The sequence below is a fragment of the Vipera berus genome, assembly GCF_964194415.1.
Source record: "Vipera berus genome assembly, chromosome: 1".
Lineage (NCBI taxonomy): Eukaryota > Metazoa > Chordata > Lepidosauria > Squamata > Viperidae > Vipera > Vipera berus.
The window spans coordinates 190,397,618-190,669,945 of record NC_138202.1 but is presented as its reverse complement, the minus strand read 5'-3'; the positions used below and the strand labels follow the sequence as shown (position 1 = coordinate 190,669,945).

General features: G+C 39.3%; 5 protein-coding genes across 11 annotated transcripts; 2 read left to right on the top strand and 3 right to left on the bottom strand.

Annotated features, from left to right (window-relative positions):
• Positions 1–3,414: 3,414 nt before the first annotated feature.
• On the bottom strand, positions 3,415–27,941 carry SLX9 (SLX9 ribosome biogenesis factor). 2 transcript variants are annotated; one of them, XM_081312627.1, is made up of 6 exons: positions 27,773–27,941; positions 23,653–23,761; positions 16,687–16,752; positions 9,289–9,445; positions 8,432–8,497; positions 3,415–6,365 (listed from the first exon to the last, which is right to left on the bottom strand). In XM_081312627.1, exons 1-6 carry the CDS (start codon positions 27,899–27,901, stop codon positions 6,239–6,241), a joined length of 654 nt encoding a protein of 217 aa, XP_081168753.1. In that variant the 5' UTR covers positions 27,902–27,941; the 3' UTR covers positions 3,415–6,238. The 2 variants fall into 2 exon arrangements, with proteins under 2 accessions (XP_081168753.1, XP_081168754.1); XM_081312628.1 differs by lacking the exon at positions 16,687–16,752.
• A 15,016-nt stretch (positions 27,942–42,957) lies between these two features.
• On the top strand, positions 42,958–85,581 carry ITGB2 (integrin subunit beta 2). Of its 2 annotated transcripts, XM_081341002.1 has the most exons (16): positions 42,958–43,032; positions 53,208–53,268; positions 55,582–55,670; positions 57,884–58,064; positions 58,832–59,002; positions 60,417–60,658; positions 61,501–61,656; positions 62,793–62,888; positions 63,012–63,101; positions 65,696–65,836; positions 66,932–67,119; positions 70,992–71,236; positions 71,752–71,971; positions 79,242–79,447; positions 84,941–85,107; positions 85,378–85,581. In XM_081341002.1, exons 1-16 carry the CDS (start codon positions 43,009–43,011, stop codon positions 85,441–85,443), a joined length of 2,343 nt encoding a protein of 780 aa, XP_081197128.1. In that variant the 5' UTR covers positions 42,958–43,008; the 3' UTR covers positions 85,444–85,581. The 2 variants fall into 2 exon arrangements, with proteins under 2 accessions (XP_081197128.1, XP_081197129.1); XM_081341003.1 differs by lacking the exons at positions 42,958–43,032; positions 55,582–55,670 and having other exon boundaries at positions 53,209–53,268.
• A 5,967-nt stretch (positions 85,582–91,548) lies between these two features.
• On the bottom strand, positions 91,549–125,865 carry KMO (kynurenine 3-monooxygenase; the record flags this gene model as incomplete). The annotated part of the gene is made up of 15 exons (XM_081312838.1): positions 91,549–91,799; positions 92,550–92,609; positions 92,726–92,827; positions 92,907–92,989; positions 97,752–97,809; positions 104,790–104,937; positions 105,686–105,807; positions 108,073–108,144; positions 108,248–108,413; positions 109,250–109,337; positions 110,298–110,346; positions 115,356–115,445; positions 119,939–120,036; positions 124,354–124,423; positions 125,812–125,865. 15 exons carry the CDS (start codon positions 125,863–125,865, stop codon positions 91,674–91,676), a joined length of 1,386 nt encoding a protein of 461 aa, XP_081168964.1. The 3' UTR covers positions 91,549–91,673.
• A 9,387-nt stretch (positions 125,866–135,252) lies between these two features.
• Positions 135,253–147,149, bottom strand: LOC308660549 (uncharacterized protein C21orf58; the record flags this gene model as incomplete). The annotated part of the gene is made up of 8 exons (XM_081314953.1): positions 135,253–135,295; positions 135,634–135,842; positions 136,764–136,900; positions 138,638–138,755; positions 144,423–144,602; positions 145,094–145,167; positions 146,194–146,248; positions 147,093–147,149. 8 exons carry the CDS (start codon positions 147,147–147,149, stop codon positions 135,253–135,255), a joined length of 873 nt encoding a protein of 290 aa, XP_081171079.1.
• Positions 147,150–153,742: 6,593 nt separating this feature from the next.
• On the top strand, positions 153,743–265,289 carry PCNT (pericentrin). 5 transcript variants are annotated; one of them, XR_014024467.1, is made up of 43 exons: positions 153,743–153,797; positions 155,441–155,602; positions 155,902–156,157; positions 156,548–156,606; positions 157,346–157,493; positions 159,100–159,224; positions 160,779–160,869; positions 165,668–165,929; positions 166,385–166,472; positions 167,850–168,066; positions 170,042–170,280; positions 175,321–175,787; positions 182,177–182,723; positions 183,581–183,802; positions 184,866–185,011; positions 187,713–187,939; positions 193,296–193,486; positions 194,221–194,389; positions 196,530–196,742; positions 197,428–197,657; positions 197,841–197,960; positions 205,599–205,826; positions 209,212–209,379; positions 211,718–211,870; positions 213,174–213,341; positions 214,019–214,990; positions 215,463–215,984; positions 218,915–219,017; positions 220,040–220,200; positions 220,570–220,761; positions 232,214–232,412; positions 233,733–233,955; positions 236,075–236,225; positions 238,317–239,006; positions 242,354–242,610; positions 243,117–243,210; positions 246,450–246,608; positions 248,553–248,791; positions 249,093–249,181; positions 253,897–254,035; positions 259,994–260,052; positions 263,397–263,506; positions 264,942–265,289. XR_014024467.1 is itself a non-coding variant. In XM_081312624.1 (42 exons), exons 1-42 carry the CDS (start codon positions 153,744–153,746, stop codon positions 264,965–264,967), a joined length of 9,276 nt encoding a protein of 3,091 aa, XP_081168750.1. In that variant the 5' UTR covers position 153,743; the 3' UTR covers positions 264,968–265,289. The 5 variants fall into 5 exon arrangements, 3 of the variants coding, with proteins under 3 accessions (XP_081168750.1, XP_081168751.1, XP_081168752.1); XM_081312624.1 differs by lacking the exon at positions 259,994–260,052; XM_081312625.1 differs by lacking the exons at positions 242,354–242,610; positions 243,117–243,210; positions 259,994–260,052.
• Positions 265,290–272,328: the final 7,039 nt, after the last annotated feature.

Below are 272,328 nucleotides of genomic sequence, written 5' to 3'. Positions count from 1 at the left end.
CATCTTGAGCAGAACTGGACTGTCCTGCATGTCATTTTCAGGGAAATGTAACCTTAACCAATTCCTTGAAGACATTTCACTTCTCATCCAAGAAGTTTCTCTGAGAGTTGTTGAGGCCATTTAGAGATTTATTTGTGCCCTCAAGATCACCGGAATAGTGCAAATTTGTGTGGAACCTTTTTTGAACTGCTGAAAAGACTGTATTATAAACAGGAGTAGGTAGTATCATATCCCCCCCCCATTGAGAGAAGGTTGTTTAATTTTGACATAGATGGCCTCTTTGACCCTTTCAAACCAGTGGTCCTCTGTCCAGAATGCAGACTTTGCTGTCTTCAAAAAAGTGTTTTTTGTCTTTCAAATGCAAATGGACTGCTGAATCTTGTCCTGATGGGTTTGTTCTCCTACTGTATGTAATGCCATTATGTCTGTGAAATGGTTGCTTTGTTTCTCCGATGTACAGATCTACACATCTCATTGCGTTGTATTGCATATATCAAATTGTTCAGTTTGTAAAAATTGAACAGCCCTCTCTCAACGGGGGGGGGGGGGGGGAGAGATACCACATCACCTATCTCCTGTTTACAACACAGTCCTTTCAGAAGTTCCAAGAAGGCTCCACACCCATTTGTACTACTCAGGCGATTTGCTTATGTATAACTAGTGTTAGATTTTCATCTTCAACCCTTTTCCAGATATTAATGGCAACATAAATACCAGGTCCTAGGCATATCTGAAGGAACACCTGCTACCGGCATCGTTCCCTTCGTCCAGTGTGCTCTCACAGGGAGGGCCTTCTCAGGGTGCCGCCGGTTAAAGATTGCCGGTGAGTAACACCCAGGGGGAGGGCCTTCTCTGTGGGTGCACCTGCCCTCTGGAACCAGCTGCCCGTGGAACTTAGGACTTCCCCCAACCTTCGTTCATTTCGCCGGGACCTGAAGACCTGGCTCTTCAAGCTCTTCGGCCCAGGCTGAGAGTTTTTTAGTTTTTAATTGGGGTTTTATTCTCAGGGATTAAATTTAATTGTTTTTAATTGTTTTTAATTTTTGTATCACTGTTTTAAGTACCCTGTAAACCGCCCTGAGTCCTTCGGGAAAGGGCGGTATATAAATCTAATAAAATAAATAAATAAATAAATAAATAAATAAATAAATAAATAAATAAATAAATAAATAAATAAATAAATAAATATGTGAACCAAGTAAGGGGCAGATCATTCTAGAAAAAAAAGTACCTGCATTTAGTCATTGACTTACAACTAGTAGCAAAATTTCCATTGTAAGTCAGTGCATTTGTGAAGATCAAATATGACTACTCAATTTTACTATTATTTTTACCACGGTCCTTAAGTGAATCACCACATTCATTAAGCAAATCCAACTTCCCCAGTTGATTTTGCTTGTTGGAAACTGGCAGAGAAAGTGCAAATCAGCAGCATATGACCACAAGATGCTGCAACCATTGTAAATGTGAGCCAGTTGGCAAGTGCTCAAAGTTATTGTGACTATAGAAGTGGTTTGATGGTTGTAACTTTGAGGACGAGTAATAAGTCCCTCCGCCAAAGAATTGAGGCCTTTGAACTATGGTGCTGGAGAAGACTCCCGCGAGTCCCTTGGACTGCAAGGCATTCAAACCGGTCAGCCTTAGAGATCAACCCTGACTGCTCTTTAGAAGGCCAGATCCTGAAATTGAAACTCATAAGTTGAAGATGGTTGGTATGTGGTCATTAAGAGTTGACACGAACATGAAAGCACATAAACAAGCAAACATATATAGACAAAGGCCATTATAGCTACACTTTGCAGTAAGTGCCCTTTTTCAACCTAATAGTTTTTGTATAAGAGGCTACCCTCAATTTAATTCTTGTATTAAAATGTCTACAATAATCTGTAACAAAGCACTATGCACAAGAGATATTAATTTCTATTCCTTTTCTAGCTAATTAATTTTATATTTTATACTATTCTACCTGTAGGTACTATAGTCTTTGTAAAATAAACTCTAATAATATATAACACACTTTCTCTAGAGATTTATAGAATAAAATATTGTGAACCATGTTATTATTGTGTGCGTGTGTCTGTATCAATGCATGGGAAGAGTAAAGATTCACCTCATTTGTCAGACCAGTCCACGAATGACATAGAACAATCCAGCCAAATTTCAATTCTTTATTTGCTTACACTCAATAGACAGAATCATGCCTGACTAAACCAGTATTGCTCTCACCCTAATGGATATGCCTGGGAAATTCTAGGGAGTGGCTGTCATAACTTTCTTCCTGTTTCTGATCCAGCTCTGGGCTATGTTGTCTAGCCCCCCTTTGGAATGTGGTTTCTCCTTCCTGGAAACTGCCACTTCACTGTAGTTCACCACATTACGTCCTTGTTCATAGACTCATTCCATCATGTCATGCTTTATTCAGTAGAGCACCATCTCTCTTCAATGATCTTATTTCTTCAAACCAGTATTCTCCCCTCTACTTTTTAAAAGAATTGAAATGATACTCAGATTAAGTTTCTAAATAATAGTTCTATGAAGCCATGGTTAATGATGTCTTACAGTAAATTGAATATTAAATGTACATTATATTTCCTCTATATCATGTGTTATTTTCAAATGTAGCAAGATGCTTCCAGAATGGCATGTGAAATTGTTCCTTATTTTCTGTGCAAATCTATTTCCTTCGAAGTGCCTCTATCTGTCCTTCTCTTTGCCAGTGTCCTTTGGAGAATTGACAAGCATGATTGTGCATACCCTCGCTTGCCAGACAAGTGTTTCTGGATGATCAGTCATGACAATATTTTAGGTAGATAAAAGTCACAGCTTGAGCAATTTTGCATTTTCTCTCAAGTATAGAGCAGAATTGGTTTGGAAGTAACAGTATTTAAAATAATTTAATTTGATGAAAATCTAGACAATAGAAGATATATATTATGCAGAGGATACAACCACATTAACTTTTTCCTGGGATACATCTTTGGCTAGAGTAGGCCAAGGGCTGCTGACACACCCCTATATTGTCCCTATATAATCAACTTGGGGGGATTAATTTTCTTAGTGAAAAGAATTTTCATGCAGTGTTCTTGCAAATGACTAAGTAGACATCAGTTGAAATATTGCCCCCTCAAGCTTTTTGTTTTAAGCTACAGTTGGAACACTTACCTGTGTGGAAATCTGGGTATGAGTCAGCACTCCTGATAGTCAATTCTGCTAGCAACCTACCTCACTTTCTAAAAGAAAGCAGATATTTGGATTGTTGCCTCAACAATCATTCTTCTTTAACTTTTTTTTCTTGGCTACCTTGTGGTACAAATGCAACAAGCTCAGATGTGTTTATACACTTCTCAGAAATCAGACATAAATCTTAATTCTACCACATAGAGAACTAAGAACTTTTTGAAGTAGCTGGCTGGCATATTTATTAAATAAATATAATGAACATGAATTAATATGCAATAAAGGATTTAAAAAGCATTGTCCTGTGTTTCGCAATATCATATCTCAAACAAAATTTCCAAAGTGTATTTAAAGACAATTGGTACATGATCAGTCAAACATGGTGCAACTTTAAATTGAAAACAGGCTGCATCCTCCCATAGTCAGACTCACTTATCCCTACAACTGCTCCTACCTGTTCAGGTAACAGGAATTCTTGTTAAACATGTGGATTTAGATGAAAATGTTTTGTATAGAAAAAGTTATAAATTTATAACAGAAAAAAACATGTCAGCAAGTACAAAATGAAGCAAAGTTGATGAAAATCTGCCAACCGTTATGTTAGTTATTTCTGATTACTAAAAAAATCAACAGGATCCATATTCCAACAGAAAATATATGTTATTTTTAGAGACTAATTGCTATGCATTAATGTTGCTTCTTTATTAGATTTATCCTTTATCCTTAGATTTAGCCTTTCAACCAAATAATATTCAAGGAGGCTAAAACAATGACATCAATACAATCTAATGAAATAATCAGCATACCATATCATCTTGTCTTATAAAAACTCAGCTAAAACTAATTACAGGGTATGTGAGAATCAGCTTAGGGGCTGATAAAAATATCTTTACCTGCTCTCAGAAAAAGTAAGAAAAGGTAACCTTGAGCATAGTTGACCAAAATCATGAGCATAGTAAGCAGAGGCAGGGACTGCAGCAACTCTCCATAGTTGTCACCAATTCAGTCTTTCTGATTTGCCAACATTTAGGCCAGTGGCCTAATATGCATGCTAGAACTGAAAAATATTGCATCTATTCACATACTATGTTAACATGTTAATATATTCTTTTCTTACAAAATTTTCCCTCTGCATACTAAATGCAAGTTAACTTGAACGTAACAGCGAACATATTAGGATAAGGATAAAGACCTTCCTTGTTAACTCAGCAGACCAATCTTTTTAATTGTAAAATGATTGTAAAAGAGTGTTCCAGTGCTGCAGTAATTTTTGGCTGATAGAACTAGGAACATTTACTATTATATTGCTTTTTGTTGCATAGACAAAGCAAACCTTTCTGAGCACTAAAAATTAATTAGAAATTATTTTTCTTGATTAGTGTAATATTACATGTTTAAATTTATAGAATTTCTTAAATTTTATTTAAAATTTATACAAAATTACCAATCTTGACTGATCTTCAAAAGCTAAGGAGGGTTTGACTTGTTAGCATCTGGCTGACCACCACAGAATACCACGACAATAGGCTAATCTTGGAACTTGAATTGAAAAACTATCCCAGAAAATGGCAGTAAAAAATCAACTGTGTTGCTGCCAGGAAAACAATATAGATGTGCCTATGCAGTCACCAAGGAATCATGCTCGATTAAGGAAAATCTAGTTTTAATGGACACTTATAATCACTCTTACAAAAAATAGGATTTTTCCCAAACTTCTCACAATTTAACATGTTTTCAATGATGTGTTTCCTTTGGGCTCAGTTCATTTAACCCCATTCCTTCACTTTCAATAGCAAAAGACACATCAAACATTTAACATACTTGCTCCAGTGTTTCATCAGGTCTCCTGTGGAACAAAGTCTATTCTATTGACAGATGGGTGGAAGCATTCAGTCAGTTCCCAGAAACAATTTAAGGAAGAATAATTTCCATAATGCCTGTATAGGTTTGTATATATTGTATATTTCAACATTTGGCTATTAATTTTGTCCCCAGCACTAGCATCACTGCCTCAGCTCCACTTCAGATCAACAGGCTTTAGATTCTCATAGAAGGGTGAACCTTACTGTAAACTGCATAGGGATTTAGGTTGCGCTCTCCTCCTTCCCTCCCTCCCCTCAGTCCATGGAAAAATTGTCTTGCACGAAACCAGTCCCTAATGCCAAAAAGGTTGGGGACCGCTGTGTTATAGTTTAATTTCATAGATCTTATAAACTGTTTATAAGTAATGTCCACTTTCAACTAGAGCAGATAATTTCATGTATGTTATGCCAGGCATCCCCAAACCCTGAGCCGTAGCCCTGTACTGACCCACAACTCATTGAGAACTGGGCTGCGGAAGTGGTGCATGAGCACATGAAGTTCCATTTGCGCAAGTGATGGGCATGCCCAAAACCATTCTCTCCCCCCACCACTGCTACTGCTGGTTCACAGAGCCAGAAGGATTAGGGACCAATGTATTATAAAGGCAAACACTGGTGTGTGTGTGTGTGTGTGTGCGTGCACGCACACAAATACAAATACACACACACACACAAACTGAATGTTACACATCTAATATGTACGTTCTTAAGTGTGTCACCACATTTCAAATTTTTAAAAAAGTGGTTTTGCCTATTTTCAAAGAGAAGCAAAGCTCTTTTTTTTATTAATTACAACACTGCATTTACCAAAACAATTCTCTAAAGGCAGCCATTTAACTGCTCACAGAAAGAAACAAAAAAGTTTACATTACTCAGAAGTAGAAAGTTGGTGGTTTAGACATTACTTCACAGAAGCTATAGAGAGGGAATCAAAAAGACCTGAAGTATAATTAGGATAAATTTGGGAAATTAGAACAGTCTTACATCTACAGAGTTCCACAAGTTTCCAACAAAGCAATCCAGAGTTGTAACTAGTACTCAAAGTGCACAAATTGATGTTGGTCATCTTATTTCTATGCTCATCAAACAAAGTTACTGGTTCTCTTCCTCTGGTTTCTGAACGTTACGTTAATCTGCTGTACAGATAAAGTCACGGTGGAGTCAGTTGCTGGAGTTTTTAAACATCCTCAGTCATGGTATTAAAGTGGTTCTTCCTCTTTCTCCTGCTTCAATCTTTTGGAAAGATGCTCACTAATGACTGACAGAGGGTTGGCTCTGAATAAAGGGTTTGATATAGTCTTGTGAAACTGTGCCACTTCCTCCTCCCTGGGAAAAATAGGAAGAAAAGGAGAAAATGTATCAGTTAATTTGCTGGCATTACAACTTTTTTTTTCTTGGAGACTGTGAGGGATGCAGAAATCTCCTAACAAAATATACATAAAGCAAAATATTTTGCTACAATATATTAATGTATTCAGGTATGACTAACTTGACATAACCAAACTGCTAACATACATACACTGAATACTGTAATCCGTGAGAAGAGAGTAATCTAAGAATTACATTTTAAATAAATCCTATTGCCAATGCTCTCAACATATATTCTCATAATATAGAGAAATTAAAGTCACATTAGCTCACCCACTGTCCTATTGTTTGTAAAAAAAAGATATATTAATGAACTTTTACAAAGCAGTTTCCTCTTCTTTACAGGAAAATGTTTCTACTAAATTACAGAGCCTGATTTTGTGTATCATGTCATAGTTCTGATAGATGAAACCCATCAAAAGAACTTCAAGGCAAGAATTCTTCCTTAGAGAACATTTTATTCAGGAAACAAAGTATCGGCACTACATAGTTGAACCCAAAATTAAAATCCCTTCCCCTGGATACAAAGTAACAAATTGCAATTCCCACCCCCAATAAGCAATCATAAATCACATTCTCCAATTAGCCTGAAATGCAGGCTTTCTCTCCAGCTTCTCAGCCCGCCAAACCGTTATCAGTTTGTCCTCGATTTCCCACAAAGCAGCGTTAATATTATGGCTAGCTGAGCTCAAGCATCCATCCCAAACCCCCCTTCTGCACCTCATTTCTAAAAGCAAGAAAAAGCAAGTTAAAAGCAAAGCGGAAATGGCTGCATTTTCATCGGTTGTCAGAGTGGGAACATCCAATGTTTACAGAGTTGACATATTTCTTATGTAGTCATATAAACCATTTCCCCATAAACAAGATGCTCTTGAGGGCTATAAGCCCTCCAAAACAGAATGGGATGAGATAAAAGAGGGCAGTAGTAAATAGGGCATACTTTCCATTAATTGCTACTGATTTTTTAGGAGCAGAAGTACTGTTTTACTATGGCAGCTTTTGTCTTCCATATATATAGTAAATTAAGCCCAACCAGAATGTGTTCAAAGCCTATATTGGCTGGAGATTATGGGAGTTAAAATCCAAAATATTTGGAAGGCACAAGATTGGGGAAGACCATTCTAAGAGCAAAACATCACCTAGAATGTCCCAGTTTTTCCCCCAATTTGGCTACACATAGTCCTCAAATTTATAACCATCGCTGAGCCTGTAATTACAGTCATATGTCATGGAGGTCATTAAACAGATCGACACCTGACTGTGTCTGATTTTACAACTTTTTTGTGGTAGTTATTAAGTGAACACTGTAGTCATTAAATGAACCCATTTCCTTCAAGGGGGCATTTTTTTTGTTAGAAACCAGAACTAAATTGCAGGAACCAGCAAAAATAAAAAAAATCATGGTCACATGACACTGAGACTCTGTAAATGACCATAAATGTGAGTTGCCAAGTGCCCCAAGTACAATCATGTTACCACACAGGTGTGTATGTGCAGTCATTAGAACTTCAGAACCAGGTCATAAGTAGCTCTGACGATGTCTGTTGTAACCTTGAATGGTTGCTTACCTGTACAACCTTCTCAATTATTATGGGCACTTTGTTACCAGGATTTGGATTGCCTTGGGTTTTTTTCTATTTTATTTCTAAACAGCAAATCAGATCAAATATCAATAGTATATGTTGCATACTAAATGCCAAGTAAAGGAACATTATTGGTCAACATACATAAGCATCTTTAATGCACTGCTCAATGAGGGACAATGTCAGTGGCTGCATGGTAGTTTGATAGCAACAAATTGCTAGAGAATGTGAGATGGTGTAAGTACTATTGGTTTTGAATTTGTTTTTACAGCTGTTTTGCTATTGCCTTGCTACTGGTTAAGAATTGAATCTGAACAACTTCATCACATTGGTTAACATCTCAGTGCAGCTACTTTTCTCACAGCAAAACGACAGAATTGCCCTGCAATTGTGATACAGCAGATTTTGGTGTCATTTCTTCTTTTCCTGTCAAATACTTACAAGACCTTGCATTTCTGGGCTGATTTCATCTGGTTGAAATTTGTCAACACTTTCTTCTTTTTCTGCCTAAAGAAAACAAAAATAATAGTTAATGCATTCTGCCCGTAGTTTTGTTTTCTAAAAGTGTTCATCACTTCTGAACAGTTTTGTGTTACTTTGAACTCCAGATAAATAGCATTTCTGTGACAGGAAGAACTCTGTTAATTCAAACTTTGAAAATAACCCGAAAACCTCATTTTTCTCATCTACTGACTTATCAACTGAATAGCTGCTAAATTACACAATGGCAAAACAATTATTTAAAAAAATATAAATTAAGTTTGAGAATTTACTTTAAGACAAATTGATAAGTTTATTGAAAAATTGTCTGTAGACATACATTTCTGGAATAATAACCTTAAAAGATCATTGTTCAAACTTTACATTTTCAATTATTTACCAATATTTACCTTAACCTTCAATATTCAGGGTACTAAATCTTGTTCTTTAGTCATTATTTTAGTTTAAACATGCTTTCAGGAGTTTGCCCATCTCTTTTGAAGCAAGTATGTACCTTTGCATCTTTTCAGTCTACAAAGGATTGGAAAATTTTGAAAGCACACTTGGCCTCAGAGTTCTGCTTTATTCGTCTCTGTCTGTCGGAACCATGACACACTTCTTACTAGGAGCTAACAAATAAGCTATTTCATAATCTTGATTAACAGGAAAAAGTGAGGGTTTTTTTTTTACTTTATGAGTCTAGAACCTAATTTAACTAAGCAAAGCTAGGCCCTAGGACCGTGAAGCTTTCTTATATACAGCCAGTTTGTTTAAATGAAGAATCAGAGCAATCTATTAAAAGTACTCAAAACACTTACATTTTATTACGCTGTTTGGAGAACTTGCTTACTGTCACCAGATCTGAAAGTTCAGGCAGAGCATCCATCAATGAATGCATATCTCCAACAACTGGAGTAGCTTTCCGCTTTGCCTCTGCTTTTTGCTGCAGCTTTGCCAACTTAATGCTCTCAATTTCTATTTAAGGGAGAAACATCTATTAGGAAAGTACTTATGTTAAACTAATTTTTAAATTGTGTACTATTGCCTGAATAAGTCCTGTAGTATAAATGCAATAATTAAAATGATTTTATTAGTGTTTTGTCAAAATGTAAACTTTAAATTGCAATGCTCCAAAAATAAGAAAATGCAATCTAATCAGCAGTAAGATTAATGGAACAAGGTGCTGTGAATCAATAATCCAAAGAATAAATAAATGAATCTTACAGGGTTTTTGTTAAGGCAAAAATAGGAGGAGGAAGGTGATGTTGGATATGTTCACTGCCTTGTAAAAATATTAAAATAATAATAATAATATAGGTGGGATACAAACAAATAGAAAGAATGAATACACACAAAAATACATACATTAGGTTTTATGACTTGGGAAAGGAATAATTTTTGAAGATACTTGAAAATTCATATTTTATATTCTTCTTCTCCCCAAACTAGGCAAATATAAGGAACACTTTCTCTCATGTGTTATCCTTGGGTTAACGCCCTTAGATGAGCCTCTGCTCCAAGTATGCCACCTTTCTAGAGAAACCTGACAAATATAAAGAATTCACTGTTTTTAACAAGGCATCTACATCAGGGGCCGTGGAAACGGCTGGCTGGTGCATGCACGTGTGGGTGCGCATTCCCCCCCTCATGCTAGTGGCCACAGCCCCATTTGTACATGTGCACAGGTGAAAACGGGGATGTTAGTGCAGGACAGGTGTCCACAGCCCGTTTGTGCATATGCTGCTAGCCGCCATGGTGCATGGTCATTCACGCATGTGTACGGCCATTCGTGCATGTGCACAGCACTAGCCACATGTGTGAACAGGGCTGCTAGAGCTTCACCAGTGTGTGTGGGCCCCATGCGCACACACACCAATTTTGAAGCTGCTCTCCTTCCCTCCGGTGCTTGAGCCTGGAAAGGTTGAAGACCTCTGATCTACATTACAGGTTACCCTTGGGTTATGATGTCAATGGGGATCAGAATCTCCATTGCTAAGAGCAATGTGGTTGTAAAGTGCAACGTAACATGACCGCATTGCTTAGTGATGGCAATCGGAGTAGTCCTGGTTGCTTTTGTAACCCCAGCACTGTGCGGGTCATTAAGTGAGCACCTCACATGACCATGACATAGACAGAAGTCCCAGGCAAACAAACTGGTAGGGAAGTACTATGAATGGGAGGGTGCGACAGGCATTGGACAGGCAGTGCAGAGTGCAAGTGGGTGGGTGCAGCGAACAAGTGCTATAGAGCATGAGTGAGCAGTTGCTTTGAGCATGGGCAGGTATCATAGGAAAGCATGCCACAGGGGCTATACAGCCTGTGTGGGCAGGCAAAAAAGTAGTGGGGGCAACTTGTAGGAGCATCTTGCAATCTCCTGCCAGTTTCCCAATGGATTTTGCTGGTTGAGAGCTGGTTGCTAAGCAGCCAAATTGTTCGGAAACTGCAATGGCATATTGGAGGGCCAGTCACATATCTCCCTTGTTCAGCTCTGTGTAACTTTGAATGGGCACTGAACAAGGGATCATAACCCAAGGACTACCTGTAAGAATTTACTATCTTGAACATCTCACCAGATTTATTTAAGTTTTTCACGAAATATCTGTCAGGGCCTTTCTTTAAATGGGTTTTGAGATTAAGGTTTATGCCAATGGGTTTATTTCAACATTGCTGCTACTGCTTAGATTTTAAAAAAAATCAAACAAAATGTTAAAATACCTGAATTATAATAGTCTAGTCCATAATAGGTATTCTGCAATCTCTCTTGAATCACCCCTATTTTTTAGTGCAAAGCTATTGCAAGTAAATGAAACCACATCCTCCTTATATAAAGGCAAAGAGTACACAAAGTCAGAAGCACCCCTCCCTACTTCATAGGTCTTGTACTGAAAATAGACCTATGATACATTCAATAATTAATAGTTTATTGCCCTTTTAAAGTGTTAAGAAACAGGAATCTAAAGCACTGGTTTTACTCTCCCTATTTGTAGCATCAGTTTTCTTATATGCAACAGACGCATTTTCTGTTCTTTCTTTTGGAAAGATTTGTATCTGATCAATAAAATTTTCAACATTTTATGCAATTACTTCATCCAGGAAATATCTAAAGTTTATTTAGTCATGCTGCCAAGATATTTATTCTCCAACTTAAATTGTAAATTCTCTGTAAATTGGAAAAAAATATTACTACCCTTTTAGCTTTGTTCTGATCTAATGATCTTTTAAAGGTTTCTGGTAATTCGGTAAGAATGAAAGATGGAAGGAAAGAGCGAAAAAGAAATATTTATTCATTCAGGGCTACAACAATGAAATGATAGCACTTTTAGCCTGAACAGTACAAGCTCAATAGCTTCAAACAATCAGCCAATTTTACTGCAATGTATTCAAAGACCTGGTATAATTTTCAGAAATCCTATTATTGTAATGTTCAAAAAAAGAGGGGAAAGTGTATGTCTTGAGCTTGAATATTAGTTCAATCTGGTTGTCTTTTTTCTTAGCTGAAGATCTACACAATGTTATTATGGATTCCCCTCCCCTCCTTCTCAGTATGAACTATTGAGCTAGAAACATTCTGTTACATTATTGTACTTTCCTGTTCATTTAATTCCTTCATCCTTGATTTATGGTGTTTTGACATCTCAACGTACAACCTACATTTGACCTGTCATGGTTGCTTTTTACAGATGCTTATGAAAAATATGGATTGTGTATACACTTTTCCTTGGAAGCACTCTCTCAGCTAGTTGTCAGTATTTTTCAGCTCTGCAACACTTCTTTTTTTGGTCTGCAGTTACGAAGCTGTGTTATTTCAAAGCTTTCCAAAAATGTCACTTACTTAAAGCTTGCACATAACTACTTTTGAATTCTTTTCCAATGAAATCATTTTAGGGGCTAAGATGCAGGGGTACATTTTTAGTAGTTAAAATTTGAATTCTTTTTCTTCCTTTTTCTCAATTTAACGTGATTTATTTGTGGCTGGACTGGAATACATAAACTTGCTATTATTCCATTATTCCAGTTGTCAAAAAAGTAGGACAAAAACAGAATGTCTTCCCTGCCCACCCCCCCAAAAAAAATCAAGCAGAAGGCAAATCAACCCAAAGATGATGAAAATATATCTGCAAAAACTATTCTTTAATAGCTACAGAATTACATTTGCTAATCGAGTAATTAAGTCTAACAATTAGTTTATTACATTAATGTTTAAGGAAGTAAATCATCTGTTTCCTAGGCATATAATTGTAACTGATTATTGCTGAAGTAAAAAAAAATGCAACATTACATCAATTTCCTAATTAATTTCAGCTGTAGGGAATAGTAAATTTTTATTTTCACGTATTTCTTTCTTATACATCGTGAACTCAATCTTGACCCCTGGCAAGTGCCTGGCTGGACAAATCCCTGCAGTTCTCCTGGCAAGATTTTTGGCTGCTTCTTAGGGCTGAGAAAGTGATTGGCTCAAAGTCACCAAGCTGGCTTCGTGCCTAAGGCGAGACTTGAACTTATGGTCTCATGGATGCTAGTCTAGTATCTTAACCATTACACCAAAATGGTTCTCTTCTTTCCACTGTACCTTTATCTATAAAAATAAAGGGTCACCCTGTGACAGTTCAATTGAACTGAATCACTTACTTTTTGTATACTTTCCCATTCCCTTCAGTAGTTCATCTATTTCCCAAAGAATAGAGTACAAGATAAGACTTTTTTTCAGACTTTCTTTTTTAATTTCCTCCCTAGCTAACAAATTGTAGGGAAATCTCTGCCCTCTAAAAACAGCTATGCTGTTATTACGTCTCATTATTTTTCTTCTCCGATCATTCTCTCTCATTACATCAGGTATTTATAAGTTCAAATCATAGAGATGCTAATGACCTTCTAAGATTGAAGAGTGAAATTGGTTCTATAATTTGTACTATTATTCATTTTATCATTATTCATTTTATTGTCCAGAGGTCATTAAAATAACTGTTATCTTTAATGAATCCTCAGTGAGTTAACTGAGGTTTTATCTTGGTATGAAACATCTCACTGAGATATATTTGTTTGCCAAAATCTATATAGTGCAATCAGTACATGGTTTAAAAACACACTTTGTCTATCCTGAGAAACAATTTTTGGTTATTAAAATGTCCTCACAGGAAACCATTTCGGCTGTTAACAGGCCTTCCAGGATTCCACTTATGAAGAGGCTTCAGATGTCTATGTTCCTTTGTTCACTCCACTTCCTTTGTTCTGAATCATGAAATCCCATATTTCTTGTCACGAGTTGCTCATTATTTTCTTTCCTTTCTGCTTCTGCCCCATTTGTTTTATGGTAGCCAAAGACATTACACTTGCCTTTCCCTTTTCTGGAACTATCTAAAATGTATGATGAAGTGCAGTGTGTGAAGGTGAGGAAACGAGGTAACTGACAATGTGGATTCAAAGGGATCTTAGATCTGATTGAAAATCAAATGCACATTACAATCCTAACTAAGAAATACAACTTAGACCAAAATATTAAACATTAAGTCAGCATTGTCTTCTAATGTTTGCTTCTGGGAACAGGAGTATTCAACACACACAAAACCATGCTCTTATCAATTAAAATTAAGAAGGCTCCCTGGAAACAGGCAGAGGGAGCACCAATGTCTCCTCCAGTTTTCTCCATGTACTTACTATATTTCTCCTCCAATGAGAAATCATTGCAGCTTCTCTATAAGGGTCACGGCTTAATTTTGAAGATCATCTAAGTGCCGTGACCAGGGGGACTTTTGCATAGGTTCGCCTGGTACGCCAGTTGCGCCCCTTTTTGGACCGAGATGCCCTATGCACAGTCACCCATGCCCTTGTCACTTCTCGCCTGGATTACTGCAATACTCTCTACATGGGGCTGCCCTTGAAGTGTACCCGGAGGCTTCAGCTGATGCAAAATGCGGCCGCACGGGTGCTTATGGGAGTATCTCGATATTCTCATGTTACACCACTCCTGCGCGAGCTGCATTGGCTTCTGGTTGCCCTCCGGGTGCGATTCAAGGTGCTGATAATCACCTTTAAAGCCCTACATGGCTTAGGCCCAGGGTACTTGCGAAACCAACTGCTGCCAATGTCAACCTCCCATCGCCCAGTTCGCTCCCACAGAGTCGGCCTCCTCAGGGTGCCATCGGCCAGGCAATGCCAGCTGGTGACCCCCAGGGGGAGAGCCTTCTCTGTGGGCGCACTGACCCTCTGGAACCAACTGCCCCCAGAGCTGCGGATGGCCCCTGACCTTCGGTCCTTCCGCCGTGACCTAAAGACCTAGTTATTCCAACAAGCGGGCCTGGACTGATCATGGTTTTTAAATTTGGTTTTTTTATTGGTTTAAATTGTACTTATTTCTTATATTGTATAATCCTCTTTTAATTTTTGTATTTATATCTTTTAACTTTTTATTGTTGTGAGCCGCCCTGAGTCCTCAGGAAGAAGGGCGGCATATAAATTTAATAAACCATAAACCTTAAACCTTATAACCTCAGAGAATTTTAGCCATCAAAGACAATACAGAACACCAAAGTGGCCTGGGATTCTCCATTCCTAGTACATTTATCTGCCTGTCCCAGGCGGAAGCCTAACCTTCTCAACAGTCAAAATATGGCTCACATGATTACTTCTTATGTAATTTTTTTAGGCAAAATCTTAGATTTGGGGCAAAAATCCTAGAAATTATAAAATTATAATTTATAGAATTATAGAATCAGGAATTACTTCTGTATGGTATATTTTCGTAATTAAAAGACATTACATGACAATCTACTATATATTTAGCATTTGTATTTAGTATACATATATCTAAGCATTTTTGTTGTTGTTAGTTGCGAAGTCGTGTCCGACCCATCGCGACCCCATGGACAACATTCCTCCAGCCTTTCCTGTCCTCTACCATCTTCTGGAATCCATTTAGGCTCACACCTACTGCTTCAGTGACTCCATCCAGCCACCTCATTTTCTGTCATCCCCTTCTTCTCTTGCCCTCAACCTTTCCCAGCATTAGGCTCTTCTCCAGTGAGTCCTTCCTTCTCATTAGGTGGTCAAAGTATTTGAGTTTCAACTTCAGGATCTGGCCTTCTAAAGAGCAGTCAGGGTTGATCTCCTCTAGGACTGACCAGTTTAAATGCCTTGCAGTCCAAGGGACTCGCAGGAGTCTTCTCCAGCACCATAGTTCAAAGGCCTCAATTCTTTGGCACTCAGCCTTTCTTATGGCCCAACTTTCACAGCCATACGTTGCAACTGGGAAGACCATAGCCTTGACTATACGCACTTTTGTTGACAGGGTGATGTCTCTGCTTTTTAGTGTGCTGTCTAGATTTGTCATGGCTTTCCTCCCGAGGAGCAAGCGTCTTTTAATTTCTTGGCTACAGTCCCCATCTGCAGTGATCTTGGAGCCCAGGAAAATAAAATCTGTCACTACCTCCATTTCTTCCCCATCTATTTACCAAGAATTGAGGGCCGGATGCCATGATCTTGGTTTTCTTAATGTTAAGTTTCAACCCAACTTTTGCACTCTCTTTCTTCACCTGCAACGTTCTGCCATTAGAGTGGTATCATCTGCATATCTTAGGTTGTTGATATTTGTCCCTGCAATCTTAATTCCAACTTTTGATTCATCTAGCCCTGCCTTTCTCATGATGTGCTCTGCATGTAAGTTAAACAGGCAGGGCGACAGTATACAGCCTTGCCGGACTCCTTTGCCAATTTTGAACCAATCAGTGGTTCTGTGTCCAGTTCTCACTGTTGCTTCTTGACCTGCATATAGGTTTCTCAAGAGACAAATAAGATGGTCTGGTACTCCCATCTCTTTAAGAACTTGCCACAGTTTGTTGTGATCCACACAATCAAATGCTTTAGCATAGTCAATGAAGCAGAAGTAGATGTTTTTCTGGAACTCCCTAGCTTTCTCCATGATCCAGCGTAAGTTGGCAATTTGATCTCTAGTTCCTCTGCCTCTTCGAAATCCTGCCTGTACTTCTGGTTATCGAAGCATAGTACAATTTTTATGTATTTAAGAAAATTAGATAATTTTTGAAATAATTTGAGCCAGTGGAATTATACATAACATCCCACCCCATATCATATATAATGGGCCTTTGTCAAAAGTAACTGTTCAGATTGATTCTTGTTCATATTTCCAGGAGCATTTTCTTGTTTGGCATACTGTACCTAACAATCCAGCTATCTGTGAAAATCATGAAACAAATACTAACTTTGCAGCCATCTCTCCTTCCGCATCTTCATTTTTTCTTTCTTAGACATTACTTTTTCATCTTTATCTGAAAAGTTAGAGAATATCAATGAATATTCCCTACATGCACTCCAATTTTAAATCTGGATTTTGGAGAGATAGTATTAGAAATAAATGTAATTAACTGAACAGAAAATAAAACAACATATCAAACAGCTACATCTAGTGTCTCTGTCTTTTATAATTAATAAACACTTAAAATATGCTACATAAATAACATGATTGGAGTGCCAGGTCCATAAGCACTCAATTACTGGGTTATTGATATCTTTAATAAGGTTTTATGTGAAAACAAAACATTTATTTATTATTTATTTATTTATTAATGTAATTTGTATACTGCCCTTCTCCCGAAGGACTCAGGGCGGTGAACAGGGCAATACATAATAAAAACAAGATACAAAAATTAAAAATTATTAAAAGTAATTAAATAGCAATGCCCGTAATAAATTAGTACAAATTAAAATTAAAACCAATTTATAAAACCCAACCCCAGCCTATCAGGCCAGGCCAGCTTGTTCAAAAAAGTGGGTTTTAAGATCACGCTGGAATGAGCGGAGATCAGGCGCCATCTGGAGCTCGACCGGAAGATGGTTCCATAAATCCGGCGCGCCCACAGAGAACGCCCTCCCCCTGGGGGCCACCAGTCGGCATTCTTTGACCGGTGGCACCCTGAGGAGGCCCTCTCTGTGGGAGCGTACTGGGCGGAGGGAAGTTGACGCCGGCTGCAGGTGCTCCCCAAGGTATTCCGGACCCATGCCATGAAGGGCTTTATAGGTCATTACTAAAACATAAATCCTAAAAAAAACCAAATATTATTGCAATTGCTTTTTATCTTCAGAAAAGTGATAGAAACCAATATCCTTTCATGATGCCGAAAAACTACCAAGTTTTAATGAAATAGGTGAAATCGATTCAGAAGGGAAATACTGATCAAAGAACATGCACCTTATAGTCTGCACCTTACTCCTTATTCTTTCCTGATAGTATAGGGAAAAGACAAACATCCCCCTTTCAATATGTACTACATTAAAGGTAAAGGTAAAGGTTCCCCCGCACATGCGTGCTAGTCATTTCCGACTCTAGGGGCCGGTGTTCATCTCCATTTCAAAGCCGAAGAGCCAGCGCTTGTCTGAGGACGTCTCCGTGGTCGGCATGACTAGACGCCAAAGGCGCATGGAACGCTGTTACCTTTCCACCCTATTTTTCTACTTGCATTTTTACATGTTTTCAAACTGCTAGGTTGGCAGAAGCTGGGACGAGTAACAGGCGCTCACTCTGTTATGCGGCACTTGGGATTCGACCCACCAAACAAGCTCAGCGTCCTAACCCATTGAGCCACCATGCCCCTCATGTACTACATTAATGGGATATTAATGGCAACCCCTGATTGAACTTGGATATTTTAAGAAAGAGGCAGACAACTGTGTAGGATTTTGTGTGATTTATCCTCAGAAGCAAACCGCAACATTCTTAATAGACCTCTAATCTGCAGTTTTGCTTGTTCAGGTATCAAAACAGAAAACTTGTAAAATGGATTTCAAACAGAGGTAAATCATTCTTGCCCTTTCCTGATATTATTTTTAGCACTATCATCTACATGAAGAGGACACTGACAACCACCAAAGCTTGCTCTTTTTTTCACTCAATATTTGTGAAATGGCATTTTCATTAGCAACTTATTGGATTTCCAAACTGTGTACTTCTTCCAGTTGAATGCTTCAGCATATATCCTAATTTGGCATGGACAGATATGTGTGAATGGCAAGGTCATCGAGATTTAATATAAAGTCAAAGCAACAAAATGAAAGCCACAGCTTGTTTCAACCACATTATAGTCCTTCCAATTTGATTTCTAGTAGCAATGAAAGAAAAGAGTAATTGCCACAGAAGAGTTATTTGAAAAACGGACTAGTTCTTCCTCTAGTTCTATTTGAATAAGCATGATTCATACTTGTACAGCCATAAGAACATACAGTGAGGGAAGAAAGTATTTGATCCCCTGCTGATTTTATACGTTTGCCCACTGACAAAGAAATGATCAGTCTATAATTTTAATGGTAGGTTTATTTTAACAGTGAGAGACAGAATAACAAAAAAAAATAATCCAGAAAAACACATTTCAATAAAGTTGGTGCAATTATTCATTAATTGGAAAAAACACAAAATACCAACCTAAAGAATGAATAACCCACATCGGGGGGGGGGGGGTACGTGAAACGGGCCTTGGTTAAAGCAGAGGCCAGTGCACAAGCCCAGGCCAACAACAAAATGAAGTCCCCAGCAACAGTTCTGTGTGGGGGACCAAGTTTACCTATCAACCAAATACCTACAGTTAAGGGTGCCCTGCAAGAAATTAGCCCCCAAATACCTGGGCCCCTTCCGGATCACCCAGGTCATTAACCCAGTGACCGTCAGACTGCAACTGCCCTGGGCCTTGGGAAAGGTACACCCAGTGTTCCATTGTAGCTTTTTAAAACCGGCTAGGAACAACCCCTGTAGACCCGAGGAAGAGAAACCAGGCCCTGTCCAAGGGGACCAGTTTGAGGTGCAGGAAATCCTGGACTCCTGGTTTCGAACGGGACAACTGCAATATTTGGTGAAGTGGGTGGGGTATCCTGTGACGGACGCATCTTGGGTGGGGGAACCGGATGTGCATGCTGCCAGGTTGGTATGCAGGTTCCATCACCAATACCCGGGTAAGCCGGGGGGGGGGGGAAAGGCGGGCATCTGGTCCCTCAACACATCCTTACATGTGTCTTCTTATCTTCCAGGTGGACCCCTGGTAGGGGGAGCCACCTGTAAAGACCCGGGCTCGACAATCAGCTGGGTGGGGGAAACGCCCGACGTGGCCACCAATCGCCCATTTCACTGCCGCTTGCACTGCCAGTCACATGCTGCTCCGCTGATCAGCTGGGAGGTCGGTATGCTGGAGACGTCACCACCGACCATCTGGGAGTCCCACCGATCAGCTGGGACATGTGGACTTCGGGCCCGCAGCCAGTAAGCTGGGGGGAACCCCGGCGACTGATTCCGATACCTCCGGATGAGTGGAAGAGGCGGTTGCATCCTCTTGGGGGTGCCATCGGCTGGAAAGTCCAGCGCCTGCACTATAAAGCCACCGAACAGTTGATGGGCTTGGAAAATGCTCTAGCACCCCCAGGTGGCTGGGAAGACCTCCGCAGACAGGCTTGGCTTGCTAGCAATGACTAAGAAGCTGTACCCTCAAAATGGAAAGAGGGGACTTACCAGACAGCAGAGCTGACAGCGGAACAGAGAGTTGTGCAGACAGCGGAGGGCAATCAAGGGCTGTAACCTCGGAGGGGGGAGGGATTTATGCCTAACCACCAGGCTGTTGGTCTGCTGGGAAGGGAAGGGTGGAGCTGCAGGGCAGGATATTTAGATCACTGGGAGCAAACCACTCCCAGTGCTAACTTTGTTTGCGTTTCCAGCATGTTAAACGTTTGTTCCTGTTTCCCGGTTTCCTGTGTATTTCTTGCCTGTGTTGGTGTGGGGTAAAACCAGGACCGTTACGGACTTAACACTGTCAATCTCCCTCGGTCTGGGGCTTCATGCAAGATCTCACCTCGTGGAGTTTCAGTGATCATGAGAAAGGTGAGGAATCAGCCCAAAACTTCAAGGAGGATCTTGTCAATGGTCTCAAGGCAGCTGGGACCATAGTTACCAAGAAAACAACTGGTTACACACTACTCCGTGAAGGACTGAAATCCTGCAGCACCCACAAAGTCCCCCTGCTCAAGAAAGCACATGTAGAGGCCTGTCTGAAGTTTGCCAATAAACATCTGAATCTGAATGATTCAGAGAACTGGGTAAAAGTGTTGTGATCAGATGAGACCAAAATCGAGCTCTTTGGCATCAACTCAACTCGCTGTGTTAGGAGGAGGAATGCTGCCTGTGATCCCAAGAACACCATCCCCACCATCAAACATGGAGGTGCTTTGGGGCTGTTTTTCTGCTAAGGGGACAGGATAACTTCACATCATAAAAGGGACAATGGACGGGGCCATGTACCGTCAAATCTTGGGTGAGAACCTCCTCCCCTCAGCCATGGCATTGAAAATGGGTTGTGGATGGGTATTCCAGCATGGCAATGACCCAAGGCAACAAAGGAGTGGCTCAAGAAGATGCACATTAAGGTCCTGGAGTGGCCTAGCCAGTCTCCAGACCTTAATCCCATAGAAAATCTGTGGAGGGAGCTGACGGTTCGAGCTGCTGAATGTCAGCCTCAAAACCTTAATGACTTGGAGACGATCTGCAAAGAGGAGTGGGACAAATCCCTCCTGAGATGTGTGCAAACCTGGTGGCCAACTACAAGAAACGTCTGTGAATGCCAACAAAGGTTTTGCCACCAAGTACTAAGTCATGTTTTGCGAAGGGGTCAAATACTTATTTCACTCATTAAAATGCAAATCAATTTATAACTTTTTTGAAATGCTTTTTTCTGGATTTTTTTGTTGTTATTCTGTCTCTCACTGTTAAAATAAACCTACCATTGGAATTATAAACTGATCATTTCCTTGTCGGTGGGCAAATGTACAAAATCAGCAGGGGATCAAATATTTTCCCCTCACTGTAAATATAAAATAAGCAATATAAAGATAAAAAGGTACATGAGCAGCTGCCACAGAAAGGTGAGGATCGATTTATTTTCCAAAGCACCCCAGCGAAGGACAAGAAGCAATGGGTTGAAGCTCCTTAAAGAGAGATCCAACATGGAACTAATGAGAAACTTCCTGACAGTGAGAACAATTACCCAATGGAACAGCTTGCCTCCTGGAGTTGGGAGTGCAGCATTTCTGGAGGTTTTCAAGAAAAGATTGGACAACCATTTATCTAGATGATATAAGGTCTCCTGCCATGGGCAGGGTGTTGGACCAGAAATTGCCAAGATACCTTCCAGCCACGTGGTTGTATGATTCTAAAAGCAATATTTGAGAAGTAATGTTCAAACTCTTTTTGACATTTTTCCTCCTCCACTATATATTGCTTGTTCTTTTCTTTTCTATGGACTGGCCTTTTTCCATCTGTCCTTTGCTGTTGCGTGGTCAGATTTGTTCGTATCTAGTTCATACTGATATAGTATTGATGGTATGAGAACTAACTCTTACAAGCAGGAAGGAAAGGGAGAAGTTCCACTGCACAAACAAAAATCTGCTTCCATAGTATTGGCAGTAGCCTGTTAATTCATTTTACACACAACATTTTTCCTTCTAGAAAGGCCTAGAAAACATTTTTCTATCAGTTATTAAATATGCAAATGAAAATTATGCTCATCCTTTTGAAAAAAACCCCCAGAACCTTTATTAGAATCAGCAGGAAGGATGTTAAGGGATGTCTAGTCAAGTTCTCCAGAACCTTAATCAGTCAAAATGTAAGAAAAACAAAGAATGAAGCAGCAGCAAATAAACGCTTTAAAAAATAGGCTGCATCTGGATGTTACAGCCTCTATTACTGAAAACTCAGACCTAATGGTATCTGTATACAGTGTTATGTTCTAAGACCTGGCTGTTTTATTTCCAAAAATGTAAGCCTCATGAAAATAATTCATTCTGCAATCTAGTTACCACAGAAACTGCAAAATATTAGTATTGAATGTAATAAATGTTTGATTCAAACATTAGGAGTTTAAAAACATGTGATTTTACAGAGTAGATAATTTGAGATTCTTGAAATAGTAACTCCTAGCTCAGGGGTGTCAAACTCTCAACGTCATGTGACGTGTCGCGATGTATCGTGACATTTTTTTACACTGCCGGCAATGTGATGGGTCTTGTTTCAGCATGATGCATCTGGCCCGTGAGCTGGCAGTTTGACACCCCTGCTCTAGCTCATAAAAGTTCTGAAAATTTTACAAGATAAGAGCTAATTGTGTTGTAAAAATATAAAGAATTTTAATGGCTGGATAGTAATCAATTGGAGGGTGCAAGTTTGCCAACACGTTTGCCATACCACAGTGAATTTATTAAATAATATTACACTGTATTGGATTATCAATACTATAAGAGCAGTTGTCCAAGAGCTTTGTCTTGAACTAAAAGCAATCAAGAACTTATAAGAAAAAGAAATTGGGGGGGAACGTCATGCCTGGCTTATAGCTGCTCATATCTAAGCACTAAGAGGTAAAAAATCTATATTTTTTTAAATGCAGAGCATTCTCAGACTAATTCCTACATTTTATGAAAATTTATCATAAGGGACAGGAAGCATCACAAGATACTTAGTGTGTGTATATGTCTGTGTAACAGTGTAACAAATAACAGTAACTAGGACGTTTTTCAAAAGTTAAATAATTTTACAACAGTCATTTTTGTTAGTTCTTGTTTAGGAAAAGATTAGCCTAACAGCATTATTACATTAAAAATACAGGGCATTAAACAAATCAGCAATAAGTTTTTGCACTGCAGTTTTCCATTCTCTTCTGAGCAATTTTGACATAAATGCACTTCATACAGTCAGGGATGGAAGAATATTATGAGCAAAACCCCACAAAGATAAACTTTGAGAACTCCAGAGTGTTCCCAACTTGAGTAAAATCGGTGCTTTTGGGAGCAAGCACTGATTTAAGTCAGGGAGATGAACTGAATCCAATTCACATGCCCTGACAACCAGGATCACATCACAGACAGTTCTTAATGGGAAGAATTCCAGTCCCCTGAGATCATCTATTTCTCACAAAGCAGAAAAGCAGCAAAAGAATCATTGTTATCATGATGCTAAGCATGAAGAAAAGTATGTATTCTGTTCAACATGAAGGCATTTCCACTTCTATTCCTTGAAGGGGAAAATAAAGACTGATCCAATTTATCAGTTTCAAATCAAATCTATCTTTATTACAGAAGACAAATTTTATCCATTTTTACATTCTTATTCATTGACATAGGCATGTGCGAAGACACTCAATTCTTACCTTTTATGACTGAAAAAAGATTCCTTGAATCAGTGTCCAACTTCTTCACCAGAATTTTTGGAACAATATTCACCCCAGAAAAAATGTCCGATGTCAGAACTCCCTTGCCCTAACAAGAACAAAAATAAAGATGGGATAGAGCCAATGTTTAATCATTGTTTCCATTTTGATATACAGAATTGGAGCATTAACTTCATTTCTGCCTTTAAAAGAGGTATGTTTACTGAAATCCAATCTGTAGTATGCAAACACTGCTAGTGTTTTTCCAGAACATATAATACTTCAAATCACTTGGTATCTTGTTTTTATGTAATCACTACCCTGTTCTTCAAGCTGATTATTTACCATATTTAGCTTATTAACTTATACTACTTCAGGATGTGTTGCAGTCCAACACAGATTTGTCCCATAGCAAGGACAAGGTAAAGTAGAGTAACGTATGTTCTGGTCAAAATGCAAATGAAGATTTTTTAAAAATTCAAAACAGATGCAAGTTGCAGAGAATGCCAAGAAAATCAGAAACAGTAAGGAATAGTAAGGTACAAAATCTTGTGGTTTTCAACTGCTTTCGTAGTTTGCTGATAACCAGTAATCACATTTTCCACATTTTCTTGGGACGGCTCTTTCCCGCAGCAAATTCTGGGAACTCCTTGGATCAGGAGATGTTAGGATTTACCTAACAGTTACTGTGTTTGGTCTTGGCCATTAACATGAACACAGCAATCAATGCAAGGAAGAGGGGAATATTAAAAGACATGCAGTACCCAATGTACCATAACACAAAGTACTCAGGATAGAACAACCATCTTGCTCTAAAATGAAGGGACAAAATTATTCTGAGTCTATCCACCAAAAGTTATGGAACAGGCTTTAAAATCTCTACAACAGACATGTCAAACACAAGGCCCGGGGGGCGGATTTGGCCCACGAAGTGGTTTCATGTGGCCCGCGAAGCCATCCTGGAAACAGTGAGGGAATGGCCCCCACTGCCATCCTTGATGCGAACGATGTAGAGCTGGCCATGCCCACCCAGTAAGCCATACGCACTCTAGCCACGCCCACCCAGTAGGCCATGCCCACCCTGGCCATACCCACCCGGCCCCTTGAAGGCAACCGCAATGCTGATGGGGCCCTCAATGAAATTGAGTTTGACACCCCTGCTCTACAACAATCAAATAGGATGGCTCACATCCTATTTGATTGTTGCCTATATAAGAGGGTGAGAGACAGGTACCTTGGTCTATATACCAAACCAATGACCCATTAAAGGTAAAGGTTCCCCCGCACATGCGTGCTAGTCGTTTCCGACTCTAGGGGCCGGTGCTCATCTCCGTTTCAAAGCCGAAGAGCCAGCGCTTGTCCGAGGACATCTCCGTGGTCATGTGGCCAGCATGACTAGACGCCAAAGGCGCACGGAACGCTGTTACCTTCCCACTGGAGTGGTCCCTATTTTTCTACTTGCATTTTTACGTGCTTTCGAACTGCTAGGTTGGCAGAAGCTGGGACAAGTAACAGGCGCTCACTCTGCTACGCGGTACTCGGGATTCGACCCGCCAAACTGCCGATCTTCAGATCGACAAGCTCAGCGTCCTAACCCACTGAGCCACCGCGTCCCCTAATGACCCATTAGGATCCCCATATCAAAACAACTTGCCTTATGTCCGGCCAGAATCTGAAAATAACATTTAACACAGCACAGTACTTAAGCAAAATGGTTCAGTCGAGATCTGCATATGTAGGACTGATTGGGGTAGATTGCAGGGGTGACACAGAAATATAATTTTATCATATTTTATCTATATTTTAAATTATTGTATTTTATTCCAATTTCATTTTAGACTGTATTTTATTCCAATTTCATTTTATTTTATTCCCATTTCATTTTAAATTGCATTTTATCTAATTCCATTTTAAATTGCTTTTATCAAATTGTAGTAATAATTTGTTTCTGGAACTTTGCACTTTGATATGGCCCAAGGGCTAATCAATAAATAAATAAATATAAAATAAATATAAAAATCTCTACAAGAACATTGGTTTGTTTGTTGGGGGTGCTTTTTCTTTTCTTTCCTCAAAATGTCACTTTAATTATATTGATGTATATGAAGATTCTGTTTTTGCCATTTTATTCAAGAATGCAAGAATCAAAACAACATCAGTGTTGTTACTGTAAAAAATTGTGGCTTAAATGAAAATCAACTTCATTTTTCTTCTTTCTTAGACATAGGATTTTTTTAAAATCAGCAATGACCTTTCTCAGACTGTCATGAAATGACAAAGGAAAACTGAAAATTAGTTGAACGTAAAACACAGAATCATAAGGCTGGTAGGGGTCTCAGAGATGTTCTAGTCCAATCCTGCTCAAGACAGGAGGCTTATACCATGTCAGTCAAATGGTTGTCCAGTTCTATTTTTGAAAGTCTTCAGTGATGGAGCACCCACAACTGTGGGAGGCAAGCCATTCCATTAAGTGTTCTCACTTTCAGAAAATTTCTCCTTACTTTCACAATAAGATAAGCAATATCTTATGCATATTATATGCATAGATAATTCCCAAACTGCTGTTCCAGTTATGGAACAGTTTTCAATATTGCTTTAAGGATACTAGTTTGTTTTCTGGAGACATTTTCCAGCATACACTCATGAAATTTCCTGTACCAAATAAACACATTGATAAAAGGCTGCTTTGCTTTGCATTCTTCTGAAAGATCCAGACCTGTGTCATATCACCATCTGGTGGAGAATTCCTATACATTTTGTCTCCAGTATTACCAAATGGAAGGCATGAACTTGACAAATGGTTAACAAAATAAAGCTTCCATTGACAAGTTACACTTTTTCCTATCTGTCCAAACTTAAACTGTAATTTATCTGTCTCCTTTTGTAATGTAGCTACCTTTTGGGGACATATGGTGCAAGATTAACAATGGTGCTATATTGTATTTAACTGAAGCTGCCTCCATTATATCCTGATTCTACATTGGTGATTAAAGCAAAGTTTCAATAAGAATCAAGTCCTTTGCTTAAAAAAAAACAACTCCTTAAAAAGTCAGATTAGACAGAGCTTGGTTTGCACCAAGGTAGTATCTCATATTCTCATATTAAGATGCCACATGGCAATCTGTTTTAAACCAGGATTCCCCAATGTAATCAATATGAACACCAAAGGGTCAGTGGGCCAATGTCTGGGAGTCAGCAGGAGATTAATAAACGATGGAAAGTTAATTGGAGCCAATATTTGGGGGGGGTCTCTATAGACCCCTCTGTACAGCTTCATGGCAGTCCCTAGTTCTGAAAGTGAGGTGACGAGTGTAAAATAGTGTTACCCAGTGAGAATGGCTTTGAGTTGTCTCTATCAGTTCTATCAGTAATGTGTTACTTGCCTGTTTATGCTTTTGTTATTCTTAGTATCAGTTAAAGTAATATTTATAAGATTATTTTCCTATAATATTTGGGTATCAACGAATAATCTTAAAATTCCATGAACAGGTCAATAAGCTTAAGAGTTTGGGGACCTCAACCTTAAACCATGATGGAACCTTCACAAAAGAGCCAGCGAAATGCAAATAGAGAACACAAGTTATAAAATATGCCCATTAATGAGAGGATGGCACTGAGCAGCAACCCGTGTTGCTACTTGATACGTAAACGATCTATATTAACGGGGAGGAGGGAAGGGATGGTAATGAAACATTAGGTAAAAATGAGTAATTGCACATTTCCCTCGTCAGACGTCCCTTTCAACTATGAACCATCCTGACGTTCTAAAAAAATAATCGCGTGCAAAGTGTCTCAGCGGCAATTAGCTTCCTCCGATTAATGGCTCTTACTCCTCAGCATAAAGGGAGTTAGGATGCAAAGCAAAGAAACGCTTCCCTAGTGCAAAAGTATTTGGGCAAGCTTTGGTCTTACTGACGCTCTTTTCACGGAAGACGTACGCGTCTTTCTTAGAAAGGCACAACTAGGGAACGAACAAGAGTTCAAGCCTGCCAATCTCGTTGCCCAGGCGCCTTGCACGGGAAGGGACAATTAAGAAGCATCGGCCGCCAAGAAGCACGTGTCTCTTGCGTTCTCGTCTTCTCTCATTTCATGGCCGCCTCCTCGCACCGTCACCACCCACCTTTCCGGTGTTAGCGCTGAAGGTCAGCACAGCCGCCGAAAGCACCTCCTCGCCCCCACTCTGCTGCGGCTGTGTCGGCTTCGGCGCGGGCTGGTGGAGCCTCCTCCGCCTTACTATTTTCCCCACCATAGCGAGCCAAGAGGAACCAACGCGCGAGAGCGACAGCGAAAGGGGGGGGCGCGCCACAACAGACCACGCGCTCGCCAGCAGCTTCCCCCGGAAGTGCGGCGCGTGCGCTGTAAGGTCCGCCGCCACCATTTTATGGCCACGAGGGGGCGGCAGCCGTTGCTCATTCCGGGCTGCCGTCTTCTTTACGAGTTTAGCCGGGCGGGATTCGTAGTTTGAAGGAGATTCCGGCCAGCAGGGTGTTGAAATAAGAGTTTAGGTTTAGGACGCTTACTCAAGAGATGCACCTGTGCAAAGGGGGTGTTGAAAGGAAAATCTTCATCAGGGTCCAGTCCAAACCTGGAATAAGCAAAATGGAGACTACTTTAGAAAGAAAGTTGTAGTTTATGGAGCCAGGCAGAAAGACGGCTCTGGAAAAAACTGACCACGGGTAGTAGGAAGTGGGTTTTTATTAGGGCCCAGTCCAAGCTGGGAATAAACAAACATGCAGACTGCTTTAGAAAGAAGGTTGTAGTTTATTGAAGAGGAGAACCAGACAGAAAGATGGCTGTGGAAAAAACTGACCACGTGTAGTAGGGAGTGGGTTTTTATCAGGGCCCAGTCCAAGCTGGGAATAAACAAACATGCAGACTGCTTTAAAAAGAAGGTTGTAGTTTATTGAAGAGGAGAACCAGACAGAAAGATGGCTCTGGAAAAAACTGACCACGTGTAGTAGGGAGTGGGTTTTTAAAACGTTGTGGGCATTTGTTTGGAGTTGTTCCTGTGGCATGAACTTCGACCTGAGTGAGTGTGCCTTTCTGGTATTCTGATGGTGGTGTGTTAATCCTATTATGTCTCAAAGGTCATATCCTGTTTCTAGGGGCTGTGGCTAATGACCTTTGGATTTTTTTGGTGTGAGGCATTATGGATTCTAGGGATCTGTCTAATCCCAGCTTCCTGATTCCAATCTTTCTGACAAGATTATCGAATCTACATGTCTGCAGACCTTGTTTCTGTTTGGGGCAGAGAGGGGGGGGAAAGATTTCTGCCTTTAAGATCCTTTGGGGATCTGCCTTTTAATATTCCCAAAAATATTTGGGGGGGGAGGGCTAACTTCCCACAGCGGAAAATGTATTCCATCTGTGACAAAGGGACTGATGCAGAACTGAGGAACAGAACTATAAAACGAACAGGCTAAAGAAACCAGGAACTTTCCCTGAGACTTAGTGATGATTCCTTAGTGATAATCCTGTTCCTTTTTTAAAAAAATCAGAATGCAGGCGTGTGGGGGAAGGGGGGGGCTAAATCAAAAGTTAGAACTAAAAAGATTTTTAAAGTAAAACCGATGCCTGAAAATAATAGTTAAAAACTATAACTTTTTCAATGTTTTTATCTATCCCAAAACACCCCAAAGCCATCTGCAAGATAAGCTAATAGCTTTGAATACTTTCTAGCTTGCCAAAGAGACCAAAGGCCTGCAGCTTTCATAAAATTAAAGTTTCCATGTTCCACTACGGAGTCTAGTCCAAATGTCTAATTTCTAATTAGGTATGAATAATAAAAACACGTTGATATGATAAACTCCAAACTTGTCAGTGCTGCTAACATCAGATGTTCTTGCTTTGACAACAGATGGAAATGCAGCCATTTTCTCTATTGCTTTTAGAATTAGTTGATGCTGGGAGGGGAAATAGGGATGAGAGTCCAGCTAGTCATAACAATAATAACTCAGCAGTGGGAACCCAAGGACATTGGGCCCAGAGTTGATAGAGTTTTGGCGGGCTAGAGAGCTGTGGAGAGAGCCTGTGGTTTAAGCTAATTGGGGAATGTGATTTATGATTGTTTATTGGAGGAGGGAATTGTACTTTGTATCCAGGGGAGGGGAATTTAGTGTGGTTTCAACTATGTAGTGCCAATACTTTGTTTCTTGATTAAAAGATTCTTTAAGGTAAACAATGCCTCAAAGTTCTTTTGAAGAATTTCATCATCAACAACCATGACACTTAAAACAGGAACCACTTTTTGGACAAAAAACTACAGCATTTCCAAATATGGCCTGAACCCCACTTCCTAACTGTTTATGCTAACTAAATGTGTTACTCATATAACAGTAGAAAGGACAAGGACAAGAGTCTAAGATCTTTATCCTTTAGGTCTCCTTAGAGCTTTCAGGCATATATATATTTAAATGTTTAAATTAACTTATTGAGGCACCTGGGAGAAAATCTTATTATTGCAGGGAACAAATCTGTACATAATCAATAAGACTGCATTCTTTATTTCAAAGGCCATCTCACAGAGGATAGAATCCCTATATCCAGTGGTGGGAAATCCATTCTGGGCCTGGGCAACAAAAAATTAGTTACCAGTTCTTCCAAAGTGGTGTGAACTGGCTGAATCCCACCACTGCCTATATCAGATTGGAATTAACTGTAGGGATGATTTATTATGAACTACTATATTTTGTTTTCTTTGTATCTATTTGCATTTTTGTATCAGGTTTATAAAATTGATACTGTCAATTTACTTAATTTTAAGCCTTTCTCTTCCTCCTCTCCTCCTCCTCTTCCATGACTAGGTCCTCACTAAAATCATCTACTCCAGATAGAATCTGCCCACCAACGTATTAGCCAAGATGGAATGCAGTGAATTCCTACTCAGTAAGGAATTAGGGAATGGGTTCTGTTGGATGGTCACAACTTCTTGCTCTGGGAAATTACTTCCCAGGTCAGGATATTGCTCATTCTGTTAATATTTTGTATGGCAATACCTGTAAATATTTTCCTCTTCTGCAGGACCATTTGTGGAGAAAACTCTACATAGATGTACAGCATTATAGTGATTTATATGTGTTTTTATTGTTTTGCGGAAATTGTAAGCTATTTAGCATCTCTGGTATATTTAGAATATTAAAAAGGTAATAATAAATAAAGATGTGTGTAGCCGTGAATTCTTTGTATGCATGCATTTTGGGCTCCTTAAAAAAAACTGACTTTTGCCTGAAAAGGATTGAGAATGTAGTTTCTCTAGAAGATTTGTATCCTCTACTCAGTACCCTCTAAATCTGAATTACATTGGATTTGGGGCATTTCTATTACATTCTGGTTTGGTTTTGAATTAAAAGTAATAGTGTTTGTGTGCATATGATGAAATTTTCCATTTTGGCTTCTGCGTTACTTTGATTTTTTTTCTTTTTTTTTCTTTATACTTTTATTTAAATATATAGGAACTTCATCATTATTAGTACCATACCACTTGAAAACAACAACAAAGGAAAATGATCCGTACAGTATACACACTTTCATACAGAATAGAATTAGAATTTCTCTTTGGAGAAAATTAGAGATGTTTCTCAGAAAACATTAAAGAAGTGACAAACTGATTCTGCATTTCAAATTGCAGCTTTGGTTTCCTGTTCCATCTGCAAATAATATTTTTTCTTCTTTCTCATAAAAACACTTCACACTTTTCAAAAGCGTTGCAATGATAATAATTACTTGTCTTTACTGTGAGTTTGTTCTTTATTTTATTTTATTCTATCAAATCTTTTCAGACCCATAGTAACTTAAAAAATAAGACCACACAGAATGATAATTATAACCTCCAATGTAATTAATCTTAAAATAAACAAAGTAAGAAGATATCTCAAACAGATATATCTGGAGAACTGGTGCATAGCCAAAGTTTTCTTTAAAAGAGTCTCATTTATCATTTATCTGATCTTTTGTACCATCCCACCTTTTCTTAAGCTTAAAATGAAATCTGAATATGTTCATATAGTGTACTAACTTCAGTAAGTGTTTAAGATAGCAGCTGGACTATATTGTCATTTAGACTGATCTCAATAAAATATTGATAAAGGTACTATCAATTTGTTGATTTTTTAATGTTTCTCTCTCATAGACTATTTTTTAATTTATCCTAAATCAAGTCATTATAGAAATAAAAGATTGCAAAACCTATTTGAAATTCCCATTATATTTTAAAATATTTGCCTTCTAATACATTCAATTAATTGGATACAAAACCCAATTTCTTTGTATTTAGCTGTTGCTGCCTATTTCTTCATACTGCATTTTATAATGCATGCAAAGGTCAATCTCAACATCAGTATATCCAATTTACATATGATTTCCATAGATGACAAACAAATGCTATGCATCCTGACATCATACAAATACCAGACTTCCCCATGAAAAAAGACATATATTGGTGATAGGACACTCCTCAGAGAAATGGAATCAGCAATTTGTAGATTGGACAATCAATTTAGGGGTGTGGGAGCAAAGATTAAAGATGTGGTTGAGGGACTTACTAAAATAAGTCCACATATTATTTTCTTTTTCTCCTCTTTCATATGTAGATAAATGATATGACAAAGAGTCTGAAAACAATATCAAGAGACAATGAGCAGTTCAGCATGAAAGCCAAAGAATTAGAGCTACAGTACTGGTGTTTTCATCAGTACTTCCAAAGGAAGATCAACATCCAGTGAGGAAATGAAGGATTTTAGAAGTAAACCACTGGTTTACTTTAAGGGATGGTGCAATCAAGAGAACTTCAGATTTCTAGAGCATGTCTACTGTACTACATAAAAGGCTTCTGGCAGGCTGCACTTCATAAGAACCAGGAAGACCATATTTGGAAAATTAGCTTGGCTTAACTCAAGGGCTTTAAATTATGGAGGGCATCATCGGATCATCCCAGGGTCTCAGTTCAGCATACCATCCTAGCACCAACAGGGCAGCAGAACGAGCGAACGCTATGGGGGAGCGTTACCTGAGGTACTATGTGTCATATCAACAGTCCAACTGGGTGGACCTGTTAGCGTTCACAGAGGTGGCACACCACAACGCAGTGCACAGCAGTACTGGGTTTTCTCCTTTCAGGGTGATGTTTGGTCAAGAGTTCGTTCCCATTCCCAAGTATGCTCAAGGGGATCTCTTACCTTGCCAACCTAGGGAGTGCAGTTACAAAGGCCCTAGTAAAGGCTGGAGAAATGAACAAAGAGCAGGCAGATAAAAAGAAGAGACCTCATAAGCCCTTCCAGGTGGGAGACCTAGTGTACCTCTGCACGATGTACTTGCGGCTGCACGTACCATATGAGAAACTAGGGCTGAAGTTCCTAGGACCATTCCGAGTAGTACAGGTCATTAACCCCATAATCGTCCGGCTTCAGCTACCCAAATATTTGGGCAAAATACATCCTGTATTTATTTATTTATTTATTTTATCACATTTGTATACCGCCCTTTCCCTGAGGACTCAGGGCGGTTTACAGGGAATTAAAAATCAAAACATACAAAAGTTAAAAACCAGTTAAAAATATTAAATTCACCCTGTACACTTAAAAACCCCAGTTAAAATTTTCTCCTCATAGTAGCTTGCTGAAGCTGGTTGTGGAATAATCCCATGGACCAGCCAAAGGGGGACCAGAGCCTGTAGTGGGCGACCACTTCAAGGTCCAAGAAATCCTAGACTCTCAGGTTCGGAGGGGAAGGTTGCAGTACATTGTTCTGTGTAAGGGGTTTCCCATTACGGAGGCATACTGGGTGGGGGAGGTGGACGTTCATGCACCCCGTCTGGTTTGAGCATTCCATAGTCAGCATCCAGGGAAGCCAGGTGGAGGGCTGGCCGAACCGTCCAGTCGGATGGACGACTGTTCATCCAAACCCTCTTATCTTCCAGGTGGAGCCCTGGTAGGGGGAGCTGCCTGTCAAGCCCTGTGGGCCCGACATACAGTGAGGGGGGGAGGAAGAATCCCGCGTCGGCTCCCCTCCCTGCCTCCTGACTAAACGCTGTTGCACCAGGCCGCCGCGAGCTCTCCACCGGCCCTACCACTTCTCAGCTGGCTGCTGCAGGCCTTACCGGGGCCCTGGAACGTCAGAGGGTGTTGCTACTCACGTTGCCGCCTCCCTGCCTACCGCCGCTGATGCCAGCCCCATCACCTCCCAGCTGGCAGTCCAACACCTCAAAGGGCCGCCGCCACTGTAGCGAGCCTTCCGGAGCTCGTATTGCACTGGCAAGGCCTGGGGGCAGTTGCAACCACACCTCCCCTTGTGGAGCCAACAGCAGTGAGGCCGGCCATCTGGGCTTGAGGGTGGGCTTGCCTGAACTACCTACCTGTTTTGCGGTGGACTGTTGGACATGGGGGGGGGGCTGAAGGACGCATGGAGGGTGGTGGGCAGCATAGAGTAGTGTGAGCTGTTTTGCAAAGAAAGTTGCAAGGGGGGGAGGAGGGATTATAAAGGATTGTGGGTGGATGCTGGTTTGTGGCCTACGGGTGGGGTCCTGTCCCCGGATGGCTATGTAAGCGCTGGGAGCAATTCACTCTCAGCGCTGACTGCTTTTGAGCTGAATAAAGCCTTTTGTTTGTTGCACGTTCCTGCTTGGAAATTCTTGCTTTCATCCTACAAAGGACGTGTTTGACAATTAGCTTGGCTTAACTAAAGGGCTTTAAATTACAACTGGAAAGAAACAGTGACCAGTTTTTAGGAACTTTAGGACCTAATCCCAAGCATAAACCTAAGACAACCAATTAAACAATGAGGTAGGGAGTGGTGAGAAGGAAGGGGAACTCAGATATAAAACAGGAGACATAAGAAGAAAATAACACCGATGCCTATATACTAAATGTTGAAAGTATGAAGAACAAACAGGACCAACTTGAAGTCCTAATACACAAGCCCAGGTATGACATGGTTGCCATTATTAAAAGTTGGTGGGATGAAACCCCTTATTGGCATGTACTGCTAAAAGTTGTTCAAAAGAAACATACCTAACATGGGAGATAGAATTGCATTATATGTAAGAAGCTACACCTCTACAGAAATGCATAAAACCAAGGATAAAAGCCTTGAATACATATGGGTAAATATTACAGGCCACCCAACCAAGCAGAGAATTAGATGAACCTTTTGCTATCAGTTAGTTAAGGCAGGAGTCCTCAATCCCCGGGTTGTGGCCCACTACCAGGCCGTAGCCTGTTTGAAACCAACCCGTGCAGGTGACGGGCAAGTGCATCCATGCATGTGCAAAGCTCCCCTCATGCGAGTGGTGGCCGCTTGCCCTCTCACACGAAACTCCCCTCAAACAAGCAGCAGCCATCTTGCGTTTGCATGCGAAACTCCCTTTCTGCAAGCAATGGCCATTTTACACTCACTGCAAAGCTCCCCTTGCACAAGCAGCAGTCACTTGCCCTCACATGCAAAGCTCCCCTTTCATAAGTGGCAGCCATCTTACACTTGCTGTGAAGCTCCCTTTGTTTGAGCAGCAGGTGTGTGTGGTCACCGCTCATGTAAATGGAGCTGTGCATGCTTGCGCCCACCTGCCCACTATTTATATATCCCCTCTCCCCTCCCCCGCCTTGTCACCAAGCCAGAAAATTTGGGGACTGCCGAGTTAAGGTGTGCAGGAAACAGACCAGGGTAGTAATGGGGGACGGGCCTTAGGAGAAACCTAATAGCTATCTTCCAATTCTTGTGGGACTATCACAGGGAAGAGAGGGTCTATTTATCCTCCAACACATTTGAGGACAGGACCAGAAGCAACGGGTGGAAACTTGTTACAGAGAGATCCATCCTGGAACTAAGGAGAAATTTCCTGACAGTGAGAGCAATTAGTAAATGAAACAGCTTGCCTCCTGAAGTTTGGGTGTTCCAACAGTGAGGTTTTCAAGAGAAGACTGGACAACCAATTGTCCAGGATGGAATAAAGACTCCTGCCTTGGGCAGAGGGTTGAACTAGAACAGGGCTTTTCAACCTTTTCACAGACTGTACCACCTTTAGGACATGATAATATTTGAATACCACCAGTGGCTTAGCAAGGTGTAAAAAACCTAACAACAACAAAAAAAGGAAAAAAGTGATAAAGTACACCCAGATGCTCCACATTTGAGAAGCTTTTCAGATAGATTTACTGTACCTGGTCACTCATTCTGAAAATATCTGCACTTTGGGTTTTGACAATATAGATATCCTCAATTACCATCCACATTTAGAACTGGTTACTTGGTCACTAAGTAAGGCAGTAGCTAAGAGATGCCCCTGCTGTGCTTATGAACTCTGTTCAGCTTTACAGACCTGCAAAGTTTCTAAATGCAAGGATAGGTTGCCCAGTTATTTTTTCCATCAGTTGTTAACTCTGAACAGCTGCTAAATGAGGCAGTCACTAAACAATGACTACTTTTATCAGTAATTTATACTTAATCCCTTTTCTAGTAATGATTACCTTATCACAGAAATATTCATATGTCTAATAATTTAGCTGCTGTGCAACCAACTTCCACACGCAAGGTGTTCAGTGAGCTGCCTACCAGTCAGAGCTGATTTTTCCATTAAAGCACTGCTGCTTCAGACCTTTTACTGATGTGGCTGCCTAGCTACATAGGAGCATCTGCTCCCACCCACAAAACTGCACTGAAGAATTTTACATTTTTATTCAAGTTGAGAGCACCTTTCTAAGTACTTTTCAGAAAGCAATGGATATCCTTCTTCAAAATCACCTGATTTACATAAGATCATTCAGGGTTCCATATCCCTCCCTGCTTTTGTCAGAGTTCCTAGAGAGGATCAGTCCTCACAGACAGGCCTGCTGCAACCCTCTCAGATTAATATGGTTTCTTGTTGCTGAGCTCCAATACCACAGCCCCCGATAGGACCATTCTGGGTAGATTGAGGGGAAATATACCCCAGCAAATATGATTGGGCAGAGATTCCCAATTCATCTTAAGGCAACAATAAAAAAGAACAAAACATACTGTTTTATTGAAATAAAAAATTCTGGACCAATGCGCAAACTCTGAGCCTTAGCAATAACTCAGCAATAGTTAATAAAACAGGAAAGGCAACAGAAGAATCCAGATACCTTTCCAGGGTTTCTACAAGTACATTTTTCAAGACAAAAATGACCAGTCCATAATTACAGATGACTCCCAGCACCTTTGTTTGCATTCCCAGGAGATTAGCAGCCTATTTTCCCCATTTTAATTCTTAGAACCTCCACCTTTCCCCCCACAAAAAGGCCACCAAAAGCCACATCCAATGGAGCACCTCTGTCCCCTAAACAACAAAAAAAAGATTTTCCTATCCCTCCTCAGCCTGACATCTGGGAACAAGGAAGCCCTCCATTTGAAGCTTTCTAAACTTCCTTCATCCAGATTTGGAAAATAAACTGTGGCTGCCCTAATATTTACTCCAAACTAACCCGAATTCCAGAAATGTGGTTTTACAGCTGATCAGCTGTAGCTGCGCTCGTGGAACCTAGGCTCCTGCCCAGCTCGCTTTCTCGTGCTTCTCTGGAAAACATGCTGCTTGCTAACTTAGCAGAAGCCCCAGGATCAGTGCCAGGCTACAGCTGATCCACGCTTCTGGGCAGCTCAGCAGAAGCGCGGATCAGCTGTTGCTCCGCTCTTGGGCTCCTGCCCAGCTCGCTTGCTCACTAACTCAACCTTCGCCTGAAAACATGTGCTTGCTAAACATGCCATTTGCTTGCTCTTCCCCAAAAACATGCCGCTTGTTCACTCACTCTTCCTCCGAAAACAGGTCGCTCGCTCACTGTTCCTCTGAAAACAGGCCACTTGCTCTGTCTCTCCTCACTGCTTCAGTAAGAAAAGCCTCTTCTCTTCTCGGTCTGCCCATTTTATACCTTCTCTTCTCTCCACCCTCCTCCTCCTTTTCTGTTCTGGGTGCACCAGAAGCTCCAATTACCATGTTGCCACATGGCAGATCCTGGGGATTCTGCGAAGCTCTGCAGCTCCAGCTGATCTAATTCAGGTCTGTGTGGCTCTGCTTTAACTGGTTCCCTCCCCCACTACAATTAGCTAGGGCTCACGTACCACCAGCCAGTTGCTAAAGTACCACTGGTGGTACACGTACCACCGGTGGTACACGTACCACCAGTTGAAAAGCCCTGAACTAGAAGACCTCCAAGATCCCTTTCAACCCTATTGTTCTATGACTTCCTTTCCAATTTCTAAGCCCAGGAATTAAAAGAGCATGACCGTGCTGGATCAGCAGGCAGAGTAGTGTTATAACTAGGTGTGGCTTGTGTCTTCAATGGGATGCCATGTGGTAGGATTTTCTATAGAAATAAAATTTCAATTTTAGCCATTCTTTCCACAGGTAAAGGTAAAGGTTCCCCTGCACATGCGTGCTAGTCGTTTTCCGACTCTAGGGGCTGGTGCTCATCTCCATTTCAAAGCCGAAGAGCCAGTGCTTGTCCGAGGACGTCTCTGTGGTCATGTGGCCGGCATGACTAGACGCCAAAGGCGCACGGAACGCTGTTACCTTCCCACCGTAGTGGTCCCTATTTTTCTACTTGCATTTTTTTTACATGCTTTCGAACTGCTAGGTTGGCAGAAGCTGGGATGAGTAACAGGCGCTCACTCTGTTACGTGGCACTCGGGATTCGACCCACCAAACTGCCGACCTTCTGATCAACAAGCTCAGCGTCCTAACCCACTGAGCCACCGCGTCCCTATCTTCCACAGGTAGGAGAAAGTAAATTCCAACTTTATTTTCAAATTTACAGAGAATAAATCTAGGGTGTGGGATTTAAATCTAAATAGTTTGTTACATACATGTTTACCAAAACAAAGCAAGTAAGACTAATTTGCTTCTAAACAGATTTGCATTGAGAACAAAAAAATTGTATTATTTTATAAATGTAAACATATTATTTCTTTACCTGATCAATTATTTGACTTCAGTTGAGGAAATCATGGTGGATTTTATCCAGTCACAAAATAGAAATTGTATATGTCAGTTATAAGTTTATATCTCACCTCTATTAGTAGGATCTAAATGTACAACAAATATAACTATTCTCATTTCATGAACTACTACTCATTCTTACTTAACACTGCAAATGTTGCATCAGAGTCAGGATATGAGCCATCCTCACTGGACTATTCATACTTTACCACAACCTTTATTTAGTGTTTTGTTTATTTCTTCAGCAATAAATGCTTCGGCATTTGTGCTGAATCTTAGCTGTTGTTTTTAGAAAGGTGTTATGGAACATATTAACTAAAATAGGAAGGGAAAGGGGAGTGGAACTAAAACTTTCCTATTTTTCTCATTATCATTTAAGCAGTGAGAATGCTTAAGAGTCTTGAGCAAGAATTAAGGGGAAGGTTGCAAAATACTGCTAGAATAGCTGCTAGAATTCATTCCAGCCTCTTTATCAACAGTGTGTGGTACACTGTATACATAAATATACTTGTCTCAGAAGTAAAAAAGAACAGTTCCCCAAATAAATAAGTCACTGCAATTTTATTATTAATAACTATGTATCTCTGGCATGCAGTTATTAATTTTCAAAATTAAAAAAATAATTAAAAACGTTTTACTGCCAATTTTTGACCTGAGATATCCTGTATACTGTATACATGTGTGTAAGGGAAAGCATGTGCACACATTCATACACATGCAATTTATTAAATTTGTGTCCTAGTGATACAATAGATCAGGGCTTTTCAACCAGTGGTACGGGTACCACCTGTGGTACATTGGCACCTAGCAGGTGGTACGTGACCATCCTAGAAAATTAGCGGGGGAGGGGAATGAGCTGAACCGGGGGCAGCACCACACAAGCCTGAGTGAGAGATGGCTGGAACTGCAGGGCTGTCAGGGCTCAGTGGAAGTGCCAGGGTCAGCGCTTCTTCGGGCCTGTCATGGTTCAGTGGAAGCATCAGGATCAGCACCAAGCTCCAGCTGGAGCTCGGCGCTGATCCTGGCACTTCTGAGCCCAGAAGAAGCGCCGATCAGCTGGAATTTTGCAGCATCTCCAGGGTCTTGTGATTTACATTCAGATGCTTGGCAACTGATTCATATTTATGATGGTCACAGTGTCCAAAACCTGCTGCAACCACCCAGCAGATGGGGGGAATAAAAGCCAAACACCCCCCATGCCACCCCTGCTGCCAATCCTCAACAGAAATGCTCACAACAATGAAAACCTCGGACAGGAGGAAGAGCGCCACCAGGCAGGCAGGTGTCTTGCTCGGCTGTGGCTTGAGGGGCACTTTTTCCAGTGCCATTGTAACTTCAGTCACTAAGTGAACTGTTGTAAGTCAAGGACTACCTATACTTCATCACTTTTTCCCCTTTTTTGTCATCAAGTTTTTGACACCTTGCTAGGCGCCTGGTGTACTTCAATATTGCCATATTCTAAAAGTGGTACAATGGGTGAAAAGGTTGAAAAGCCCTGCAATAGATCTACTATGCTTCTGACATGTTGGATGGGGAACTTGAATTACTCTTTGATGATAGTTCCTATCTCTATAGGGAGCTCCAGTCAATAGTTGTAGGAACGTGCAGTTGGATTGTTAAGAGCAGTAGTACTTGGCTCCACCCCTTCCTGATTTCTTTTTAACGTCTGCTGTTTTGGAGTGAGGGTACCAGTATGCAGTGATAGTCAATTTTACATCCCCACACAGGTTCAGACTTAATCCCAGTAAAATGGGGATATTGGCTCCAACATGATCCAATACTAACTCCACACATAGAGCAATAGAACCTAGACCTACATTGTCAGAGCCCCTCAAATGTATTTGCCTTTAATCCTTCCCTTTCTCCCTTCCTTGCTTTTGCCTATGTATTTTCAGGGCTTGCCATACTGTTGGGGGAGGATGCTTGCATGGGGATTATTATTTGCTTTGTTCTGCTTTTTATGAGATGCCCTCCCTCTGGGCAAGAGGAATGTGACCTGAAAACAACTGCCTTACCTCCAGACAACGGAGCTTGGGACTGTTGGGAAATGAAACCGAAAGACACCTTGAGAAGTGTGCTAAATCTCCAGCTTCTCATATCACTGTGGCACCTGTGTATTGGCTGGATTTCAACCAGATGGTTGGACACTGATGGAAGGAGCCGTGTATTGCCTTTTTGATGTAATCCTTTATGTGCCAAATCTTTAGACCTTGCTTCATTCTCTTGCCATCACTAACTTTCAATAAAAGTTCCTTTTGAAACTGCCTGTTTCAAGAGTTCTGCTTTCTTGGGAGAACTAGTTGAGGCATGTCCTTACATATATACTGCTTCACAGTGCTTTCCAGCAGTGGTCTTCAACCCTCAGGCCACAGCCCACTACCAGAATTGGGTCATGCAAGTGGCTGGCCGGAGTACATGTGTATGCACGTACAGCTTGACTTGAATGAATGATAGGCTGGCAGGCACTCTACATGTGCGCATGAGCCTGCCACTCATGCAAGTCGAGATGTGTGTGTGCGCCAGCCTGCCACTTGTGCAAGGGCTGCATGTGCACATGCAGACCCACTGCTCACAAAGTCTAGTTTCCCCTTCCCCCCAAAGCCAGGCTGCCAAGCGCAAAAGTTGGGGATCTCTGCTTTATAGCACTCTCTAAATGGTTTACAGAATCAGTATATTTCCCCCAATAATCTGGGTCCTCATTTTAGTGACCTCGGAAGGATGAAAGGCTGAGTCAACCTTGAGCCAGTCAGGATTGAAGGAATCAAACTCCTGGCAATGTGAGCAGAGTTAGCCTGCAATACGGCAATCTAACCACTGCATTCCCAGAGCTCTTCTATCTATTTATTTATCAACTATCTATCTATCTATCTATCTATCTATCTATCTATCTATCTATCTATCTATCTATCTATCTATCTATTATTAGAACTTTTATTATAAGATTATAATAAAGATAAATATGTAATAATAATAATAAGTGTAAACAAATTTAGTAACTCTTCACCCTCTCTAAAGTAATAAATATTTATTTCTTCTTCCTATATTCCATCTCTTATTTATAAAGAAATCTATAAACATCATCTTTTCAGTCCTGGTGTTAGCAAGACGTTACTGGCAGAAGTAACAACATAGCTTGTTTTAACCTTGATCAAATAAATCAGCTTTATATGCTTTCCTTTTTCTTCCAACAGTTTTAGTTCATTCAAATATTGTAGGATTTGATTTCTCTTCATTTCTTCTTATCCCATTGCACAGAGTTCTATAAGACATTAATAAGCCCTTTTGTAAATCCAGTAGGGGAAAAAATATTAGCCAGGTCATGCTTTTGGATTTTCACTTGTATTTGCCATTTAAATTTTAAAGCCTTGGCTAAGTGCTTTTGTGGGTCAAGTAAAACATTCTTTTCTAAGTCATTTTCTTGGCCTCTCAGTTGTAAATCCACTTTCAACACCATCTCTACCTTGTCTAGTAAAATTTGTTCTACATCTTTTGGATATAGTGTATTGATAATGTTTACTTGAGTGGCCTGCTGAGTCCATGTCTAAGACTTCATAGTAACCTTATTCAACAACTGAACAATAGCAAAGTTATTTGGAAAGGACCCGATACTAGCTGAATTCTTAAAAATAGATTATGTTTGGTGGGTACCAATACTGACTTCTCTGTTATGTAGACTATCCTTTTTAGATGCCCAAGCAGTGCAATCAATTTATTACAGTCCTTATAAGAAATAATGTGTTGGCAGAGGAGCAGGTAAGGTTTAAGATGGCACAGTCAATATTTTACCATTGAATTGCACTCTATTACCTCGTTAAAAAAAATATTCCCACTACCCTAGATCCATTCTCTCCGCCTCCTTTATTAATATAAATGTAATTTTTGATTCAATCTCCAAAGAGTGGCTATGGGAAAAATTAGCAATGTCTACTGTTGATTGCCAACAATTTTGTCTAATTATGATGCTATGAAAAATACAGAAACCTTTTTGTACCACTACCACCTCAAGAAAAGCTAAGCTAACACAGCTCCCATTCTTTTCCGCTTTCAACTACTGGCCAAAAAAAAGAGTTTACCTTATGAAACTAGCAAACAAACCACCTTTAGAAGTTATTTATTGATCTTTACAAAAGGACTGCGATCTCATTAATTCTTGTACACCTACAGTCAAACAAATGTACATTCTGCACAGGTTTGAATTTAATATTCCTCATATTCTTCACTGAAGTGAACAACTCTTCCTCTGTTTTCACTTCCTCTCTACAGAAACGTAAGATCAGTACACTAAAGGAAGGGGGTGTGACTTTAGCCATTTTCTAAAGAGAGGGTTGTGGGTTTGTTTTATTTTTATTATTAATACAGAAGTGACTCTTCGGAAGAATAGGAATTCCACATTTTCACAGTTAACAAAGAAACTTGAGATGAAGCCACAGAGACTGCTTTATGTATGTTTTATATTTCTTTTAGTGGGTATTTCTCTTCTTTGAAGTGAGATTATTACTCTACATTGTGTAGTTATAATTCGTTTACCTTTTCTTTAGAAAAATCTATGAATTGACATTACTTTTTACTTATTCATGTCATGAATTGTCAGCTATTCCACTATTTTTGTTTCCCTGTGGTTTTAATGTGACCAAGCTTTAATTCTTCTGTTATCAGCAGCCGCAGATACTTTTCGCCATCAAGGTAACATATCTGTTATGCCACAAAGACTTGATGCTCTATTTTTGTTTGCTTGTCTTGTTTTATGTTTAATTAAGAAAAAGCAACATGTTTCTTGACTGTGTTCTTAACTACCATTTTTCAATTCTAAATCAACTTCTCAATTTTAAATCCTGGCATATGGAGAGTAGAGTCCCTGTTCAGTCATGGCATTGTATGCAGTTAGGTACCTATCACAAGGGTACTTAAAATATCCTAAAATTGTAATTTTAAAAAATAAGCATGGTTTCAGCTGTGTAACTGGGCGCAGATAGGTCCAGTCTATCTAAAGCTCTTAGTGGTAGCTGCATCAAGATGGCCAGGCAGGGCTTTCTGGAATTATTAAGCAGAGACCTACTTGTTTTAAAATAAGAAAGGAAACCTGGTTCCACCCAACATTCTGCACATGAGGAAATGGGGGTCAGAGTAGAGTTTCTGAACACAGTTCTTTGCTGAAATACTATTCAAAAATGTTTAACTTTTTTCTATCTATTACTGTGGAGGAGTTAGCTACTTATAAGCATGTGGTATTAGATGTAAAGAACTGTGTGAGTTTTGTTTTTTCATGCTTAGCAGTAAGCTACAGTATATCCATTTGTTTCTAATTAAATTAGGTGTGCAAATAGTATTCATGCAACCTTATAATTTACAACTATAAGGATTGCAGTACTTTAGATGTGTTGTTTAGGAACTGCAGCAGAATGGATCAATAAGCATAGCAATTTTAATTGAAAATGTGTACCTCCAGGTAGATGTGAGGTAGACTTGTTTTGAACTTAGTGTCCTACCTTCTGGTAATGTTGCAAAAAATGATGTTGTTAATACAAATTAGAGTAGTTGGGGGCCAATGGTATACAAATTTATTAAATAAAAAAATCTCTCTTTGTTCATTTGTCTAAAGTATCTAACATTTTTCTGGTGGCAACAACAGTCCATAACAATAATATAACAGAAAGTGCTGTTGGCAACTCTGTTGGGAAGCACACTTTCTCAAATTTGAAAGCAGAATGTTTCCCTTTATGTGATTGTTTAAAATAGAAAACCTCTGACAGAAGTAAGATTATCTATACTATCTGAATTTCTGATTTCACAGTTCTTCCTAATCACAGTCTCTTTAATCTCCCTTAGTTTATTATGCATTTGGATTGTCACTTATAATTGTATCCAAATGTAATTTCCATGGTGATTAAAATTAAAGCATTTTAATTTAATAATGATAAATATGTATCTTCCAGGACTTAAGTGAATTACACAACAGGCAGTCTACAGATCAGAATATCAACTATACTAGTCTTTGTAAAAAGTTTAATTTAATCATCCTAAATGGTACAACGGTGAATCTTGGAATATTAATTTTTATTTGTGGGTGGGGAACAACTTTGCTAGATTATTGTCTAGTAGCTACCAAAATATTTTCTTTAGTTAGGTTATATAATATTGGCTTAAAATCACATAGTGACCACCAAGTTATAATTATAACTAAGTTTCTTAACCAATGATAAAGATGTTTGTAGTACCCAACATTACTATTAAAAGAAACTATATACTACTGGTGCCAATTTAATTAAAGTCATTGTTAAAATACATCTCACCCATTTAATATAAAATGCCAGTCAAAATCCTTAAATAAAACTGATCTACTGATAATGTTGTCTTTTCTTCATGTATATCATTATTTGAACACTGAAAATGCTCTTCGGCTATGAATGACCAAATATTTGTCCGTCTGTCAAACTTCCTTAAAACAACAGTAAAATATTGCAACATCAGAACATTTCTGGATTAACACATAACATATAGTCTTTGGGATTTTTAACCAATGTAAAGGTCTTTTATCCTTTTATACATAACTTTTTATCCTCTACTTTTTATTCAAAGCATATGTAATCACTGACTAAAAAGTGTAACCGCTGATTAAAAAATGTAACCGTTGACTATAAGTTCTGCTTCCCTTCCTCCTTTTATGCTGTGGTAATGTTCTCTACTTTTTAGTTTTGGGGTTGCCATGCTCTGGTAACTTGGTTCATCACTTCAGAAGGGGAGGGGAGAGGAGAGTGGTTCCTTGTTTAATATATTGCTGTTTTGTTCCCTACAGTATTTCACCATAGTCATAATCAATTTTGTCAACTTGTTCCCCTTTTCTCTAAAAGATAAATGAGTCAGAATATGAAACATTGATTTAAAGAAGTTAATGAGAATTTAAAAACAAGAAAAATCTTTGAGTTCAGTGCATCCTTTCCTTTCCTTTCCTTTCCTTTCCTTTCCTTTCCTTTCCTTTCCTTTCCTTTCCTTTCCTTTCCTTTCCTTTCCTTTCCTTTCCTTTCCTTTCCTCTCCTCTCCTCTCCTCTCCTCTCCTCTCCTCTCCTCTCCTCTCCCTTTAACTTTTCCTTTAATGTTTCCTTTAACTTTTCCTTTTTCTGTCCTTTGGTGCCTTTGAGTCAGTGATAATACCTGGAAATTGCCTGCACAAGTCCCTGAAATTTTTTTGACAAGATTTCAGAAATAATTTGCCATTGTCTCTCTCCTAGGACTCAGAGAGAATTATTGGGCCAAAGTCACCCAGCTGTCTTTGAGCTTGAGATGGTACTAGACTTTAACGTCTCCTGATTTTCCAGCCTGGTGCCTTAACTGCACCAAAGTATAAATAAAGATACTTCTTTGATACTTTTTCATCAGAAAAAACTTATGAATAAAAGTTCCTAGCAGGGGCTGACATTATGAGACAATAATCACTAGATCCGGTTTAGCTATAATTCTGGGCAGAAGTCAAATGGTGTGAAGCAAGAACCAGCTTGAGAAATTTTCAAACATTTCCTTCTTCCTTTTTTTAATGACCTCTTTCTCTGTAATAATTGTCCTAAGAATTGCAGTTTTTATGGTAACATTGTAAGCTAGGTCAGTATCCACCTGCCTGCCTTATCCTTCAACAGAGGAAGCTGGCAGTATCTGAGAATGAAAGACCAAAAGCAAACTTAAAATGCCAACATTAAGAGTTCATGGCAAAAATAATATTTGACCCTAAGGTTTCTTCAACTGTAACTTGACCTCGCCATTGCACAGAGCTAAGTCATCACCTACTTCTACAGAATTATGTGGGTGTGCTCCAAATCTATTCAGATTATGCTAACAGTGTAGACACACTTTGATTTTATCATTTGCTTGTTGCAAGAGAGTTACCTAAGTTGTTCATAAATATAGTCATCTGCTTTCATGGAAATGTTCCTACCATCATAGATTGACTCATGATCAGATCAGAATCTAACATATTGCCCAGACGTTCATTCAGCTGAGTTCAGTGGAGCTTTCCTTCATTTAAGAAAGTATCCAACCATATTTATGTCTGTAGTATGGAACTAGATACCTCCCTTTCCTCTCATTAGAAGACTGTCCCATTCTTCCACTGAATGAGGATGGTTCTGTTAAAATTCTGCATCCATTCACAATGTTCCTCACTTAGCAACCACTTATTCAGCAACAACAGCACTGAATGAGTGGTACTTAGGACCAGTTCTCATACTTGTGGCTGTTTCAGTGTCCACAATGTGATCACCATTTATGACCTTCTATGTCAGCTTTTGACAAGCAGTCAGTGGGAAAAATGGCAGAAGTTGCAAGTGTGATGTGATAAACCTCACCAACAACTTAGTTGATTGATTAATTATCTGAATTTTGTGTAATTTTTTTTAAATCAGTCAAATCTTTAAGTATTCCATCTGGGTTTGGGCAGAAGGGGTTGTAATAGTACAGTTTCTAGAGAAGTACATGCTATATTGTTTCTGTGTGTCCAGGGTCACAGGGGCATTGTCGCTCTAGTTAAGAAATCTTCCTGCATCAGCCTTCAAAGACAGTTGAGGAGTAAGCGTAACATCAATAAAGGCCCAATAAAGGCCCTTCAGGAACATTGATTTGTTAAATATGCCATATAGGGGAAGCAAAATCCCTGTTGGCTTCACTGGCAATAAAAGTTGAGGACCAGGCTAGGTCCAAATGATATTTTGTGTCCACTACACTCCCTTTAATTAGCGTTTGATCTGATCATATCCCATGCTAAGTAGAAAATCTGGAGACAATCCCAAGGATTTTAGTTGTTCTCAAAAAGATTCTTCATGTCTGTCATTGTCACTGGTGCCTATGTTCTGCAGATTTTCTATATTTTGGCTAGGGCTTCTACTATCCATATAGAGTTCCTGAAAATATGCCTCCCAGCTCCCTGGGGTAACAATCCACAGGGCCCAGGCCATTTCTTGGGGCGTTACGTGAAGTGATGTGCCAGAAAGAGGCTGAGTCGTTAGATCGGACTGCCTAAATGTGTCGTGTCCTGTTGCTTTTCATGGCTTTTTTCTTTCTTTCTTGCATCTAGCAGTTGTTTGTAATATCCTTTTCTGCTGGAGGAGATTACGTGCAGCTGTCATTGTAGCATTGGATACATAAGTCTGGTAAATGGGAAGAGCTTTTTTTGCATAAAGTTGAACCATGGCTTGGAGTGATGCTGTTCTTGCTTTAGGGCTGCACAGTTGCAGCCAGTTAAGTGCTGGTGGAACACTTCGGTTAGGGTGTTATAATTATCTAAAAGTACACCAGGAGTTTCCGAGATGTCAGGGCAGACTCCGGGTTCTGTAGTTGAACCGCAGCAAAAAACCTCAGTTATTATTTGGTGGGATCCTTTTAGCTCAGCAGTTTGTTTTTCCTGCTGGCATTGGCAAGACTAAGCAGCAATCCTTAATGTGTGTTTCTTAAGTGAAGGCATTTAACTTAATCAGGATTGGGAGATGATCGCTATCAAATTTAGGCATAACTTCTAGGACCTTGTCATGAGGGAAAAGGTCCCTAAATTCAATTATATAATCAGTTGCACTCATTTTCTGGAGCCTGATAGGCAGGTGGATTTGGCTAGGTAGTCATTCTCAAGGGCGCCATTTAGAATGAGGAGTTTTAACCTGCAAAGTTTGATTTTAGATCCTTTGAGCAATGAGTGGTGAGGAATTCATTATCTTCAGGGATGGGAGGGGGGCATTTGTGCTTTATTTATTATTTTATTTATTAGACTTATATACCGCCCTTCTCCCGTAGGACTCAGGGCGGTTCACAAGGTTTTTTAAAAACAATACAACAAGTTACAAAAATTAAAAACAATTAAAATGATTACACTAACCTTGAACTAAAAACCCCAATCACAATTAAAATACAATTAAAACCCCAGTTAATAGTCTCAGTCCAGGCCAGAAAGCTCGAAGAGCCACGTCTTCAGGTCCCGGCGGAATGAGCGAAGGTCAGGGGCAGTCCTAAGCTCTACAGGCAGCTGGTTCCAAAGGGCCAGTGCACTCATAGAGAAGGCCCTCCCCCTGGGTATTGTCCGCCGGCAATCTTTTACCGGAGGTACCCTGAGAAGTCCCTCCCTGTGGGAGCGCACAGGACGAAGGGAGCTTGATGCCGGCAGCAAGTGTTCCCTCAGATATCCCGGACCCAAGCCATTTAGGGCTTTATAGGTCATCACCAGCACCTTGTTGATTCATTTTCTCTTTATCCCTTACATTTAGCACATTTATTTTTAAATAGTCCTGTATAGATTCTACTTGTCTTTTTATATCAGACCAAAGAGCAATCAACATACAACAGTGGAATATTAAGGACAGAAAAATTCACAATATTATGCTTAGAGAAAAATGATATAAAATGTTCTATTGATTGTATATTGCTCCAGTAATGAATACCAAATTAGACAATTCATTCTTTAAACATTATTGGAAGCCCGGTTGGATCTTAGATAGATAGATAGATAGATAGATAGATAGATAGATAGATAGATAGATAGATAGATAGATAGATAGATAGATAGATAGATAGATAGATAGATAGATAGATAGATAGATAGATAGATAGGCAGGCAGGCAGGCAGGCAGGCAGGCAGGCAGGCAGGCAGGCAGGCAGACAGACAGACAGACAGACAGACAGACAAACAGATTTGATAGACAGATTTGATAGACAGATTTAATAGCAATGCTGTATAAGCCAGTTGAGTAAAATGACCCATAACAGAATGAAATGAATCTTAAAGGTGAATTTTTATTTTTAGTCCACTATTTTTTTCACTAAATAATATTAAGCCTGAGCTGGTTTGGGTGAGCTGAACAACATGGTCACAGACAGACTGCATTTTTAGTTAACTTTTAAAGCTTTTGTTTTAAATACTCTTTTATTTGGTTTTCAAATGTTTTACATAGTGATTTTATTTCATATCAGTTAATAATTTTAGTACCCTGTATTAGGATTAATAATTTTAGAAATTTACTAAGTCTTATATTCCCTCAAAATATATTGAATTGGTTTTATACATGATAACAACTGCTAGGATTTTCTGCATTTCCAAATGAAAGTTACAAGAATGATTACGTAGAATAATTATGCAATTATAAAAAAACCCTAACTTGTCATTTGAAAAATAATTCTCATATAGAATATAATTCAACATTGAAATTATTTTTGGATTGTAGTTTTATAAATGGGTTTTTATCAAACCCAAAATCTGGCTTTCTCTTAACATAAGATTATAATAGCCAATATTTTTGTGATCTGAGAAATTTGCCATATTTCTTAAATTAGACAGAAATGCTTGCAATTTGAGTTATACTTTATGAGTAATGGTTGTTGTGGTTACTATGCTACTTAATACCCCAATTTTAATATTGATTTATTTTATAATGATTTAAAATTTTAAATTGATGTAATATAATATCAGCTATTAAACAGAATGTAATACATTCACACTTAACATTTAATAAATACTCTAATATGCAAATTTATATTTATGTATAAATTTATATTACATTACTTTTGACATGTTTTAACTAATTTTATAATCCTTGTAATTTTCTTTTTTGTATTTTCACTTTTTCCTCTTATTCTCCCCTTGCTGTAAAATTGCTTGTACTTGTAAAATTAATACATTAAAAAAACAACAGGGAAAAAACAGAAAGGATCTTTATGTATGAGTAAAACCACTTTTGAGATCAAACTGGAAGTAAGACAAGTGAGAAACATTCTTCCTTTTTTGGTTATCATCTGACAACAGAGGAAAATCTGAAATGTTCTGTTGTAACACTAGTAGAATATGAATGTGCAGCTTGCAATGTTTCCTCAAACTGGAGTGTTTTACAAATGTCATTGCTTCCTTCATGTGAGCTAGAGCATGTTGCCACCTTTTGAAAATTTGTACTGTCTAGACTCTAGAATAACAACAGGATGTGGATAGGAACATTTCTTCGAATAAATTTACTTCTTAAGAAAGATATCCAGAAGAATTTGGTTCAGTTCTTTCCTCTCTTGATGAAATTACTGGCCCTCTTGGTTTCTTTCCAGGTGCTGGAGAATAGTTACTTTAAAACAAAGTAAAATACAAACAATGACACTTCACTACTGTCTGGCATGGAAGAACAGAAGTACATGTTATAATGATTAATATTTTTAAAATGCTTATCCAACTTTTATACAGGTTTTTTCAAAGGATTTGAAGTTTTATAACTTTCTTAGTCTCATTTTCAAGCAAGGCAGGCAAGAGGTGGGGACTGGAGGTTATAGCTTTTTAAAATTGTTTTTTGGCCTTCAAAGGCTGCAAGGCATGTGGTGATAATGGCGCCAGAAGAATGAGGAAAAACCTCTAGCTCTGTGGGAGAGGTTGTTTTTATTCAAAATAACTTTAATACACCTATTTGTGACATATGTTATTAAAACAATTTTTAATTGGCCACTGAATTTCATATGTGTGATCTTATGAGAGAGCAGAAATATTGGTTGCATACAGCCCAGAAATTGTGGGTTTCCTCTCCTTTGTAGTAAAGCTTGTATTGAACTTATTCAGTGGCTTTTAATCCAGCAAGAAGGCAACCATTTGCCTAATTACAAATTACTAATATAAATATAAATTTAATTGGCTTTTTTTGGCACAGCAGCACACTGCTACTTTATGCTTAATTTGTGGTCTACTAGGGTGCCCAAGTCCTTTTCATAGGTACAGGTAGTCCTCGACTGACAACAGTTTGCTTTGTGATTGTTGAAAGTTACAATGGCACTGAAAAAATTGACTTATGGCTATTTTTCATACTTACGACCATTGCCATATCTCCATGATCGCATGATCAAAATTTGGACACTTGGCAACTGGCTTATAACTATGATGATTGCAGTGTTCCCAGGATCATGTGATAACCTTTTGTGACTTTATGATAAGCAAAGTCAATGGGGAAGCCAGATTCACTTAACAACCCTATTACTAACTTAACAACTACAGTGATTCACTTAACAGTTGTGGCAAGAAAGGTCATAAAATGGGGCAAAACTAAACTAACAAATGTCTCATTTAGCAACAGAAATGTTGCACTCAGTTGTGGTTGTACATCGAGCACTATCTGTACTGATGCAAATCAACTGTCTTGTATCTGTGCATCTGGTTTTTCATGCTTAAATGCAGAACCTTACATTTTTTCCCCACCAAACTGTTTTTGTTGGATAGGCCTCAATATCCAAGTCTAGCAAGATCCTTTTGAATCTTGTGCCCATCTTCTCGAGTATCAGCAATTCCCTCCTCCCTCAGCTTTGTCTTGTACAAATTTGTTGAGCTTCCCTATGTACCTTCATCTAAGTCAGACATGTCAAACTCGCAATGTCACGTGACGTCGTGCGACATATCGGAACTTTTTCCCATTGCCGGCAATGGGATGGGTGCGGTTTCTCTGTGACACTCCAGCCCGCAGGCCGGCAGTTTGACACCCCTGATCTAAGTCATTTATAAATATGTTGATACAACCACTAGGTACTCCTGTTCTGTACCAGCCTGCTACCGGCCTTGCAGAAAGGCAACCCCTGTACAAACGGCAGAGGCTGGAATACGTCTGCCAAATTTATTACACAAACAAACAACAAAACATGAAACAAGATACCGGAGCTTTGATCCTCTATCGGAGCGGTTGCTTTCAGCAAACCAGCCCTCCCCCAAACACTCCCTTTATAAGAGTTCAGGGCGTGGCCTCTCTTTGCCTCCTTCCGAGAAGTCCCACAGCCTTTCTCTGCTTGCTCCTACTTGACTGCCTCCTGCGTCGGGCGTCCTTGAACAGGGCCAGCTGTGGGTCATCTTCATCCACACTGTCGGGCTCACACAGCTGGGTCTCCACCAAGTAAGAGGGGCCTGGCTGGGGGCTCTGCGGAGCCTCCAAGCCATCATCAGCAAGTTCTTCTTCAACACCCCCCTCCTCCCCCTCATCTGAGTCATCCGACCCAACTGCCGAACCCACAGGCTGACCCTGAATCACAACAACTCCTAAGGAGAGGGTAGTCCTTCTCTTTGTTAGTCATACCCAGTTTCTGCAACTGTTCTTCATATATTTTAGCCTCCAGACCCCTAATCATCATTGTTGCTCTTCTTTGCACTCTTTCTAGAACCTCAACCTCTTTTTTACATTGTGGTCACCAGAACTGGGTGTAGTATTCCCAGGGCTTTTTTTCTCATAGAACGCTCAGAACGGAGTTCCGGCACCTTTTTGGGATGGAACCTTGTAGGGTAGGCAAGGCGGGTTGTATGACATGTGTGAGTTCCGGCACCTTTTTCTTTTACAAAAAAAGCACTGAGTATTCCAAGTTTGATCTTACTAGTTCCAATTCCTTATTGTTGTGTATTTTACATTCTTTAAATTAAGATAATTATTTCTATTATGTAATCCACAATAATTTTAATATGATCATAACCTTAAGTCTAATTTAAAATAGTCAATACAAGTGTAAACAAATATTATACACCCTTCCATTTCTCCTCAGGAGTTCTTCCTCCGCGGAGTATCTTCTTCCATTTATTATTTAAATTTTAGCCATGCATTGGAAAGATAATTGTCTTGTTTCTTATATTTCATTGCATACTATTTATTTTCCACAGGAAATGTTTCCTAAGTACTTCCTTTTGCTATTTGGAGCTGTGCTGCTGTTGTTGACAACAGGTAAGCTGCATTTGCCATTACTATGCAATTCTGCCATATGGCCTCAGTCCGTAGAATAGGGGAGATGCTTAAGACCATTGAAATAAAAAAGACCAATTCTTTAGGTTCTGCTGAAGGGCCAATATGTCCCATCACATTCTGAATAATCCAAGACACTATTATTCGGTCACTTGGATCTCAATTAATACTAACAGATGCAGGAGAGAACTATGAACAGAAGAGCTGGCTTATCCTAGAGAAAATCCGTATGTTCATCTGAAGTGTTTTCCAGACTTCTTTCAAAGGCAGTTAGCATGCTGCATCTCTTAACTGATGAGCTCAGAGAGCAATGGGCATCAACAAAAGTCAATGGGGAAATCAGCTGGAAGTTGCAAGTCCCAGGTGGCTTGTAAGGAGGCCTGAGAGTGGGTGAATGTGAAGGGAAGTAGAGGGTGCTGTAGTGAGTGCAGGTAAGCTGGGGAGGGGGTGCTGCAGTGCTGTGCAGATGGGTGGCAGCACTGCACAAGCCTGAGCGAGAGATGGCTGGAGCTGCAGGGCTGTCAGGGCTCAGCGGAAGCAACAGGATCAGCGCTTCTTCGGGGCTCTCAGGGCTCAGTGGAAGTGCCAGGATCAGCGCCGGTCTCCAGCTGGAGCTCAGCACTGATCCTGGTGCTTCTGAGCCCAGAAAAAGCGCTGATCAGCTGGAATGTTGCAGCATCTCCAGGGTCTTGTGATTTACATTCAGATGCTTGGCAACTGATTCATATTTATGACGGTCAGTGTCCCAGTGTCATGTGAAGTGATCAAAACCTGCTGCAACCACCCAGCAGAGGGGGGGGGAAATAAAAACCAAACACCCTCCCCCACCCCACCCCTGCTGCCAATCCTCAGCAGAAATGTTCACAACAATGAAAACCTCGGACAGGAGGAAGAGTGCCACTGGGTAGGCACGCAGGTGTCTTGCTCGGCTGTGGCTTGGAGGACACTTTTTTCAGTGCCATTGTAACTTCAAACAGTCACTAAGCAAACTGTTGTAAGTCGAGGGCTACCTGTACTTCTTCACTTTTTTCCTTTTTTGGGGGGTTATCAAGTTTTTGACACCTTGCTAGGTGACCGGTGGTGCTTGGATGTTGCCATATCCTAAAAGTGGTACAATGGGTGAAAAGGTTGAAAAGCCCTGCTTGTAAATCACTTAAGAGTGGGCTGTAAAGCACTGGGAAGCAGTATATAAGTCTAAGTGCTATTGCTATCCACTCAGTGGCTGGTTTGAGTATTCAGGGAATGAAGATAGCTAGGTCACCATCTGGTGAACAAACCCTTCCAGGTTATGTCATGGAACAATTAACACATTGTTCACTTGATGCACCTTATGCAACACTGTTGTTGACTATGTTTGCATCAGGATGTAGTTTAGGGAGAAGAAGGGCAAACCATTTGTTTAATTTCCCTTTTGTATGGATATGCAGCACTTCAGGGTGAGACTGTATTCCATGACTTGGTTTTACATTTTTTTTCTTATGAACTAGCAAAGATTATTTTGTCTTATTTGACACAGTGTTCAGCTCCACTATAACCCACTAGATTTGCAAGCTGTTGCAAATGGTGGAGTTGAGGGTCAACTTCCTTTACCTCAGTATCTCCAAGGGTACTGTAGAAACAGTTTTTTGGTTTTTTCAGGAGGTTGCTAGGGGGCAGGTAGCCTTGTTCCAGTGTCAAAGCAAAGGTCGCACCTATAGATTTACAGGCCCATAAAAGAAAAAGAACATCATTTTAGTACAGGTAGTCCTCGACTTACAACCATTCTTTAGTGATTGTTCAAATTTATCATAGTACTGAAAAAAAGTGACTTATGACCTGTTTTATCACTTACGACCATTGCAGCATCCCCATGGTCATGTGATCAAAATTCGGGCGCTTGGCAACTGGCATGTGTTTATGATAATTGCACTGTCCCAGGGTCATGGGATCAGGGTTTGTAACCTTTCCAGCTGGCTTCTCTCAGGCTAAGTCAGTGGGGGAAGCCAGATTCATAAAGGAGTCATGGCCACATGATTCATTTGACATCTGTAGTGGTTCACTTAACAACTGTGGCAAAAGAAGTTGTAAAATGGGGCAAAACTCACTTAACAATCACAGCAACGTTTGGCTTAATTGTGATCCTAAGTTGAGGACTTAGAACAGCTGATGCTTGGGGTGGTTGGCAAAATGCACTTCCAGATGGTAGATTGCTGCCAAAGTGGGCTATTTTCATATCTGGGGAGGTTCAGGTACTTGTGTTTTGTCTGTTGTTCATTATAGCTCTTTTATAACATTTTCTTCCTCTTCCTTCTTAAGCATTTTCTCTCGAATGTACCAAATACAATGTAAAAACATGTCAGGACTGCATTGAGTCTGGCCCTGGTTGTGCCTGGTGCAAGAAACGGGTAGGTTTTTTTTTAAAGAAAGAGAAACAAAAAAAACAAACTCTTACATTTTAAAGTGTCTTTCAGTTGTCTCTTTTTAATTTGTCCCTTTCAACTGTCATTGACTGTTTGGGGTTTGCTTTTTGGTTTTTTGCTTTGGGTGGAAACTTTGGCTCACATTAAGTTCTGCTTTATGAAAAGGCTTGCTGTCAGTGCTCCCAGAAAAGAAAATACTTGCAGTCCGAAAATACTAAAAAAAAGAATTCTATCTTTATTTTGTCATCAGATGAACTTGACCTTCTCTGTCTCATCTCTCGCAATGCTATTTTACTGGGGTTATAGGAAACAAAGCAGACTGTAATGTTCTTTCTTATAGCTGCTAGTAATGGAACTCAAATCCAGGAAAGCCCCCACTGGCACTAGCACAGCATCTGCCCAACAACTTTAACAATGATTCCTAGTGGAAAATCAAAGGGGTCGCTGAATGCCCAGACATAGAAAGACATATAAAAGATCCCACACAAAAAAGGTGCCAGGCTTTTAACTACCACATCAGAAATGGACAATCCTGAATAGGATTCGCACCTCGCACCCGGCATTTGCCGGGATTCTCTGTATAAATGGGGTAAAATATCCTTCCTTCCATGTGACTCAGTTGGGGTCCCATGTCAAACTGTAGATTTCCATCATGACTGGCTGAAAGCTGAGGGCATATACCGGTCCAGCATTTGATTTTTTTTAATATAAATAATGCTGCTCTTCAATGGTTAGATGGCCCGGAGACATTGATATTTCAACATAGATCTCTTTGTCATTTATATTTTATTGGATTCTACTAATCTAGTTGAAATGTTAATTTATATTACTAGTCCATATATGATTATGCCATACACTAAATAAATAAATAATACTAATGGAACCAATACATTGGTAGAATTTTTTTCTTTACATTCACACCTAATGTTAAACCCAAGGAAAGAATGTGTGTACAAACCACTACAAGCATACAGAAATAAATGTTGCTAAGATGAGGAACCAAATAATTTCCGCTCTTATTGTGCAGCATAATTAAATTTTGGTTGAGTATTGTCCTTGTACTCCAAATGCATAACAATATAAATATGTTTGTGTTTACAGTGCTTTGGGTATTCTGATTTGGTGTTGTAAATGCTAGGGAAACAGAACAGGTGGTTTGGAAAATCTGTAAGATTCTTCTCATTCTCATCCATTTTTAGTTTTTCAACTAAAAAGGAGTGGAATGGTAAGGAAGATATTAAAAAATTGGTTTCATTGATTCCAGAAAGAATATTCATATTCAAAGGTCTTGTAAAAGGCATTAATAGACCAAAGAAATAATAATTATTTTGTGCACACTTGATAAATCCTGTAAATTTATATTTTCAGTTACTTTTGATTGTGCCCATCAAGGCTTTGGTCAATCAATAATTTTAAACCATTTTTTACAAGAGAAAAATAAAAATAGCTCAGTCATGCTGGAACCATTGCAGAATTTCTTACTAATGATACTATCAGCCAGTTTTGGCAAATTTTGGCCAGACTGCCCTAAGGGCAACTAATGCCCAGTTTGACATGCTTATGCTATTCTATGCAATTTAGGATATTTGAGATATAGGTTTGCAAGCCAACATACTGTTGACCACATCTCGCTGACTAGGAGGAGGATGCAGTGGACTGTAAGTTAGGCTAGATGATAAAGCACCCTCGAAAAATGCAATCTCATACCACTTGTGTATTGTTGTCAAGGAAACTATATAACCATGTCATGAAGTTCTAAAAAATGACTTCAGCTTGAAGGAGGTACTATCTTCATATTGCTGTGAAATACCAAATGAAGTAATTATTATTTTAAGAAATAAATAGCTCTGACTCTACTGGTATTTCGAAGGGCCTTGAAGGCATGGTTCTTTGCTAAGACCTTGGTGAGAATAATTGATCTCCATTTAATTTGTTTCTCTTGTTCCTATCTGGGTTTATTTCTCTGCCATCATGTTTTTTTGTACTGTTACTTGTTTTAAAATGTCTTAAATAATTGGTGAACTGCCCAGAGTTGCTAGAATGATGATGATGATCATAATGATGATGATGATGATTGCAAGAAACATGCCCTTTAACAATAAAATAATATTTTCCTCTATGTAAAATATTTTATGTATACCCAATAAATATCTCAAGCTTATTAATTGTTTTTGTGTTTTGATTGTTATGAAACACAGGATTTCACAAAAATAGGAGAACCAGATTCAGTTCGATGTGACACAAAGCAAAAGCTCCTTGAGAAGGGATGTGATGGGAACATTATTTTCCCAGAAAGCTTTGCTCACCCAGTTTCTTCTGATCAATCAAATATGAAGAAACAAATCTACCCAGAGGAGGTGCGACTACATTTAAGACCAGGTATTTCAGAATCTGAACCTTAAATCAGAAACTTAGGAAATGGCTAAAAGAATGGCTGCAGGAAGCATATGACACATGTGACTTTTTCCATTTCTTATCAAGCATTTTTTTTTAAAATAGAGAATTAGTATAGATCCAGCTTCAAATATATCGATATATATATTCTTATTCAAAAGCTCTGTTTAGACAACATGACTAATTGTATTTTCCAAGGCAATTAATTCACTATGACTTTGGCACAATAATTCAGGCTAACTACAATTCTATTAATGTCATTTTTTAACTTTAAAATTTCCTAGTTTTCACTATAATGAAACACCATATGCGTATCTCAGAGTATGTGAGATCTGAGTATCATATATAAAATTATGCAAATTAAAGAGAATGGGGGAATAGGCATGTGACCCGTGTGTTTGTGTGTTTTTGTGTATATGTATATGCACAAAGATTGCTGGCTTGATTTCTGTTTCCATATTCCATACCCCACTTTCATTCTGTGCATTTCTCACTCTGCTCCTCTGCTCCTATCCTCACACTGCACCTTCCCCTGGGACCTAATTAACTTCAGTGATGCCTTCTTTATCATTCTGTCACAATTTGACCACCATGCTGATTTCTTCTGCCCTTTCATGTGCTTTCATGGGTTTCTCACACGTCACACAATCAGCTACTCAGCCTACAGTCACCTGGTTCAGAGAAGCATCATTAGGTTTGTGAGATGAGATAAAATTGGAGCAGATGTTCAACATCTTCCCTTTTACCAATAGAACAACCTGCTGTTTTTAATGTGACATTCCAGCGTGGGGAAGATTATCCTATAGATCTCTATTATTTGATGGACCTCTCATTTTCTATGGATGATGATCTGCAAACAGTGAAGAAATTAGGAGGAGATCTCCTTAAAGCTCTCCAGAGCATTACCAAACGTGCACGGATAGGTATGTGCATTCTACTAAAATATTCAACTGTCTTCTGTCACAACAGATGAAAGCACTTAACCAAGTTTAGCTGATCTTGAGAAACAGCTAATAAGGGTCATACCCAATTAGTGCTCAGTAAGAAACCACCCTGAAACCCTAAGGGTGCTGAAATGTCAAAAATGTATTCCAAGTGGTGATAGTGCAAATGGTTTCATATTATTGATAAGAAAATGGCATGGCAGTGTCCATGAGTGGCCAAGAATTAAGCTTGACATGATTCTTATTTTTTCAAGTGTTTCCAGCTACTAAGATTCCCCTGAGAAATTCTATAATATGGAGTCCGGTATTTCTCATGTCTTAATTAACATTTCTTAATTTTGCATTTTGAAGAAATAGCCATTTTCAGAATTTTAACATTGGATACAACTATATTTTATGGTTAGTTTTCTTTTCTTTTTTATTTGACATAATAAAATGTCATACCATGGAAATAAAGGAGACTAAGGTTCTGGTACAACAATTCTGTAAAGAAGGATTGCATTATTTGGTGTTTTCTGGATTAGGGAGCTTCTATGCTAGTATAGTTTCCACTCTTGAAGCCCTCAGATTTGGTCTCACAATGGTCTGCGCTTCTCCCCACTTCAATCATTGTGAATAACCACCAAGAGCAACCCATGCTTCTTCTGCTGGCAGGAGTGCCAAATCAACTACTTAATGGCATTGCATGTACTTGCCCCATCCTTACCACAGCAAATAATGTATATCTCTGGTGGTTGAAAAGCCCAGGGTGACAGTACCAAGATTTGTAGCTTGTCCGCAATGGGGAAGTAGAAATATCAATGGGAAGCCAGCCTGCCCCAAGCACCAAAGAGCTCCAGCATTGCAATTTGTAAATGGAAGTTTTGCTAAGTGACATTTTGGACATTTGGGCTGGAAAAATACAGAGACATGATAATATTGAGAGATCAGCACTAAAGCCTTTTGAGATGACCTTAAAAATCTCCTCCTTACATTGTACTGCAAACCAAGGTCCTACAAATAAGCTATAGGTTGGGGGAATTTAAGAAAGTGTTCCTCATACTACTAAATGAAATAGTGGAATTCACTTTTTCATGCTATGCTGAGAGCCTTCACCTTAAATGGCTTTAAAACAATATTAGATAATTTATGGAGGATAAAGCTACTAACGGTTGGTAAACATAATATGCCTTCTCCAGGAAAGTTAACATGGATTTGAATATCAGTTATCCTCATGTCCTTCTCATAGATGTCAGACAAGATTTGACTGACTGTTGCAAAAAAACAGAATGCTTGGTTAGGTAATCCCTCAGTGCAGTCCAACCAAGCTCTTCTTAAGACAGTTGGCATCTCCAAAACATTTTCCACTAGCTTCTGTCTTTCAAGGACTACTGTTCCTTAACATTTTCTTTAGGTTTTGGTGCCTTTGTGGATAAGACTGTCCTGCCATTTGTAAACACACATCCAGAGAAGCTCCAGAATCCATGCCCAACCAAGGAGACCAAGTGCCAACCACCATTTGCTTTCAGGCATGTGCTTAGCCTCACTGATGATGTACAGAGTTTTAAAGAAGAAGTAGGGAAGCAGAACATATCGGGGAATCTCGATGCGCCAGAAGGAGGACTTGATGCCATGATGCAGGCCGCCGTCTGTGGGGTAAGTCTCATGGCCACTACTGTGTGGAAATAGAACTGATTAATGACCTCTGGAAGATGGTTTCACTAATTTATTATTTCCAGTATATGCTACTTTTCCACAAATTCTATACAAATAATTTTTCCGTTCAGGGCCATGAATGTAAGCCCATATAAATGCCACTTATGATTATTTACATTTATATTGTGCTTGTTGTCAGTATGGGCAACTGAAACAGCTTGCAGGGGGAAAAAGTGACAAACTAAACAGAATTAACAATCCAGGATTTCCCACAGAGACTGTTCATTTATTAAAACTAATATTTGTGTTCTGCTCATGCTGTTTTTCCCCCTGGAATAAACTAAAAGAAGCCAAAACCTTTGACTTCAAATATCATACCTTACTGTTTTTAAGGCTTCTTAAGATTATGACATTAATAGCATAAAAATTATTAGAAAGTAAATTCTTTTTATGGTTCCTGAGGTGGGTTTGGTCTTTTCTTGGCGTCAACAAACACACTAGCTGAGTCAACCAAGGAGGGTTGGGAAGAAGGTGAAGTAGAATGCCTCACATTTATTTTCTTCGTATCTCTGCCACTGAATCCAGCCTTGGGGTAAGCTAGGAGAAATAGGTTTTCAGGAAGAACTCTTTTGGAGGAAGGCATCTGGAAGGAAAATGCTGAATTTCTTTCTTTAGCAGCAGGACAGGCACCTGAAAGCACCTGTTAAAGATGTGACATTAGAAAGGCTTGCCTGTCTTAGATTGAAAAATTGTCAGATTCATCATGTCCCTTTCTGCATCGGCGATTTTGTAATTTGTTATAATTATTACTGCTTTAGAATTTGTTTTGTTTTAAAATCTAGAATAAAATTGGCTGGAAGGATGTGACTCGCTTATTGGTCTACACAACCGATGATGGTTTTCATTTTGCTGGGGATGGTAAGCTTGGAGCCATTTTAACACCTTTTGATGGAGAATGCCACTTGGAAGACAATATGTACAAAAAAAGCAATGAATATGTAAGTATACAAGTAGCTCTCAGCTAGCACTGCTATAGGATAAGTAGTTTGCCTTTTCAGTCTAGAGGTAGACTAGAGTTCATGTAAAACAGCTGGTCTGCAGTATTCGCCCTCTGGAAATGAGAATCAAGATGCCAATCATTTTGACAATACGAACATGATTTACCAGATTATGTGCAATCCAATAAGAATAATTATATTAAGAGCAAGATTTTATACTGTTTTTAATAACATCTAATTACACAATTGTATATATGTGTATGTGTTTCTATTATATATTTAGAGTAACATGTACTTGTGTCTCCGTGTGTACACACACACCCCAACACACAGTGTGCTGCCTAAAATAAATCCATAGAATAAAAAAAGAACAAACAAAATATTAAAATGTAGTAAGGCTACAAACACGTCAACAATTATTAAAGAGAAGACCTGCCAAACTTCTGTGAATGCAGAAGCTATTTGTGTTCATTAAAGCTGTACAAGATTTTTCATGCTTCCTCTCTGGAAGCCTGGGGAAAAAATGAGGGGCTGCCCTGTCCACAACATGTCTTGTAATCCCTGTCTAAGCATGGCTATTTCAAACCCATTGCTCCATTGCCCATCCCATAACCCCTTTGGAAGAAAGGATGGCTTAGGACAGAAGACTTTGATTGTTTAGGCAAAACCAGTGAGGGTCACCTTCTGAGAGTAATCATCTCTGCTCCTGTAAAGCAAGAGGTCTGATAATCTTATGCTCTGTCACTCAAAGCCAGCGTTGCTCTCAGAGTGATGCTGCTTGAACTACCAGTCACATGACATGTCGCAAAAGAGAGACAGAGTAAAATAGTAGAATGCAATAGAGCATCCATACAACTATGAATACTGTAAATAAGCATTCAGCAATTATTCCATTTGTTCTATCTCAGTGGACTTTTGTAGCAAAAAAAAGCGGGAGGAGGATAAAGTGGGAAAATATGAGAGTCGTACAATGACAGCCAAACAATACTTGTACTGCCCAGATGAAAAATTTGAGCTGAGACTGAAGCAGGGTGGTTTCTTGTCCAAAAGCTAGGTCAGAATTAGTGAATGGGTTAGGACCATCATCTGTGTTTATTTGAAAACAGAGCTCTCACCCCATTTCCTTGGTTCCATAGGACTATCCTTCTGTTGGTCAGTTGATACTAAAACTTAAAGAAAATAATATCCAGCCCATTTTTGCTGTTACCAAAAAAGTGTACGATACATACGAAGTAAGTAAATCTCCAGTAACATAGACACTTTTGTAAATTATGTCACATGAACAAAGCAAATGTTGTTATGTTATGCTGCATGAAAGCTTATGAGATAATGTTTTTGGCATGTTTTATTGGTAGAAACTGAGCAAGATGATCCCCAAGTCTGCTGTAGGAGAACTGCAGGAGAATTCAAATAATATAGTTGAACTCATCCAGCGTGCTTATAATGTAAGTGTTATTAATCAAATCAAATGAAATCTTATTACACCATGTGAATTTATTGCACAACGCGCCCGCCCCACAAGTCTATCATACTATGTTGACATGAAGTTATTTTCCATTCAGGAGATAATCTTCTAAGATAACCTTCTTATCTTACTTAAGTTCACTTCCAGCTCATAGGCCATATACGACCCCTGGAAGCTTCCTGCAGTTCAACACATCTGTCTCTTTTTTTTTATTGAAAAGTTTTACAATACATTTTTGAATACAAAAAAACCCCCTCCTCCCCCTCCCCTCTCCCCTCTCCCCAACCCCTCCCTACCCTACCCTCCCCCCTCCCCGACCTCCCAGAGCTAAATACAGGGTATAAAATTACAAATAAACATAATAATATGCTAACAACAATAAAACATTAAATTCTATTGCACTTTAACTCACCATCGTCAAAATATTAATAAAATAACTACTAACTAGTTGTACATCATATAGATCCACTACTTATTCAAATGCTAAATGAAACTTTTTAGTCCCATATTTATTCTGAATATAATCAATCCATCTCCTCCATTCCACAATGTATCTCTGTTGCGATTGATCTTTCAAATACGCTGAAATCTTTGCCATCTCTGCCAAGTTAGAAACTTTTAAAGTCCACTCTTCTATAATCGGCAGTTCTTCCTTCTTCCAATATTGCGCTACTAAAAGTCTCGCTGCCGTAATTAAATTCAACATCAACTTAATATCTATAACAGTAGAATCTAATCTGATGTTATTTTGACTAAGTTCTTCCACTCTTTCGTCCAAACGCTCAATGCAAACGGCCATGCCTTGAAATGCAAGTAAGATGTCTGCCCTCATTTCTGTTAGCTTCTCATCCATAAGATCTGTAAGCTTCTCATCCATAAGTTCAACTAATTGTTGAGATTGCTTTTTCATAGCCTCTTGCAAAACATCCTGCAAATCTTTTACTGTCAAAGCTGGTGCAGGTGCAGGTGCAGGGGGAGGGGGCATTAAAGCCTGTAACGAAGATTGCTGCACAGGGGAAGCCCCCGCACTTCTAGGAACTTTAGATGATTTGGCAGCCATTTTCACCCACTCAATTCTGTTGCGCACTTTCACTTTTTAAAAATCTCCACAAAATCCACTGAGTTAAAGATCATATACTTGCTCTGACATGATTCTCCTGTACAGCTCTGCCTGCATCCAAGTAATCCAAAGTTCACTCTCGCTGGCAGGGATGGTTGCTGCATCCTGCTCTGCTCCAAAGCCCTGGAGCAGAGGTGTCCCGAGGTCCGGAGCAAACTCAGGCTTCGGGGGGGCTCAACCCTTCAACCACCAGAGTTTCAACTCTGGCGGTCTGGGAGAGCTCTACCCCTGCCTGGGCACTCACTCCCTCCTCTTCTCCCGAGGAGCGGGCTTCCGAGCCACCAAAACAGCTGATCGTCGCTGTTTTCGGCGGTTCTACGGAGCGACGGGGCTGACAGCCTAAATGGCTGCCGGCAATGGAGCCTTGCCACCCGGAAGCCCTCAACACATCTGTCTCCATCCATCCCTCACTTCCAGGTAGCCTGACAATCTGCTTACTTACTGGCAAGCTGCAGAAGGTCACTCTTGCAGTGAGGAAACAGAAAATCTCGTGGCTTCTCATTTTCTCCCAGTCTAGTACTTAAGGATGATAATGCCCTTTGTCAGTATTGGGATTTTAAAAAAAACATAATAGCTTCCTCCTTCCCTCCCCATCTAAGAGCTTAAAGCTAGTTCTTTTTTGAAATACATTTTGTATTGCTTTTGAAATAATAATAATAATAATAATAATAATAATAATAATAATAATAATAATAATAAGGAAAAAAGGAAGAAGCCCAAAAGGATATGCATTACCGTATCAAAAGGCTGTGTAAAAAACAACATGATAAATGCTTAAAATAAATGAAAATATATAACAAAAAAGATACTGTAAAGACCTACAATTCTCTATGTAATTGTTTAATACAAACATTATTTGTATTAGATAATGATATAATTATTATTTGTATTAGATAATTTGTATTAGATAATGATAGAATACATGTGGGGTGAGTGTGTAAGGAAGATCTATGTGTGTATTTGCATGCATGCAAAGCTGTAGCCCCAAAGATTTTGGTGTGGCCCTCGCAGTGAAAGAGAGTGCTAAGTCAGCTATTTATTTTACTCTTTGGAACTATGTGTAATTTACTAAAAAAAAGTGTCAGGCAGAAGAAGTAAAAGCAAAACAGCTGTTGGCTAGGATAACTATAGCTGAGCTTACCATTTGCTTGCCAGGTCAGGGAACAATGCATTCATTAGAGGGAGAGAAAATCCAACCATTTTCCAGAAACAAATGGAAGACAATGTAATTATAAGAAGATAGCGGTCAGTTGATCAGTGGATCATCACTTACAATAAGATATGTCATCAAAAAGAGAGACACCAAAATTCTTTGGGGTTGATTTTTTTCCCTATTCTATATGTAAGATGTGTAACATTGTGAACTTACAGGCAATAGTATCTTGTTTTATTTCCTCTGAATAATAAGACACAGGTTCTAGTCTTTCATCAAGTTTATTTTTATTTCATTTTAGGATTTATCTTCCAAAATTATTTTAGAACATAGCTCTGTGCCAAGCTCCATCAAAATCTCATATGATTCCTTCTGCCTTAATAACATACATACAAAGAATCAACCAAAAGGGGAATGCGACAATGTAAAAATAAAGGATAAGGTAGGGAGTAACTCATACATGGTTTCTGTTGAAAAGTATTTTGATTGTAATGTACATGAAAAGAAAAGGCTAGTTTCTCCATTTCAGAAAACATTTACAAAAAGTTTTTTATTTACGTACTAATTTATTTGATAAGCCTGTTTAACAAAGCTGTTAAAGATTCTGTTGAAAAGGTTTTTTTCCTTTGAACTTAAAAGATACTATGCTCTGATTAAAATTCCTACCCATTCCTTCTTTTTACGACAATGCAAATGACATAAAATTGTGGCACTTCCTTTCTTAAAATATATGGCTGAGTCCCTTAGAGACAGGTTCTTGACAAAATGTTACATCTGGAGACAATCTTTATTGAAGTTGTTTTTGTATAGGTGTGGTGGCAGTTGTTTTCCAAAGTACAGTTCCTGCTCAAGACAAATATACAGTAGAACAAAATGTAGCTTTTAAATACTGGAGCGCCTCTCTCTCTCTCTCTCTCTCTCTCTCTCTCTCTCTCTCTCTCTCTCTCTCTCTCTCTCTCTCTCTCTCTCTCTCTCTCTCTCTCTCTCTCTCTCTCTCTCTCTCTCTCTCTCTCTCTCCTAGTGCTTAATTAATGGACATATTAGAGTTCAGGACTGTTAAACAGGACTGTCTTTTTGACAATCCTTCCTACTCCAAAAACAAATAGGGACTGAGGTTAGTATGATTTATTGCTAGTTAGTGTTTATTACAATTCACATATAAAAACAAGTATGGTATCTGCTAAAGTGAAACTAAATTGCTGCTTTTACACATCTATAACTTATCCTGATTTATGTTTACATATTAACTCTATATATTAATTATGTGTTTGACCATTTTTTAAAAAATAAATCAGTCCCCATGCATGCTAATATGGTTATTTATTTATTTGTCAAATTTATACAGTTGCTTATCTCATAAAACAAGTGACTCTGGGCAATGTGTAACAAGCTAAAAACAGTTAAACTAAATACAGAAGTATTATTATTATCATTCAAAACATTAAAAGCTATAAAAATCAAAGTTTAAAAGAAGGAAATATTGGGCAAAGGGATGTTAATAATGTAGCATTTCTCTCAAAGTCTTTTTTTTTTACAGATTACCTTCCAAGTGCAAATTACAGCAACATCATGCATTGAAAATCAGACTCTTACTCTGCAGCCTTTTGGTTTCTCAGACTTCACCACTGTACATTTATACAGTCGGTGCAACTGTGAATGTGATGAGGAATTACCAAATGAATCCGATTGCAATGGACAAGGGACTATCACTTGTGGGATTTGCAGGTAATCTAACTATTTTAGCAACACAAGTCATATATTTGCAATTGAGAACCAGTTTGGTCTAGTGTTTAAGGCACCGAGCTAGAAAGCAGGAAACCATAAGTTCAAGTTCTGCTTTATCCATGAAAACCAGCTGAATGACTTTGGGCTCTCAGCCCATCTCACAGGGTTGTTGTTGTGTGGAGGAAGGTGTTTTGGATATTTGTAAAAATAATAAAGACGGGGTATAAATAAATAATGGGATTAGAATTTCTGCGTTACCCAAAGCGGTCATATATTGCAACATCATGTTCCTGTATCACTTAGTGACAGCAATATCAGCAGGTCCAGTTGCCATTGTAACTCCAGGACTGTTTAGGTCATTAAGCAGGAAGAGGCGGGAATTTTGAGCAAGGAGTGCAGGGTGATGCACAGATGTCATGAGACAGTACACAGATACTGCAGGTAGGTACTATAGAGGGTATGTGCAGATGCCGCAGAGGATGAGGGATGCTGAAAGGAGGTGCTGCAGAGTGCTGGCAGGTGGTTGTGCTATGGATTATGGGGTCCCTGGAGCTTTGTGAGCTTGATTATTCTTTTGCAGACACTTCATTACCAAACTAGGTAACATCATCAGCTCTAGAAGGCAGTGGAGGTTGCTCTCATTTTATATATATTTATTAGTGGCTTACTCAGTCAGTGTTGATAGGAGTGATCTTGGTGGTTCCTTGTTTAGGCTGTTGTTTACTTGTTTGACTTGTTTGACTGAGTCTGCGGTGCTTTGATTGAGATATTATGTACTTCTTGATTGTTGGTCTAATATTAATCTTGGTATTAATCTCTGCACATCTGGGTGTTGATTGCTGGTGAGGAGGTGTTTGGGTCTTTTGGGTTCCTTCTTGGCTTTTTGACTGTCCCCTTTGAATGGTATGTGGATGCTGTTTATCTCTATGTATTATTGATATCTGTTTTGTCTCTGTCAGGGTTCCAGGAATTCTCTAGCATTTTTGGAATTGGCTTGGTGTAGGATGTTCACAGTTTCCCAATTGAAACCATGATTAAATCTGTCCTTCTGTTGTAAAAATAAGAAGTTTTCCTCATGTCTTCTGAACGCTAGTTGGTGTGCATAGATGTATTCTGCTAATCTTCTGCCTTTTATAGTTTGAGTAGTTTGGTTTTCCCTTTTCCAGCATGTCTCCAAGGATGTAATCTTCATGAGGATTGTTGGCCTTTCTATGTGCTCTTGTGTGCTGGTCTGTTCTAATTGTTCCTTGAGGTTTTCCACAGTGTACTGATATTTGTTTAGTCTGAGGTGTGCAACCATGATCATGAGCCATATAATTTTCTGCTTACTTTCTTGGGCTATTTTCCATCCAGCTGTGCAGTTCATTGGAGGTTTGTCTTTGACACTGGTGGGCAGGGCATGCACCTGTAACCGCCAAGACCCCTTCTACCATCACTGACAAGCAAGCCACTAGTGACTAGTGCGTAAAAAAGAGCAAACCCCACTCCATCAGAAACCCAAGCTCAGAGAGCACCACAGCTGTACCCTAAGGTACAAATATTCTCAGTGGTAGGATTCAAATGTGTGAACAACCAGTTCTCTGTGTGGATGCTGCTTCCGGAAGTCCATTCTGGGCCTGGGCAACAAAAGATTAGCTACCGGTTCTGCCAAAGTGGTGTGAACTGGCTGAATCCCATCACTGTCCTTACTTCCTTGTGAGGACAATTAACCAGTGGAACAGCTTGCCACCAGAAATTGTGAGCACTCCAACACTGGAGGTTTTTAACAAGAGACTAGACAATCACTTGTTTGAAATGGTAAAGGTTCTCCTGCTCAAGCAGGGGGCTGGACTAGAAGACCTCCAAGGTCCCTTCTATTCTATTCTATTCTATTCTATTCTATTCTATTCTATTCTATTCTATTCTCTTCTCTTCTCTTCTCTTCTCTTCTCTTCTCTTCTCTTCTCTTCTCTTCTCTTCTCTTCTCTTCTATTCTATTCTATTCTATTCTATTCTATTCTATTCTATTCTATTCTATTCTATTCTATTCTTCCTATGAAGTATCTCAAACTTCATAGGAGTTTCAAGCTCCTCAGGAAGCAGGAGCAACTTGTGGGAGTGAGTTGCAACCTTCCCTGCTCATTACCCTGTTGACTTTGTTGTGGGAAGCCAGCAAGAAAGGTTGCAAATGATGATTATATGACTATGGGGGGGTGCTATAATGGTCGGAACTTCAAGAAACAGTTGTAAATACTGTCAACGTTGTGACAAACTGAACTGAAACCATTTTTCATTTTGTCTTCATTGCCACAGTTTAGTTTAGAGATTTTAGATGAAGGAGGGGGAAGGGGGATGTTAAGTTTCTCAGCCATAATAATACTTCTGTATCATTCTGTATCATTCTGTGTGAGAATCAAGGTCAGCCCTGATAAGGGTTTTGGCGGGCTGAAAAGCTGGGAGGAGATCCTGCGTTTTGAAATAATTGGTGAATGTGATTTATAACAGCAATAACCACAATTTGTTATTTTGTAGCCTGAGGCAGGTGATTTCAGTCTTGGGTTCACCTATGTAAGTGCCCATACTTTGTTTCCTAAATAAAATGTTCTTTAAGGAAGAAATCTTTGCCTTGAAGTTCTTTTAAATGGTTTCATCTATCAGAACCATGACAAGTACTTCTTGTTCAGTGCCACTGTAACTTTGAATGGTCACTGAAAAAGTGGTTATAACTTGAGGACTATCTGTACATCCATATTTTCATGCAGTCTGTCTTTCAAAAACTGCTCTTATAGAAAAAAAAAGCTTGCTTGAATTTTTCAAGGTAAGGAATTTAACTTGAGAACAATAAATAGCAATAAAAAACATTTTGGGGAGGGCTCATGGTCTCCCAGTTTCTAGACTTGTACCTTAATCACTACATCAAACTGGCTCTCTGAGTACCTAGCTAGCAAATATTTCATACTAAATCATTTTCTTATCAAATTCACAAATCTTCTGGGTAATTTTTATTTAATACATGCATACTATACAGAAACCTTTTTAAAAATGTAAAACATAAACTTATGAAAGAAAGTGGAAATGAAAAATATCTGATTGTATATATTTAGAAATGTAATATTTGCCTGAAGCCTTTGGGACTGTTGCAAGTGAATTCAAATAGAAGTTTACTAACCTGAGAACAATTATGTAATCTGTACAGTCTGAGCAGCAGAGGTATCAGTGGGCTGGATCCTGACTAAAAAGAAATTAGTAGAATAATTCTATGCCTCTCCATCCAGAAGTAGGAATCCTTCTGTCAGAATCCATTGATATCACATTGATAAATGTATGGTTAAAATATTGTGCCTACCGGGATTCTGCCATACTGGTAGAAGGAGGAGGGATTGTTTATTCAGTCTATCTGTAGCTGCTTTCAAAGAACCTTTGATCTGGGGGAACAAAGGGGGGGGAAGTGATCTGTCTGTTGGGGCTGTAAGAAGAAGGCAATCAACAAAGGAATGCACAAAGTTCCTTTCTTCCCACGGAAGGACCTGACAACCAAATTGATGGGATCCTAACCAAATGGAGTTTTGAAGGGAGTGGGTTGAACCGGGAATACTTATATAGATTTGAAATGTGACTCAAGACCAGATCCTGTCTGATATCTCCACAACCAACCTTATTCTTAATAAATTTTTTCCTTTCGGACAACTTGGCTCCAAGAGTCCTTATTTTCCTAAGATGTGAATTGGGGTGGGTCCTGACACCTTCTTTGATGAGTATATGTGGATGCAGACTGTATAGTAGCAGATTATAAATACAGATAAAGGAAACTGTAGTTGAAAATAAGGTTAATCATAATAACGATGCTTGCTAACTCTATTCTTCGATGTTGAATATGTCTTTTCTCATGCCAGATGCAAAGCTGGCTATGTCGGAAAGAACTGTGATTGTAAGACTGGAGGCAAAACCAGGAAGGAACTGGAAAAAACTTGTAGAAAGGACAATTCTTCAGTCATTTGTTCTGGCCTGGGAGATTGTGTATGTGGACAATGCATTTGCCATACTATGGTAGATTCCAAAAAGCATATTTATGGTCCCTTCTGTGAATGTGACAACATGAACTGTGAACTTCACAATGATCTAGTGTGTGGAGGGGAAGGTAAGTGATTGATGAAAGCTGAGTATGAAAATACCAAATTTATCTCCTCTGGCCTTTAATATTATTACTCCAGACATTCTTACTATAAGCTGTAAAACATATGATTCCCATTACACAGAGTTATTTTTCTGCATTTTACAAAGAGCTGTATAAATAGCCATTTGATCCACACTGTATAATTTGAAAGTAAATCAGCTGATATCCATATACCTAGGATGAATTTTTGTGTTCCTATAAATAAATATTGACTATTTCCTTTAGAATATTGTTTATTTCACAGTTTTTGAACATCCAATTTGCCAGAGACAAGTTCTTGCATTGAGGATCACTGCAGCATTTTTCATATGATGCCCAGAATTCCAGGGCTTCTGTACCTGCAGTGGATCACTTGTGAATGGCTGGCCATGTGCAGCAGAATGCTGGCCTGTATTTAGTAACCCTTTCTAGATGTTATGTGTCAAGGACAGATGCAAAGAAATGCTTTTGGCCCTAACCTCTCCAATTTCTCTTTTCAGAAAGAGGTGTTTGTGACTGTGGGAAATGTAAATGTAACTCAAAATATGATGGCACTGCCTGTCAGTGCCTAGCTTCAACAGATAAATGCCGGAATAAATATGGGAATGTGTGCAGTCTCCGGGGGGAATGTCAGTGCAATACATGCAAATGTAATGGACACTATCAGCCCCCTCATTGTGAGGAGTGCCCAAGCTGCCCATCTCCCTGTGCCAGATATATGTAAGTGATATGCGGGAACTGTCTACTTTGATCCAACTCCTTATCCTCATTTAATTTCACTTTGCTATTTGTAACGTACAGATCAATCAGCCTGACATCATTACCTGGAAGATCCTGGAAAAGATAATCAAATACTTTAAAACCAGCAAAGCTATTACTGGAAGCCAGCATGGGTTTTTCAAAAAGAGATGATGCAAGACAAATCATATTGAATTATTTGACAAAATGACTAAAATTAGTGGACCAGCCCAATGCTACAGACATAGTATACTTGGACTTCAGTAAGACACTGACATAGTAGACCACAACCTTTTTCTTGGTAACTACCTTGAGATAAATCGCATCCACCTGATGGATTCATAACTGACTGAGCAAACACATTAACATGCAGTCCTCAATGGAACTACATCCACATGGACGAAGCATGCAAGGTTCTGTCTTAGGCCCAGTTACTCTCCAACATTTTCATAATTGATTTAGATGAGGGGTGAGAAGGGGAACTCATCAAAAATGCAGATGACACCAAGCTGGCAGGAATAGGCAGCACTTTAGAAGACAGGGCCAAAATCCAGAAGGATCTTGACAGACTTGAATGTGGGCCCTATCCAACAACATGGAATTCAGTGGTGAGAAAGGTAAGATTTTATACTTAGGGAAGAAAAACCAAGTGTACAAGTAAAGAATAGGTGGTACTTGGCTCAACAGCAGTAACTGTTAGCAGACATGTCAAACTTGTGATGTCACATGACATCGCGCAACGTATCGGGACAATTTTGCCATTGCCGGCAATGGGGTGGGGGCGGCTTCTGCAAGACGCATCCGGCCCACGGGGCAGCAGTTTGACACCCCTGTGTTAGAGGGATCTAGTAGTCCTAATGGACAACCACTTAAATGTAAGCCAAAAGTGTGCTGCAGCTGCCCAAAAAGGCAATGCAGTTCTAGGTTGCATCAACAGAGGGATCGTATTACATGAAGTGTTAGTGCCATTTTATACTGCTTTGGTAAAATCACACTTGAAATACTGCATCCACTTTTTGTCACTATAATACAAAAAAGATGTTGAGACTCTAGAAATGGTACAGAGAATGGCAACAAAGTAGATTAGGGAGCTGGAGGCTACAACATGAAGAATGGTTGCAGGAACTGGGTATGTCTAGGCCAGGGGTCTTCAAACCAGACCCTTTTATGACTCATGGACTTCAATTCCCAGAATTCCTCAGCCAGCATGCCAATTCTGGGAGTTGAAGTCCATGAGTCATAAAAGGGCTGAGTTTGAAGACCCCTGGTCTAGTCTAATGAAGGGAAGGATGAGGGATGATATATGACAGCAATCTTCCAATATTTGAGGGGCTGTTGCAGAGAAGAGGGTGTTAACTTATTTTCTAAAGCACCTGAAGACAAGACAAGATGGAAATTTATCAAGGAGAGATCCAACTTAGAACTAAGGAAAAATTTTCTGACAGTGAGAACAATTAATTAATTGATTAATCAATTAATCAATTAATTACCTCCAGAAGTTGTGGATGCCCCATCACGGAAGGTTTTTAAGAAAAAATTGAACAGCCTTTTGTCCAGAATGGTATAGGGCAAACATGTCAAACTTGCAACGTCACCTGACGCTGTGCAACTTATCGGGACAGTTTTGCCAGCAATGGGGTGGGTGTGGCTTCCAGATGACGCGTCCGGCCCATGGGCCGGGAGTTTGACACCCCTGGTATAGGGTCTCCTGCTTGAACAGGGCATTGGACTAGAAGATTTCTTTTTTTTTTTTTTTATTGAAAAAGTTTTAAAATACAATTTTCCTTTGGACTAGAAGATTTCAAAGTCCCTTCCAACTGTTATTCTGTAGCAATGGAATCCTAAAGGAATTTGCTACCTTATTCCATGACTTCTAGATTTACTTAGGAGCCTTTGTTGAAGGTCACTGTCAGAAATCCTTTGCGAGTAAAAGTATCAAAGGAATTTGAGACAGACTGAGCTGCAGTAAACATTTTGCTTGCGCACTTCTTTCCTTTAGTGTTGCTGAAAAGAGAAATTGAGCTACGTTCATTTCTTTTTTTAGATTGTACAGTATCTGACATTTAAGTACAAAGGAAAAATTCTGCAGCTAGTCTTCATAAGATCATTGTTTGTTAAACTAGATTACATCCACTAGCCATATTAAAATTAGCTAGAGTTTAAGGTTGGAAAATGATTTAAAGTATAATTAATTATCCTTCTTCAGACACATTTTGCAAACATGAAGCTTGCTGGAAAAGATTCTAATGATGGAAAGAAAGAGAAGAACAGGATGACCAGTAACAAGATGAATCAGGTTAGGGACAGATTATCATAGAGAAAATCTGTGTGGTTGCCAAGATTTGACATTGACTTGATAGCATATAATCAGTTTATCAATAGTTAATCTAATAGGAAATATTTTCTTCAAAATAACAGAAAAACAGAGTTGGAAGGGATCTTAGAGGTCTTCTAGACCAACTCTCTACTAAAGAAGAAGACTTTATACCATTCTGGACAAATGGCTGCCCAAACTCTTAAAAACCATCCAGTGATGGAGCACCCACAACTTCTGGAGTCAAGCCATTCTACTGATTAATTATTCTCATTGTTAGGAAATCTCTCTTACTTCTAGGTTGGATCTTTCTTTCATATGTTTCCACCCATTGCTTCTTGTCCTGCCTTCAGCTCCTTTGGAGAATAAATCAGTCCCCTTTTCTCTGTGGCAAACCCTTAGATATTGGAACACTGCCATCGTGTCACCCTTTGTCCTTCTCTTCATTAGCTATCAGTTTCTCTTCATTAGCTATCAGTTAAATGCTTTGAATAAATTTTACAGTAGCAATAATGCAGCAAAATTATTTTTCTATCATTACATCTAATTGTTTTTTTAAAAAGTATGTTGCTGATAGTTCATAGGCCTTTGGGTATATAAGTATCTTGATCTATAAATGCAAATGAAGGTGATTGAACAGTGCTTAGTGAAAACTAATAGCACCTATAGGAATGTTGACACCACCAGAAACTTTCCTACCTTAATCTGGCTAAGTAAACTTTTAACCTTTGAGGTAGTGACTGGGGTAGTGATTGTAACCTATCAAACATAATGTAAATGGAAGTAAATTTCCTTTTTGGGGGGGTGGAGGGAAATAGGATAAACAGCTCTGGGTTCATTCTGTCAAATATTTCCTGCTATAATACTTTAAAATTTAATTGTAACTCTCTTCTTGATAGACTGAGCAAGTTATTGCCAAGCTTTGTGTATCATTATACTTTTTTATGTTTAAGCGATGCCTTTTGCAGGTATTCCTTGACTAACAACCATTTGTTTAGTGATCATTTGAACTTACAATGCACTGAAAAAAGTTACTTATGATAGTTTTTCACACTTCTGACCATTGCAGCACCCCCGTGGTCACATAATCAAAATTCAGATGCTTGGCCATTGGCATGTATTTATGACGGTTGCAGTGTCCTGGGGTGTGTGTGTGTGTGTGTGTGTGTGTGTGTGTGTCACAGGATCACCTTTTACGACCTTCCAATAAGCAAAGTCAATGGGAAGGCCAGATTCACTTAACTGTGTTACTAACTTAGCAACTGTAGTGATTCACTTAACAACTGTGGCAAGAAAAATTGTAAATCAGGGCAAAACTTGCTTAACAACTGCCTTGCTTAGCAACAGTTGTGGTCATAGGTCGAGGATTACCTGTAATGTCTTTTTCCACAATAACAGACTGCTGCTTCTTCTTCAAACTTACTCTTGCTGTATACTAGCTCATATTTTCTTAGCAGCTATACATTCATGTTTAAACCAGGGCTTTGATTTAGAAGAACAAATTCAAATTCGCGTTGTTCTCTTAAAAATCAAAGACCTTCAAAGGCATGATAAGATCTGAAGCAATTCTAAAAATGCATTTGATCACCTGATGTGGATACAGAAATGAAGACATTCATCAATACTTTAGAACAGGGGTATCAAACTCGCAACGTCACGTGACGTGTTGCTAGGTAACAGAACTTTTTTTCCATTGCCAGCAGTGGGGTGGGCGTGGTTTTGACATGACGCAACCGGCCCACAGGCTGGCAGTTTGACACCTCTGCTTTAGACAGATCACTAGTCCACCATACTGTATATGCATGGGGCATTCCCTTTCAACTGATCAGAAAGAGATGTAGGTAGGAAGGCAGGCAGGCAGACAGACAGACAGATAGACAGACACCGGTAAATAGATAGAGATAGATGATAAGTAGAGTATAGGTATAGATATATATGTCATGTCATGTCATGTCATGTCATGTCATGTCATGTCATGTCATGTCATGTCATGTTATGTTATGTTATGTTATGTTATGTTATGTTATGTTATGTTATGTTATGTTATGATGTTATAATACATTCCCAAGCTATCATGCTGAGAATCAATATGATCAATAGCTTATCATTTCTGATTTATTGTCAAGAGTGAAAATTTGGCAGCTATGTGCCTCTCTGTTTTCATCTTGCCATTAGAGTAAGGGCGGAGGAGTTTTGCTTTTGAATGGGTTAGTTAGAGAAATGAAACCTCTCCAGTTCTACGGAAGAGAACTTGTTTACATGAGCTACATAGACATCTGGGGGGGGGGGGTTGGCTGGGAAAGTCATTGTTATATGCATCTGATGCCTTGGGATAGAATAGAATAGAGTAGAGTTGGAAGGGAGCTTGAAGGTCTTCTAGTCCAGCCCTCTGCTTAAGAAGGAGAACCTATACCATCTCAGACAAGTGATTGTCGAGTCTCTTCTTAAAAATCTCCAGTGATGGAGCGCCCACGATTTCTGGAGGCAAGCTGTTCTACTGGTTAATTGTCCTCACTGTCAGGAAGTTTCTCCTTAATTCAGGGTTGCTTCTCTCTTTGTTCAGTTTCCAACCATTGTTTCTCATCCTTCCATCTGGTGCTTTGGAGAATAATGTGACCCCCTCGTCTTTGTGGCAGCCCCTTAAATACTGGAATACTGCTATCATGTCGCCCTGTTTCTTCTTTTCTTTAAGCTAGCCAAACCCAAGTCCTGCAGCCGTTCTTCATATGTTTTAGTCTCCAGGCCTTTGATCATCTTAGTTCCTCTTCTCTGAATTTTTTCCAAACTCTCAACAACTTTTTTGTGATAAGGTAATCAAAATTGGCTGCAGTATTCCAGGTATCGTCTTACTAGGGTTTTATAAAGTGGTAATAATACTTTGTGTGATCTTGATTCTATGCCTCTGTTTATACAACCCAGGATTGTATTAGCTTTTTTGGCTGCTGCTACACATTGACCGTTGACTAGGACTCCAAGGTCCCTCTCACAGGTACTGTTTTTAAGACAGGTCTCACCCAGTCTGTACTTGTACCTTTGATTTTTCCTGCCTAAATGTAAAACTTTGTTTTTCTTCACATTGAAACTCATTTTGTTGGACAGGGTCCATTGTTCAAGTTTGTCAAGATCTTTTTGGATCCTGAGTTTGTCTTCTGGGGTGTTGGCTACTCCTACCAAACTGCAAATTTGATGATTTCCCCTTCAATTCCCTCATCTAAGACATTTATGAAGATATTGAAGAGTACTGGGCCTAAGATGGAACCTTGTGGTACCCCACTGGTTACTTCTCTCCATGTGGATGTAGTGCCGTTGAGGACTACTCTTTGAGTACGGTTTGCCAGCCAGATCCATCTGCTGGTGATGCTGTCTATTCCACCTTTTGCTAGCTTACCAAGGAGTAGGTTGTGGTCTACCTTATCAAATGCCTTACTGAAGTCTAAGTATACTATGTCCACTGTGTTTCACTGGTCTACTAGTTTAGTCACTTTATTGAAGAATGAGATAAGATTGGTTTGGCATGATCTGTTTTTAACAAACCCGTGCTGGCTACTAGTTATGACTTTGTTTGCTTCTAGTTGTTCGCAGACCTGTTTTTTGATTATCTTTTCTAGGATCTTCCCAGGTATTGATGTTAGACTGATTGGTCTATAGTTTCCTGGGTCTCTTTTTTTTTCCTTTTCTTGAAGATGGGAACCACATCAACTCTTTTCTAATCCTCAGGTACTTCCCCGGTGCTCCAGGATTTTTGAAAGATATAGTGCAATGGTTCTGAGATAACATCTGCCAGCTTCTTCAGAACTCTGGGATTTTAGAGTTAGTTTTTCCAGGCCATGTATTCAATAAAGAGCAAACTTTTCAGAGATGAAAATAATCCTGGACTTATTTGGATACTTGAGCTGGAGGTTGACATTTAGATTACAGACCATAACAAACTCTAAAAGACAACTATATAGGTGGCATTGCCCATGAGAAGAGTACATTCATTTTCAGAGCTTCCCATAGCTGCTCCATTGGGTACAAAATGATGTAAACTCTTTAGTGAACATGCAAGGCATAGTTGTACATAACTGCAGCTTTTCCCTCTTGATGTTTTTGTTGATTAGCCTTTATTTCCTTCTGTAATATCTATATATGCACAAACGTAGCAAATAGAAATTTATCAGTAGGGCCAATGCACACATTGCAGTATCTTCCCATCATTATTCAAGATCCAGGGAAATGTCCAATCATCCTAATTCTCCCTCTCAAAAAAAAATACCTTGATCTTATTTTTAAAATATGGCAGCAATACATACTCTAATAAATAAAAAGTAGAGCTCATTATAATAACACATCCAAACACACAATAACGAATTTAATTTAAAAGTCCCAAAGTGCATCATTTTTACTATTCATGTTTTGATCTTCATGTTAACAGTGGGACAGTGAGCCAACTGCTATATTGTCAATCAGTCCTCAGTATAAAGGGTTAAGCAAAACTGAGCTTGGCATCAATAAAATCCGTTCCTGTCTGTAGATTTTGGTATTAAAAATACAAAGAGGGAGCTTCCAACAAATCCTAGGCTCCTGGAGAAATATCTGCTGTACAAGTAGATTTTATTGCTCCACTTCAGGTTCAGCTTATTTATATCATAAAATGATTTGGAGGGAGTCTCATTACGATATTACCTCAGTCACCATTCTCCTCAGTAAACAATACCAGTTGATCAGGGACAGTTAATGTAAACCCCAGGGGGATCTCATCTATTTGAGATTAGCTCAGATTTGTCATCCTCCTGATACAGAACTTACCTAGTATATCTTTTAATAAGTCTGAGTTCTCTCAGCTTTACATCCTCCTCACTTATAATATGCTATAATATACTATATAAAATATAGATCTGTTGTATCATGGTTCTGTTATGAAACTTTTTAAAAAAGCTTTCCTTCTTTTTCTTTTAGTTCCTGTGTTGAATGTCTTGCTTTTGGGAGTGGTCCATTTCAGAAGAATTGCTCTGATAATTGTTCAAATATTATTGTTGAAAGTAAAGTGCAACCAAAAAGTAAAGAATGCAGAGAAAAGGATTCAGAGAATTGCTGGATCTCTTACACAATGTTTCGGACTGATGGAGAAGAGCGCTATTCTATTACAGTCAATCCTGAGAAAGGTACGCTTTTAGTGCCACATCACCCAGACTAACATCTGCTCTCCATTGTAATATCTCTTTAGAAATGGCACCAGTGCCGTGTAATTGCTGGACACAGCCAATAACGTAAGAAGATCTTCTGTGTAAGTGATGGGAAGAGAGGCAACTTGTATTGTTCAGCATTTTGAGAGGACCTCATGAGGATTTTTCTTCCTTGTGATGGAAGACCCTATAGTAACTAGTGAGTCAGAATTAGTTAGGAGGTCTCCCAGATGGGAAAGCAAACCACTGACAGAACATGTGGCATTTAAAGAGTTTCTACCAATCTCATATGGAGATTCAGGATCTGTTATTTATGTAGGGGAAAATGTATCATGTATATTTTTGAATTCTGCCTCATCTTTATTCATTTAAGAAATGTTTACCACTAGCATGTAATATATGCAAACGGATATAGTCTTATATGTTGTGTATGTAAATAGTTATTAACAAGGTACTTAACAGATTGCAAATAGATTGCAGCATAGCAGGGTTTAAAGCGGGAAATTATGGTGCATTCATTGGTTGCAATAACCTAGGAGCGGGAAAATAGACTCCATTGATTGGTTACAGTTCACACACTTCTCATATAAAAGGTTGCAACATTTGACAGTTAGGCAGTTGACTTTGTGTATTCAATAAACTCGTTCATTGTTAAACCACTCTGAGTCCTCGTCTATCAGAACCAAACAATTGGCGACGAGGATGGGATAGACAGAAGACCAGAGAATCGGCGGAATTGTCGCGCAAAGGCGGCAAATTCAGAACGAGTCACAGTCAACCGAGCGGCCGCGGCAGAATAAAAAAAAAAAAAAATTCTCCGAATGGCGCAAATCGGGTCATTGAAGGAATTCGACCCAAACTTTCCCGAGGATTGGGAAGAATACATCGGACAAGTCGAAGGGTTCCTGTTAGTGAACGGAATCACAGACGACCGTAAAAAAGCGGCAGCTTTACTAACGATTTGCGGCACACCGGTTTACCGGATCGCTGTCGGACTGTGTCAACCGCAACCGGTCTCAAGCGTGCCTTATGCCGACCTCCTAGCCAAACTAAAGGTCCACTTTACACCCAGGAGATCCGAGCTCTTCTGGCGGCGCATCTTTGAGAAGAGGAACCAGAGACCGGGAGAATCCATACAAAAGTTTGTCGCTGCCGTCAGGGAAGCCGCAGTACGATGTAAATACGATAATTTAGAAATTAGAATTCGGGACCGAGTAGTACTGGGCTTGCGTGATGAGCAGCTACAAAACAGAATAATCGCCAAACCCACCGGCGATTTACAGGAAGTGATCGACGAACTTTTAACTTACGAGTCAACCGGGTATCGCGACCCCCCCGCAGCAGCATGGCAGCAACGTCCGAGATCAATCAAGAGGGCTATGTGGACTGCGGGGAGGTGGACCAGCAGTGGGAGGAAGATATCGCTGAAGTCTCCAGGCGATTCGGAAAAATGGCGCCAAGACAACCCAGAAGTGAAGGGCCTGAACCGGCCCACCGTCAACAAACCGCAACTCCGCAAAGACAAGCGACGGGGGCACAACGACCATGGAGGGACACCGCAACCAAACCGCGAGACAGCGACAACCAGAACCGGTGCGGCAGCTGTGGCGGCAACCATCCCCGTGCCTCTTGCCGATTCCGAACCGCAAAGTGCAGGGCATGCGGCAAGACCGGCCACATCCAGGCCATCTGTAGGAGCCGTGCCCGCGACAACCGCCTGCACGAAGTCGATGTGTGGCCCGAGGGTAAGGTAACCCCTAATTTCAGTGGCAAGGAGACCCCTAAACCCCGGGTTAAAGTCCCAAATCCAGGGGAGGTGGCGCGAGTCAACCGGAGGAGACAGGGGAAAAGTCACAATTTTCCAATAGGAAAATTAAAAATTACAGTCCAGCTGCAAGGGGTCCCTTGCAGAATGGAAATTGACTCAGGGGCTTCAGTGTCAATAATTTCCACTGAAACCCTTGAGAGGATTGAACAAATAAGTGGAAGAAGAATTCCACTTAGTTCAACAAATATTCAATTAACTGACTTCCAAAAAAGCCCCATAAAAATAAAAGGGAAGACCAGCCTTAACGTTAAATTTAAGGGATTTAAGGGGGTCTTAGAATTAATTGTTACGGAGGGACATAGGACTAGTTTAATTGGACTTAACTGGTTCCCTGCCCTGGGCATTTGGATTGGGGGGATAAATTCAGTGATTAAGAAGAAGACCCTCGAATCAGTCTGCAATGAATTTGCAGACGTATTCGATGGATCTTTGGGGAAGTACAAAGGGCCCCCAATTAAATTTAACCTAGACCCCTCAGTAAAACCAATCAGGCTTAAGGCCCAAAGGGTACCTTTCGCCTTAAAGGGAAAAATCGAGGCCGAGCTCGACCGGCTTGTAGGCCAAGGGGTATTAGAGCCTGTTGAGGGTGGTTTGTGGGAAACGCCGATTGTCACACCCCTAAAACCCAATGGGGATGTGAGAATCTGCGCTGACTACAAAGCCACCCTGAACATTGGAATGAAAAAACATGCTTACCCGGTCCCGACGGTGAAGCAGGTCCTCGCGACGATCCAGGACGGCGCCATGTTTGCCAAGTTAGACTTGGCGCATGCGTACTTACAGTTGACTGTTTCTGAAGAGGCTGCAGAAGCACAGACGATAGTTACCCACAAGGGGGCGTTCCGGGTCCACAGACTGCAATTTGGTATTGCAGCTGCTCCAGGCATCTTCCAAGAAGTGATGGAGAGGACCTTAAAGGGCATACCTGGTGTATGCCCTTACTTTGATGATGTCCTGATAGCTGGAAAAGATGAAGAAATGTTAGTAGAGCGGCTGGAACAGGTACTGGGCAGATTTAGGAGGGCTGGATTGAAATTAAAAAAGGAAAAATGTAGTATAGGGGTTAAATCCACTGATTTTTTGGGGTTCAGGATTGACAAAAGTGGAATCCACCCTACCCCTGACAAAATTAAAGCAATAAAATGGGCCCCTGAACCAAGGAACAAGGCGGAACTTCAGGCCTTCCTTGGCTTGGTAAATTTTTACCACACGTTTGTGCCACACAAGGCTGCCATTGCAGAACCCCTCCACAGACTCTTAGATAAGAAGACTCCTTGGCAATGGCTGAACAAACACAAAGTGAGTTTCCAAACGTTAAAAGACATTCTTTCCAGTAAATCAACTGTAACCCACTTTATAGAAAACAAACCAATTTATCTGGCGTGCGATGCTTCGCCTTATGGTGTAGGGGCTGTGATCAGCCACTTAGACAACCAAGGAATACAAAGAACCATTGCATATTATTCCCGGACACTAACCAAGGCAGAGCGGAATTATGCTCAGATAGACAGGGAGGCATTAGCAATAGTGGCAGGAGTAAAAAAGTTCCATGACTACCTTTATGGTAGGAACTTTACCATACTGACTGACCACAAACCCCTGTTGGGACTGTTTACCACGGATAAACAGACTCCCCAAATTATGTCGCCCAGAATGCTGAGGTGGTCCATTTTCCTCTCAGCATACTCATTTTCCCTCCAATACAGACCGGGCAAGGACATGGGACACGCTGACGCCCTCAGCAGATTGCCCCTAAGCATAACAGAGGAGGACCCTGCACCTGTGGGACAAATAATGTCCCTACAGGATATTCCTGATTTACCCCTAACTGCTAAAGACATAGCTGAGGCAACAAATAAGGACCACACCTTAAAGAGAGTATTGGCCTGGGTCATGAGCGGGTGGCCAAATGCCAACCCGGACGAAAAATACAGGCCCTATTTTAGAAGGAAGGATGAATTATCAGTTCATTTGGGATGCTTACTCTGGGGAAATCGTGTGGTTATTCCAGGAATTCACAAATCAGCCATTTTACTAGAATTACATGAAGGACACCCTGGAATAGTACGGATGAAGGCGTTGGCTAGGAGTCACTTGTGGTGGCCAGGACTGGACAACGACATTGAGGAATGTGTTGCCAATTGCCATCTGTGCCAACGTTCTAGGCCTGAACAACAGCACATCCGTACGCATAAGTGGGAGCTAGCTAGGAATCCTTGGTCCAGGATTCATATTGATTTTGCTGGACCTTTCCAAGGGTTAACATTTCTAGTAGTGGTTGACAGCTTCTCTAGATGGCTAGAGGTTGTACCAGTCAGTTCACTAACTTCAGGTAGAACAATACAGGCATTAAGGGGCCTCTTTGCCACTCATGGGTTGCCGGATTTAATTGTGTCTGATAATGGGCCACAATTCACATCTATTGAATTTCAGGATTTCCTCAAGGCCAACTCGATTAAGCATAAGACATCAGCACCCTTCCACCCATCCACCAACGGCTTGGCTGAACGGAACGTGCGGACCACGAAGGACGCTTTGAAAAGAATCATTCGGGGCAACTGGCATCAGAGACTGGCCGAGTTCTTGTTGGCCCAACACACGACCCCATGTTCTGCTACAGGGAAAAGTCCAGCTGAAATGAGGTGGGGCAGGAAACTGACTACCAAGTTGGACAGATTACACCCTGACAGACTTCAATCAAACACTGAATTGGACATTCCTAACAGAACATTTAAAGTGGGGGATTTGATCTGGGCCAGGAACTACGGCCAAGGGGATAAATGGATTCCTGGGGTGGTGACTGAAATCTTAGGTCCCCTATCGTACACTATTGAGGGGGAAGGGAATAGGATCTGTAAAAGACATATAGATCAGCTGAGGAAGAGATCCAGTGGATGCTTGCCAGTAGAGGGGAACCAAAGTATATTGGGGGGGAATAGTATATCCAGATTCAGGGATAACAACATGCTAGAAAGTGCGGTAGAGGAATGGCAAAACATCTCATCCCCTGGTTCCCAACAACAACAACATCAATTTAGTCAAATTGACTGGGAGGTACCCCTGCGAAGTAGGCCAGTGACTACTGATTTCCAAACACAAACTAATACACAAACCAGCAGCAGAGAAACATCTGAGCCTAGCAACCCAGAGCCCAGGTCCAATAGTGACATGCAGCCAAGCAATCAATCAGGAAGAGAGGTCCCTAGCAGCCAGAATAACAGGTACCCTTCTAGAATACATAGGCCACCAAAATATTTAAAGGATTTTGTAAAGAAATAACATCAACTGGGGGGTAAGGGGTGTTGTGTATGTAAATAGTTATTAACAAGGTACTTAACAGATTGCAAATAGATTGCAGCATAGCAGGGTTTAAAGCGGGAAATTATGGTGCATTCATTGGTTGCAATAACCTAGGAGCGGGAAAATAGACTCCATTGATTGGTTACAGTTCACACACTTCTCATATAAAAGGTTGCAACATTTGACAGTTAGGCAGTTGACTTTGTGTATTCAATAAACTCGTTCATTGTTAAACCACTCTGAGTCCTCGTCTATCAGAACCAAACATTATAAATACATGCATAGCTGTATTTCTGTTGCTCAGTCAAGCACACATTTTTAATCATTTTTCTTTCTTTTCTTAGAATGCCCCCAACCTCCTAACATTGCAGCCATAGTGGGGGGCACTATAGCTGGAGTGGCTCTTATTGGGCTCCTTCTCCTCGTGGCTTGGCGGCTGGTAGCAGAGTTGATTGATCGCAGAGAATATCACAGATTTGAGAAGGAGAAATCCAAGGCCAAATGGAATGAGGTAAAGTGTTTAACTGGTGGGGAGATATAAAGAAAGGAGAAGACATATTTGTGTCTCTTTCTTCCTGTGTTTGAGTTATTAATCAAAGTAATTGATTCAGCTTGGTGTACTTGGGCAGGCCTTTGGTGTAGATTCTATTGTCTTCCTGCTGTTTACTTTGGTTTTTATCAAGCTATTAAATGAGAGTATGATTATCCATCTGAATCCAGATCTGATCTTGAAATGTTAGGTTTTATTAGCAGCTAAAAGTTTCTGGTGTTTTATTGACAGGCTGACAATCCTCTTTTCAAGAGTGCTACTACCACTGTTGTGAACCCCAGATTTAATGGCCAATGAAATGAAACTTCAGCAACAGCACAAAGCACAAAGAAACTCTTCAACAGAAAAACAGAAGATGAATCCATTTGCTTTCTTAAATCAACCGTTATTGCCGTATAATATCAGTTATTTTTGAGAAAATCATTCTGCAGGTTTTGCAACATGCTTATATATATATATATATATATATATATATATATATATATATATATATATATATATATATATATGATTTATATTGATTTTTTTCATACATTCAATAGTACTTGTTCAACAAACGTTCTGTCTGAGTTTACATTTACTAATACATATTTAATTCCTAATCCTTTATTCTTTCCTCTAGCCATTGATAAAAATAAGTCCCAAGTTTGATAATATTCCATTTCTTCTTTTTCTTTCAACCTCAAAGTCAGTCTATCCATCTCCGCACATTCTACTGTTTTTTTAATTATTTCTTCATCTGATGGTATTTCTTCCTTTTTCTAATACTGTGTGAATATAATTATTGCCACTGTTGTTACATGCAACATGCTTCTATTCCAACATTTTTTTAAAAAATACGTAAGCATTAGAGAACCTTACTGCATATCTCAGATGAAGCACTCAGAGCAGCTAGACCTCTCCCATTCATCACCCATACAAACTGTAGGGAATTGGGGTTTTGGTTTATAAAATTACCTAAACCTCTACTATATACAATATGTAAATAAAATTGCCAACTGCCACTCAGGGAGTTCTTTTAATTAACAATTTTGCTGTTTATAAGGCCTATTTTAAGGTGAATGAGAAGGTGATGAGCTATTACCACAAACTGGTAATTTTCCCAAGAAGGTATTATGTTGCATTCAAAACAATGTGTGTTGCTGATTTCTTCATCTCATGAGCAATTGTAATTCCACCCATCTCTCAAAGAGCGTCGATGTTTTGCACTGTGAACCTTTTTTTCTGGGACTCCAAAAGAGTGTATCAGAGCAGAACAGCCAATCAGCATTCAGTCCCTTTGCTTTAAATAGCTGAGTTCACTACCTCAGAGAGCTTCCAGCACTTCACATTTCTAGCATTGCTCTTTCCATACATATCACCTATATGTACCTATGTGTATATTTGTCTCATAGTTTATAAAACCAGGTGAGTAGTCAGAGAACTTTGGGGTTTTTTTAGGGAGGGGGGGAATATTTGACTATTATGGAATAGTCTCAGATGGCTTTGGCTCATCATGACTGTGGGTCAGCAAGCTTTGTGAAGTCTTGTCCAGTAAACACAAAATTTTGTTTCTGCTTGCAAGGGACAGTTCTGAAGCTATTACTAAATGAATAAAAAAATCTATAAAAACTTTTATTCACCTGGTGCTATATCAGGGATCTGATGATCTGATAACTTTGAGGAGCAGATTATGAACTGAGGATGAGCTTCTTTGTGCCAGATGTCCTATCTGGATATCAATCAACCATTCAATCCCCAGTAATAGGATTATTTTAAACAATAACATGTCAGTAAAAATGTATTTGCATTTCTCTTCTACTGTTTGGGATGCCTAGTTAATCCAGAAAAAAATGGGTTTTTCCAAAAGTATTACCCAGTGAGTGATAAGACTAAATGGTAACTTCCATTTTCTGATTTAAGCTGAACAGCTATATCAGCTGCTGAATATAGGAAATCCTTTTACTGAAAAAATACGGACAGGTCCACAAATAATTAGATAGCTTTTCTTTGGGCTGTTGATCAGCTCTATATTCAAAGAACATTTATGACTTATGATAAATCAGGCAAACCATATTACAACTGATGAGATACATGAACAGAGTTCTGTCCTGGTTTACTCATTGCATTAAATCATTTTTATTAGTTTGGTTGAATTGGTTAAGTCCACAGGATATAAGCAAATGCAAAACCAAGCATTATATGTGACATGGAAGCAGATGAGCTATTAAAAGCTGTGTATTTCATTTTTGTTCTATTCACATATGTAAATCCCAAATTTTTGGCACTGTAGACATCAATTGTTGCCATGATAGTACATGATAGGCAAGATAGGACATTACATGAGGAATAGTATTGTCACAACTGATTTTAACAAATTTTAATTAATAGAATGGTATATGAATTAAACTAATTGGTGGGTAAAAAAAATCCCTGTAGTTCTACAGGAAAAGATTGGTTTGAAATCCTGCATATGGCCTTCACTACAGTGAAGAACAAGTCAATGCAAAGAATCAGGCAAGCTGTATGCAACCAAAAGGAAACAAGGTACTGTTTCCCCCCCCCCCCGAAAATAAGACCCAGTCTTATTTTTATTTTTTTGCCTCCAAAAGAGGCACCAGATCTTATTATCAGGGGATGTCTTTTCCAAGGTCTCACCTCGTGGCAGTGGCACCAACAGCCCTGCCCAGCCGGCCCACATCTGTGGCCACTCGCTGCCACTCATGTGTGTTGCTCCCGGCCTCCATTTCACTGTCAGGGGTCTTCAGGAAAGGCCTCAGGAGGTTCTGTGCGCATCAATCTGCAGCCCGGTTCTCAGCTACAGAGGCCTTTCCTGAAGGCTTCTGAAGGTGAAATGGAGGCCGGGAGGCGCCACATGTGACAATCTAGAGCTCCATTCTTAGCTGCAGAGGCATTTCCTAAAGACCTCTGATGGCAAAATAGAGGTTGGGGATGACACATGTGTGTGAGCAGTGGCAAGCAGCCACGGAAGAAGTGGGCCAGTGAGGCAGGTGTCGAGGCATGGGAGGCTTGGTTGCAATGGTAAGTGGGTGTAGAGCACATGGGGTAGCTTTACCCCCACCCCCTCCACCCTAGCTTGATTTTTAGGTGTGCACCTCACCCCAAAACTAGGGCTTATTTTTGAAGTAGGGCTTATATTAGGCCCACTCCCCCAAATCAAGCTAGGGCTTATTTTCAGGGTAGGTCTTAATTTTGAGGAAAACATGGTAATTGCAGTCACTTTAACATTGTATATTAAATTTTGTCAGTTCTGAAGATGCTAGGCATGACCATCCACAGGGAGGGAAAATGGTGAAACAACAATTGCAACCTAAACTCTCCCCTTTTGTATTAGCATTGCAATGTATCATATGTATATGTATGTAAGGAGCAGAACTTGTATTGTGAAGTCACAATGTGCATAGCATTGTTTTCACAAAATTTTGGCTCAGTGCAGATTCCAGGTACTTAATAAGGTACTTGATAAATGTTGTTAATGCATCACTGAAATCAATAAAACTTTTACTGATTTAAAGCCATTTCAATTTGTAACTATGTAGCCATGCTTGCAATTCTCAGCTATACATTGATACCAATAAAGCTCATGTACATTTCAATTTGTGCTCAAGCATGCCTTATGTGTTGAAGTAGTCTGAGATGTGAAAGGGGTTGTTTGGTATCAATTTTATTTCCCCTTAAATATGAATAGATAGAATTTTCATAAGTTTAAAGACAAGCAAGAGAACTGGAATTATATAGTATATGAGATTCAGGTATGTAATCTGAATTACAACAGATTCAAATGTACTTCAAATTTCCCTAGTACATGGTCTCTGCTCCACTATTCTTTGCATCTTTGGCTCCCATCTCATCTGGTGGCGCAGTGGTTAGAATGCAGTACTGCAGGCTCCTTATGCTAGCTCCCAGCTGCCAGCAATTTGGCAGTTCAAGTCTCACCGGCTGAAGGTTGACTCAGCCTTCCATCCTTCTGAGGACACAGATTGTTGGGGGCAATAGGCTGACTCTGTAAACCACTTAGAGAGGGCTGTAAAGCGCTGTGAAGTGGTATATAAGTCTAAGTGCTATTGCTATTGCTATCTTCTCAGCCTCTTCCTGCTGGCCCTTTCACCTACCAATCATCAAAGCACAGTGATTGATTGATTGATTGATTGATTATATTTATATGCCGCCATTCTCCCTAAGGACTCAGGGCGGCTCACAACAATAAAAACTAAAAAAGAACATGAAAATACAAAATTTAAAAAAGAATTAAACAGTAGATATGTTCAATACATAGTAATTTAACCCTATAAAACCAAATTTAAAACCAGTCAGTCCAGGCCCAATTGTTGAAACATCCATGTCTTCAGGTCACAGCAGAAGGACCAAAGGTCAGGGGCCATCCGCAGCTCCGGAGGCAACTCATTCCAGAGGGTCGGCACGCCCACAGAGAAGGCTCTCCCCCTAGGGGTCGCCAGCCAGCATTGCTTAACCGACGGAACTCTGAGGAGGCCAACTCTGTGGGAGCGAACCAGGCGATGGGAGGTTGACAATGGCAGCAGGTGGTCTCGCAAATATCCCGGGCCTAAGCCATGTAGGGCTTTAAAGGTAATTACTAGTACCTTGAATCACACCCGGAGGACAACCAGAAGCCAATGAAGCTCGTGCAGGAGTGGAGTAACATGGGAGTATTGAGGAACTCCCATAAGTACTCACCACAGTGGTACTCAAAACCCTCTCTGTGGGCACATGCGCCATTGCCCCAGCCCCGCCTTCCCCCACGGCCCCCTCCTCACTAGCAGCCACCCTGGAGGAGAGTCGCCCCCAAGCGCGGCCCATGTGGAACAGCATAGCCAATGACATGGCAGCTGGGCAGCGGGGACAAGACTCCAACCTCATGCCCATCATGCCCATTTGATGCTGTGGGGCGCAGGCAGAGGGTGTGGCCACCATGGTGCTGCTGGGCCACCTGGGTGATCTGCAGCAGGCCGTGGAGGTGGTGAGGCCCTATGGGTGAATGGGGTGGGGACAGAGCGGGGGCGGGCTGGGGGCTGGCTGGGGGGTGGCAGCAGTTTTTGGGCACTTGGTCTCTAAAAGGTTCGCCATCACTGTCATAGCATCTTCTCACCAGCTTGGCTGCCTCCCATCTTTCTAGGATTGCCTCACTGACCTGCTCACTTCCAAATCTTCCCAGTGGCCCACTGCCTTCTCATCTTCTCAGCATTTGCCTGCCCATCTGTCAGGACCCACCCCAAACCACGTCTTAGGAAGACAAAAACTCTTGGAGTCAAGTTTTTAGTCCAAAAGGAATCTTTACTATGGCATGCTTGGTTGTAGGAAATGAGACAGGGCTTAATGGTTCCACGATGTAAACCCTTATAAAGAGTTCCCGGTTTAACCCCCCTTAATCCCCATTTGGTCAGTCCCCCCATCCTTCCTCTCGTATCATCCATCTCGTGGGAAAAAGGAAGTTAGGACCCTTTTGTTTATTGCTGTCTACCATGACAAAAGCCAGATGCTAGCCCCCCCTTTTGTTTCCCCAGTTCAAAAGGCTTCTCCTTTCCTTTGAAATGCCTATTGCCGGTTCAATACACATCTATCCTCTTCTCTTCGGGAGATGGCAGAATCCATGGGATATGTTTGAAACATTCCATTTATGAATATGATATAAATGGATTCTGACACCATCCTTTAATCTTCTTGGAGTACTTCTGTGAACTTGAAAACTGTCCTGATTTTGATGTTTTTCCACCATCTTTTCCAGGCATTTGCCTGATAACCTGCTGACCTTACAATCCTCCCATCTACCTTAAAATCCATTGAGCATGACATTGAGATTTAGAACTTTGGATGGAACTAATATCATGCAAACTGAATTTCACTGTTGCCACAAAACCTGAAAGAGCGTCCAGATCATATTTTGAGGATGCACAGGGTGATAATTACAGAGGAGATAATCATTACCTTCCTATTGCAATTATTGAAACTGTTCTAGCAGAAATAGACAATTGGATTCCAACCAACAACTTTATTTTTTTCACCATACTAGAAATTGAGAAAATGGAATACCGGCATTATATGATTTCTTTTAAAGATGCAGAAACAATTGAGTTAGATAACTCCAAACATTGACATAATGATCATCTTATGGGAGGGAACCAAAGATGAGGTGGTAGAACAATCTTAGAAAAGCCCTAGCATCTTCTGTCAAAATGTGTTGATGTAGCTGGGATAGTGCAGATTTCTTGCAAATGAAACACAGGACAGCAATGAGTTATGTGGGCTGTACACTGCAGTTGCAACACAAACAGAAAAGCGATGATAAAATACAAGGCATATCCATATCTAAAAGTGGCTTATGACATGTTCACTGATAACAAAATAGCACAGAATTTCTCAATATGAACAGGAATTTAGGTCTTGAATCCAGCATTCATCTACATCATATGTGTTTTTATATTTGAAGGACCAATTTCTAAAACAGAGATTAATTATTCAGAAAGCATTCATTCCTATCTCAAATGATTTCTTAAAACTTTCCACCATTTTTAAGTATGCCTCCACAAATTGTCTATATGAAAGTCAATTTTGGGTAACTTTCCATTTCTGAACAGATAGATGCCACTCACTGCTGCTGCTGCTGCCATGGTGAGGAAGAGGCCTCTATTGATCACCTTTAACAACAAAAAAATCTGCATTTTAGTAAAATATCTGAAAAATATTCTAGGGGGAAACAATTGCAATTATTTTGCCAACATTTTTAGGAAGACTTAAATCTGGCTATTTAAGGCTATTGGTCTGAACACACATCAATGTCAGTCCCAAAGAAATTTAGATTTGAGTTCAACAAGCATTTCTTGCATCCTTAATTACCATTTTTATTTCTCTGTTATATCGCTCCCTATTTTCATCTGTCTCTTTATTTCACCATCAAACTAGGCAAGATATGGCACAAGGGAATCTGCTCATGATGAGCATATAACCATCCTAGTTCATTAATCCTCCCAGAACTGTTTGGTGAAATTGGGCTCACATTCCAGGAAAGAAGAGGGTCCTGGAAGGAAGAGATTTCAGGGTAGCCCCAGTAATATTCTGCTGATCCTGAACAACCTCAGGACTCATAAATTCTAACTAGGGGATTATACGTAGTGGTTGTCCTGGAGTGTCTCTGGTCATGCTCTCTGTCAACCCCAAGCCCTGACGAGCAAAGAGGGGATGAGTCAGGCAGGGCCTTCAGGTCTACTGGGAAACTATTTGCACCCTTACAGTATGTATAATTTTATGGTACTAGACATTCTAAATGTTCAGCTTTATTGAATCTAAAGTGAAGATAGATATACTTCTCACCTTCCTCCTATGCATTTGCCACAAAAATAAATGCTTGATGTAGCTACTTTAGGCAAATGCATCTGAATGTAGTTTACCTTATTCTGCCATTTCCATCTTTGCACAGCTTCATGGTATCGGATTCTGGAGAATGTCACCTGAAGGAGGTTACAAAATCAATACAGGAACCTGGGTGTATCCCAGAAGGAAAAAGTGGACAACTGGGAGAAAAAATACGTGAAAAATCCTGCAGTATTAAGCGTTAGAGTCTCACCATAGTATACAGAGGAATGATGATAGAAGGCAGGAGTACATGAAGCCAATTGTCTATATGCTTTCGGAAAATGAACCACCTTGAATTCACATGTTCCCGCATCTGAAATCAGAGAGAGATAGATTTGCATTTGGAGGCATTGCCCATAATTCAATGGCCAATCAAATATTATTTAACTTACCTCTATATAATTATACATGGCTAAATCTGAAATTGCATGATCGTCAGGTACCCTTAGCTTTGAGAACATTGGAAGGCAAACACCTAAGGAAAAAGCAGGGACAACACAGGCTTTCTGTAGAGAGAAACTTTGATATGCCATAGAAGATGCAAATAGAAGTTGCAACTAGTTGCCATTCCCTGATAAGCATTTGTTATGTGCTTTTTCACGTTCAGTTTACAGCTTTATGAGCATACAATGTCTAAGGATACAGTCTATGAAGTGTTTATATTTATATACGTGTTTAATATTCTACTTCAGTCCTTGTCAACTCAGGTTCTGCAAGAGATTGCAACCAAAAAAATTAACATTTTTTTTTTTAAAAAAGCTTTGCATTTCACAGTTCCTGCAGTGTTGAGAATTTTTATAGACCATTACTCAGCTGCTGGCCTACCACTAAGGCGCATTTTTCCAAAGTCATGTATAAAGCTGTCTATATTTTTATACATATTTCTTAGGGTTAAGACTTTTAATAGCTTCACTATTCAATATTGTCTGTATTTTTTCACAGCCAGCCTTTTCTTTAAATGGAATGAGATTACCTTTAAAAAAAATTAAACCCCCATTTTAGCTTAAAAGTTTAGTATGTCTGCCTTGTGTAAGTTTTTAAAATTTATGAAAGGAAAGATTTTAAGAATGATAACTTTTTGTTTTTCCAGGAAAGGTAGGGGAGGGGCTAAATCATTGCTCATTAGCATATTATACAGAAGAAATTTGTGATAAGACTTTTAGGTTTACTTGTATATGGGAAAAGAGCTGCCAGCTTGGATTGCTAAATTCCAAACTACTACTACTTCTGCCAACAAGGGGTTTTGCCTGACCGTATTTTCTCTGTTTCAGTTATTCTGGAGATGTCGGTGCTATTCAGCCTAATTCTTATCCTACTGTATGTCCCCCTGGCTGTTCCATTTTTTGCCATCTGAAGCTACAGCACTGCCATTTCTTTGCAGTGTTTATCAGCTGCAGCTTCCTCCCAATTCACCCTGTACCCGGCTTTTACAACTTTTCCAACTGACACATCCCAGGCATGGAGGAAGCGCACAGGCTGAAACAGGAGTCGGTCAGAATTGCTCCTTTTCATTTTTCCTCTATGCCTGCAATTTGCCAGCCAGGTTCCCACGCTTTCAAACCCCACCAAGCAGTGCAATTATATTTTCCACCAACAGGTGTCACTCAGTGAAAGAGAAATAAAGGCAGGGAAATCCAACAAAGGCTTTTTTAATTTGATTACATTACACTCACTCACTCACACTAGCTGGTCTCTGTTACTGTACTGAAGCAGAAGAAGGGGGCTGAACTAAGAATAAGCAAGGGGTTGGACTAGAAGACCTCCAAGGTCCCTTTCTGATAGAAGTAAATGAAAGGTCTTCAAATATTTTAATATTGAAAGAGAAATTTAAAACTGAATATGCTGCAGTGGAAATTTACCAGGTGAATGGAGATGAGAACCAGGAAAGGAGAGCACAAAGAAAGGATGCTAAGTGAAACAAGTAGGCAAAAATTAGCTGGGTCTTAAGAGTGAGAAAGGAAGACGACAAGCTATCAATACATCTGTAAGAGAAGATAAGTAGCAAAACAGGAAAGAACCTATTTTTTTCTAAGAAAAAAAGGGAGGCTAGAACTCAAGCAACTGCGCATGTGCAATTAGTTGATTAATATTAACTGACACACCTTGCATAAATTATCTCTTAATTTTAATGTACATGGGATGTATGATTTAGCATGTAGCAGGAAATATGTAGGAGGCGGTTGGAAACAGTGTAACCTCATAGTACCTCAGCCGATGGGGAAGAGGAGGGATGTGCGGCCGGGGCCAGGGATCTATAAAAATGGGAATATTTTGGGTTGAAACTTTGGAGAGAACCAAGTTTTGATAGCTTCTCTCCCCACTTATTGCAATAAACGAAACAAAAGGCCTTCACTGTGTCTTGGTTGGTTATTGGTCAGGCGAGCTTGTCTCTGGTCATGAAGGAAAGTGGCCAGGAGCGCATAACACTTTCCAACTCTCTTATTCTATGTTCTAAGTCTCAGCTACTACAGCAGTGCAATTGATGCCGGCCTCCATTTCTGCTGACTGAAAAACTAGAGGATAATAAGTTAACACAGCTTGAAGAAGAACTCATGAGCTTTATTCAGCATCTCCTTTTATAGAAAACAGTAACAGTAGGGTAAGATAGGATCATTAATTTATTTGAACTAACTACAAAAACAAGCAAAATGCAAATATCTAATGTTTGATTTTGTCTGTAAAACAATCTTGAAGAGGTTCTAGATTATAAATACAAACAAAATAATGAGATAAAATGAAATGCAATATGTAAAATTATCAAAACACTCTTACAATATTAATGAAAAACAGTTTGGTCTAGTTTAAAAATAGTTTGCTAAAACAGGAATTTCTGCAAGCAGAGAGAACATATTTGTCATTGTCTTAAAAAAGTACATTAGGAGGGGGACTTTGAGGTCCAAAACTGAGAAGTCATGGGGTTAGCATAAAAAGATGGAGACAATTTATACACATTATTTGCTTTAGACAATTTAATACCTATTTGCACATATATCTTACAGAGTAGTTCACAATGTTACTCACAGTGCACATAGTGAAGAGGGGACCTTGGATGTCTTTTAAAAATTCTCATGATAAGTAGCCATTTTATGGTGTGCTTCATGTTACAATTCCTTCTTATCATTGCTGATGGGGGAAACAAATGTGGTTTTTTCCCCCCACAGACAGAATAATCATTCAAACCTGTAGACTGTGATATCTGGGCCATATCAGTTAAGTTTTCTCATAAAGATTCTTTCCATTACAGGAGCAATCACAGTCCTTATCTCCTATTCTGCTACACACATACAGTAGAGGCCAAAATTGTGGAAACCTTTTGGGAAAAGTGTACACTTGAGGTTTGATGGCTAATAACACCATGTTTTTGGGAGTGGTACCATAAATTATATATCAATGGAAAGATAATTTAATGCAGAATGTAATACAACAAAGTTTGTTCAATTATCTGTATTCTATGAAAAGGTATAGCCAAATAACCAGAAAAATGAAGCGCAACTTGCTTAGGTTGATATCAGGTAGCTTTCCTTCATATGATTGTAGCCAATGAGCATGAGTGTTTAGAGAGTGTTTAGAGAGATGTCATCTTGTTTTGGCAATGAGCCAATCAGATCACAGTAGGATTCAGTTATTGATGTCCTGTATTGAAGCTGAGAGGAGGACATTTGTCAGTATGTTATGTGATCGCTATCAAGTTGGTTTGGATTTTTTGTGTTCTTTCATTTAGTGAGCTTGTAAAACATAATAAAATTAAAGTAATGGTGCAAAGACTTGACTGGTTGCCCAGAAAGTGATGTAAAATAGTACTATTAAGTGAACAAGGCTACAGTTATAAAGGAATTAGAAGAAAAATTGGTGGAAACTTAACCAAAGGTGGCATTTCTAAGTTTTTGAAGAGGTATAAGGAGCCTCAGTCACTATAAAACCACACTGGTACAAGGCAGGAAAAGGTGTACAAGAACAAGTGATGATAGAAGAATTAAGAGACTGTACCTACGTGACAGAAGAAAATCATCTGGGTGTATACAAGATGAAATGGTGCAATGCAATGTGAAGTTGAGTGCAAGGACTGTTTGGCGCAGACTGCAAGAATTTGCCCTAAAATCTAGAATTTCATGAAAAAAGCCACTTTTATCTCTCAAACAAAGGTTGAAAAGGCTAAACTGGGCTACAACCCATATTACCTGGACAGAGGAACAATGGGACAATATTATTTGGAGTGATGAGACCAAGACCAATTTGGTAATGATGGCATAAAATATGTAAGGAGAAGAATTGGAAAAGATTTGCATCCTGATTGCATTACATGTACTGTGAAACACCCAGTCAGTGTTATGATCTGGGGTTGTATGACATCAAAAGGTGTGGGCAGAATTTGTGTGATTAATGGGAATATAAATGGCCAAAAATACATTAATGAAATACTTGAGCCCAAACTGAACCCTTCCGCACATGATCTTTTCTAAGACAATGAAGGATTCAGCTCCATGTCATGTTGCTGCCATGTGCAAAAAGTGGTTTCAAGATAATCATATTCCACTGCTGGAATGGCCTGGGAATAGCCCAGACCTTAACCCAATTGAAAATCTATGGAGCCAACTAAACAAACTTGTTAGTCAGAAGCAACCCAGCAATAAAACTCAGTTAATAGAAGCAATCATTCAATCTTGGTTTCACATTATAACAGCTGCAGAACTAAAGGACTTGGTTCACTCCATGGAAAGACGGTGTAAGGCCATAATTCATGCAAAAGGTTACCCAACTAAGTATTAACTGACATGGTAATAATTTTTGTATATCTCATTTTTTCTATGGTGATAATTTTTGTATATCTCATTTTTTCCTACGTGTTTCATTTTTTATAACTGCTATTCTAATAGCAAATCCTTCACAAAAGTTATTGCATTACATTCTTGATTAAATTATCTTTCCGTTGATATACAATATTATGGTACTACTCCAAAAAGTGGTGTTTTTAGCCATCAAACCTCAAATGTACACTTTTCCCAAAAGGTTTCCACAATTTTGGCCACTACTGTACATGCAGGATCTATAGACTTTACAATCTGTCCAGCCCACAGAGGTTGGGGGAGTTGATTCTTATGCAGTTTTGCAGAAGGAGAAGACAAATCCTAAATATGTGGATGGAGTAGATGATAGAGATACTGAACTTATTTCATATCAAGCCATTTTTAATTTGCATTTGGTAGAATATTGTTTTTTTCTATCTGATAGACACTTACAGAGGTCATTTTGAAACTGGTCCATCAGCTCATCAAAGACTAAACAGTCTTCAAATCCCTGGGGGGAAAATGCAAAGAAAGTAAGTGTTAAATAGCGGGTTCTTAGGTGCAGGAATGAAGACGCGAAGCTGAATACAAGGTAACTCATAGTTTTTTTCGTGCAGAAACTGTACTGAGGAAAGGCTGCAACTAGCCGCAATACTGTATATAGTCTAGCCCCTAGGCAGCAGCCAATAGGTTTGAATCAACCATTGCCGCCTGGAGATAGCCATTTGCAGCACAGGAGACTTGTAGTTTGGGTTGCTGGAGAGCCGTTAGCTGTTACATCATAGCACTAGTTCTGTAGTGTAGTGGCAACAGGAATTACAACAATATATAGCTCTTTATTTTACAATGTAATCTGCAAGATATGAAGGAGGCTTGTGTGCCCTAGAGGAACGTCTTGGAGTTCCCATCACTTTGTGGTCTACCAGCTTACTCAGTGGGCTGGGTAGACTTGTGTCCCTTTGTGCTCCTGAGTCAAGGGGATTTGATGCACTCTGACTAGTCTCTCCAGGTTGGCCCACCCCAGAGTCAGACTGTTTGGCAGAGTAGGCACAGCGGTTGCTGAAGTTTGGTTGGTTTGCTCCTTCAGGGGACCCATGTTGTACTCCAGGGCTCCCCAGTTCTCCCTCCGGTTCTGCCTCAGTTAAGAAGGAAAAGTCCTGATAGTCCATGTGAGGACTGGCTTGGCTGCAAGTTTGAGGAACTTGGGAGGGACTTATGATGCAGTCCTCACTTAGTGGCCGTTCTGGAAACCGTTTCCTGAGCTGATCAATGTGTCGTCTGACAACTCGCTCTCCCTCCAACCCCACTTCATAAGATAGGGGTCCGGATGCCTTGGTAATTTGACCAGGAACCCACAGATTCCCATGACCATAGTTCCTGGCCCAAACCCAATCGCCCATGTGCAGCCCACTCAGGGGTTTTGGTTGAGAGGCTTCTGCTGGCACTCTATCTGGATGCAACCTGTCCAATAGTTCTGAAGGACATTTGCCTATAGCAGTGCAGGGCGTAGAATGCTGGCAGAGTAAAAAAATCTGCCAATCTGTGATGCCAGTCACCTGTGACAAAGCGCTTGAGTGCCTCCTTCATTGTCCTCACCATGCGTTCAGCTTGACCATTAGAAGATGGATGAAAAGGTGCAGACATTGCATGTCCGATGAGATTAGCTCTAAGGAAGGCCTGAAATTCAGCAGCAGTGAATTGGGCCCCATTGTCTGAAACTAAGACATCTGGCAACCCATGTGTGGCAAAGAGTTTTCTCAGCACCTGGATGGTCCTAGCAGTAGTCATGTTAGGAACTGGAATTACTTCCAGCCATTTGGAGTGGCTATCCACTACTATAAGGAAGAGCTGTCCCTGAAAGGGCCCAGCATAGTCTATGTGAACCCTAGACCAGGGAGTGTGCATTTCCTCCCACCTGTGAACTGGAGCCTGTGGCATTTCAGGCCTATATTGCTGGCATGTATAACAACCATGGACCGGAGCCTCAATGGCCTTATCAAGGCCAGGCCACCAGAGGTAGCTTCTAGCTAAAGCTTTCATTCTGACAATGCCTGGATGGCCTTCATGTAATGATTGTAAAACCCTGTCTCTTAGGGAAGTGGGAATTATGACTCTGTTTCCCCATAAAATGCACCCTTTATGGGCAGATAACTCATGCCTCCTGACAAAATAGCTCTGAAATACTGAGCCTGGACTTTTATCCAACCAGCCCATGTATACCCATGACAACACTCTACTCAGTATTTTATCTGTGGCAGTTTCAGCAGCAATGTCCCCTGCATGGAGGGGAAATTCAGGTATGTCCTGTATGGACAATATTCTAGCAGCTGGAGCTGGAGCTGGATCCATTAGTGGCAGTGGTAGTCTGCTGAGGCCATCAGCATGGCCCATTTCCTTGCCTGGTTTGTGAATTAATTTAAAATTGTATGCAGATAGGAAAATAGACCATCTCACCATTCTTGGAGATAGTATGTGGGGGGTTTGTTTGTCTGTTGTGAAAAGTCCAAACAGAGGTTTATGATCAGTGTATACCATGAAATCCCTACCATATAAATAGTCATGGAATTTTTTTATTCCAGCAATGATGGCCAGGGCCTCTTTGTCAATCTGAGCATAGTTGCACTCAGCAGAGGACAATGTCCTTGAGTAAAATGCTATAGGAACCTGTTTCCCATTTTTTTCTATGTGACTTAAAACTGCCCCCACCCCATAGGGAGATGCATCACATGCAAGACATACAGGTTTAGACTCTTTCTAGTGAGTTACAGTGGACTTTTCTGACAATAGTGCTTTTAAGTCCTGTTAACTTTTTTCATGTAAGTTAGTCCATTTCCATGGAGCTTTCTTATCAAGAAGCTTGTGGAGGGGCTCTGCTATTGCTGCCTTATGAGGTAGAAATGTGTGATAGAAGTTTAGGAGGCCCAAGAATGCTTGTAGCTCTCCTTTTGATTTGGGCCTAGGAGCCATTTTAATGGCCTTCACTTTAGAATCAGTAGGGTGAATGCCGTTAGCATCAATTCGGAAACCCAGGAATTCTGTTGAAGAAACCCCAATGCTACACTTGTTCTTTTTTAATTTGAGGCCTGCTTCGCGAAGCCTCTGCAAGACAGCCCTGAGCCTACTGGCCAACACTTCTAGGGATTCCCCTGCAATAAGAACATCATCAAAATAAGGCCAGACGCCCTGAATACCCTTGAGTGTACGCTCCATGATTCCCTGAAAAAAACACGGTGCAACACTGACTCCAAACTGTAAGCATTTAACTTTGAAAGCCCCCCTGTGAGTCACGATCATTTGAGCCGCGGCTGTGTCCTCATCAACCGGCAATTGCTAATAGGCCTGTGCTAAATCAAGTTTAGGAAAAATAGTACCCCCTTGCAAGGAGGCTAAAATATGATTGACCACAGGGACCGGGTAAGCATGTTGCTTGAGGGCTTTATTTAGAGTGCATTTATAGTCAGCACAAATGCGAACTTCCCCATTGGCTTTAAGTGGGGTGACTATAGGAATTTCCCACTCCCCACCATCAACAGGCTGTAACATGCCCTGTTCTACAAGCTTAGCGATTTCGGAATCAATTTTATGTTTTAAGGTAAAGGGGACCCTACGAGGCTTAATCCTGATTGGAACTACATTGGGATCTAACTTAAATGAGATAGGCGGGCTTGTGTATATGCCTAGGGTTGAATCAAAAACATCCGCATATTCTTCGCATACTGAAGCGAGGTCTGCAGTTTGTAATCTGAATACTTAAGGCATCAAACCAATCGAGTCCAATGAGACTCGTTCTCTGGTCCCCTACTACTATTACATCCAGGTGCCCCAAAAACCCTTTAAACTTTACCAACAAAGTGGCTTCTCCCATAACTTTAACGTGAGCATTTTGAAAATCCGTTAGGATTATATCTGAGGGTCTTAGTTTGGCCCAATTGTTACTGCGCCTACACACGAAGTTAAAAGTGTCTTGAGAAATAATTGAAACTGCAGAGCCAGAGTCCAATTCCATCTTACATGGAACTCCTTGTAGTTCTATGATGAGCTTAAGTTTGGGTTTGAGGGGGTGTCAAGCCTCGGTGCGGCATACGTTTCTACGGCTTCTGAAAAAACCCACACTAACTGGACCCTGGGCCCCAGTACCTCTCCTAGTCGGTTCTTCCAACTCGTGTTTGGGTGGCCAGTCTCTCTGGCGGGCTCTGCAAACCACTGCAATGTGGCCTGTCCTTCCGCAAGCTCTGCACGTGGCTGATCGAAATCTGCAGTTGGTGCGAAAATGTTTGCTGCCGCACCCCTTACATCTTGGTAAGAGAACTGCCTTGTAATTGTCCTCTCACTGCTGGCTGTTTCAGTGTTGCGTGTTGGGCTGCTTTTGGAGTCAGTTGATTTCAGGTTCTTCCTCCTCGGAGAATTCTTTGGTGCATTTGGTGTCCTCACAGTGGACCATTTCTTCAAACTTTGTTGATTTGGCGGGCTGCACTGTTTGAATGGCGCCCCCGGCAGCTTCGTCAGCCATCACCTCATCTTGTGCTTCAGAAAATGTTAAATTTGGCCTAGCAAAGAGTCTCTGCTGAAGCGTTCTGTCCCTTAGGCTGCAGACAAGCCGGTCTCGTAGTCACTCTTCTAAATTTAAAAATTTGCAAAGGCGTGCGGCCTGCCTCAGGCCCACTATGAACTCGGAAGCTGATTCACCTGGTTGCTGCATTCTTTGGTCGAACTTCAACTGCCAAGCCATTTCAGACATCTTGGGCTGGAAGTGCCCAGTTAGCTTCTTTTTGAGGTCTGCGTAGGAGACTGCTTTGATCGGTGTCGGTGCGAAAAGGTTCTCGGCCAAATCAAAGGTTGCTGGGCCGCACATGCAGAGTAGCGTTGTGGCCTTCAGTCTTTCTTCCGCGATCTGATTGGCTCTGAGGTAGTTTTCTACTTGTGATAAATATGATGGCCATTCCTCCAGGTGTTTCATGTTGAATTATCTCAGTTTCCCGACCTTCAGCATTCTTTTGCTGGTTCCTGCATTCTTCCGGATCCTGCTTCCAGGCTCAGGGAATGAGTCCACTGAGCACAAGGTCACTAGCATAGCTTGCTAGCCGACCCTGAGAGGGGGGCGAAATGCCTTTTCCCTCCGGCATGCACTGCCTTTCCCTTGTAGACTTCAACTCTTAATCAGTGAATCAGGATCCCACTGTTAAATAGCGGGTTCTTAGGCACAGGAATGAAGACGCGAAGCTGAGTACAAGGTAACTCATAGTTTATTTCATGCAGAAACTGTACTGGGGGAAAGGCTGCAACTAGCCGCAATATATAGTCTAGCCCCTAGGTGGCAGCCAATAGGTTTGAATCAACCATTGCTGCCTGGAGATAGCCAATTGCAGCACAGGAGACTTGTAGTCTGGGTTGCTGGAGAGCCGTTAGCTGCTCCAGCAACCCACGTGGTATTCTTTAAGAGCCCAGTACATAACAGTAAGAATCTAATTTTAAGTAGTAAATTCTAACTCCATGGTTATTGTATTGGGCAAAACATAGAAAGTGCCAAATTATTTTTTACAGTTTTCATATGATGATGTTGTCACACAGGCCAGGTAACACCTCCTCAAACCTTGATGCTTTGTTCTTTCTAGTCAGTTGGAACAATTAAATGTTCAGTTATAAATATTTAACTCAGAATTAAGAAAGCAGAAGTGATTACTTCAACTTTAATAAATCAGAAGTGGAAGGCATTTGAGGAAAGGCTTCGAAGGCTACCAGACCTCAGAGGGGCGAGGGGGCAAGAAGTTTGGCCTGTTAAGTATCACTGTTGTTCACAATGATATCTCACAAAGTTTCTCTATTGTTAGATTGATTTAAAAACAGAAAAGTAAATAAGAATATCTCTAAATCTTGTTTTTACTGTTTAATGAATTTACTGTTATATTGTTCTTAATCATTCAAGGCACAGCTCATATCCATTTAATTTTTTGTAATCTTTTTGTCCCACCCACCTCTATGATTGCTCTTGAAGCAGACATCCTTTGTCTTCCAGGCTTGCTAGCTTTCTTACTCCAAGACCTAGGATTGCCACAAGATTAATTCCCAGAATCACATTTATGATACCTGTCTAACCCTGACTCCTTTCTACTGTGATAACTATCTCCACAACTTGGCAGAGCACTAGAAGTTTTACTTGAATCATCTTCCTGCTTCATTTACCTAGAAAGACCCATTGGCTGCATCAAACCAGACTTTGAGCTTATTTTGTGCTTTGATAAAACAAGTTTAAAATCTTGTTCTATATCTGGTGAGGTTTTGACAGCTAGTTTCCTTACTACTGGTTCTGAAGATAAATGTGAACTACGTCCTCTGTATTTCTCAGTGTGGGAACTACAGTCAAGCAAGGTAGAAAATTTTCTAGGAAACTATTATTACTACAATTCCTAAATATAGTTGTAGTTTTATGCCCTCGTAATAAGTACTAAGCTTCTGATCAGTTTCCCTGTGATTGTTATCGCTGCTTGTTAAATAAATACTTGAGGTATTTTTATTTAATTTAAATTTGGAACTAAAAACAGACTCTACTTGGTATCCTGTATAAAACATACCACTTTAAGTCTCTGCATTTCTCTTTTCTCTGGAACTGGTAATTATATCATTCTTCCTCTGTTTCTTTTCTGCTTCATACTTGTAATCTTCCCTTGAAGTCTAGGTTTTGCATCAGCATCTCAAACTAGCCAGTCCAGAAAGGGAAAAACCTGGAGTCTTGGCAGCAGAAGCGATACCAATATTCTACACTCACATCCTGAACTTCCTGCTATATCACTACTCTAATTCTATCTTCCATTACTTTTTAGTCGCTCCTTCTTCTCCACTCTTCCCATGCTAGGAGTAATATATAATCATCTCCAGTGTATGCAGTAACTCTTGCTTTCCTAAGACAAAGCTCATGATACCTTGGTTCAAATTCCCCAAAATAGCCCCAAAGTAGACTAAACAACACAACAAGGAATTGAATCCTACTGATGATTCAGGAACAATAGTGACTATATAAACATCAGACAGCCACTGAGCAGCTAGAGGCTAATACAGAACTTATAGTCCCCCCTACTCCAAATACATTGTGTTCTTTTCCCACATCTCCCTCTTTATAATGAAGATTTTGCCTTTCTTTTCTCATGCTCACTTGTTAATGGATGTGGCATGTTTACATTCTCTGCATTCCTGCTCGAGTCTCTCCTGCCCTAAGAAAAACCTGACACCTCACGATCCCTTTGCCCTATTGCTTGGCAGCTGTCCTCTTACTCTCACCCCTTTTTTCCTTGTTCTGTGAGCAAATGCAGAGGAAATAGGGTACCGCTTTTTTTAAAAAAATGGCTAGCTCCTCCACTCCTTCAGATCAGCAGTGAGGACACTTCTGCAATTATCTGAAACTGCTGCAGGGGGTGGAAGTTGATACCTGCAAAGAAGCACTCTTTATTGAGAAAAACAAACAACAAAAATTTCAGTTGCAAGGATTCTTTGACTTACAGCATTCATGCCTTGGCCATAAAAGGGTACAACGGCATGTGCAGAATCTCCCATTAGCATGCATTGAGAGCCAATATGATACGATGAGCATTTCACTGACACCATCGCCTGAGCTGGTAGCACAAAGTAATCTTGCATCAGTTGGCGCCTGAAATTTCAAAGTGCTGTATCACTGATTAAATGCTAAGTAAACATTACCATTTGATAACTGATTGGAATATGGATATTTATGCACATATATGCATAAATATATATATGCATTGTCTTAAACTATTTTTAGTATTGATCTGCATTATGATATAACATTGAAAAAAATCAATAAATGTATAATTAAGTCCTAATATAAATCAAAGATTCAATAAAATACTGTAGAACATACAAATTGGGGTTGGAGGACAGCTGAACTGTGGTAGGTGGTTGTTTTGATCTTTACTTGCTTTTTTAACATTCAAAGAGTGTTTATTTTTCTGAGTTAAATTTTTATAAACCACCTTGCATTGCAGGACAATTTATAGAAAACCCATCTCAGAATTATTATTTTTTTAGAGTGAAGACTAAAGTAATAAGTGGAAATTAAGGCACAATGGTAAGCGCTGCACAAAGAACAGAATCAATGACTTTCATGTCTATCATAATCTCTGCTAGAGCTTACTCTGTCATGTGCAATAGCTCACTGATGCTTAGATGCTTTTATTCTAGATTAAGGCTTGTTTTGTTTTGTTTTGTTTTGATTCATAGTAGCAGTATGAATTCACTGAAGCAGTAGGCATGAGCTTAAATGGACTCCAGAAGATGGTAGAGGACAGGAAGGCCTGGAGAAACGTTGTCCAAGGGGTCGCGATGGGTCAGACATGACTTCGCAACTAACAACAACAACAAGATAGATTAAAACTTACTCTCCTATTAGAGGAACTGAGTCTGGAAAATAGGTTTTGAAGAAATTCAGCACTTGCTCTCCTGTGGCAAGCTTTTCAAAATCATCAAAGGACATGAAGAGCGTACAGGTGAATGATTTATCCTATGGATTAAAATGGGTAAAATACATGAAAACGTGAAAAGAATTTTGATTCAGTCCAATCCTAAATCTAGTTCCCTGCAAGATAAAGAAAATAAATATATATTGATTCAGTTTTGTTAAGTTCACTTATTTAAATACCCATACAGAATACATATACACATATATTTTTATATATCTAAATTCTATAATTTTCTATGCTATTCCTTGAGGCTTCCAGTAAAAAAAAGAGGGTCCCACCCTTTTCAGAGGTACTGCACTTACTTTAGGGGCTTCCCCCATTGCTTGATTGAAAAGCTATCCACCTTCTTGAAAAGATAGAAAACTACAGCACTATATCCCCATTGCCAAACGCTAATATTTTATTGGCTCTGTTCATTGCTAGTCAGCCAACCTTCCTGGCTGACAAAGTCCACAGTTTTCTTTATCTTGAGGGTGTTCCTGGGTGATGTCAAAAAAATGCTGCTTTGGGTCTACTGCAACAAGAGTACAGCTAAGGATGATTTAAGCCTGCTTTACTGAAGGATTGGCAAATTGCTGAAGGCAACCTCTTGGGGACATAAGAACATGCTGTTGCCCAGGCATGTTATTAGATGCTTGTGGGGAGATCTAAGATGCAAGTGGGGAGATACCCACAAATTTTTATCTGTCATCTTGGTGAACTTGGAGATCATTAAGATGAATGAGATGTTAATCACATTCCAAGGACTTAGTAGTTTGAAAATGAAACAGGCATTCAAAAATGAAATATTTATTTATTGCTTGCCCATGTTTGGACAGCAACCATCAGCAATGTCAATCTACTCATTATCTTTCATTCCACATTTTTAAAAACCCACTCCAAAACTTTCTGTTAGAAACTAAGTGTGTACAGAATATATTGACGTCATCTGCCCACAGGTAGAGAGAAAGGATGGACTATGTCTATCTAAGTAGTCTATCGAGTCTGTGAAGAAAAGCAAGTTGAGCAATGAAATAATCCTTAATCCTATCATTTGAAACTAAAGCCAGAAAAGATAAGTGGGTGAACAAAGAGAAACCTGGTCTTTTCTAACCTCTGAACCACACACTTCTACTCTATGATTCTGAATTACTGAAGGGTGACTTATGTTTGTTTGACTGATTTTGCAGGCAGCCCTCTAGTGATATACTGTAGAATTCAGCAGGAAAACACCTAAAGTTGGGAAAGAAAATAAATCCTTAGAATAGTTTCATTACTGAATCACGTCTGTCCAACCTGGGTGGAACAGCAAAAGCTCTTTTTTAATCTATTTTAAGAAACGAAATAGAAAAGTTAGTTTTGGCTGTCATGAGATAAGTTTTGCAATTACTTCATTTTTTATTTGATAAGATGCTACCTTTTGGAAGGAAGAAGAGGACACAATAGGTAGTAATAGCTGATACTTAACTCCATCTGTTACACTCTTCCTTCACTGCAAAAAATGACCATTTGAACTCTGTTCTTTTCTAGACTATGCTATACTGCATCACAGAGAAAATAGAAACTTCTGAACTCTTATACACTAACCAAGCTTTTAAAATAGCAATTCTGATGATTGAAATTAATTTAACATCTTAGTGCAGTGTGCAGGTGGTGCTTCCTTCCCTCCATTTTGTGACTCCTCCTAAAATCACCCTTCAGGCTGTAATGAACTGGGCTGGGAATGTTGTCATATATAAGAGAACAATTATGAATGAGTGAATCCACTCAGGCAGTTCAGTAGTTGGAGGAGTCAGAAATTACCTGCCAGTAGCAATAAGAGAGGATATACGAATGGGAATGTACTAATGAACCATGAATGGAGTGTAGGAATGGAAATTGTATCAGGAAAAATTTAGACATGCAGTTCCAGGCATGCAATGCCTAATACTGTGTGCTTACAGGAAGCCAACATTGGCTGGAACTGATTGTCCAAACCCAGATTCCAGAATATTAGAGATTTTTTATTTTTTTTATTTTAATTCCATTTATGTCCCGCCCTTCTCCGAAGACTCAGGGCGGCTTACAAGCTTAGCAGTAGCCTTCATTCTATGTATATGCCTGCTTATTAGGGCTTTCACACACACCCCCAAGTGGCATTATTACAAAGTCAGCTTAATTGCCCCCAACAATCTGGGTCCTCATTTTACGTACCTCGGAAGGATGGAAGGCTGAGTCAACCTTGAGCCTGGTGGGATGCGAACCTGCACTAATTGCAGGCAGCTGGTGTTACTTAAGGAGGCATTAGCCCACTGCTCCACCAATGAAAGATGCATTAGGTCTCTTACCAGGTTTGGCAGTGCAATCATCATGAATGTGTTCCTAGGCCAAATGTGAAGATAGTTTGCCTCCATTGCAAACTGAAAGACCAAAAAAAGTAATGGAAAGATATCTGTCAATGCCAGTGTACCTTTTGAACTGAAAACAGGAGAAACAAGTTCACCATGAATTTTCACTACCTACATCTCCATTTTTTGGAGGAATTTTCAGTTCCAGGTATCCATGTGGAATATACACTTGGCTGTAATCAAACCGTGTTTGTCTCATAAACTGCTTCCTAACTGTGGAAAAAGCTCCATCACAGCCCACAATTAAGTCACAGGTGACCTCTTTAGTCATTTGGTCTGATCTTTAAGAAAACACAAAAAGTACCATTAGTATGTGTACTCAGGTATTTATAAGGTATAAATAAATATTGCAGTATATTGAGTAGTGATTGAATGTGACTTCTGTTTGCTTAGATCTTTCTTGAAACACTAAGTTTAAAGAACATACTTTTTTTCCTACTTAACTCTTTCAGATTTGGGGAAAAGGAAGTAAGGGAAACTATTTCTGAAATAGGAATTTTGACATCCAGTAGTTATCCTAAAATGATTTTTTTAAATTTATATTTTAATGTAACAACTACATGTCATTAGATGTTATTAACAATAAAATAAGGTTTTAAAAATCAGCTATAGATTTGTCAGTCCTATACTCCAATATTGTTCATAATGGGTTTTGTGTGAGATGATCTTTTCAAATGGTCGTTCCAATATGTTTCCATACATTTCATCTTATATCTTTATTAGGAGAAGAAGAAGAGGATGAAGAGGAGACTGAGTGAATGTATAAAATTGGCACTTTACATTAGATTTTATTCATTTTTAAAAAAACATGTTATTTTGTGAAAGTATAAATCATTGCTCATTAACAAATATATCCTAAAGTCAGCAGAAGTCCCTCCATCCAAGAGGTTATATTGTCAGGAATTTATGAAGTGCAGTACTCTGGTTGTTGATTAAACATTTTGTCATGTTTGGTTAAATTGTTAATCTTTTCTAACTTGGGGGTGGGAAACTTAACGATTTTTCAATTCACACAAATACAGGGCCCCACAACAGTTGGAAAGAGTCAGTGTGGCCTATTGTTTGGGTACTTATTAATGATTAAAGTGTGCTAGGAAAATTGGAGCCATTTGATTACCTTGAAAAGGTCAGTAGCCCTGAATCTACATTGCAGTGAAGCAGTTTGTGCTCAAAGTTTAATTTAACATTGGGATACTTCTCAGCAGCTGCAAATAGAGGAAAAAGAAACAACATGAAATCTAAACATTTAGACATTTATTTTCTTAGAGGTAGACATCTGAATAACTGTTTGCAAAAATATTTCTGTAATAAACACATTTATAGAATGTAATACATATTTTAATCATGTCATTTTTTCTCACCCAGTCCATTCACTAAGATCTCTGTAGTTACATGTGGGCAATTTAGCCTGATACATACGTGCCAACATAAGATTTGACTTTTTGCTCTTGAGGTGATATACAGTATATGCATCCACTTCCTAACTTCACCTTCTCAATAATTCTAAGTGTTTATTTTGCACCACAGAGACCTATCATATGGTGAAAAACAGGTCACTCTGGCCTACTCCAACATACTCATTACTTGCCCACTGTAAGCAGCCAGGACTCTACCAATTCTGAGCAACTTTCTATTACGCCTGGTGAAAGTGCTGTTCTCCTATTCTTGGATGGGGGGGTGAGTTAGTAACCTCTACTCCCATTATTATTTTCTGCAATCTTTTTTCTTTTGCTTACCACCAAATGTTTGTGTTCTAAATTCCAGCATGCTAGACATTTAAAGCAAAATGACTAAATAAACTCTCTGTCTTGTAGCTGTTGAGATGTTCAGCTTGCCTGAGCTTGTGGAGGTGTGTTACTTTGAAAGAATATTTAAACCTAACAATCTGGCGTTTGACAAGCAGCAGAGGGCTAATGGGTTTTGAGAGTTGGTGTCTTCAGAGGACTTTGCTGAGGTGCTGATTTTCCCTTCTCTTTCTACAGCATCCATAGACTGCTTGTGGTCTTTGTTCAAGCAAAAGGAGAAGAAGACACTCATTCTAAACAGTAAATAGCACATCCTTCTTATATCTTGACTCTATCTGAGTAATGTTTCTACCTCAAACACAACATAATTTTAAATGTGATAAATTGAGAAAGGATCAAAACAGATTAAGCCACACTTACCAGTTAATAACTCCTTATTCAAATTTGCTCTATCTATAGAGAGAATATACTGTTAAAAAAACAAACAAAACAAAATAAGGCAGAGAACGTTTTATATGTTTAAGTATATTTGAATATATCCTTGTACAATACACTTTTTCCAATATTTTAGCAATAGAAATCTTAGATTCTTTTCATGACCAGAGACCATGGTTAATAAAGTCTATCCCAAATAATTATCATCTTGATCTGCTGGAGGACCCCATATTTTCTAGAACTCTGAGAACAGTGCTGATGGGAATATGATTTCCAGAGTCAATCTTGTTTGTAAGATAGGGTAAGGGAAGTCACAACACAGACCATAGCAAGTGAGGCTATGAAGAGATGAAGGAAGCCAACAATTAGAAGAAGCATCTCCAAATACGTAGAAGAAGGCAATAGAAGAGCTCTTCTGTATTTTTACCAAGAGAACCACATGCACATGGCTGAAACTTCAGACTCCAGATAGTGAGACATCATCACCCCTAGGTCAGAAGGCACTGTTTTAGATACTGGGGAGTAATATTGAATATTCACAGGTAAATCTGGAAGTGAAAGAACTCGCCAGACCAGAATTGCAAGGACATCTAGTCTGTGGTGGTACCACTGCTGAAACTGTTGTAAAAGAGAATGTGAGAAGCATGAACCAAAGAAAACCTGAAATCATCAAAGCAGAAATCAAGCATACTACATTTGATGCCTTAGGATTTTAGATGGAGAGGATCTGGCCACTTTAAATCTGATGATTACATTATATACTGTTCAGGATATAAGATCATATGAAGGATCAGAATGGCAATGATGCTCCAAAAGGACAGTGCTATATATCAGGGGTTCCCAACCTCCAGGTCATGGCCCACTACCGGGTCTTGAGCCTTTCGGAACCAGGCTTTGGAAGTGGCATCCTCACTTGCATGAGCAGCAGATAAGCAAGTGCATACACGCTCCATATGCTCAAGCAGTGAGTGTGTGTGTGTGCCCGCCACTCATTCAAATGGAGTTGTGTGTGCGCATGCTTGTATCCCCTTTCCCCTCCCCCCCCAGTCCACAAAGCCGGAAAGGTGGGCAACTCTGCTATATATGCTTAGTTAACTCAAGGACAGGACATCTATTAGAATTAGTGGATACCCAGCAACCATTAGTATAATAAATTATAATAAATTATTATAAATGCAAAGGTGAAAGGCATTTAGGAATTCTAAGGCAAATTGCATGAAATGCTTAATAGATCATCAAGCAAGCACATAGGACTATTAATGTGTAAATAGAATATAAATATTTGAAAAATGGAAGAAGCTAGAATTATAGGAGAATCTGGAATGCAGGAGATAAGTTGGGGAAAAAATGTTTTGCTTATTCCCAACCATAGTTTTATGCATTATAAACACAGACGCTATACAGAGGAATTACCAGATGCAAACCTATGTCATGGGACACAGAAAATAGAGAAGTGTATGTCACCCAGCCAGGTATTTCCAGGTACAGACTGTTAAACAGATAATGAATTTTCACTGTCAAATATAAGGATTAAATTGAAGAGAGTAAATGTGCCAGCAAGAAAGGAATAGAATTGACATGCTTAATTCATGTGAAACAGAACCTGATGAAGTAAGGGGGTGAGATAAAAGATATTCTGAAAACAAAAATGGAAAAAAACATTTCCAAAATTTCAAAAAAGAAAATATCCAAGTGGCTTTCAAAACAAACTTTTATTTACAGACAACAAAGGATGATAGATTTGGGTATCAAGAAGAACCAACAAACAACAAGCAAGAAACAGCCACTAAGATAGGAATGCTTTAATTTTATAGAAGCAGATGAAGATTAAACTGAACCCCTTTACAAAGGAGAAGGAATATATTCAGGAACTGATTTCTCTAGAAAGTGAGGTACAAAGGAAAATACATCAGTCATCAAATAGAAAATTATATACAGTTACAGAAGAAGAGGAAGTTAAAGTAGCTAACATCTTTGTTTGAAGAGGATGGCAGAGAGACTGAAAAAGGGTAGAATCAAAATAGCCATCCAAAACACAATTTAAGTGGTAAGACAGCCTATATCACTCTGTTTGTTAAAAATAGAGAAGAACTGGAAGAGCCCATTTTGAAGGCTACCAAATCAAGATTGCATTATTTTTTTTTATTATTTATTTATTTATTTATTTATTTATTTATTTATTTATTTATTTATTTATTTATTAAATTTATATACCGCCCTTCTCCCGAGGGACTCAGGGTGGTGAACAGGGCACATATAAATAGCAAATACAAAAATTAAAAAGAGAATTAAATAATCGCCCAGTAAAACAATACAGTATAAAAACCCATTAAAAACCCTAAAATCCCCCCATCAGGCCAGGCCAGCTTGTTCGAATAAGTGGGTCTTCAGACCGCGTCGGAAAGAGCGAAGGTCCGGTGCCGTCCGGAGCTCGACTGGCAGCTGGTTCCATAAAGCCAGAGTGCCCACAGAGAAGGCCCTCCCCCTGGGGGCCGCCAGCCGACATTCTCTGACCGGAGGCACCCTGAGGAGGCCCTCTCTGTGGGAATGCACAGGGCGGAGGGAAGTTGACGCCGGCAGCAGGTGGTCCCCAAGGTACTCCGGACCCATGCCATGTAGGGACTTAAAGACCATAACTAGAACCTTGAACCTCACCCGGAAGACAACTGGTAACCAATGTAGCTCACGGAGCAAAGGTGTAACATGGGAGTACCGGGAAACTCCCAAGACAACTCTCGCGGCCGCATTCTGTACCAGTTGGAGCCTCCGAGTGGCCTTCAAGGGAAGCCCCATGTAAAGAGCATTGCAGTAGTCCAGACGAGAGGTCACGAGCGCATGAGTGACCGTACACAGGGCATCCCGGTCTAGATAGGGCCGCAACTGGCGCACCAGGCGAACCTGGGCGAAAGCCCCCCTAGTCACAGCCACTATATGGTCTTCCAGAGTAAGCCGTGAATCTAGGAGGACTCCCAAGTTGCGAGCCCTATCTACGGGGGTAAAAGCTCACCCCCCATAGAAAGAGATGGAATATTTTGAATGTCCCTGGATGCCGGAATGCACAGCCACTCAGTCTTGTCAGGGTTGAGCTGAAGTCTGTTCCTCCCCATCCAGACCCGAACCGCCTCCAGGCAACGGGACATCACGTCGAGGGCATCACTGGGGTGGTTTGTGGTCAAAATAAAAAGCTGGGTATCATCGGCGTACTGATGATACCCAACTCCAAAACCACGAATGATCTCACCCAGCGGTTTCATATAGATGTTGAACAGGAGAGGCGAGAGGACCGACCCCTGAGGAACTCCACAAACGAGAGTCCTTGGGGTCGACCTCTGCCCCCCTGCCAACACCGACTGCGAGCGTCCCAGGAGATAGGAGGAGAACCACCGAAGAACTGTGCCTCCCACTCCCAATCCCCTGAGACGCCGCAGCAGGATACCATGGTCGATGGTATCAAAAGCCGCCGAGAGGTCTAATAGGACTAGGACAGAGGAATATCCCCTGTCCTGGGCCCTCCAGAGATCATTCACCAGAGTGACCAATGCCGTCTCCGTGCTGTACCCGGGCCTGAAATCCGATTGGGATGAGTCTAGATAATCCGCTTCATCCAGGACCAGGGGGAGCTGATGTGCCACCACACTCTCAACAACCTTCGCAAGAAAGCGAAGGTTGGAGACCGGACGAAAGTTATTCAATACAGCTGGGTCCAGGGCGGGCTTCTTGAGGAGAGGTCTCACCACCGCCTCCTTTTAGAATTGCTATTGAATTTCTAGCAGTTCACCTGAAATTACTGTACAGTATAGACTATTTGTAAGAACTACATTGAATTTGAGCCTCATCTATGGAGACAACATTTTGATTTTCATTTCTAATCCAGTAACATTTATTCATCAATGTCTGCATTATTTGAATATATATGTCAGTCCGCCAAATTTCATTCCATTCTTCCAATATGCTATCACATTTTAGAAAAAGGGAGAGAGAGAGAGAACAAGAATACATATATAAGAGCAAGGATGATTGTTATAGGCTAGATTAGGATATCTTTCTAACCTCTTCTAGACAAAGCAATATAACAAAAGGGAAATCTACTGTGTGCCATGCACTCCTGCTGATCCCACCTTTCACTGAGAGCAATGCTAAAGATCGGTACAGTGTTGGAAGAGGCCATTTGTGTCCTCGTACTTCCAGGAAATAGACAGTAGTGATAATGATAATAATGATAACTTTATTGTCACTTTGAATGTACACCAATCGGCATACATCAAAATGAAATTTCGTTGCATACAGCTCTCAAAGGGTCACCACCTCCGATATATACTCCTTGTTCGGGGCCTGCTCAAATTTCACATTGTCCATTTTAGTCTCTAGGGAGTGAACGATGGCAAACTGGACAGATTGAAATGGGGCTCCATGTGGATTAGCCCTCAAGTTAGCTTGTATTCTTTCCTTTTTCTGATCCTGACTCTTCCACCTTTTCCTTAAAGAGGCCTTGCTTTTTTTCGCCCCTGGAGCACGCTGCCGCCGCCACCAACTCCTCCAAAAGCCTCTCTCTCTTCCTCTGGGCCTGCCGACAGCCTCATCCAGTTCCTTCGCTCCATAAGCTCCAGGTCCTCTCCTCCTCTGCCTCCTCTGGAAACAGCCCTGATTTGCAATACAATCCATCACTAGGCCAGCAGTCAGATCTTGCTGCTGGTAGAACAAATTCAAACAGTGCCAATGACTTTTAACGGTCTCACCAGCAGTTCCAAAACAACTAGAAACTCGCCAGGCCAGCAAAGATTGTCGGTCATATGTTACCTTAGTTCCACCATGTTGCTCAAACACATTAAAATCTTCCTGATCATGTGGCCTATAGCCCTTACTATCCCTCCCAAAACTATTCACCTTCAAGAGCCAATGCAGCCGCAGCCATTCCAGGTGCCGCCATCTTAGAACCTTAGTGCCTCTGTTCATAATAGTAGCTGGCTTTTCATTAGTCACAACATACACAAGTATACAAAAATAAAACACAAATGTTAATATGTTTTGACTGATTTAACATACCTGGCTTTTTGTTCCATAAAAAATTGTATACCTTTTCCCTGAGCGAGTGTGAATTCTCCTTCCCTTCATGGGGATGCCTTTAGACACAATCTGAAATTTAAAAAAGATATTTTTTTAAAATACCGTAGTTTCCGGCATATAAGATGACTTTTTAACCCATGAAAATCTTCTCAAAAGTCAGGGGTCGTCTTATACCCCGGGTGCTGAAACTTTAGGGACAGGGCTGGCTGGAAAACCTGGAGCGGATCTTCCATTTAGTCTGCGCAGGGAAAGCAGGACCAATTGGAGTAGAAGCTTCAGTCTGTGATTTTTTACAGGCTGGGGTCTGGGCTTCTTTCCTTCTAAAGTTGAAGAGCAGCTGTAGGCAGGTGGGGAATGCAAGAACAACTTGAAAGGCAGGTGGGGAATGCGTAGCCAGAGCAGCAGCTTAGCTCTAAGGACACATTTGACTCAGGAACTGGGCGGGCTGGCTGGAAAACCTGGAGCGGATCTCCCATTTGGTCTTTTTTTTAAAAATCCCATTTATATCCCGCCCTTCTCCGAAGACTCAGGGCGGCTTACAATTTAAAGCACAAATCAATGTGCTTAGCAATAGCCTTCATTCTATGTATATGCCTGCTTATTAGAGCTTTCACCCCCCCCCCCACAAGCAGCATTATTACAAAGTCAGCTTATTGCTCCCAACAATCTGAGTCCTCATTTTACCTACCTCGGAAGGATGGAAGGCTGACTCAACCTTGAGCCTGGTGGGATGAGAACCTGCACTAATTGCAGGCAGCAGGGAAAGCTTTAGAGTGAATTAGGAAAAGTGAAAAAGTGAATTAGGAAAATAGGAAATGGTTGCTGGAATTGGGTATGTGTAGTTTAACGAAGAGAAGGGTGAGGGGTGACATGATAGCAGTCTTCCAATATCTCAGGGGCTGCCACAAAGAAGAGGGAGCCAAGCTATTCTCCAAAGCACCTGAAAGCAGGACAAGAAGCAATGGATGGAAACTAGTCAAGGAGAGAAGCAACCTAGAACTAAGGAGAAACTTCCTGACAGTTAGAACAATTAACCAGTGGAACAACCTGCCTCCAGAGGTGGTGAATGCTCCAACACTGGAAGTTTTTAAGAAGAGACTGGACAGCCATTTGTCTGAAATGGTATAGGGTTTCCTGCCTTAGCAGGGGGTTGGACTAGATGACCTCCAAGGTCCCTTCCAACTTATTATTATTATTATTATTATTATTATTATTATTATTATTATTATTATTATTATTATTATTATTAAGTTTAATCCACTTGCACTGTTTTATGTTTACATTTTGATGACAAACAGCTTTATGTTTATAAGTGACAGTTTTCCTACTAAGTACCTGCATGTCATAAGCATTTGAATTAAAACTACCATATTAAAATCAAATCTGATGTTTTTTAATTTTTATTTGGTGTGCGTTGGAAGAGGGGTAGTCTTATACGGCGAGTATAGCCCAAACCCTATAATTTAACAGGAAATGTAGGGGGTCGTCTTATACGCCCAGTTGTCTTATACGCCGGAAAATACGGTATTGAAATTGTTTTAATGCTGTATGCAAGCTTTGAATTTTTGAAATTTTATATTGGGGGGAGGGGCAACATGACCAGCCAAATAAAGTTTAAAACAGTGGTCTCTGAATATTGTTTGGTTTGGAAGCAAATTAGTTTTAGCTGCAGTGGATTACTTTTTAGAATCTTGAAATGTTATGGCAGCCCTTTTATGAAGAGCAAACATTGCTCCTTATCAGAGACTGTATCATACTCTCAAGCTCAAGTGTGCCCACTTGCCTAAGTAGGTTTGTAACTCAGCTGTCACAGAGAAGAAGGAATCTGCCTATTCTCCAAAGCATCTGAGGGCAGAACATGAAGTGTTGGGTGGAGATCCAGCCCAGAACTAAGGAGAAATTTCCTGAAAGTGAGAACTATTAACCAGTGGAATGGCTTGCCTTCAGAAGTTATGGATGCTCCATCACTGGAGGCTTTCAAGAAGAGACTGGACAGCCATTTGTATGGAAAGGTATAGGTTCTGCTCCTTGAGCACAGGGGCTGGACTAGAAGACCTCCAAGACCTCTTTTAACCCTATTATTCTATGTTCTCTATGTTCTATCTGTACTGATTTTCAACATATCTTCCTATCCTTGTTATTATTGATAACTCAGAGTCATTGCACATGCGATGGGTAGCAAATAAATTTAATAATCAATTAATTAATAAATAATCTTTCTATCTAAATTTAACAATTCAAGACTGCCCTAAAAATGATCACCGGCCATATTCTACCCCTGTTAATTCTCTGTTGCGTATTGTATATACATTTGCAGTTTTCTCCTGCCTGATAATTAAAGCATCCAAAAGGGAGATGGAATAATTCCCTCTTAAATTCATCTGTTCTCATAGTCAAAAGTTGATACTTTCTTCCAGCAATTCAGTTCTTCCTTCCATTTATTCCATGTTTTGCAACTGCCACAGCTCATGGAGCATTGGGCTGTAAAGGATGCTGAGAATTTTCTGCTTCCCTGGGTGTGGATGTTGCCAAGCACCTTTTCTACCAGCACAGATGCCTCTTAAAGCACCACAGGAGCTTTCCACATATGTCAAGTCATCCTGGAGCATCTCACAAAGGTTCAAGTAATCCAAGACTAGAAGTCCCCAAGGAAAGAAAAAGAAATGTGTAGTGGTTTTGGGACTTCACAAACATCTACCACCTATCTCGCCTTCTCACATCTTGCTGCTTCCACCTCTGAACTACTCTAAGAGCCTTTCCTAGGAGGTCCTGAACTGCAGTGGAATTTCCATTGTCTAAAGGTGATGTTTGTGTCATTCCTCCTTCTACACCAGCCTATCTCTTCATGGTTGAGGCCAGTGTCTCCAGTATGACTATTATAGCAGTCTTCCTGAATCCCACAACATCAATCTACCAGCCTTGCCCTATAGCATTCATTCGAAGAAGCTGATCCTGGCTGACATCAACTATATCATCTGAGAGAAAGAACTGCTTGCTATCAGAGATACCTTATATTGTCCAGTCTGTCATCAGGCTAACTATATCTTGTTCAAAACTATTGGCCTCTTTCAGTGTCCTCAGGCCCCTGGAAGATCCCTTCCATGGACTTTATCATCACTCCCAAGGATTTGCCACCATAATGATGGTGGTGGATCATTTCATTAAAATGGGGCACTTCATCCCTTTCAAAGATCCCAACTACCAAGGGGATTGCCAATCTGTTTCTCCATCATCTTTTCCAGATGTATAGCTTGCCTACTTGTATTATCGGTATCTTTACTATATGGTCTATTTTACTGGAAGATTCTGGAACATGGATCTCTACCTGTCCATTACATATCATTATCTAAACTGTACACCAGTCATAACATATTCCACTAAGAATTACTGGCAGCCAAGGAATAATGTGAACCCCCAATGGGTTGTGGACTTTCATCAAGCAAGACCATCCCTGAAAAGTCAATGATTTAATTCCTGCAAAATCAAACACAATAGCTATCAATGTGATGTATAGTTCTGTAGAGTATGGAAGATGACTTTGATGGAGATATGTTGCCACAGCAACAAGGGATAAAAGATTTTTTAAGTCCTGATAATGCTTGGCAGTATCTTATGAAAAAACCTCCCCAAGTTACTGAAATATGAGGAGGTACAGTGTAGTAAAAGGTGACTTGCAAGATTCTATTATCATAGCTAATCTCAAAATTGTAAAAGTAGTTATAGGCTATCTGTGGAGTTGATTTTTTTTGTCTGTTCTATCTTGTGTGGCTGAGAGTCCCTTTCTCATCTGGCACAGATCAATCCCATCACCTAAAGCACTTACTTCCACCATTCCTTTTCATAATTCGTCTTCTGTTTCCTTGAATCTGCCTGCACACACTTCTTATCCTGCCCTGCCCTTTTGGTGTGTGCTCAGCTCCAGCTCCTCTTGTATGCTGTACCCACACTATGCCTATACTCTGCCTGGTGATTACTCCAGCTTCTGGAAAATGACATCAACCTGCTTTTCAGCATGAGATACAGAGATAGGGACATTACAATAAATGACCGGGTTTATTAAAATATATAAGTATATATTATTTGTAAATGTTTACGTTATGGTGGACAAAATCCTTCATATTTTGCCCTAGAAATGTTATTATAAATAAACAGTCGTCCTATAATGCGGTGGCTCAGTGGGTTAAGACACTGAGCTTGTCGATCAGAAGGTTGGCAGTTTGGCGGGTCGAATCCCAAGTGCCACGTAACAGAGTGAGCGCCTGTTACTCGTCCCAGCTTCTGCCAACCTAGCAGTTCGAAAGCATGTAAAATGCAAGTAGAAAAATAGGGTCTACTACGGTGGGAAGGTAACAACGTTTCGTGCGCCTTTGGCATCTAGTCATGCCGGCCATATGACCACGGAGACGTCCTCGGACAAGCGCTGGCTCTTTGGCTTTGAAACGGAGATGAGCACCGACCCCTAGAGTTGGAAACAACTAGCACGCATGTGCGGGGGAACCTTTACCTTTACCTTTATAACCCACCAGCCACAAAGAATGTTAGATCTTTATCTTTAACGTCACCTGATCTTCCACTCCAACTGCCTTGAGAGCTTCCCGTCCCCTGTGAGACAAGGCCAAATTAATGCTCCTGCCACGAGTTACACTTGAACTACGGATATCTGAAAAGAAATGAACCATTTATTATGTACCTTCAGATATTATAACTGCTAGTATGAAAAATGTTCATAATTCCTTATTACTCACTTTCCAAATTTTTTTTTTATTTTTTTTTAATTCCATTTATATCCCGCCCTTCTCCGAAGACTCAGGGCGGCTTACAAGCTTAGCAGTAGCCTTCATTCTATGTATATGCCTGCTTATTAGGGCTTTCACACACACCCCAAGCGGCATTATTACAAAGTCAGCTTATTGCCCCCAACAATCTGGGTCCTCATTTTACCTACCTCGGAAGGATGGAAGGCTGAGTCAACCTTGAGCCTGGTGGGATGCGAACCTGCACTAATTGCAGGCAGCTGGTGTTACTTAAGGAGGCATTAGCCCACTGCTCCACCAAGGATCTCTTGGTGCCAGGGTAGAAGGATCTATTGACGTGCCAGGGTAGAATTATGCAATTTTCCCATTAAGGATAGCAGAAGCTGTCCATCTTACCTTAGGGTAACTCTCTATTGTACCTCATGATGGGCATCCTTTTTGGGGTGGGAGTATCAGTCTGTATGACTGAAAACATGTATAATGAAAACAACCTCAGGGCAATTTTTCTGCCCTTGGGGGAATGGCTTTACACAATGGGGAGTTGAGGGGGTTCATTGCAATGTTGTTTACATCATTCTGACTGTCTTGCCCTCCCTTTTTGAATGTTGATGGACAATGGATTGCTTTTCAAACACAGAGATTCAATCTCTCCCCCCCCACACACACACATACACACACACTATTGATTCCATAGGATTTGCTGACCTCCTTCTTGTGCCTGACACCAGCCAGAGGAAAACATCTGGTCACAGAACTGCAGAAGGGTCTGCCTGTATGTCTTTTCCTCTGCCCCCCCCACCTCAGCACTTTTTTTTGTTATTTGAGTAGAATTGTTTTTTTTTAAAACAGTATTGAATCACCAGCAATGTAAGGAACGAAGCTAGCATTTTTATCCTGCTTGAGCAAAACAGTCAGCAAGCATAAATGCAGCCACACACACACTCCAGGTAGTGGACCCACTTTAACTAATCACCCAAGAAAGCAGAACTCTTGAAGCAGGCATTGTCTCAAAAGGAACTTTTATTAGGGACTAGTGATAGCAGGGCATGTGAGGCAAGATCTGAAGAAAAGCCCGGGTGAATGATATAATTAAAGCAAGCAATATGCCCCCTCCCACCAAAGTCATAATGTCCGTTTGAACTCCAGCCAATCCACAGGTGGCTCGATGGCTGGCTGACTGGAATGGTAGGCGTGCATTCAAGGTCTTCTCCAGCTTTTGTTTCCTTGCAACTGTCTCCTAGATAAGGAGACTCAAAAGGAGGATACCAGACAAAGAAAGAGGAAAGTGAAAGTTACCAACATATTCCCCCATGCGCCCCCTCCACCAACAGAATGGCAGGCCCCAAAAGAATAGAAGGCAAAAGAGAATAGGTGAGGGGTTTTGGGCTCTGACACTAGGTTTCAGCCAGTAATTGGTTTTAATGAGCTCCAGGGAGACAAATCCACTTAAGCAGAACTCTTGAAGCAGGCATTGTCTCAAAAGGAACTTTTATTAGGGACTAGTGATAGCAGGGCATGTGAGGCAAGATCTGAAGAAAAGCCCGGGTGAATGATATAATTAAAGCAAGCAATATGCCCCCTCCCACCAAAGTCATAATGTCCGTTTGAACTCCAGCCAATCCACAGGTGGCTCGATGGCTGGCTGACTGGAATGGTAGGCGTGCATTCAAGGTCTTCTCCAGCTTTTGTTTCCTTGCAACTGTCTCCTAGATAAGGAGACTCAAAAGGAGGATACCAGACAAAGAAAGAGGAAAGTGAAAGTTACCAACATATTCCCCCATGCGCCCCCTCCACCAACAGAATGGCAGGCCCCAAAAGAATAGAAGGCAAAAGAGAATAGGTGAGGGGTTTTGGGCTCTGACACTAGGTTTCAGCCAGTAATTGGTTTTAATGAGCTCCAGGGAGACAAATCCACTTAACAGTCTTCTAAGTTGAGGGCTGAACTGGGCACCTAGGATAACACCCTGAAAACTGATCTCAGAAATATTATATTGTTTGAATTGCTTGGAGGGCTTGGATAACTGAAAGGATAGAATTCCTTCTTTTTGAAAAGAAAAACCAGACAATGGCTGGTGACTTCCCATTTAGGGAAGCAGAGCACACTGACCCAGATGTTGCCTCCATCCATTTGAGCCATGGAATTGAGTTTTGAATCCAGCCATCCACTAAAAAGCCACCATGAGTGGCACAGATCTTCCCAAACCGTACCATTCCCCCAGATGCCTGTGAAATTGCAGAAGAAGGAAGGAGTCCTGGAAGCCATTGATCCGCACGTGAAGCCTCAGAAGAAAATTAGGAAGACTATGGGGGAGGGTGGAATCTCACTGTAAGGTTTTCTTTCTTGCCCCATTTGTATTGTAATAGGCCACTTGAATGTATTTATGGAGTGATGGCATTTGGGAATAGTTGGCATAGCAAGTCCTGAATATCTTGGACTTCTGTCCGGTGGGAGGGAAAATTTTCCAAAATGTTTGTATTTCCTGTTTGTAGTAGTAGCTGCACACACATGCGCATGCACATACACACACACACACACCATTCATAATCACACTGAGTCTCCTCCACCTACCTTCAGTAAAGCTCCAGCCTGATTCTTGCCGTGTGTCATTAAAACTTTGAAGGAACAACTTCCAGCAAATTCCAAGGGGGAGGGAACCAGCCCCCTCAGCTGATTTGCAATTCATATGCCCTGACTAAGAAAGTAGCAGGAAAGAGATCTCCAAACCTAAGCCCTGAATATCTTGCACTAGTGGACTCAGATTGGGAGTTCTAGGGCTCACTATGTGCAGTTTAAGAAAATTAATAGCTTGGCTTGCATACTGGCTAACCTCAATTGGACATTACAAACCTGGATGCACTGAACTAAGAGCTAAGGCAGGAAACAACCCTTGAAAATGGGCAGCCAGTGGTTATGTACCGAGGCAAACCATGGCTGTGAAGAATTTTGGGAGGAATGTGCAAACCTGATTGGAAGCTCAAAGTGCCATCCAACATTTGAAAATAATTGGCACAGAGTATTTCTTTTCCACCTAACAAAATTTTTGCCCTGACTTTTAGAACTTATGGGTTGGAAGCTCCCCTTTTGGGAGCCACTGTGCGGATCTTTTTCTGCTGCCTCCATTAGTGTCTTTCCCCTTTCCCTTTTTTTTTTGGCTTAACATTTAAAGCTTGTTTACCAAGTATCCCTGATCAGATCAGTTTTAATCTTGTGCCCTTAAAAGTGTGTCAACCTCACTATTATGGCACAAAGGGGGGATTGTGGGAAGTCAGCTCCCCAGAGAAGGAAATATTAAAAGGGCAGAAAAAATATATTTCCTCAAAGGATCCTGAAGAGGCAAGAAAGCATGCCCAGTTTTCTTAATAGCCCCAGGTCTCCCTTCCCCAGCTCCCTTCCCCAGCTCTATAGAGATGCAGATGTAAATCCAGGGAGCTAGGAGGTTAAGAAGACAAAGACCTAAAACCTACATACCCCTTCCAAAGAGTCATCAGCCCAGCCCCAGGGAAGCAGGATATGATCTTTGGACATAATAGGATTAACACATCACCATCAGAATACCAGAAAGACACACTCAGACTCAGATCAAAAGTTCATGACACAGGAAATAGCCTCAAACAGGAACAGGAAATCACTCCAAACAAAAGGCTCAAGAGAGTATAAAAACCCACTCCCTATATGTGCTCAGTCCTTTTTTCTGCCAGACCATCTTCCTGTCTGGCTCACCTCTTCAATAAACTACAACCTTCTTCCTAAAGCAATCGCCATGTTTATTCCCAGCTTGGATGGAACCAGGATGAAGACTTTTCTTCCAACACTGTATTCATAGGCAACATGATTAAACATACAGATTTTTCTTCTGTTTTTAAAATCACATTTGGGATAAAAGAAAGATTCTACAAATTTTTACTGATTGTGCAATTTTGATCAATGCATTTGGGTATAAAATTTGCTGATGTGAAGTTTAGAAGCAGGTCCTATTGCTCCAACTTGCAAATATAAGGATAACTGAGATGCTGTGTTTGATCTGAAAAATCTAAACCATCATTTAAAGTATTATTGTAAATAATGTTAATTATCAAAGTCTCTTGGTGATTTAATACTATAAAATCTCACTTCCGAAAGAATGAGAAATTTCAAAAACAACATTCCAGTGAGATTTGCAAGCATCCATATAAGTAGGGTTATCATCTAAAATGTTAATGTATTATCAAGTAACAGATCATACCTGATCTTGCTTCATAGATTTCTACCTGGAATCCCCTTCTTGCAAAGAAAGAAGCACTTAGAGAACCCACCTGCAACAGAAGCATTGCAGTGTTTTTTGAGTCAAAAACAAAAATATGCTGAAAAGGATTTGAGGGAATGCTACATGATTTTAAAATGTATGCTGCATCTAAAGCCTTTTCTGTAGAGGAGAATCAGGTCAACCCAATTCCCCCCAATTGACATGTTTGTGTAAACCAGACTTGAAAAGATGTTGATAAAAGGCAAATGTTGAGGGACTTTCCTTTGCTAGAAATAATGTGAGGATTTTGAATATGCCACTTCATTGTTTCTATCCATAAAAAGATGTTCCTTTTATAAAAACAGTCATGAAATGCAGCGGATAAGGAAACTATTTAATCATTGCTTCTCATAACAGTCAAAGCAAGTTGGAAAATATGTTTTTGTTTTGTTATAATATTTTCATTTTTGTGTCATGTTTTATGTTTATTTATTTATCTATCACACAAGCACTCTCAAGTCTGTATTTAAGGCATGTCTCTAGAATTGCTTTCTTTTTAACTTGTCCAAAAGCACAAATTTTACCAACTTTTAACAGGTATTTTTTTATGCACAGAACCTTCCCAATTAGGACAACCTGGCTCTACCGAGTTGCTGCCATTCACATCACAATATCACAGAAACCTTTAAGGAACAGACAAATGTCCTTGTGGTTTATGGGCCATATTCTAATTTTCATATTATTTTATTATTTCTTTAGACACAGGGGAGGCTTTATATCTTTTAACAATAAAACAGTAGTCACTTGTCCTTAATAACAATTTTTTAGAAAGTTTCAAGAAGCTAAGTCCTATACAGAATCAAATTAAATTTCTTCCCAATTCATTTTTATTAAAATAAATAACATTACTCTCTCTCTCTCTCTCCTACACACAAATTCATGCCATCCCATACTCAGGAGACATGGAAGATCTTATGAAAGCTTCCTGATTTTTGCAGACTGGTGTATGTTAAAAATTCAAATGGTGCTCCAAAATACCCAACGGAACTTCAGTAGCTACAATTTACAGGGGAGAACTGCTGAAAACAAGCAGGTCCAGCATTCCTACAAATACATTTCAAAAGCCATTGAGAAGTCCATATGATAAAGTGAAAATGAATGATGACATCCTTGTGAGTATACATAGCTAAGAAGATATGAAAGCAATCCTTTATCATCACAGAATGTGCAGCTATTTTCAGCTTAAACAGATTTTTACATTTCACACTAAAGCCCACTTAAAGGCTTAAACACTTTCTGTCAAATAAAAGACCTTGTTAGAAGATTTCCTGTTTCATTCAAATACAAAAAATAGCCACTATTCAACACCTAGCAACGATGATTAAGAAATAGTTTGCAATTCTGCTCAGTGATCATAATAAACATTTTGTATTTTTGCAATATTTTAAAAGATCTTACCAATCCTCCCCCAACAATAGCTACTTTTTTTCTCTGTGTATTAGGAGAATCCATGGTTTGAATGTCTCTCCTTTGACTAGGCAAAGAGAGTCTGTACCTTCTTCTTGCATTCAGCAGAAAATCTTTTGCAAGGGAGGGGAAAGAGGAGGCTCCATTCAGTTCTATAACCAATCAGATTTTGCTGAAGCAGATGACATTTTGACATCAGTTCACTCTGTAATACAACTTCCAGCAGTAGAATGATAGGTTTCCCCTTCCCCACTGCCTCCAAGACAAAATATTTGAATCTGAACTAAGGTATCTGCAATGTCGCGTGGTTGCACGGAGAGACGGACACTTGAGCTGGGTAGTATTTATTTATTGAGTCAGAAATGGAGCTGGGGCAAAGGGGTTACCTGGCATCTCTTTATACCTGCCCAGGTGAATGGCGAGCAATAGATTTAAACCTGGGCTTCCCGCCAGTGCAGGTGGCCAATGGATTTAAACCCTGGCTTCCCTCCAGAGCTGACCATGCCCTGGGGCTGTCAACGACTCGCTCTATTCAGGCTTTCCCACCAAAAGCGGTTATAGCCTGGAGCTGTCCAGCCCCCTGCTGTGCTGACATTTCCGTGTATGCTTTAAGAGCATACACTATACCCCTTCCCCCATAGTGAGGAACTACCCTCTGTCATTCTGTCTCCATAACTATATACACTTATTTACACTATACACAATATTTACATACACAAGAATTTACATTTGTTAATCCTTGGTTGCTTCTCCACCCCCCTAAGAACGCACATAGTCCACGAGGTAGCTTGGAGCCTTGTGCGGCCTGCTTGATCTTCTTGGGACTGGTTCACCTGGTGGTGTGGTGCTGTGTCTAGGCTCTCTTCCTTGTTGTGAATGTTGTGGTGGATTGTGGTCTGTGTGTGTGTGTGTTGCGGTGCCCGGTTTTTGTGTTCTGCTGGGTTCTGGTGACTGCCTGGTTTCTCTGTCAGTCTCCTGCCTGGGGTGGGGTTGCCACTGTGCCCCTCTGGTAACCCTCCTGGGTGTTTGTGTTTGTGTTGGCTCTTCCTCCTCAGCCCGCAGTGTGTCCTCTATAACCCTTTCAGGAGCCCTTTTCCTCAGCTGATCCAGGTGCCTTTTCCAAAGGAGTCCCCCCTCCACCCTTACTCTGTAGGAAAGGGGTCCTGTTTGCTCTAATATCTCCCCTGGCACCCATGGGTGACCTGTGCTATAGTTCCTAGCCCAGATGAATATACCCAAACACACCTACCTCCTCCTATTTCCCCCAATAACAGCAGCCCTACGAGGGAAATTGGGCCAGCTTTCATGGATAACGCAAGGCCTGAACTCATGGTCTACTGCTTTCTAGCCTTGTGCCTTAACCAGTAGATCAAACTTTTGCCAATCTACTTAGTGGTCCATTACCCCAGCCCCTTACCTTTCCAGTGTCTTCAATTTCAGAATTTATAATAAGTGCAATATTGTATGTTTCATTGAATTTTGCACAGAATGTCAAGGTAGGGGGGAAAAATGATACCTGCAAATTACACTGAATTTATTCTCCCATCCCATACACATCACTGCAGATAATTAAGGAGACCATCACCAAATGATAAGGCATACAGCTGGGTACTAGATCTCTCAATTCCCATTTCATATATACTTACAGTACAAAATGGAGAACAACAGAATTTAACAAAAATAGATTTAACAGATTTAACTATAGATTTAAAAATAGATTTAACTTCCAGAATAAATATGGGACTAAAAAGTTTCATTTAGCATTTGAATAAGTATTGATATTTATATTGCTTGTAGTTATTTTATAAAAGTTAAAGTGCGATAGATTTAATAGTTTATTGTTGTTTGCATAAGGTAGACTATGATTGTTTGTATTTTTATACCCTGTATTGAGCTCTGGGAAGTCGGGGAGGGGGGAGGGGGAAGGGAGGGAGGTGTTGGGGAGGGTTGGGGAGAGGGGAGGGGGTTGGGAGGGATTTTGGTTTGTTAAAAAAATGTATTGTAAAATTTTTCAATAAAAAAAAATAGATTTAACTGCAAATATCCAGCCAGAAAGTCAGACTTGGACTTTTATGCAGGTCTCTGCTGCCACCTACCGGTCATCTAAGTTTTTGCAGATACCCTAAAGGAAAAAGACATTTGGCCTGAGAGAATTGACTTCCCATCCCAGAAGTGAGCTATCACTAACATCTGATTTTCTAAAACTTTCAATATGGATTCTGTCAAATCACTCAAGAGACAAATGTTGAAGAACTGCAAGCCTCACGTACATAGTTGGGCATTCCTAAGGAACAAATTCAAGCTCCAAAGCAGAACTCATAAGTGACAACTTGAGGGCCAAACATGTAGTCCTTGACTTACAACCATTTAGTGACCAAACAAAGTTACAGTGGCACTGAAAAAAGTGACTTATAATAAGTTTTCACACTAAGCTTGTAAGCCGCCCTGAGTCTTCGGAGAAGGGCGGGATATAAATGGAATTAAATAAAAAATAAAAAAATAACATCCCCATAGTGATATGATCATAATTTGGATGCTTGGCAATTGGCATGTATTTATGACAGTTGCACTGTCCTGTGGTCATGTGATCACCATTTGTAACCTTCCCAGCTGGCTTCCAACAAGCAAAATCAATTGGGGGAGCCAGATTCACTTAATGACCATGATTCACTTAATAACTGCAGTAATTTGTTTAGCAACTGTGGCAAAAAAGGACATAAGATGGAGCAAATCTCACTTAACTGTCTGATTCATTGCTGGTTTTGGTAGCAAAAGGTCATGAACAAAAAAAACACAATTCCAAGCCATTTGGGGGGAAAGATTCAGAAAGGATTATTGATGTTTAAACATTAAACAGTTTAAACATGACGAAACCAGAACCTCCCAAACCCTAATCCCAACCCTGCACAAACTACCTTTAGGATTGGATTCTGTACCTGAGAGCAAAGGGTGTGTAGCTTAAAGGCCAGTGGCCTCTTTATTCTAGCTAAGTCTTATTGACATGGATACTGTTGCCATGGTATATGAAACAGATAACCTAAAACAGTTGGGCAAGACTTGCTGAGATGCTTGCCTCAGATAATAAAACAGTAAGGGAGGGGAAAGGTTCACTCATGTGTCCAGGAGCCTGGCCATTGTGCAGAGTTTTATAAATCTCTGTATGTTCCAGAAGTTTTGAACTGTAACTCTCTCAATTTCTTCTGATCATGCTTATGGAACTGATGAGAATTATACTCAAAAACATCAGAACAGAGGACCATCAAATTTATACCTACCATTTGGCTCATGCAGCACTTGCTTAATTGTCTACCAAGTGTGATGGAATGTGCACACCTGGTGAAGGAGAAGGGGCGAGTCTTGGCAAGTGCAGTCCATTTTCCCAAGGAGGAGGCAATACATAACAGAGAGAAGACCAAAATAAGAGGTTGTGCAGCCCTGAACTGGATGGGTTCAAGATGATCATACCCTTGAATCTCTCAGGGTATATCTATTAGATAAGATGATAGCTTTAGTCTGGCAAGATTTTTTCTATCACATGTAAGCAAATAAAAAATTGGACCCAACTGGATTTCACTCTGTTGTTTTGGGGCTTGTGCTTGACACTAAGGAACAATATTGTTTTCAGATAGTAAAGAAGTCTCCCAGACACTCCTGGTGAGAAGCCTTAGCAGTTTTAAACTCTGAACATTTTGCACATATAACTCAGAATTGTTTAACGTACACAAAACAAAAGATATGATGAGTGCCTCATAGCTTCTCTATTATTTTGCAACAGAAGAATTTCTTTGTGAACAGCCAGCAGAATAGTTCTGATTTCTGGGGCCCCTTCTCTTTTGCATATGATGACAGTCTTGCTAGCTAAACCACAACTATTTTCTTCCTATTCTGTCTCATAGAGCTTATTTTGCTGCTCCTGATTTCAAACCTTATGCCCTAGTCAATGCACTGTTACAACAGTTCTGGCTTCCTTATTTTTATCACTCTCTTTGTATGACCAAAAGCTATTTCCATTGTTTGAGAAGATTTGTGCCACTGTGCTCCATGCTACCTCTTCTTCCCTTTTGTTGGGTAATTAGAGCAGTAATTTCCCATCAACTCCTAGTTGGACCACTCCTGTAGACAGCCTTGTAGTGAAAGGCTCTGTTGTTGACATCCTATGTTAAATGTTGGTAGGTGGATTGAACAACGCACAAAAGAAGGTGTCTCCATCACTTCCTAAATATTATCATAAGACTGCTGCTATGAAGCCCATAACTGGTATGAGCTTCCAGTATAGCCATGGATGCTGGCACTTTTCCCTTCTTTCTCATGGCATTCTTCCTCCTCTTTTATGTCTGTGACATGAATGAACAGGATATGGTGCACATTATTTATCACATGGCATAGGTCAAATAGAATTGATGCATAAGACTGCTGCAATCCCTATGTTCTCAGCAAATGTGCATAATTTCTGTCTTTCTGCAGTGAAGTGAAGTATCAGAGGAGAGAGCTCCAATGCTTTTAATCAGGTATTCATTGCCCCTTTGCAAGCCACCTATAAGAGAAAATCAGTTAGTGTGCATACAATATTTAAGCAAGGTAACAGTGTACTTCTACAATGATGGAGGGGTCTAAAGGAACTAAAAACTAAATTGAAAAGAGAGTTTATATATACTACTGAAGCTTTCTTTCCTTCTCTCTAGCTCCAAAATCTTGCATCTCATATGGTTCCATGAATAAAATCTTTATAGTGTCAAATTCATTAATAATTGAAATCAGTTGCATAATGTATCTTTTTATTATGTTTTACTATTTACTATGTTTGCATCAGAAGCTTTCTATTAACCACACATTTTTCTATTTCTGTATAAAAATATAAAATAAATCATTCTACAAAGGCAGCATACTAATCTGATTTTAAAATTAAGAATCAAAGGTATAACCAGAGGTAGGATGGTAATGCCCCCGTTTATGGATTACTGCCTTGTCGTGGTGAAGGGGCTTGCGTAATTCAATGAAGCTATGAGCTATGCCGTGCAGGGCCACCCAAGACAGACAGGTCATAGCAGAGAGTTCTGACAAAATGTGATCCACTGGAGAAGGAAATGGCAACCCACTCCAGTATCTTTGCCATGAAAATCCCATGGACAGTACCAAAAGGCAAAAAGATATGATGCTGGAAGATGAGTCCCTCAGGTCGGAAGGCGTCCAATATGCTACTGGGGAAGAGCAGAGGGCTAGTACTAGTAGCGCCAGAAAGAATGAAGCAACTGGGCCAAAGCCGAAAGGACGCTCAGCTGTGGATGTATCTGGTGGTGAAAGGAAAGTCTGATTCTGTAAAGATTTTTTCTCCATAGGAACCTGGAATGTAAGATCCATGAATCAAGGCAAGCTGGACGTGGTCAAACAAGAGATGACAAGACTGAACATTGACATCTTAGGAATCAGTGAACTAAAATGGACAGGAATGGGTGAATTTAATTCAGATGACCATCAGGTATACTACTGCGGGCAAGAATCCCTCAGAAGAAATGGAGTAGCCTTCATAGTCAATAAAAGAGTAGGAAAAGCAATACTGGGATACAACCCCCCAAAATGACAGAATTATCACAGTGCGAATCCAAGGCACACCATTCAATATCACAGAAGTCCAAGTCTATGTCCACCACCGGTGCTAAAGAGGATGAAATTGACCGGTTCTATGAAGCCTTACAGCACCTTATAGAATTAAAACCAAAAAATGATGTCCTTATCATCATGGGGGATTGGAATGCTAAAGTAGGAAGCCAAAAGATAACTGGAATAACAGGCAAGTTTGGCCTTGGAGTACAAAATGAAGCAGGGCACAGGCTGATAGAATTTTGTCATAGCAAACACTCTGTTCCAACAACCCAAGAGACGGCTCTACACATGGACATCATCAGACGGCCAACATAGAAATCAGATTGACTATGTGCTCTGCAGCCAAAGATGGAGAAGCTCTATACAGTCAGTAAAAACAAGACCAGGAGCTGACTGTGGCTCAGATCATGAGCTTCTCGCTGCAAAATTTAGGCTTAAATTGAAGAAAGTAGGGAAAAGGATTAAGCCACTCAGATATGAACTAAATCATATCCCTGATAAATACACAGTAGAGGTGACAAATAGATTTAAGGAATTAGATCTGATAGACAGAGTGCCTGAAGAATTATGGGTGGAGTTCGCAATATTGTACAAGAGCAACTAAAACCATCCCAAAGAAAAAGAAATGCAAGAAAGCAAAATGGCTGTCTGAGGAAGCTTTGTAAATAGCTTAGGAAAGAAGGGAAGCAAAAGGCAATGGAGAAAGAGAAAGATACACCCAATTGAATGCAGAATTCCAGAGAATAGCTAGAAGAGATAAGAATGCCTTCTTAAATGAACAATGCAAAGAAATAGAAGAAAGCAATAGAATAAGGAGGACCAGAGAACTAGACAAGAATGAGCTTAACATCCCAGATAACCATGATTGGGTGGTCACTGACCCTGAGCCAGACATCCTAGAATGTGAAGTGAAGTGGGCCTTAGGAAATCTGAGCAACAATAAAGCTAGTAGAGGTGACAGTATTCCAGCTGAGCTATTCAAAATCTTAAAAGACGATGCAGTAAAAGTACTATACTCAATTTGCCAGCAAATTTGGAAAACTCAACAGTGGCCACAGGATTGGAAAGGATCAGTTTACATTCCAATTCCAAAGAAAGCCAATGCCAAAGAATGTTCAAACTATCACACCATTGCTCTCATTTCACATGCTAGTAAAGTTATGTTTAAAATTCTACAAGCTAGACTCCAGCAGTATGTGGATCGAGAACTACCAGAAGTACAGGCAGGATTTCAAAGAGGCAGAGGAACTAGACATCAAATTGCCAACATATGCTGGATCATGGAGAAAGCTAGGGAGTTCCAGAAAAACATCTACTTCTGCTTCATTGACTATGCTAAAGCCTTTGATTGTGTGGATCACAACAAATTGTGGCAAGTTCTTTAAGAGATGGGAGTACCAGACCATCTTATTTGTCTCTTGAGAAACCTATATGCAGGTCAAGAAGCAACAGTGAGAACTGGACACAGAACCACTGATTGGTTCAAAATTGGGAAAGGAGTCTGGCAAGGCTGTATACTGTCGCCCTGCCTATTTAACTTGTATGCAGAGCACATCATGAAAAAGGTAGGGCTAGATGAATCAAAAGTTGGAATTAAGATTGCCGGGACAAATATCAACAACCTAAGATATGCAGATGATACCACTCTAATGGCAGAAAGTGAAGAGGAACAAAAGAGCCTCTTGATGCAGGTGAAGAAGGAGAGTGAAAAAGTGGGCTTGAAACTCAACATTAAGAAAACCAAGATCATGGCATCTGGCCCTCTCAATTCCTGGCAAATAGATGGGGAAGAAATGGAGGTAGTGATAGATTTTATTTTCCTGGGCTCCAAGATCACCACAGATGAGGACTGCAGCCAAGAAATTAAAAGACACTTGCTCCTGGGGAGGAAAGCCATGGTAAATCTAGACAGCACACTAAAAAGCAGAGACATCACCCTGCCAACAAAATTGCAAATAGTCAAGGCCATGGTTTTCCCAGTTGCAATGTATGGCTGTGAAAGTTGGACCATAAGAAAGGCTGAGCGCCAAAGAATTGAGGCCTTTGAACTATGGTGCTGGAGAAGACTCCTGCGAGTCCCTTGGATTGCAAGGCGTCAGTCCTAAAGAAGATCAACCCTGACTGCTCTTTAGAAGGTCAGATCCTGAAGCTGAAACTCAAATACTTTGGCCACCTAATAAGAAGGAAGGACTCACTGGAGAAGAGCCTAATGCTGAGAAAGATTGAGGGCAATCAGTGGCGTAGCGTGGGGGGTGCAGGGGGGGCCGGCCGCACCGGGCGCAACATCTGGGGGGGCGCGACCGGCGGGCTAGGGCAAGGCTGCTCGCGAGCGAGGGGTATCTGTGCCTGCGCCGACACAGAAACGCTTCTCTCTCCGGGTGGGGGAAGGCTCGGCGGCTCCCTGGGTCTATATACGCCTCTGTATGCGCACGCCGCCGCGCGCTCCCGCGAACGAGAAAGAAAGAACGGCAGCGGCGGCGTCTGCGAGCCTCGCCAGTGGCGGCATTCCTCGGTGTGGGCGTGCCTGCGTCTTTGGGTGTGAGGCTTTCGGAGAGGCTGCCTTTGGCTCCTGGTACTTGCAGCCGGTGTAAAAGAACAAGTCTGTGAAAGCGGGCGAGAATTTCAGGGGGGTGGGGGGGGACGGGAGATCGCGGGAGGCTCGATTCTTCTTACGCCAGGGGGGTGCCAGGCGTGCGGTGCGAGAGCAAGGGGGCGCAAATTACTTGCCTTGCCCGGGGTGCTGACAACCCACGCTACGCCACTGAGGGCAATAAGAAAGGGACGACAGAGAATGAGGTGGCTGGATGGAGTCATTGAAGCAGTAGGCGTGAGCTTAAATGGACTCCAGAAGATGGTAGAGGACAGGAAGCCTGGAGGAACGTTGTCCATGGGGTCGCGATGGGTCGGACATGACTTCGCAACTAACAACAACAACACAGAATGGTAAACTGTATAAGCTATTCATCATCATCCTAATTCTGACAGGAAAGAAAATATGTATCCAGAGAAAAGGAAATTATTAAAAATATAACTCCATTCCAGTAAAATAAAATTTTCTCAGCTTCTATTGAGACCAATATTTTATCTAGAATCATTGAGAAGGTACATAATACGCTCTCCAATCCATCCAGATGCTATTTTCATTCACATTCTGAACTCAGCAAATACTGCTATGCAATCATGGTGTCTAAAACATCAAATGGGGTGTAGTATAAATTCTGTAGTAAAATCTATGGGAACTTACAGCTTTGTCTTTATAAGATTACATTATCTAATACGCAGATTAGCTCTCCTAAACAGGAGTTCTCTGTCCCAGACGCTCCGGGAGAATCTTAGGTATTACAAAGTGATCAGCTGAACAGATAGAAGTTTCGCGCAAGAAAACGTAACCAGAACTCCTATGCTACAGAGTAATAGGGAAAAGATGCTTGGTGACTTTCTTCCTCAATAGGCGATACAGATTTGAAAATGTCCAAACTCAAGCTTTCAGGGGTGTTGGGCTATAATTCCCACCAAGTCTAGCCAAAGTGTTTGTACTATAAATCTAGAGGGGACTTTCCCAGATCCAAGACTGGTCAACTTTATCCTGCCCTCACTTTATTAAAGCAGAAAAGCTCAACAAGATTATGAGAAAAGCCCAATAGGGTAAGCTGACTAACATCACTGTTACGTGGCAATTTGCTGTTAGTTGTGCCTGGTGGAACAATTTAAAAATCTCAAATCTATTGAGTTAGCAGGGAGAAAAAGACTAATCGGGCATGCTGACATAGCCCTGATATAAATATAGGAAGCTACACTCATATTACCTTTTCTAGACTGTTGTTATGGAATCTACAAACCCGAAGGTAATCCAAGCAGTCTGTGTGGTGGGACACTTGGGGAAGAAAAATGTGTAATTAGAAATATATATTTACACAATGAACTAACTTTATGTGATTTATCTAATTTTTCCTTTTTAGTGCACCTTTGAGCAATTGAAAATAATTCATGTATGACTTGCTAGAGGGAAACTTTTCAAAGGCTACAAAGGCTTAACAGAACCTGCTCATCCTGAAAACATGACTTTTGATATTTCACAACAATTCATTGTTGTTTTTCTGTGATTCTTTATATATACATAATACTTGAAGAAATATACCTGAACTGGAATACTGTAAAAAGGGAACAAATAGAACAAATGTCTTAGAAAGTTTTTAAACCAATTTTCCTTACGTGTGTGATGCATTGACTGGAATGGGCAGATTATGTACTTCAGATGGGAAACCCTCCTGTTGTGGGCTAGGGCAAGGTTGCAGAACTAATGGCCACATGGGGAAGCCACTTTGAGAAGGAATAACTGGTGCTCCTAAAGATGTGTAGTGATGATGATGTACAGTTGGTGGTTGTGATTTCTCCACTCTTATTGGAACAGGAGCAGTAAGCTGCAGATAAATTTAAAAAGATCAGGATAATATATTAAATACATGAAGTCAAATGATTTTGTGATTCCGATACTGATTTGAAGCTTATGGTTTAAAATCCATTTTTTCTCCTTTGTTTCAGACTCACAAAATGCATTAATGAATCAGTGACAAACTTACTTTCCATCATAACAAATTCCACTGAGGGAGAGGCAATCTTTCATGTTGCAAAAAGCACAAAACATTTCACTCTATAATATTTTCAGTTGTTTTGACTGGAAATGCTAACATATATTTGATGTTTGCCAAAACTATTATACTTCTGCATGCAGTTCAAAGAAGTAACTTCAGTATTGAAATTTTTAAGCATTGTAAAGCATAGGTTTCAAATTAGAAAAAAAAGGAGAAAAAAGGGTCAGATACAGGGGAGATTGCCTACAAAAACTGCTAATCTCTCCCCTCCACACACAGCAGAGATACTGGAGTGGAAGGTATTATAAGAAGTAAGCAGCACACAATGGGGTATACAGCAGGCTGTTTATATAGTACGCTCGTGACTCCTGATGCCAGTGCATTCCTTTTGATGTAATTCCCCATAATGTGCCTTCTTATTTACTCACTTATAATCCTTTCTTCTTCAATGAATGTAACTAGAAACATGAATTCCCTTCTTGCTAATTATCCCAGTGTCGGGCTGAGCATTTAAGAAGTGGGAGAGTGGGGAAAAGAAAAGCGTAGTCCCAGTTGTGTGATTTGCCAGTTAGCCACTATTCTGCTTAATGACAGAGCTGCCAGTCCTAATTGTGGTCCTTAAATGAGAATTACCTGTACACTATAATTAAGAATCTTAGAATGACACTGACCATTAAAATGATTAGCACACATAAATTTACAGATTTGACTCAACTATTATTACTGAAAGTCCTTTAAAAACATAGCTACCTGTTGTCCATGTTGAAGCATCGGGACCCCATACCCATTAGTTGGTGAATACGACAGTGGTAAAGATTTCAGCATCATGTTCTGCATAATGATTTGGTGCATCTGTGCATTTTGCATTAGCATCATTTCTACCATATCTATAAAGGATAAAGGACAATTTAAGCCCACCCTATGGTTATAATGAAGAACATAATGTAATCCAAATGGTGAAGTGCATAATTTCTTAGATCAATATCTTTTTTTAAAGCAACCACTCTAGTGTTAGCTGAGCTGCAAAATTTATATTTTAAAAGTACAACAAATAATACGTTAAGAACTTTAATGACGTACTACATATGTACACAGTGTGCTTCAACAAAGATGGAAATAATTAATTTAATAATTCCTTTAAGTTTAAAGTCTATAAATGATTCAAAGACTCTGAAGTTGCTAAGGAAAGGATATTATAAATATTTCAATTGAATGAAAAAAATCAAGGAGGTTCCTAACTACTTGCCTACATTATATCAAAGTAATATTAGTTTGGTAACGCTCTGCATTTAGAGTGTGTAGAGTGTTCAGGTATCATCTTTTGTAGCTCCTTAAAGCAGCCACATCTTTGCCCAAGTTTTTTCAGCTATTCTCTACACCTGTACTGGGATCCCAGGAAAATATGGCATTGGAGAAGCTGAAGACAACTGCCCCGTGCATGCTATTGTAGTAGCCAATTTGGTCTAATGGTTAAGGCATCAGGCTAAAAAGCAAGAGCAAGCGAGTTCAAATCCTGCCTTAGCCATGAAAGCCAGCTGGGTGGCCTGTAATTCTCTCTCAAACCAGCCCACCTCACAGGATTGTCATTGTGGGGAAAACAGAAGGAGGAAGGTTTGTTGGATATGTTCATGCCTTGAGGTATGTAAAAATAATAAAGGCGGGAAATAAATACATTCTCAAAGGCATCATTCTGCCTTCTGTTGCTTATGCCTGACATTTTGATGCTGTTGATCCTCCCTGCAGACACCCTTGCCAGTAAGGTAAAGTTGTCAGGGAAAGTGCCGTGAATGGTTTTATTTCTTTTTAATGCAACACTAGTCAGTTGTGTGACTAAATCATTTCTGTCCCTTTATTTATTTGGATTGTCTGATTGTAATTTAAGATTAGCACTTGTATTGTATGCAGATCTAGATTTCCTGTCATTTGGTGCCATTATCTTATCCACAAGTCCTTGCTTTGTTGCACGTATTAAATTTATCCAGTACATAACACACACAGAGAGAGAGAAGTTATTACAGTAAAGTGTAAAGTAAGTTCCTCTTATTCTACCAGACTAATTCTAAAAAGACTCTTTCCATAGCTACTCTTTACTTTTTAAATTGCATCCCCAAACCTCATCAGTGGGAAAATTAAAAGAGAATATTTGACACTCTCTATGGTATTTTATTTAAAAGTTAAGACTCAATTCAGTCTAGTGGTTAAGGCACCAGGTTAGAAACTGGCAGGCTGTGCATTCCAGTCCCCAAAGCCAGCTCATTCTCTCTCAGGCCCTGGAAAGAAGGCAAGGACAAAGCATTTCTGAAAAACTTTGCCAAGAAAATTGCAGGGGCTTGTTCAGACAGTGTCCAAGAATCGAACACAATTCAAGGGAAAAAATCTTGTTAGTCTCCCTGAATCCAACTGATCCTACTCTTGAATTTGGGTACATAGATGGGAGCCATATCAACAATCCTATCCATTTTAGGCCCAATGGACTTAATTCTGAGTCAATTTGTATAGAGTTGTAGCTCTGCAGCATACTGTAATCTTAGTTATATTTCCTAGGACTTGAAGTTAGTTCTATTATATTAAATGAGAGTTATTCCTACAGTGTACACATAGTTATAGTTTTTGAGCATAAATACCTTCTTTAATACTCCCAGATCTAGGTAGTGAAAAGGACTGTGTAGATGGAATCTGTGTAATGAGTGGTGGCTGATATGAAGGTATTTGTTGAATTATGGTTGCTGGTTGCTGTGGTAACTTGCAAAAGAAAAAAGATGGAAAAAGAATGGTTAAAGAATAAACCATAGCTCCATTCTATCTGTAGCTGAATTAAGTTGATAGACAACATATTAAACAATTAAAATGTTATACTTACATAGAATTCACTGAGCAAACCAACAGTGAAAGCTAAGAAGAGTTTAATGGAGAGAACAGAGGCCAGCAAAGCTGTATGTTCTGAAGAATTGTATGCTGATTCATGAACATTGAAAAGATCATCACAGAATAAAATCATTACAAAGAAGTGGGAAGTTAACTTAGATTTAATTTAACAATAGAGGAAGAAATACAACACAAGCGTTTTAAATATAACTTATTTGTATTTCATCCTCTATGTTTATTAGCTGTCCAGAGCAGCATTTGTAGCAACTGTAATGTATTAGCCTTACATGAGGCAATTGCTTGCTTATGTTAAACTCTTTGCTAATGGCTGAATTCACTTGTATGCTTTTTTAACGGTTGCTGGGCCGGCCTAGACTGGCTGTCTCCAGCCGGTTAAGTAAGTTTTTGGGTGGGAAACTGCTGCTTTAAATCTATTGGTCGCTGCCTATCGACCAACCTTATAAATAGCTGTGCAGCAGCTCCTAGCTTTTTTTCTGTTATGTTCTGACTTTCAGTAAAGTCTGTTGCTGTCTGAACCCTCCATCTCGCTCAATGCCTGCAAGAACCGAATACACAACACTGGCGACGACGGTGGGATGTGCTGCTTCATCATAAGAGCCTGAAGTCACTAGGGGGTGAGACCAGCACAGAGCCTAGTAGGGAATGGCTCCCCTCCTCGGTCTGCCTAGCAAGCCACGCTGGAGGCCACCCCGCCCTGAGGATCCATCCCAGGGCCTACGCAGAAGCCAGCAGCACAAGGCAACGCAAGACACGAGCCGCGAAGACTATGCACCATGGAGAAGGTCAGAAAGGTCGAAGAGTTCAACGTGACGCACCCAGAGAAATGGTTGTCCTACATTTCCCATGTAGAGAACTACCTGTGGGCCAATCAAGTCAGCGAAAATGGGCTGAAGGCCGCGACCCTTCCCTGTGTGTGCGGCCCAGCCATCTTCGATATCGCTGAGAACTTGGTCACCCCAGTGTTACTGGAAACCATCACCTATGCTGACTTAAAGAAAAAACTATGCGACCACTTCGAGCCAAAGCTATCCGTGATAGCATGGAGGCACGCCTTCAAGCAATGCGAACAACCCGGTGAGTCGGCGACAGAATTCATCGCAGCGCTTTGTCAAGCATCGCGACTCTGCAATTTCTCCAACTTAGAAGAGTGACTAAGACCGCTTAGTCTGTGGACTCAGGAACAGAGAGCTGCAACAAAAACTCTTCACCTTGGAGACTCTCTCACCCCAAGAGGCCTTAAAGGAGGTCATGGCGGACGAAGCCACCAGAGGGGCCATGAAGGCACTGCGGCCCTCCAAAAGCGCGCCAAACACAGAAACCGTCCACCACGAGGATGCCGAATGGTTGGAAGACACTGACTACAACCACGAAGTCGACAAGATTCAGAGGCACCAAGAAAGGGGACTGAGGCCATCTGACAAGGCAGTTCTGTTCCCGAGGTGCTTGGGCTGCAAAGGCCGCCATCAACGCGTGGACTGCTGTTTCAGAACAGCCACGTGCCAGGCGTGTGGGAAACCAAGCCAAATTGCCGCCATCTGTCAAGGTCGCCAGAGGGACCGCCAGCCAGACGAGCCATTCAGGAGAGGTACCAGGGCCCCGGGGCAACACCGAGTAGGGTTCTGCTCCAGTTGCCGTAGCATGTTCCACACTGGTGCCCACTGACCTCTTAAACAGAAGTTGCAACTGCAGGTCGAACTTCAAGGAGTTCCATGTAAAATGGAACTGGACACAGGCTCAGCTGTGTCCATCATCTCCATCAGAACCTTTTGGCAAGTTTGCAGCCGTAGCAACAGATGGGTCAAGCTTCGACCATCTAATATTTTACTCACCGACTTCCATAATTCCAGAGTGGTGGTCAAGGGTGAAGCCACACTTCCTGTGAAATTCAAGGGCTTTTCAGGCCCACTAGATGTTATTGTCGTAGATGGCCAATGTACGAGCCTCACAGGGCTCGATTGGTTCGATCCATTGGGCATCCAAGTAACCGGCATTCACTGAACACAAACGACAGACCTGTCTTCTGTCTGCAAGGAATTCACAGATGTTTTTGGCCCAAGTTTGGGAGAGTACAAGGGCCCTCCAATAGCTTTTAAACTTGATCCACAGGTCGCGCCAATCCGGGTTAAGCCCCACGGTGTGCCATTTGTGTTAAAGCATAAAACTGATGCAGAGCTGGACAAACTTGTCAGTCAGGGGGTTTTGCCGCCCGTAGACAGTGGGGAGTGGGAGGCCCCCATTGTAATGCTACTCAAGGCCAACGGAGAGGTACGAATATGTGCTGATTACAAGTGTACCATTAACCAGGCACTTCAGCAGCATGTGTACCCTGTCCCAGTCGTCAGCCATATTCTGGCATCGTTGCAAGGAGGCCGTGTGTTTGCTAAATTAGATTTAGTGCAGGCCTATCAACAGCTGCCAGTGTACGAGGCCACGGGAGCCGCCCAAATGATTGTTACTCATAGGGGGGCCTTCAAGGTCAAGCATCTACAATTCGGGGTGAGTGTAGCCCCAGGGATTTTCCAAGGAGTAATGGAGCGTATGCTCAAGGGCATTCCGGGGGTCTGCCCCTACTTTGATGATGTACTCATTGCTGGGGAATCTACAGAAGTTCTGGCTGAGCAGCTTAGTGCTGTCCTTCAGCGGTTCCACGCTGCAGGACTTAGATTAAGGAAAGACAAATGCAAGATTGGGGTTCAGTCTTCAGAATTCCTTGGGTTTCGGATCGATGCCAAGGGCATCCATCCTGCAGAGTCAAAGATGAAAACAATTCAGCTGGCACCAAGACCAAGGTCCAAGGGAGAGCTTCAAACCTTCTTGGGCCTCCTAAACTTTTATCATGGATTCCTCTCTAACAGGGCCGCAGTGGCAGAGCTGTTAGACTGGCTCTTAAAAACACTCAGTGGAAGTGGACCAAGATCCATGAATGGAGTTTCCAGCCTGTCAAACTGCTGTTATCCTCGAACTCAGTGCTCACACACTTTAACAAAAAGCTCCCAGTTTGCATCGCATGTGATGTATCCCCATAAGGGGTTGGGGCTGTGCTGAGCCACTTGTCGGCTGATGGGAAACAGTCTCCCATCACGTATTATTCGAGGACCTAGTCCTCAGTGGAGCGCAATTACACGCAAATTGACAAAGAGGCCTTGGCCATCGTGGCCAGAGTTAAAAAGTTCCATGACTATTTGTATGGGAGGCAGTTCACGGTCACTACTGACCACAAGCCCTTGCTAAGATTGTTCACAACAAACAAACAGATGCCTCAAATTCTGTCACCATGAATGTTGAGGTGGTCTATATTCCTTTCGACCTACAACTACAGGCTGATTCACAAACCCGGCAAAGAAATGGGCCACACAGATGGCCTTAGCAGATTGCCCTTGCCCCACATGGAGCCAGATCCAGATCCAGCTCCACACGTTTTAGCCATACAGGATTTGCCTGAGTTTCCCCTACACGCGGGAGATGTCGCTGCAGAAATGGCAGCCAACAAAATCCTAAGTCGCGTGTTGGCGTGGATTCACACATGATGGCTGGAAAATAGCGGGGGACCCGAGTTCCACAGTTTTTTCATACGGAAAAATGAGCTTTCAGCTCATAAGGGGTGCATCCTTTGGGGCAGTAGGGTCATAGTCCCCAGCTCACTCAGGCTCAGGTTTCTCCAGTCTCTGCATGAAGGCCATCCAGGCATCGTCCATATGAAGGCACTGGTAAGGAGGTACCTCTGGTGGCTAGGGCTAGATAAAGCTATTGAGGCCCAAGCACACAGGTGTTACACGTGTCAACAGTCCAGACCGGAGATGCCGCAGGCCCCTGTCCACTGATGGGAGGAAATGCACACACCGTGGTCAAGAATCCACGTAGATTTCTCTGGGCCCTTTCAGGGACAGTTGTTTTTAATAGTGGTCAATAGCCACTCTAAATGGTTGGAGGTGGTTCCAATTCCCAATATGACTACTGCAAGGACCATCCAGATGTTGCGGTCACTGTTTGTAACACATGGGCTTCCGGACGTCGTAGTCTCTGACAATGGAGCCCAGTTCACCGCGTCAGAATTCCAGGCCTTTCTCAGGGCCAACCTCATAAGGCATGCCATGTTGGCTCCCTTCCACCCATCACTGAACACACAGGCAGAATGCATGGTTCATACAACCAAAGAATCGCTCAAATGCATTGGTACAGGGGATTGGCACCACAGGCTGGCCAATTTTCTATTATGCCAGCACACAACACCTTGCACAGCCACAGGCAAGAGCCCCGCAGAGCTTCACTGGAGCAAGAGGCTAATAACTAAGCTGGACAGGCTGCACTCCGACAGAGTAGCCTCTGACACAGCCTGTCCGAAAGCACCAAGGAACTTACAAGTGGGGAACCAGGTTTGGATCCAGAATTATGGGCAGGGGGCTTTGTGGGTGACAGTGAAGGTTGTTAAGATGTCAGGACCACTCTCCTACGAGGTGGTCCTGGAAGATGGGCAAGTCATTCACCCACATATTGATCAGTTGCGCCAGAGGCTAGCAGAGCAGTCACTGGCTCAGGACTTCCAAGAGGGACAGACATTGAGTCCACAAGCCAGTATTCCAGCAGAGCAGTTTGCATGCTCTTGCACAAGAGAACAGGGACAGGGCTGTAGAAGCACTTCCCCTGGAGACACAGACTGTACCACAGGAGCCGGACAGTCATCCAACAACCAGTAACAGCCCTGCTGATTTCACAGCACAATTGGACTTTGGTTTGGGCCGACCGGGACAGGCCAGCCAAAGGCACTCAAGTCGTTTTGATTCCACTGAACTGCAGAGCCCGGGCCTACCCAGCACAGCAGGCGAGCAGGTAGACCGGGAGTTCCCAGTAGCCCCCTGATGCTCCGAACAAGCACAAAGACCCCCCCAAGTATCTACAAGATTTTGTAACCAAATGAATGTGTGTGCTATCCAGGGGGAAGGGGTGTAATGTATTAGCCTTATATGCTGTAATTGCTTGCTTATGTTGAACTCTTTGCTAATGGCTGAATTCACTTTATGTTTTTTTAACGGTTGCTGGGCCGGCCTAGACTGGCTGTCTCCAGCCAGTTAAGTAAGTTTTTGGGCGGGAAACTGCTGCATTAAATCTATTGGTCACCGCTTATCGGCCAACCATATAGATAGCTGTGCAGCAGCTCCTAGTTTTTTTCTGTTATGTTCTGACCTTCAATAAAGCCTGTTGCTGTTTGAACCCTCCGTCTCGCTCAATGCCTGCAAAAACCAAATATACAACACTGGCGACGGTGGGATGTGCTGCTTCACCGTAAGAGCCTGAAGTCACTAGGGGGTGAGACCAGCACAGAGCGTGGTAGGGAACGGCGTCCCCCCCTCAGTCTGCCTAGCAAGCCAATAATATCGCAAGAGATCTTATGAAATCATGATGTTACTGATGAAATAATGTTCCAGACCTGTCACATAATGAATTCATGCTGCCCACAGTTGATTTTGCTTGGATTAGTTTGATGATTTTTTTATTCCTCCTTGAAATAAAGCAGAAAACACTTACTGTTTGCTGGATAATTCTTGGTTGTTGAGGTATAGGGGGAGGGGGAAGGGGAGGGGGAGGGAGAGGAGGTGAAGGAGGAGCAGGAGGAGGAATTTGGTAGATATGATGTGGCTTCAAGGGCTTTTTATGAATTCTGGGTAAACCTTGTGGTACTGAAAGTTCTTCCAAAAGATTTTGTTCCTATAATACAAAGTATATTTTTTCTAAACTCATATATTTGCTTAAAGAAAACCAACCTGCAACTAGACAGAAACTGAAGACATTTCCAGTATATAATCTTTTCTTGCTAAAGACATTAGCAAAAAAATGAACATTAAACTTTTCATTAATTGTATTCAACATATTGGACAGAAATAGATGAGATACTGCATAACTCCACTTCACAATTTTATTAAACTTTAAAAGTTGTATAAGAGATTTTCCTTTTCAAAAAAAGAACCGTGATGCAAAAAAAGGGTTTTCTTACCTCCCCTCCCAAATTTATCTATTCAAAATTACTTTGCTTTTCCTTAGAATTTTTACTTTTCACTACACCTTATCTAAACTGATAGTATTAGCTGGCAAAGAGCTAAACTATGTTAACATTGTATTAACATTGTAAAAATGAGCAAAAGGAAGTATATTTTATTCTGTTTTTTTAAAGAAAATGATAAGAATTAGGGATATCATACTCTGAGCTGCTGTAGAAGATCTTTCCTTCTTCTCAATGCACTTTGTAAGGCGTAGCCATAATTGTCATAAATTCCTGCAAAAAAATGTGGGTGACATTAATATCGCGTTTAAAAAAGAGTGAAGAGAAAAGAGAGAGTAAAACTAGCATATTACTCTTCATGCAGAACAGTTTGAACAACCATTCACTCATTAGGAGGCAATGGATATCCTGAGTAGCCAGTGGAGGCTTTTTCCATTGGGCGAGCACAGGTTGGGACAAGGCACAAGCGAATGTGTTGCTTCTGCTTGGGAGCAGAGGGACCGCAAAAGCTCTAATTCTCCCCAGTCTGTCATATATGGTGATGCTCTACAGACTGTAGCAGGAAGGGATAATAACATCTCCAGTCACTTGCATCCATCCTTTCATGGTAGGAAGTTATAGCCCCTGTAAAAATTGCTGGAAACAGGATGTTCTTTTCTTCTGTCATCCCCAACAACCTCCTTAAAAGAAGTCAAAGCAGCTACTGCAAATCCGCACAATTCAAAAATGTATCGCTCCGCTTAAAGAAGATCTTGAAGCTGACATTTGAAGCCCATAGAGAAAGAACTGGGAAAGGAGTGTCATATTTTTTGGCAAGGGCTTCTGCAACTCAAGCCAATCCATGTTTGTTATTTATTTATATGCAATATTTGTAATCTATCCCAGATCTGATAGTCTCCGAGCAGTTAATAATAAATTATAAACACATTAAACAGATAATAAAAAGTAATAAAAACAATATATAGTATATCAACATACTAATAAAGAGGTAAGTACTGCTACATGGAGATTTCAGTTTAATGGTACAGGACAGCTCTACAAGTAGATATGCACAGACCTGCAATCCTAGATTAATGCTCTTGTTAACTTTCTGATAGTTTTAACTTTCATCCTCTACATGTGTAGCAATTAATCTAATTAATACAAATAAACACAAATAACATAAATAAAGCTTTGCGTGATAAAAGATTTTTAGGCAAATATTAAATTCAGATGGGATTAATTCTGCAAATTTTTTTATTGCAATCCATGACTTGACATCATACTTAATTCCAGTACAAATATGCTTTAATTGCTTACTTGAAGAGACAGGTGATTCCGAGTCATCCACGTTTTCATGTTCATTTTCTAATTTCTATAGAACAATATAACAGGATTCTTTTAAAAAAACACCTGTAACTTCTGACATTAATTTTAATGTTTTTTAAATAATAATAAAAAGGAATCAGCAGGAAATAATCAAACTTTAGATAAACCTTGAATTACGTAGAAATCAATTTGCTAATGTGCAGCATAAGGGTAGAAATCTCTCTTGAACTCTGACCAATGTCCTCTGACATCCATTTTCTTTCTTGTGAACTTGCTTTACATCTTAACCCTAGCCAGCAATCAACATAATATTGTCCTTAGCTGCACCAGTGTAAAAGTATGGTTTCCTCCACTATATTAACACATTTCTTGAGCAGCTTTCAAGTATATAGAATATGTGTAATTTTGTCACTTGGTGCCTTCAAAGCTTTCAAGTATATAGAATATGTGTAATTTTGTCACTTGGTGCCTTCAAAGCTTTCAAGTATATAGAATATGTGTAATTTTGTCACTTGGTGCCTTCAAAGCTTTCAAGTATATAGAATATGTGTAATTTTGTCACTTGGTGCCTTCAAAGCAGTTTAGGGAACACAGGCATTAAAAGCAGGATATGGCTTGGCAATAAGGACAGTAGCGTTTATGACAGTAGGGCTTTCTGATAGGCAGGTGGGACTTCAAGACAAGTTGGGGAAAGGCCCAAAGGATCAGGAACATTTGATTAAAGGTACACCTTTATGCATACATAGCATTCTTGACATGTTCAATACGAAACAGCTAACAGCTATCTGTATTGCAAAATCTCCATTTTAATTGATAGGGTTTTTCCATCCTTTTTTGCCCTATTAGTGGATAGTTAATGCTTGGATATCATTGTAGAAAAGTCAGCTTACCTTTTCAAGGAGTTTGAGCTTCAGACGGGTCATGTGATCAGCCACATCAGATTCCATCACTGGGGAAAAATTCCAAGGTAAGTTGTGGGTGGTAAGCTACATTATTTTGAATATGGGTTACCTTTCTCTCTCTCCAGCTTCGTTATGAGTTTCCATGTACTTTTCTTCAGCAAGAGGTTCAGGTTGTGGTTACAGAGAAAACAGAAACTTCTTATACTGTATCATGTCTTTTGTAATGTACACTCAACACGGGTTGCTAAGATATTGTTTCACTAGAACAATAGCAATATTTTCTTTAAGGTTGCTGACTCTTCCAGTGCAAGTTCAATGTGCCAAACCCTGTGCGTTGCTAATACCCTTCTCTGAATAACTCTGTTAAGCCTAGAGAACAAGTTAGCTTCACATCTGTTGGTCATAATTTAAACAATATGTATTTCCAAGGATCAGTATTCAGCTGGCTCATACAATAATCAGAGAAAGACAAAAAACAAAAACAAAACAAATGAGTGAGGCTATGCATTGATTCTATAAATTCAAATTTCAACCCAGTGTTTCCCAAACTATAGTTAAAAATAATCCCTGAAATCTCATACTATGACCAATATCTGAAAAAATAAAGCATCAGCTTATGTTCATTAAAAGCATGATTTAAGAAGTCAAAGATAAATAGAATGAAGGTTCTACATAGATATGCTCAGTGCTTTTTTTGTAAAAGAAAAAGGTGCCGGAACTCACACATGTCATACAACCCGCCTTGCCTACTCTACAACGTTCCATCCAAAAAAGGTGCCGGAACTCCGTTCTGAGCGTTTTATGAGAAAAAAAGCCCTGGATATGCTGAACATTAACCTAAAGCAGATTTGATCAATAACAACTAATAATATATCAATATAACTAGGTCTCCAAATTTGTTTCAGTGTCTGGGCAATCACAGATAAAATATAAACTAGTCCCAAGCAACAAAATGTACTAATTAATAATTAAAATATTATTGCTTCAAAAACCATTCTATCTCATATGGCCTAAAGTAATTGTTTTTAGCCCAGGATAGCTAATTAAAAAAATATTGCAAAGACAGAGTATGTTGTTGAAAGTAAAGTCTTCATCGTGATTCATCCAAGCCGGGGATAAACAACATGGCAACTGCTTTAGAAAGAAGGTTACAGTTTATTGAAGAGTAGAGCCAGAGAGAAAGATGGCTCTGGCAGGGGAAAAAAAGGACTGAGCACATGTAGGGAGTGGGTTTTTATACCCTCTTGAGCCTTTTTTTTTAATGATTTCCTGTTCCTGTTTGAGGCTATTTCCTGTGTCACGTATTCTGAACTGAGTCTGGGTTTGCCCTTTGGCATCTGTGGGCTAGCCCTATTATGCCCTGTCTTAGAGTTTGGGTGGGGTATGTAGATTTTAGGTCTTTGTCTTCCTAAGCTTCTAGCCTGGGCCTCCTACATCTGCATTTGTACAGAGCTTGGGAAAGGGAGAGCTGGGGCTATTAAGCAAACTGGGCATGCTTTTCTGGTTCTTCAATATCTTTTGAGGAAATATATTTTTCTGCCTTTTAATATTTCCTTCTCTGGGAAGCTGACTTCCCACAATGTGAAAAATACTGAAGGGATTTTATTATGCTTAAGGTTGATGTTAGTAATATTGATATTAGTAGTGATACTTTGTAATCATCTTTGTTTACGTGCAAGCAGTTTTGTAGGTGCTTTATATTGGAAAATTAATTATATAAAAGCAAATGTTTCATGCTTTAGGTACAGGTGATTGCTTACATGAAAAGAGCATGGTAAGGAGAGGGGGAAAGGAGCTGTGGTGGAGCCTGGGTTGTTGTGTATGTAGGAATTATTTTTCTGTACCTTTTGGTTCCTAGTACCAAGACCAGATCTCTTTGTTCTGAAGGGGTATAAAAGGTGGAAGACATCTTTCCTGGTTGTTGCCTTCATCTCTCTACCAGCCACGAAGAGAGATGTGGCCACCCAACTCTATTTTGATCAAAATAAAAGTTGTTTGCTTGCTGAAACCTCGGCTCAGGAGTTTATTTTGGCTCTCTTAAATTCCTGAGTAATGCTGGGGCAATTGTGAGGCTAAGTGTAAAACCTTACATTCCTGGCATCCAAACGTTGGGGCAAGCTTCAAAGGCTCTCTCCCCCCACATCTGGAGATCCCTGTTAGGATGCCAAGCTTTCATTTCTCAGCAGGAGGAAACTGACAGCAACTGAAGCGTGAGTCTTAGAGCACTCCTGGGCATTTGACCTAGAAGACTCCTATGCTTCATCTTTGCCGGTGGATCCGTGTCTGAGGAACCTGAACACCCGAATTTAATGAGGTTTCATGCTTCTCCACTGACAGGAGAAATTGCAACAGGCACCTTAGTGAGTAAAAGAGATAAAAAAGCTTTGGAAATCCTGGAATAAGGCAGGAGTTTGATCGCTCCGACTTGTCTCTAGAGATAAGCATAAAAATAAATGAATACATAAGTAAGAAAGAGCAAGCCGAGAAACTGCTTTTTAATACAGGATAGTGATTTAAGTAAAGTAATTGAATTGGCATGTAATTTTTTTGCAGAGGTTTTGGTAATTTTGAAATAAGATAGGGGGTTGATCTCCTCGACTATCCCTCCAATGGTAAAATTTATTACTAAATTACAAATTAACTAAGTGAAAAGGGAGGTAGCCGAGAAACTATCTTGAAAAAAAGGAAAAAAAATATGGGGAATCAGAGTAATTTAAAAGAAATAAATCAAAATGTACTCTGCAATTTTGAACAATTCAAGGTTTTGAATTAGTAGTGATACTTTGTAATCATCTTTGTTTACGTGCAAGCAGTTTTGTAGGTGCTTTATATTGGGAAATTAGTTATATAAAAGCAAATGTTTCATGCTTTAGGTACAGGTGATTGCTTACATGAAAAGAGCATGGTAAGGGGAGGGGGAAAGGAGCTGTGGTGGAGCCTGGGTTGTTGTGTATGAGTCATCATGTAGGAATTATTTTTCTGTACCTTTTGGTTCCTAGTACCAAGACCAGATCTCTTTGTTCTGAAGGGGTATAAAAGGTGGAAGACATCTTTCCTGGTTGTTGCCTACATCTCTCTACCAGCCACAAAGAGAGATGTGGCCACCCAACTCTATTTTGATCAAAATAAAAGTTGTTTGCTTGCTGAAACCTCGGCTCAGGAGTTTCTTTTGGCTCTCTTAAATTCCTGAGTAAGGCTGGGGCAATTGTGAGGCTAAGTGTAAAACCTTACAATACTTTCCTACATTATTAATTAGAAATCTAGTCAGCACATTCACATCTGAGATTGTATGTATCCATTACATTTTTTGTGTATGTGTGTGTGTGCCTTTGAATCAGTATTGACTCCTAGTGACTGCTTGGATAACCCTGCAGTTTTCTTGCTAAGGTATTTTCAGCAGTGATTTGCCATTGCTTTCTTCCTAGGGCACGGGTCGGCAACCCGCGGCTCCGGAGTCGCATGCGGCTCTTTGAGCTGTCTCCTGCGGCTCCCAGCCGCCCGGTGCATGCGCACCTCTTCGAACGGGCAGTGGTGCGCGCGCACCTCTCCAAATGGAGAGTGGCACCGCCCATTTGGAGAGGTGCGCGCGCACCTCCCCGAACGGGCGGAGGTGCGCGCGCACCTCCCCAAACCTTTGGAGAGGTGCGTGCGTACCTCCGCGCGAATGGGCAGTGGCGCCGCTCTTTGAGAAAGCTGCCGCGGCCCGTCTACAAAGCTGCCGAAAGCGGCAGCTTTGCAGACGGGCCATCGCCGTCGGGCAACCGGGAACCGGTTCCATCTCACTTAAAAAAATGGCAACCGCACGCGTCCGCGCATGTGCAAGGAAAAACCTTTTGCACATGCGCAAAACATTTTTTTGCGCATGCGCGTGCATGGACGCACACACGCAGCACCCACTTTTTTTAATGTGTGATGGAACCGGTTCCCAGTGGCTCTTTTCCTTTTTCAGGTTGCCGACCCCTGTCCTAGGGCTATGAGGGAGTGACTAAACCAAGGTCATTCATTTGGCTTTGTGCCTAGGGTGATACCAGAGCTCACCAGTCTACCAGTTTCTAGCCTAATTCCTTGGGTGGGCAGAAGTAAAAAAAGACTTGAAGGTACATTTCTCCCCCACTAACTTAAGTACAATACTATATATACACAGCCAGGGAAAATATATAGTAGTACTGTATATTCATAATCTTTCACCAGCAACATTTAAAAACGTATCTGAAATGAGTTCACAAATGTTTAATAACATTTCTCAGTCAGAAATGGTGCTATTCCATTTTTTTCACATTTATACAGTGTTCTTAGGTGATGGATCTTCATATACAAGTTATAACATAGTTTTCAGACAGTGGAGTTTCCACAACAGGGCTTGAATTTTATTCAACAGAACCTGGAAAATGCTTGGGATTAGTTATTAATTATTACAGTCCTCTGGCTTCAGAGACTTTTTATTCAAACACATTGCAATAATTCTTAAGAGTTTTGTTACGTTCCAAAGCTAGTTAATTAACCCCTCCTGTTAGATATGTGAAGATATGAAATAATGAGAAGATATATGGATGAACTGAAGGTTATGTTCAATTCAATGAAATAGTGTTTAAAACATATTGGTAGTCTGACTTGTAGAAATCATGATTGCCAGTGAGACTGAAAATTCTAGACTTGTTCTAAGCACAAAACTCAGCCAAGAAGGAAACAGCAAACCAGTTCTGAACATCTTGCCCAGGAAAACCACAAGGAATTGTCTGAAGGGTGGCCAGGAGTCAAAAGCAACTTGAAGGTACTTTGCCCCCACTAAGTAAGTACAATAGTACTGGTATACTCTGCCAGGGAAGATATATAGTGTTATGTACTGGAATGTAATGATGCAAGCCATTGACCCTCGTCTGTTGTGGAGAAGCTAAGTAGGCATTTCCTGCCAAGCCGAGGCGAGAGTCAGTCCCAACAGTTTCAGCGGGAACATTTGTATTTGGGGCGGGAGAATTCAGGCAGGTAATTGGAGGAACACCTGAGGGCTTATGTGTACTGGCCATTACTTGTAGCTGAGCAGCTGTTTTCTTGAGACAATAAAGAGATGCTTTGATGCTGTGTCGCTCCTTGCCTATGACTTAACCCACTACATAAAATATAGTACTGTAATTTCTCCTTGGTTTCATGGCAAAACCCTACTTAAAATTCTGTTTTGACAGACAAAATCATAGTTTGATCACCGATTTTTGCAATTAAAAAGTGCTATCAAAAATTTACTATTAGGGCCATTGAAATAGTACTAATAGTATCAACTATTTCAATTAGTACAGAAGCAGAATGCAGCTTCAGCGCTGTAAACAAAAAAAGCTCACTCTTGATATGTAGCATATCCAATCTCACATTTGTAAGAAAAATCTATCAAACACTTCAATGCCAAATGTGATTGCAAATGTGCAATCAACAGAGTCGATTCCAGGTCTTTTCAGGGAAGAAATAAGCCATAAAGGAAGCAGCAGCTGCTCCACTCTATAGTTATCATTTTTTGCTGATTAGTGCTGGAGAAAGGAGAAACGTCCGTTTTTCTTAAGATGAATTTTCTTAAACAGAGAAAAAGAGCTTGATTCGTAAACATCAGTTACAATCTACGCCGCTGCCTTTTCCTCTTCCTGTTACCAGCGGCTCTTCTACATGGAAGGAATCCGTTTTCGCTTCGCTGTACTGTATTAATGGAGCTCTGACAGAGAAGGTGGGGAGTGAAATTTAAAACTAAACCAGAGACTGCGCAATATGTTCTCCTGGATCAGGGGTAGGCAACCTTGGCTCTTTTATGACTCGCGGACTTCAACTCCCAGAATTCCTGAGCCAGCATAACTCAGCTTGAAAACCCCTTTTCCCTCAGCACGGCTGGCTCAGGAACTCTGGGAATTGAAGTCCACGAGTCATAAAAGAGCCAAGTTTGCCTACCCGTCCTGGATCAAGTTACGGTCGTTGAGTTTTCTTTGGGGAGCCGTCCGCTTGTGTGATACAGAAAAATAAAGTTAGAACTCAATTTTTGGAGAGAACAATTATTAACATTTAATGTATTGGAGGAGTGTGAAATACGCCCATTGTAAACTAGGAATCCTTACAGCTGTGATAGCGAAAAAAATGTAGCACAATGCTATTCTTTCCAACTCCTAGGATGACTTACAAGGGTAAAAAATAATATAAACAGAAAACCACTATAGAAACGTAGAAGGCAAAGACTTCCGAGTGCACCGTCGGCAGAAAAAGACTCATATGAATTTAGTATATAACTTTCTTTCAGAGGCCTCTAGGCACGTTGCAGTTTCGAAATTTTGAAAATGGAAATCAAGAAAGCTCGCCGCCGCCGCCGCCGTAAAAGAGCTTCGGAGTTCCCAAGTTCTCTGTGTGTCACATACACAACCGCCTTCTCCCCATTCGGCGGTTACGCGTTCCGGAAGCTCGGCCGCGAGCTCAGTTTGGAGCGTCTCGCCTTGCTGCTGCCTCCTTATTGGTTCCCGGCGCTCCAATACTTGGCGCCGAGGCAGCTTGGCTTAGGCTTCGCAGGGCACCTGGGTGGGAGGGGCGCTGGATGACGTCAAAGGAGCCCATTGGCTGAAAGTTGAAGGCTTCAGCGGGTTGCGCGACCGTTGCTGGCCCAAAGTATCGTTGGCCATGGAAGGGGGAGATCCTGCAAGAGTTCGAGAGGCTGCTGGCGGTCCTCCCGAGGTGCGTTGCTTTCCGCTGCTCTGTGGCGGGGTGGTCGCAGACGCTTATTTTTCCGAGCTGCCTGGGGAAGGCTCCATCCGCAGGGTCCGAGGTCTGTGGTGTGCTGGATGGAGAAGGGTCCTTCTCGCCGCCTCGGGTGTGAGATACGCCTGTCTGCACGGCGCATGGTTCTTCCCCCTTTAGGGGGTTGCTCGGCTCAATGCAGTAGCAATTCCCGCATTCTTAGGAGGTTCTGCTTCTTCAACTGGTCTTTCATTCACAAAGGACGCCTTCTGTGATTCCCCCACCTCCCTTTACGCCATTAGGGGCGGCTGACAGTCCTTCACCACTTAAAGCAGTCTGTCCTGCACCGAAAGAAGAATCAGTTGATTTTGTGTGTTCTGCTGTTTTTATGTTTTTACGTTGTTTGTTTTCAAATGTTTTTTTATTGAAAAGTTTTACAAAGTTGTAATGAAAAAAAAACCCTCCCCACCAACCCTCCCCCCCCCCCGGACTTCCCAAAGCAGAATACAGGGTATTACATATAGCAATCTTAAGCAAACATATGCTAAATGTCTAATACAACGTTAACAAACCTTCCACCCTTTAACTCCCTTATAACAAAACTAATTATAATAATCTATAATTATTAAAATTATTCATATACTATTTGAAACTTTCTAGTCCCATATTTGTTTTGAATATAATCAATCCATCTTTTCCTGTTTTCAAATGTTTTTAACAACTGTAAACTGCCCAGACTCACGGGCGGCATATAAATATAACAAGCAAGTATTAAACATTGTAAACAATTATTTTTATTAGAGATATTTTAGAGGGAAAAGGCCCTGAAATTGGATTAATATACTTTTAAAAGTTACAAACAGACTACACTACATTGGCCATAGTGTGTCGCTCCAGTTGCTTATATTACACACAAACTATTATATTCACTGAGTACTTTAAAGCAGTAAATATCAAAAAGCAAGATTTCCTTTAAACTGATTTAGCAAGGATAATCCAGAAAACCAGGGAAATTAGTTCACATGGTGTAACAAGATGGTGGGCTTGTTGTCACTGTAAATTGGGGGGGGCACAAAGGGAGGCTCAGCCAATCTCAGTGTATACAGGTTGTACTTTGACAATAAAGGTTCATTCATTCATTCAAATGAAGATAAACATCTTAAAATTAATCTCTAACTAAAGAAAAAGGGAATAGTTGAAGTTAGATTTCTGTAAGATTTCAGAATACTTTGAAACTATAGCAGAAAGTTTTACTAACAGATGGGACATAACTTGATGCTAAACATCTAGTTATAGCAAAGAAATGCTAAATCTTAGTGTAGTTATGCAAATCATACAAATCAAACTGTTGTAATCTTGGAGAAAAAAGTAATGTACACTTTAATAATCCTTTATGCTGTTATCAGAAGAGTGAAACTGTATCTGGATAACTTAGTGATTTCAAATAGCAGTACAACAGTGTGCATTGCTGATCCAACTTATTTAAAATCAGCAGGAAAAATGACCAACTCCAAACAGTCAAAGCATACTAAGCTGATGAAGAAAACTCATTTTTTTAAGAAAAGGATTGAAATCTGGTTATCATATTAATGTTCTTGTGTATATGTATAAATAATGTAATGCATTTTACTTCTCTTTAGATTCAGGAACAAGAACAGAATTATGACATAGGTGAATTTTTTAAGTGTCAAGATGAGGACAAAAACTTACATGCTAAACTGATGGAGGAACAACAGCAATTATTAGAAGACTTGCAACAAAAAGTGGAAGTTACGCTTCAAGAGGAGCTGCAGCAAGCTGAGGTACAGTATTCAATAGAATAATAAAGTCCTTGGCTTTTGCAGATCTTAAGTCCCCACTGATTGCAACTAATAGTGTTTTTAATTTGTGCCAATATGATGTTATACTCGCATTAGTTAAGAAACCAAGCTGTGAGGAAATGGCATGCTGCTCTCAAAACCTCATATAAACCTAATATATCTTCTGCTTTTAGTAGCAGCTTGATTTCAAGGAGCATAGCATTGGAACTCTAATATTGTGAGAAACTGATAATAATTATAATAAAGCATATTTGTTCATATACTATCTTTTTAATTTGTAGGTTCCAGATAATCTTAAACTGGAAGCCTTAAGACTAACTTCAAATAACATATACACATCTCAGATGGAGCTAATGCAAATGAATCTGACAAAGGAGAAGGAAACTGCCCTAATGGAGCTACGTGAAATGCTTAATGATAAGCATGCTCAAGAAATTGCAGTTCTGCAAAGTCGATACCATCTTGAATTGGAACATATAAACAAACAGAATCAGAAAGAAAAGGAAGAAATGGTTTTGAAACATCAACTTCACATGGGTATACAATTTATAGATTCCAACTCTATGATTAATAAGACAGCAATTTTTTTTGATGAGCTGATTTATTACTGAAGCAATAAATTGGAAGCAAAATTATTCCCAAGTACAGTAATAATGGATCATAGTCATACAGTATATTCAGAGTGAAATTAAAATGAAATAAAAAATGAGTTGCCAGTAAAATTTTAAAAAATTAAAAATTAAATTAAATGTAATAAAACTTTGTAATATTCTGACTATTTTGTACAAGCTGAAGGAGGGAATTTCAACAATGATGTGCAAAAAATACTTTCAAAATTAATGAAGAATGTGCTTTCACTACCAAATTTTAAAACATATTCATTTGAACCTATATGTCAGTCCCATTCTGTTCCATTTCATTTTGCAGATGAAATGAAGGAGAAAATAAGTCTGGAAATGGAGAAGAGACATTTTCACATTTTGGAGGTATTGCATGTAATTTGTTACTTTTATTAAATCACATTTCTATCTTTTAAAACATCTGTTTTAATATTGTTCAGAATCTGATATGAATATGCTAATTAAAAACAGGTTTTATATATATAATTTTGAGATGTCAATAAGGTCTGTGTGTTCTCATTTCTAATGCCTGTCTGCATCCTAGCTACTACTTGGGTTATTACATTTTTCAATAGCTTATAGGTTGGTGATCAGTAACGGAACCATTACCGTCTGTATAACTCTGGGTTCTTCTGCCTTAGAGTACAGAAAACAAATAACTATTAAAGGCATGGAAGAAACGGTATGTGTATGTAAACAGGACAGGGCAACAGTGCTGAGAAGAGTGACAAATGTTGCTGTTTCAGTTCTCTCAAAATACTCTTAGAGGCAAGTATAGGAGTGAAATTGCCAATACCAGTCTTCCTAAGGTCACCTAGTTAAGGATGTATTCAGAGTTCTGTGTTTCCCTTTAGGAAACAGATTTCAGAGGTGCTTGAAGAATCCTGAGATGATTAGTAAGATGTTAGTGTTTTTGGGGGAAAAAAGGTAGGTTTCGTGTCTTGATACAGGCCTTGCGATAGAATCCTATTCAATTTTTGTGAAGTCTTACAGTGCAGTAGATGAGACAGAGTAGAAGAGTTACTAAAGTTAGAAAGAGTCCAATTTGGAAAAAAGTTTTATTAAGGTAATGGCATTTTAATTATGAAATTTAATTTTCTTTTAGAATCTTAAAAAGGAATGGGCCTCGAATGCAGATGTCAGTTTAAAACATCAGACTGAATTGAACAAGCTGAAACAAAACTTAACAGCAGAAACTGAGGAATTAAAGAAAAAAATGGAAATGCTCTCTTTTGAAAAAAGACAAGCTGAAAGTAAGCACTTCATTTTGGGAATAATTTTCTTTCCAATATCTCTGTGCTCCCCAGAGAGGTTAAGAAATCAGCAAGATAAAGGATTTTATTGTAGCATTAAAACAAGAAGATGCTTGTTACTGTTTTCGATACAAAGTAGACTTCATTTATTTTGAAGTATATGTTTTTCAAAACTGAAGAATTGGCTTACAGAGTGATGTGAAATTTGTTAAGTCTTAAATAACTAGGAACTAAAAAAGTAATTATCAGAATCAATACTAGATGTTCTATATTAGATAATGTTGCTTTTTTCTTTGTCTCAAGTAATCAAGATTTGCTTAGCCTTCTGCACTGGTAGGAAAAGTGATAATGTGAGGTTTGCTATAATCCTTACACTATCACTATCATCTTCTGCAAGTAGTTCTAAAGAATCTCCAATTTCAGTTTTCTCTTGAACACCATGTCCATGTCCTGGACAGTATTTAGTAATGTACCTAGATTTAATATTAAGTATCTTTCCTCCTTTCAAGAAACAGCAGCACTGATTGCAGTGGAGTTTCTGGGAGATGATAATCTCTACAGAAGCAGGGGCTTGGCTTATAGCAGGGGTGTCAAACTGGCAGCCCACCCCAGCTCTGCAAAGGCAAAAAATGTTGCGATAATTCATGTAACGCAATCGAGTTTGACCCCCGTGGCTTATAGCAAAGAATATGTAAGATCTCATAAGCTCATATGCTCAACTGAAAACAAGATATTTAATATTTCTGATTGTATTGTTTTGAGTGCCCCATGCAGATCTGAATAAGGATGATTAAATATTTAGTGAAGAAAATTGATGAGAGGATTAGCTCTTTATCCTTGGTATTGGGTCAAATCCTCACTTTTTCTCTGTCAATTTTGTTCCAAAGTAATGTAGTATTGTAATGTTCTTTTAAATTTTCTACATTGCAACATAGTCAATTTGAAACAAGTGGGGGAAAAACATGTTTTTATTTCATGCAAATTTCTTGCTAGGGTCATTTTATTATTGTATTTTATGTGGCTTGTTTCACTGTTTTTACATTATATTTAAATGTGTTCTGTCTACCAGCTGTTACCTGATCTCTTTCATCTCCATATATTTCCATTCTAGAAAAGCTATCCAAGTTTAGATCATTTTGTACCTAAACTGCTAATCATTATCTTTAACTGCTATCCCTTTTGCCTTTTGTTATTTTTTCCTGGTGTGGTTCATCTATATGTTATGTAGTACTCTGGAAAAGATGCTTGACATAGCAATTTCCCATTTCTTTCTATTATATCTAGCTATTACACACACATTGTCTATTACACAGACAAACATGTAAATCTTTCTGTTATAGCCTTTTCTGGTTTTGGATTGCTCCAAATATTTCAATGATTTGTTTTTTAAAAGTTAAATAAAATCGTGCAAACTAAGCAGACCATCAAATTCACTCCTTTTTTCCTACATCTCTTCAGAATTCTCTACTTCTCTATTTCTGATACCAGAAAAGGTAGTTTCAGCAAGTCATTTCAAAAGAGGCACTTTATCTCATGGGCAAAAGGTGTTCATTTTGATTTTTATAATTCAAGAATGTTCATAACAGAACTCAACATTATTTTGTAGTGGAACATCAAAATCTAGAAAATAAATACCATCTAGCCATGAAAAAACTGCAGAGCGAGCATGAAAAAGAAATGCAAGATATAAAAGAACAAAACAAGAAACAAGTAGAAGAGTTGCAGCAGGAGGTAAATATGCATTAGGCACATAGTATTTGATAAAGACAAATCCTTTTGGGAGTCAGAATTCTAAAAAGTTGTATAGAATTATGCCTTACTGCAACACAAAACCATAAAGTGAAGAAGCATTCTGTCCTTTCTGTGTATAAAAATCTGCTCGGACAAAACTTATAAATTCACTTCTCGGTTGCAACTTATTACTGTCTATAACAGTGGTCCCCAATCCCTGGTTTGTGGATTGGCACCAGTCTTCAGCATGCTAGAAATTGATCTGCAAAAACAAGTGAAGCTCCACCCACAGGATGCAGGCAGCACATGAAACCACGCCCACTCCGGTCCACGGAAAAACCTCTCTCCACAGAACAGGTCCCTGGTGCCCAAAACGTTGGGGGCCACTAGTCTATAATGTCAAGGAGTTTAAGCTATTTCAGATTCTTTAGAGCTGTGGAAGAAGATATTTTAGCGTTAGTGTTCTTAATAGGTATCTCTATGTACATTTAAAGCTCCTAGCTCAACTGTAAGGACCCACTTCAAAACCTCTTCCCAAGAAAGCAGAACTCTTGGAACAGATTCATCCCAAAAGGAACTTTTATTAGGAGAAGTTGACAGCAGGCATAGAAGGCAGGATCTGAGGGTTTCCCTGCTCAAATCAATAGGTTAAAGGAGCAAAAAGCAAACCCCACCCCAATAGTTCATCAGGTGAGTTCAAACGGGCCAATCACCCAGTCCGCTGTGGGAACAAGGCTGATAAGACTCCTTTCCCAAGGCTGTAAAAATTTTGTTGGTTCTTTGCATCTTTTCCACAGCGAGAGATAAGCCAGATGGCCAGAGGCACATTCCTTTCTCACCCCAGTTTGACATCAAGGGGAGAACAGTTCAAAGAGCAAGCAGATAGAGGAAGCGGAGAGGACAAGATACATAGCAATTCCCCAAAGGCTTCCCCCTCCCCCAGGAGCATGGCAGAACCTGCAGAGGGGGGGGAAACCCCATCTAGTAAAATACCACCACCACCACCACCAAAAGGGTTCTGATATCACTAGTGTCTCAGCAACATTGTGAAATAGTTTTCCATTGTCTTTTGAATTTTATTTAAATTTCCTAATCTGTCATACTCTGGTATATCCTTGTCGGGTGGTCTCTGCAAGTAATCACTAGAGTGGGCCTTATTTCATTTTTTGAGATAGGTGCCTTGCAAAAATATATTTATTTTTATTGCTTTGATAATTCACAACATAGTTACGATATACAACAAAAACTTGATAGAATAATTGCAAAAGGAGTATGATTTTAAGCATCTGTGTTGGTGATAAATCAGATTCTGATATTTCTTCATATAATAATGGATAAGAAAAAGTATATTTCCACTAACTTTCTATATCTAAAGTGTTATCAAATATTAATATTCTTCATTTATGTACTGTACATATGGTGATCCAAATGAAAGTGGCATTTCTTTCCAATTGATTCTTCAGCTTCCTCCTTAATAATAGTTCCACAATTCATATAGTAACATGTTAATGTAAAAACTGACCATGATGTGGTAACTTACTATGACTTCTATAGATACAGAAACTAAAGGCAGAATCAGAAGAAGAAATATCACAACTTTGTTCACAATTGGATGGTGCACGGGCAAGTCGGCAAGAATTAAGTGGTAGGTTTAAAATTGGGAAATTGTAAATTGTAATTAAATTTGCTATAATTTAGTAAATGTATTTTGCTTTATGTTTACCAATATCATATTAAAGGAATGATTTTTTTAGTGTCATATATATATATATACTTAGAAAAGGAATCATTAATAGATTCCTTTAAATTATATTTTGTTTTTATTTTGAATATGCCATGTATTGCATTTTTTAAAAAATCTCATTACAGAAAATGAATGCTAGCTTTAAAATTCATAATTTTGTTTCAAATATTTCATTTTACTGTGCATTTAATATCAGTAAATCGCCTTTGCTGATAAATTGCTTTTTTAAAGGTTTTATTGATTTTCTAATTTTACATTTAAGTATTTAAAAAGCAATATGGCGGCTGGGTTAACTCATAATTCAATGATATACAGATATCTTTAATACAAATCTCAAAATACCATATTAAATATTGCCTCTCTTTTCCTCTTAGTATTTACTGTCTCATTTTTAAACTAATACAGTTCTTATTATGTCAATTAAAAAAACATTCTTACATTTATCAATAATTTTTAGCTTATACATATCCTAGTTATTTTAACATTCAGTCTTCATAGACAATCAATGTCCTAATTAGTTTTCCCAATTTTAAGTTTCCCATTAATATTTGAATTTAACATTTGTTGTTTATAATTTCCAAATTTTGAGTAACCAAAATTCCCTTTATCAAATTCATCACAAAGTCTAATATTCAGGATACACATCTATTCAAACGTATTCTATTTCTCACCATCTTACATCATCTAATTAATTTGCAATATGGCATTCTTATTTCCTATTAATTTCCAAATATCTAAACCTTAGTAATAAAAATTTCTCTTGTTTCAACATCAAATACTTCCTCTCTTTTTTTCTTAATGTCTACTATCTCATATTTAGGCTAATACAATTCTTATTATATCAGCTAAATAAAGACACGTTTATTACATTTATCCATAGATTTTTAGCTTATATATGTCTTAATTACTTTTACATTCAATCTTTGTAGACAAATCAATATTCAATTTTAACTTTTAATATTTATACTTCCAAGTTCTAAATAATCAAAATTTTCTTCATCTCAGTTCATAACAAAATATAGTATTCAAAGTATACATCTTATCTATTTGAGTATATTCTCTTTTAATCTTCACTGAGTCAAAACCCCAATTTTCTCCAGCCGTATTCTAGCTTTCTTTCTTTGCCAACTTGCCTTCCATCTCCATGCTTTTAAATCATCAAATGGATCTCCCTCTGTTATATGTATTATTTGAAATAAAAGATGGCATCCAATCACCATTTTTTGGAAGTACTAACAAATCGTCTCTCTTTTTCCATCTCGATGTAGTTGTCCTGAAATATTTATCTTCCCTTCAGTCTGTTCTTCTTCTTGGTCCTCAGGCTTCTTCTGGTTTGTGTAGAAAATCTTTTCCGTTTTCAATATTATCAGTCTCTTCCTGCTTTTCCCTTAGCTATTTGTTGTTCAATTAAATCTTCTGTAATAGTATTTAATTGTTCCACTTCTATTATATCCTGTGTAGTTGATTCTTTAGTTGTAGTCAAAGTTTGCATTTCTATATCTAGGCTGACATCTTGTTCTTTGTAGCCTTTTATTTCATCAATAGCTGTAATAATAGTTTTAAGAATTGCTTTCATCATAAAAAGAATCTGTTCCTGATCTTCAGCCATATTTTCTTAATAGTGTGTTAAATTAAAAGCTTTACAATCAAAGAATAAGAGTAATCTTGTCACTGAGTATGGAACACAGCTGGGCTTCTCACAGCTGATATCTGCCAAGGTTACAGAATTTATCTATAGTCTGGGCTGCAAGCCAAGTCTCTGTTAGGCAATAACAGGTTGTAATATCAGGTTTAGCCACAAGGTGTCACCCTTACCATTTAGGAATTTTTTTATTGTCCAAATTTTGTAATCCTTTTCCTGATTTTGCTTCTTTTTTGTAGATAAAAACCCAAATCTTCAATAAAAATAAAGAATCTTTTACTCCTCAAGCTTTAGAAAAGTAAAAGTCCAGTTAGAATCAGATTATTCTTTTAATGTTTTAAACTCCCCTGGATAGTCAGTCGCGGCTATTACAGGGTAGGATAGAGTTTCCCTTCCCTCTCTCCACAGGGGGGGAAATACTTTGGGCAGCTTATACAGGTAGAAAAATAATTAGGATTAAAGAGAGGTTCAGACCTCACCCAGTCTCTTCCGCACTGCTTTGTAGGTGCTTGGTGGTAAGTGTGACTTCGGCTGTCTGCAGCCTATTGATGAGCCATATTGCTATGGCCAGTCTTTCGTCCACTGGTTGGGAGGGCTGCACTGGATAGAGTGGAAAAGCTTCCGCGATCCCTCCTTGCTGGTTGCCCCTACAGGGCGACTTTCAACCCTTTCCAGGGTCCCCCAGCGATGCAAAATCGGACGTGGAAGACAAGCTTGCCTTCCAAGTGGCCGTGCTGGCAAATCGGAAGTCGTCCTTTAAATTATATTATTAACAGCATTTTAAATTTCATTTTTGGAAATAGACATAATTTTTCATGTTCAAAAGTATGGGACATATGTATCACAAACTCACTTGTAAATTTTTTAATTTCAGTTCACAGTAATGATTGTGGTTCAGTTCCTAAGTCCTGACTGACTCTTCACAATTCGACCGTATCACACCAGGCTCCCCTGTCCTCCAATCTCCTGGGGTTTGCCTAAATTCATGTTCATTGGTCAGTGTTACTATCTAACCATCTCATCCTCTGCTCTCCCCTTCTCCTCTTGCTTTCAATCTCTCCCCTTCTTCTTTTGCTTTCAATATTTCCCAACATCAGGGTCTTTTCCAATGAGTCCTCTCTTCTCATTAGGCAGCCAAAGTATTTGAGCTTCAGCTTCAGCATCTGTCGTTCCTATAGTAACGGTATTTGATCTCTATAGGCCTGAGTGATCTGAAGTCAGGGAGGATCATTGTTTCTCATACACATTTTTCCCATTTACTCAAAATCAATCTTTGGTAGCCTCGCTTAGTTATGTTTCACCTCTTAAAGAGCACTTGTTGCTGTAATTACACAAAGCAAACCTATTCAGGAATATTTCCATAGATAGGGAATTCTCCTAAGAAAGTTAATTGGACAGTCTTCACAGATGGATTAATTGTGGCATTATTTTGATTTACATCAAAAACTTAATTTGATAGAATAGAATCGATGCAAGAAGTGTGTGGTATTAAGCATTTGTGTCTGAGATCCCAAAATCTAGTATTTGTCCAAATAATATGAAGGACCTAAAGTGCAATTCCAGTAACTTTCTATACAGCATCTGAAGTACAGGTAGTCCTTGACTCACAACCACAATTGAGCCCAGGATTTCTGTTGCTAAATGAGGCAGTTGTTAAACACGTTTTGCCCCATTTTACAACCTTTTTTGCCACAGTTGTTAAGTGAATCACTGCCGTTATTAAGTTAGTAACAGACTTGTTAAGTGAATCGATTTCCCCATTGACTTAGCTTGTCAGATGATCACAAAAGGTGATTGCATGACCTTGGGACAGTGCAACTGTCATTTATTTATTTATTTATTTATTTATTTATTTATTTATTTATTTATTTATTTATTTTAATTCCATTTATATCCCGCCCTTCTCCGAAGACTCAGGGCGGCTTACAAGCTTAGCAGTAGCCTTCATTCTATGTATATGCCTGCTTATTAGGGCTTTCACACATACCCCAAGCGGCATTATTACAAAGTCAGCTTAATTGCCCCCAACAATCTGGGTCCTCATTTTACTTACCTCGGAAGGATGGAAGGCTGAGTCAACCTTGAGCCTGGTGGGATGTAAACCTCATAAATATGAGTCAACCGTTTGAATTTTGATCATGTGACCATGGAGATGCTGGATGGTTGTAAGTGTGAGAAATGGTCATAAGTCACTTTTTTGTCCCAAAGGTGCTTTTTCACGAGGCAACTGGACTTTTTTTTTCTCTTAGAAGATGTTTTGCTTCTCACCTAAGAAATTTCTTCAGCTCTGAAGCCTCTTGGATGAGCTGAAGAAGCTTCTTGGATGAGAAACAAAATGTCTTCAAAGAGAAAAAAGAAAGTCCAGTTGCCTCGTGGAAAAGCACCTTTGGGACAACCATGACTTTAGTTCTTGTTTTGGTCCCATCATTTTGTGCAGTGCAATCTAGCTGTATTGTGGAAAGAAAAAGTGTGATTCTTTGCCCAGAAAGCATTGCAGGCCTCTGCCCTGATAAATGAAGAAATGAAAAAAGGACAATTAAAAATGAATGTTGTGTTATCCTTTGGGATCTAAGGTGTGTCTAAAAAGCTGACTTGAATCTTTGTAAACTGACAGCCATATATGTCTAATGAATAAGATAAAACTACTGCCATATCCATTTCCTATGTAGACCACTGACGTGAGTTGATTAAGCAATCACAACATCCTGTAAAATTTAGATTGGCAAGGTAGAATGAGGATGACTTTATTTAATTTGTTTGTCATATATTTTTTTTCAATCAGAGGGCCAGCTGAGTAAATTGTATAAATTTATAATATGATGCAATCCTATAGATAGATATAAGAGTGTACAATATCCTACTGAATTCCATGAGATCTTTTGCATAGATGTGCATAGAGTGGAAATGCATGTTTTTGTAATGAGATCTCCATGTTCAGAATTAAGTCCCATTTTTTTCAGTATTGAACCCTTAATAATATGGGAGTTGCATTTTTTAAAAAAACATTCAGCTGAATTAATATATTTAAAGTAAACAGTATTATTTTTTACCCCTCAGAACTGAAAATACAGCTGCTTGCTCGTACCTCACATGTGGAAGAACTGGAGTATCTGAAAAAAGATTTTCAACTTAAATGGGATAAAAAAAAGACTGCACATGAAACTGAGTTGGAACAACTAAGGCTTTATTTTGAACAGAAATTAAAGTCTGTGGAAGAAAATTACAGAGAAGAATTAACAATGTTGCATCAGAGATTGCAAGAAGTAAAAGATTATTCCATAGAAGAGGAGATGGAAAAATCTCAAGATACAGAATTTGGGTTAAGCTAATAATTTAATATTGCTATCCTGCTATTGGTTCCACCTCAGTAAGCCTTAAATCCTAGTTTAGGATGAATATAATAATTATCTTAATTTCTTGTTAAAGAAAACTTTTTAGCTAGCCATAGGGAAAGGTACTATGACTTCCAGTTTATACAAGAGTAACTGTTCACGTGACTCTTGAGCAGTTATTCCCGTATATTACAGATATTGGAATATTAGAATTTTACTGAACACTTAGTGTAAAATGAGTTGTATATTACTAACTTCTAAACTATGATAAATGAACATGAATTAGGAAATCCATACAGCTTTACTTCATGCTCATATTTTATTCATCATAGGTTACAATATTGATACATATGTGAGGATTGTAATTCAGAAAATTTAAATTATTCTGTTCTTAATACTAGCTAAAGTTATTTTTCTGAATTATTCCATATATTTTATACAGCCCTTCTATTACGCTATTGGAAGAAATGACAGAAAAAGAGAGATTGGAGTTGTTTGAACAGCTAACTCAGCAATTGGAGCACTATAAGGTCAGTTACCAAGCAATAAATAGTATTTGGAAGTTATTTAGCTCCTCCATACCACCTGTTACAGTGTAAAAATGCCAAGGGTATGATTTACTGAGAACATATCCTTATAGTGGAGCTTCCCACTTGCAGACAGCCTACTACTGAAGTTGGAAAAAGAGTGTTCTTGTTTTTGTTTTAAATGGTTAGGTTGAATAATCGACAGTTGAATTACAGATAGTATTCGACTAATAACTTTGATGGAACTTGCCCATTGAGAGTGAGATGTTGCGACAGCCATTAAGTAAAGCGCCCATGTGATCATCTCACTTATGGTCCCCATCCCTACTCTTCCCAATGCAATCATTAAACATGTGCAGGGGAAGGTCTGGGAGAACTAGCACAGCCCATGTGCCAGGCTTCCAGAGGCCTCCCCTACCTGCTAAGGCATCCTGTGCTCTGCTTCCCACCCTTTAGAGTGGGCCTGCTTCCCACCCTATCGGACCCCAGACCCTCCTCACCCTGCATCATCCATCACCACTTAGCTTTCAAAGATCTACAAAGCTTGGGTTAGGAAAGGAGGACAAGCCACTCTGTTCCTAAGCCACCATTTTGGGGGAGGCTGCACTGAATTGTATGGGTCATGTCACATGGCCCAGGAACAGAATGGCCTTCTCTGCTTCCTCAAGCAAGCTGTGGATTGCAGTAGATCTTTCCAGAGCAATTAGGAAAGTAGAGCAAGCCACTTTCTTCCTGAGCTGTGTTGAATGGCTGAATTGAATTCTCTTTGAATTCTCTTTCTATTTGTTATTGGACAGCCCTTAGCAATCCATTTTTAACTTAAATGTGATGTGAAAAGTCATTTCCTTCTGCTTGATTAAAATTCTGTGGTTTTAAACTACCCAGCTCGAGGGGAGGGAAGGAGATATTTTATTCACAGGGAAAAAAGAAAAAAATTGAAAAAAATAAATACATCATTTTACCACTTTAAGCTGCTCCAAAGACATTTTTTCCTTTTTACCTGCTTTTAAAAAAGATAATTTACTATATGAATTTATCAGTTTAACTACTTTAACTTACGTTCTAAAATCAACAATTAACCTTTTTTCCTTGAATTATTTTATTCATTTCTGCACCTTGACTTTGTTGGCATTGATATTCCAGTTGTTAAAACCAATGCTATATTTAACACTTGTTCAGTTCTCATTTTCTTTATGAAGATTTAGATTTCTCAGCCTGATTGTGATGTTGCTAAAATGTCATCTGCATATTGTAGTATAATATTGCACTTTAACCAAGAGTATAAATTGTTGTGATGTATAAAATTGTGCAAAACAGTTAAATTAGATAAAAATTCAAATTTCCTAGACTTAATGCATTTCTCTTACATGTTCACTTTAGGAAGAACTTTGTTCTTTACAATGGCGTTTGAATAAAAAACATTTACACGAGATTGAGCTATTAAGATCTACTCTCACACTCCAATACCAAGAGAATATTATAAAGCTGAAATTGGAGCTCTCAGATAGATATACTTCTGAAATAGAACAACTGAAAAGGAAACATTGTTTACATCTTGAACAGCTCCGTGCCAAAATTTCAGATGAACACCTCAAAGGTAAAAAGACACTGTCTCATAAGCAAACTGGGTATTTTAAATGTCCTGACTTGTAACAGATTTAGAAGAAAAACCTCTAAATGGGCACATTTTACATCAAATGTCAAAGTTAAATAAATGATTATCCACTTAGCCAGTAGTCATATATTGTACAGGAAGAGCTCACTTATTGTCTGGCTTGTTCAGCAACCAGTTGAAGTTATGACGATGCTGAAGAAATAATTTTACAACCAGTTCTCACATTTATGACCTTTGCAGTGGCCTTTGCTCACATGATTGCCATTATAATAATTTTTTGTTGTCCTGTGTCTGACCTGTTTTTCTTTCTCCCCCCCCCTTGCAGAGTGCAGAGTCCCTGCCCACCCTTTGTAATGCCTTCCTCTTTAATCTCTCCACTGTGCAATGGGAGAAAGGAAAGATAGCTTACAGAAATTGCTTGGTGTCTTCTCCCACCCTCCGCCCTCATAGAGCAGATACATTGCTTAAAAAAGGATGGGAGTGATCTTTTGTGGAGAGAAAAGTGGCTTTCTGGGGAAACCTGCAGGAAAGATTGCAAACAGTGATCACATGACTGTAGCAAGCTTGGTAATGCATCGTAAGTGTGAGTGGGTTGCCAAATGTCCTAATTACAATCATGTGATCTCAGGTCTGCTGCAACAGTTGTAACTTTGGGCATAGGTTGTAAATCCCTTCATGGTTGTTTGGCCAGGACTACCTGTAGCTGTTAATTATTAAGATTAAATATGTATTTTACAATGAATATTTTATTTGGGAGCAAACAAAGGTTCCTCGTAGCAGTTTTGGGATATAGTACTTTTTATATTGAGATTTTGCTTGCTTAAAAGAAAATAAAACCTCTGAAGAATTAAAGAGATAAAACACTAATGATTTAAAAACACAACTAATGGCTTAAGTACAGAACTGGCAGAGAATAGTTCTTCCTCATCCTCTGCTATTCTAATGTATTGAGAAATATATACCATAATATATTCACCAGCCTCTAAACTTCACAAGATTTTTTGTTGCTGTTATAAATCTTTAAAACTGCTGCATAAAACCGTAATTTTGAAAAAAAATCTTAAAATCTACCTTTTTTTGGAGGGGGTTAGTATCATTCAATCTTGTATTTACGATTGGTAAACCTTATATCTGTAATGTAGTTACATACATAATTGAAAAAATGTATTAAAATATTTTAGCATGTGTAATTTGATAACCCAGCAACTAAATGGTTGAATTACCTGGTTATATTGTTTAGAGCAAAAAAATTTATGAAACCTTTTATAAACTTTACTGTAATTCTTAGTAGCCAGCTGGGTGACCTTGGGCCAGTTACACTCTCTCAGCCCAATTCACCTCACAGGGTAGTTGTTGTGGGGGAAATGGTAGAAGGAAGGAGTATTACGTATGTTCACTGCCTTGAGTTATTTATAAAAATAATGAAGGGAGGATATAAAAAATAGAATATTGTGTTCCTGATTTATTGCTTAGGCAATAAGACCTCTATTAAACCCATCTCTAGAATTTCAGCATACGTTTAGATACATATGTCTTCTGTACTGTCTCTCTCTTAAGCTTGCAGAAATATTACTTTTCTAGATTGGCTTTCATTGGGACAGAACCAATATTTTCCAGCTATTCCATGTGGGTTGACATTTGTCTCTTATCAGAGAATTAGGTTTATGAATGATTTATAACTGCATCATAGTAGAAGTGATAAAACAGTTTCTCAGAATTCACAAGAGAAGGTATCAATGACAGTCAACCCCCAGGCCTTTGGGAACCACTTTACGTAAGTGATGGGTAAGCATGTGAAGCTTTATTTGCCCATGCACAGAATTAAGTTGCACATGTGAAATCATTGCCTCCCCTTCTATCACTGCCACCTCTACCGGTCCATAGAGCCAAAAGGATTGGGGACTGCTGGTCTGTCAAACCCTCTTTTCTGTGCTTTAAAACATTTTATCATTTTCAGAAATTACTAAAATTCGTCTACAAAGTGCTCAAGATGCTGCATGTCAGGTAGAAACAGAGGTGGCAGAGCGACTCTTGTTATTAGAGAATGAATACAAGAATGACCTGGGTTGTCTTCAGCTTGAGATGCAATCCATTTCTAGTCAACAAGAAGAAATAGAAGAACTGAAGAGAAAAAATACTGAATTAAAACAAATCGGCATAGAACAAGAAAAGAATGTGAAAGAAGAATTGGAACAGGTATATAATGAGCAACGCAAAAATACTGCTTTTAGGAAATAATTTGTTTAAACATATCTGTTATCTTTATTATTGAAAAAATAATCTATCCCATTTTTTTAAATTACCAACAAGGTGAATGTTTACTGTGCAGTCAAGGGTCAATGAAAATAAGTAATTGTTTAAAAAAATAACAATTTAATTTCAGAGTTTAAAGATTGCTTTATTAAAGATGAAACTAGCTCAAAGATATTATCATTAACATAGCTTCTAAATATATTCTATTCAGATTGCTATTGCTGGTATAGAAATAAGCAAACTGACTTGTAGCAGACATTTTTCTAAAACAAATGACAAAGAAGGTCAGGGCAAGAAAGAGGAGGCAAGAAAGAGGAGTCTGGATATATGCAGTCCTTGACTTATGACTGGTTGCTTAGCGATTGTTTAAACTTACAATGGACATCCACCCCCCCCCCCACCCCCGAAACTGCTTATGATTCAGTTTCAAAGTTATGATATCTGGTCCCACCTGGGTCACGTGACCACATTTTGGGTGCTCGGCAACCGGCCACCATTTACAGCAATCTGTAGCGTTACATGACCACAATTTATGACATTTTTTCAGAAACTGGCATTTACTTCCAATTTCTGGGGGGGGGAAACCCACCCCATAGTGTACAATGGGTTTGTTTTATGACCATAGCAATTGCTTGACTCACTGCAAACAATATAAAATCTGGTTTGATCACATGATGACCTTCTATGGCCATAATGATTTACCACCATAATTAGCAGACTCAATTATAGTTGTAAGTTGAGTTGTATGCAAAGGAAGGTGAAACAAAAAGTAGAGAAAGCCATTTCTGCCCTATGAAGATTTAATAAATAAGTTTCTGGATACAATTGAGTTGTACAACCAACGTAGCAACAAGTCTCCAGAAAGACCCCACATGGGAATATTTTGGTAAAGTTTGACTTCCTGTATATGTGGGTAAGGCACAGGCAAAATGCAAATAGCAGAGCAAAGAAATGCAATAAAATAACAATAAATAATAAAATAAATAATAAATAACATGACCATGGGGACATTGTGATCAATGTAAGTATTACTCATTCAGTGCCTTTAAGTTTGAACAGTCACTTGAATGAGAGATTGTTAAGGGATAATCTCCTGCCCCAGCATTTGTAAATTTTAAAATCTCTTCATCATTTCCCCATATTTAGAAATTTGTCACAAATTCATTCACTTGTTCTTTCACTCCATTTCCTTTGGTTTGATTAGTTTTCAGACACATATTTTTAGTTTCATCATACAATTGTGAATTGGCTGCAAATTGTTCAGGTCCTCACTCAACAGTGCAATTCTATTGATAAAAGAACATGTACATTCATCTCCCCAACAAATCTTTAATGCTAATATTACATTTGCCTGCTGGACTTCCTGTGGGATTGTCTATGGGACTCTTTGTTGCAGTTCTAAGATCTTGTCCTGGCTCTGTGTACTAGGAGATTAAACAAGCAGCTCAAGCCCTTAGCAAATGGTATGAGGAATGTGTGGCGTGGCCTTTGCAGCCACTTGATGTTTCCTGCAACTGCTAAATGTGCTGCAGCAGAAGGAAAGATTGGAGAGATGCTAAGCACTAATAGTTGGCTGTAATTGTTTATTGTGGAGATGATTATATAATCACATATATAATTATATAATAGATGGTTCCCAAGACTTGAGGAAGCAATTGATGGAGGAGATAGGATGGGTTGTAGTATCAGAATGGTGATGGGAAGAGGGGGGAAGAGAGGTGGTGACAATCTAGAAGTGGGCAACACACCAGTAAGGAGTCAGTATTTGATAACAATTCCACCTTCAGGCTGCTAGTCCTAATGCCGGATCACTGGATCCTCAGTGGTCCTACTCTTTGAATAGTGTTTTTAAATGTCATATTAATTTGTAACAGACTCCCCTCATCTTATAGGTGAGAAGCCTGATTTGGCATGAGACTTGGATTTGCTCAAGTAGGGCCTTTCCACTTCCTGATATGCCCACCTGGCTTTCAAATTTGACATCAAGTATGACCCCAGAGTGGGCCCTGGAGGGGAAGGGGGCAGCATTTGCAATCCAGGAAATCTTAATGGGAGGGCAGAGATCCGCCCCGAGGCCTCTCATTTGTGGAGTTCCTCAGGGGTCGGTTCTCTCGCCCCTCCTGTTCAACATCTATATGAAGCCGCTGGGTGAGATCATTCGTGGTTTCGGGGTGGGGTATCATCAGTACACTGATGATACCCAACTTTTTCTTTCCACCCCGAACCAACCCAGTGATGCCCTCAACGTGATGTCCCGGTGCCTGGAGGCGGTCCAGGTCTGGATGGGGAGAAACAGGCTTCGTCTCAATCCCGCCAAGACTGAGTGGCTGTGCATATCGGCATCTCGGGTCAACCAGACTATTCCATCTCTAACGATGGGGGGTGAGGTGTTACCCCCCGTTGATAGGGCTTGCAACTTGGGCGTCCTCCTGGATTCACGACTCAATTTTGAAGACCACATAGGAGCCGTGACCAGGGGGGCTTTTGCCCAGGTTCACCTGGTGCGCCAGTTGCGTCCCTATCTGGACCGAGATGCCCTACGCACAGTTACTCATGCGCTCGTGACCTCCCGTTTGGACTACTGCAACGCTCTCTACATGGGGCTGCCCTTGAGGACCACTCGGAGGCTTCAACTGGTGCAGAATGTGGCCGCGCGAGTTGTAATGGGGGTCTCCCGATACTCCCATGTAACACCTCTACTCCGCGAGCTGCATTGGCTTCCGGTTGCCCTCCGGGTGAAATTCAAGGTGCTGGTCATTACCTATAAAGCCCTACATGGCTTGGGTCCGGGGTATTTGAGGGAACACCTGCCAGCATCAAGTTCCCTTCGTCCAGTGCGCTCCCACAGGGAGGGTCTTCTCAGGGTGCCACCTGTAAGAGATTGCCGGCGGGTAACACCCAGGGATAGGGCCTTCTCAGTGGGGGCGCCTGCCCTCTGGAACCAGCTGCCAGTGGAGCTGAGGACTGCCCCTGACCTCCGTTCATTCCGCCGGGGCCTGAAGACCTGGCTCTTCGAGCTCTCTGGCCCAGGGTGAGGATTAATTTATTTTAATTGGGGTTTTATTTGTACAGGGATAAATTTAATCTTTTTTAAACTGGTTTTAACTTTTGTATTTTTGGTTTTTAATTCCCTGTAAACCGCCCTGAGTCCTCCGGGAAAGGGCGGTATATAAATGTAATAATAATAATAATAATAATAATAATAATAATAATAATAATAATAATAATAATAATAATAATAATAATAATAATAATAATAATGGCTTTCAAAGACTATGTTCTTCAGATTTGGTGGTTCAAGGTGGTGTAGGCAGTAGTTAGCTGTTGCTGTGGTTCCCGCCTCCCTGCTCTACAGCAACTTCCCGGCCTGATCTGTTTGATTCCATCACTCAGCTGACCGTTTAAAGTTACAACAGCACTGAAAAAAATGACTTATGATCATTTTTCACATTTATGGCTGTTGCAGCATCCCTATGGTCACATGATCAAAATTTGAATGCTTGGCAACTGGCATGTATTTGCAGTGCTGTGGGATCATGTGGTCAACTTTTGCAACCTTCTGACAAGGTTCTGGGGAAGCCAGATTCGCTTAACAATATGTTACTAACTTAACAGTTGGAGGGATTCACTTAACAACTGTGGCAAGAAAAGTTGTAAAATGGGCAACACAACTGTTTTGCTCAGCAATGGAAATTTTGGGGTCGTAAGTCGAGGGCTACCTATTTTGGTCACCCTAATTTGCTCAAAAACCTTCAAAGGATAATCCCTTCTTGTAAAATGAGCATGATTCCAGAAAAGGGATTTTTTTAGTGGTTAAAAGAATGCAAATCTGTATCTCTTTGCAGTAAAATTGGAGAGTTTTTCATCTGTTGGAGTTGCAGCAATAGATGACAGTGGAGCAAAAATGACAGAAGAAATATGATACTGTACACATGTGAAAAAAAAAGTTTGTGATGGGATATTGCTTTCATTATTTTAATGAGAATACCAGAACCTGCAAATACCTAAGGTGGACTGGTAGAAGAAAATAACATATAGTGTATGCATTTCAACATACACTGATCTAGATTACTAATGCAGAAAGAAAGTAGTATTAGATGTTCATGTATGAAAATAGAAGTCTGTACTTCTGTGTACTTTTCAAGTACCTGGACACGAACAGGACAATGAACATGGATTGTTATGACAGCATATTGGGAACTATGTAGCCTGATGGAAAATAAACTTTACTAGATCATATGTTCAAAAACTCACAGATTTGATGAAAAATGTGAAAGTTCAATTCTACTGTCATTTGTTGAAAAATAGAATTTGTGTTAAAGTTCTGTTGATTTTTTTTTTCTTCCATTCCATTCTCTCTGGTTCTCAGACTATCTGGACAGCTCCCTGCAGTTTTCTTGGCAGAACTGGTTTTCCATTGCCTCCTTTCTAGAGTTATTATTTCAGAGCCACTGTGTGCAATCTATGAAAATTCTTGGAGAATAAGTGACAAACTGATGAAGTTTGTCCCTACCTATGTTTAAAAATGGGAGAAAACTGGGATTAAGCAATTATAGACTAGTTAAGCTATTATCAGTATAAGCAAAATGCATTGTTTAGTAGAAGTCAACTTGCAGCTCATTGAAATGTCATGCTAGCTACATAATTTTAGGTGACTGAGATTGAATGAATATTAAGTGCTGTTAGGAAATGTACTCAGGGAATTCTCATTAATGGTTTTTGCAATGTCTTGAGTAGAAATATATATGCTGGCAATTAGTTACAAGAATCACAACATCTGTTGATTTATAGGTAAAGTTAAATATTGTGTTACAGTATGCATTGGGGGGGCATAAGCATTTTCATACAAATCAATATATTTTACATTTTAGAAAGCTTTTAAATATAACAATGCAGAATGATAGCTTGAAGTATAAATTTTAAGAAATTTGTGTTGAGTTAGAGTATCTTAGGCCTTAAAGGATTTTGTGTAATATTTAATAGATTAAGTATAAAGTAATTGAAGATCATACAGCTGAATTAAGAAGAACTAGAAAATTGCTCCAGGAAGTGGAACAGACTCATAAAGCAGAAGCTGAAGGATGGAGACTTGAAAAGGAGATATTGGTAGCAGAAACTGAAGAAAAATTATTATTGCTTCGTAAAGAGCTCCAGAACAAGGCAGAATATGAGAAGCAAACATGGCAAAGACAGTTTGACCTTCGAGAAGCAGAAAAGATTTGCCTTCAAGAACAGCAGGCTGCTCTAATTGTACAATTAGAGAAAACTCTAAAAGAGCAACAGAATACTATCCAGCACTTAGAAGATAGTTTAATGAATGCACAGAAGACTTTGGCTCAATATAACAGTGAATTATCTTCTACAAAGACTCTCATGGCTGAAGAATTAGAAAAAGCCAAACAATTTTTAGAAGAAGAATATAAAACTAAATATAAAGAAGCACAAAACAGGTTAGTAATTTTTCTTATTAGTTCTATCTTGGTCATTTAGTATACCGTATTTTCCAGCGTATAAGACCACTGGGCGTATAAGACGACCCCCTACATTTCCTGTTAAATTATAGGGTTTGGGCTATACTCGCCGTATAAGACTACCCCTCTTCCAATGCACACCAAATAAAAATGAAAAAATCAGATTTGATTTTAATATGGTAATTTTAATTCAAATGCTTATGACATGCAGGTACTTAGTAGGAAAACTGTCACTTATAAACATAAGGCTGTTTGTCATCAAACATGTAAACATAAAACAGTGCAAGTGGATTAAACTTTTCCTAATTTACTCTAAAGCTTTCCCTGCGCAGAGCCTTAAGTAACACCAGCTGCCTGCAATTAGCGCAGGCTCGCATCCCACCAGGCTCAAGGTTGACTCAGCCTTCCATCCTTCCGAGGTAGGTAAAATGAGGACCCAGATTGTTGGGGGCAATAAGCTGACTTTGTAATAATGCTGCTGGGGGGGGGGCGAAAGCCCTAATAAGCAGGCATATACATAGAATGAAGGCTATTGCTAAGCACATTGTTTTGTGCTTTAAATTGTAAGCTGCCCTGAGTCTTCAGAGAAGGGCGGGATATAATTGGGATTTAAAAAAAAAAAGACCAAATGGGAGATCCGCTCCAGGTTTTCCAGCCAGCCCGCCCAGTTCCTGAGTCAAATGTGTCCTTAGAGCTAAGCAGCTGCTCTGACTGCTGCATTCCCCACCTGCCTTTCAAGTTGGGATAGACTACAGCTGCTCTTCAACTTTAGAAGGAAAGATGCCCAGACCCCAGCCTATAAAAAATCACAGACTGCAGCTTCTCCAATTGGTCCCGCTTTCCCTGCGCAGACAAAATGGGAGATCCGCTCCAGGTTTTCCAGCCAGCCCTGTCCCTAAAGTTTCAGCACCCGGCATATAAGACGACCCCTGACTTTTGAGAAGATTTTCATGGGTTAAAAAGTCGTCTTATACGCCGGAAAATACGGTAAATGCTTTCATAACCATCTCCAAAGGATTGCGTGTATATGCAGTATTTATTAATTAGCTATTTAATTAACGTTAACCATTAGGTAGTTTATAGAATTCCAAAAATGAGACATCAAAGAATGAAACGCTTAATATTTCACACATTTCCCAGGCATTCAATGTAATGCCAAAAGGCAAACAGGCAAAGTATAAAATACTCTTACTAAATTGACCTTCTAGCCTTTCTTGTTCCAACAAGTAGGTCAGTTCTGGTCCTTTTCTCCTTTTTTTCAGTAAGATAGTCCTATATTTTGCATTTTTTCTTTCATTTTCACACCTTTTTCTTTTTTTAATTAATTTTCCACTATTACAATAATATCTTTTAAAAGTAACGTGGTGTCTGGGTTACAATAGTTCCATTTCAGACAAATACATATTATTACAGATCTCCAAGTTGTTGTAACTAATATTCCCTCTCTTATTTCCTTTAATACATATTATCTCTTATCTAAATTAACATTGTTCTCATTGCTATCCATCAGATTTAATAGTTTTCTTATATTTATCAATACCTTAGTATATTTTATATTTTAACATTCCATTTTTAAGATATCAAAACACCTTATATATTTTTCCAGTTTTAATTTTACATTAATATTAAGATTAAACGTTTAAAGTTTCTCATTTTCATATTTGTAAATAACCTCCTTTCCCTTTACAGTTTTCTCCTATACCTAGTAATGTAAATACACTTCTTATTTATCTCATTTTCATATTGACAAGTTAGTAGTACAATATGAGAATGGTAGTCATTAGAATACCAATTGCAGGGAGGAGGAAGAGGAGGAGGACAATATAATATAACATTCTTATTTCTCATTTATAAGTTCCACATATTGAAAGTTAACCAAAATTTCTCCATTTCAACATTTAACACATCCTTTCATGTTACTACATCCAAGTATATTAATTACATTGTATCATTCTTAACATATATACATCTTAATCCATTTCATTTAAAGAGTTCAGTATTTCAGTGTTAGTATTCATACATCTGTATTTTGTTTTTGTTTTTTTAATTACCGTATATACTTGAGTATAAGCCGAATTTTTCAGCCCACTTTTTGGGCTGAAAAAATCCACTTCGGCTTATACTCCAGTGAACAAAAAAAAAAGAACTGTCCCTTCGTTCGGGCCAGGCTGCTGAGAGAAGGGAGCGGCAGAGCCTTGCAGAGCTGGTAGAAGTGGCGGCAGTCCAGCGTTGTTTCTCCCCCTCGTGTGTGCGTGTGTGTGTCAGACCCACGGGAATGGCTGGTAGGGAAGCGGCATTCCGGCATTCCCCCCCTTCCTGTGTGTCGAGCCCACGGGGCTTGACACACAGAGAAACGCAAATGCCGGACTGCCGCCACCTTTACTAGCCATTCCTGCGGGTCTCACACACACACACACACACACACACACACACACACATGCAAGCACGAGGGGGAGAAACAACGCTGGACTGCCGCCACCTGTACCAGCTCTGCAAGCCTCTGCCGCCCCTTCTCTCCGCTGCCTGTTCCGAACGAAGGGGCGTCCTTTCGTTCGGGCCAGGCTGCTGAGAGAAGGGAGCGGCAGAGCTTTGCAGAGCTGCTCCCTTCGGCTCCTCTTTGTTCAGGCCAGGCAGCGGAGAGAAGGGGCAGCAAAGGCTTGCAGAGCTGGTAGAGGTGGCTGCAGTCCAGCGTTGTTTCTCCCCCTCGTGCGTGCGTGTGTGTGTCAGACCCACGGGAATGGCTGGTAGGGAAGCGGCATTCCGGCATTCCCCCCCTTCCTGTGTGTCGGGCCCACGAGGCTTGACACACAGAGAAACGCAAATGCCGGACTGCCGCCACCTTTACTAGCCATTCCTGCGGGTCTGACACACACACACACACACACACACACACACACATGCACGAGGAGGGAAACAACGCTTGACTGCCGCCTCTCTAGCAGACCTTCCCTGCGGGATGTGCTGCCAGGAAGCCTGGCAGCCTGATGAGCGGACCCTGCGAACCGCGGCCCGAGCCAGCTCCGGGATGCTGCCAGAGTCAACGAGCGGCTCGTCGTGGCACAGAATATAGATATGTTGCTAAGAAGGGGCCAAGCTTATACTTATACTCGGCTTATACTCGAGTCAATAACTTTTCCCAGTTTTTTGGGGTAAAATTAGGGGTCTCGGCTTATGCTCGAGTCGGCTTATACTCAAGTATATACGGTAGTCAATATTTTTATCTACTCATCAAAGCAATCTCTCATAATCCAAGTACAATCCTATCTATTTTGGTATCTATTTCAGGCCTCTTAAGTATGTCCATATTTCTTCAATCTTATTCTTGCTTTCTTCCTTTGCCATGTCATTTTTCGCTTCTTTGCCTCAGGGTCATCAAAGCATTCTTGTATTGTTGTATCATATTTAAGTAGCCCTCCAGTCTCCATTTTTGAAGGATTGAGGGGTCTGTTAACAACACCAAATCTTCTCATTATTTTCGCCTCTTGATATAGTTGCGCTGGGCTGAATAAATCTTGTTCCATCTGTTTCTAATTCTTTTGTCTTCAAAAAACTGTGTTTGATGAGTAGTTAATTCTTCTGCCAATGTATTTGATTTTTCTGTTAAGTTCTGTCCCAATAAAATATTGGTTTTAGTCACAATTTGAATTTGTTTCTTCGAGATACTTTCTATTTCTTTTCCAAAAGCTCTTATTTCATCGCCAGCTGGAGAAAGGAACTGATAAGTTTGGTAGGATATTTCCCGCATAGCATAGATTTGTTTTTGAAATTCTTCCATGGTGGAGTTTTACATCTGGTGTTCAAGGTTAAATTTATCTTATTTTTCTTAAATGTTTTCTTAATTTTTTTTAAGAAGAAAATCAGATTGCAATTTCAGGTTTAGCCACTTGGTGTCCCCCAAGCGCTTTGAAAGTTCTTTTCTTTTAGTCCGTTTCTTTTTTCAATGTTTAAAGAAGAAAAAAAAACACACCCCTGAGCTTGCCCGCCACTTGTTTGAAGGGAGGGTTGAATTCCCCCCTTCCTCCCCACGGTGGGGGGGAAGGTACTTAGCAGCTTATTTAGGTGAAAAGAAGAAGATTAAGATATAAGAGAGGAATCTTACCCCCATCTCTTCCACGCTGCTTTAATGTTGCCTGATGGTAAATTTGACTTCTGCTGTCTGCAGCCTAGTAACTGGCCATATTACTATGGCCAGTCTTTCTTCCGCCGGTACGAAGGGAATGCAGGCACTTACGGGGGGGTTGCGGCTCCCCCGCGTTTCTGCAAAAGCCCCTTCTTTCTGGTCGCCCCTCCAGGGTGACTCTTTGGCCCTTTCAAACCCCCCCCCCCAGCGATGCGAAACTGGACGTGGAAGACGAGAGCCATCCTCCGGTCTGTCATTGGGGAGTCCCAGGAGGTAGTCATGTGCTTTAAGGTCACATTCCTTAGCAGTGGAAATTCCAGACCCAATTATTGTCTAGCTGTAAATCAGTGGTCTTCAAACTTGGCCTTTTTATGACTTGTGGACTGCAACTCCCAGAATTCCTCAGCCAGCATGCCTGGCTGAAGAATTCTGGGAGTTGAAGTCCACAAGTCATAAAAGGGCCAGGTTTGAAGACCCCTGCTGTAAATAGTCAAAAATATTACAATAAGGCATTATTATACATCAAATATGCCTTCAATGATAACAGGTGGAGGAAAGCCTTTTCCCAAAAAAAAGATTGCTAGAATACCCCTTGTTGTGTACCTGTGATTTGAAAACAACTGGCATTAAATACAATCTGCTGGTTAACCTGGGGACCCAATAGGGCAGTACATAATTGGAGATAACATTTGATTTGTGCTTAGATTGTAAGCCGCCCTGAGTTTTAGGAGAAGGGCGGGATATTTTATATAAATGGGATTAAAATAAAAATAAAATAAAAACTACTGGACTAATTAGCTGACCCCACCTCCCCCTGCATTTCTTGCTCCACCCATCTTTTAAAATTTCATGTAATTGTACTTTCATTGTTTTATTCCTTTGCTATTATGTTTATATTTTTGATCATTTTTTTCCTGTTTTATTGTAAGCTGCCCAAAGTAGCTCTACAGTGAGATGGGCGACAAATAAATGTAATCAATAAATTAATACATTTAAGGGTGAATTTTGTTTTGCAGATTACTACTGCCATTAAATCTGTAATCTGTACTTAAAATCTTATGTATAAGTGTGCATGTATATGTGCCACAGCATCAAAAAGACAAAAAGTACAGGTAGTCCTCGACCTATGACTATTCGGTCAGTGACCATTTCAAGTTATGATTGGACTGAACAAATTATGGTTGCAAATGGTCCTCGGCCATCTCAGCAACCCTGTGCTTGGCAACATATTCATAAAATAGGTTGCCAAGCACCCATCATGTGTTCGTCCTCCCTACCCTCATGGTGCCTTTCACACACTCCCCAATCCTGCCTGACATACCAGCTCACCACCTGGCTCCCTCCCCCACTCCAACATCAGCTTTGTACCTGTCTGCAGACCTGGGATTTGCATCTTTCCTGGCAGCTTCCCCACTGACTTTCACTATGGAAAACTGGCATGAAATACCTTTCCTAGTGTCACTAAATGATACAGTTGCACATTATGACAGTATTGCTTAGCAAAGGGAATTTCAGTTCCAATTACCATTGTAAGTCAAGGACTACCTGCAAATAACCTTTTGTCTTTGGATTTCAGCAGAAGACTACAATACTACTATTTTATCCTTTACCGAACAAGCTTTCATAGAATCATAAGGTTGGAGGGGACCTTGGGCGTCTTCTAGTCCAATCCCACGCCGAAGGCAGGAGTTCTAAAACCATCGTGGACAAACTGTTGTCCAATCTTTTTTGAAAACCTCCATCACCAGAGCCCCCACAACTCCAGGAGGCAAGCTGTTCCATTGTTTAATAGTTCTCACTTTCAGAAAAGTCCTCCTTATTTCCAGGTTGGATCCCCATCTGGCATGTTTCTAGGCATTGTTTCTTGTCCTACCTCAGGTTCTGTGGAGAATAAATTGTTGCCCTCTTACCTGTGGCAGCCCTTCAAGCATTGTAAAACTGCTGTCATGTCTCTTCTCAGTCTTCTCTTCATGGACATGTTGCATAAATAGCTTTAATGGACTTGTTTTTTACAATTAAAATTAGTGATGGCTATACTTTCTGGAATATTAATTTGGAAAAGAAAATAGCAGATGGATGATGGACAGAGAGGTATACAAGATTTCCTTTGTCTTACATATAGTAACAAACAAATATAAGTCGCATTTTAAGATAATGTTCAAAACATCCCAGAAGTAAAATATGTTATTTGTTATCTGCATTGTTATATTTTTGGTAATATATGTTGTATGCTTCCTTATAAATCTAGATTTTTGGAAGAAAATAAAAAAAACAGAACAGAATATGAAATTCTTCTCCAGAAATTGAGGGAAAAACATATTGATGAGCTAGAACTTCAAAATAAAGAATTGCATCAGAAAAATAAGGAGCACATTTTGTCCCTTACATCCAGCCAGCAAGCTGAAATTGAAGTTCTCAAATCTACATTAGAAAGAAAACAACAAAATTGGTTAGAGACTCATGCGGCTGATATCCAGAGAAATAATCAAGCACACATTAAGCAGCTGGAGACAAAGCATTTATCTGATTTGAATAGTTTGGAGGCTACATACATTTTAAAAATCAAGTTCCTGCAAGAAGAGCACAAGAAAGCTCTTGCGTGTTTACAGATAAAATTGAAAGAACAATTACCTCAGAAGGATGAAGAAAATGAAATGCTTTTAGCTCAAGAATTAAATACGATGAAATCTGCTGAAGAATTGCAGATTTGTGAAGACAATCCAAAAATAGAGCTCGCTGATGTTCAAAAAGAAAAACATAGATTAATGGCTGCTGAACATGAAGGTGTTCATAAGGTAGGGTTGAATAGTAAAGATTGTGGTTGGTTTTGAGTTCTGATTTTAGCAATACAGGCCAACCTTGTCATAGTTGCGCTGTGACTGTTACAATACCCCTTTTTTCTCATGTGCACACAGTTTTGCATCTTTGGTTCTTAGTTCCATGTTCATGATATATTATCATCTATAAGAAATTGAATTAATGGCTATATTCATCTGTAGTAAACTTAACTAGGCTGTTCATTTTGGCTACTATGTTAATGGTTTCAGTAATCTTTGCATTTAAGGAACCATTCTTTCAAATAGCTTATTTAAGAATTCAAAGATGTAAATTATCTATCTCTGAGGAATCCAGGGCAGGCTTTTAAAGAGATGTACTGTAATAAAGCAATAACAAGGATTTTTTGTTTGATCCAAGCTGTTTGATAAAACAACAATTTCTGTGTAAATTTACACATTAAGGAGATTGCCTAAGGAGGACCACCTATCTGGTGGTGACTCAAAGTCAAGCTTTGTCTGCTGCTGCTACCCCTGTTCTTTGGAATGCCATCCCCAAAAGTCAAAAGGCATAATAACTCATAAAATGCCTCAGAAGAGATAACTGAGAAATTTAACTGTTAATTTTAATTATGAATGTTACTGGTTTACCTGATTATTTTAATTGCAATTTTAACATTTCATTTTATATTTTCTTTTTTGATAGTCAGCAGTACATCCAAATAAATACGTAGTACTTAGTTTGTAACAAGCTCTAAATTGTGTTTTAATCTGTAAGCATAGGAAAAAATTAACTTTGTTTTTTTCTGGTAACTTTTTGTTTTGTTTTTTAAAAGATGAACTATAATTTGTGAATTATTATCTCTGATTTTATGTAGAAAGAATTTACTGTAGAGCTAGAAACACAGAGGCATTTGTTTGGAGATGAGCATCATAAAGCCCTAGATGTTTTGCAGAAAACAATCCTCCAAATGGAAGAAGAACATAAAAGAACAGTACAGGACTTTCAAGATCTACATTTGGTGGAAATTGAAAAAGAAAAAGAAAAATTTCAGCAACTTCAGAACGAATTGGAACAAATGAAGTCAGACAAGCAACAGGTGAGATGCTTTTTGAAAAAGTAAAATTGTATTTTCATTTGGACCTCATTTTTTTTATTTTGCTATAACTTGCAATTGCCTATTTAAGAAACTATAATAGAAGCGGTCAATTTTGCTGCTTTTACCAACTTTTCTTGAAAAAAAGCATAAGTAAAGGTAAAATATGACTTACAACTGGAATTATAGTAGTAAGTCATGCTGGTGGTTAAGCGGGTCACTACATGACTACCTCCAATTTTAAGACCTTTTTTGTGGTGGTTAAGTGAATTTAACAACTGCAGTTGTTAAATGAGCATGGCAGTCAATAATCAGATCTATTGTTCACAATGGGTAGCTTTTGCTGGAAACCAGCAATACATATGGTTTCCTGCAAAAAAAAGCCATAAAGCTCAGTGTGACTGTGGGACGCTGCAAACAGCCATAAAAACGGGCCAGTGGCCGAGCACCCAAAATGCAATCACATGGGGAGGCTATAGAACTTCAAATTTGGATCGTAAATAACCCTGGTAGGTCTGTTGTAACTTTTACTGGTTGCAAGTCACATATAACAAAAAACAAGAAATACAAATAAAATAATACCAACAATCAGTATACGTAATGCAAAGTACAATAATAAACTATTCAATCAAACTTTGAAAAAACGTTTATTTTTAGGTCTTTAACCTCTTTCAAATTCCAGAGGGATATTTTTCTTGTGTATGTGTGTATTTTGCTGTTGTGGAATCTTAAAAACACAAACATTATCAGAAATTCTGGCTCTATCCCAGTAACATTGAACATGCTTGCTATTGTTCTTGGTAACTGATTTTAAAATATATTGAATTTTGACCACAAAAAAGTCATTTACTCAAGCCTAAAGCATAAATTTAGATATATTTCAATATTTTTCCTATCTTCCAAATTTCTATAACATTATTCACTCAATTTTATGTGGCATGTTCATCAGTGCAGTGAAAATACATTTTAATGTTTTGATATATGAAAACATAGTGCATTGAGTAGGATACCTGCATGCTTGTCTTAGCAAAACTTATATATCTTTACTGTTGTTTTTTTTCCATAGTTGGAGAAAGAAATCATTTTTTTAAAGAAAGAAATGGAGGTGGCCAATACTGAATTTAAAAACTTACATCCACAAGAGAGAGAGAATCAGGAAGAAAATGTTATAGTCTTGTTGAGATCTGATATTGGCAGTTGCAGGATTGAAAGGTTTGAACACTTGAAACATTCTGGAGTACATTTTGGATTTTACATAAAGTAAAGAAATATGAACATGTATGCTTATTTTGTATATAGATGATGCAGTCTTGTTGGCCAAGAACCCAAATGATTTGCAGTTAATATTAACTTGTTAGATTGTATGGGTCTGAGAATATTATCAAATATCAAGTTACCGGTATTTATATTGATGGGGGATGAATAATTTCAAGTCATAAATAAAAGGGGAAAAATAGAGCAAGTAAACTGTATTTTGGTAAAATGTGTACTAAACCTGGGGAAATATATTTTGCATACAATTACTGATACAATTGTATTGGGGTAATATATGACCAGTGCAAGAAATGAATGTTTGTTAAAATGGATGTGGACATGGAATATATTAGGACAAACAAAAGTAAGTTGAAATGAGTTACTTAAAAATGTCTGGCAAAAGAAGAGAGAAGGTCAAGAATGAATAGTAGAACGAATTAATGATTAATATAGTAGAAATACATCAAAGTAATTTGATCATATATAAAAATGAATCAAATTGCAGAACATTGAGCATATATAAAGGAAGAATGAGGGAGATGTCAAGAAAATCAAGAAACTTGTAGCTGGATAGCATTAATGACATTCAAGGAGAGGAAATTTAAAGAAAAAAAGGAATTGATTTGTGCATGTGCTGGAAGAGAATTGTTCAAGAACAGAAAGGTATAGAGAGGTACGAATGGTGTTGGTGTCAACTAGATCTAGAAAAAATATTTTTGTTGCTATATCCATTTAATTTATTATGCTTATTAATTCTTTGCCTAATACTCCTTAACCTAAAGGAGAATAGTGTACAGGCAGGTATGCATGATAGAGAATATTAAAGCTAATATATTTGCCAACAATAAAACCATTTAATGTTAAATATTAGTAATGCAATACAATGTAATAATTTTGAAATCATTTCAGAATTTGAAGATAATTTGTAGGGAAATCACAATATATGTTAATATTTAATATAACTTTTGTCTAAACACTATGACATAATGCAGAACATACTAGGAGAGGTGGCATGATTATTAATATTCTATTCCAGAATTATATGAAACTTAGAAATCAAAATACTTCTTTAAATCTTTAACTATATGATATAGTTGACTAATAAGCCATTTTTGGGGAAAGATGAGCTTAGAGATTATATTGTATGAATGTTTCTTCTAATATAAATATATTGGTAGGAAGCAGAGACTACAGTAGTAAAAGATGCAGAATCTGATTTAGCCCAAGTAAAATCATCATAACATTTTTCTGATCTCTCAGATCTTCAACAGAGTAAACTGATTTAGTGATATAATGCAGGGGTCCCCAACCCCCAGTCTGTGGACCAGTACCAGGCCACGGCATGCCAGCAACAGTCCACACAAACAAGCAAAGCCCCATCCATGGGATGCAGGCAGCACACAAACCCATGCACCCTCCGGTCCTCAGAAAAACCTCTCCACGGAACCGGTCCCTGGTGCCCAAAAGGTTGGGGACCTCTGATATAATGAATGGATAGCATTAAAAGAATAGTCTAACAAAACTGAGTTGGGTGTCGAGCAAGGATAAAAATACAACTGAGTGATATAGTAGTAGAATGAATAATCCACAACTATGTGAACACCTTAGCATTTAAGAGGTGATAGTGAAATTAGGATTTATCTTTATCAGCTCTTTGTCACTGCTAACTATGTAGTTTGCAGGTCTTTACTCATACCATATATCCAGCTGCTTTAAGTACAAATACAATGGAAAAGATCCATGCTCAAAAGTTTTCATGTATATGTCTCCTCAGTCTGCTTCCAAAAGTTTTTAAGATTAAGGGATGAAGCTAATATAATTCTATTCTAATTCTAATTTCCATTGTTTGAGATCTTTGTGGTTTCTGGAGGCAATCAACCTAGGGACCCTGGTGTCATTCCTACATGAGAGTTTTTCCCCTTGGTCCAATTTGAAAACCTTGCTCAATGCTTTTCCAACTGATAGCCTAAACATTAAAGAGCAATAACTAATCTATGGGATATTAAGCTGTTATAAATCAACTGGTAAGGTGCATAAGCCTACTTTGGAAATCTTTGGAATTACAAGGAAAGGTGCACATTTTTACCAAACGGAGAAAAGGAATTTTTATGCTAAAGGATTAAGTAGTAACATAACTAAAATATACAGTATGCTTAATGGAAGTTATTAATAGGAAAGCCTGGAATAACTTTGCTTTTCTGCCCTTATTTATTAACTGTTCCTTACATTCTGTTCCTTGTTGCTAATCAGTAGCAACACCTTGAATTGTTTGGTCTACTAATTCAGTTTCCTAAGAAAGTGAAAAATATCTTTATCCACCCTTACATCTTAGTGTAATTTGTAAAACTTAAATATCTGTATTTTTCTATGTCAACTCAATTTAGAATGAGTCATCTGGATGATATGCATACCTATAAATAACAATAAAGTTATTTTCAATTTTATTTTAGAATAACTCTCAACTAGAGATAATTTCAGGGAGAAATGGTATAAGAATTACATCTATTTTAGACTTTACAGTATGACTACTTATAAATACATAATATTTGAACATTTATTTTTGCTTTTGTTTTAATCTGCTTCCCATTTTTTTATAAGGAAGAAATCTTTGTGGTGAGAAATCACACAGAACAATTCAATCTATAATGTTTTGTTGTAGGGATAAACTACAAGAATCTTGTCAGCAGGCTTTAAAATTACTTCTGAAAATGGTGCAGTCCGCAAAAGATGTGGAAGATCTTATCTGCAAGAAAATTGGCCTTTGTCTTGATGACAGCTTGGCATCTGGAGCGTCACAAGGGATTATATCCGAAGAAACTGTACTTGCACACCCATTGAAAACAATAGAGCAATGGAAATTAAAGAAAAACAATAGAATTTGTCAAGGTAATCACTTGAAGGGAAAATAAAGTCTTTGATAGAATTCTGCAACTATGTTCTTGCTGTCTTCCAGAGCTTTGCTGTACAGGTAGTTTTTGTTTATCAACCATTTGTTCAGTGACTGTTCTAAGAGGTGATTGTGAGTTTTTTGTGCTGAAAAAACTTTGCCCAATTTCAACCTTTGTGGTATCCCTAATTTATGATTGCCATTACATTCAGTATGCATTGTCCTATTCCTTCTATGTGGTTCCCCCCCCCTTGCAGAGAGATTGGAAGGAAAGGGATTGCAAGAAAATAAGGTTGTTTGCTCTTCTACACATTGAAAGCAATGCAATCGGGCTAGCAGCCCCAGGCACATTTAAAAATAAAGATGAGCGCCCCTAACTTATCTAAAGTTGGAAAAAAAGGATCTTCTGCTCCCTCTTCGGCTTCTGCAAGTCCAGTCTATCAGAGATCAATTGCTACAATGCTTCAAGAAGAAAAGGACACCCAACGACCCTACAAGCAATTCAAGAGGCGATCATTACATGGCGGTCACATTGAAAAACCATGAAGAGTTGAAAAGTGCTTTTGATAAAATGAATAAAATAATATGAATCCTCAGTTTGAAAATGTTAAACAGATGATCACAGATAATCAACAAACAATTCAAAAAATAGAAGATAAATCAACTGAGGTTGACCAGAAACTAGAAGTCCTAAAAGATGAAAATCAGAAGTTAATCCAAATAAATGAAGAACTAGAAAACTCGATCGCGGGGATAGAGACGGAAAAAGCCTTATACTTTTTAAGATTTCAAAATATTATAGAAGATAAGGAAGAGGATCTCCTAGGCTTGATAACCGAACTATTGGCAGACACATTAGGAACTGGGAAACAGCAAATGGAAGGAGAATTAAACCAGATCTATCGAGTCAATTCAAACTATGCTAGAAAAAACAAATTCCCCAGGGAAGTGCATGTTAGATTTCTTAAAAGATCTACAAGAGACAAGATTTTCAGAAGAGTAAGAGTCAAACCTTTGAAATACAAAGAAAAAGAAATTGTAGTCCTTAAACAAATTCCTAGGAGAATAAGAGAATCCTGAAGAGAATTATTAATTTCTAACCAGGAAATTAATTGAAAAAGGAGTGAATTTCAGACGGCTGATTCCAGAAGGGATTTTAGTTTACTAGGATACAAAAAGATATACACTGGACACGGCACTTAAAGCAATAGAATTCTTCGACAACCACAGAACATTTTTGGAAAGAGGTGACCCTGAAACAAAGAAACAAGAAAAAATGGCAGTAGAAAGAGCAGTTAAACAAAGAGAGGAGGAAGAAATTAAAAACACATATACAGAAAAAGGAGCAAGACCAAGAGACCATAGACAGATAAGATCGACTAGAAGATTAAGACCTAGATATAACTGAAAGAGATAGAGGAGAATGGGATTTTGTCAATGAATATAAATGGATTAAACTCTTCAAAAAAGAGAAAAGTCTTTACACAATTACAAAAATTAAAAATGGATATAATTTGTCTTCAACAAACACACATTAAGAGACAACATTATAAATTGTTAGAAGAACTGAAAATCGGTAAATTTTACTTTGCATTAGCACTTCAAAAGAAAAGAGGAATAGGGCTATACATTAAAGAAATGATAAATCCCAAACAAATTTATGCGGATGAAGAGGGGGGAATATTAATGGTGGAAATAATGATGGATCAAAAACAGATACTGATGGTAGCAATATCCGCACTAAATGATAAACAAGAACAAATTTATCAAAAACTATACAAAAAATACTAGTTAAACTATCAAAAGCTTTGTATAGTGGGAGACTTTAATGCAATAACAGATGGAACTTTGGACTACAAAAGTGCCAAACAAGGGAGAAAAGGAGGAAATATATTACCTAAAGCATTTTTTAAAATGAAAGAACTCTGTATTCAAGATATATGGAGAGAAAAAAATCCAAAGAAATTACAATATACATTTTATTCAAATAGACATAAACCATGGTCTAGAATTGATATGATATGGACATCTTTGGAACTTCATACGATGATACAACAAGTTGAAATAGAAATTGTTTGGGCAGACCATACCCCAATAAAGATGACTTAGAGAGGAACTAACAAAAAATTAAGATGGTCCTTGAATAAATCTATATTAAAAGAAAAAGAATTCTTACAACTAGCAACAAAGGAAATGATTTTTTTCTTCAAAATAAACAAGAAAGAAGAAACTGCTTCTAAATGTGTCAGATATGGCTAAAGCATATTTCAGAAGGTTCGCTATAACTTATATTGCCAAAAAGAATAAAGAAAAACTACAGTTAAAGTTGAAGGAAGAACTCAAAAAGCTAGAATCAGAATTACAAATAGATCTAAAAAGAAAATATTTAAGAAACAAATGGAGATAATAAAACATAAATTAAGCTGAGATGGAAATAATGGCTCAACCGATTAAAAGGGATAAACAGAATTTCTTTGAAAATGCCAACAAGCTGGGGAGATGGTTAGCATATAGGCTGAAAAAGGAAAAAGAAAAAAATTGATAAACAAGATGCAAGATCCAAGAGGAGAATTACAGTTTCAGAATGATACAATAAAAAAATATTAAAAATTACTATGAGATATTCTATAAGGTAGAGGAAATTCCAAAAGAAAAAATACAGCAGTACTTAAAAAAAGCAGACTTACCAAAAATTCTGGAGAACATTCTAAACATACTAAATGGAAAAATATCAATGATGGAGATTATAGAGGCAAAAAAGGATATGACTCCTGGCCTAGATGGATTACCTGCAGAGTTTTATAAATCATTACAAGATGTATTAAGTCCGATTTTGAAAGAACTGTGTAACGAAATTCTCCTGGAGGCTAAAAACCAAGTACATGGACAGAAGCCAATATTACTTTAATACCTAAAGAAGACGCTGATTTAACACAAATAAAAAATTATAGACCAATATCATTATTACATGTAGATTACAAAATTTTTGCTTCAATAATTGAAGAAAGACTAAAGAAATTTTTGATTGAATTTATACAGACAGATCAAAATGGTTTCTTACCTAAAAGATAAAAAATAATCTAAGAATGATTCTTGATGTGTTAGAGTATTATGAAATTCATTCAGGGAAACATGGCTTTAATATTCCTTGATGCACAGAAAGCGTTTGACAACGTAAACTGGCAATTTATGTTTCAGCAGTTTGCAGAAATGGACTTTGGAAAAATTAACTAAGTAATCAAAACAATTTATTGCAAACAAACTGCCAAAATAATGGTAAATGAAGATCATACAGAAAACATCAATATTAAAAAGGGCACAAGACAGGGATCCCCATTATCCCCATTACTATGTATACTAACAAGACACAGAAATTAAAGGACTGAAGATAAAAGATGAAAAATATAAATTACAAGCATTTACAGATGACTTGGTTTTTATACTGGAAGATCCACTGGAAACAAGCACTAAACTTACAGAGAAAATAGAAAAATTTGGAGAAGGGTTGACAATAAACAGAAAAGACTAAAGTGCTAATAAAGAATCTAACAGAAAAACAAAAAAATCATCTAACAAAAAACAAATCTTCAAATAGTTAAAAAAGTTAAGTACTTGGGAATTTACAGTATCTAACAGCAAGATGTGCAACAGTAAAAGAAGATAACTGTAAGACTGCTAAAACAAAATTGGATTTGGAAAAGTGGAAAAACTTTCAACTTTCAATGTTGGGGAGAATAGCAACAGTGTAAATGAATATCTTACCAAAAATACTCTTTTTATTTCAAACAATCCCTGTAAGGCTGGGAAAATAAACTTTAATAAACTGAATACAATAATATTGAAATTCATTTGGCAAGGGGAAAAAAACTAGAATTAAAGTGAAAATGCTACAAGAAGCAAAAGACAGTGGAGGATTTGGATTGCCGGACTAGAGGTTATACTACCAAGCAACCATTCTAGGATGGCTTAAAGAATGGATAATGCTTAGAGATAAAAGACTATTGGACCTAGAGGGGCATGACCTTCAAATCGTTTGGCATGCCTTTCTGTAGCATGGAAAGAATAAAATAGATACTTTCAAAACCATCTTATAAGGAATGCACTTCTTTCAGAATGGGAAAAAATAAAAGAAAAAAATTATGTTAAGATACTTGAAAGGCTTTCAACAATGGAAGCTTTTGCTTACCCAAATTTAATTAACTACGATAAAGTTGTGACTTATAAAGATATTTTGGATAATGAAGGAAAATTGAAAGTCAGAGAAGATTTACAAGAACAAGGTACTGATCTACCATGATGGTCATATCTGCAAATTCAAATGACATATGAAAAAGATGTGAAAACAACGGGATTTTATAAAGAACAGACAGAATTTGATCAGATACTGTTAAAAACAGATGAAAAGTTGATTAAGAAACTAGATTTCTGTTAAACGTAAAGATGGAGGAAGAACAAGTAAAAGAAACAATAATATGGGCAAAGAATTTTGGATATAATATAGAATTAGAAGACTGGCAAAAGTTATGGGAAATAAATATTAAGTTAACTACAAGCAGTGGCATATAAAGAAAACTTATATAAAATGTTTTACAGATGGCATATGACACCAGTGAGATTAGCAAAAATGTTTAAAAATACTTCAAACAACTGTTGGAAATGCAAACAAAGACCAGATACTTATTATATCTGGTGGACATGCCCCAAAGCAAGAAGATTTTGGGTTAAAATACATTTATGGTTGGAGAAAATGACTAAAAAAACAAGTAAACTTTTAAACCAGAATTATTTTTGTTAGGAATAATACGAGCCAATTATGAGAAAGATTGCATATACCTAATACTACACATATTAACAGCAGCAAGAATTGTATTTGCCCAACATTGGAAAAATGAAAACTTACCAATTGAAGAAGTACTAATTAAGAAAATTATAGAGTGTGCAGAAATGGATAGATTGACTTTAAAGATTAAAGAGAAAGAAGACTATACTTTAAAACATGGGATAATTTTTATCAATGGCTATAAAAATAGAAAGGAACGTGATATGTAATTTTGAGTATATACTAGTAAGAAGAAGGCTATTGAGTGATTAATTAACATATTGTTTCTGATAATTAACTGTATCTATTATTGTTAGTTAAATACATGTACCCAGACACTATGCTGTTTGCTAAATACTGAAAATGTTATTTGGAAAAACCCCAACCCTAACCCTAATCCTGACCCCACCTTATCCCTAACCCTATAAAAACTAATAAAATCTATATAAAAATGATTAGTGAAGTGTAACAAAATGTTTTATGTTTTTTAAACCTGCATTTTAAAATTAATCAGTTTATTATTATCAATTTAATAGGTGAAGTTCCTGATCAAACTCTATTGGAACATAGTTTTCATTCTTTGGAACTGAGTGAGCATTTATGTGAAAGTATTTTTGAAAATCCTGAACTTATATTTGAAAATGAAGAGAGGATTAAAAACATCTGCCATTGTTTATATATCACTGTGGAGAAACTTCTTGATATGCTTGCTGAATCAACCAAACAAGTAAAATATTTTTATTTAGTTAAGCAGTAATCAAATCATTTTATATAATAAAAATATTATGGAAGTGTAAACATTCATTTCAAATAACATTTTGTAATATAACATAGAATTTAATCTCTATGATGGTTCATAAAATCCTAGAAACTTTTTTTTCTGCTTTGAAAAGGAAGAACGTGGATACTTCTATTCTTACCTTACTAATACCAAAGTCCAAATGTGACACCATGTCTATGGCATTATTTTAATTGTGACATACACACCTGATGCTCAGTCTCCCAGGAGTCACAACCTGCAGTTTGAAACCCCTGATATATATAAATTTTCCTACCTAGAAATTGTTATTGTATAAGAAAATTATGTTTTCTTACAATGAGTATAGATGAAACTTCATTAAAATTTAATATCTTTCCTTTGAATATTCTTAAATTTAAAACAGTTACAAAAAGCTGATGTATTTATGTTACTGACAGGGCTAGGATTTCTTATCCTTTCTTTCATTGGGTTCTTGGGAGGGGGCAGGGGAAATCTGCATTATAGATATATCAAGCTTTGTTTCCTACCAAAGATCACTAGGAATTGTGCTACTATTTAGTCATTTGCCACCAGATTTTGGTAATGATCTCAGGTGACAGCTGTACAAGAGGGATTTGGAGACTAGGTGCAATCTAAGACTTCAGGTTGCCTCTCAGAGTACGTACTTTCATTGTCTTTTAAATCTCTTCTTTTTTTGGAAGCTGGAGGAAATGCATAATATCCATAGTAATGCAAGAGGAAGTAAAGAGGAATGCAAGAATAAGAATTGGGAAGCATGCCAAATGCTTCATGAAGAGCATGAATCAATAAACTGTTTTGAAGAGAGTAAAGTGCAGAATCAACTTGTATTAGAGCTTCATAAAGCAAAAGGTAAGCAAGCTAAACTACCTAGTAATGGACTATGGACAATTATATGAAGAAAAAAACATGTCCAAATATAGAGGAGGAAAATTCTTAGCAAGTAGGGAGCCATAAATATTGAATAAATACTGGAATTTTGCTTCTACAACAACACTTTTTTCCAGTTGCTAAAGTTTTCACTTGACTATATTATACATAATTTTATTCATTCTATACTTTATTGCTTATCCACATAATTTGATAGACATTCAGTTAAAAATTTAGCTAGAGTAGTAAAAGAATCAATTGAGTACTGGCTTATTCCTGAGAAATATGACCTATTAATTTGTCAGTTAATACAACCAGATCCAGTCCATTTTTTAATTTGATATTTGCTAGCTTCTCACATCAAATCAAATTTGGTCTTTTTTCTTTATTGGCTTAACTGACTTCAAGGGGGTGTATTGTCAAGGCCATGTTTTTTATTGTTGTAATACATGGAATTGAATGAACCATCAAAAAGGCAGAAAGAAAAAAAATGGGAAAATTGAGAACACTTGGACCACATCATTCAGTGTTGGATGATGTAAAGTCAGTATCCTCAATTGAAATACTAATAGTGAAGCAAATGGAAACTTAATGGAAAGGTAATAGTTATTGGAAAAGACATCAATATTTGAAAAAATTTAAAGCAACAGAACAAGAAGCCAAAATGGTTAGAGAACTGACTGAAACCTTCAAAACATTCTGAATTCAGCCATATTTCTTCGTTTTTTCAGTTGCTACAGCAATGGGACAAGAGGGGGAGATGCATTCTTATATTTTAGTCAAAACAATAACTTTCTTTTGGGAACCAAGGTCAAGCAGCCTAAGTGTTTAGCAGGCTGGAGCTACTATTAGGAAGCCCGTCAAAGGTGTTAATTGGGAATTGTGATTTAGGACACACTAAATTTTAATGTGTTTGAGCAACATGGTGGAACTAAGGTAACATACGACATACGACCAACAATCTTTGCTGGCATGGCGAGTTTCTAGTTGTTTTGGAACTGTTGGTGAGACCGTTAAAAGTCGTTGGCGCTGTTTGAATTTGTTCTACCAGCAGCAAGATCTGACTGCTGGCCTAGTGATGGATTGTATTGCAAATCAGGGCTGTTTCCAGAGGAGGCAGAGGAGGAGAGGACCTGGAGCTTATGGAGTGAAGGAACTGGATGAGGCTGTCGGCAGGCCCAGAGGAAGAGAGAGAGGCTTTTGGAGGAGTTGGTGGTGGCAGCAGCATGCTCCTGGGGCAAAAAGAAGCAAGGCCTCTTTAAGGAAAAGGTGGAAGAGTCAGGATTAGAAAAAGGAAAGAAGGCAAGGTTGTCAGAATACAAGCGAATTTGAGGGCTAATCCACATGGAGCCCCATTTCCATCTGTCCTGTTTGCCATCGTTCACTCCCTAGAGACTAAAATGGACAATGTGAAATTTGAGCGGGCCATGAACAAGGAGTATATATCGGAGGTGGTGACCCTTTGAGAGCTGTATGCAACAAAATTTCATTTTGATGTATGCCAATTGGTGTACATTCAAAGTGACAATAAAGTTATCATTATCATTACTAAGGGGTGGGAAGTTCAGTTTTTACTTTGTAACCTTTTGGGGGGGAACTTTCAGTCTTGGTTTCACCTTTGTTCGTGCTGATATTATGTAGCCATTAAAAGTGTTCTTTGAGGAAAGCAATTGCCTCAAGAGTTCTTATTTCTACTGGTCTCATCTGTCAGAACCATGACAGTGTCATTGATAATGCAGGTGGAAGCAGCCAATGACAGGCATTTTTGGTTAAAAAAAAGGCAGTAACAAGTAACAACAAAGATGTTTTAAGGGAGGATCATTTTGATTGTGGTGTTATTATATGGAAACTAAAACCCTCTTATGCTATGCTAATTATTCTGCCATCTGGTGGAAAGCACCCAACTGATGCTTTAATTGTATGATGCTTTATGTTAATATAATTAGAATAAATGGTAAAAAAAATACATAGAGTGAAATTGACATTTTAAAGACAGTCTCCTGCATATAGAATTCTACACATAGAGAATGTTAACACTAATAGTTATTATATTACTGTTTTGTATAAATTCTTACAGTGTTGCTCAGTAACAATTCAAACATTATTCTGTTTTGAGTTACAGGTCTCATTGAAGGTTATTTAACAGAGAGACATACTTTGGAAGAAGCTTTAAATCTTAAAGAAGAATCTGAGCATTGTCTTGTTGCAGAATTGGAAAAACTTAAAGCACAGATTCAGAAGTTAATCCAGGATAATGCAAGATTTGCAGAGGAACAAAAATTACTAATAAGTCAAAATAGAGCTTTGGCTGCCAACGTGGGGGAGAGAGAAGTTGGTAAGAAATGAAATATACATTACTATATTATATACATATAAATCTTGGGTGGAGAAAAAGACTGCTGCCAGTGTTAATGTAATTTTCATTGTATTTAAAAATCTACTTAAAATAAAAGGCAGTCATTTTTATGTTGGTTAAGCTGCAGGACAAGCATTATTTCTAACAGCATTTCAGAAATAATATATTTATTAATTTTAAAAAAATAAGAGTTCGTGTTTCTTGAAAGATTCTTTTGCATTGTGACCCATACCTTATAGACATGATTATACATGGATCTGGGGAGGAAGGAAGATAATCTTTTCACAAAATCTGACTGAAATTTGGAAGCATTGTGGTGAAGTGTACTTCTGATTAATCTCCTTCTTTTGCCCCTGATCCTGGTGGGCTAACCTGACAATGATGATAGGCAGCAAAATGACCTCCCACTTTAACTTCCTAAAATGCTTCTTATACAGCTATATTACAGAATATTTTACAAAGAAAAAAGTAGCTAGACTCCTGTATTACATGGAGTCAAATATGGCCCCTGGCAAGAGAATGTTAGATGCCAGTCTAAGTCATAATTATAATTCTAGTGTATTGTAAAAATATTAATTTATAGTGCATAACTGGTTTAAAATATTCATATGAATTTTGAAAAATGTTATAGTCTTGGTACTGCTGTTTTTCCTTTATGTATTAGAATTAATCAAAGAGATAGAGCGTCTAGCAAAAACAAATTTGGAATTGCAGTGTCAAGCAGAGAAAGATTGTTCAAACTTGAATACACAGATGAAAATCTTGGAGATTGAACTTGAAGAGCAGCTGAACAAAAATCAAAATCAAGCTGCGATGGCATCTGAAGTTATTGATCTCAGACAACAAATGGAAGCTCTTGAAAGACAGCTGAAAAATCAGAGAGATTTCATGGATGTAAGAAAAACATGTATAAAACTTATTTTTTCCCTAGCACCCTGGATTAAAGATTTCTTTCAGAGTATAAAATTATGCTAATCTATAAAAATAAATCTTAAAAATTAGTAATTAAATGGCTTTGATTTGGTTTGAAATCCAAAATAGACTCTAATATGTAGAAAACTTTCATTTTCTTAACAGAAGCAAGCTATTGAAAGGGAACATGAACGTGATGAGTTTCAAGAAGAAATTCAGAAACTAGAAATGGAATTAAAACTTACAACAAAATCCCAAACTTTTGGAAAGTCCAGAATCGATCTGGTGAGTAAAATCATTCCATATGAAACACTTCTTTTAGTGTTAGCTTATAATATATGTATGTCAGAATCCATTTATATCACATTCATAAATGTATGCTTAAAACATTATCCCCCCCCCCCCCCCGTGGAATTCTGCCATCTCCCGAGGAAGGAGGAGCGCATGTCGATTCAGCCTGCCTTAGGTTATTTCAAAGACCAAGGGAAATCTTTTGAACTGGGGGAACAAAAGGGAGGGTTAGAGAAGAAGGCATCTGGCCTGTGTCTTCATTTAATTCTGTAGAGGAAGAAGGCAATAACCATAAAGATTCGAAGTTCCTTTTTTCCCACGAAAGGGATGACATGAAGTAAAATGATGGGGGCTGACCAAATGGGGTTGAGGGAAGGGGGGTTGAACCGGGAACCCTTTATAAAGTTTCAATTTGTAAAACAATACTAAGTCCTGTCTTGTATTTCCACAACCAAGTATGTCCTAGTAAAAATTCCTTTTGGACTAGAACTGACTCCAAGAGGTTTCGTTTTCCTAAGACGTGGATTGGGGTGTGTCCTGACAATATATTTTGTTTGCTGGGCAGCCTTGCACTTGAAGCAAGCATTAAGAGAATATATCAAAATGAAGGATGAATGAATGTTAGAAATTGAATACGATCCGCTGTGATTGTGTGCAGGCTAAATAGGAAAACTATGCTCCGTTACAATATGATATGGTATTGCAATGAGTTCAGAATGAATGTTTTGCTTTACACCATTTTGTTAATGTACCATGGGTACCAAAAGATTTTAAAAGATTTAACAGAGAAAAAGTAAATTCAGCTACAAGATGGCAAAACTAAAGCCTCTCAAGCCACAATTTTAGTAGATTTTCCCAAATCAAAGGAAATGAATTAGAGGCACTCGTGGAGAAAGTGAAAATTTATAGGGTCTCATTTCCTCCAATTTTCTTTGCTTCTAATCAGTAATGAATAAATGAAGTCTGATGACTGCTTACTGACAGACCCAGGAATAGAAATCAAAGTAGTGTTTTAATGCCAGAGTTTCCCAAGCTTTTTCTGAAATCATTTTATGAAATTTGGCAATCTATATAAGCTTTATCAAGATCAGATCCAGCTATAAATTAACCAGTCAAACTGGATTCACTTTCCTCATCATGGAGCATTTAAAGGTTCCTATGATGAAATCCTTACAGATAATCCTCACCTCCTGACCCTAGCTGGGACCAGAATTTCCATCACTAAGCTATGTGGTTGTCAAGTGAATAATAATAATAATAAATTGGAAGGGACCGTGGAGGTCATCTAGTCCAACCCCCTGCTCAGGCAGGAAACCCTATACCATTTCAGACTAGCTAGCCAGTCTCTTCTTAAAAACTTCCAGTGTTGGAGCATTCACCGCTTCTGGAGGCAGGTTGTTCCACTGGTTAATTGTTTTAACTGTCAGGAAGTTTCTCCTTAGTTCTAGGTTGCTTCTCTCCTTGACTAGTTTCCATCCATTGCTTCTTGTCCTGCCTTCGGGCGCTTTGGAGAATAGCTTGACTCCCTCTTCTTTGGTGCAGCCCCTGAGATATTGGAACACTGCTATCATGTCACCCCTCACCCTTCTCTTCATTAAACTACACATACCCAATTCCAGCAACCGTTCCCTATATGTTTTAGCCTCCAGTCCCCCAATCATCTTTGTTGCCCTTCTCTGTACTCTTCCTAGAGTCTGGACATCTTTTTTACATCGTGGTGACCAAAACTGGATGCAGTATTCCAGGTGTGGCCTTACCAAAGCATTGTAAAGTGGTATTAGTACTTCACGCGAAATTTCATATGACTGTACCATTTGGAAGTTTCAGTACGGAATGGGACAACTCATTGCAGGATAATTCAACAAATACAAAAGTTAAATTAATTTCAACGGAACAGTGGCCAATAATAATAAAATATAGTCAATCCAGTAGTACAATAATTTTGATGAAAACATGGTCACCAATAAGAAAAATAACTGAGTGAAACAAAACAGTGTTGAATTGTCCCATGGCAAGGTGGCCATAGTGAATTGGCCATGGCAAATTATCCTAGATCAGTTTCAGTAGTCCCAGTTACTATTGTTAGGCCAGAACCATGCTGTCATTAGACCAGAACCTCACACTTCTTCTGTCCTGCCCTGTCGCTGTTGCCTCTACTTCAGTTCTTCCCACCTGCCTGTTTTCCCCCTTTTCTCTACTCTTGGCCACCTTACATTCTGCCATGTTTGCTGCCCCTGGAGCCCTACACTTTGCCACCCTGCACTCCACTGACACTAGTGCTGCCCTGCCCTTTGCCATGCCTGGTCTCTTAGCTTACCTTTGTCTTTTTCTTCCCACTGCTAATGTGGTGCACATGGCCTGGCCCCTTACAAGGCACCTGTTGGCTATATGCAGATCATTGGAGATCTTGGAAAGGCCAGCAGAGGTCATGAGTATATAAGCGGAGACTCTATTGTGGAGGCAACGGATGTTTGGGATAATGTTATTCAATGCAGGCAGGGTGCTATAGTGTATGAAATCCAAAATAAATTAAATTTTTTAAAAAGATTATGATCCACAGCTGACAGGGAGGATCATAATTTGTTTCTGCTACCTTTTTTGATCTCCGTGATCTCATACTCCATAGCAAGTTCCTCGGGGGGAAAAGGTAGCAGGAGCAACTTGTGATCTTCCCTTCAGCTTCTCCATTGACTTTGTTTTCGGAAAACAATATCACAAATGGCTATCACATGTGTCATAATCCATTTATGTTTCATTTCTAACTCTCTTTCTGTGCAAACCCAAATCTCACACACACACACCCCAGATTCTGCCATTCCCAAGGAGGAAAGGGAATAAACGGGATATTATTGCCTCCATTTCCTCCCTTAAGATGTAACTTTTTGTTTATCTAGCCTGCCTGTTGGCCATCGCAAAAAGATAGATGAAAGGCATTCTCTCTCTCTGATGTTATGAGCAACTAAGAAAGGGGGTGGGGGAATTCTGGTTTGTGTCTCCGGATGGAATGTGAAGGGGAGGGAGTAATTGTGCTGCAAATGGACTGATGGTTCTCCCTTTCCCACAAGGGGCTTGCCACCTGAAAGTTGACTGATCCGGAACTGACCAAATGAACTGAGGGGTGGGGTTTTGCTCAGGGACACTTTAAAAATATCGATTGTGAAAAGATTTTTTAGATCCTGTCTATTATACCTTCTATCATCCATGTCTTAGTAAAAGTTCCTGCTTGGACAATCTTGCCTCCAAGAGTCTTTCTTAAGGTGTGGATTGGAGTGGGTTCCTACAACATGACTGCAGCTTGCAATGTTGTAATCATGACACCTGGCACTCACATATTTGGATCATAATCTTTTTTAAATTTATTTTATTAAAGTTTCTTTCTTAATATGAAATAGAAATAGAAATAAAGACAATGGAGAAAGGGGACAGAGGAGATAAATTCCCAATGAAAGGCCAACACCCATTGAGGGGAAAAATTTTTTAGAAATAAACCAATGGCTAAGGGGTTGGTGTTGCCAAGAAAACTCTGGTTTCCTGGATCATGGACTGCATTTCCTACACGAAGGACTATTGGCAAGGGATGGGCTACATCTTACGAAAACAGGCAAAAATATACTTGGAAAAAGACTGGCCTAACTCATCAGGAGGGCTTTAAACTAAAATTGAGGGGGGAGAGTGACCAATCTCTAGAATCTCCAGAATCCAAAAACAATCACAAATCCCAAGAAAACAAATCAAACAATGAGATAGGCAGTGATGGAAAAAAAGGAAAAACTCAAACAACAGCCAGGAGATACAGGAAACACACCTATGCACAGGCATAACAGTCTTAACTGCTTATATACCAACGCTCAAAGCTTGGGGAACAAACAGGGTGAACTAGAAGCAATAGTAGACGAGGGAGGGTATGACATAGTTGGGATAATAGAAACCTGGTGGGACGAAGCCCATGAATGGAATGGACTGATGGATACAAATTGTTCAAAAGAAACAGGTCTACAAAAAGAGGAGGAGGAGTTGCACTATATGTAAGAGAACATTACCTATCTGCAGAAATGCACATGGTCAAATATAAAATTTCTCCAGAATGTATATGGATCAATATAAAAGAGAAAAAAAGTGATATTACCATAGGTGTACATTACAGGCCACCCAACCAATCAGAAATAGATGAACTCTTTGCCAACCAGTTAAAGAAGGTAGGAAGCATACCACAGTAGTAATGGGAGACTTCAACTATCCAGATATCAACTGGGAGGCAAACTGCAGTGAGTGGGAGATCAAACAGATTCCTAACCAACCTAGCCAACTTTGTCACCCAAAAGGGGAGGAGGGAACTAGATATAAATCTATACTGGATTTAATCCTTACAAATAGAGAAGAAATGATAGAGGGAATCGAAATTTCCAGAACCTTGGATGAAAGTGACCACGTCATACTGGAATTTAATATAATGCAAACACTAACAACAGAAAACAATCCAACCAATGTCTTAAATTGCAAAAGAGCTGACTTTAACAAACTCAGAGAGAACCTAGGAAAGATCTTATGGATGGAAATCCTAAAGGAGAAAACAACCCAAGAAGCATGGGAAGCCCTGAAAAATGCAATCACAAAAGCCCACATCAGCACAATACCATTGAGAAAGAAAAACAAGAAATCCAAGAAGAAACCAGCACGGCTGCACAAAGATCTCTCTAACAAACTAAAAGAGAAAAAGGACAAATACAAAAACTGGAAAGAGGGGCACATAACTAAGGATGATTATCAGCAGACAGCCAGAACATCAAAGATGAAGTCAGGAAAGCAAAGTTTCAGAATGAACAAAGACTTGCAACAGAAATCAAGGACAATAAAAAAAAAGTTTCTTCCAACATACTAACAAGAAAAAAGTCAAGGAAACTGTAGGCCCCCTAAAGACAAAAGATGGCAAGGAAATAACAGGAAACAGGGAGAAAACAGAGCTGCTTTACTCATTTTTTGCGTCAGTGTTCATACAAAAAGAAACTATAACCCAACATACCAAAAAAAACCACTGCAAAAGACATACTAGAAACAAAAATTAAAACAAGCCAGGAAATGGTAAGAGAACACCTATCCAACCTTGAGAAATATAAATCACCAGGACCCAACAGATTACATCCCAGAGTTCTGAAAGAGCTGGCAGATGTTATCTCAGAACCGTTGCAGTACATCTTTCATAAATCCTGGAGCACCGGGGAAGTACCTGAGGATTGGAAAAGGGCTGATGTGGTCCCCATCTTCAAGAAAGGAAAAAATACAGATCCAAGAAACTACAGACCAATCAGTTTAACATCAATACTTGGGAAGATCCTAGAAAAGATAATCAAAGAACACATCTGCAAACAACTAGAAGCAAAGAAAGTCATAACTAGTAGCCAGCACTGGTTTGTTAAAAACAGATCATGCCAAACCAATCTTATCTCATTCTTCGATAAAGTGACTAAACTAGCAGACCAGCAAAACGCAGTGGACATAGTATACTTAGATTTCAGTAAGGCATTTGACAAAGTAGACCACAACCTACTCCTTGGTAAGCTAGGAAAAGGTGGAATAGACAACATCACCACCAGATGGATCTGTAGCTGGATGACAAACTGTTCTCAACAAGTAGTCCTCAATGGAACTACGTCCACATGGAGAGAAGTAAGCAGTGAGGTACCACAGTGTTCTATCTTAGGCCCAGTACTCTTCAATATCTTCATAAATGACTTAGATGAGAGAATTGAAGGAGAACTCATCAAATCTGCAGATGACACCAAACTGACAGGAGTAGCCAACACCCCAAAAGACAAACTCAGGATCCAAAAGGATCTTGACAAAGTTAAACAATGGGTCCTATCCAACAAAATGTTTCAATGTGGTGAAAAGCAAAGTTTTATATTTAGGCAGGAAAAATCAAAGGTACAAGTACAGATTGGGCTAGACCTGGCTTAAAAACAATTAACTGTGAGAGGGACCTTGGAGTCCTAGTGGACAATCACTTGACTATGAGCCAGCAGTGTGCAGCAGTAACCAAAAAAGCTAATACAATCCTGGGTTGTATAAATAGAGGCATAGGATCAAGACCTTGCAAAGTATTATTACTGCTTTATAAAACCCTAGTAAGACCACACCTGGAATACTATATCACAAAAAAGATATTGAGACTTTGGAAAAAAAATCAGAGAAGAGCAACTAAGATGATCAAAGGCCTGGAGCACAGGTCTGCAACCCGCGGCTCCGGAGCTGCATGCGGCTCTTTCAGCCGTCTCCTGCGGCTCCCAGTCCTCTGCCATGTACAGTCCAAAAAAAAAAAAGTGGGACTAAAAAGTTCAACCAATCAATTCAAATATGCTGGGTAGGTGCATATCTCGCCTTGGCTCCACTCTTCAAACCCTGTTCTGCGCATGCGTGCATGTATGCGCATGTGCACACATTTTTTACGGCTCCCAGTTTTTCCTTTTGTGAGGGAACCGGTTCCGAGTGGCTCTTTCACTGTTTCAGGTTGCTGACCCCTGGTATAGGGTTTCCTGCCTGAGCAGGGGGTTGGACTAGATGACCTTCAAGGTCCCTTCCAAATTATTATTATTATTATTATTATTATTATTATTATTATTATTATTATTATTATTATTATTATTATTATTATTATTATTTCTTAGCATTTTATGGCAGTATCATTAAAACTAGAATATGCTGAATATATACATTGTCTACGTTACTGAATGAAGTATAGTGTAGTGAGATTTGTCTATCACACATGCAGTTAGTTACCTTTTTTCTTCCTTGTAATCTCTTTGGATCTTCAGACAACCTCCAGTTTATTTATTTATTTATTGATGGGATTTATATCCCGCCCTATCTCCCGAAGGACTCAGGGCGGCTAACAACAAAACATATAATAAGTACAGAAATCAAGATAAAAATAAAATTGAAATCATCTGTGCAATAAATTAAAATTAAAGAATTAAAAATAAATTAAAAATTCTAAATATAAATTAATTAAAATGCCTGTCAGTCCAGGTCAGCCTGGTGGAACAGGAGTGTTTTGAGGCCGCGGCGAAAGGATTGGAGGTTTTGGGCCATCCGAAGCTCAGGGGGGAGCTGATTCCATAGGGCTGGCGCTCCCACAGAGAAGGCCCTCCTCCTGGGGGTCGCCAGCCGACATTGTCTAGCCGACGGTACCCTGAGGAGGCCTTCTCTGTGTGAGCGTACTGGGCGATGGGAATTCGCTCCCGGCAGCAGATGGTCCTGCAAGTATCCCGGGCCTAAGCCATGTAGGGCTTTAAAGGTAAGTACCAGCACCTTAAATCTCACCCGGAGGGCAACTGGTAGCCAATGCAGCTCACGCAGGAGGGGTGTAATATGGGAGTATCGGGGTGCTCCCATCACAACCCGTGCAGCTGCATTCTGCACCAGCTGAAGCCTCCGGGTGGTCTTCAAGGGCAGCCCCATGTAGTTGCCTTGAAGCAAAATATCTTTAGCAGGTGCTAACTGAATATAAGCCTTCAGGTCTTTAGTACTGCCAAGGAGTAACTTTTGATTTGAAACATTAGATTAATCAAAGTAAAAATATTACAATATGGTGATTATTTTCTTATCTTTTGTGTTTCTTTTTTGTCTGTTTTATAGGTAGAATCTCTCCACAATGAAATAAGAGAGAGAGTGGATGATTATAACAGGCTTTTTGCAGAAAAAGAGCAAATAGAGAAAGTGCTTACTGCTCGTAATGAAGAAATAGAAAAGCTGGAAGGACAGGTCAGGGAGCTGCAATGTCTGAATAAGGATGCGACAAAGAATGTTGATAGACTCATGCAGGAACTGGAAAAAATTAAAAAGAAGGAAATTGAACTAAAAGAAGTAAGCTTAATTTTCTAATTTTACATTTTTTTAAGAAGGGATTTAGAATTTATACAGGACAGCTAATAATTGAAATTGTGTGTGTTTTTCAAATATACAGACTTCTCAATGGAGATGGGAAAATGCAAATGAGTAGTAAAAAAATGGAGCTACTCACCTATTTTGGCTCAGTCTTCTAACATGGGTATGCATTTGGCAGGCATTGTGAGGAGCAGGAAGAGGTCTGAAAGCTCAAGACTGATTGAAATATAATCAGGGAATATCTGTTTATTTTGAATAAAAGGTGAAGGAGTACTTTCAGATTTTATTCTACTAAGCATTGCCGGCTAAGGGGGCAGTGCTTATCTCCGTTTCAAGGCCATTGACCCAGCATTGTCCAAAGACACTTCCGCAGTCAGGTAGCCAGCACGACGTCATGGAGCGCTGTTACTTTCCCACTGAAGTGGTTCCTATGTATCTCGCATTTGCATGTTTTTGAAGTGCTAGGTTGGCAAGAACTGGGGCAAGGACAGTAGCTCACCCTGTCATATGGTGTTTTGATCTCGAAACTGGGCTGCTGGCTTTCCAGCCTACGAGCCCAACATCTTAACACTAAGCCACCATTCTGCCCTTATTTTGAATAGGTTTTTGTTTATTAATCTTACCTCAGTATTATTGGTAACTTTCTTGATAGAGTGTAAGCATATATTCTCATCAAGGTTACCCAAAGTATGACAGTCATCCCAGCTCCTCAGGTAAAGCAAACTAGGTACCTATTGTATATTGGACAGATGCTTGAAGTGGACAATCACTTTAGTAACAATGGCCAAAGCATCATTTCATTTTATGTAGGAGAAAGCAATGGCAAAACCATTTCTTTATTTGACCAAAAAAACCACTTGGCTAGACAGTATAAAGTGATTGCTAATATAATGCCAGACATTAGTTCTCTCAGGTCAGATGCACTCAGCCTGGAATTGAGAAAATGCTGTGGATCTAACAGCAACAATGAAGTGGTTAGATTAAAGCATTCAGGATATCCAGTTGCTGAAGTTTGTATTCAGAAAAAGAAAACTGGATAATGAAGATTTTGGTTCCTGGACACTTTTGAATTTATTTTATAGATTTTTGGCTGCTAATCACAAAAATAACATGTAATTTTACCTGTTGCTTAATGTTCTATAGAAATCTTATGTTTTTACAGAATGGCAATGTACACCTTCAGTACTTGTTGGCTATGCTGCAAACATGAAAGAAGCATAGAGAACATGGAACTGTTGTTGAAGCACATCCAGTACAACCCGTACAGCTGGAATAACTATGGAGATCCAAAAGTAGTGGCTCTGCTGCTTGAAATGCATCTTGTATATGCCAAATACTGTTGTTACATGTGCAAATGAAAAGCATTGCAAGAGAGTCGCATTACATTAAAAAGAAATGGCCACTCTGAAAGAATTTGGTTCCAGGACAGAAAAATATGACAGATGAACCACTTGTTGACCCAACACAGATATTTTTGCTTCCGTTTTACATAAAACTTGTTTCCAAGAAAACTGATGCCAAGATTAAGGAGGCATTTTTAGTGGTCCACAGGTTAGATAAGTTATCGGTGTCAAGCAGTTCAATGATCTTTTAGTGAGGCTAGAGAAAATTGCCTGGAAATCATTCGGGGTATTGTTGAGAACAGAGCACCAAAGTACATTCAGCTGGTTGACAAACTTCTTATAGCACATATGACCATGAAGTTCAACATGTCACTAAGATTCAATTTCTGTATTCACACTTGGACTTCTCTCCCCAATAACTAGGTGCAGTCAGTGACAACCATGGTGAAGATTTTCATTAGGATATTGCCATAATGGTAAAATAATATCAGGGCAACTGGAATCTATTAATGCTGGCTGGCTGACTATTGTTAGACACTGCAGTGAGGAGCATTGGGCACTTGAGTACAATTAAAATCAGCAGTTAACAGTTCTGGCCCTGTTGAACTCTTGCAAGCAACATGACTGATGTAGAAGAAAAGGAGGTCGATGAGTTTTAAGGTCAAATTCAAACTGAAAATGAACACAACATGTAAGCAAGATGAGCTGCATATAGTTGGAGACTGGAATGCCAAAGATGGAGATATTGACAAAGATGTAGTTGGACTACGCAGCCTACAAAACAAAAATGAAACAAAAGAATTATTTACCAACTTCTGCTGATCACATTGCAAGATGACCAAGGCATGAGGGACTGAGTACAGGGACCCATGATCCAGGAAAGGGCATAACTAGCATGCCACACAAAATTGTACAAAGGCTCTCCTTAGCCACAACTGCCAACTTCTCTTCAAGCAGGAGTTGTGAGTTTAGGAAACCTCCCAAGTTGTGCACAGGGTCTGTCTGGTGCAATGCAACCTCATCCAGAACTAAAGATGATCCATGGAACTATGGCCACTCCCAAGTCTTATCAGAGTTCAACCAAAGTCTGTTGTCCCCCATCCAGATCCTATAGCCTCCAAGTACTGCAACAGCAGCATGTGGATTACCTGCGATGAAGATATAAAAGAGTACGGTCAAGAAAATTGATGATGCCTCATCCCATGGTGGCAGATGATGTGTTCCAGCAGCTACTGTAGATGTTAAAGAGGAGCGGAGAAAGTACCAAGCCCTGCATATGCCGCAAAGGAGTAGCCATGGACCGGACCTCTCACTCTCTTATCAACACTGATTAGGACCAGTCTTGGGAGAAAACAGCCAAACCAATGCAAGACTGCACCACTCAGATTCTGCAGCCATAGCAAAAGGATACTATGGCCAGCAGTACTGAAGACTGCTGAGAGTTCAAGGAGAGCAAGAATGTATGCACTATTCCAATCCTGTTTTTATGAGATCATCAAATCATAACAAGTGCGATCAGTACTGTTCCTGTCCCGGAACCAGGTCTGGAATCCGTGTGGATTTTAAGAACATTAAATATGTTCAAAGGATAGCAATGATAATCAAGGGAACAAGAAGCTAAGTCCAATGAGGAGAAAGTTTATTATGGATTTTTGTTATAGGATGTGAGATAGCAGTTTAATATTTCAAAAAAGGACTTCACAGTGGGGGAAATTCTCTTTATTGGATGTACTCAAAAACAAGATTTAAAGAGTAGTTTGATTAGAATTTCTTTACTGAGAAGTGGGGAGTGGACTGGATTGCCTAAATAGCTTCTTCAATCATAGGGTTTTGTGATCTTGAATTATCTTCAGATTAGATAGTTAATACATATAAAGTCTTTTCAAGTGATGGTCACATAATTACTGACTTTCATGTCTAGAGCAGCGCTTGCGTCTTGCTTTGGGTGTTCCTAGAAAGCTAAAACAACAGGCTGTATGAAAAAGTATTTACTTACACAAGCATTTTTTGATGTTTTACAGGATAAAGAAACATTGCAGCAGCAACATAACAAAAATTTAATTCTGATTTCCACTTTGCAATCTAAACTAGATGAAGTTAGACATAGAGTACTTACTGACACTAATGTGGCTCATATGCTAAAGGAACAACTAAACATACAGGAAGAACTTATAACAAAAAAAAGAGAGGTAAATCAAACATAACTCAGTGGGAACAAATCTCGTGTTGATTCTTTGTGTAAAAAATATAATTAGCAGTGAAAACTCCTATTCCAAAAATATAATTTATAAATGTATAATGTCTTTTGTAAAAGTCCACAGTTCCTTTTTCCTTTTGTTTCCAGATGTTTGTACAGGTAGTGCTCATTTAAGGACCATTTTTTCAGCAAGTGTTTGAAGTTATGATATTGCTGAATGAGATTTATGACCATTTTGTAAAATTGCAGCCATTGCAGTAGTCCTGTGGTCATATGATTACAAATTGGGCACCTGGCAGCCAGCTGTTAATTATGATGGTCATAGTGTGTCCCACATTAACATGATCACCATTTGTAGCTTCACTGTTAGCTTCTGACGAGCAAAGTCAGTTGAGGTTGCAGATGGCAGTCATGTGACATCACATTTAAGACTCATGTTGGATTTGCTTAGCAACCACAACTGGAACAATGAGAACTGCTGTCAAAAGTCAATGTAGTATGTGATGTCATGCTTTACTGACTGCACTGCTTAGTGACCTTGCTCCCTTTCCCAATTACAGATAATTCTTTAGTTATGACCATAATGGAGCCAATAATTTATTTTATATGTTATAATAGTCATAAATCAAGACAACCATATGGCCAACTTGATTTGGTGACATTGTTTGCAGCAGTTGAAAAGTTTCCTGGCAAAAAACATGATAAATTGTGTTCATATAATTGTGGGATGCTCTAAATGGCCATAAATGTGGGCCAATTGCCAAGCACTTAAGTACAATCACATGACTGCAGAGGGGGCAGCCATTGGAACTTTGAATCCAGATCATTACATTTGGGGGGGTTGGAGGTTGTCATAATTTTGAATGGTTGCTAAGTCATGGGTTGTAAGTTGACTTGTTAACCAAGAACTACATTTATCAAGGAAAATTTCTTGACTTGCCTTTAAGTGACAGCTACAGGATTTATTTTATTTCCCGCTACAAAGGACCTGCCTCCGTTTCTCTACCAAGAAAGCAGAACTCTTGAAACTGGCATCATTTCAAAAGGAACTTTTATTGGCAGGTACAGAAGGCAGGAAAGCTAGGCAGGATCTGAGGACTTCCTGCCGAATCAATAGGTTAAACCTGCAAAACAGTAACCCCACCCCAACTGTCCATCCGGTCAGTTCAAACAGGCTAATCCACAGGTGACATAGAGCTGTGGGAAAGCAACCAATAAGGCACGCCTCTCAAGGTTATTAGGTCTTCTCCAGTTCCTCCCTGCGCTCATATAAGACAGATGACCCCGAGGCATTCTTTTCACACCCCATAAAGGATACATCAAAGCAGATGAGGTCTACGTGTACTACAAGCCCCTGGCTATCCCCCTCCCCCCATAGGAGAATGGCAGAACCTGAATAACCTAAACCCAGAGAATATGCATGATTAATAATTGAGGGTTCTGACATTTCAGGAAATATATTCCATTCTTACGATGGGACTCCTAGGAGCAAATATTTCCTTTTACTTTGAATTCTTTATCAGGGACTCTATGATCCATATACATTGAGTGTCAGGTGTGCAGAGAATGTTCAGAATCTTCTAAAGCTTACAGATTTCTTGGAAATATCTGATTCAATATAGGGGCAGAGGTTAGAATAATTCTTCACCTACAGCTATTTCTTCCTATTCTTTTAGAATAGACTTCATCTATACCTTTTCCCATTGATAAGCCTGATGGTCAGAGTGAAAATCTATGGAATTTCCGATGCTTTAATCCTTTTTCCTTGTAGTGGCCTTTGCAACTTACAAGGATCATCTCTGCCTCCTGAAAGGTCCCAATTTAGTTTCTCTCCACCATGGGCAGATGGAACATTTGATTCTATCTTCCCTCAGATACAAGGAGCATTTAGTCTTATTTCGTTCTCAGAAAAATCTCCATGGTTAAATGGAGTATGCAGAGAACATTTCCATACTTGCACAAAATGGCATTTATTTAATTTCTACAGCCCATAAAAAGAATTAAGTCTCTTTTTAGCATTTTCCAAACTCCCTCTCCCTTTTCTAATCTGAAAAAAAGGAAGAGAAGCCAGGAGATTCCTTGGTGATTGCTTGTAAACAATGAAGCTAGCACATTCACCAATGTTTGTAAGAGAGTTTATAGCTCAGGTTTGCAAATTGGGTATCATTTTTTTCTTTTGATAGATGTTTAAGGGTTAAGAGTCTTTCTAACTGAAATATATAAAATTATATAAATAAATAATTTGAACTTTTACAAAGATATGTCGATAGGATGATTGAAGACAGTAATACTGTTTAATTGTTTAATTCCATAATTTCATTTTGCTTCAGGTTGCTGATTTATTAGAACAACTTGAACAATTTAAAGAGAATTTAATGAAGAAAAATGAAGAAATCTTACAGCTGAAATCAAAATTAGAAGTGGGAAAAAATGCTAACATCAACAAACTAATCCAATTGAAAGAAGAAAATGCACATCTGAAAGTATGCCTGCAATTTAATTTTAGGGAAAAATCATTTCTTTAGAGATTGTGTTCCCTATAAACTACATATTATTACCTTAATTAAGGAAAAAGCATATAATGTGTTTGTGGAAGAATTTGCTACAGCAATGCCACAAAACATTAATTAAAACTATGCCTACAGATTATGTGCACACCCTTTATTTTAAATAAGTAACAATACGCATGAGTAAAATTGGAGAAACATTGCACTAGGAGAGGATGGTATGCAAGTCCTAACTCTAATTCTAGTGTCTCTGTTCACAATTGAACTTCTTTAGGAAAACATTGAAGTCAGTCTTACAAATATGTTTATATTCATATGGTTTTCAGAAAGGAATGAAGAGCTATTTTTTCCATTTACATTTGCTGAAATACTAACATTGGTGTTTTGATAGATTTCCCATCTAATTTCTAGAAAAAAATGAACGAACATTATTCATTTTTGAAAAATAAGTTTTTGTTATAGACTGAAATTAGTGTAGTAATTTACCAGCTGCCTCCCTTTGAGTTAGAAATTGGTTTTGTTGGAAATAGACATAAAAATACAAATAGAGCAGATTAAGAAAGATTGGTCCAGTTGCCATGAGTCAACTTTCGGACACCTTTGGCCTGGACAATTGAGTCCTCATTGGCATAAAAATAGAGCAAGGAACCTAAAATCATAAATATAAATTAAATTATGAGGCGCTGAAGACTGTAAATTTTAACTGGATTATCTTTATATGCTAGCTGATGTTTACATTGTATACAGCACACATCAAAATATATTTTGCTTTTAAAGTGCAAGGCTTATAGGTGTCTTCTGATTGGAAGTATAAGTTTCCCCCATTTAGAAGCTGTTTTCAGCTTGATGTCAATCCTGTTTGCAGCTTGATGTCTGAGCTTAGATACTACTAATGCTAAGAGAAAGAATCTTGCAAACACAATCTGTCTCCTAGAAAATAGGAAAATGCAACAGCTTTGCACTTCTGAGCAGAATCATGTAATAATGCAAACATATTTTGTCAAACTTTACCCATCTGCAAGCCAAAAGCTGTTTTAATCAAGGCTATGCTATCTCATAATATTCCTAATAGCAGAGGCAGTAGCAGTAATTTGTTCTAAATCTATCATAAGAGAGAAGTAGCTGATTTGTTATATGTAAACTAAAAATATATTAATGTACTATATTTTCCACAAAGCGGGACATATTTGAAGTGTCAGCATGCTGCTTTATTTTTGTCAAAAGTAAAGAAATAGGTTGTGATAGATTGATCTGTCTAATGCAGAACTCCTTCTGTTAGGAAAACATTGAAAAATTGGCCATACAGTGTCAAAATCCAGGTGAAAATGAGCTGGTTATTCTGCACTTTCTCAAATCCTTGCTTGAAGAAAAAAATCAAGAAACTGATCACCTGAATGAACAAATTGAGAGACTGGAACAACAAATAGAGAATAGCAAGGAAAATGAGGTAAGAAAATATCACTTTTTAAATTTGCCTGCTAATGAATCAATTGATATATATTAAATTAGATTTTATTTATTGACCTAAATGTGACAAATACAGGTATTCGACTTACGATCATAATTGAGCCCCAAATTTATGTTGGTAAGTGAGACATTTGTTAAGTGAATTTTGCTCTATGACCTTTCTTGCCACAATTTTTAAGTGAATCACTGTAGTTGTTAATAACGTGGTTGTTAAGTGAATCTGGCTTTCCTATTGACTTTGCTGGTCAGAAGGCGATCACATGACCCCAAGACACTGCAATCAACATCAGTAAGGGTTAGTTGCCAAGTGTCTGAATTTTGATCATGTGACCATGGTGATCCTGCACTGGTCATAAGTGTGAAAATTAGTCATAAGTCAGTATTTTTCAATGCCGTTGTAACTTTGAACAATCACTAAATGAACCATTGTAAGTCGAGACTACCTATAATGGTTTGCTTCAGTCATCATTTCTTGTCAACCCATAATCACATTTTGATTTGAATTCTTACTTAGTTTCTACTTCCCAATATTAAAGTCATTAAAAAGAGCTCTCCACATAGATCACATAAAATATAAATATGTTTATAATATATGTTATATGTTTAAAAATGCAAAAGAGAAATGTCAGAACTAATGCGTAGTACGTAATATTTCAGGTTCTGGAAAAGCAAATGCTTGAAACTGAAATCATGAAATCAACTATAGAAGAACTTCGTAGTGAGAAGGAGGATTTGTTAAGAGATAAAGCAGAAGAAATTGAAGAGCTTCATGAAGTAATTAAGAAGCTTCAGAAGGAATCAGGAGCTCTTATACCTGTCTGTCATGAAGCTGAAAATGCGCAAGGCAATCCAAATCATTTTTCTTTGGAAGAACAAAAAGAGAATCTTGATAATCAGAATGAACTTCAGAGACAACTAGAAATGTCTTTGATGGATAAAGAAACTTTGCAGCAGCTGCTTAATGAAAAAGAATCTCAGTTTAAAATGGAATTTAAAATCTTAGAACAAAATCTTGAAAACGTTCAAGAATTTTGTAAGCAGCAATGTTCTGAACTAACATCTTTACAGTTGTTATACAAAGAACTGCAAGAAGAACACATGCTTCTGAAGGAGTATGTAATGCAAAAGGAAGATGAAATGAAAGAGATGAATTCTTGTAGTCAGGATCTTAAAATTAACCTAAGAGAGAGAGAAATGAAACTGTTAGAGACAGAACTACAACTCCAAATATTGTCAGAGCAGAAAGTAGAGAAAGCAGCTAAAGTTCAGCATATGACTGAAAATATTGTGAAACTAGAAAATGAACTTAATATTATGACACAAACACTGCACAATAACGAGACCACTTATCAAAGAAAGATAAGTGAACTTCAGGTTACTGTGGCAGAACTGAAGTCTGAAATTGAGAAAAATGTGGAAGAACTGGAATTAATAAGGTCTGAAAAAGATCTGTTTCACTCACAGCTGAAGAACCCCATGGAAAAAGACCAAGACAATTACCAGAAAAAAGTTACATGTCCTAAGACCCTTGATGTTGCCTTTTTTCCTTCTGAAGAAAAAGAGAAAGGGGGAAAAGAAAGAGATTTAAGTAACATGCTTTCAGCATCTGCTGAATTTTCTTTTCCACTGGTATGTATTAATGCCGAATTACTGCTAAATCTTAAAATAGGAGAATCAGAGGTTAAGAAAAACATAGTTAAGAGAAACTCAAATTATCAATCGTTTTTCAGTAAGCAGAATGTGCCCATTACCAGTAGCTTGTCAAGACTTATATTGCTATGATGCTTCTCTACAGAATTACTCTCTAAATTATCAAAAGAATGGGTCAGTATATCTGCATAAAATTATATATGTCATTATTGGGGAAAATACCACAACTTTAGAAAATTTCAAACAAGTTCACTTTGAAGTATCACCAAATGCTTGATGACCAGGAAAAATAAACTTGTCTGAATTCATACTGAGAAATGTAGTTGTGCTTCATTTCTTTTATAGAAACAAGATGTTTGCACAAAGTGCCCTATTTTTCTGTTTTATCTCAACTAATGTTTGGAAGTATTCAATTTACAGCCATTTTCTAAAGATTTGCATTATTTTGCAGGAAGAAGATAGTGTAACTCATCTGCAGATCTCAAGCAGAAATCCAAATATTCACAATAAACAACCCCAAGACATCCCTTTCGTTCAGAGAAAGCAAACAGATCCTAATGAAGTACAGCAAAATCTGAACCTTCTTTTTAAAAAAATGTGGCAATCGAATCAGGATTCTCAAAACTCACAAATCTCTCAAACAATACCTGATTGTTTTCAAAATATAATCATGAATAAAACTTTGTGGGATTCTCCTGAGAATATGAGAAAAGAGAACCAAAGTTTAGAGTTTCAAGCAAGTCTTTCCCTAACACCCTTCTCAGAAGTTGATATGCATAGCATAGCCTTTGAGAGCCTATGCTCAGAGAACTCAGTCATCCAGGGAGACACCCCTAGAGTTTTAGAAGGTCCAGTTCCTTACTCTAATGGCAATGAGGAAGCAGCAGTTGCCAATCTCCACTTCTTGTCTTCTGTGTTCTTAGAGCCCACCTCTTCTATTAACAAGTGCAATGGCATACAAGAAGATGTATCAGTAAGTGACTAATTATTTCCACATTCACATTGTTTTGTTGTTGAGTCATGTATCTTCAGTTCCCATGGAGACTAAATGAGTTATGAATAGTAAGTACTCTGTCATAGTCCTTTTTGTATCATTTCACCATGAACTCTTGTCAGGAAAGCAAAGGTAATTCTGAGATAATACTGCCGTGGCCTTTCAGTAATTAATTATATGTAAGCGACTCCTTGAAAGTAAAAATAATTACTTTAGGAAGTAATAAACACAATTGCAGGATCTAAACTAGTAAAAAAGCTGTTATAACAGTTGAATGATGGATTATTCTACCCATCCATTAATTGTTCCAAACAAAATGTTACTGATTATCTTGTGCATGCTTTGAAAGTGATTGGGAAGAAATGCTTCACTTTTTTCATAAGTGCAGCATCTCTACACATTAAACTAGACTTTCCTTTTTTTAGGCTTCTGTACAAGCCTAAAAGAATGCCAGTCTGCTTTTAAAAAATTAATTCAATGGATTCTTAAAGTAACTGCACTTATTTCTGGTTGACATGAAAACCTAAAACAAGAGGGCTTAATTTTATGATTTGAGAGATTCTATAAAATCAGGCAAGATCCAAAATATTTCTGAATAATGTTTGATTATATTGCTTATGTTGAACCATGTAAGCTATAAAAGCAAATTCGTATAGATTAAGCCAAAAGTTTAACTACTCCAGTACCTTGTTTCCACGTGGGAAACTTTTAAAGGATTTCTCATGGAAGCCACATCATTAGTGCATTGGTTATTGGATGTAAAAGGTGATCAAAATGAAAAATTAACGATGGGAACAATTTAAGAGAGAGAGCCTTAAATCTACTTATGTCCTGGGGTTCACAAGAACAGGCAAAGGCATCTAATGAGTCATACTTTAGCAAGTGAATTCTCAAGGCAAGGTGAAGTGATATATAGTAGATGGAATCCAATGAAAGATGCTTAGTCGAGGCCTAGCAGGCATGGTTTGAATGAAGCAGATAAAATCTACTAGATCAGTCAGTATAATTTATTTGGGATGCTTAAGTCTTTTCTAATATAATAGAAGTTTCTTGCTTTAACAGAGAATTAAAACCATGTGAAGCTTTATGTAAGGTATGAAGAACTGTGGTATAATCTGACCCATACCAAAGAATCTGATTTCCCTGAAAAGAGTGCTGAGTTTTACAATTCAGATTTCTGTATGCTTGAAGAGATGTTGCATCTACCCGAGAGTCATCCTCTTAAGAAGAAAATTCTTCTCTTATTGGGAGTCTCTAAAAGAAAAATATTGAATTTCTCAGCCTATCTCTGCAAATTTGGATAGCCAGCACTTGAGACAACTATAAGAATAAAAAGTTAATAATTCAAGGAAATTAAGAATAAACAAAATATCTTGAGAAAATAGAAACTAGTTTTCCTGTCCTCTTGCTCTTGTATAATTTCCTCTCAAGCTGCTCAATTCTAATGAGGAAGTGGAATTGAAAAAGGACCAGGCACTCTGTTCCCGTCATATCACATGATGATCTGCACTCAGATAGCCATGTGTTTTGTCTTACAACATTTTGTGGAAAGTCTTTTTATTTATATGGCATGCTCCCTTTACACTGAAGGAAAATTATTATTATTATTAATTATTTTTGCAAGAAGCATGTGTGTTTTGTGAAGCCCGTTAATGTATTACTGATAGGAATTGTGGCGGGAGTAGCAGTTCTGTGCACAGTGAAGCTAGAGCTCTTACCTGAGGAGGGTTCTGAAGAGACCACTCACTTTTCTCATGTTCCAGGGCTTACTATTCAGTTGAATATTTTCCCCGTCTAAATGGATTTTTTCCTGACAGGAGTAAAAGTGGATTCTTGCAGTATTGAGTCTGCTGCTTCCAATGCTCAGCATGGAATTGAAGTATTTATCGGTGTATTTAAAAAAGACCTCCCTTCAGCAGAACTTCTCATGAGAACAAGAGTTTCTGTAGAAACCTAAGTTTTCCTCAAGTTGGGGTGCAAATATATCATTTAGTCACTGATAAGAGGATCAGTATTTCAGGGTTCCTTTGGGTACAATATAATATGACTTGTATGTAAAATATGTAGAATATTGCTTCAGAATATTCAGCAGTGGGGACTCATTTAATTCTTGAGTGCTTTTGTGCTTTGAAAAGATTCAACCTTTGCTGAAGGGTTGTACATATCTTGAATGTAGACGTTCACACATGTTTTCCTAGATTCAGTCCTGAACTTATATGGCCAATTTTTAGCAAGGACTAGCCATGTGTTTGCACAGCTAATACAATGTTAAATGTCTGTTTGGTCACATTAACACATAGCCTATAAAATGCTTAAAACATTATAGTGTACTATGAAAAAATGTTCAGAAATTAATGTTTCATATTGTTTCAGTCATATGGTTATGTGCAACTTGTGACTATAGTTACAGCAGTTTCCCTAGTCACTGGTCTATTTCAATGTTCACAATGTAGATTATGATTGATTTAGAGCTGTACAATTTGGGACCAGGCTTTCTGAAAGATAGGAAGATAATTTGGGGAGAATGTGGGAAAGGAACTTCTGGGGAGTTATTTTCAGAAATAGAAGTTCTCTGTTAAAAGAGTCCAGATGAATTTCATCTTTCCTAGTTTTTGCCCAGATATCCTAAGTCAAATATTTTAGGGCTTTTAAATGAATGTAGTTGCTGAAGCAACTTGTAACTGCTGGACTCTTTTTTTTAGCTATATTGGTAGTTGTGTTAATTTGGTTTTGATGTTAATTTATAATTTTTTGTTTAAAACAGCCCATTTAGATCTATTTTTAGAACAAAAGGAAGGAAACAGCATAAACGTGACTTATTAATTAAATAAATAAAAGCAAGAATGGTTGTAGATCAATCTTTAACATACCTAGGAATTCATTTCATTTTTCTGTATGAAATCTGATAGGTAAACAACCCTGAAGACTTCTCTCTGATGCCACCTGAGTTACAAGATGGTCTGAAAGTAACAATGTCCAGACTTCAAAGTGCAAGCACTGAATATGGAAGCAGTGAGTCATGGATACTAAAATTAACTTTGGAGCATTTGATGACAATATTTTGGGCTAAAGCATGAGGAATAATTTATAGGAACAAAACCTTTAAATAAGATAGTTAAGATAGAAGTTTTTTTTTCCACAATGAAAATATCCACAATGTCTAGTTAGCATGGCCAGTGACTTGGCTATATGGGAGATGAAATAAAGTGTATCTAGAGAGCAGCAGTTTAGAAAGTCATTTGAATAGAATTTAAATACAAAAAGCTAACAGCTAAAAGCAGTAGAAAATCTCGTTACCATTTGTTGCACTTGGCCCTCACAGACATTTTGCTTTTGGTTGCACTGTATGCCTTATTATGTTAATTATTATCTTAACAAGTTACATCAAAAATACAAAATGCAAAAAAAACCATAAAAGTAATTTAAAAAACAGAGAGAGGAAGGAAGGAAGGAATCCACTGATAGATATCCCATATCCATAAAATGTTAAATAATATTTAAATGTTTCTAAATAAAAGAATAACTGCTAATATATTATTGTAAAATATTATGAAATCTTTGCCAAACTTATTGCATTATTTTTTGATTAGTAGATAAAATTGTTTTTTTCAAAAACAGATAATTTGCTTATCACTTGATAGAGAATTAATGCTATTTTTCCAGTTTTTTCAAAATATTTCTGTTAGCAACACTCCAGGCCTGGCATAGCTATAATTCCTCATGATCAGATTCCTAGGTTTAAGGGCCTAATTTAACACAATATTATTATCTTTAACATTAAAGGATTTCTCCATAAATCTACTGCTATAAGTGAAAGTGAACAAAGTGCCAGCAAATAGCCTGACGTTTTTCTGAAAGTCCAAGTCATTCCAAGTGCAATTAGCTTTCCCCTTTATAAAGGAGGGTGAGTTAAACCTTTATAAAGGAGATAAACATGGCTAGTTACACAATTTAAATGAAATTCAGATGGTTAGACAACTGCGGATTCATTTGCAGCTCTGTTTCAATATCGTATTTAATACTCTATTTTTCAGATACTAGTTTAGATTTGATACTTCAGCTTAATCAGGTAGAGCCAGAAAATAAGGTATGCCAAAACAGCAATGTCATGGCTCCTCTGCAGAGTTTTGGAATGACTCCAGATGTCACTGCACCAACAGTAAAAGAAACAGAAATGTTGTCACAACAATTGAAGGTAATATCTCGCAAATAAATGGGTGATCTACTATCTATATGGAATAGCAATATTTTAAATAAGGTATTTATTGATTTCAATAGAAGATAGGATTTTAATAAAAGTTTTCCATTTACTCTGTCTTCTTTTTAGTAATTTTCTTACATATAAATTGTTGCTGGAGTTTAAATTCGTACTTTCTCCATCACAAAAGCCTGGACATGAAAATTAATAATAATAATAATTAAAAATCTCCTTCAAGGGCAGAGCATGTAGAAATCTTAATTTACAAATTTCAACATAGCAGAAAGTCAAACTTTCAGATGGTAAATGCCTTGTTAAGTGTTGACTTTCTGTTCTCATTAAGTAACATACTTCATTCCTTTTCAGAATGTGCTGAAGATGGTATATGACGAGAGTTACAAAATACTTGTTCTATCAGAAAAATCTCTACCTCTTGATGATGGTGATAAGATTCAACAAGCTCCATTGGTGGAAGGTTGGCAAAGAGAGAGACTAATCTTGGTTGATATAATACAATCACTGAAGAATTATCTGAAACAATCTAATAAAGAAAACAAGGTACATGGATAATATAATATTTTTGTTTACAGTTAGTCACTAATTATTAATGTGTATAATTAATATGTAATTAATTATTACATACAAAAAAGCATGAAAATTACAGTTGCCAGGTTTTTTTTGTAAAAGTTTTATGGTTTTTTCCCCCCATACATTCAATAATAATTTTTCAACAAAGGTGCTGAGTTTACATTCGCTAATACATATTTAATTCCTAATCCTTTATTCTTTCCTCTAGCCATTGATAAAATAAGTCCCAAGTTTGATAATATTAGATTTCTTCTTTTTCTTTCAGTCTCATAGTCAGTCTATCCATCTCTGCATTCTAGTATTTTTTTAATTATTTGTTCATTTGATGGTATTCCTTCATTTTTCCAGTATTGTGCAAATATAGTTCTTGCCGCTTTTGTAACATGCAAAATCAAATATATGCCTTGTTTGTTAGTCTTTTCTGGCATTATACCTAATAAAAAAAAGTTCAGGTTTAAAATCTACATGTTCTCCCAACATCTTTTCTAGCCAGGCATGTATCTTTTTCCAATAACTCTTACTTTGTCACATGTCCACCAAACATGATAATAAGTGCCTGACTTATGTTTACATTTCCAACATCTATATGACATATTTTTGAACATTTTTGCTAGTCTTGCTGGTGGCAAGTGCCATCTATAAAACATTTTGTATACTTTTTCTTTGTAGGAAGTTTACATTGTCAGTTTGTAGTTTCTTTCCCATAAATTTTGCCATTTTTCTAATTCCACAATGTATTCAAATCTTAACGTTTCTTTTTTCAATTTCAATTTTTTCAATTTTTATTATATTTGTATACCGCCCTTCTCCCGAAGGACTCAGGGCGGTGAACAGGGCACATATAAAAATACAGAGTACAAAAATTAAAAAAGAATTAAATAGGAGCCCGAGCTAAAACAATAGATAGTAATATAAAAATCCACAATAAAAACCCCAGCACATCCCCCATCAGGCCAGGCCGGCTTGTTCAAATAGGTCTTCAGACCGCGTCGGAAGGAGCGAAGGTCAGGTGCCATCCGGAGCTCAACCGGCAGCTGATTCCATAAAGCCGGGGCGCCCACAGAGAAGGCCCTCCCCCCTTTCACTTGTTCACTTTCCATTTTCAAAGTTAATAGAAAATTATACATTTTTTTAATTAGTTTCTCATCAGAAGTTAACAATGTCTTATCAAACACAGTTTGTTCCTCATAAAATCCATAGTTTAACATCTTTATCATATCTAGCTTGCATTTGTAAATGTGCCCATCATGATAAATTGATACCCTGATTTTCCATTTCTTGTTTAGATTTTAAATTCCCTTCAGAGTTTAGAATATCTCTGTATGTCCAGATTTTTTCAAAGTTCACTAAATTTGGGTGTACAAATGCTTCCATTGTTGATAACCACCCTGGAATTTTCAAATATATTTTACATTTTATTTTTCCCATGTTGTTAATGTATTTCATATATAGTGATTTTGGAAATATTTATGAACTTTATTTTTCCCGTACCATAAAAAAAGCATGCTACCCCAATTGTAAATCATGCCCCTCCAGATATAACAGCCTTTTATTTCTGAGAGCTATCCATTCTTTTACCCATGTTAATGCAGATGCTTGATAATATAGAACTCGCTCTGGTAAACCAAGATCTCCATTTTCCTTGGCATCTTGTAACATTTTCGTCTTAATTCTAGCTTTCTTTCCTTGCCAAATAAATTTCAAGATTAATAAATTTAAGTCTTCAAAGAATTTTTTCTCAAGTTTTATAAGTATTGTTTGGAATAAGAATAAGATTTTCTATAGTATGTTCATTTTCACTGTAGCAATTATTCCTAATAGTAACAATTGCTTCTATCCATGTATTTGAGAGTTTAGCCTCCAACAAAAGTTCATTGCAAACATCTTTCAGCAGTTTACTTAGTATATCTTGTAAAACTTTATATAACTCCGCCGGTAGTCCATCTGGCCCCGGTGTTTTCTCGTTTTTTTGTCGTCTTATGGCCTATGTTATTTCCATCATTGTTATTTTTTCCTCTAACATAATCTTACGGGTTTCTGAAATTTTTGGGAGATTATTTTCTTCCAGATATTGAATGATTCTCTTGGAATTTCTTCTATGTCATACAGTTTCTTGTAATATTCTTTAATTATCTTTTTTATTTCTTCATTTTTAAATTGTAGGGAACCTTTTTCATCTACTAAGTTATTTATTATTTTCTTCTTCTGTTTTTTAAGTTTATAAGCTAACCATCTTCCTGATTTATTTGCATTTTCAAAAAAGTTTGTTTTGTTCTTTTTATTTGCTGTGCCAATTTTTCTGAATCCAACAGATTTAATTTGTGTTTTATTGTTTCCATTTCTCTTTTCAGAATCTTCTTTTGCAGGTTCATTTGCAGTTCTGATTCTAATTTTTCAAATTTTTCCTTTAAAAGTATATATTGCTTACCTTTTCTCTTTGTTTTTTGTCATGTATTATATAGGTATACCTCTAAAGCAGACATGTCAAACACAAGGCCCGGGGGCCGGATCCGGCCCACGAAGTGGTTTCATGCGGCCCGCGAAGCCATCCTGGAAACAGTGAGGGAACGGCCCCCACTGCCTTGGCCCTGGCCCAGAGACCCTCCTTCTGCCAGAGACCCTCAGATCTGTCCCACTCCTGCCCAGGTCCCCATAGGCACCCTTGATGCGAACGATGTAGAGCTGGCCACGCCCACCCAGTAGGCCATACACACTCTGGCCACGCCCACCCAGTAGGCCACGCCCACCCTGGCCATACCCACTCGGCCCCCTGAGGGCAACCGCAATGCTGATGCGGCCCTCAATGAAATTGAGTTTGACACCCCTGCTCTAAAGTATGCTTTGGCTGTATCCCATACATTTTGTAATGTTGTATCTTCTTTTTTGTTTTCTTTGGGGGAAAAAAACTCCATTTCTTTTTTTGCTAGTTCTATAAATTCTCTTTCTGTTAATATAGATTGGTTCAAAGTCCATCTTGATTTTTTTTGTATTCCTCTCCATGTCACTTTTAAAGGGATGTGATCTGCCCATGTACCTGGTTTTATCTCTGTTTCCTGCATATTTGTCCTCAGTTCAGATGTCATCCAGATCCTGTCGATTCTGGACCAGGATTTTTGACTGTTTGAATAAAATGTGTATTGTAATTTTCCTGGATTGATTTCCCTCAAAACATCTTGTACTCCAATTTCTTCTATCATATTAAAAAAGGTCTTAAGTAATCTTTTTCTTCCAGTTTTTCCTGTTTTACTACTTTTATAATCTAATGTCCCATCCACTATCGCATTAAAGTCTCCTACTAAACAAATGTTTTGATACTCCATTTCTTTTATTTTTCTATGGAGATTTTGATAGAATTCTTACTGGTTATTATTTGGTGCGTAGATTACTACCAGCAATGTTTGTTTTTATATAAGTATATTTCTACCATCACAATTCTTCCTTCTTCATCTGAATAAATCATTTTAGAATCTATTGTCTCTTTAATATATACAGCAACACCTCTTTTTTTCTGTTGTGCTGATGCATAGTAAAGTTTCCCAATTTTGGGGTATTCCAACAGCTTATAATATTGTCTTTTTATATGTGTCTCTTACAGACAAATTATATCTATATTTAATTTCTGTAGTTTTCTAAACATTTTGTTTCTTTTTGATGGGGAGTTTAGTCCATTTTTATTCACTGAAAAAATTCCATTTTCTTTCTCCATTTCAATTATTTATATTTAAGTCTAGTCAATCTTGTAATCCTCTATTCTCCTGCGGTTCCTTCACTAACTTGATCAAATTTCTCTTTCAGTTCTCCTGTTTGTATAATTACTTCTTCAGTTGCTTCTTCAATTTGTTTCTGATCTTTTTTCTCCTCTTGTTGATGTTGCACTCCTTCATCTAAGAATGCTAATTTCTTTCATCAAAATCTTCTGCTTTCCAAACTGAATCCAATCAGTATCTTGTATTATTCCAGTTAATTAAAATCCCTTCTGGCATTAACCATCTGAAATTTATGCCTTTTGCAATCAGCTTTGTAGTTAGGAAATGATGTTGTCTTCGAGTATCTCTTACTCTCTGGGTATCTGCTTTAACACCACAATTTTTTTATTCTCGTAACGGCTAATCTCTAACTTTTCTCAGTATTTTATCTCTTGTTGTTTTCTTTATAAATCTTACGTGCACTTCTCTTGGTAGTTTATATTTCCTTGCATAGCTTGAATTCATTCAAAATATTTCATCTATCTCCATTTGCATCTCTGCTCTGTCTCCTTTCAAGGCCTCTGCCAGGAGATCAATAATCACAAGTGCTATATTTTCTTCTCTGTCTTCAGGAATATTTTGAAATCTTAAGTAGTGTTCTGCTTTCTCCATTTCTAAGATCGCCACCGCTCCTTCTAGATTTTGATTTGTTTGTTCTAAATTTTAATTTTCTTGTATTACTACTTCCATTTTTTGTCAATATCATCTGATTTATTTTCCGTTTTCTGAATTCTTTGTTCATTTTTAACAATCATTTGGTGGTGGACTTCAAATTGTGTCTTTATGTCCGATATTTGTCTCGTTGTGGTTTTTTTTATATTGATTCTTGAATTAATTTTAATGTAGTTTGCATCTCATTTTGAGCAGTGCTTATTTTCTCACACCGCAACATTGTTTCGATAGATCCCTGGCTTGTTGGACTAGATCAGGGGTAGGCAACCTTGGCTCTTTTATGACTCGTGGACTTCAACTCCCAGAATTCCTGTGCCAGCCATGCTGGTTCAGGAATTCTGGGAGTTGAAGTCCATGAGTCATAAAAGTGCCAAGGTTGTTTACCCCTGGGCTAGATGTTCCAACAGAGGGTGCAGAGGAAGTCTTTTTCATAAGTCTGGTGAGGTTTGATGTACTCATTTTTCAAGCCAACCATCTTAGGCTAAAATCCAAACTGTAAAAGGAGCCAACTACTTTAGGCTAAATCCCAATATCTCAAGGAGAGAAAACAAAGTAAAAAAAGAAAAAAAAGCCAACTATCTTAGGCTAAAATCCAACCAAAAAGAACAAGCCAACTACTTTAGGCTAAATCCAAATCCTCCAGTCGAGTCACAGATGTAAAACGCCCGTTGTCTCCAAGTAATTCCTGTTTTGGTTATATCCAGAGTCAACAGATATAATTGTAGAAAGTCTTTTCACTTATAAACTCACACAAAGGGACTTTGTTTACACCAGGTGTTGTTTCAAGGTCAAACACTTTCAGGTTCTTTTAGTATTACTGTAATATCTCTTTTCACCACTAGATGTCCTCGTACACTGTTTTCTCAATATCTGGTTTTAAAAGATTATAACAACTTTTTCTTTTAAAGTTCTTTATAGGTTATTTACCCTAGAAATTATATCTACCGTATATACTTGAGTATAAGCCGAATTTTTCAGCCCACTTTTCGGGCTGAAAAAATCCACTTCGGCTTATACTCCAGTGAACAAAAAAAAAAGAACTGTCCCTTCGTTCGGAACAGGCTGCTGAGAGAAGGGAGCGGCAGAGCCTTGCAGAGCTGGCGGCAGTCCAGCGTTGTTTCTCCCCCTCGTGCGTGCGTGTGTGTGTCAGACCCACGGGAATGGCTGGTAGGGAAGCGGCATTCCGGCATTCCCCCCCTTCCTGTGTGTCGAGCCCACGGGGCTTGACACACAGAGAAACGCAAATGCCGGACTGCCGCCACCTTTACTAGCCATTCCTGCGGGTCTGACACACACACACACACACACACGCACGAGGGGGAGAAACAACGCTGGACTGCCGCCACCTCTGCCAGCCCTGCCAGCCTCTGCCGCCCCGGCGTTGGTGGTCGAGCTCTTCGGAGCCGGCAGAGAATCTCCCGCAGGAGGAGGTCGCGGCTTTCTCTCTTGCTTCGGACTGCAAGGATTTAAACTCCAGGAACAAATCCCGATGGAAGTTTTTTTTAAAAAAATACTCCTCCGGGTCGGACAGGGGACCGAGGCTGAGGTCTAGGGGTAGTGGGGGGGGGCTCGCGGACATATATGGGCTCAAGTGGAAGCCAAGCAGCCCTCCTGAATCTGGGCTTCTGGACGGAGCAGCCGGTGGTGCGTTTCAAAAAGCAGAAAAGTTGGATTTTGAACATTTCAGCAGCGCATCTGCACCCGCTGCTTTTAGAAAGTACGAGGACCGGCAACTCCACTTCTCAGCTGATGCAGCGGGAGGCCCAGCCTCTCTTCAAACTCAGCGCCCGTGGCGGGGCTGGATCCGCCACCGGAAAGACTCTCGGGTGGCGCTTCCATGACGCAGTCGAAGCGCTTCGCTCCGCACACGGAAGGAAAAAGATCGGCCCTCCAGCCGCGACCCGTCCGGCGGGCACTCCTGCTTTGCGGCTCTCGACGTCGCTGCCGGGAAGCCTCCGCAGTCGTGGAGGAGCGAAAGACAGTGGCGGCACCTCCCCACGGCGGAGGCTCCCCGGCGTGTCCCTGCACCGGTCTCCCCCGCCGGCCGTGGGTCAAGCAGGCTACGCTTCCCCGGGCGCTGCAACGGCACCCGTTTTCCCTGGCGAGTTTTCCCTACCTGGCCCCTGCAGAATCGCAGCGGCGCCCCTGGAGAAGCCTACCCCGAGGCTGCGGCCGATTTTTCCTTCTCCAGGCCTCTGCCGCCCAGAGCGTTGTTTCTCCCCCTTGTGCGTGCGTGTGTGTGTGTGTGTCAGACAGAAACGGGCGGCAGAGGCTCGGAGAGGAGTTAGGGTACACCGGGACTCCCAGGCGCGGACCTGGGTGTCCTTTTTCGCAGCTTGCCAAGCGGTCGGGAGCCGCGACTTTTTGCTTCTGCGCGACTCTTGGGAAGACGCAGAGGGTCCTCTGGCAAAAGCAGATGCGCCCTGGCCGGCCGGGCGCTTCTTTGCTTTCTTTTCCAATCCCCTCCCCCAAAATGTATTGTGGTCGGTATTTGGCGACCGAGTCCAGTGGCTTTTGCTGCTCTTGAGGAGGAGGAGGAGGAGGAAGAGGAGGAGGACAGGTGAAAAGGCCGAGGCTTTGTTATGCGCTGGATGCTCTGGCTTCCCCCCCTCCCTGCCTGTACAACAGGTAGCGATGTCAGAAGCCGGGAAAAGCAGCGCGCCGAGTCCCGGCCGAGGCGACGCTTTTGTTCTCCTCGCCTGGATGCGCTTCCAAAAGTGAAAGGAAAGAGGCTTCACCCAAAACTTGCTTCCCGTTTTCCTCCCCTTCCCCCCTTTTCCCTTTCTCCCTCCTCCCAGCGCAGCGCTTTGAGTAGTAGCCCTTCCACTCCCTGGCTCCCATCCCGGGTTCTTGAAAGCCCCGGTTTTCGTCCTTGGGTTCGGGAAGAGGACTCCCGGCACCCACCCGGCCGAATTGCGAGGGGAGATCGTTCTCCGCGCCTGTCAAAGGGGACCCAAACAAAGAGGTGCATTTGCCGGAAACAACGATCGGAGGGATTCCCCTTGCCTCCTCTGCCTCCATGAAGATTTGTTTTTCTGGGAGGCTCACTTAGAGGGAAGTTTTGAACTGGAAGCCAGGGATGAGGCGAGAAACCAACAGCCTGCGTCCGTCTCTCTCTTTATGTATATTTCTGTATATATCTTATCTCGGGATCTAGACCTTTCGAAGGAGAAGGGGCGGCTGGAGTTCGTGAGTTGCTGTGGGACCCAAGGGTTGGGGGAAGAGAGATGGGAGGGAAAAGGGGAGAAACCTGCCGCTGGCTAGTTCTTTGTCTGATCGGGGAGCCTGAACAAAAGAGGAAACTCGGTTGAACTCTTCATCTCCCTGTCTGCCTTATCTGGTCTTTCAAGAGGAGGGTATTCCTTTCACTTCTTGAACTTTCCCAAAGACTTGCAAACTTTTCCAACCATTACTTCCAAGGATCTTTGATTTTTATTTTTCCCCTTGCAACCTAGAGGAAAAGGAAGGTGAGCTGTTGATCTAAGTTTCTCTCTTCTTCCTTTGTAATTAAACTGGAAGTTTTACGTGTGGAAGGGGTAATCTGATTTTTCCTTCTCCAGGCCTCTGCTGCCCAGAGCGTTGTTTCTCCCCCTCGTGCGTGCGTGTGTGTGTGTGTGTGTGTCAGACAGAAACGGGCGGCAGAGGCCTGGAGAAGGAAAAATCGGCCGCAGCCTCGGGGTAGGCTTCTCCAGGGGCGCCGCCACGATTCTGCAGGGGCCAGGTAGGGAAAACTCGCCGGGGAAAACGGGTGCCGTTGCAGCGCCCGGGGAAGCATAGCCTGCTTGACCCACGGCTTCCCGCTGCATCAGCCGAGAAGTGGAGTTGCCGGTCCTCGTACTTTCTAAAAGCAGCGGGTGCAGATGCGCTGCTGAAATGTTCAAAATCCAACTTTTCTGCTTTTTGAAACGCACCACCGGCTGCTCCGTCCAGAAGCCCAGATTCGGGAGGGCTGCTTGGCTTCCACTTGAGCCCATCTATGTCCGCGAGCCCCCCCCACTACCCCTATACCTCAGCCTCGGTCCCCTGTCCGACCCGGAGGAGTATTTTTTTAAAAAAAACTTCCATCGGGATTTGTTCCTGGAGTTTAAATCCTTGCAGTCCGAAGCAAGAGAGAAAGCCGCGACCTCCTCCTGCGGGAGATTCTCTGCCGGCTCCGAAGAGCTCAACCACCAACGCCGGGGCGGCAGAGGCTTGCAGGGCTGGCAGAGGTGGCGGCAGTCCAGCGTTGTTTCTCCCCCTCGTGCGTGTGTGTGTGTGTGTGTGTGTGTGTGTGTCAGACCCGCAGGAATGGCTAGTAAAGGTGGCGGCAGTCCGGCATTTGTGTTTCTCTGTGTGTCAAGCCCCGTGGGCCCGACACACAGGAGGGGGGGGGGAACGCCGCTTCCTTACCAGCCATTCCCGCGGGTCTGACACACGCACGCATGCATGAGGGGGGGAAACGCTGGACTGCCGCCACCTCTACCAGCCGTTCCCGCAGGTCTCACACACACACACACACACGCACGAGGAGGGAAACAACGCTTGACTGCCGCCTCCCTAGCAGACCTTTCCTGCGGGATGTGCTGCCAGGAAGCCTGGCAGCCTGATGAGCGGGCCCTGCGAACCGCAGCCGAGCCAGCTCCGGGATGCTGCCAGAGTCAACAAGCGGCTCGTCATGGCACAGAATATAGATATGTTGCTAAGAAGGGGCCAAGCTTATACTTATACTCGGCTTATACTCGAGTCAATAACTTTTCCAGTTTTTGGGGGTAAAATTAGGGGTCTCGGCTTATACTCGAGTCGGCTTATACTCAAGTATATACGGTATTTTTTTTTTCCACATCCTGTAGGTTAAGCAGTCTTTTGAGTCAATCAAGTTCAATTTTTAAGAGTTGTTTTATCATCCTTAAAATCCTTCCGTCTCCTGTAGTTGTTCGCCACTTTTAACTCTCTTCTCCCCTAGTTCTTCTGGGGTCTTTACTTCATAGCTCTTCCCAATCAGGGGGTCAACATTTCTAGGTCCAAAAGGAAAAGGAATGAAAGAGCAGGCTCACCCAGTTTCAGCATGCTGTTGACAATCAGCTGTTTAGCGGCTCCTCACTTTTCTTTCGGCTGGCGATGACTTGGGCTGTCTGGGCTTACCAGGCAGCCTTTCCTCCGTCCTTTTGGAGGGTTTATTCAGTCCATCTGGACCAACCGCCATCTGGTCCGGACTCCTGAGGCATCCCTCCTCCTTCGTTGCCCCTCCAGGAGCCCCAGCTTCTTCCACCTGTCTCATCAAACACCAGACTGGAAAAGTTGCCTAGTGTTTGCCTTCATATGTATCTAGTTCTTCCCAAGAATCTAGGATGTCATAATGTATTAGTATAGTTACCGTATATGTAGATCTAAACAGTGTGGCCTTGAATGAAAATAATTTACACTTATAAAGCAGGGATAAAGTCCTTCAGGAGATAGGGCGGCATATAAGTCCCAATAATAAATAAATAATAATAAAGACTTCCAGCTAATAATTTTACCTATGAAACCCATTCTTACAGAAATTCAGGTTACAAAGGACTATTGCTTTACCTTCAATAGTCCTTTGTGACCTGAATTTCTTTAAGAACTAAAGAAAAAATGTTGTAATTGCCTGAAAACTAGTCAGATTGATAAGATATAACAAATCACTAATGACCTCATGGAAATTTAGCTCTCACTAGAATAGTTAATCCCGTGTCTACTTGGGATTAAACAATTATGATCTATATGGGCAAGTTGTCAGAAATAAAAAATTTTCCAACCTTCTTTCATGTACAAAAGCCTTGAAAAGCTTGAACATTTTTGGCACAAGTTGCTTTGGACTGAGAAAAACTGAACTGTTCATCCAGTAAACTTTGCCAATCATTGAAAATGCAGCTGCTGTAGGAGTGGTATAGCAGTCAATCGCACAGGAAACACTACAATGGAAGGAAGAATGAATTCAGTTATATAAATATAACTGATATAAATATGATTTAAAAAAAATACCAAGGATTAGGGCAGGGGTCTTCAAACTTGGCCCTTTTATGACTTGTGGACTTCAACTGCCAGAATTCCTCAGCCAGGCAAGCTGGCTGAGGAATTCTGGGAGTTGAAGTCCACAAGTCATAGAGAAATGTCAGTATTAATTATCAGGTCTGCCTCCATTCAAATCCTAAGAAAGAAAAAACCCAACTCCAAGGAGGTACCTTTACTAAGAATGAATTGATAGCAGCAAAAGCAAGGCAAGATCTGAGTAAAAACCACGTGAAAGTTACACATTGAAAGTTTCCCCATAGCCCTCCCTCCATGGTCCGATCCCTGCAGACCAATCAGCATCCAGCATGATGTTATGAGAAATCCTTTCAGCAGATGGCCTTGATGGAGTCTAAACATGTCCACTCTGATGATGAGTCATCCTCCCTTCCAATTCTTACATCAGCTCACTTCCGCAAGTGGGCAAACTGCAAGCAGGAAATCCGGGTGACATTAACTTTGTATCATGTATGGGTTGTACCAACCTCCATTTTTTAAGAATGCACTGAAACATACAATTAGACTAAATGTCTAAACTTTTGCCTGCAACGGTAAAGTGAAATGATTTTCAACTGCCATTCTGCTCACTAATATTACACTTGAAGCAGACTGCTATTTTTTTTCAGTATTTTATTTCTAAAAAAAATTAGTCTGGAAATCACATACCCTTTTAGGAACAAAACAATTATATATTATTTGTGTCAAATTATACACATATGTGGTTTACTGAAATATGCATGCATGTACATGTGCAAATCCAAACCAGTGCCAGTATAAACAACTCACATTAATCTTTTGTTTTTCCGTAAGGAACCAGAAAAAAATCTTACAAATCTATGTAAATTCAAGTAGCCTAAAAATGTAAATGACATGTTATTCATAGTTTGAATCAGTTTTAAATTCTTGCTGAAAAAATAGGCATGTGAATTTACATCTTTTTAAAAATCTACCATATGTTCTTTCACTGTATGAAATGAACTTTCTTTCAGGAGGAGGAGCAACCAAAGAATGCTGTTGAACATCTTTCATCCTCAGATAAGAACAGCTTGCTTTCTGATATGCAGGATCTTGAAATTCAGTTGAGACGTACACAACTTCAAAGCCAAGAAAAGTTACAGGAACTCCAAGAAACACTTATAAATACAGAGAATCAGGGGAAAAAGCAAGAGCACCAGCTTCAAAGACAGGGTAATGTATTGTTCATTTGAATAAATACATATTAAAAATAAAAATCAATAATTATTCATTATTGGTTTTGTTTACATTTTTTGTGAATACTAGATACCAGGCCACTGAAATATATATCTGCTTCCCAAATTTGCTGTACTACATTACTAGTGCATCCTTTCTTGTTTGTATCTTTTACCCCTAATATACTTCTATGCCAAATATTGGAGAACCGGATAAGCTGGATAAGGAGTTCTCAATTCTGAATACTCAACATCTCATCCACTACCTATTTGTAATTTCTCGTATCCCCCACTAGCTTGTATCTTTCCTAGCTGATAAAAAAAATTGTCTACCAAAATGATTTGATAACCTTCAATTAATGAAATATTAATTAAAATATCTCTTAAATATATCTATTGGTTGTATTATCCAAGTACTACTATCCCTAGTTTCATTGTATGCAACTACATATATCTCCAATTGGAAATTGCTCACCAGATTTCAATATCTATTCAGGATTTCACTTATGTATGTTTTTTGTGTATTTTTGTCACAAAATGAAACAAATGAACACTCGCACATTGCAAAGAACACTTTTCATGGGTATTCTGTTTATTCATGGTTGTTGATTTCGAACGGTTTGTGTGAATAACAAGAACAACCTTTGTATCATCAGAATTAAATTTATCAAAAGGGAACAAACTCAGCAAACTTATTTCCTCTTTCTTACCTTGCCTGGCAAGTTGTCCCTCAAATATTCTTGTTAAAACAATTTCAAGCAGATTCAATTTGGTTTGAACAATGAAGGGAAAGGGAGACAGATGGTGAGAGCATGTGATGCAATAGGTAGTCCTCCACTTATGAGTACAAATGGATCTAAAATTTCTGTTGCTAAGCGAGACCGTTGATAAGTGAGTTTTGCCCCGTTTTATGACCTTTCTTGCCACAGTAGTTAAATGAACCATTGCAGTTGTTAAGTTAGTTAGTAACACAGTTGTTAAGTGACTCTGGCTTCTCCATTGACTTAGCTTATCAATAGGTTGCAAAAGGACATTGCAACCGTCATAAAATGAGCCAGTTGCCAAGTGTCTGAATTTTGATCACGTGCAATGGTCATAAGTGTGGAAAACAGTCACACTTTTTTCAGTATCATTGTAACTTCAAACGATCACGAAAAGAAGTGTGGTAAGTTGAGGGCTACCTTATTATCCTAGTCTTCCATCTAAATTAAATCTTTATTTTTAAAAAGGAAAGATATTGGGAAAATATATTTGGGGAAAATATAGAAAGCTTAGGAATAGATTTATGTATTTTTGCAATGTTTAAATTTATTCTCAGTTGAACTTCTAGAATATAAACTTCAGCAAGAACAATCCATTGCAAATGACTTGCAGGCTTCCCTAAAACATGAACAAGAGAAAGCTTCTGAAATGCACGAATTGCTGAAACAGGAACACACTGCAATATTGAATTTGAAATCAGATCTTTGTGAAAGCAAACAAACAAATGAGAAGTTAGAAAAATCTTTACAAAAAAACCAAAATGAAGTAATGAAATACAGGTAAAGATTTCCAAATGGATTCTGCCTTACATTTTTGTTAATGCATTGCTACTGGTATATTATGAAATTTCTCTTTTCTTCCACACAGGTTTGTGAACAAGAGGTTTGCAATCCTCTGGAGAGTGGGATCATAGGCTTTTTTTTTTGGGGGGGGGGAGTTGTAGCCAGCTTGTCTATACAAGGGACCTCTACCAAAGAGCTCTGCAACCAGGGCCATTAGGATTCTCTTAAATCTGTCTTATCTTTCTTTTTTTATTCCCATATACCTATCTATAATTCCCTCCCAATTCTACTATCCTCAGCAACATTTGCAAGCCCTAAAGTAGTGGGCTAAATGAGGGTTGATGTCCTCTTCCCTTTCTGTGGTAGTTTGGCAGCTACTTTGCAAGGAGAGATGGTGGTGAGCCAATGTCAGCTTGGATTCATATGGTAGCTGCAACCTCAATTGACTGAGGATGGCTGTCTCTGGATCCTCTGTATCTTCAGACATGTGCTGTGTGGTGTGGGAATCTGCCTTGTAAGAATAATAGAACAGAATAACAAAATAGAACAGAATAACAGAGTTGGAAGGGATCTTGGAGGTCTTCTAGTCCAATCCACTGCTCAAGCAGGAGACTCTATGTCATTTCAGACAAATGACTGTCCAGTTTCTTCTTAAAAGCCTCCAGTGTTGGAGCACCCACAACTTCTGAATGCAAGCTATTCCACTGTTGATTATTCTCACTGTCAGGAAATTTCTCCTTAGTTTTATTAGTTCTATTGTATTAGAAATGCAGCAGACGCATTAATAGTGCCACTGCTCTGCTATTTGGATGCTATCTCCGAGTGATGTGTGGGGGAGGGATGAATTGTGGTACATCCTCTGACTTATCAGTACCCATATTCATTTGTTTAAGTGGGATCAGTGTGATACATCAGGATGTGTTAACAGGAAAGTCAAGAAAGGATAAGAGAAAGGCAGCCAAAAGGAGCAAAGAGAAAGGAGATTCACTCCTATCTTTACTCCTGCCCTTTCAAGTGATTTGCACACCCATACAAAATATCCCAATTCCATACAGGAACAGTCTGGAATCAGCCACCATTCCCAACAGGCTCAGCTGGAAAACAAAATGCCAAGTAGAAGGAGGAACATTTGGGTGGTGCTGGGATCCAGATGTTCGTTTCCTCCTTTTTCAGATGGGCTTTGGGGGAGACCTCAGTAAGCACCTTCTATGGAAGGAGGAGGAGAACTAGGATATCTCCCTTGTTCCTGGAAGAGGTTAGAAAAGGAAAAAAGTCACCTACATCCTGGAATGGAAGAGGAAGAAAGATGGGCACTTATATGTGGAGAATGTCAGCCTACATATCAGCAAAATATAAGTGCATCAGGGGAAGATGTACACTAGTGTGTTTGTATGTGGATTCATACAAATATTTGTGTGTGTGTGTACAGCCTGTACTTATTTACTATATGTATAAGTTACTCCAAAGTAAATTGCATCTGGCATAGGGTTAATACACTTGTTCTTAAAATTTCCATAGGAAAAAAAGGAATTTTCCTGGCCCCTTCAGTAGGATTATCCCATTCATGAACTCATTAGTTCTATTCATGGGAATTTGAATAGAAGGGGGTCGTTCACACCGATTCACTGATCATTTTGGGGTATATAGCTTCAATCCCTATTGTATAGCATAAAGGCTCACTTCTGAGATTCCTTTAAACCAATTCTAATAATTCTCTTTGGGTGTTTATAACTTTGTTTAAAAAATGCCTGCTTCCTAAATAAAGAATTATTTTTGTTATTTTTATTGTGGTAATTAACTTCATTATTGTTATGATTTCTTATTTGAGTTGCCCTTTTCGCATAGGCCTAATTTTGTAATGATACATACCATTCCTAGTTTATATTTTCAGCTGTGTGTATATAGAGAAATCATTTTTATATTGTGTATTGATACCAGTATGAAGAGATTCACAAAAAGAAATTTGACTTTTTTTACCACTATGATTAAACTCTATAGTGAAAAATATATTAATTTTATTTTTGTTCAGTCATTAAAGGCCTAATTTCCTGAAAAGAATGATTTGCAGTTAGATTAACAGTTTTTATAAATAATATTTTAAAATGTTATGTCATAGTTCTGCATTGGAAAATAAAGAGAGAAGTATTACAGCAGCACTTGAGAATTTACAGAGGGAACATCTTAAAAACAAAGAATTACAGATTAAGTTGGATGAACAGCAGAAACAGCATAAAATAAAAGAGGATGAAAAATCAAAAGCTACAGAGGTAAAATATGTCATGAAAATAATAATCCCTATTGCTACACAGTTTTTTATATTCTTGTCTTCAACCAAAATAGGTTAAATTCAATGTAGTAAATCTCCAAAGCAAACAATTTTTTTTCTTGTTCCCCATTACTAGATATATATCCTTTTCCTGATGAAAATAAATAATATCTATAAACTGACTAACTGGGCCCATTAACAAATTTCAGTTAGGCTAGGCTAGGAAGGAATAACTACCTCTAGATCCCTTGTCATGGAGCACTTTCCAAAAACTGTATAATGATCAAAGTTCAAACTAGATTCATTTTTTGTTAGCTCAGTATGCCTAAAAGTGATAACACATCTTGTTTTATTTTATTTATTATAGTAGTAACCATGATTTTGTTTCAAGCCCCAGCCAGATGATATATTTTAGATAACTTATATAGTTGTCACACCCTATAGTTTGATCTTACATTTGTCTTTAATTTGATACTGACTGATCCTTAAAAAAAATCTGTATGTTACTTTGCTAATACATTGTCTCCTTCTCAGAAAATGTTCCATGTAGCGTTATTAATAATTCTTAAATATAAAAGAGGACAAAATCAACCAATTGTTTTGTTTATTTGCTTCCAAATATACTAAGATGCAAGCTTGCCAGGTCAGTTTCTTAGGAAAAATAAAACTCACATATTTAAAAGACTCCTTTCAATAGTTGTCTTGCAAAGATCATCTAATATTTAATTTTTACAATAAAGAAAGATATCTGTCAGTGAAAAGACAGCTATAACCAATTCAGCGTAGCAGTTTCATTTTTCTACAAACAATAAAAAGAATTTGCCCTGGTTTTTTATCATAAATTTATATAAAATGTCAGTATTTAACACCTCAATGTGTAGAGAAGGCCTTTATTTTTGTATCTCTATTTTACTGTGTTTGTTGATAAGTGTAATGAATCTGGGGTAGATAGTCATTGGAACAAGCTGGATCTGAGCATTTCACACCAAAAGATACCGTCAACTTTCCCTTGTTCCCAGCCAATCGCTGGTTATTGTCCAGTCCCAAAATTGTTTGGGAAACAGTCCCTGTTTTCGGCACTTGCCGGCTCCGCATTATTTTGGTGTGGCCTTGAGACGGCTGGAGCTTCTCACAGGACAGTATGGCTTGGTTTTGATTGCTCCTGGTTCCCTCCCTTTGTCCCTACCCCCACTGCTCCCTCCTCCTCTTGTTACTGTCAGGCTGTCAGCTTGCTATGCATAGTTTAGCAGAATGGCAGCCGTGACATGGTCAGAGATGCTGAAAAATAACACAGAAATGTGAAAATACAAAATACTTTTAAGTTTGACAACATAACACACTGCTCACAAGTAAAAATCTTCTCCGAGGACTTTATCAAATTCATTATCCCTGAAATGAATGTCAGATTTACTGGATATGGCATGATGTTTATGTCCTGCCAGTCCAAATTTCCAATAGTTTTAAAGAAAAGCCTAGTAGCAATAAATCCACCTTCAAAATATTTTAAAATTTAGATCATCAAATTACCTTCAGCTAGCCAGCAAGAGCTCACTTTAGATTTGTATAGCTATAAATGGCTAGTTTGGCAAACTTCAATCAACTTTCTTTGTTGTTGTTGTTGTTAGTTGCGAAGTCGTGTCCGACCCATCGCAACCCCATGGACAACGTTCCTCCAGGCCTTAATCAACTTACTAAAGCACTTCAAATAGGCTTACCCTTGCAACACCAATTTAAATGATGAAAATGTGTTTACTATTCATGTCTCATTAATTTACTTAGTTGTGTTTTTTTTAACATATTGTCTTGGGTAAGTGCTTCTTCCCTAATTTTATGCTGCTGTTTTATAAATCAATTTATCTTTGGGAGAGTGTAGCCTATAGCTGAAAACACAGGTAGAAGGAATGGACCTATTTTCACTGGTGAAATTGTTTCTTTGCATTTCTGAAAGACTACTACTGTCTGTTTTTCTTAAAGTTGTCTGGACTCAAATCCTAATTTCCATGAAATCTCATTGACTACAGTATTAGACTTCATAGATATTCAGGTTTGAATTTTCATATAATTAATGTAAATATATCTTTGTGTTGTACAGGAGTTGCAAGCTGCCTTGGAGTTACAGTGTATTCAGAACAATCAATTAACTGTCGCTTTAGAGCATGAACAGTCAGCAAATAATAATCTCCGTAAAGAACTCCAAATTGAACAATCTCGCTGTGAGGCTTTATTATCCAAGGATCAGAATAAACTGTTGGAACTGCAGAAAAATTTAGATATTGAGAAAAAACAAAATGCAGACCTGTTAAATGCCTTGAACCATGAACGTGTTCTGACAGAACATCTGACTATGAAATTAAATGAATGTGGATCTTGTAAACATAAAGATTCATTGCTGGAATTGCAAGCACAGTTGGATTTAGAAAGGTCCAATTCTAGGAAACTTTTTGCTATAATTGAGAAATCACAGCAGCAGATATTTGATTCAAAGAAACAGATGGAAGAAATGCATATACATTGTAAAGAGTTTCAACAAGAACAAGATCTCCAAAACACTGTTCAAGTTACAGGGTCGATGCAAAATAAAAAACAAGATGTTGCTCATACTTTGGAGGTACAAAGAGAGAAAGAAGCACAAACGAAAAGGGGGTGGAAACAATTGCAGTCTGTTGTGAAATCAACGAGCGATCAACAGATCAGGACAGTACAAGGAGAAAGAAAAAGGGCACAGGAGCAACAAACTGAATGTCACTGTCTAAGCTCACTTCTAGAAGCTCAAGAAAATCAAGTAAGAATATCCTATTTTTTTGTTGCCTTAGTAGTATAATGCACATAGAGGAATCCATGTAGAATTGTAGATTTTGTGATCCAGCCTATAGATCAGACATGTCAAACAAGGCCCGGGGGCCAGATTCGGCCCGCAAAGTGGTTTCATGCGGCCCGCGAAACCATCCTGGAAACAGTGAAGGAACGGCCTCCACTGCCTTGGCCCTGGCCCAGAGACCCTCCTTCTGCCAGAGACCCTCAGATCTGTCTCACTTCTGCCCAGGCCCCATAGGCACCCTTGATGCGAACGATGTAGAGCTGGCCAGGCCCACCCAGTAGGCCACACCCACTCTAGCCACGCCCACCCAGTAGGCCACGCCCATCCTGGCCATACCCACCCGGCCCCCTGAGGGTAACCGCAATGCTGATGTGGCCCTCAATGAAATTGAGTTTGACACCCCTGCTATAGATCATCTGTGCAAGGGCTATTAAAGAGTTTGGAACAGACAGCTATGTAGTCTATATTTGAAGCCTATGAGTAAAGAACATTAATGGATTGATTGATTAATTTTGATTTGTGTCCTCCTTTTATTATTTTTATAAACAACTCAAGGCAGCAAACACACCTAATACGTATTCCTCATATTTTCCCCACAACAACCCTGTGAGGTGAGTTGGGCTAAGAGGGAGTGACTGGCCCCAGGTCATCCAGCTGGCTGACTCTCTTATATAATAAAATAAATGTATTTTATACATACATACACACACATACACAAAATTAAAAATGATTGTCTCCAAAATAGAACCCTCTCCCTTTGATCCTTCTATTTTCTGCCAAAGAGGTTTTCAGCAAGAGAGGACTATAATTGTTAGATATCATATTAATTAAAATCTCCCATTGTCAAGTTTTTAATGTGGCACAGAAGGATTTCTTCCATATATTATGCCTGTCTAAGATAACCTAATAAATTCACAATTCATGTTTAAAATAATGGCTCCTAGTGGCTTCACTTTTATAATTTCTTTCAATCTCTACATACCCTTCAACTTCTTTGATTTCCTATGTCTCCTGCATTGTTGGTGGCAGAACCTGGGGACACAGTTAAAAGAGTCTAACCTTCCTTGAATTCTGTTTACCCTTATCTAACTCCAAGTATGTGTTAAATATCAATTTCACTATTCCTGTGCATAAGCACGAGTAGCAATAAATGAGTAATTGGCTTTTCAGGTGTGGACCTGTTCTCAGTCCTTGGTGATACATTCAACACCATCCTTCCCCTTTTTCTTCCAATTAATGCTTCTTGTTGAGAATGGTGAGATATTTCCCGGTTCCATGAGATGTAGCCTACCGTAGTTTCCGGCGTATAAGATGACTTTTTAACCCATGAAAATCTTCTCAAAAGTCAGGGGTCGTCTTATACGCCGGGTGCTGAAACTTTAGGGACAGAGCTGGCTGGAAAACCTGGAGCGGATCTTCCATTTAGTCTGCGCAGGGAAAGCGGGACCAATTGGAGTGGAAGCTGCAGTCTGTGATTTTTTACAGGCTGGGGTCTGGGCGTCTTTCCTTCTAAAGTTGAAGAGCAGCTGTAGGCAGGTGGGGAATGCAAGAGCAACTTGAAAGGCAGGTGGGGAAAGCCGTAGCCAGAGCAGCTGCTTAGCTCTAAGGACACATTTGACTCAGGAACTGGGCAGGCTGGCTGGAAAACCTGGAGCGGATCTCCCATTTGGTCTTTTTTTTTTTAATCCCATTTATATCCCGCCCTTCTCCGAAGACTCAGGGCGGCTTACAATTTAAAGCACAAATCAATGTGCTTAGCAATAGCCTTCATTCTATGTATATGCCTGCTTATTAGAGCTTTCACCCCCGCCCCCCCAAGCAGCATTATTACAAAGTCAGCTTATTGCTCCCAACAATCTGAGTCCTCATTTTACCTACCTTGGAAGGATGGAAGGCTGACTCAACCTTGAGCCTGGTGGGATGAGAACCTGCACTAATTGCAGGCAGCTGGTGTTACTTAAGGCTCTGCGCAGGGAAAGCTTTAGAGTGAATTAGGAAAAGTGAAAAAGTGAATTAGGAAAATAGGAAACGGTTGCTGGAATTGGGTATGTGTAGTTTAACGAAGAGAAGGGTGAGGGGTGACATGATAGCAGTGATCCAATATCTCAGGGGCTGCCACAAAGAAGAGGGAGCCAAGCTATTCTCCAAAGCACCTGAAAGCAGGACAAGAAGCAATGGATGGAAACTAGTCAAGGAGAGAAGCAACCTAGAACTAAGGAGAAACTTCCTGACAGTTAGAACAATTAACCAGTGGAACAACCTGCCTCCAGAGGTGGTGAATGCTCCAACACTGGAAGTTTTTAAGAAGAGACTGGACAGCCATTTGTCTGAAATGGTATAGGGTTTCCTGCCTTAGCAGGGGGTTGGACTAGATGACCTCCAAGGTCCCTTCCAAATTATTATTATTATTATTGTTGTTGTTGTTGTTATTGTTGTTGTTGTTATTGTTATTATTGTTATTATTGTTATTATTATTAAGTTTAATCCACTTGCACTGTTTTATGTTTACATGTTTGATGACAAACAGCCTTATGTTTATAAGTGACAGTTTTCCTACTAAGTACCTGCATGTCATAAGCATTTGAATTAAAACTACCATATTAAAATGAAATCTGATGTTTTTTAATTTTTATTTGGTGTGCGTTGGAAGAGGGGTAGTCTTATACGGCGAGTACAGCCCAAACCCTATAATTTATCAGGAAATGTAGGGGGTCGTCTTATACGCCCAGTTGTCTTATACACCGGAAAGTACGGTACCTTTTTCATGAGTTCTTTGTGTAAATGGATCCATGACTGAGGAATTCAAAGATAGCAGCACAGTCTATATAGCTAACTGTTGACTTCTAGAATCCTGTTCCTCTTATCACATGTGAAAGGCTTTTATCCTTATAGATGTAAAGATTAACAAAAACAATATTTATATTCCCATTTTTCTGCCCAGGACTTTGTAGTCTCTGAAAGTCTTTTTTGGCATTGTCATTCATGTTGAATACTCAGAGGGATGGTTACCATACTTTGCAGTTTCAGCAACCTGTTCATCATATTTTGGTTGTCCCTGTGATATAATACCAGCTTGGCATACTCAGTCCTTATTTCTCTTACCAAAGAATCACCAACTACCACAAAGTGCCTCTTGTACCCCAAAAAATGCTTTGGCTTCTCTGTATATACTCAGATGTTGAGAAGTATATTTCTAATGATATTTTGTCAATTAAAAATCAATAACACTGACAAGTTCCCTCTGTTTATGGATGTTCTACATATACATTATTGGATATAATACAAATTACTGTATTTTTTTATTCCAATAGAATGCGTCCACACTACAATATTTGCAAAACTGTATGAAATTCATGGAATTACAAAAAATGCTAGAAGATCTGAAGAAACAAGAAATATTATTAAAAAAATATAATGAATTTCCTTCAAAAAATAATTACACTGACTTAACTTTTACATCTGATACTGTAAAATTGCATGTTGAACAACAGATATTGGAAAACATCAGAGAACAGCTGGTTCTTGTTGCTGCATATCTTTCTGAGTTCATATATAAAACTATAGACAAGTGAGTATTCTTTTAAGAATTCTCTTTGATTTAGAAACATCTTCTAGAAATTGGAGAAACAAGGCGAACTCATTAATTCTAACAACTGGACACACTGTCTATACTTTCCAAAAAATATCAGTCTTCCTGGAAAAAAATGTTAACGGCAATACCTGATATTACTGTTTAGATGAGTGATAGTTAATCAGAAAGCTTGAATTCAATGATATATGGAACTCTGCTTTCTGTACTGAATATTAACTGCTTTCCAGATTTCAGGCAAGTGCTGCATAAGATTCCTAGTAGCAGAAATTGTCCCCTGCCCAAAATCATTTGTGAGGTTGGCTGGTGAATATTAATTTTATATGACTGCGAAGATCTATATAAGATTAATTGTTTTTACACAAACTTATTATCTTTAGCTATTTTGCTTGAGACTAAATATACAGAGTTATATATCTGTTTTTTGGGATAGCTACTTGTTGCATAGCTACCTGGATTACATTTTTTTGTTTTGTACTTAACAGAACAGTAAATTGGTCTGCATCAAATGATAAGATAGTTGCAGCCTTACTTCATACACTTGAAATCAAAGAATTACTGGCTTTTTCCAAACCTGTGGTAAGAGGATGTCTTTTTCTTTTCATAAATAACTATTTAGACTTTAGTTAAAATTTATAGAAAACCAGCTAATCTCTCATGTCTTCCAATAGGATAAAAATATTTTTATTTTATTTTACTTTAATTTATTTATATCTTGCTTTTATTATTTTTACAAAACTCATTGCAGCAAATTTATCCAACACACTTTCCTCTTCCTATTTTCCCCACGACAAAGCTGTGAAGTATCACATCAGTTTTGAATTAGCACTAGTACAGGCACATCAAAACACAATTTTAAGTTCTCTGCTCAGATTTTTAATATATCGCAGTCTAGATCACGGGTCGGCAACCCGCAGCTCCAAACGGGGCAGTGGAGGTTTGGAGAGCTGCTGCCTTCGTCCGCGTTTCTTTCAGGGCCGAAAGAAACGCAGACGAAGGCAGCAGCTCTCCGAACCTCCACCGCCCCATTCCTATTGAGAGAATGGGGCGGCAGAGGTTTGGAGGCCCCGGGGGGAGGGGCAGGGTGCTTGCGTGACTCCGGCGGCGCCCGGGCTGAAGGCAGCGCTGCGACCGAGCGCCTGTCGCCAGGAAGACCCGCCGCCGCGCAGGTGCCTCCCGGCTCAGGAGAGCCGCGCTGCGAGAGACGCAAGGCTTCCTTCAGCCGGGTAAGGTCCCATTGCCTCTGAGGGGGGCCCGGGCGGGATCCTCTGAAAGGCCATTTCCTTCCTCGTCTTCGCGCGGCTCAGCCTGCGAGTCCCCCCCCCCGGTAAGCTGGAGGCACCGGGCGGAGACAGGTGCACATGGCTCAGAATGTGGCACAGGCGTCGGGGCTGCCAAGGATCAGTGCAGTGCAAGCGATCCAGGGCAGTAGCTGATCCCGAAACTTCACAAAAGGCGGAAAGAAAAAAGTCCCAGAGAGAGCGAGCGCAGGGCGGGGGGAGAGCAGTTTTTTCTGAGGGAGAAAAAGCCAGGATGGCAGAGCCGTCCATACTAGAGGTGGACGGGGGCAGGGCTGGTGCACATTTTGCCTTGTTATGCGCATGCATGTGTGTGCACGCATGCGCGCACACATTTTGCGGCTCCCAATTTTTTGTGTGTGTGACGGAACCGGTTCCGAGTGGCTCTTTTGCTGTTTCAGGTTGCTGACCCCTGGTCTAGATCCATGTTAAAAATGGCAAGAAAACTCACAGTAGCAATCTATTTTCCCAAGCTTTGTGGTTTGAAAAGCCTCTGTGGCAGAACTTTGACATAAACCTATGATCTTGTCCTTTAAAACAGATTGTCTAAAATAAATTAACAATTCTTATTATAATATAACATTTTATATTATTGTATAATATACACATTATATAGTATTTTGTATTATTATTTATAATAATCCCAGAGAGAGAGCCTTCTCTGTGGGGGCGCCTGCCCTCTGGAACCAACTTCCGATGGAACTTAGAACTGCCTCCGACCTCCGCTTATTCCGCCGGGACCTGAAAACTTGGCTCTTTGAGCTGTCGGGCCTAGACTGAGGGGTTTTCATTGGGTTTTAATGTTTTAACTTTTTAAATTTTGGGCTCCAAATTTAATTAACTGTTTTAATTAACTGTTTTAAATTTTTTAACTTTTGTATGGTATGATTTTAATTGCCCTGTAAACCGCCCTGAGTCCTACGGGAATAGGGCGGTATATAAGTTAAATAAAAATAAAAATAAATAAATAAAATAATATTTAAATAATTGTATTATTTTTATATTTTATTATAAAAAAATTAAAAAACGTAATAAACTACTCTTTTCCCCAAAATCTTTTCCTGGGAAATTAAAAGACTTGACTATGTATACTTAGCAACCGCAATCCCTGCAGTCCTTGTTGTCATTGTTAACTGAAACCTACAACTTCCTGCCAATGTCCCATAACCTAGTTACTGGGAAGCTAGCAGGATGTTGCAAGTCCCAAGTGGCTTGCAAGCAGATTGGTAGGTAAGTATGCAGTGGCTGCCAGGTGGGAGAGTTCATAAGGGATGGTGTGAGGGAGGCAGAGTGAGAATCAGAGGGTGTGCGAGGATGCAAAGAAGGAAGGCTTGGGAAGGATGCGCAAGGATGTGTGAGTGGCTGTCACAGGTGTAGAGCTGGAGGAGGGTGCACAGGTACGGGAGACTTACCCCAGTAAATTATTACATTCCCTACTGGCTTTCTCATTGATTTTCTGGGGAAGCCAGAAGAGAAGGTCACAATTGGCAATCAAGCGGTCATGGGGCATTGCAACTGATCACTGGGACACTGGGACAGCCAAAACTCAGGTCTAGTTGTAACCACGATTTGTTCAGCACCATCATAACTTCAACGGTCACTGAACAAATGGTTATAAGTTAGGGCTACCTGTTTATTTTCTACTGTATATATATTTTTGAATGTAGTTTGGAATCCAAACCAGTTAATTATGTTCTTATCACAAGAACATTTTTTTCAGTGTTAAATAATCTTAACATTTAAAAATTATTTAGACTTTGATGGGAAATATGAAGACTTTCATATATGCAATAAAATATTTTCAGTGGTTAACAAATGTCCTGTAGATCAGATATGGCCTTCCCGTGGCTTATTGTATAATTAAAATTCAACAGTAATGCCCAATAAGTGTAGGAACAGCTTCTGGGAGGCTAAGTGCTCCCATTCTTATATTTATCCCCGCTCCCTTCCCCTCGCACAATATTGCTTGAAAAATGAGTCAGTGTTGTTCCATCTAAATTTGGCTGATCCTTGCGCTTCTGCTGAGCCCCACAGAAGTGCCGATCATTTGGAGCCCGACACTGATCCTGGCACTTCTGCTGAGCCCCGAAGAAGTGCCAATCAACTGGAGCCTGGCGCTGATCCTGGGGCTTACAACAGTCACTAAGTGAACTGTTGTAAGTTGTAGTACTTATAGGATATAACAATATCCTGAAATATCTGAGTACCACCAATCGCCTAGCAAGGTGTCAAAAACTTGATGACTTCATAAGTTATCACTTTTTTCCTTTTTCCTTTTTTTTTGGTTAAGAAAACTGCAAGAACTAGTCCAGACTATTGCCAGAAGTCAGTACTGACTTAAAGGTGTAAACTAGGTGTACTCAGGAAGTTATCCAGTCCTCTTTTAAATTAATCTTGTAGCAAATTGATTTGCCACAGTGGATTTAATTTTTTTAACATATATATTTATATTGTTGAATTAAAGTCATGTTTTGTTGTATGAAGTTTTTAATCACTTTATTATTAAAATGTTACATTTAGGTTATCCCTACAAGTATAATTCACTCTACGCAAGCCTCAGAAGGGTATACTTGCCAGGATAAGCATGGTTTACAGAATGGTTTGAAAGCAACAAACTATGCAGCAACCAAAACAAATGTGACAGAAAACAAAGAAACTGTGATGTCTTCCACCCCAAAGGTAAACAGTACTATAGTTCTATTATTTTTGTCCATTGTCTGTCTGGGAATGGCAAAGGAAAGCAGACTGGGATTTAGTGTGCTTGGCAAGAGAAAGCAGAGTTTTAATTTTAGCTGAAATTTCAAATAAGTAGTCTCTGATTCATGTAGTTTTTAGAGTTAGGAACATACAAAACAGCCAAGGTAAATTTTCTTTATCGCATGAATATTGTGAGTATTCTGGCTATAGGAAAAAATAGAAATTTGGGATGAGCTACTGCTCCATTTTTTCCACTCCCAGATTGGATGTCATCTACCAACTATATTGGATTGTTGTCCACCATCCAAAATACAAATAATTTGGCAGAATGGAAGATTTTAAAATATTTTTGAAAACATAATCCCCAGAACATTTGAAACAGATCAGCTTTGTTTTAATCGTCTTACATTCTTCAGAAGTAATGGTTAACTCTTTCAACTCCCAGTTACTGAAAAAAATTTAATAAATCCAAACTTTTTTCCTATAAAAATGATACAAAAGCACAGTTCTTAGCATTTATTCAGAATTTGTACAACTATGAACGTGAATATACGTTTACTGCCCTTAACAACAGAACATTCAGCTAACAGATATTGTTGGATCCAGTCCTTATTTTATATGCCTAGTGCAACTTCTGAGATGCAAAGAAGTTTTCACTCATTAAGCTATAGGTAGTTCTCAGCTAACAACCGTTGGCTCAGCAACTGCTTGAAGTTATGACAGCGTTGAGTGAAACTAGTTCTTCAAGTTCTGGCATCCCAACATTCCAGTGGTCATGTGATCCTGATCTCGTGCTTGGCAATCGACTTACATTTACCACAGTTGCAGTATCCTATGTCACATCATCACTACTTGCAACCTTTGCTGTTGGCTTCCCACAAGCAAAATCAATCAAAGAGCTGGAACTAAAGGTTGTGAGTTGCTCTAGTATAGGGATCCCTAACCCCTGGTCCATGGACCAGCACCAGTCCATGACATGCCAGAAACCAGCCACACACATAAGTGAAGCCCCATCCACCAGTTGCAGGCAGCACACCCCCTCTGGTCCATGGAAAAATCTATCTCCATGGAATTGGTCCCTGGTACCAAAAGGTTGGGGACTATTGCTCTAGTAAATCGCTGAGATTCAGAGGTTTTTCCTCTGAAGGTTCTGGGGATGTCATACTCCATACTCACGTGGAACTGCTGCCCACAGCAGCCACCTGTGCAGCCAACCCTAGGACCACTGTGCTCATCCCACATCTGCACAATTTTGTGTCTCCAGCCACAGTTACCATAGTGCAGCAGCCACTCCCTGGTCCTACTCTTACCAGTCATCCACACCCCTCCTGCATTCTTGCAAACCCTGAAGCAGCCAGCCCTGGCCACACCACACTCACACCATTCCCCAAAGGCTGCCAGTCCACCGCTACGTCCACCTGGCAGCGGCCACCTTTGGCCCTGTTTTGCTTGCATTGTGCCAGCCACCTGCCCTTGTGCACCCTTCCCACTCGGCAACAGCTGGCCCCACCATGCTCAGGCTACATCTCAGGGGCCATTAATGCACTCTCCGCCTCTCCCCTTGGCAACAGCATTTACTCTTTGTGTACTACCTGATACTTGTGACTTCCCAACTGTATGTATGTAATGTATGTATTTATTTAGATTTATTAGATTTTTATCCCATCTTTATTACTTTCTATGTAACTCAAGGTGGCAAACACAGCTAATATTTCTTCTTTCTCCATTTCCCCCCACAACAATAATCCTTTGCTTGTTGAAGAGCAGCAGGAAGTCCAAGGATTGTCAGCGCTAAGAGATGCAGTTGGTGTAATCAGTGGCTGTTGTTAAGCACTGTAATTACCAGAACTCCAAAAGATTTTCTTAGCTCCCCATAAGAATTATTTTGCTACTGCTATTATTGTTGTTGTTGTTGTTGTTATTTAGATACAGAAGCTTTATTGTAAGTATTTGAGAGCTGAGAGTTTTAGGAAGGCCCTGGTGTATCAGAAGAAATACCTTCTTCTGCTTTTGGGTGGATTTCAAGAATGTGAACAAGCAACATTGTCCCTGATAGCACGCATGGGCATTTATCCTTCTCCTCCTGATCTGAATGTTTCTGAAACACGAAGTCGTTTTTTTACCAAGTTCAGATCTGCAGTCCGTGTGGTCATTGCAATATTAAGGTAACTAATCTTTAGTATTTTTTTTCAAAGGGTTTACATTAATTTATTATTTCCTGATGTTGGTTTCTATAAATGGTGAATAAAAATCCTTATACTTCCAATGGAACTAATGGGATTTAAATGGTTGGTTAACTATTAAAGCTTTAATCCATGTTTCCTTTTTTAAAAACAAGTATGAGAAAGCAAAATACAGTGGTTGACAGCACTTGTAAACTTCGATAATTAATAGTTAATATAGAAATATTATCTTATGTGTTGTTTCAATTTACTCATTAATGTTTCTCTTTTTCTATCTCCAAAGATTACAGTTTCTAGTAAGGAAATGGCATAAAGTAAATAAGAAAGAAATGCCACTGGAAGTCATTTCTTCTAGCCTTGGACGCAATTCATGTGAGTGTTTTCTGATAAATCCTATAGCTTCACTGTAATTCTTAGTAAATCATTTCTATTAAGTAAACTGTAAAGTAATGATATATACATATATTTCTATTAGATTTATTCTGAGTAAACAAAATATTTTATTATGCTGAAGAAATTGTAAAAGCGCAACAACATATTCTTACTTTTTGTAATTGTTTAAATTTAAAATAAACACTTCTGGAAATTATATGAGACTGAGATTGTTAGAGAGCAATAGAGATATTCAATGGATAGCTTGGCTGCCTTAAGTTGGGGGTATTTATTTGGCAAAATTAAATTGATATGAATATCTTGTTTGGGGAAATACGTCACTTGCCGATAACAAATAGGTACCTTGTATTGTATTTCTGTATGACATTTTGATAAAATAATTGGATATTTACTCCAATTGCAATTTTAATTCAGTTTTATTAACTTAATTTAAATAATGTGAAAAGAACAAATGACTGCTATAGGCAAATTAGCGTTTGTATGCCAATATATGCTATATTCTCAACATTTATTGTCACTAGCAATATTAAAATCTTAAGCCAATTTATTTTTACATAAAAATAAATAATAATAATAAACCTTTATTGTCAAAGTACAACATGTGTACATTGAGATTAGCTGAACCTCTCCCCGTGCTCCCTCCCCACAACACACAATGACAACAAACCCTCCATCCTACCACACCATGTGAACCAACTACACCACACACCGGCCTCCCAAGTCAATTCTGCATAAAATTATATCCCATTCAAAAGCCTAACAGCCCACGGATAAAAGCTGTTTTTCAGCCTGTTGGTATGGCTGGCTATACTCCTATATCTCCTACCCGATGGTAGGAGAGTAAAGAAATACCGTCCAGTGTGTGAGTTATCCCTGAGAATTTTCCTCACTCTTCCAAGGCAACAAGCCCTGGCGATATCATCCAGTGATGTCAGAGGACAGCCCACAATGTCTTGTGCTGTGCTCACTACCCTCTGTAACACTTACCTGTCCGCGGCTGTCAGACCAGCATACCAAACCACAATACCATACGAGAGGACGCTCTCTATAGTAGACCGGTAAAAGAGGGTCATTAGCCATTGTTCTACCCTGTTCTTCCACAAGACCCTAAGAAAGTGAAGCCTCTGTTGGGCCTTTCTAGCCACCTGGGTTGTGTTAACTTTCCAGGTCAGATCTTCACAGAGGTAGACTCCCAGAAATTTAAAGGAGGAAACTCTCCACACAGTCCTCCCCGATGTAAAGTGGGGCAGGTTCCTCCTTTTTTCTCCGGAAGTCTAACACCATCTCTTTCATCTTGCCGATGTTTAGGTGCAAGTTGTTGTTATTACACCATATGGATAGTTTTTGTACCTCCGCCCTGTATGCTGTCTCATCCCCACCTGTAATAAGACCCACCACAGTTGTATCATCTGCGAACCTGATTATCGCAGTGGATGGGTCAGATGATACACAATCATATGTGTATAAAGAGTACAGGTAGGGGCTAAGCACACATTTTAAATTAATATATATCTTAATTCAGAAGTTTTGAGACACCTACCTCATAATAAAATCAGTATCATTGAAGTTAGGTTTAGGCAGGAAATAAATACACCACTTTTAATACTTTATTTATATTTACATTTCTAAACCACTCATCGCCTTCAAAGAGGGACTTTGGAGATTATACAATAAGACATTAAAAGATAAGTCAGTATATTAAACAATTAAAATGTTAGTTAAGTTATTGAGTTAAAATTGTAGGGCTTTATAGGTAATAACCCAACACCTTGAATTGGACCCAGAAGCGAACTGGTACCCAATGCAGTTCGCTGAGCTATACTAGGTGCCCTTCTTTGGGTACCTAGTATAGCTCGTAGCTGAAGCTTCCAGATACTTTTCAAAGGTAGCCCCATATAGTTGCAGTATACCACACGGGAGATGATCAAACAGATCCTCACTGTCCATGAAAAGAAGTAACTGGCGCATAACATGAAGTTGTTCAAATGCTGTCCTAGCCACAGCTTCCCACTGCTCTTCAAACAAGAGTCATGAGTCCACGAGGACTTCCAAGTTGGAATGCAACCCCATCCAAGACCAAAGATCTGGATATACAGCCACTCCCATCTTGCCAGAGTTCAGCTGAAGTCTGTTCCCCATCCAGGCCCTCACAGCCTCCAGGCACCACAAAAGAATGCTGCATCATTCACTTGTCCCAGGACAAAGATATATAACCGAGAATCATCAGCATACTGTTGATACCTCATCCCATGGTGACAGGTGATCTTGCCCAGCAGTTTCATGTTTCATTCCACAGGGCTTGATGTAGATGCTAAAAAGGAGCAAAGAAAGTCCAGAGAAGTGGCTGTGAGCTGGATCTTGCACATCCTATTAACACCAACTGGGACTTGAAGAAGGAGATGAACTAGCAGAACACTGTGCTACCCTTCTCCAATTCCCTAAATCAGCCCAAAAGGATACCATGGTCAATAGTTAAAAGTGTTAGCTGCCCCAGCATTAACTGCACTAATGCTAGTGAGGACAAGAAATCTTGCCAGTTTTTCTTCATTCCTAAACAGTTTTAGATTCCCCAGTGTTAGCAGCACTTGCATATACCGTATTTTCCGGCGTATAAGACGACCCGGCGTATAAGACGACCCCCTACTTTTAAGAAGTTTTTCAAGGTTTTGTCTTATACGCCGGAAAATACTTACATGCCCTGCCCGTCGCAGAGGAGGCGAAGGCCCGACTGGCCCCGCCGGCCCTCCCGCTGCTCCCGCGCTTCTGCCGGCCCCCGAGGCGCAGCGTTTCCCGGGCGGCAGGCAGCGCCGGAGGGCAGCCGCCACTCCGCCACGGCCGGCGCCCCTCCTGCTTCCCCCCCCAGGCCTTGAACTTCTCCCATTGGGCGCAGGGCGGGGCAGCTCTGCCCGCAGCCTCTTTTTTAGAATTCGTGCGCTTCCCTCTCACTGTCGGCCGAGGCGCGCTCGGCCCTGGCTCCCGGTCCCTCTTCCCGGCCGGCTTCCCACCCTGCCCCTCATGGAGCTGGACTGGGCGTGCAGCCTCTCGGTGTGGCTGCTTTTCCTGGGCACCTTCTCCTCCCCCCGCGCTCCGCTCCTTCCCAGCTCACTTGCTGCCGGAAAGCATGCTGCTTGGCAGCGGCCTGCAGGAAGCCTACAGAGGGCGCGCGCAGGCGCAGAGCGAGGCCCCGCCCTCCCCAGGGACTTGTAGTGCAGCAACCAGATTGACTTCTGATCAGCGCTTCTTCGGGGCACACATGGCCGGGAAAGTGCGTCAGAGTCCCAGGTACCTGTAAGGCGATCAGCCTGCTTCTCCCCCATTGCCCCGCGTGAGTGCCTCGCTGGCCGCCGAACCCTGCCTTTTGAGCAGGAGCGGCCTTGCCCTGCTTGCCCTTGGCCGCCTCCGCGGGTACCACTCTGGCACAGAGCAGGCGAGGCCAGTCCCCGTTTGGGCCGCCAGCTCTGGGAGAGCTCCGCACGAGCGCCTTGCCAGCTGCTGAACCCTGCCTTTTGAGCAGGAGCGGCTGTCAAGCCCCGGGCTCGACAATCAACCGAAGTGTGGGGGGGAATCCGTGCAGCAACCCGGCTACCTGGCCTGCCAGCCGCTCGTTGCTCCGCTGATCAGCTGGGAGGCTGAGACTCCAGATTTGAGCCACCGACAGAGCACAGCACAGGGAAGACGTGCCAAAGCTCATCCCAGAGCCTCCCGCTGTTGGAAGCCTGCTTGCAAAAAGCAGGGCGGGCAGTAGCAGCTGCTCACGGCGTCTCCTTCCCCCCTCCCGCCGCCCTCTCACCTCACGAAACGGCCTCTTAGTCCGGCGCGCAGCTCCGATCCCGGCCACCAGGCTGGCTCGTCTCCGACAGCACCGCCCAGCGGAAGCGCATCCCCGCAGGGGGGAGAGCAGTGCTGGTGACAGGTGAGTCCGGCGGGCGCGAGGCCCTCCCCTCGGGCCAAGAGCCAACAGGCAGCGCCGCCTTCACATGGGGAGAGCCGCCCGACGCTCCCGCCCAGCCGTGTCCCGGAGCCGCGCCAGAGGTTTTTTTTGGCGTATAAGACGACCCGGCGTATAAGACGACCCCCCAACTTTTGAGAAAATTTTCATGGGTTAAAGTCATCTTATACGCCGGAAAATATGGTATAAAATTAGCAATGTTGAAAGGGTTTTCCCTTTCAAGATGGGATTTCTTCTCAGTTGTGGCCCAGCAACAGAGCAGCATGTCCTTCCCTACCCTCACCTCCTTGAGCTCTGAGGATCTCAAAAAGTAAGTGCAATTGTGACAGGGTAAAGTAGGGAGGAGTCCCATAGGGCTGTGGGCAGGAAGGGGGCATGAGGTATCTCAGAGGAGGCCTTGGGAGGCCCAAAGCAGATAGGCTTGTGTCTACTCTAAGCCTCCCAGGGTCTCCCTGTCCACAAGATACCCAGTGCTCCACTTAATGATCCATGCATTCATTTAACGAATGCATTGGAGAGAGCAGCGATGGCGCAGTTGTTAATGAGGTGGTTCACTTAACAGCCTTTCTGACTTTTGACTGCAATGGGCAGACTGTGTTATGGTCATAACTTGAGGACTACCTGTATTCACAGTTTTTAATGCACAATAGAATGTACTAATCGTGCTTATTTTTCTTCATTTGTGAAACAGCTATAACCTGAAATTCTCACAATTCAGATTAAAATTTTACATTGTTTAAAACAGATCCTGTAGCTAGTTTAGAAGTACTAAAGCAACAAAAGCCCTTCCCAAGTTATGCTGCTCCAGAAGGTGAATGCAACAGAAATAATCTCATGAGACTTGCAAGCTCCACAGTTAAATCTTTACACCATTTACGTAACAGGTCAGTGCAGACCTTACTTCACTGTATGTGTGTCTTTTGCAGGATTATTTTTACTAACAATATTATAAATATATATTATGCTTAACTAGACTCATGTCCAGTTCTGTAGATAATAAAATCTATGTTTATTTATACCAAAATTATTTTATCTACATGATTGTAAAATTTGTACTTCATTTTATTATTGTATTTCCATGTTTATGAATGGTATAGCTTCAATGGTATGATTAAAAGTACTTGTTGATAAAAATATAATATGAATAAAGTTTCATATCAAACTTGGGGTTTTCTGGTGACGTTGCTGCAAGATGGGCACTGGGGAATGAAACTGTTCCCCAAGCCCGATTTCTACCAGCTGAGGAGTCCAATAGGACCGAAAGTCACCCCATAAAGGCAACTGGCCAGAGGATGAAACTTTGCAGATCGCGGGCCAGCAGTAGCTGGCCCCCTTGATCCAAAGGAGTCCTCGGGACTGGCAGGAAGAAAGGCTGATGGCACCCATGCGGTCAGCCAAAAGCAGCTGATTGTCGGAGACAACAAATTCTAAAACCGGAAAGCAAAACAGCTGATTTGGGTGAGACTGCTTTCCTTATCTCTCTACAAGTGGAAATACCAGTTCTGGGAAAAAGCATTCAAAAGCAAGAAATCCCCAAGCTCCAGGGAGGGGAGGCTTTTTTTTCCTTACCCCTCCCCCCTGAATTATAAGCGGTAGTTTAAGCTTTGGGGAAATTAAAACTGACCTATAACAATATTGTGAAGATAACTGAGGCATAAAAGAAGGATAATTTCGAAAACTTTTGGATTTATAAATCTTTTTTGTTTATTCCTTGTTTGGAAACCATCAGGTTTTAACTTAAACTTTTTTTAAAGTATGATGGAAATGGACATCTAATGACATCTAGTGGCAAAACTGAGAACTACTTTTAATCTTGCTTTTTCCCCCTCTTTTCTTTATCTTACTGAGTTGTTTTGATTGGAGTTTTAAAACTTGGCTGTATGCCCAGACACAGCTTATAGTTTAAACATTTTAGTCTCCTTGGAATTTATAGTCCTGAAGATTGTGGCTGAAAAAGAAAAGACTCTTTTTGGATTGCCCTTTTCTACAGGATGGATTACAAGTATAAATAAAAATTGTTTTTGAAGTCATCAACTTCCCTGGATTACAAATACAGCTTAACCTGGAATTTTTACAAGCTGTTTTGAAAGAGTGAATAACAAGAAATCTGTTTGAACAGAACACTTCAGATTACAAATTTTGGTATATAATTTTTTCTTCTTTTTCCTTTTTTTTCTTTTTCCCCTTTTGCTCTTTTTTACCACTCACTATTTTTATTATTTGATAGGGACGCGGTGGCTCAGTGGGTTAGGACGCTGAGCTTGTCGATCAGAAGGTCGGCAGTTTGGCGGGTCGAATCCCGACTGCCACGTAACAGAGTGAGCGCCTGTTACTCGTCCCAGCTTCTGCCAACCTAGCAGTTCGAAAGCACGTAAAAATGCAAGTAGAAAAATAGGGACCACTACGGTGGGAAGGTAACAGCGTTCCGTGCGCCTTTGGCGTCCAGTCATGCTGGCCACATGACCACGGAGATGTCCTCGGACAAGCGCTGGCTCTTCGGCTTTGAAACGGAGATGAGCACCGGCCCCTAGAGTCGGAAACGACTAGCACGCATGTGCGGGGGAACCTTTACCTTTACCTATTTTTATTATTTACACCTCCTATTTCTTAGAAGCCTGTTGGATTATAAATTTTGATTTACTTGGTGGATTATAAAGTATGATTAAAAGATAAAGATGAGCATCCCTAATCTATCTACAGTTGGAAAAAAAGGATCTTCTGCTCCCTTTTCTCCTTCTGCAAGTCCAGTCTATCAGAGATCAATTGATACAATGCTACAACATGAAAAGGCTAATAACTTCCAAAAGGAAACTTGAGTGACTCTACAAACCATTCAAGAGGCAAACGCTACTCACATGGCGGTTACAACGAGAAATCATGAGATGAGAAGTGAATCAAAACATTAACATCATGGACTTTCAATTTGAAATTTTTAAACAGATGATTACAGATAATCATCAAAGAATCCAAAAAGTAGAAGATAAATCAACCAAGGTTGATCAGAAATTAGAAGTCTTAAAAGATGAAAATCAGAAATTGATGCAAATAAATGGAGAACTAGAAGACTCGATAGCTGGGATGGAGATAGAAAGAGCCTCATAGTTTTTAAGATTTCAAAATATAACGAAAGATAAGGAAGAAGATCTCCTAAACTTGGTAACGGAATTATTGGCAGACCCATTAGGAATTGGGAAACAGCAAATGGGAGGAGAATTAGATCAGATCTATCGAGTCAACTCAAACTATGCTAGAAGAAATAAAGTTCCCAGGGAAGTACATGTTAGATTTCTCAAAAGATCCATAAGAGACGAGATTCTGAGAAGAGTAAGAGATGAACCTTTAAAATACAGAGAAAAAGAAATTGTAGTCCTCAAACAAATTCCTAGGAGAATAAGAGAATCCTGAAGAGAATACCAGTTTCTAACTAGGAAATTAATTGAAAAAGAAGTGAATTTCAGATGGCTGATTCCAGAAGGGATTTTAATCTATTGGGATACGAAAAGATATAGATTGGATATGCCACTTAAAGCAATAGAATTCTTTGACAACCATAGAGCATTTCTCGAAGGAGATGACTCTGAATCTAGTACAAAGAGAAAAACAAAGAAACAGCAAGAAATGGCAGTAGAAGGTGCAGTTAAACTAAGGAGGAATAATTTAAAAACACATATACAGAAGAAGGAGCAAGACGAAGAGATCAGAGACAGATAAGATCAACTAGAAGATTAAGACCTAAATATAATTGAAAGAGTGGCATTTTATCAACGAATATAAATGGACTAAATTCTCCCTCAAAAAGGAGAAAAATCTTTACACAAATAAAAAATTAAAAATGGATATAATTTGTCTCCAAGAAACATATATTAAGAGACAACATTATAAGTTGTTAGAACAACTGAAAATCAGTAAACTTCACATTAGCACTACAAAAGAAAAGAGGAATAGCTCTATACATTAAAGAAACAGTGAACCCTAAACAAATTTATGCGGATGAAGAGGGGAGAATATTAATGGTGGAAATAATGATTGATCAAAAACAGATACTGATGGTAGCAATATATGCACCAAACGATAAACAAGAACAATTTTACCAAAAATTACATTAAAAATATTAGCTTTAAACTTATTTTTCTTTAAAATAAACAAAGAAGAAACATCGCTTCAAAATGTGTGGGATATGGCTAAAGCATATTTCAGGGTGTTGGCTATAACCTGTAACGCTAAAAAGAATAAAAGAAACAACAACAGTTAAAGTTGAAGGAAGAATTCAGAAAGTTAGAATCAGAATTACAAATAGATCTAAAAAGAAAATACTTAAGAAACAAATGGAGATAATAAAACATAAATTAAATTAAGCTGAGACCGAAATGATGGCTCAACAGATTAAAAGGGCTAAACAGAACTTCTTTAAAAATGCCAACAAACCGAGGAGATGATTAGCATATAGACTGAAAAAAGAAAAAGAGGAAAAAACTGATAAACAAGCTGCAAGATACAAGAGGTGAATTACAGTTTCAAAATGATACAATTTAAAAAATTATCAAAGATTATTATGAGATACTTTACAAAGCAGAGGAAATTCCAAAAGAAAAAATACAGCAATATTTAAAAAACAGATTTACCAAAAATCTCAGAGAATATTCAAAATATACTAAATGGAAAAATATCAGTGGAGATTATAGAGGGTATAAGGCAAAAAAATGATAAGACTCCAGGTCCAGGTGGATTACTTCCAGAGCTTTATAAATCATTACAAGATGTATTAATTCCTACTTTGAGAGAACTGTGTAATGAAATATTCCTGGAGGTTAAATTGCTAAGCACATTGGTTTGTGCTTAAAATTGTAAGCCGCCCTGAGTCTTCGGAGAAGGGCGGGATATAAATGGGATTAAAAAAAATTACCAAATACGTGGACTGAAGCCAACATCAAATACCCAAAGAATACTCTGATCTAACGCAAATAAAAAAAACTATAGACCAATATCACTATTAAATGTAGACTATAACATTTTTGCCTCAATAATAGAAAGACTAAAGAAATTTTGGATTGAATTTATACATATAGACCAAAATGGTTTTCTACCAGAAAGACAGATAAAAAATAATTTCAGAATGGTTCTTGATGTGGTAGAGTACTATGAAATTCATCCAGGGAAACAGATGGCTTTAATATTCCTTGATGCACAGAAAGCATTTGACAATGTAAACTGGCAATTTATGTTTCAGCAGTTTGCAGAATGGACTTTGGAAAAAACTTTATAAATGTAATCAAAACAATTTATTGTAAACAAACTGCCAAAATAATTGTAAAGGGAGATTTCACAGAAAACGTTAACGTTAAAAAAGGAAGACAGGGATGCCCACTATCTCCATTACTATTTATACTAACACGAAGTATTGAATAGAAACATCAAACAAGATATAGAAATTAAATTATATTTATAGAAAAATATAAACTACAAACATTTGCAGATGACTTGGTTTTTATATTGGAAGATCAATTGAATCTAAACTTATGGAGAAAATAGAAAAATTTGGAGAAGTGGCAGGGTTGAAAATAAATAGAAAAGACTAAAGTGCTAATAAAGAATCTAACAGAAAAACAAATAAATCATCTAACAAAAAAAATCTTCAAGTAGTTAAAAAAGTCAAATATTTGGGAATTTATCTAACAGCAAGATGTGTAACAATAAAAGAAGATAACTATGTAAGACTACTAAAACAAAACTCGATCTGGAAAAGTGGAAAAACATACAACTTTCAATGCTGGAGAGAATAGCAACAGTGAAAATGAATATCTTACCAAAAATACTCTTTTTATTTCAAACGATTCCTGTAAGGCTGGGAAAAGCCTTTTTGGATGAACTGAATACAACAATACTGAAATTTATCTGGCAAGGGAAAAAAGCTAGAATTAGACTGAAAATGCTAGAAGAAGCAAAAGAAAGTGGAGGATTTGGACTGCCGGATTGCACGTTATACTACCAAGCAACTATTTTAACAAGGCTTAAAGAATGGATAATGCTCAAGACAAAAGACTATTATACGTAGAGGGGCATAATCTACAACTTTCACTATGGGGAAAAATTAAAAGCAAAAGTTTACATTAAAATACCTGGATAGCTTTCAACAATGGAAGCTTTCACTTACCCAAATTTAATTAATTACAACAAAGTTGTGACTTATAAAGATATTATGGACAAAGAAGGAAAATTGAAAGACAAGACCTACCAGAACAAGGTATTGATCTAGCATGGTGGCCATATCTGCAAATTCAAACGAGATGAAAAAGATGTTAAAACAATGGGATTCTATAAGGAACAGACAGAATTTGATCACATACTGTTAAAAACAGATGAAAAGCTGATTAAGAAACTATAACTTTCTGTTAAAGGTAAAGATGGAGGAAGAACAAGTTAAAGAAACAATGATAATATGGGCAAAGAACTTTGGATATAATATAGAATTAGAAGACTGGCAAAAGTTATGGGAAAGAAATGTAAAATTAACTAAAGCAGTGGCATATAAACAAAACTTATATAAAATGTTTTACAGATGGCATATGACACCAGTGAGATTAGCAAATATGTTTAAAAATACTTCAAACAAGTGTTGGAAATGCAAACAAAGACTAGGTACGTACTATCGTATCTGGTGGACATGCCCAAAAGCAAAAAGATTTTGGGTAAAAATATATTTATGGTTGGAGAAAATGACTAAAAAACAAATAGACTTTAAGCCAGAATTATTTTTGTTAGGAATAATAGGAGCAAATTGTGAGAAAGATTGTATATATTTAATTTTACACATACTAACTGCAGCAAGAATTGTATTTCCCCAGCATTGGAAAAATGAAAATTTACCAACTGAAGATGATGAGAGTTGAAGCCTGTTCTAAGTGTGAGTAGACTCCCAGGCACCACATTTTTGACCATATATTCCATCAAAGTTTGCCAACCAGTTAACAAACGTATGGAAGCATACCACAGTAGTAATGGGAGACTTCAGCTATCCAGATATCAACTGGGAGACAAACTCTGCAGCAAGCGGGAGATCAAACAGATTCCTAACTAACTAGCCGACAACTTTGTTATCCAAAAGGTGGAGGAGAGAACTAGATGTAAAGCCTTACTAGACTTAATTCTAACTAATAGAAAAGAAGTAATAGAGGAAGTTGAAGGAACCTTGGGCGAAAGTGACCACATTGTACTGGAATTTACTATAACACAAACACAATCCAACCAGGATCTTGAACTTCAAAAGAGCTGACTTTAACGAACTCAGAGAGAACCTAGGAAAGATCCCATGGATGGAAATTCTAAAGGGGAAAACAACCCAAGAAGCATGGGTAACTCTGAAAAATGCAATCATAAAAGGCCAGACCAGCACAATACCACTGAAAAAGAAAAACAAGAAGTTCAAGAAGAAACCAGCATGGCTGCACAAAGATCTCTCTGACAAACTGAAAGACAAAAAAGGATAAATACAAAAAATGGAAAGGGGCTGATTATCAGCAGACAGCCAGAACAAGCAAAGATGGAATCAGGAAAGCAAAGGCTCAGAACAAACAAAGAGTTGCAACAGAAATCATGGATAATAAAAATAGTTTCTTCCAACACTAAAGAGAAAAGATGGCAAGGAAATAACAGGCAACAGGAAGAAAGCAGAGCTGCTTAACTCATACTTTTGCATCAATCTTTACACAAAAAGAAACTAGAGCCCAACATACCAAAAAAACCACTGCAAAAGACAAATTAGAAATAAAATTAAAATAAGCAAGAAAATGGTAAGAGAACACCTATCCAACCTTGACGAATATAAATCACCAGGTCCTGACCGATTACATCCCAGAGTTCTGAAGGAGCTGGCCGATCTTATCAGAACCATTGCACCATCTTTCAAAAATCCTGGAGCACTGCGGAAGTACCTGAGGATTGGAAAAGGGCTGATGTGGTTCCCATCTTCAAGAAAGGGGGAAAAATGGACCCAAGAAAATACAGACCAATCAGTTTAACATCAATACCTGGGAAGATCCTAGAAAAGATAATCAAAAAACAGATCTGTGAACAACTAGAAGCAAAGTTATAACTAGTAGACAGCACGGGTTTGTTAAAAACAGATCATGCCAAACCAATCTTATTTCATTCTTCGACAAAGTGACTAAACTAATAGACCAGCGAAATACTGTGGACGTAGTATACTTAGACTTCAGCAAGGCATTTGATAAAGTAGACCACAACCTACTCTTTGGTAAGCTAGAAAAAGGTGGAATAGACAACATCACTACCAGATGGATCTGTAGCTGGCTGGCAAACCGTACTCGAGTAGTCCTCAATGGCACTACATCCACATGGAGAGAAGTAAGCAGTGGGGTACCACAAGGTTCCATCTACTCTTCAATATCTTCATCAGTGACTTAGATAAGGGAATTGAAGGGGAACTCATCAAATTTGCAGATGACACCAAACTGGCAGGAGTAGCCAACAGCCCAGAATACAAATTCAGGATCCAAAAAGATCTTGACAAACTTGAACAATGGGCCCTATCCAACAAAATAAGGTTCAATGTGGAAAAAAGTGTAATAGCTTTCTCCCAAAAATCATGGGTGCTCTCTCACTGGAGATTTTTAAAAAGAGGCTAGATAGTCACTTGTCTGAGATAGTATAGGTTCTGCTTGAGCAGAAGACTTCCAAAGTCCCTTCCTATGCCAAGAGCTACATTGTGGGAGTATGCTTCAATGTCTAAAATAATTTCATATCTTAAGAGTAATCTGACAACACAATTTAATTCAAATTGTAACCTATTCCTAGACCCCAGTTTATAGATTTGTAGCACATCCAAAATTTGCATTTCTATCTACCTAAAATCCATATTTTAATTTTACAGGATTTTAAAATTAGAATGGCCTTTAGTACTATGGACAGATTTTATTATAGTTCATAGTTTTCATTTTGTGTTCTATATGTATTATGGTTCTTGATATAATATATACTGTCAGAACCCATTTCCTTCCTGGGAGGCATCTAATTCATTTCTTTCTGTGGATTCTGCCATTCTCCTGAGGGGGAGGGGGGAAGGCTCTATGGCAGACATGTCAAACACCAGGCCCGGGGGCTGGATCCGGCCCGCGAAGTGGTTTCATGTGGCCCGCGAAGCCATCCTGGAAACAGTGAGGGAACGGCCCCCACTGCCTTGGCTCTGGCCCAGAGACCCTCCTTCTGCCAGAGACCCTCAGATCTGTTCCACTCCTGCCCAGGCCCCCATAGGCACCCTTGATGCGAACGATGTAGAGCTGGCCACGCCCACCCAGTAGGCCATACGCACTCTACCCACGCCCACCCAGTAGGCCACACCCACCCTGGCCATACCCACCCGGCCCCGAGGGCAACCGCAATGCTGATGCGGCCCTCAATGAAATTGAGTTTGACACCCCTGCTCTATGGGATGCCCTTTCGCTTTGCTACAATGTATCCTCTCTGCTGTTTTTATATGCTTGCTCTTTGAACTGTTTCTCCCTTCCTGTCAACCTGGGGTGAGAAAGGAATGTGCCTCGGCCATCTGGCTTATCTCTCGCTGCAGAAGAGAAAGGTGTGAAGACCCAACAGTGTCTTCACAGGCATGGGAATGGGCTCTGTTATCAGCTCCGTTCCCATAGCGGACTTAACACCTGGGGATTGGCCCATTCAGATTGGCCCATTCAAACTGACCAGATGAACTATTGGGGTGGGGTTATGCTTGGGACTCCTTTAACCTTTTGATCTGAGCAGGAAACCCTCAGATCTTGCCTTCTATGCCTGCTATCAACTTCTCCTAATAAAAGTTCCTTTTGGAATGAAACTGTTCTAAGAGTCCTGCTTTCTTGGGATGAGGTTTTGAAGTGGGTCCTTACATATACCATTATTCACAATTCATATACCACAAAGTTTAGTGTGGCCAGTTTGCTGTAGTAGTTAACGTCTCAGCTTAGAAACTAGAAGATCATGAGTTCTGGTGTTACCTTAAGCACAAAGCCAGCTAGGTGTCCTTGGGTCAGTCACACTATCAGCTGTAGAAATGAGAGCAGTCAATGTCAAACCAGTTGTCAAGAGTCATCACAGACTCACAGGCACATACACTTATACATACTGGAAAAGTATAATCTCTGACATTTGTAAATCTTTTAACACATTCTTTTGTATTTTTCTGTTTATATATTTTCTAACGTGTAATATATTTTAAGGTAAAGTATAATTTCTGTTGTATAGGTCTACAAGTTTTATTTCACAAACTTCATTAAAAGATCCTGAAGATTCATTAACTGAATACATTGCACACTTGGAGGCCATTCAGGAAAGACTAGGAATTCTTCTGCCAGGTAAATTCATATTGATAAATTCTGAATGAAAGCATTAACTTGTTTTAAATCATACCTGATAATCTTAGAGTTGACATAAAGTCCAATCTTAAACTAGATATAATTTGCTGACTTTGGTGTAAACGCTATAGAAGCTTAATTCAATGATTTCCTACTCTCCTTTATCTTTTGGAGAACATGTAAAAGCTCCTCTGTCTACATGACAACCAAATTCCAGTCTAATTATTTAACCATGTTTGGAAGAAACTAGAACAAATTTTCTTCCATGAAGCAGAAATTGCACGTACTCCCTCCTTAATGACTATTCAGTCAGCAACTGTTCTAAGTTATTGAATGATTGGTCACATGATCATATTTTGGGCACTTGGCAGCCTGCCCACATTCATGACAATGGGATATACTTCAACTCACCCAGCCCACCTATCTTCCCCAATCTCTGCCCTTTGGGCTGTCCCCAGGTGACCTTTGCCATCAAGGCCTTGGGAAGGCTGTGTGTGGTCAGCAACTGCTTCACAAAGGGCTAGGCTGGAGACACCTCATCAGCAGCAGGAGGAAGAAGACAGGGAAGCCAAGTGGTAGGGGCAACAGGGCAGTAAGACCAGGGTGGCTAAAAGCGGGGGGGGGGGGAGAGATAGGGGATGGGTGAGAGTGAGTGCAGAAGAAGCATGAGGTCTGCCAAAACTATCACTGTTAAGTAGTGCAGTCATGATATTTGGCCTGATGACCGCATCACTAAGTGATGGAAATTCCAATCCCAACTAAGGTTATTAAATGTATACATTCCTATGTACCTAAGTAATATCACAATATCAGTAATTCACTTTAGTTAAGAGCACAATACAAAGCTTATTCTTGTATGCTACTTTAAGTGAAATTATATACGTTTTTGGTCAGATATGGCTACAATTTTCTAGAAGATCAACCTTACATTTAGGAATTAGCGGTAAAAACTTCAAGAACAAAATGCCTTCATGTAGTTTGCTTTCTTGAGGACAAGGAAGTGATACATTTAAAAAAAAATCAAACTGCTCCTCAACCCCAAATGTTAGCTCTAGGATCTAAATCTACACAAACCACAGACAGTTTAAGAATTCCTGGCTTGTTAAGGCAAAGTCTGAATCTAAAATTAGTTGGTTGTAGTAGCTAATCAGAATGCAAAAGCAGCATGTACAGCTAAACTGATGGGATTGGGAAGAATTATGTCTCACTCTTATGTGCAAGTTAGACCACAGTTATGTCCTTTTATACACTATTTAAATATCAATACATCAATACATTTTGTATAGTATCAGAAATTGAGTTTTAATTACAAGTTAGATTTTTCTATACTGTTTAATTCAAATCCCTTTTAAAACATCTTATTTTAAAGTTGTAAAATATCTATTTCCAAAAGTTTGTGTAATAACTAATTTAATTTAAATTTCTATTAATTTAGGACAAGCTGCACAAGAAAAGAATTAAATGTAGTGAGAACCCGCTTTGAATCTGAACCAGAGTTCTTTGGTAACTGCCTTATTCACCAGTGAATGGCTTGCACTAGTGTTGTGCCCTGCGGATCTTTCAACATTGATGAGCATTTGAATAAAGGGATCTCTGTGTGATAAATCTTGCATCAGATTTTATTAAAAAAAATCTTTGTGTTTGAATGTGTTTTTATACTGATATTTCATATAAAATAATGGTCAGTTTTTTTATCAAAATTGCTGGGAAGCTTACAACTTCGGCTTTCCTTTTCTATATTATTAATGCTGATTCCCATTTATGCTTTTATTAAAAATGTTCAACTGAATTGCACAGACTCTTATTCAAAATACATTTCTAATACTTACTTAGAATGATTTTACTTCTTTATGATTGTAGTTGCTAATTCATTTACATTTCCCAAAACAGAAAAATTAATTAATATTCTAGAATAGAAGTCCTACTTGTACTACTAATGCCAGTTTCTTTCACTGCAAATGTGATCTTCTATATGACATTAGTCTGGATTATATTAATGACAGCTTTTCAGTATCATGCTATGAATTATGGTTTAATGATCGTAGCCCTCCAATGAATTTGTCAGCCTTTTCTCTGGAATTTTGTGGAGGAAGTGGATGGTGTGGGTTTGGGTGTGCAGGAGTTTCGTTCCTTAACATTTGGAGATCAGTAAGTCTAAAGATGATTGCAGATCTTCTACAAACTGTTTTGGAGATAATGGAACATGCAATAATCACCCTATGATTTGTTTCAAACTGGAATGTGGATACTGGTTTGTTTAAACAAATCATAGTTTAAAACAGCCTCGATCCTAGTACATATTATTGTCATGGAATGACATATAAAGAGGAAAGAGATATTTTTAGAGCTCGTGGATATATAAAAGTTTATACATTAAGCATACTTTGGCACAATATTTTGTCAGCTTTCCCATTTTTTCTGGGCACTGATCTCCTAATCAGAATTTGCATAGATTCTCAGTTCTAAAATCTTGGCAGATTTTCCCGTCATAGGACTATGACATAAGTGATCCAGTAAAGCATGAAGTAGGTCTGGGATTTCCTCTGTATCGTATGGGGCCAAACTATGGCATTTTTCTGATTTTAATAGGCCTGTTCCTACTTTCCAGTTCTATAAGCACAATAACTCACTGTTGTGACTCAGGGCCAGCCTGTGGGTCCGGCAGCCGGCTCAGATGTCTCGGATGACTCAGATGAGGGGGAGGAGGAGTGTGTGGAAGACGAACCGGCTGATGATGGCTTGGAGGCTTCGCAGAGCCCCCAGCCGGGGCCCTCTTCTCAGCTGCGTGAGCCCGATAGTGCGGAGGATGATGACCCACAGCTGGCCCTGTTCAAGGACGCCCGACGCAGGAGGCAGTCGAGCAGGACCAAACAGAGAAAGGCTGTGGGACTCCTCGGGAGGAGGCACAGGGAGGCCACGCCCTGATCTCTAAATAAAAGGAGTGTTTGGGGAAGGGCTGGTTGCTGAAAGCAACCCTTCCGTTTGAGGATTCAAGTTCCAGTGTTTTTGTTTCTTGTTCTGTTATTTGAGTAATAAATCTTGGCAGACGCTTTCCAGCCTTAGACGCTCTCCAGTCTCTACTGTTTGAACAGGGGTTTGCCTTATTGCAAGGCCGGTAGCAGGCTGGTTCAGAACACTCACTGGAGAAGAGCCTAATGCTGGGAAAGGTTGAGGGCAAGAGAAGAAGGGAACAACAAAGACTGAGGTGGCTGGATGGAGTCACTGAAGCGGTAGGCGTGAGCTTAAATGGACTCCAGAAGATCGTAGAGGACAGGAAGGCCTGGAGGAACGTTGTCCATGTGGTCGCGATGGGTCGGACATGACTTTGCAACTAACAACAACAACAAGCATAATTTTAACAATCTTAGCTAGAATTAACATATACGGTAGCCTGATAAATTCCTCTTTGATTTCTCAGAAACACCTTTTGGTGGAGAGAGATTTTGTGTGATGAGAAAGGGCTTGATGTCTATCGTATATACTTGGGTAACTTAACAAGTACAAACAATAGAAACATTAATACAAGTTTGCAGTAGTGGTGAATATCTGTAGCTTGGGTATAGAATGAGGGTGAAGGTCAGAACACTGACCTCCCCTAAACTCTGCTGAAGATGTTACCTAGCCTGGTAACAAAACATTTGGAAACCAACCCACAAGCTCGGAGTACGAACCTTCACCCTCATTAATACAAGTTTATAATGCTCTTCACTTAGATCTAACTTTTTAAAATAGCTATGTTTCTAGAAATTCAGTTGTGCTGCCAATACATGTAGATCAAAACCGTAATTATATGCATCTAGCAGAAACAGATTTTGAAGTACACCAAATTTGTAGGATTCAAATAAAACTTCCTAGTGTGTCGTGGCCCAGGACTCAGACTATGAATTTGGTTACCAAGAAGCTATTTGAGCTGAACCTGTAGAATGATCGTATCCAGGAACCACATGAAGTTGTTGAAAAATAGGCACCACTTGAATAGCTGGAGGAGGAAGATGTAAATCTGCACCTGGTCAGTAAGGAGGAAAGCAGAGCAGAGACTTCTATGAAACTCCTTGCCAAGCAAGGGAGTAACAATTAGTGACAGCTGGCTGCAGCCTGATTTAAGAGGCAACTCTGACCCAAGTTCCTTTGCTGGAAACAAGTGATCTCTAACCCAAGTGGCATTCTGCCTATGAAATTCTGACCTCTGGACTGGCTGACAACCCTGACCTATATCCTTTCATACATATGGGTTAAACTAACAAAACTTGTATTTATTGTACCAATAGAAGAAAACTTTAGCTTACTTGGAAATTCATACAAACTTCAATCATGCTGAGAACAGAATTCTCCTAGACCAGAGGTCCCCAACCTATGGGCCGCGGCCCACTGTGGCATCTTGGCCACTGGGCTGCATGAGTGGCTGGCCAGTTCACACATGCATGTATGCACACTCACCGCCTGTCCTTGTGTCTGCTAGCCGAGCCATGAATCTTTCGCCAGCTAGGTGAGCTGTGCACCGGTGCTAGCAGCCCCATTTGCAGAGCGCGAATGCTCTCGGCCCCGTTCAGGTGCACGCAGCCACATTTGTGTGTGTGCATATGCACACATAAAGGTGCCTGTGCCTCCCTTTCCCACCCGGCTGCCAACCCAGAAAGGTTGGTAACCCCTGTCCTAGATCACTGATTTAAAATCAATTATAGGTTATATTTTGGATATTTACAATAGGCTATTGTAGCATATGAGGAGAACAATGGGACAAGATTATCTTGGAAAGCTGAAACAATGTTTTGCATTTCCCTCAAGCTTGGTGTAGTAGTGGGTAAGCATCTTGTGGAAGGTTTTAAACCTGAGGTTAAAATGGCAGATTGCCTTTGGTTAGGATGCTTAGCTGCTATATCATGGTTGTCAAACTCGCCGCATCACGTGACGTGTCATGATGTATCGCAACTTTTTTTGCATTGCCAGAGCTGGGGTGGGCGCGGCTTCCGCATGATGCAACTGGCCCTCAGGCTGGCAGTTTGACACCCCTGTTCTATATGTTAAAGACTTTAGTTGCTGTATGCTAAAGAAAGGCTCTCAATTTTTAGGTAGCTGACCTGAAGCAATTACTCTGTAGGTTTTGCATTAATAATGTGGACTGTTAATTTTAGCTGATATATTAAAAATAGGTTAGTACTGTATAAACCAAACTTAGCTTTTCTTAAGGACTGAAGAATGTATATTCTTGAATGTATATTCAATGTATATTCAAGGATACAGTCAATAAAGTCAAGAATACATGCAAAATCTTCTGTTTATTTTAATGTCATGGGTTGATGTGGTTTGGAAAATACAAATACAATACATTCTATTAAAGTCATGTTTTAAGGAGAAGTGTCCTAACGTACAATATTATCGCAAAAAAAACTTAGCAGAAATCACTATTTTTACTATTGCATTACTTGCTTCACATGTCTGTTGAGATATCTTGCCAATGCATATATGGGTGGCTATCCAAAATATGCACCCATATCAACTTTCAGTATATTATAATTTACTAGGAGGGAGCACAATATATTACAGTGAAAACGTGTTTTTATATTTCTACATTCTTATAAGATGATTTGAGTATCAGTATTTACTAAAAGAAGCAGGTGGTGGGCATAAATGTTCATTTGCATCCTTAAATTATTAACACTTTTCTTTTTAACCTGATGCTTCTGCAGACACACACACTTCAACTAGTCTGTCTTAGCACAATGATAGCCAATCCTTTCATCTCTATACTTTTTCCACCAGTCGCTCTCCTTTGAAAGACATTTGAAACATGCACTTTATGGGCATCTCAGGCTGCAACAAAGGTAAGACTGCTTTGAATACTGTTGGATATGACAAATAGTGAAAGTTGCTGAAAAGGCACACCAATGCAAAATAACAAAAATGTATTTTCATTTCCGCTGTTCCGAGTGAGGAGTTGGTGGACATTTTTGTTAGTACAATCTGTGTTGTCTACAGTGTTTGAAAACCATTAATATTTTTTCAGCTTTGTATGGGTAATTTTATTTTGAAAACATTGGGACTATTTAAGTTTATCCATTCATACACAGGTGTTGTGACAGCTTACTCTCACATTTCATGCATTAACAACATTCCTCATAATTTATTACACTTCAACACTCTGGGAGAGCATACACAATTAATATATTGTGCATCTTTGTCAAAGCTATGTTTATGTAAAATGAGAATAAGGTCCTCAGGAGCCTCTTCTATAGCTTAATGCTGGTTTTCATGTTTTCCATCTCACAATAAGGCATGTTTACAATAATTATCTGTGTTCTGGATGCTACATTACAAAGCAAACATTTGGAAGCTGTGGGTTGCCCACTCCTATTTTGCAATGTGTGGCATCTTTATCAATTAAAGATAAAGAATATAAATATCTTGTGTTTGAAATGATGCCCTTTCAAGCTCATGATCTTTTAACAAAATCTTTTAAAGAAAAGATTTCAGTGCATATCAGGAAAAGAAAACCCACACTCTTCCATTGGGTCAAATTATCTCAAGGTCTACCTTGTTTAAGATGAAGCTGTTCCTTACTTTATCATAGACTAACTCTCCCCCACTCACTAGAGCGGCATCTTACCTAATTACCTAATAAAAGTTGCAAGGGACTTTAGAGGTCATCTAGTCCAACTCCCTGGTCAGGCAGGAAACCCTATACCATTTCAGACAAGTGGCTGTCCAGTCTCTTCTTAAAAAACTCCAGTGTTGGAGCATTCACAGCTTCTGGAGGCAGGTTGTTCCACTGATTTAATTCTTCTAACTGTCGGAAAATTTCTCCTTATAGTTCTAGGTTGCTTCTCTCCTTGATTAGTTTCCATCCGTTGCTTCTTGTCCTGCCTTTAGGTGCTTTGGAGAATAGCTTGACTCCCTCTTCTTTGTGGCAGCCCCTGAGATATTGGAACACTGCTATCATGTCACCCTTCGTCCTTCTCTTCATTAAACTAGACATACCCAATTCCAGCAACCGTTCCTTATATGTTTTAGCCTCCAGTCCGCTAATCATCTTTGTTGCTCTTCTCTGTACTCTTTCTAGAGTCTCAACATCTTTTTTACATCATGGTGACCAAAACGATGCAGTATTCCAAGTGTGGCCTTACCAAGGCATTGTAAAGTGGTATTAATACTTCATGTGATTTTGATCCCTCTGTTAATGCAGCCTAGCACTGTGTTGGCTTTTTTGGCAGCTGCAGCACCCTGCTGGCTCATATTTAACAGATTGTCCTCTAGGACTCCAAGAGCCCTCTCACAGTTGCTACTATTGAGCAAGGTACCACCTATATAGTATACTATACCTGTGCATTTAGGTTTTTCTTGCCTAAATGTAGAACCTTACTTTTTTCACCACTGAATTCCATTTTGTTAGATAGCGCCCAATGTTCAAGTCTGTCAAGATCCTCCTGTATCTTAAGCCTATCTTCTGGAGTGTTGGCTATTCCTGCCAGCTTGATGTCTGCAAATTTGATGAGTTCCCCATCTATCCCCTCATCCAAATCATTGATGAAGATGTTGAAGAGCACTGGGCCCAGAACAGAGCCCCGTGCACCCCACTACACACTTCCCTCCATGTAGATGCAGTTCCATTGAGGACCACACGCTGAGTACGGCCAGTCAGCCACCTACGAATCCATCTGGTGGTGATGCTGTCTAACCCACATTTTTTTATCTTATCAAGTAATAGGTTATGGTCTACTTTATCAAATGCCTTACTGAAGTCCAAGTAAATTTTATCCACAGTATTCCTCTGGTCCATTAATTTTATCACCTGGTCAAAAAGTGCAATAAGATTTATCTGTCATGATCAGTTTTTGGCAAACCCATATTGGCTTTTGGTAATGACTTTGTTTGCCTGTAGGTGTTCGCTGATTCATTGCTTGATTTATCTTTTCCAAGATCTTCCCAGGTACTGAAGTCAGGCTGATAGGTCTGTAGTTTCCTGGATCCATTTTTTTCCCCTTTTTTGAAGATGGGAACTACTTCAGCTCTTTTCCAGTCCTCTGATAGTTCCCCAGTGCTCCAAGATCTTTGAAAGATATAGTTCAGTGGTTCTGAGATTACATAGGCCAGTTCCTTCAGTACCTTGGGGTGTAGTCCGTCTGATCCTGGTGATTTGAATTCATCTACGGTGGACAGGTGCTCACTTACCATTTTCTTGCTTATCTTAACTTGTGTTTCTAATCTGTTTTTACGGTACTGTTTTTGATAGGTTGGACTCTTTTTTTTTCCCTTTGTATAAATACGGATGCAAAAAACAAGTTTAGTTCTGCTTTCTCCTTGTTGCTTGTCACCTTCTTGCCACTCTCTCCCACTAATGGACCAATCATTTCCTTACCTTTTTGTTGTTTTTTACGTGTTGAAAGCTTTTTTTTTGTTATTTTTTACTTGTTGCAAGCCTTAGTTCATTTTGAGCCTTAGCTTTCCTCACTTCATCTTTGCAGGCTCAGGCTATTTGCTGATATTCTGCCTTAGCTATGTGCCCCTCTTTCCATTTTTTATACTTGTCCCTTTTGTCTTTCAATTTACCAGAGAGTTTTTTATGCAGCCATGCGGTTTCTTTTGAGAGCTGTTATTTTTGTTCGTCATTGGTATTGTGGTATCTTATTTATAAGCATTAAATAAGCTTTTCATGGTTTGTCAATTGGTAAATGGTATACTGTATGTCTAAATATTTTAAACTTTTTAAGCTATGTTAAACTTTTGTACCACCTTAGGAGTCCATTGATTGAAACAGTATAGAAATGTTTTAAATAAGAAATGTCCTACAAACTAAGAAGTCTGAAATAAAAACCTTAATTTAAATT

Bases quoted from the DNA above. Each gene is read 5' to 3' on its own strand.
- SLX9 (XM_081312627.1), bottom strand. From the start codon at position 27,901: ATGGTGGGGAAAATAGTAAGGCGGAGGAGGCTCCACCAGCCCGCGCCG. The intron at 23,762-27,772 runs GTGGGTGGTGAC...TGTTCTTGTTAG, and splicing joins TCAGCGCTAACACCGGAAAG to GGCAAGGGAGTTCTGACATC. The intron at 9,446-16,686 runs GTTAGTATTTGT...TCCCTTAAATAG, and splicing joins GAAGGAGAGATGGCTGCAAA to AAATTGAGAGCATTAAGTTG.
- ITGB2 (XM_081341002.1), top strand. From the start codon at position 43,009: ATGAAGCCACAGAGACTGCTTTAT. The intron at 67,120-70,991 runs GTAATCTAACTA...TTCTCATGCCAG, and splicing joins ATCACTTGTGGGATTTGCAG to ATGCAAAGCTGGCTATGTCG. The intron at 71,972-79,241 runs GTAAGTGATATG...TTTTTCTTTTAG, and splicing joins TCTCCCTGTGCCAGATATAT to TTCCTGTGTTGAATGTCTTG.
- PCNT (XM_081312624.1), top strand. From the start codon at position 153,744: ATGGAAGGGGGAGATCCTGCAAGAGTTCGAGAGGCTGCTGGCGGTCCT. The intron at 153,798-155,440 runs GTGCGTTGCTTT...ACTTCTCTTTAG, and splicing joins CTGCTGGCGGTCCTCCCGAG to ATTCAGGAACAAGAACAGAA. The intron at 197,658-197,840 runs GTAAGAAAAACA...TTTTCTTAACAG, and splicing joins ATCAGAGAGATTTCATGGAT to AAGCAAGCTATTGAAAGGGA.